At 39.6% G+C, this 269,478-nt stretch overlaps 5 protein-coding genes, 1 long non-coding RNA gene and 1 pseudogene across 7 annotated transcripts; 4 read left to right on the plus strand and 3 right to left on the minus strand.

The window, feature by feature from the left end:
- Positions 1 to 5,219: 5,219 nt before the first annotated feature.
- Positions 5,220 to 10,352, plus strand: si:ch211-207l14.1 (E3 ubiquitin-protein ligase DZIP3). Its single transcript, XM_052129974.1, has 4 exons — positions 5,220 to 5,530; positions 7,715 to 7,972; positions 8,478 to 8,576; positions 9,833 to 10,352. Exons 1-4 carry the CDS (start codon positions 5,345 to 5,347, stop codon positions 9,938 to 9,940), a joined length of 651 nt encoding a protein of 216 aa, XP_051985934.1. The 5' UTR covers positions 5,220 to 5,344; the 3' UTR covers positions 9,941 to 10,352.
- A 313-nt stretch (positions 10,353 to 10,665) lies between these two features.
- Positions 10,666 to 17,109, plus strand: sft2d2b (SFT2 domain containing 2b). The gene is made up of 8 exons (XM_052129975.1): positions 10,666 to 10,879; positions 11,133 to 11,222; positions 11,318 to 11,403; positions 13,095 to 13,176; positions 13,318 to 13,353; positions 13,530 to 13,588; positions 14,392 to 14,421; positions 15,979 to 17,109. The coding sequence occupies exons 1-8, from the start codon at positions 10,817 to 10,819 to the stop codon at positions 16,016 to 16,018; spliced, it is 486 nt and encodes a 161-aa protein (XP_051985935.1). The 5' UTR covers positions 10,666 to 10,816; the 3' UTR covers positions 16,019 to 17,109.
- Positions 17,110 to 18,511: 1,402 nt separating this feature from the next.
- tbx19 (T-box transcription factor 19) lies at positions 18,512 to 33,321 on the plus strand. The gene is made up of 8 exons (XM_052129567.1): positions 18,512 to 18,729; positions 20,529 to 20,793; positions 26,584 to 26,718; positions 27,567 to 27,628; positions 30,610 to 30,671; positions 30,808 to 30,996; positions 32,299 to 32,434; positions 33,090 to 33,321. Exons 1-8 carry the CDS (start codon positions 18,512 to 18,514, stop codon positions 33,319 to 33,321), a joined length of 1,299 nt encoding a protein of 432 aa, XP_051985527.1.
- Positions 33,322 to 53,128: 19,807 nt separating this feature from the next.
- LOC127646117 (coiled-coil domain-containing protein 14-like) lies at positions 53,129 to 54,274 on the minus strand (annotated as a pseudogene).
- A 10,693-nt stretch (positions 54,275 to 64,967) lies between these two features.
- On the minus strand, positions 64,968 to 66,148 carry LOC127646390 (uncharacterized). Its single transcript, XR_007970930.1, has 3 exons — positions 66,108 to 66,148; positions 65,744 to 65,925; positions 64,968 to 65,112 (listed from the first exon to the last, which is right to left on the minus strand). It is a non-coding gene; the product is annotated as an uncharacterized LOC127646390 (long non-coding RNA).
- Positions 66,149 to 69,098: 2,950 nt separating this feature from the next.
- Positions 69,099 to 209,518, plus strand: LOC127646385 (kalirin-like). Its single transcript, XM_052129970.1, has 48 exons — positions 69,099 to 69,418; positions 97,461 to 97,553; positions 97,780 to 97,894; positions 99,025 to 99,217; positions 104,891 to 105,391; positions 113,295 to 113,417; positions 113,636 to 113,827; positions 115,798 to 115,929; positions 116,120 to 116,350; positions 122,027 to 122,149; positions 122,664 to 122,855; positions 122,962 to 123,134; positions 124,090 to 124,264; positions 124,982 to 125,177; positions 128,114 to 128,280; positions 131,831 to 131,950; positions 136,288 to 136,506; positions 138,050 to 138,199; positions 139,186 to 139,300; positions 139,431 to 139,546; positions 139,748 to 139,870; positions 141,369 to 141,551; positions 141,753 to 141,868; positions 142,155 to 142,221; positions 142,815 to 142,921; positions 144,954 to 145,023; positions 145,349 to 145,438; positions 145,733 to 145,825; positions 145,960 to 146,071; positions 147,113 to 147,303; positions 147,443 to 147,544; positions 149,697 to 149,839; positions 151,603 to 151,705; positions 169,091 to 169,337; positions 185,726 to 186,003; positions 186,348 to 186,455; positions 186,667 to 186,773; positions 186,868 to 186,934; positions 189,381 to 189,484; positions 190,630 to 190,699; positions 195,423 to 195,509; positions 195,858 to 195,950; positions 196,440 to 196,490; positions 196,609 to 196,686; positions 197,605 to 197,790; positions 197,889 to 198,060; positions 205,970 to 206,130; positions 208,171 to 209,518. Exons 1-48 carry the CDS (start codon positions 69,349 to 69,351, stop codon positions 208,387 to 208,389), a joined length of 6,924 nt encoding a protein of 2,307 aa, XP_051985930.1. The 5' UTR covers positions 69,099 to 69,348; the 3' UTR covers positions 208,390 to 209,518.
- A 27,575-nt stretch (positions 209,519 to 237,093) lies between these two features.
- LOC127647100 (sterol 26-hydroxylase, mitochondrial) lies at positions 237,094 to 265,045 on the minus strand. 2 transcript variants are annotated; one of them, XM_052131198.1, is made up of 9 exons: positions 264,901 to 265,045; positions 253,152 to 253,342; positions 248,518 to 248,717; positions 246,770 to 246,967; positions 245,448 to 245,611; positions 243,584 to 243,750; positions 240,070 to 240,151; positions 239,742 to 239,948; positions 237,094 to 239,479 (listed from the first exon to the last, which is right to left on the minus strand). In XM_052131198.1, exons 1-9 carry the CDS (start codon positions 265,024 to 265,026, stop codon positions 239,363 to 239,365), a joined length of 1,452 nt encoding a protein of 483 aa, XP_051987158.1. In that variant the 5' UTR covers positions 265,027 to 265,045; the 3' UTR covers positions 237,094 to 239,362. The 2 variants fall into 2 exon arrangements, with proteins under 2 accessions (XP_051987158.1, XP_051987157.1); XM_052131197.1 differs by lacking the exon at positions 264,901 to 265,045 and adding an exon at positions 264,280 to 264,733.
- Positions 265,046 to 269,478: the final 4,433 nt, after the last annotated feature.

Genomic DNA, 269,478 nt, shown 5'->3' on the forward strand with positions numbered 1-269,478 from the left:
ATACCCAGCCCAAGCTGTGGAACCTGCATGTGTAGCCCCAGAACTGATTGCTCCTTTAAGTCATGCATCCATTAAGACCGCACTACTGCTGGCTCTGGCCTCAGTTAAACGGGTCGGTGATTTACATGCTTTATCAATTCTGCCCTACAAAGGCAAAACGCCGTAACATCATGTTTGGTCAAAAATGAGTTAATGTCATTTTTGGGGTATTCAAGACCTCCTTTATCATGTGAATAAATATCGTGAGTCAATCTGATTGTTTTAACGAGAAGGGCTATGACAACCATAACATCCAAAACCATACGAGAAACCACAGCAGAACGCCGTAACAGTTGTTACGGCTCTTAGCCTTTGTTCCGGCACGCTGAAGTTGAGTTTAAGGTGTTCTGACTTTGTTTCGCCTGGCATCAAGAGAGATGTTACGGTGCCGCTGTGACGTTACTGTACTCTGGCTTTGTCATACTGTCAAAGATTACCGCTCTTTTATTGTCACCAAACCGCGTAACATACACACGACACATCTTTGAATTAAAGTGTAGACTGCCGACTGCTTGTTTGTATTATTACTCTGTGATAGCGATGTGATAGGGCGATGGTTCAGATCTGTCAATGTCAGTGACAGCCCGGAGCTAGCTAAATTTAATCGGTGTCACGTAAATTAGCGCTAACGTTGACGCTGACACTCGCCTCACATCAGATGCTGAAAACCAAATATTAAATACAGAGGCATCCTACCTTTCCATGCAATCCGATATAATCCATAGAAGATATAATCCATAGCAATGCACGTCATCTGCTGTATCCACAACAATCCATACGTGTTTGAGCCATATTTCCTTCTTGCAGGTGTTCACGTCAGATTTTACAGCTGGTTATCGCTAACGTCCGTACAAAGTAGGCTAACCTAAATAGTAAAAGTAACTCCAACTTTTTTCGGTATACTCTGTCTATATTATCTCAGAATTAAAAAGTAGTAATCCAAGTCAAGTTCGTTGACTGAGCATCTTGAGCAGTTTGGTGGCCCTTAACCCTTTAACTGTCACCCCTCCCCCTTTTTTCGCATAGACATGAAAATCACTATCCAAACTTAAATGGTTGTATTTCAAGAATGCTTTGTCATATATACCTATGGACAAGTTGTGTTCCAAATGTTAGGTTGATATCTCAAAAAATGAGCTTTCAGTAAGATTTTATTTGGGCGCAGTAAAAAACTTGGAATGAGCAGTCTCTAATCTCTAATGTATTGGTCTAATGTTTAATTAATTATTACTCTATATCTTGCATTTAAATACATATACCTTTGTATTCAATTATAATTAAATTATCTTTATTGTGAAAATATGTATTGTATTTATTCATACTGTACATAATGTACTGCAAAGTAACTTATCTGTTATACTGTTTATCTCTGTTAGTGTTGCTGCACTATCCTGATCATTATAGCACTAAATAGGAACAACCAAAGGTCTTCTATATAATTTAAAACAAATGCCATGATGACTAGACCTTGGTTAGGTGTTCTTATAATGGATGTAAGTATGGTGAACAGCAAGTAAATATTGATTATATGTCAGTTACGGCCTTTTGCCTTTGCATGACTCCTGATTTTTGGCACATGATACAAAGGCAGAGTACATTAACTGCCAAACAAGGGTCAAAGGTCAATTTTGAGCTCAAGATTTTTTGCATACAAACATTTCTTCTGTATAGCAACTAGTTGTGAAATTTTAGGAGTCCTACCTATAATACTTTTGTCTGGACAAAACAGAAACATTAAAGTCATTTTTCTCAGTTTCACAATATAGTGAGTTAAGGTCTTTTGCTTTTGCAGGGCAGAATTGTCAAGTCATGTCTGGAGTTTGGCCCTGGTCTTTCAAAAGCCATGGCATGGCAAGGCTATGTGCCTAAGGTTCTAACCACACCCTTCAGAGCACAGGTGTTCACCTTTAAGACTTCTTCCCTCCTCCATTTAATTCGGATGAGGAGCAATCCTTGCATTTGTGTGCTGTGGAGGATGCATGAAAGGAATATCTGTCTCCAAACAAAGACTTTCTTACTGGATCGTTGATGCGATTACCCTGGCTTACGAGTTGCAGGGTGAGATTTGCCCAATTGGTGTTAAGCACACTCAACTAGAGGCATGGACGAATGGTGGTCTTCTCAAAACACATCGCAAGGTTTTACAACCTAGACGTAACATATTTCTCTTCACAAGTCCTCTCTGTTTAAAGTGCTTGCTATTTCATTTTCCAAACATATACTTATGCCCCTTCCCTTAAGTATGTGCTCTCCATCATTTTACACAACCACCTGCAACTGGCCGTTGTAATTTACCATAAGTCACAAGCACTTTCATTATTATAAACTCCCTTCCCAACTGGGTTTGTGAAGGTGTTAATTCTACTATATGTCTATAGTTCATATATTAATTCTGAGTGCTTCCCTCCTGGCCCACATGAGGGTCACTCACATGCGGCATACTCATGTCGGTTGACGTCCTGCGAGACTGACGCAGCATGTTTCCTCTCTGGAAGGTTATTTTGTGTAGTGCAGCATGATGGGATTCTGTTCCCCGTATGCGTTTGCATGCAATGTCAAGTGTACTGAGTCATAAGGGAACGTCTTGGTTCCCTGAGATGAAGGAATGAGACATTGCGAACGCTGGCTGCACTACAAGACTCTTGAGTTTTTTTGAGGTGCGAGCGATGCGCTCCTTGTCCCTGTTGTGTTTGACAGCTTTGTGCTTAAAAGAGCAGAGCTCAAACACCATAGCCAAAATTTGAATATTTGCCTTATTGTAGAAAGGTTTCAACTAGGTCGAGTGGAAGGACACTCCCCCATATGCATTAGCACGCAATGTCTCATTCCCTTCATCTCAGGGAACCAAGGTTATTTACGTAACTGAGACGTTATCAGGTTATTCTTACATATGATGACTCTGCTGTGGCTGGTCGTAAGGAACTGTGGCCAAAGTGTGACTACTGGTGGGCAAATACATCAGATCCAAACTGTGTCATATCCTACCTTGAGAAAAGGAAACACCAGGTTAGTCCCCATAAGAAAATCACCCACTCAAATAAATTATTGTCCCCTCTTACCATTGCACCACATTGTGAAAGCGTGAGAATTTGTAATAGCCCTGTTTACATCTGGTAAACATGTTTTGAGTGTTACATGTATAATCCGATCATGAGTGGTCAGCCAAGACAGATTTACACCTGGTATTGACAAGAGTTATAAAGAGGAGCCCTGACCAGTAGATCTTTGACTTAATAGCAGAGGATCTCTAGGCTGTAGTGGAGATATTACAAATGGGAAATGACTCCTTAGATAGTGAACTCACTATTATGAAAATTAAACTCCTTAAGGGTATGGATCCTTTTGATAAGGAGACAAATATGTGTAATGTTTACAAATTAATATTGTTTTCAGTCTTTTATAACACCCCCTAATTATGAATGTATACTTTGTTTTCATAAACTGGAAATGTTAAGTGCAATACTGCTATCTAGAGGGCAATGCCTATTTATACCCAAAAATGAAAATGCTCCCTTTACCCTCATCTCATCCTAGATGTATATGACTTTCTTTCTTCTGCTGAACACAAATTAAGATTTTTTGAAGAATGTCTCACCTCTGTCTCACCAAGTGAACCAAATCTTTGAAGCTCCAAATCACATAAATGCAGCATAAAAGTGATCCATACATCTCCAATAGTTAATGTCTTCTGAAGCAATATGATAAGTGTGGGTGAGAAACAGATCAAGTCCTTTTTTTACAATTAATTCTCCACTTCTCTTTTTCTTCATGAATATTGCCACCTACTGGGCAGGGAGGAGAATTTACAGAAAAAAGAACTTAAATATTGATCTGTTTCTTACCCACACATATCATATCGTTCCTGAAGATGTAGATTTATTTACTGGAGTCTTATGGATTATTGTTATGCTGCCTTTATGTGCTTTTTGGAGCTTCAAAATTTTGGTCACCATTCACTTGCATTGTGAGGACCTACATAGTTTCAATGTTCTTCTAAACATCATTGATTGTGTTCAGCAGAAGAAAGAAAGATTATATGATGAGAGAATTTTCATTTATTGGGTGAACTATTCCTTTAAGGAGAGACGTGCCTCTAAATAATGTTACTTGATATTGCATTGCTACATCAAGGTTTACATATGAAAAAAAAAAAACAGATTAAAATAATCAAACACTCAGAGGCTCAACAAATAGGTTGCATTTCCTGTCTAATGAGGCACACTTCACTTAGCAATATCTTATATCTTGTCACAGCTGTCTTAATCTTCTATTGTTGACACTCTGGACGGCTTTCTGTGCATCCATGTTTGTGACATGCATTCTTGGGCTCTAATTTTAGATGGCTGCACTGATTACATTTTCTAAGGTGCTTAACATTTATAGTATCTTCTTAAGTGATAATCCTGTTCACTGAAGCCTTTCACTCTCAGTTTGTGTGTTTGTGTCAATGTGTAAGGTAAAAATCAATTCTCCTTTGGATTCTGTATTTATCCGAGACTACTCTACTTACCATAGAGAAACTATTCATAAAGTTACATTTTCTTACAAAATGAAAACTTTAAGACTGTTAGTAGTTCCTCCCATAACACATCATGAGGTAAAGGCTTCAAGGCATTTTAAATGTATATTTAAGTTCCTTAACCCTGTTTTGGAGAACTGTTTTGTTTGGGTTCAAAAAAGACCCATTAGAGTACAATACACAACAACTTCATTTTAATTATAAACATGGACTTAATTCTTAAACTGGTCAAACATGACCCAAACATACCAGGGTTAAATTTACAATAAGAAATTTTTATGTGCCTTCCAAAGGGTGTTTTGAACTTCTGCAAAGGGTTCCACCAATGGCATCCCGTGTATGTTTAAAATGTTTACAGAGGTGCGGACACTTTTTTTTTTTTTCAAATACTTCACACTATTCACTCATGCAGTATAGAGCAGCATGAGATAATACAGTATAGTTTATACTACATGTTGTAACCCTAACTATTAGAACATTCTGAATAGATCTGGATGTAGATTTACTCCCCCATCACTACTGTCCCCACCTCTCTCTTCTAGTCATAAACAGATTATCCGGGAGTTAAAGAAGCCTGCACTAGGCCCTGTGCAGTCCATGTATTAGGCTTAGAGACACAGAGGAAGCAGATGGAATAAGAAAACCAGGGGATCTAATTACAATGGCTTAATCAGCAAGCAAAGGCTCGGCCAGAAGCAGGTAAAGCCACTGCCCGCTCGCACATTTACTCTTTCAGCTGCAAGAAGCTCTTAGCTCGGATATTGGAAACAACTACTGTAATTTAACATGGAGAACGAGGAAGAGGAAGATGACATTTTTACATGGCAAGGAGGATATGAAGGGCTGGAAAATGTGGAGAAGCAGGAGGAAGAAGAAGAAGAGGAGAAGCTAGAAACTGAGAGGAAGAGCAGTTTGGATATCCCATTTCCAACTCGGTCACTGGCCAGTCGCAGAGCTTCACTTCCATGCCCAGTTAGTAGATATAGTGTGCATGAAGGTTTTGTGTATGTAAGGATTTGACTATATGTTTTTCATCATCAGTAGAATAAGAGTATTTGAGTGGTATTCTATGTGTTGTAAAGACTCTAAATTTACACTGATGAATGAGGACATAGTAGTCTTAACTGGCCTATGCATGTGAATAATTTAAATATCTACCATATTTTTAGCATAACAAAAACTAATTTAGGTTGCAAATGAAAAACACTACATAGGGACAAAGACTTTGGCTTTGATTTACAGGTTAGCGACCTCAGCGATCAAAGCAGGATACCCTTTTACCTAATTCAAGGAGTTTATCCTGAAATTACCTTAGCACTGTCCATGTCTTAAAACTATGATTCATAAACTTAAATAATGACAACTAACTCTTATTTTTTCTTTGAAATGTTAAAAGTGTTAGTTCACCCTAATGCCATCCCAGATGTGTGTGACTTTCTTTCTTCTGCTGAACACAAAAAATATTTTGAGAAGGATATTTCAGCTCTGTAGGTCCATACAATACATGTGAATAGTTGCAAGAACTTTGACGGTCCAAAAAGCATATAAAGGCAGCATAAAGGTGATCCACACGATTCCAGTGGTTAAATCCATATCTTCAAAAGCGATATGATAGGTGATATGATACATTCTCCTCCATTCCCAGTAGGTGGCGATATGTACAAATAATGCAAATCAATGAAGTCAAAAGAAGAAGGTGAAAGTGGAGATTTATATCAGATATATTATATAGTGGAGGACTTAAATATCAATCTGTTTCTTACCCACACCTATCATATAGCTTATGTGGATATAGATTTAACCACTGGAGTCTTCTGAATTACTTTTATACTGCATTTATTTGCTTTTTGGTGCTTCAAAGTTCTGACTACCATTCATTTGCATTGTATGGACCTACAGAGCTGAAATATTCTTCAGAAAATCTTTATTTGTATTCAGCAGAAGAAAGTCATGCATGAGGTTGAGTAAATGATGATAGAATTTTCATTTTTGGGGTTACCTATCCCATTAGTGTAGTTAATCTGTAATAACCAACTGGATGTGTGTAGCCATAGTGTTGACATAAAAACCTCTATTTAATAAAAAATCAAGATTTTAGGTTTAAATTTACATATACAGTTGAAGTCAAAATTTGACATATACCTAGCCAAATATATATGTATTTAAACTACATTTTTCACAATTCCTAACATTTAATTGTAAAAACATTCCCTGTCTTAAGTCAGTTAGGAACACTACTTTATTTTATAAGATCTATGTAGTAGAATAGAATAGTAGAACTTTCATTTCTTTCATCACATTCCCAGTAGGTCAGAAGTTTACATACACTTTGTTAGCATTTGGTAGCATTTGTCTTTAAATTGTTTAACTTGGGTCAAACATTTTGGGTAGCCTTCCACAAGCTTCTCACAATAAGTTGCTGGAATCTTGTCCCATTCCACCAGATACAACTGATGTAACTGAATCAGGTTTGGAGGCTTCCTTGCTCGTACATGGTTTTTCAGTTCTATCCACAAATTTTCTAGCGGATTGAGGTCAGGGATTGTGATGGCCACTCCAATACATTGACTTTGTTGTCCTTATAAGCCATTTTACCACAACGTTGTAGATATGCTTGGGGCCATTTAGAAGACCCATTTACCACCAAGCTTTAACTTCCTGGCTGATGTCTTGAGATGTTACTTCAATATACAGTATACACATAGTTGTCCTTCCTCATGATGCAATCTATTTTGTAGTTGTCCTAAATGACTTGCTAAAACTATAGTTTGCTAATATTAAACCTGTGGAGTGGTTAAATTAGCATTAATGACTTCAACCTAAGTGTATGTAAACTTCTTACTTCAGCTGTATGTGGGAAAGTGTATATCCAACCAGATCTTATGAGAATTTGTCCTGCAACAAGTCACTATTTCTTTTAAAATGTTAACCATTTTAAATCACATTAATACCTTCACTGGTTCATATATATATATAAAAAAAAAAGTCCTGTGGTGTGACATTAATTTTTAAAATGCAAAAAATCCATCTAGTATAATAATTACAGAAGAATTGGAAAATAGCATGTCACACCACACCACACTGGTGAAACTACTTGATCATATCAACTACCCATTTACTCGTGTCTTGTTCTCTGTACCTATATGAATTTATCAGGCTCAGCTGAATGCCATGCATTTGAGTCATCTGCATGCTGCCACCATGACCCCTAGCCCAGCTTACCTGATCCATCGGCTGGAGAGCGGTGAAGCGAGGCCATGCTCTCGCTCTTGTCATAGTGGTAATGATGAGGAGAGAGAGCATGCCAAGGGCGGACCATCTGACAGACGACCACGTGCCATCCCCACCATCCCTGAGGTCCACGAGCCCCTGGAGAGAAAAGCTCGATTTAGGAGCCGAAATGTCATGTCGCTGGTGTGTGATATGTTAATTGTCAACAGGTTATGGCAGGGGTTTTCTACCTTTACAAACTTATTGACCCCTCACCCAGACTCTAGGCCAATTTAGGGACCCTCAGAATGAAATAATTAGATTTTCTTAATATTATTTAACAACTTTCACTAAAATTCTTATAAGATCATTTAAATTGTTATAAATGTCAATAATGTTTTTAAAGGAAATATTAAATTTATTAAAAAAATATATCTTCTCTGTGGACCCCTGCAGCACATCTGTAGACCCCCAGGGGTTCACTGACCACTTGTGGCAATGGAAAAATTGAGGCATATAGAGAAATTTTCATTCTGTTTTCATACAGTGTTTAGGCAAGGCTAGAAAATAAAACTTAATCTTATTTCAGTGCAAGTAAAACAAATCCGTAAGCTAAATTCTAGACAATCTTCTTGAATGCCCATCAAGTTATTTAATGTGGGGTAAGATAAATTCAATTAGATTGTATAATGTGGTGTCTGCTTTTCAGAGTGATGCTTACAGTGTGTGTTTGATCTGCCATGACGACCTACGCAAAGGAGGCGGAGCTATTAGAGAGCTTCACTGTTCCCACAGCTTCCACAGTGATGTAAGAGTTCACAATTCATAAATTGTTAGCCTGGAGATTGTAGATTGTCTTTCAGGAGTTTAACTTCAGAAATCTGTTTTCTTCAGCCTAAACAACTACAGGCATAAAGAGATAGATCACCCAAAAATGAAAATTCTGTCATCATCTACCAAGGGCGTAGATTTGGCTTGAACACTGGGGATTACAGTATGAAGAATTTACATGTTTCCATTGATCATGATATAAATATTATGGCTTCCTCACCCTCATGCCATCCCAGATGTGTATTACATTCTTCTACAGAACACAAATAAAAATTTTAAGAATAATATCTCAGCTCAGTAGGTCCATACAATACAAGTGAATGGTGACCAGAAATCCAAAAAGTAGATCAAATCAGCATAAAAGTAACCCATGAGTGATCCAGTTGGTTTTGGGTGAGAACAGACCAAAATGTAACTCCTTTTTTAACTTACATCTTGTCATTGCCATCTGTAGGCACAATCAGTATTTCAAGCTCGATTACATTTCCTAGTGCTTGACACAGATGGTGCTATGAGAAGTGTAATCAAGCTTGAAACCTTGATCGCCAAAAACATTGCTGTCAAGATGTACAGTCAAAAAAAGTTATTATATTTTGGTCTATTCTGACCCCAAACAAACTGGATCACTTCAGAAGACATTGATTAAACAACAAGAGTCTTATGGATGACTTTTATGCTGACTTTGTCTCATTTGTGGAGCTTTTGGAGTTCTAGTCACCATTCACTTGCATTGTATGGAACAACAGAGCTGAGATATTCTTTTAAAAATCTTTGTTTGTGTTAATTAGATGAAAGAAATGAATACACATCTTGGATGGCATTAGGGTGAGGGATGGCATATTATTCCTTTTATGACTGACTCTCCTTTTGTTCTTCACGGAAGAATAAAGTTTTACAGGTTTGAACAACATGATGGCGAGTAATTGATGACAGAATTTTCATATCAGGGTGAACTATTTCTTTAATTTCACAAGTGTTTAATCACTTGCCAAGACTAGATGGTTCAAAAGTATTAGATGAGTTACTATCTATTCAGTATATCAGCGGTGTTGTCTAGAAAGCCTTGTTTTCTCGCTAACCATCTTAGGGAGTTGAATTCTTGCTATTGTTGCCTGTGGCTTGTAAACTGGGGTATAAAGGCACTATTCTCTGTAAAGCTGCTTTGGAGCACTATACAAATATGCCTATTTTGTAAATGTAATTTGATTGAATATTCTGTTCTTTCTGATTTAGTGCATAGAGGAGTGGCTGTGGACTAAGCAGACCTGTCCTACATGTCGAAAGCATGTTGCCATGCCAGAACCCCTCTACTGGACATCTACCAGAGTAAAAGTGCCCTGAGCTCTTCAAGCAGCCATTGAAACCATCAGCTTTAAATGGGATGTATAGCAGAGACCTTCTGTCTCCTAAAAAGTGGATATGAGTTGGCCAAAGGACAATGGATTTAAAAGGAACAGCTATCGTTCACATTACTGTTGCATTCTAACATTATTTCTCTAACATGGAAGAAAGAGCCATTTTCAGAGACTCTGAGTTTTAGATATTTTATATCTGTGGTGCTTCAAATATAGGTAGTCAAAATGTGCTTTAAAAGGTTTACGAACATCTCCAAAGAGATTAAACATCAAATTCGGCAGATTTTTACCATAATTGCATGAAAAGCCGATTTGTATTTTTCATTGCATTTTAATATTAAGAAAAGGAATGTCTCTTTTTCTACCTTGTACATCATTTTAGGACAAAATTTTACAAGCTGTATAAAAGTGTAAAATGTACCTCATTGTATTTGAGAATATTTTAGAGCTCCTGCTGTAACATTTTAAAACTCTATTTTACAATGTATTTAATGTAATACTATCGATGAATAAAGTTGTAGATCCTAATTGTCTATTTGTTGTTTACCCACATCCTAAGGCAGTCAAGTGTGAATGTAAGACACAATGAGAGCATTTTTAGATCTAAATAATAAAGGCAAACAAAATATGTTTATCACGTATAGCTCATTGTGCTCTTGGTTTCAGCAGTACGTCGAACGTAATGACGTTGCCTAATCGTTGCCGTGGCTACATACGGAAGTTATCGTGTGCACCTGTTGTACTTTCAAACAGGAAAGGGAACAAATCAATACATATTTTTCTGAACATAGTTGCTTTGTGCCACGCCTTGAGACGTAATTTTTATTGGATCGATTTTTAAATATCTTAAGTCTGACGATTAATGGACAAATTAAAGAAAGTTTTGAGTGGCCAAGATGGTAATGACGACCTCAACGTGCTGCAGGTAGTTACATTTAACAGTTTACATCTCGCTAGCTCGACGGAGTTGTAGTTGGTATCAAATGTGTATCTATTATGACCTTTACAGTTTGTTATTTTGCGATGAAGAGCGTTTACCTGGTGGTTATAACATTATCATAATATCTATAGGAGCACAATAACTGCGAAAGAGATGTCATGTTTATTAATCTGACATTGATAACATTGTATATTTTTTGTAAAACACATATTTACATGAGTATAACGGGTTTTTTTAGTCAGCGAATGAAGCATCAACACTGGGATGGGGCACGCGCGTCAAGGGATTCGTCGCGTGCTTTGTGGTGGGCGTCGTGTGTTCAGTTTTGGTAAGGAGCATCTGCGTGTCCAAAATATGCTTAAATGGTTTCAGTAGTGCGTAAAACAGTCAAGCGTCATCTCTTTCTTTACTTTTGTCATTAAGGGAACTTGCTTGCTTTGGGTTCCTAGAAGCGGACTGACACTTTTTGCAGTCTTCTACAGTTTTGGAAATATCGCCTCAATTTTAAGGTGAGTCATGCAGTTTTATCCCTCCACCTTCAATCTGATCTCGCCTAGGTGTGTCGCTGGCCACCTTGTTTATAATAATAGATCATGTTTGCATTGGCATTTGGGACGATGACAAAGAAGGATGTCTGACGTAATGTAAAGGAAAATATATATATAAAAAAGCAAAATAATGTCCCTAACCAAGTAAAGAGCAATCAAATATTTTTACACCTTGAAAGTATACATCTTTTTTTGTTCCAGCATGACAATACTCCTGTGCAAATTAGCAGTGTGCATATAGAAGTCTGATTGGAAGAACTTAACTGGCCTATATGTAAATGGTCCTGCTTGACCCGCTCCGAGCGGGATTCGAACCGGTGTCTCTGGCATGGGAGACACGCTAATGAGGAGTCTAAAGGCTACTGCCCCTAGCGTCAATCACTAGTGCACCTCTTGACGCCAGGGGAGTGTGGTTTACACACACTGCACAGCATATTCCAGCTGGCTACCATTACACTCACCCCCCTAAACCTCACTCCCATCCAGTTCACTGCACCACTGTAACCGGTACTGCTCAACCCGTAACAAGCAGGATTCAAACTGTCGTCTCCGGTATGGGAGGCGGGCACTGGAATGGCCACTTCCCAGTGCACTCTAAGTCCTCATGGTGGTGTAGTGACTCGCCTCAATCTGGGTGGCGGAGGACGAATCTCAGTTGCCTCCGTGTCTGAGGTCGTGAATCCGTCTTGTTGAGTGCGTTGCTGCGATGACATGGTGTGTGGAGACTTCACGCTATTCTCAGAGGCATCCACGCACAACTCACCAAGTGCCCCACTGAGAGCGAAAACCACACATTATAGTGACCACGAGGTTACCCCATGTGAGACTACCCACCCTTGCAAATGGGCCAATTTGATTGCTTAGGAGACCTGGCTGGAGTCACTCAGCACCCTATGTATTTGAACCCGCGACTCCAGGTAGTCTGAGCTACCCAGGCCCCCAGCTTTTATTAATTTGCAACAAGACACGAGCATCAGTGAAGTCAAGCACTGACATGGGTGGTTGGGCCTGGCTTTCTATTCGAATTCATCCCCAAAGGTGTCAAAGGTCAAGTTCTTCCACACCAGATTTACAGTAGTTAACCATTTCTTTATAGCTTCTGCTCTGTGCACAGGAATAATGGAATTCTCTACAATGTCATTGTTTGGTATTGCATTAATATTTGTTTTCACTGGAATTACTGGAATAGTCAAATGCGTCAATTAGAAGGGGGTATAATAGTGGACTGGGCATAAAAGTGTTTTTTTTTTTTTGTGTGTGTTTTTTTTGTACACAAATGTTATGATTTTTTTTTTTTTTTTTTTGCGTGAATATTAAGGTTATACCACTTGATGACCTTAACCATTCTTTTCATAAACAGGCCAAATTATTTGTAAATTTTTATTATTTGTTTGTTATTTTATTATTATTTGTTTTAAAAGGCTTACTGACCTTGACACACAGTTATATGGGGCTAGGGGTCGTCTGTGTGATATAAGTTACAGTTTTATGGTTATCTTGTCACATGGCAACAAATGGTTTTCTGAAAAAAAAATTGTGCCATGTCTTTGACCCTTGTACTACTGAATGCACTGTTGTGTATATGGAGATCTATAAGTCTGAGAAGTTGCAGTACTGAATTCCTAAATATATTGGGTGTGGACTACTTTCAGCACGGTGTTCATAATGGGCCCTTTAAAGCAAATCAAAAGGATGTGTGACAAGACGAGAGCACTGGCAACATGCATTATGATTGTGAGAACACACACACACTGACATCATAAATTATAACAAATCGAGATTCAGATATAGATCTGTTGATACAGGATGTTTGTTTTATCAGAATTTGTGTGCTTTCCGGAAAACTGAACATTTGTGTTTTTAATGGGTTTGCAGACATGCCTGGTGCTGACCTTCTGTGCTGCTTTTTGGGTAAGTTTGTTCCTATTTGGTTTTAGTTGCTTTTTAAAGTTTATAACTTTGTGTTTTCCCTAATCATTTATATGATTTTATATGATATAATACGTTTGTATCATGTATTGTAGCACTTAAATGTTTATCATGTTTTATGATATTTTAGTGTTGTTATCTTTTTAACACTTTCTTAGTGGAAGAACAAAGGCCTTGCTTTGCTGTTCTGTGTCCTCCAGTTTCTGGCTTTTACTTGGTAAGAAATCAGATTGCCCTAGTTATTTTCTTTGACTATATTAATGATGTAATTGGATATATTGCTGTTTGTGTAAATACATGGAGCGTTATTGTTAAACTGGCAAGAGTCAGCGGAAGTGAGAACTCCATTATATCAGTCGGATATGTCAATAAGGAACCATGAACCTGTAGGTCCATATAATTCTTTCTGTTTTACGATCAGCAACTGTTCTATCCTGACCTCTAAATTGCAGAAAAGGGGGCATAAAATCACTTGCATCTTTTCTACAGGCATTGTGTTTTGGTCAACAAAATTACAACTTTAGATGAACAATAATTTACCCATAGTTTTTGCTGAGCTCATTTGGGTGAGGGTCAGATAATCAGTGGAGTATCCAGCTCTGGTTTGCACTGCTTTGTTCTCACAAGCTCTGTGCCATGTTGTGAAAGACATATTTATTTGTGATTTCAAAAACTATGAACTGAGCTTTGTGGAGTGGCCATTTAAGCAGCTATTGGGATATTGAGATATGTACAATGTTTTTAGATTGTGTTTACATTTTAGTCATTTAACATACACTCTTATACAGAGCGATTTAGATGAGGCAATAAAACTATTGCAATAATGACTCTGAACTGTCGAATAAGTGGCATCATTCTTTCCAAGTAAATATTGATAATAATGTAATGAATGCTGTAATTATTTCATATTAAATTGTAATGACACATTATCTGTAGGCTTGATTGTTTGTCCAAAAAGTATTTTTAAATATATGACATTTTGCCTTTCAATATGTGAAAATATTTTCTTTTATTTCACAGGTATAGCTTATCTTACATTCCTTTTGCAAGGTGAGTTTCCCTTTTCAAAAACACTGTAATAAATATCTTGTGTGTTTGTGCTGCCTTAGCATTTTAAGTTGTGTCAACTTAAGAGGAAATGTTGTTTAAATAGAACATAAAGTTGACTTAAATCAATATAACTTGACAAATGAGCTTAATGTGTTTTTAAGTAAACATGACATTCTTAGTTCAGTCAACTTCATTCTAATTCAATTAAAAATGTATATAGAAGTTCAAATACTTATATTTTCATTAAATATTGCTATATTAAGATACATTTCCATTAGATGGTAAATGGCCAGTTGATAATCAGAAACCAACATGTGTACCACCCCTGGAGTCGGGAGTTCGAATCCAGGGCGGGCTGAGTGACTCCAGCCAGGTCTGCTAAGCAACCAAATTGGCCTGGATGCAAGGGAGGGTAGAGTAACATGGGGTAACCTCCTCGTGGTCACTATAATGCGGTTCGCTCTCGTTCGGCGCATGGTGAGTTGTGTGTGGATGCCGCGGAGAATAGCGTGAAGCCTCCACATGCACTATGTATCCGCGGTAACATGGTCAACAAGCCACGTGATAAGATGCGTGGATTGACGGTCTCAGACATGGAGGCAACTGAGATTCATCCTCCGCCAACCGGATTGAGGCGAGTCACTATGCCACCACGAGGACTTGGAGCGCATTGGGAATTGGGCATTCCAAATTGTGGAGAAAAAGTGTAGAATATTTGAATAAAAAAAGAAACCAACATGTGTTATCATTCATATTCAGACTTAACTTTGTCATGATTGGGCCTTAACACAATGCATGCATTGTAAAAGTAAACAATAAAAAGATGAGCTGTGAATTATTACTACACGAGAGATCATTGAAAGTGACTACGAACACAACCAACAACATAAATAAAAGCAGAAAACATTAAAAAAAATAAATAAAGATGGTAAAACGGCAATTTATGTAATCTATTCATACCGCAGTGCATGCTGGGAATCCAAAAGTGTAAGTGTGATGTGCATAGATCTCTTGACTTATATTTTTGATTTCAGCAAAATAGTTTTAAGTTCAATTACTTATCACAAGTTCAGCCACTAAAAACTTGGATAATTGAGTTATCTCAACAAGAGCAATACAGAGCAGTTATTCTGACACTACATTTTAATTTAAAAAAGGCAAAGTTACTAAAAGGCTAAATAATTTTTTTAAATGTAACCTTTTTTTAAAAACTGTTGACACGAATAACAATACCAAGTAAATTAGCTCAGATATATAGCAAAAACTAAAATAATAATAATTTGTGGAGACAAATAAAAAAATAAAAAAACAATGGCTGACTATTTAATAAATGTGATGGATGAGCTTGCAAAACTAAAGCAACTATTATGTATTATTTTGTTATAAAATTGTATAAAGCTACAATATTAATCTTAAAAATACAGTTTTGTAACTTATGCTTTTTGGTCTTTACTATGTATTTAAATTACACAGCTTAATGGCCAAAACATACACTTTTAAATCATTGTTTTTTTGGCTTGGGAATTTATTTATCTTTGGCTGTTTGTTTTTATTTAGGGATGCAATTATTAAGTTGTTCTCTGCGTGCTTCAAGTGAGATGCCTCTACACGTGGCCTTGGCAGTCTCTCTGTGCTGCTCTGGCTCCAGCATTGGTGCTGCCTTCAATGCCACTCGTGTACCCACTCTGCAACCTGGCACACACAACACACCACACTTCAGGATCTCCCCCTTCCTATAACGGTTGGACTCTCTCCATCTGTGTGAACAAGCAAACCCACACAAGTACTAACAAACAAACAGTCACCTGTGTTTTACTCTCAACTAGGAAACTATGAAGGATGGGGCATGTAATTAGGTAAATGGTTCTGGTTAGGTCTCTGCCCTGTAAAGGGAGAGACATGTTTGGTACAGCAAGAGTTAGCTGCACACTTTATATTTAACTGCTGCTTAATTGTTAAACGATTCCGTTGTGCCTTTCTCTCTGTCTATTACTTGAGTAATAGATTGTGTAGAACTGTAAACAATGTGTGTTGTTTTGTAGTGTTATTTTAAGTAATTGTGTTCTAACTTTTCGAATTGTATTTTAATCTTGTGAAAATACCTAGTAGATAAGTAATGAGACAATTTCTGTTATCCCATTACTTATCTAATAAACAATATAAAATTACATAAGTAACATATTATTCACTTATTATGGTGCCAATGTATGCTGTATCATGAGGTTTCCTTTTCCCCTAAACAACCCAGTTGCTTTTAGTTAGCTTTGTGTAAAACATAAAAATCATATGGCTTTTTCTTATTAATTTATTGTATTTAGGGGAAAAAATATGAATGTATAGTTAAACACATTTCCTTTTTAACTGGATTGATTTCAGTAATGACAACGGAAGTTTCCCCTCTTTGTTGTCATTTCAAATCATCATTTCACCAGCAGTGGGTTTACTGAAGAGACCTCTTTTATTTTACAGCACATGTATGAAATATTATCCAGATAATGTAAGAGATAAACATTTCAGAATTATCTTATCATGACTGAAAATTATAATTTCTTATTAAGTTAAATATGCTATTCTTATTTGTCTATTATTATGAATATATACTTTACTGTTATAATGAAGAATATAGACTTTATGAGATAAGATGTATAAGAGTCTTAATTGCTACTTTATATGGAGCTATTACTATAACATTGCTATTAAAAGGTTTGAATTAATTTAGTGTGTGTAAATTAATCTTTCATTTATTTTGCACGTAGGGTAAATGCAATGTTTTATTTACATTTTTGTGTCAATGCATTTATTACTGCTTGATGTTTTATATATACCTACATGTGTGGTACTATCATTAAAAAAAAGCCTTGTCACGCTACATGATGTACGTGTGACACTCAAGACCCAAAGTTAAAGTTCACCGATGTGCTTAAAAGAAAGGTCAGGGGGTTGATTTTCTGATTTTTGATATGCAGGAGGATTCTTCGTTAATGAGACCCTTTTTTCGGATTTAAACTCTTTGAATCCTCTAATCTCCATGCGCGTGGCACAGTGATTAGAGCACCGGTCGCTGGATCGAGTTTCAGTCAATTCTCGTTCACTGCAAAGAACATCCAGTCTTTTATTTGTGCTCCACATGGCGTGGACAATACTACAGCTCTTATAGCACGTCGTGCCCCTTTTTTACACTGTAGATGTCGTTCAAAAGAGCTCGACCTTTGTAGACAAGAAATATGTCAAATGTTATTCGTCATAACTCCATTTACTAGGACATTTTACTTTACTGCTAAGGACATTTCTTTCCTCGTGAACAATGTTAAAAGTTACCCATAATAATTAGCCTACATAATAATGTGAAAGCTCTACTGTTTTGTAGTTTTAAAGTGTATAGTTTAGGATTGGATTTCATTCAAGGCTTATCTGTAGCCTATCAGATCGCAGTATTTCAATTAAACGGTATATTAAATGGATCTGTCAAATGCGAAATCTTTTATGAACCTATAAAGTTAAGATATGTCCAGACAGTTGTTTTGGTTAACCTTGGCAGCACACGACCAGGGTGCTGAAAAGAACGAATTGTTAAAAATATAAACATTTCCAGAGCGTGATTTACAAGACATCATGTTAGTTGTATCATTTCACCATTTCAAAATAAACTACCTTTATTAAATCAGTTTTTTTAAGAAGGCTATACTGTTTGTATGAAGTTTAGTTTGAACTTTCTGCTCGCATTTTCATGACATACAATGATTTTTTTTTATTTATTTTTTTTAAGATAGATTGGATATTAGGACTGAAACAATGAGTTGAGAATCAGCCACTTAATTAAGAGCAAACCCACGTGACTGCAGGTTTGTCCTCCTGTCATAAGAACAGGTGGTCGCAGTAGGCATTTGGTTCAGCTCAATCATAGACTACTAAACTATGATTTGACGACTACTAAAAGTATCTGACTTCTCTTTTACGATTGAACATTTCCACAAGTTGTTTATGTGTATGTAGAAATTAAGTCTAAGTTTCCTCATAAATTATAGTGAGTTATAGTTACAGCAAAGTTCTTTTCTACTTGTCAAGAGGGCGTGAGACTTGCCCATCACTCATGAAGGTGGAGGAAGACACGGGGAACGTCGGCGGAGCGGTGGCCGCCAGTGACTGCTGTATCACCAGACTTTTGAGCGTCGTGGAGAGCGAGTTACAGGCCGGTCGAGAAAAGGGAGATCCCACAGAAAAACAGCTCAAAGTCACACTGGAAGATGCTGAACTCTGGAGGAAATTCAAAGAAGTGACCAATGAGATGATTGTAACGAAGAACGGCAGGTGAGCCATCGCATCCCATCTGAGCAAGATGTCAAATTTGTAACAAAATATTTTATTATGCACAATTATTTTTTGTAATTATTATTATTTTTAGCTTAGTTTTTCATAAAAGTTGTTAGAAAGCAAATTTGTAACTTTTCACACTTAAACTTAAATGAAAACATTTGTTTACCTTGTATTCATTTGGCAGACGCTTTTATCCAAAGCGACTTACAACAGAGGAAAACATAAGCGAATCGTGTTAAGGATACAGTGGTACAAAAGTGCCATATTACAAAGTTTCACTAGCATCAGAATAGTGTTCAAAACATATACAAGTGCAAATTTATTATTATTTTTCTTTTCTTTTTTTAGTGAAACAAAAAAGGCTATTTCATATAGCTCATATTGATACAGTAATTCATTTGTTATTTCAACAGTGGCAGAAATTCCGACATTAAAAAAGCTATGTTTATAACATTCAGTAATAAAATTAAAATAATGAAATGTGCTTCATGAAGACTGTTATATTTTAACTGGATTTGTTACAAATATCAAATCTACTCTAATATTAGTCTACTCTCAGGAAAAAATAAAAACTGGGGTGGTATACCCGCAATGGGACATTTTTTTGTATCTCTTGTTAAAATGACTCTTTTGGGTATATTATTGTACCCTGCTGACTTATTTTGTAAATTGTAATGGTTAATTTATAAAAATCTACCTTCTAGTCTCCTCAAGGCTTTGTACCTTAAATAGAACCTTTTTTTTTTCCTGAACATTTTTAGTGCTTAATAGAGTTTAACTAAAGAACAAGCACTTCTGCTGAACCATTCTAAACACTGTAGAAATGAAGATGCAGATATTTTTATTATTATAAAAACAGTGGGGGTGTTTTATTCTATATACACATAAAAACGTGTTGCTCTTCACCCTTTAAAAGGAGGTTTTGAATTTGTCTGTTTTTAAGTTTTGATTACATTTAAGTTACCCATCTGCATTTCTGTCCAAATGCTTTACTTCCAAGGCATGTTTATTATTTTGTGTCGTTGCCATTGGCAGATCTTTTTTCGTTTTGGAACAGACAGAGTCATTTAATTGAATAGGCTTGTTGTGGTGTTGTCGAGCTGAAGGGTGACTTGACCAACTCTGTAGGTGGGTGTCCTTCCATTTGCAGCCGCTCTCAAACTTGTTCTCATCCATAAAAAATAATCATAGGCAGAAAAAGTGGGAAATGACTAGCATTCAACCTCTCATGGAGTTTGTGCTTGTAAATGCTTGTTAAGATTTGTTGGCAGCTGGTGTGAATAATTTTTATTGGGGAAAATTGTTAAATCACATATGTGCCAGTGTGTAACAGCTCTTGGACATATTTGATCAGATTTAAAGGGCTAGTTTAAGGGTTAAGTTAAATTTTAATTCTGGCATCATATATTCACCCTCATTTAATTCAAAACCTGTGTGACTTCCTTTTTTTCTATGGAACACAAAAAGAGATATTAGGCAGAATGTTAGTTTTAGCTGTAGTTACTATTCAGTTTAATTGTATGGAAAAAGATGCAATGAAAGTGAATGGTGATTAAGGCTAACATTCTCCCTAACATCTTTTGTGTACCACAGAGTGGTTTGGAACGGCATAAGGGTAAGTAAATGATGAACGATTTTAATTTTAGGGTTAACTATCCCTCTAAGTGTTCATACACATTTCAGTGTGTGAAAGTAAGAGATAACTTTTTTTAATTGGTCTACAGGAGCATCAAAGTATGCATTTTTAAATTGTTCATATGCCATAATTCCCCTTAAAATTCTGTGTTTTGTAGGAGGATGTTCCCAGTTCTGAAAGTCAGCGTGGCAGGTCTAGATCCCAACGCCATGTATTCGTTCCTGCTGGACTTCAGCCCTGCAGACGGGCATCGTTGGAAGTATGTTAATGGCGAGTGGGTCCCGGCGGGCAAACCTGAACCTCACAGTCACAGCTGTATATACATCCACCCTGACTCGCCCAACTTCGGTGCCCACTGGATGAAGGCTCCAGTGTGCTTCAGCAAAGTCAAACTGACCAACAAACTCAACGGAGGTGGCCAGGTGCTTAAATACTAACTCCTACAGTACTGACACCACAGTGTATAGTGATTACTGCCAAAATGAACTAAACAATAGCCCTCAACACTTTTGAACGTTTCATTCCAACTAAAAATGCTTAAGTCTCTGAATAAGTCTCTGACACTTAAGTCTCTTAAGTATTTTGCATTAGATTAAAATAAGTATTTAAACTCTTGGATGCTGAAATCACACTTAAAAATGTCTGAATATCCTTACATTAGATAAAAAATGCATTTGGACACTTTTGGACAGTAAAGTAACAAAGTATTTGAACTCTTTTGGACACTTTAATCACACTTAATCTCTGAATATCATTGTATTAGATAACAAATAGCATTTGAACTATTTTGGACGCTTAAGTCACACTTAAAAATGTCTGAATATCATTGCATTAGATAACAGAATGCATTTGGACACTTTGGGACAGTAAAGTAACAAAAAGTATTTGAACTCTTTTGGACACTTAAGTAACACTTACAAATGTATTATAATCAGTAAATTAGATAACAAAAAGTATTTAAACACTTTAGAATGCTTAAACCACACTTCAAAATGTCCCAAAAATATGTCTTTATATTCCTTCAGGCATGAGCTATACAAATAAAGTTGTCTCCTGAGCTCAAACACACACACACACACACACGTTCTTAATGTTCACATCCACTGTTGTTGTTTCCACATTCGTCTCCTGTTGTTTAGCAGCAATTGCATCTTCTAGTGCTTCTTCGTGACAGCAACGACACAAGTGTGAATGTACCTTATGGACCCACTAATTAGTGCAAATAATTACAGGCGCATGCACATACTGTGTGTTCAGAGTATGCATGGTAGAAAAATTGGGCATCATGAGAAATTTGCATCATGCATCCTGTTCTCAGACACCTAGCATTGCTGTCTGACCGAAGTATACTTTTTGTTTTAGTCAGACTTATAAATGTCTGAATATCATTGCATTAGTTTGTATATGGACACCTTTGAATGCTTAATTTACTCAAAAATGCCTGAATATCTTTGTATATTAATTTCTAACCAAGAGTGCTTCTGCAAACAAATGATGCAACACTTTTTTTGTCAGAATTAACTTTACACTTCTTAGCCATTTTGCATTGACTTTTAATCAGCTGGTGTCAAGGAGATTTTAGTGGATGTTTGAGGTCAGTTCCCCTCAAGTCCATACAAGTGGACTTTTGCTGCCTTCACATGCAATCGGAATGATCGTAAATTCGAGTTTCCCCACTCACAAGTTGCACATGAATTACCCCTTAAGTCTTTATTACGACTGGGGAGACTTGTAGATCATTTTGATACCTGAGTTCCCGAGTTGGTTGGAGACTACAGTTAGCTCATATCATTTTGGTCATATACATTTATGTACACTACCGTTCAAAAGTTTTTTGAAACTTAATGCTTAAATGTTTGAAATTAGTTTTGTAGACAAAATTATAATTGTGCCACCATATTCATTTATTTCATTATAAAACAAAAAATGTATTAAAAAAAAGTCCATGACTTGGACCAAATAATAAAGAAAAGCAGCCAGTAAGTGCCCAACATAGATGGGAACTCCTTCAATACGGTTTAAAAAGCCTCCCAGGGTGATACCTCAAGAAGTTGGTTGAGAAAATGTCAAGAGTACATGTCTGCAAATTCTAGGCAAAGGGGGACTTCTTTGAAGATGTTAAAATATAACCGTTCTGATTTATTTTGGATTTTGTTTAGTCACAACATAATTCCCATCCATGTATGTTATGCCATAGTTTTAGGAGTTTACTACTATTCTAAAATGTGAAGCAAAACAAATATAATAAATTCTGAGTGTGTTTCAAAACTTTTGACCAGTAGTGTATATCAGCAACCATTTGATGCATGTTGTATATCTTTACCATGAAAATAGCATGTATTTTAACACATTTCCATCATCGTCAGCAAGCTAACTGAGTAACATGTAGTATAGAGACTGGTGTCAAAATAAAAGTGTTTCCTGTTCTTTACGACAACAAAGCACTTGAAAGTGACATACTCGTAATTACCACTTCAGAAGTGGGAAGTAGAATAAATCCGATAGCACATGAAGGCAGCATTTAAGTCCTAGCAGAGTAATCACATGAACTTTGGACATGTTTCACAAAGTTTCACAACCAAATGTTCAAGTACTTTTTGTCTAACTTTTGAACAATATATCTATTGTTTTATCATTTCAAACCTAGCTAACTTCTTTTTGTGAAATGTTTTGCATGAAAAGTGTGTTTGTGCTATATTTCTTTAAAATAAATGTCACTTGGTTTGATATTTTGTTGCTGTAGCACAAACGGTAGAGCAGAGTCATAAAAACAGCTGGCAATGAGTTTGCTAATTGAACTTTGGTTAAAAACATATGGTAAATGCAGAAATCTTAATGAATTTTCTTTCATGTAAGGGCCTATTGAACTCTTGTTCTTATTCTTGTTCTTATTCTTATATATAATTCTGGTTCTCTCTTCTGTATAATTGGCATATGTTTGCTGTACTGTATATAGGCAAAGGAGTAAGAAATGCAACATAACAAAAACCCCACCCTACCCCACATTATCTACAGGTAGTGCTCGTGTTGTGCAGGTGCGTAGAGTTCTATGTGCCCTGTTCCACAATCTTGAGTAGCCTCTCAGGGCTCTTGTTTGTCCAAACAGGCCTGTGCAGCTTTTAGGAGTCTTGGCCTGCCTTTAATCACCCTGTGTGCTGCCACGGGGAAATTTCAAGTGCGCATTTATACAATTAGTGCTCTCCTCTGCATCCACTTCACCTATGGAGCCCCTTTGTTCAGCAGGGACTGCATGTAAACAGGAATAAACAGCTCTTAATTGCCACTTTTCTCATTTAATGCACTTCCTGCCGTTCAGGCAGAGAGTGGTCTACTTCAGCTAGCCATCCTGGCTTTCAGCGGGGCCACTGCAAGGTGCTCCAGCCCGCTCCATTCGAGTATGACTCCGCCACCAAATTATTATTGGTATTTACATGACCCCTCCCCTCCACCCTCCTGTCCTCCTCTGTTCTTCTCTGTTGCCTATTAACCGGGGTTTTTAAACGAGGAGCTGGCACAGGAGAGGACGATGAGAGAGAACCAGCTCCAAATGAAATAATTGCTGTGGTTAGTTGTACATTATGGTAATTACCTCTGTTTTTTCTATGCAAAATTAATTTAGCCATCAGTCCTTAGATGTTCAAAAAGGTAACATATTAAAAAAGGCAGAGGGGAGAGAAAAGCACACAAAGCCCTTTATGTCCCCTGTAGCCATGCAGATGAGTACCTACCCCTCATCAGTCATTGTAATCTATCAATTAGAGGGAAAAAATCAGTTTCTGTCTCTTTTCTGCGCATCTCTTTCTCAGAATTTTGTTGATGTTACATTTATAGATTTAAACACTGTCTGCGGTCACTACAGTCACCTGAAGATTTTTTTCATACAAAGAATGTAGACAATGCAGTGTGTAAATGTAAAAATCTGACGAGCATTTCACACAAATAAATTGCTAATAAAGTTCAAAATTATTAGATAGTATGTAGATATAGGTAAGACACTGAACGAAAGAGATCGGAGTGTGTTTTTTAAGAGTAAGTGCTTTAACGGTTGTTAAATAAAGAATTGGGGAATTTATGACCAATGATCTGAAGATAAACACATTTGTAATTTTGTGTAGGCTGCACTAGGAAAACTAACTTTTTGAATGAAACAGAATCCACTCTGAGCATGATTTGATAGTCATTACCATTATGGCCTAAAATATAAATATATAGGAATAAAGGAATTCTTTGTACTATGGAGCGCAACAGTAAGTATTTTTCCTTTTCATTTCTTCCGTAGAGATTTAATTAAATTCTTCATAAAAGAGTTCTAAGCCATGAACCAAACAAAGCAGCTCTGGGGTGAATAACAACATTACAAACTTTGATTCGAAGCAAGAAAAATATTTGAAAATCAGACAAAAGTCAAAGGTACAAGACTGTATACTTAAAGGGATAGTTTACCTAAAAAAGATTTTTAGAATAATACCTTGGCTCTGTAGGTCCTCACAATGCAAGTGAATGGGTACCAACATTTTGAAGGTCCAAAAAGCACATAAAGTCAGTGTTAAAGTAATCCATAAGTCTCCAGTATTTACAGCAAATCAGTATCATCAGGAGCGATGTGATAGGTGTAGGTGAGAAACAGATCAATATTTATGTCCTTTTTTTACTATCAATCCTCACTTTCACTTTCACATTCTTCTTGTTTTGTTTTTGGCGATTTGCATTCATCATGCATATTGCCATCTACTTGGCAGGAAGGAAAATTTATAGTAAAGATTACTTAAATATTGATCTGTTTCTCACCCACACCTATCATGTGCCTTCTGAACATCAGGGGTTTAAATTAACTGAGAAAAAATACTTAAGTATTATTTTGGGGATTTGTACTTTACTTGCACTTTTACTTCAGTACATTTCCAAAGAAAAATTTTTACTTTTAAAAATTGTATATAAACTTGAAAAGTACTCAGATGACAGACCAGAGGTCAGTCATTTCAAATTGAGTGTTGCAATGTGGCTGTTTGAAGTTCTGACCATCTGCAGAGGTGGTTTTTCAGATCTGATTTGTGTGAAAGGGGATACAAGTCATTGTTGTAGAGCCTCCAGTGTTAATTTCACCAGGAAATACAATAGGCCACATAAAATGTATTTAGCAAAGATGTTGTTATTATAAAATTATACTTTGACCAGTTTGCAAATGTCACAGGGGGAGAAATATTATAATAGTCGGAGACAGTAAAAAGGCAACTTAACAAGCCAGTCAAATTTCACACAATCTGCTCTTTTGAATTTAGGAAAAAAGTTACTTTTAAATTTGTTATTACTTACGTACAATTTAATGTGAACACTTTTTTACTTTTACTCGAGTATTTTTTGGCTAGATACTTGGACATATAGTTTAGTAATGTTTTCACTCATTATCCATACTTTCACTTAAGTATAATTTCGGAGTACTTTTTACACCCCTACTTAACATATAGATTTAACCACTGGATTCTTTTAGATCAATTTTGTTCTACCTTTATGTGCTTTTTGCAGTTTCAAAATGTTGGTACACATTTACTTAAATTGTGAGGACCTACAGAGCTGAACACTTCTTCTAAAATCATTGTTTGTGTTCTGGGATGGCATAGGTGAGTAAATGATGACAGAATTTTCATTTTTGGGTGAACTATCCCTTTAACAAACTACTATCCCATGAAGTATTGCAAATGACATAATCTAATTAATATATTATACAATATATTTTCATTTTATTGCATTATTATTGCAATATTCAGATATTTTCATATAAACAAGTAGTTTGAGGGAGATGGGACTGACAGGGACTGACTTTGCGTCAATCACAATGGGAGTGGACAGTCACTGCAGAGCTTGTTTGGTGCACTTTGTTGGCTGTGATTTTCTGATTGGTGGATCTTTATCTGCTGGACCATGGGTAGTGTCGTTCAGCTATTAAACGCAATGTTTAAACAACAGAGGCTTATACCATTGATTACAAACCTCAGAGCTCACAGTAAGTCTGTAGAAATATTGATAAAAATCTATTTGCCTATGGAGAAAATTAATGGGATATTTACTTATGGAGCCCAACCGCTGTTCACGATTTATAAAGTATGGAACTATATTTTAAATTAAAGTCAGTATGTCGTCTACATATTTTAGTGAATTCTACAGTAGAAGTCTAATCTGTTTTTTTTCTTCTCTTTTGTGATTGATTGATCTAGATCATGCTGAATTCTCTTCATAAGTACGAGCCACAAATTCATATAGTTCGTGTGGGAGGCAGCCACAGGATGGTGACCAACATCTCTTTCACAGATACTCAATTCATCGCTGTAACAGCCTATCAGAATGAAGAGGTTAGAGCATCTTCTCAAAATGTTTACAATAAACATGCTTAAAGTGATAGTTCACCCACAAATTATTTACTCATCCTCATTCCATTCCAGTGTCCAGTATTTAAATCAAAATCTTCAGATATTATTGGTGTGGGTGAGAAACAGATCAATATTTATGTCCTTTTTTTACGATCAATCCCCACTTTCACTTTCATATTCTTCTTGCTTTGTTTTTGGCGATTTGCATTCTTCATGTATATTGCCACCTTCTGGGCAGGGAGGAGATTTTATAGTAAAAACAAAAAAAAAAGACTTAAATATTGATCTGTTTCTAACCCACACGTATCATATCCCTTCTGAACATATACATAGATTTAACCACTGGATCACTTTTATGTGCTTTTTGGAGCTTTTTGGTACCCATTTACTTGCATTGTGAGGACCTACAGAGCTGAAAAATTCTTAAAACAAATCTTTGTTCCTGTTTTATGATGGCATAAATGAGTAAATGATGAGAGAATTGTCATTTTTGGGTGAACCATCCAAAAATAAAAAGGTTAGAACATCTTTTCAAAATGTTTAAAATCATTTACTTATCCTCATGCCATCCCAGATGTGTATGAAAGTGAGTCAATTTGTTTTTTATTTTGCTGAATGTAAAATACAATTACTTTAAGTGTTTTTGGAAGCCACCACATTGGAAAATCTCAGATTTTTCTTTTCAACTTGAAGATTTTAAGATTTTGACAATTGTAAGACATAGGAAAGTTATGATATAGGCTTTTTTTTACCACATGCACTGTCTGTTTTCCCATTCGTTTAATGAAGGTTATGTACATTTGAAGTGATTAATCCTCTTCTCTTCACAGATAACTGCATTGAAGATAAAACACAACCCTTTTGCAAAAGCTTTCCTTGATGCTAAGGAAAGGTACAATTCATCTAAATTACATAAAACAACAAACATGGTCAGTGTTAACAAGTTTTCTCACCAATTTAACAACAATGCATATTTCAACTCATAATGATATCATTGCGGGCATTAGTGCTAGTCAAGTTAGCATGACTGTGCGAAATTAGCCATGATTAGCAAACCAATTATTAAGTGTTTAAGCTTTGAATGGAGTGAGTGTGTATTAAACAACAAACATTGTTAATGTTAACAAGTTTTCTCACTAATTTAACAACAATGCATATTTCAACTCATAATGATATCATAGCGGGCATTAGCGCTAGTCAAGTTAGTATGACTGTGCGAAATTAGCCATGATTAGCAACCAATTATTAAGCGTTTAAGCTTTGAATGGAGTGATTGTGTATTAAACAACAAACATTGTTAGTGTTAACAAGTTTTCTCACCAATTTAACAACAATGCATATTTCAACTCATAATGATATCATTGCGGGCATTAGCACTAGTCAAGCTAGCATGACGGTGTGAAATCAGTCGTGATGAGCAACCAATTATTAAGCATTTATGCTTTGAATGGAGTGAGTGTGTTAGTAAAGGAGCTTGTTGGAGAGGCAGTGTGAAGTGAGAGAGAGAGAGATTTTAAGCGGCTACAGTGAAGAATGTGTGAGATATTACACAACAATGTTAGTGGAATGAGCTCTGAGTAATTCAGCACAAGTAGAGGTAGTTGTGTAGCCTAAGGTAAAACACACCTGTGAAAAACTGACATTCAGAAAGTGTTTATTTAAAAAAAGAAATACAAGCAGCAAAGGAATACAGTGGGTACGGAAAGTATTCAGACCCCCTTAAATTTTTCACTCTTTGTTATATTGCACCATTTGCTAAAATCATTTAAGTTAATTTTTTTTCCTCATTATTGTACACACAGCACCCCATATTGACACAGAATTGTTGACATTTTTGCACATTTATTAAAAAAGAAAAACTGAAATATCACATGGTCCTAAGTATTCAGACCCTTTGCTGTGACACTCATATATTTAACTCAGGTGCTGTCCATTTCTTCTGATCATCCTTGAGATGGTTCTACACATTCAATTGAGTCCAGCTGTGTTTGATTATACTGATTGGACTTGATTAGGAAAGCCACACACCTGTCTATATAAGACCTTACAGCTCACAGTGCATGTCAGAGCAAATGAGAATCATGAGGTCAAAGGAACTGCCTGAAGAGCTCAGAGACAGAATTGTGGCAAGGCACAGATCTGGCCAAGGTTACAAAAAAGTTTCTGCTGCCCTTAAGGTTCATAAGAGCACAGTGGCCTCCATAATCCTTAAATGGAAGACGTTTGGGACGACCAGAACCCTTCCTAGAGCTGGCCGTCCGGCCAAACTGAGCTATCGGGGGGAGAAGAGCCTTGGTGAGAGAGGTAAAGAAGAACCCAAAGATCACTGTGGCTGAGCTCCAGAGATGCAGTCGGTAGATGGGAGAAAGTTGTAGTAAGTCAACCATCACTGCAGCCATCCACCAGTTGGGGCTTTATGGCAGAGTGGCCCGACGGAAGCCTCTCCTCAGTGCAAGACACATGAAAGCCCGCATGGAGTTTGCTAAAAAACACCTGAAGGTCTCCAAGATGGTGATAAATAAGATTCTCTGGTCTGATGAGACCAAGATAGAACTTTTTGGCCTTAATTCTAAGCGGTATGTGTGGAGAAATCCAGGCACTGCTCATCACCTGTCCAATACAGTCTCAACAGTGAAGCATGGTGGTGGCAGCATCATGCTGTGGGGGTGTTTTTCAGCTGCAGGGACAGGACGACTGGTTGCAATCGAGGGAAAGATGAATGCGGCCAAGTACAGGGATATCCTGGACGAAAACCTTCTCCAGAGTGCTCTGGACCTCAGACTGGGCCGAAGGTTCACCTTCCAACAAGACAATGACCCTAAGCACACCGCTAAAATAACGAAGGAGTGGCTTCACAACAAATCCATGACTGTTCTTGAATGGCCCAGCCAGAGCCCTGACTTAAACCCAATTGAGCATCTCTGGAGAGACCTGAAAATGGCTGTCCACCAATGTTTACCATCCAACCTGACAGAACTGGAGAGGATCTGCAAGGAGGAATGGCAGAGGATACCCAAATCCAGATGTGAAAAACTTGTTGCATCTTTCCCAAAAAGACTCATGGCTGTATTAGATCAAAAGGGTGCTTCTACTAAATACTGAACAAAGGGTCTGAATACTTAGGACCATGTGATATTTCAGTTTTTCTTTTTTAATAAATGTGCAAAAATGTCAACAATTCTGTGTTTTTCTGTCAATATGGGGTGCTGTGTGTACAATAATGAGGAAAAAAATGAACTTAAATGATTTTAGCAAATGGCTGCAATATAACAAAGAGTGAAAATTTTAAGGGGGTCTGAATACTTTTCCGTACCCACTGTATATTTTTGCCATATATATCTGATTGACGATTGTTGTAACCATCACCATTACAATTCCTAAACAGTTTAAATCACACATCACACAACATTTTACTGTAATACTTAGTTGTAATACATACAAAAATGATGAAATACATTGCTTATTTATTTAAATCAGCATAAATTAAAGGCTGTATAACAAATACTACAATTATATATAGATATGTACAATTTTAATAGTATATCAGTATCATTATGTTTTCACATTACAGTAAAAAGCCATTTATTTGCATCAATGTAAGAAAATTATGCTTCATATTCATTAAGCTTAATATTATTTCTTATTTAATTCATTTGATTATAGGATGAAATATGTCCCTTGCAGATATTGTGAGATTAACCATAGAAAAATATATAGTGAGACAAGTGTAAAGTGGAATAGTGTCATGATAATGGTTATTGATCTTTACTTATACTGTTGATTTATTATGTACCAATAGGTTTATGTTTCTTTTGAGGTTTCTCTCATAGACAAAGCTTCTCTCTCTCGCTCTCTCTCTTTCTTTCTTCATAGGAGCCATTCAAAGAATCATCTAGAACCTCCAGCTGAAAACCAGCATGTGGGCATACCACACTGTTAGTGATTTATTTCCTGTGTCTTTATTTTAGCAAAACTGTACATCATTAATATGTTCTTTCAGCTGATTTATAGACATGTTCATATAGAACAGTGTTATGTTAATGAAATTGGTGTCTATTTTTTGGTTTGCAGATGGGTGGTTCATATCAAACCCAGACACTCTGTGTTCTGCAAGTGGTGGTAACTTTCCATACCCTGGAGGTTTACCACTCGCTCCCCACCATGGCTACAAACACTACCCAAGTCTGCACGGGCACCGAGCAGCCCCGTACCCATCACCCTACTTGTCCCGCCACCATCATCACCGTGGTCACAACTCGGGTAACACATTATGTTTAAAGGGACAGTTCACCAGAAAATGAAAACCCTGTCATAATTTACTCACCCGCATGTCGTTCCAAACCCATATGACTTTCTTTATTCTGTGGAATACAAAAGGGTACATTTTGAAGAAGGTCCGGTCAAGTGTCAAGGGATTCTGCTTTAAAGCTTTCATAAGTATCATAAAAAATGTGTCCATATGACTCGTACATCATATTCAAAGTATTCTGAAGACATACAATAGCTTTTGGTGAAAAACAACCCAAAATGTAAGTAATTTTTCAGTAAAAAGCTTAATGTCCATCGCACATTCATGACAGAAGTTAACTTAAATGCTTTTTGCTGCAGAATTATTATCCACTGCCAGTGTATTGAAAAGGACCGGAATATTCTTCACAAATTTTCCTTTTGTGTTTCACAGAAGAAAGAAAGTCATACGAGTTTGGAACAACATGAGGTTGACAGAAGTTTTGTTTTTGGGTAACTATTCCTTTAATAAAACACAACTAGGATAACCTTTCAGGTAGCTAATAGAAGTGATAATTATAGACAACTTCTATCTTTAATATTTATTTTAAATACCGTTATCTAAAAGCTTTTTCAATATTGTACTGGGTTAAAAGTCCATAAGTCCACTTTTAAAATGCAAAAAAAAGTTTTTGTGTGTGTGAAAAGTTACAAAAATTTCAGAATTTCGTAGTATTTGGTACTTAGTTTTTATTTTCTTAGCTAATATCACTCATTTTCTTATTTGATAAGTGACTCGTCCTCTGCCACCCAGATTGAGGCGTCACTACGCGACAGCGAGGACTTAAAAGCGCATAGGGAATTCGGCATTCCAAATTCCAGACCCTTTTTCACCCAATTTGGAATGCCCAATTCCCAATGCGCTTTTAAGTCCTCGCTGCCTCCGCTTCTGAGACAGTCAGCCCGCACATCTTATCACGTGGCTTGTTGAGCGCGTTGCCACAGAGACCCAACACTTGTGGCTTCACGCATCCACGCTCTACCGAGAGAGAACCATATTATAGCGACCACGAGGAGTTTAACCCATGTGACTCTACCCTCCCATTGCAAACGGGACAATTTGACTGCTTAGGAGACCTGGCTGGAGACACTCAACACTTCCTGGGATTCAAACTAGTGAACTATCGAACACCAGGGGTGGGAGCCATCATCTTTATCACTGAGCTACCCAGGCCCCCAAAAATGTGGACTTTTGGATCTTTGGACCCCACTGTATTCATAATATCAGTTTTCCCTTTGACTCATTCCCTTTTTAAATTTTTTTCCCCTCTGAAGTGTCTCTGTCTGAGAATTTGAGTCCAGGCGCAGTGCAGGTGTTCTCTGGTAATGAGGGCTGGACAGGTGTGTCTCCTCCTGGTCCTGCTACAATGCTATCTATGCAGCCTGCTCCAAGCTCACCTGGAGCCAGCAGGTCAGAATCAGAACCAGCAACCAAGAGAAAAAGAACCGATTGCAGAGAGAAACCAGACTTTTATCCTTACAACACCATACCACATTATAACTAGCAATGGGATTATCTGTTTAGGGTTTTATGTACATACAGTACATACCTGCACCTAAAAATCTATATATAATAAAAATCCTTTATACCTGCATAAAGGTGCTCTTAGTTATTTATTAATTGCTAAACTTTTAAACAGAAGTAAATAGTAGTAGTAGAATATTGCACATTTGTATGTTCACATCATATGATTATCCACTTGTGGAATAAATGAATAACGGCTGACTGCAAATAGCACATTTTTAAAATGACATTGGTAACTGAGAACTTCTGTTTTTTGTTGATGCTGCATCTACGCCCCTAGGTGCCTGCGCAACATAAGCAAATTTTACTGACTGCATCTTTAATATGCAGACAACTTTAAGTAAGCTTTTAGTAAATTTCTCTGAAAAGTGTAAACACTGACTCTGTGGCACATAGAATCAAAATGTTGCTCTATTTGTTTGAGTATCTCAACCAGCCCAACACGAAACATAATAGAAATGTTACAGTTCACTTTTATATTTACTTATCTGTGATTTTATAGGTTATCAGTGTTCTTTACAAGTACCTGTTTTCCTCACAGTCAGTATCCATGCTTGTGGGCTGTGAGCAGCTGCACTGTGTCATCCAGTCCTCCAGGGGGCATTGTGAGCACTACACACAGCCAGGAGGAGCCTGCAGATGTTATCTCCACATCACCCTGCACATTACTGCAGATCCACGGACCAACCAGCTCTGAGGGTGGAGTTGACCAAGCCAATCAGAGTAGGGTGGGTGGGTTGAGCTGGCCTTCTGTCACCACCCACACATTTTGAATGTTCTCTTTAGACTGCAAGAGTGTACAAGAAATATTATGAGAAGTGTACAGTTGGTTCTGATGTGTGTCAATAGATCTGTCCCAAATTATGTCTTAAGCCCTTCCCCCAATCCACACTTTGATGACATAGTGCCACATAGGCCTTTCACAAATGGTACCAACTGAACATTTAAAGGGGTCATGAGGTGCTATTTGTATAATTTTATTATCTTCCCTGAGGTTCCCTTTTTTGCACATAAACAGTCACAATTAGTAATATATGATCATTTTCCACCCTGGTTTTGGTCCTCTGTCTGAAATACTCGGTTTTAGCCTAAAGCACCTCCTCAAAAACGTCCAACGTAAACACCCAATTTTCTGATTAGCTAACATCATGCAGCCCCTCATATTCAGCAAACTCAATCGGAGGAACATAATAAAACAAAATTGCAGGATTTACACATAAACACATACAACACATTGCATTTGAAAATATTAAACTGTTTATTTCAAGCACAACTGTTAACACAGGGCAACATAAACTATCAAACAGTCATGACATTTGAAATATTCATAAATGAAATGGTTTACTTATGTTTATTGAAGTGTTTTTAACTGCCCCATCCTTTAATAACAGTTCTTTTGCAAAGCTTGAATTGTATTATGATAGTTCACAAACAATTGACACTGACATGAGCTGAAACACATCATAGCCCAAAGAATGGTGAAATTACGCACACACATACTGAAGGTGCACTGAGGTGCACCTAGCCGGAAACGCACCGAAATTGTAAAAGACGTCCTATGTTTATATACACCAACAATTAAAAAATAACGCAGATGGGTGAAAGAATACATCCATGATTTGTTTGAGCTAAAATAACACAGGCAGCAGAATCGCTTCTCCTTTTCAGAGTTGTATCTTGACACCACATCTTTTAAAAGAGGCATGAGATATGTATCAAGCAGTCAATGATGACTGTCTAGTGCATGAATATATTCAAAAATAGTACAGATGGGTCCCCTTTGGTGTTATGTTTGGAATAGTTAGCCACACAAGGCCTGCTCTCTTAACCTGCGCAGCAGTGGGCGGGGCCAAGGATGCAATGATGCATGTTGTGGGATGTGTAAATACAAATTACCAATGTTTTGTGACGTCAAGAACAGACGGATTTCAAAATGAGACATTTCAGCAGGGTGGCAACTGACAACTATATATGCTCTTTTTAGACTGGGGAGGATGTTTTGAGTTATGAAATTTACAGTATGTTTTTTTTATTGTACAGATACCTCATATGTCTACATATCAAGGACAATTTGATTCTCCATTTCATGACCCCTTTAAATTGCAATGAAATTACCATTTCAGATGTATCAAATTATGATCAATATATATCGATATATAATTAGATTGTACAGCAGAAAATAGTTCCAAAGGAAGCCAATGCATCAAGCAACTCTGCTCTCTGCACTGCTCTCTTACTCTGGATGTAAACTAGTGGTGTTTTGTTTTGTTTTGTTTTTGTGAATGAATCAGTGTTTTTGAATGAGAACGAGTGATCTTAAATTAAATGAAACGTTCTCATTCATTTCCATTGTCTTGGTAGTGTTTTCAACTAATCAGTTAAGTCAGTGATTCACTAAAAGATGCAAATTTTTGGCCACTTACTTTTGTTAAGTGTCACAGTGTATAAGCGTTCCAGTTGGAAATATAGGGATTATTTATTGAGCTGAAAAACAGTGTTTTAGAAAGTAACTTAAAAGTAAAATACTTAGTAATGTAATTCCTTTTACGATTAAGTAATTTAATTATAATAAAAATAATTAGTAATTTGTAATTGATTACTATATTTGAGTAATTTTCCCAACATTGACCACAAGTCCACATCACGTCCGCCATTTGTGACAAGGCCATATTTTAAAGTTTTTGTGCTTTCAGTGTATTGTGAACCTCTGTCGTAATATCCTAATTTGATTTACATTAAAATAATTACATTTGAGTACAGTTATAAGTGGATGTTGTTTTTATCTACAAAGTCTATGACCATAAATCTTAGAACTTAAATATGTAAAAATGATTTTTTTTTTTCTTAGAACTTCTACATTTCTAATCCTTTATCTTAATTGGTAAAGTGTGGCATGAGCAATGCCAAGGTCATGGGTTTGATTTCCAGACATCACACATACTGATTAAGAAAAATGTATTCCCTGAATACACTCTAATTCGATTTGGATCAAAGCATATGCCAAATGCGTAAATGTACATTTAAAAAAAGATATTCCTCCCTATCTTTTTTTTCTTTGCAGTTCTTTTTTACATTTTGACTTAAAGTATGGACAAAAGACTGCAACATCAAACATGTTATCGGAACATATCTGACTAGAGTGACTCACAGAAAGAGCTTAATTCAACTGTCAACAATTAGGCACCAACATAAATTATTACTCTAGTTAATCAATTAAACCTCACTTTGGCATTTGTAGCACAGCAGACTTTTGGCAGGCACAGTTTACATCCTTTTCCTTATCGTGTGCACACAACTACAATCCCGTTCATTTAGTTTACAATCGCTCTTTCTCTTCCATTCACATTTTTTCCCTCAAACAAATTCATTACATTCACACTTTCAAAGACAGAAACACAAACACATTACATTTACAGTACATTCACACTTAAATACACAAACACACACAGCTCTCAATATTTCTACAAAAGCAGGCCTCACTTACCTGCAGTTTTAAAATGCTAAAGAGATGGGCAATTATTTGCCCATCACGTTTATCCGCTCTTGAAAATGTTATTTTAAACGTGCTGGTGGAATGGACCACTCTGTTCTTTTCACATGTGTGTAATGAAATAATGACTTCTGTCCACAGAATGGGGCCTTGGCATGAGTTTAAGCCACTGTGGGCATGCGATAAAACACACTTTCTCTCTCTTTCTTTCTTTCTTTCTCTCTCACCCACACAAACACACACCATCTCTTTATCTCTCAAATATGGTTTCTAAACAACATCCAACTTTGTAAAGAGAGTTTTAGAGAAGTTTCATATATCATATAATAATTCTAATGATACTGAACCTTCTGCAAATATAAAAGCAGAACATTATGTATACATTAATAAATGTTGCATTGTTTTCATCATATTTACTTAACTAATAAAATTACTTAAACTGTGAGAAATATTTCAAACCACAGTACTTGGATAAAACAAAAAGTACACCACCAAATCAAATGGCTGATGCACAACCTAGAAAAACAGCAAAAATGGCAACAATTAATAATATAGGAGCAAGTGGCTTAGATTGCTATTGTACCTGAGAAGGATCTATGTATTACTGAATATAAAAAAAAGAAAATGCTGTAAAAGACAAGGACTTGTGTACAAGACAAAAATTGTCTCATGTTGTTCCTTAACACATTTACTGTAAAGTATAAAACATTCTGTCAGATTACATTAAATCATGTTTTAATAAATATGTAGCCAAATCATTTCTTCACTGTATTTGTTCTGTTATTGCATTATATTTATAAAATACAAGCAAAATATTGCACGAGCAATACTCTAATGAAATTAGTGGGCTAAATTCAGTCACACTCGACTTTCTTCCAAATAACGCACATTTTATTCATAATATTATAAATACAGGCCTATAGTTCCTGCACATTTTAGTTTTTCTGTGTGAAATGGCTAATAAAAATACAAAACGATTATGTGGTCACCTCACCAAGGTGAATTGGTTTAGTCTTGACTTTTTTTTTTTTTTTGCATTTTTAACAATTTAATTCATTTATTGAAACACAAAAAAAATAAACCAAAAATATTTATAAATTCAAATTGCACTTCAAACGAAACGAAAATATAAGCAAAATAACAAAACGGTAAACAGTAACAAAAACCATATACCAAATCCAAACATTATATCCACTTTTATTTATTTATTTATTTATTTATTTTTTTATTATTATTAAGGAACAATACACAGGACAATAGGTACAGAGAACATTACAAATACTGTAACCTGTTCAACAACAATTAAATGTACAGTGTACAGACCAGAGGATAAAAACAAATCAATTAATATAATTATAGAAGGGGAAAATTAAAAATTATGCAGTTCCTTCAAGAGATGAAATGTTCTTGTAGCCTTCATGTTTTGCATGTTCTCTATTGTTTTGTAATATGATTTAAAGTCCAGATGAAATGCCTTAAAACAAGGTTGTGAATTAGACCATTTACATTTGTGAATATGGTATTTTCCGAGGATAATAAACAGTTGAATAACAAAAATTTATTTTTTGGACAAACCACAAAAATCAAAGTATAACATGACATCAAAAATATTGATTCTGATGTTTACATTCAATTTTGTGATTATATATTCTTCCAAATCAGACCAAAATTTTTTTGTGTACATACAGTGATAAAATAAATGAAAAATAGTCTCCTTATTAGATTGGCAAAAAACACAAGACTCTTCGAAGTTTATTTTAAATCTTCTTAACGTATCTTTAACAGGATAAATTTGATGTAAAATTTTAAATGAAACTTCTTTTACTTTATTATTAATACAGTATTTATGAATAGTAGTATTTGCCTTTTTCCAATTTAAATCACCCATGGTTGAACACCAAAAAAACTTTGCAGCAGGTGGAACCGAGCACGAAATTTGATTTCTAATGTATTTATTGGTGCATTTTTTCTTTGTAATGTCTGTATCCCCAATAAAAACTCTATTAAATTCAACACTAATATCTGTGAATGATATGTGTTTTAGAATTTGAAGTGAACCTGTAGGGATTGCATCAAATACAACTGCGTATTCTTTTGGTGTCACTGGGAAGTTAAAATTTTGAAGAAATTCTGAATATGACATGAGCAAACCATCTTTGTTCAGTAACTGTCCTACCAACAGAATTCCTCTATCAAACCATGGCCGACAAAACAGAGACTTCCTTTTATAAAGGATTTCTTTGTTATTCCAAATTAAGTATCTATGTGGACTAAAGTTGTGTTTATAAATCAATATCCAAGATAGAAGGGCTTGTTTGTGGAAATCAGCTAATTTCAAGGGAATTTTATCAATAGAAAAATTACATTTCAGTAGAAAATGTATGCCACCAAGACTATTGAACAAATATGATGGAAAAGCATTCCAGAAGCTGTCAGGGCTTTTCAAGAATTCTATAATCCATTTAATTTTAAAAGTATTGTTTATAGTATGAAAATCCAACACTTCCAGACCACCTTGGTCTCTACATCCTGTGATAACATCTTTTTTGAGATAATGGGGTTTTTCCTCCAGATATAATCATACAGTATTTTATCCAATTCTTTAATTGTATTTTTTGGGATATCCAGCGATAAGGCAACATATACGGAGCGTGATATACTTTCTGCCTTTGAAATTAAGACCCTGCCAAATAGAGACAAGTCTCTCATTAACCATGAATTTAGTTTAGATTGTATTTTTTTAACAATTGGATCAAAATTTAACTTATGACGTTCCTCTATATTTTTACAAAGTACAATTCCAAGATATGTCACTTTTTCATTAATTGGTATTCCATCAAGACTGGCCAGATTGCAATTTTTTGAGGGGGAACAAAACTGATTTATTAATGTTCATTACCAATCCTGATACCTCACTAAATGTTTTGATACTATTTACTGCAGTCCCAATTTGGTTACGGTCACTTAAAAAGATGGCTGTGTCATCTGCAAGTTACCAACAGCATTAATTCCTAAAAAGGGAGACATTTTTATGTGTGTAGCCATTGTCTGAGAAACTAAGAGAAACAAAAATGGAGACACCGGGCAGCCTTGTCTAATACCACGTGATATACTAAATCTTTCTGATGTGCCTGTTTTCAATTTAACAGAACTAGAACACCCATTATATAAGGTTTGAATTGCCTTTTGAAAATAGTTACCAAAGCCAAAAAAGGAAATAGATTTTAATATAAATTTATGCTCGATGGTGTCAAAAGCTTTATAAAAGTCAATAAATAGTATGAAGCTATCATTCGGAAGGAGGTCGCTGTAATCTATCATGTCTAAAATTAAACATATGTTATTGCTTTTGTATCTATTGGGCATAAAGCCAGAAAATTTAAGAAAAATAACTTTGCATCATTGTTAAGTAAACTAATGGGTCTCCAGTTTTCAATGTGCAATTTATCCTTATTTGGTTTGGGAATTAAAGTAATCACGCCCTGTTTCAACGTTGGAGAAAGTTCACCTTTTTCAATGGCCTCTTCAAACACAGATAACAGGAAAGGAGAAAGTTTGTCATTAAATACTTTATAAAATTCTCCTGTTAGGCCATCATTCCCGGGTGTTTTATTGTTTTTTAAAAGTTTAACACAATCCACCAATTCAGGTAAGGAAATTCTTCCCTCACAAATCTCTCTAAATACTTCATTTATTTTCTTAGCATTTGTGGAGATGTTATTTAAAAAAGAATCTATGCCAGAACCTGTGGAAGTGGACGAGTATAAGTCCTGATAAAAGCTAGCAACATGTTTTGAAATTACCTTATGATTATTAGTAATACTTCCATTAACTGACAAATTACTTATTGTATTATATTCAGCATTTCTCCTTTCTAATCCAAAAAAGTACTTTGTATTTTTCTCTCCTTTTTCCATCCATCTACATCTAGATCTAACAAAGGTGCCTTTAGTTTTTTCTATGTATATGTCGTCTAGTTTACTTTGTAATAAAATCAGATTTTCTTTCTCATGTTCATTAAGATTACCGCTAGATTTTATTTGTAAATTTAATATTGCTTTAATGACTTGTGATTCATTTTCTCTTTTTTGCTTTGCTAAATACTTCCCTTTTATAATAGCCATCTTGCAAATTTCAAATTTTGTTAGTTCCCAATTTTGTCCATAGTTACCAGAATTACAGGCTTGTTTCCAAAATTTTTCAATGATTCTACTAATTTCTAATTTAAAATCTATTGTTAAGTAATGAATTGTTAAGTTTCCAGTAACTGGAAGTATTATTCTGAGAACAACAATTGCTCAAGTAAATTTTAATAAGTATAAGTTTATGGTCAGTTAACACATCTGGTTCTATCATCACATCTTTGATCTTATCTTCAAGGTCATTAGAGATGAGCCAAAAATCTATGCGTGACTGCAAAGACAGACTTCTATTGCTCCAAGTATACATTCGCTGCGATTTGTTCCTTTCACGCCAAACATCCATAAGTCCTAGACGCAAACATGTATTTTTAAGTTCACAATTTATGTTTGCAGGTTTTGGAGGCCATCTATCCAAGTTATCATCAAATACTGTATTAAAATCACCTCCCCATAAAACCTTAGCTTCTGAAAATTTCAAATTAAGTCGACAGATTCTATCCTCCACATTTTTAAAGAGAGTCCGATTTCTAATTGTGTCATTGGTGGCATAAATATTAACCATTATGAATTGTTTCTGCTCCAACTCACATACTAAAATAATTAATCTTCCTGAAACATCTTTTTCACTATGTAGAATTTGACCCTTAAAGTTTCCTTTTAAAATAGCCACGCCTGCTGATCGATTATTACCATTCGAAAACCATATTTCACTCCCCCATTGGCTCTTCCAAAAAGATTCATCTTCTGCACATGCATGAGTTTCTTGAATAAAATAAAAGTCTGCATTTTTAGCTCTGCAGTACAAAAAAAAAGCTTTCCTTCTAAGTAAATCTCTTAAACCTCTGGCATTGACAGAACAAACATAAAGAGACATCAATGAGAGAAAAACAAAAACAAATGACTAGCTTAACTTTAGTTTAACTTTAGTGTTTTCTATAGGCAACAATCTTCTTGCATAACTAAATACAACTTTTGCATAAACCATCCTCTTTTCACATTTGGGTTAAATAAACTTCACACTTTGGAGTTTTTTATCAAACTCTAAAGTCCCCGTAAAGCGTTCCTTTATCACGATAAAAGGATAAAGCTGAGAAACTTTATAAACAAAATGTAAACATTACCATATCTAACTACCTGTTATACAGTACATCTAGGTTGAACGTATTTCTCTGCCATCGATGAACGCTCTCGCCCCGCTGAAATAAGCGGCTTTGCCTTCTTTCCTCGCTCGGTCCACCGCGGGCCACAGTCGACTCCTTGCTTCCTTGTCTGCGGCTGTGAGATCCTCCTTGAAGCGTAAGCTTTGAGTCATGAGAAAAGGACTCTGCTTGGCATGTTTCCAAATTAGATCCCTCGCCGTTCTTGAAGTAAATCTGATGATGATCGGCCGTGGATTCCCCCGCTGATCCTCCCCGGCTCTGAGTCGGTGTGCGATGTCCACCGCCATCGTCACTACGTTTCTCTGCTCCTCTGGGACCACGGCTCTGCAGACCTCCTTCACTCTCTCTTTCACATCTTCCGATGAGTTTTCCGCCACCCCTTGAAGTCGCAGGCACCACCTGCGCCTGTATCGTTCCTGGTCGTTCATCCGCTGGTCCAATTCTGCAGCTTTTTTCTTCAGTTCCATATTTTCTTTTTTCAAACTTTCGTTTTCTTTTTTCAGACCCATAACATCAGAATGAATTGAGTTTAGACTTTCACAAACGCTCTCAATTTCTTTGGAGTTGTTCTTTATCATTGTTTCCAGGTGGTCTGCTCGGTTGTTGATTTTTTCTGAAATAATCTGTATAATGTTGTTCTGGACTTCTATTAAACTTGGCTTTGAAGCTGCGGCTGGTTCAACATTCTTCGTTTTTTTTTGGCGCAGGGGTCTTACTTGGTGTACAAGGAGAAGATTCACATCTTCCTCCAGCTTTACAGGCGTATGAATGAATATCCTCATGTTTTCGCTTTTCTTTAGCATGGTCCACTTCCATCCCTTCCAGCGCTCAGAGCCTGCCGAAATTAGCATAGGCAGGCTATATAATGGGCACCCCGTCATGCGAGTTCCTTTAGGTTCAATCGACTGAAGCGAACTGACCAAGCACAAGCACGGCAGCTTACGCAATACTCGTTCCCTCCTCTCAGGGAACCGAGGTTACGCTAGTAACCGAGTCGTTCCCTATCGAGAGGTCTCTCCTATTGCGTAAGTAGCTTACGCTATGGGAACACCATGTAAAATGCCGTGCGTGCTGACTTTGCTCTATAAAACCAGAGGCAGGTGCTTGAGCTTTAAAGCAAAGTGATTATTCCCCGAGCCGGCCAACGGCGAGCTATATACTGGGATATTACAGAGCGACCTTGCCTAAGGCGGGGCGCTCTTTGTACAAACACAAGCACACATCTTATGTACTGAGCTTTTTATGTACTGGTACGCATAATAAATCCTCTAAGTCGGTCAGAGACGGACCTTATAAGGGAGGAGGTGATGCCCAGCATACACACACTCTATTCCATTCTATAGTCAGGCTGATAGAATGTTGGAATGCAATGAGGGGACCTGTAGGTTATAAAACCTGATAAATGTCGAAGGCGAGGCCCAGCCTGCCGCCGCACAAATACCTTCAATGGGTATCCCACTCGACCACGCCCACGAGGAGGCCATGCTCCTCGTAGAGTGAGCTCTGATGCCTAAGGGGCATTGAAGGCCCTTGGCTTCATAAGCCAGTGCTATAGCATCCACTATCCAGCGCGATATTCTTTGCTTTGAGACAGCGAGACCCTTAGTTCGGCCACCAAAGCATACGAATAATTGTTCCGTTCACTGAAGGGTGTAGAGAGCACTTTAGGAATATACCCGTGCTTTGGCCTAAGGACAACTCTGCAGTCGTTAGGTCCAAATTCCAGGCAAGCAGCGCTTGATGACAGCGCGTGCAGGTCGCCCACTCTTTTAACTGAAGCGAGCGCCAGCAAGAGCGCGGTTTTGAGCGAGAGCTGCTTAAGGTGCACGGTTCGGAGAGGTTCGAACGGGGCACCCTTGAGTGCGTCCAGGACCGTGGCCAGGTCCCAGATCGGCACCGAAGGTGGGCGAGGAGGGTTCATCCTCCTAGCGCCTCTTAGGAAACGAACGATCAGATCGTTTTTCCCTAATGAATGTCCTTTATCAGAATTGTGTGACGCCGCTATGGCAGCCACATAGACTTTGAGCATGGAGGGTGTGCGGCCCGCCTCCAGCAGCTCCTGCAAAAAGGCGAGTACACTTGGTATCTCGCACGTTTTGGGGTTCAAACTCTTGGTATCACACCAGTCACTGAACACTTTCCACTTTCGGGCATACAATCGCCTCGTAGAGGGCGCTCGCGCCTCAGTAATGGTTCTCAAAACTCTACTGGGGAGGTTCTCGGGAACCCGTTGAGGGGCCATGCATGGAGGGCCCACAGATCGGGGCGGGGATGAAGAATTATCCCGCTGGCCTGTCCGAGGAGGTTTTGCCTCAGAGGAATCGGCCATGGGGCAGATTGCATCATCTGTATCAGTTCTGGAAACCACGTCTGGTTTTTCCAGAGTGGGGCTACCAGGAGCACTGCACATTTCACCTCCCTGATCCGACTGATGACCTGAGGTAGCATCGCGATCGGGGGAAAAGAATACAAGGGGCGGCTCGGCCAAACTTGGGCGAGCGCTTCCGTGCTTTTTGAGAAGAAGAGAGGGCAGTGCGCGTTTTCCTTGGAGGCGAAGAGGTCGACCTCTGCCTCGCCAAAGGTTTGCCATAACCACTGAACCGTCAGAGGGTGGAGAGACCATTCTCCTGGGAGAACCTTGTCTCTGGATAGCATGTCCGCTCCTTGGTTCAGGACACCTGGCACGTGCGCTGCCCTTAGCGAGTGCAGGTGGTGTTGTGACCATAGGATGAGCTCCCTGGCCATAGAGTGCAGGGAGCTCGACCTGAGTCCACCTTGGCGATTTATATACGTTTTTTAGGTACGGAAGCAGGGCTCTGAGAGCCAAGGCGACCGCTTTCATTTCCAGACAGTTTATGTGTAGGCGCTTTTCTGGGTTTGACCAAAACCCGGAGACAGGCCTGCCCTCGTAAAGGGCCCCCCATCCTATTTTGGAGGCATCTGTCATGATAATTTTTCTCCGCGTACTCACGCCCAGACTCACGCCGGTTTGATACCAGTTGATGGCTTTCCAGGGCGTCAGGGCTTTTATACAGCCATGATTCGCTCTGATCAAAAAGTGGCCCGAGCGCCACGCGTGAGTGGGGACACGGCTCTTGAGCCAGCGCTGGAGAGGACGCATGTGCAACAATCCTAGCTGGAGTACAGCTGATGCCGAGGCCATGAGACCGAGCATTCTTTGAAATCGTTTGACGGGGGCGTGCGTGCCCATTCTGAACGATGTTGCAAGGTGTCGAATAGAGAGCGCGCGCTCTGATGAGAGGCGCGCTGTCATCTGCACTGAGTCTAGCACTATTCCCAGAAAAGAGATATTCTGGCTGGGGGATAGCACGCTCTTTGCAAAATTGATTCTCAGACCCAGGCATTCTAGATGGCTGATAATCCAAGATCTGTGCGTCATTAACTGGTCCTCTGATTGTGCTATGATTAGCCAATCGTCGAGGTAATTCAGTATTCGCACTCCCCGCTGTCTCAGGGGGGAAAGTGCCGCATCCATACATTTCGTGAATGTACGGGGGCCAATGATAGGCCGAATGGTAGTACTGTGTACTGGTATGACTGTCCCTCGAAAGCGAATCTCAGAAAGGGCCTGTGATGAGGCGCTATCGGAATGTGAACGTAAGCGTCTTTCAAATCCACTGATAGAAACCAATCCCCGGGGCGAACTTGCGCGAGGATATGTTTTGTTGTTAACATTCTGAACGAGCGAATCATTAAAGCTTTGTTCAGATGTCTGAGATCCAGGATGGGTCGAAGGCCACCGTCCTTTTTTGGGACGAGAAAATAGCGGCTGTAAAAACCCGCCTCGCTCAAAGAGGGAGGAACAGTTTCTATAGCGCCCTTCTCTATCAGTTTGAGCACCTCGGTGCGTAGAACATGTGACACATCTTTTCTCACTTTCGTCTCGACCACCGCTGAAAAGCGGGGTGGTCTGCGAGCGAACTGAAGTGAGTATCCGTGTTTTATTATGTTCAAAACCCATTTCGGCATGTCAGGGATTTTTTCCCAGGCTTCTGCTCGCACAGATATGGGCTGAATGCTGGCTGGGGGCGTGTTGCAGTGAAGTATGGGCCCCACCGGCAAATCACTTTGTGCTAACACAGAGTCTACGGCTCTCAGAGGCGCAGGTGCGCGCTGAGCAGCCGTATTGAGTGCCGAGTGCAGGGGTGCGTGTGAGAGTACAGGCACGTGCGCTATCTCCGAGATGCTCACAGCATGAGTCGGAGAGATGCTTGAAACTGTATGAACAGTGTTTTGGGGTGGGGGTGCATACATCATAATAGGCACGCGCGCCACATTCATAAAGCTTTCCGCATTTAGCGGGGAGTTTCTTTGCTCGCGCATTGCATCTGTGATGCTTGCGGCATGAAATAGAGAGCTGTTTGAAACTGTATGGGTAGCTGTGTGTAGGGGTGCGTGCAGTACAGCAGGCACGCGCGCTACACTTATAGTATTTCCCGTTTTTACTGGGGAAGTGTTTATAACTGTGGGAACAGTGCTTGTGTGTAGTGGTGCATACATGACAATAGGCACACGATCTACATTTTTGGGACATCCAGCCTGAACTGGGGAGGTATTTGGCACTATTTGGACAGTATTGATATGTGGGAATGCGCACTTTAGTGTGGACATGTGAACCCTTAGTGACACAGGCAGAAAATGACTCTTTTCGTGATTTCTGTGTGTCGCCGTAAAAACGCCGTTTGATTGCAGGTGAGCGAGTTTTATGACTGGCCCATTGACTGCTGTATAGACATTTCCAGCCGCCTGTAAGGGGACTGGGTAATGTTTTAGATGTTTGAGAGAGAGCGGTCTGGCTTTTGCGAGACACGTACTCTCTCTTTTTATTCCTGTTGCTATGAAGACTTTCGAGGCTCCGTGTTCAGAGTGATTCTGGGCTGAGGACCTCGTTGCTCGTGCGGCTTTCTTCGGCCAGCGGAAAACGAGCGGCGGCGAGCGTCCTTTTCAGGTCTGCTCTTCGGCTGGGAGACGGGCGGCTCTGCCCTGGCTCGCTGCTGGGGCGGTTTCTGAGACGAGCTGGAGCGCTTGGGCAGGAAGTGATGCATAGCTTGCGAATCCTTCCGAGCCTCAGTGAAGCGCTCAGTGAATTCTCTCACCGCCGGTCCAAACAGGCCGCTTGGAGTGACAGGCGCGTCAAGAAATGGTGCCTTATCCGCGTCCTTCATCTCCGTTAGCGTTAGCCACAGATGGCGCTCAAGGACGGTCAAATTAGCCATGGCCCGGCCAATGGATTGGGCGGTGGCCTTTGTGGCTCACAGGGCTACGTCCGTAGTGCTGCGCAGGTCCTTGAAAGCCTCGGGTTCAGGTCCAGACTCGTCCATGGTGCGGAGGAGTTTGGCCTGAAAAACTTGTAGGACCGCCATTGAATGCAGCGCTGGCGCAGCTTGGCCGGCGGCGGCGTATGCGCGACCGGCGAGAGCTGAGGTGGTTCTGCAGGGCTTCGAGGGATGAGAAGCTCTGGCCTTCCATCCAGCGGTGGAGGGTGGGCATAGATGGTTGGCCACGGTCTCCTCGAGGGGCGGAGTTGCCTCGTAGCCTCTTTCTCTCGCGCCGTCCACTGAGGAGAGCGAGGAAGAAGAAGAAGGCTTTAGGCGAGCAGAGTGCGGGGCTTTCCACGACTTTGTGAGCTCGTCGTGGACCTCAGGGAAGAAAGGAGAGGGTCTCTGTCGGGGGGCCTGCCGGCGCCCCTGCAGGAACCACTCGTCCAGCCGGCTGCGGGCGGGTTCTTCCGGGGAAGACCAGTCGAGCCCGAGGTCTTCCATGGCTTTTGACAGGATACGGACGATTTCCGAGTCCATGCTGGCCAGTCGTCGGATGCAGCATCAAGAGAGAGGCTGTCATCCTTTCCATCGTCGTCCCCCTGATGTGCCGAACGAGACGAGACCCACCGCTTTGTTGGAGGGGTGCAGGTCCGCTCTCGTGAAACGGACTGGCGGCAGGGAGATTTCTGGTAGCGGTGATGCACGCGGGGACTGGGCCGGCATGACGTCACCGAAGTCGGCGTGCTCTGGCAGCCTCTGTGAGTGGCGCTTTTTCTTGCGCGGCTCGAACGGAGGTGGCAGCACGGTGGAAGCCGGCTCGTTTGTGGTGAAAACGGCAAAGCGAGCGCGCAGCTTGGCGAGGCCCAAGGAGTCGCATTCGGGGCATCCGCCCTGAATGAGTGCAGCTTCTGCGTGGTCCAGACCCAGGCAGCGAGTGCAGATGATGTGCCGATCTCCGTCGTGAAGAGGGCCTCTGCACGAGGCGCAGGCTGAAGGCATTTGAAACAACGCCTTGGAAAATTACTCTTTTACTTTTAAAAGCGTCGCGGGGGCGAGCGCTTGCAGTAAAGGATATGCGATGCGCGCCGGATGGCGTAGCAGAAGGCTTCTAAGGCGGCTGAAGGCGCCGGCGTCCTCTTAGCAGTCCCGCTGTAAGCTTGTCAACGGCGGCGAAAGACTCCAACAATCCGGAGGATCCAGCGAAGAGAAGGTCTTCGCTGAAGGAGATTAAATCTAAAGGAACTCGCATGATGGGGTGCCCATTATATAGCCTGCCTATGCTAAATTCGGCAGGCTCTGAGCGCGCGAACGCGAGGCGCGCACCCATTGATAATAGATCAATTGATAAGAGATAATAGAAATCTACATATTTAATCTGGTACTGATTACAAAATACACAGCTAAAATTGTAATCAGTACAGTTAACTTTTAGATGACACTTTTTAGGTAATCAGTCTGATTACTTATTGCATCGTATTTAGACTTTGCAAACGTCATGATACTTCATGACTCCATGCTTAATATCAGCAGATAAGCCTCAGACTTTGGTACATACTTACTAAAAGTCCATGTCTGTGTTGATCTGTGTGAGGAGAGCCTGTCTGTGCAGCTCCTGTGCCTGATCAGATGCTCTGTTGACGAGGTGCTGTAAGAGGAGACTCTGAGCTCTCTGATGGAGCTCCATACTGCCCTCTGCTGACTTCACAGATGACTGCACGACACACAATCACATAAAACTACAGGGTGTTTTAAATGGATGTTTTTGCTCCCAAAGATTTTAAACAATAGGACACAAAGATTTCATTTAAAATAGGTGCCAGTGGTAACACAGGATGTAGAGTGATATGCTCGTATATTTGTGTTCTTAGTGCTGTCCTAATATCAGTTAGTAATTTGGATCCCTTGCATGGTGTTAGAATAATCCTTTGCACATTATGACGCTTTAGAAACCGCAGCATCTGTCAGATATACACAATAGTGAGCACATCTATTCACAGACTTTATATTCAATACCAGGCAAAAGTTTGGACACACTTAACTGAATCTATGTTTCTCATGATCTTACAAATTTGTAAATCTCAAGACTTATGCTTTAAGAGATAGTTTACCCCAAAATGTGTAATTCTCTTATCATTTACTCACCCTCATGCCATCCAAGATGTGTATGACTTTTGTTTTTCTGCTGAACACAAATTAAGATTTATAGAAGAGTATCTCAGCTCTGTAGGACCATAAAATTCAAGTGAATGGTGGCCAGAACTTTGAAGGTCCAAAAATCATATAAAGGCAGCATAAAAGTAATCCATATAACACCAGTGGTTAAATCCATATCTTTTAAAAGCTGTGGGTGAGAAACAAATTCATATTTAAGTCTTTTTTTATACTATAAATCTCCACTGTCAAGTTCACATTTTTTGTTTTCAATATTTGTGCTTATCGCCACCTACTGGGCAGGGAGGATAATTTATAGTAAAAAAGGACTTAAAGGAGTTGTTCACCCAAAAATGAAAATCCCAGATGCCATCCCAGATGTGACTTTCTTCTGCAGAACACAAATTAAGATTTTTAGAAGAATAATTCAGCTCTGTACAATAGGTCCATACAATGCAAGAGAATGGGTGCCAAAATGTTGATGCTCCAAAAAGCACAAAGGCAGTATAATAGTAATCCATTAGATTTCAGTAGATAAATTCATATCTCCAGAAGTGATATGATAGGTATGGGTGATAAACAGATCAATATTTAAGGTCAATGTTTTCTAAAAAAGTCCTCTCCCTCCCTTGAGCTTCAAAATGTTGGCAATCATTCACTTGCATTGTGTAGACCAAAAGAGCTGAGACATTCTTCTAAAAATCTTAATTGTTTGCTGCTGAAGAAAGCTGTATACATCCAGGATGGCATGAGTAAATGATGAGAGAACTTTCATTTTTGGGTGAAATATTTTAAACATAGATCTATTTCTCACCCACACTTATCATATTGCTTCTGAAGCCATGGATTTAACCACTGGAGTTGTGTTGATTACTTTTATCCTGCCTTTATGTGCTTTTTGAAGCTTTAAAGTTCTGGCCAAAATTCACTTGCACTTTTTGGTCCTACAGAGCTGAGATATTCTTCTAAAAATCTTAATTTGTGTTCAGCAGAAGAAAATTCCACACTCCTGTGATGGAACACGGGTGAGTAAATAATGAGAATAAAAATTTTTGGACGAACTATCCCTTTAAAGGCTTGAAATTTGTTTTGTTCTCAGAAACTGTGCTTATTTATTAATTTCATAAAAAACTATTATTTAAAAAATGTTATGGATGATTTAGACTGGATAGTAAAGGAAAAGTAGCAAACAAGTGCAAACATTTTCATATATTTCATAATTTTGAAGACGGCTCTAAATGTGGAAAATAGCAGGTGTGTCCAAACTGGTTGGTGTGACCAAAATGTGCCACTTTAACCTCAACATGAAAGGTGTTGCAGATAACAACATGGTAGTGTGATTTTATGAATTTGATTGCAAGAAAGTGGGAGGTGAGCACACTAAACATTGAAAAAATTGTTTAAGAACAGAGGTTAGAAACAATAAGGAAAATATAAGAAATCATAAGATGAAATGTCTACATAAAATGTGAGTTTTTAAATATTTCTTGTTTCTTTGTACCCTAAAAGATGTCACATCATGGTGAGGCAAATGCATGTGTGAAAATCACAAACTTGGTACAAATTTGGACATGTCTTTGCAAAGACAGACTTTTCATATATAATGGCATGTATTGGCTTGTGCTACTAAAGGTCAGCGTCAAAGGTGAAATGTAAACTTTGACAGTCCCACCAGGACTTCGTAGCACTTTTTCATGATTATTGCAGCCCAAGGGAACTAAACATACTGCAGCTTTGCTCAAAAAAGCTGAGCCTTCACTCCATAGGATTCAATGCATTAGGCAATGCTAACGCGAGTCATGTGAAAGGGCCTTTAGTTCTACACCCACAGCTCTCTGCAAAGTGACAGCAGCTTTGTGTTTTTTCAGAATGTATTTGTGTTGCTGGAAGTTTAGTCTCTCTTTGTGTCCTCTCCACACTCTCTGAATCAGCATGGCTGCTGCCGCCTCCAACTCCTCCAAGTATCTCTCCACCTGGGCTGGGAGAGGTGGACATTTACAGCTTTAACTACTTTGCACACTTATTTCCCTTTTACCTCAGGGTTTTGTGTGAAATTGTGCATGTGCAGGTAGTATCTCCATAAGATGAAGCTGACGTTGGTGGAACTGCAGACATACTTGATGACGTAACTCCTCTTCTACACGTTGTCTCTCAGCATGTTCCTATTGCCACCTCCGCTTACATGGTTAATCAGATGCAAGAAAGAAAAGATGAATCTCAATTCAGTATGCAAATAGGTGTAAGAAAAAAATAGACCCACTTTATATTACATGTCTTTGGCTACATGTACTTAAGCATTTGATAATATGTACTTATAAGAGCAATGGACATATTTGTTTTTGCATTGAACTTACATTTAAAATACCTGCAATTAATTACATCTGTAGTTACACTGTTTACCTAAACCCTAACCTTACCCCTAAACCTACCCATACCATAACTTCAATAGATGCAAATGTGAATCTAGTGAGAATCTTGCACAATATGTTGTTACACAATAATTACTTTGTATTGGATGTATTTTAATGTTAGTACATAGTAGATAAAGACTCCTAATATAAAGTGGGACCAAAAAGACTGTCATCATACTCATTTGACATTTGGCTACTATATATAGAAGGAAAGTAGACATATTCGAGCATGGGGAGGATCATCATTTCCTTACCTAAAGCTGTGCTGTAATGTGCCAACAGCTCTGGCTAGTTTCTGAAGTCTTTTCCTGGTTTGATGGGCTTTCCAGGCGGCCTGGTTTATACGTGCTGCTCTCTCCCTCTCCTCAGAGGACTCCTTAAAATTATGCTGAGTAAATAAATTAATAATGAAGAATATAAATACAAGTAAACAACTAAATTTAAGAGAAGACATATCATGGGGAAAAGGATGTGTCTTCCTCTTTTGAAATAAAAAGCAATTAATATAGTCTGTAGATAATATTCTAAAATTCACAATCCAAAAATCACACCCCAGCCCACCAATTACAAAACAGGTTATTCAGAAATTGTCTTGGTAGTCATGTCATCTACAGGTATGTAGAGCATTAACATATGACATTATATTAAATGAATATTTTGGGTTTAGTACAAGTTTAGCTCAATTGACAGCATTTGTAGCGTAATTTAGATTACCATTTGTTTGGTTTTTTTTGCCAGAATTTGTCCCTCCCTTTTCTTAATTTTTAAAAAATTTTTTAACTGAGTTACAGTGAGGCACTTGGAGGTGAATTGGACCAATCCATAAACATTAAAATACTCACTGTTTTAAAAGTATAGCCATATGACGTAAACAATATGCATGTTATTATGATTTAGAGTAATAAAATCACTTACTAACCTTTTCTGAGTAAAGTTGCCATGATGTAATGCTGCAAACCATATAATCCCAGTAAATGACTGTAAAAATGACGATTTTAACAACTTTACAGATCAAATAATACAGAAATGTGTGCTTTTATAAAATAAAATGCATCAAATTTCTGCCTTTAAACCCACCAAAAACTGGCCCCATTCACTTCCATTGTAAGTGCCTCACAATAAACCAGATTTTTGCTTTTTTTAAAGAAAAGGAGGGGCTAGTCAAAATTATTTTTTGTGACAATCAACATAATTGCGCCACAAATGCTGTTGATTGAACTTAACTTGTATTGAACCTGGAATATTCCTTTAATGGACCAAAATATGAAGAAAAATAAAGTCTCAAAAGTTGTCGCATAAGTGCATAAATGTACATTTGTAAAGAAGGGTACAAAAGCAATTAGCAAAAATTTAAAAAACGTTACCGCACTAATGCAATTATGTCTGGTGGCTAGTATCAGGTCTGTATGTGTAATTCCAACCCCAACCCCGCTCCATTTGAAACAATTTAAAGACTTGCCAAATGTATTTCAGCTGTAGGCTGATTTAGAATGATTTTAATATTTCAAATAAACAAGAAATAGGTCAGAAGTAATCTAAAAGCAATCAAATTAGATTACCTTACAAATGTTATCCAAGAGATTGTGTTACGGACTACAATTTTAGTTATGTAATTTGTCATCTGTACTAGATTACAATTCATGTGCACTTTACTCGTAAATACAATCATTCTGACATGACTTGAATGCTCCATGAAGCTAGAAGAACATTCATTTAAGTGACTGAAATATATGCAGATTCAGGTCTCTTTTCCATTCGTCCATTTATGCATAGTTCATTCAGGTATAGTCATAAAACCACCCAAAACAAAGATAAACAATGATAATAAAAATTTTCAAAGTTTAAATTGAATAAAAAAATAAAGACAGGTAAAATATCCATAAATTACACACACAAAATCACATTTAAAATAAAAATACACAGCAAACTTTTAAGTACAAATTGTCATTTATTTAAACAAGCTTTTAAAGTCCTCTGCAGACTTGCTAAGCTGACATCTAGTGCTGCTAGGCCTTCCCTGAAACTCTGCTCATCATGCATGTTAAACGTAGACCAGGAGTTTATACTCCAATCAGATACTAAAGACTTAACATCACAAGAGGAGAAGGTGTTCCCCACACTGAGTGCCGCCCAGTGTATGCTGACTGAATACCCTTCTCCTTAGGCACCGACGGGCTTTCTGGGATTGCATCTTGTGATCATCCAGGCCATTGTTTTTCTGATTTAATTGCAAGGCCACACCATGATTATCTGAAAGCAAATCTCGGCTCTGAGTGTGGAGCACATCTGAGATGCCAAGCTTTTCAAAAGCACGTCCCAGATATTTCAGCCCTAACGGCCCATCCAAATCTTCTCTTTGACACTTGGCTGTTATCAGCCCATTACACTGAAAGTGAGGTTTACTTTGAGCAACCCCAGTGGAAAGCTGGTCCATTGGCATCTCTCTTAAAGGGGCAAAAGTTGTTCTTTTCTGTGGTAATAACTGTGTCACATTCTCATCTATGATTTCTAGGGTTGGCTCATGTATATCCCTGACTTTTGGTGAACAGACTTAGTATCTGATAATATAAAGCTTTCTTTTCCAACATCAGACTGTCCAGAGGAAGCTGGTTGTATTGTCTGGGACCTCACATGGACTCTTTGGAGAGGAGAGGCCGGTCCAATCCCATCTAGGGTCTGAAGATAGGTCTTTACAGAGTCTGAAAGTTGGTCTAATACAGCAGTACCTCTCTGTGCATTTTCATGCAAAACGAGAGCACTCTTTGTAAGCTGAAAATTTGGTTGACACAAATCTGAATGTGGAGAATGTTTGGCAATGTCTTTTGACTGCGTTCTCTGCAGATTCCCGTTCATGAAAGAACCAGCAGAGGTAAAACCCACCAGTATCTGACCCACATCTTCGTTCACATGATATATTTTTCGAATTACATTTGAAGATATAATTTTATTGAGATCGAGTTGACTTACCTGATGACCTCCTGCAGTCTGCTGATTTCTGCTTCCCTCTGCTGGAGACTCAGAGGGAAGCAATGTAAACTCCAACACACCCTTGGAGTTTACATTGGCAGCTCTATATTTCCATGAATACATCATTCAACTCTGCAAGAATATGTAATGTGAAAATCACACGCAACATTAAAGGGATAGATCACCCAAAAATGTAAGTTCTCTCATCATTTAATCGCCCTCATGCCATCCCAAATGTGTATGACTTTCTAGCTTCTGCAGAACACATTAAGATTTTTAGAAGAATATCTAATCTCTATAGACCCATACAATGAAAGGGAATAGTGGTGAGAACTTTGAAGGTCCAAAAAGCACATAAAGGTAATCCACCAGTGGTTAAATCCATATCTACTCATACAGTCTCCTCCAGGTCTGTAAGTCCATACAATGCAAGTGAACGGTTGCCAAAATGTTGATGAAATGTTGAACACAAGAAGAATGTGAAGGTGAAACAAAGTGGAGATTGACTGAGCAGAGAGGAGAATTTAGTCAAATGTAACAAATTTTGACTGATCTGCTTCTCACCCACACCAAATCAAATCACTTCAGAAGACATTGAATTAACCACTGGAGCCATATGGATTGCCTTTATACTGACCCGTGTAATTTTTGGAGCTTCAAAATTTTGGCACCCATTCACTTGCATTGTATGGACCAAAAGAGCTGAGAAATGATTTTCAAAATCTTCATTTGTGTTCTCCTGAAGAAAGAAAGTCATACGCATCTAGGATGGCAAATCGGGGAGTAAATGATGAGAGATTTTAAATTTGGGTTTTAAATTGGGTGAACTATTCTTTAAATAAAGAGGCCTAAAAGTATTTATAATTTTAACATCAATACATTTGTAGTTATGAATATTTTATAAAAAGACATCGTATCTTGTAACATGTGACAAATGCTATAATGATATGTCTTAAAGGAATAGTTCACCTAAAAATTTAAATTCTGTCATCGTGTACTCATCCTCATATCACTCCAAACTCATTATGAATAATTTCTCATTTGCGGAACACAAAAGAAAATGTAATCATTGGATGAATTCCACTTATTAAAGTGAGGTTCAATTTAATTTAATTTGAGGTTAATTTTGACTGGTCACACTCACCATTTTGGATTTGTGCTCCATTCACCAGGGCTGGGTATTAATACAGATTTCCTGATTCATTTCTGATTCACAAACTCTTGATTCGATTTTGGTTTGATTAGATATCGATTCATATGGGTATATTTCAGTCATAATGTCCCTTTTGCTAACAAATGAAAGATATTCTCTCCCAGCTAATGCTGTTATTTATACAGGGAACCTTCTAACCAGGTACATTATGAAATTACTAATTTACAAATTATATTTTATTAGTTTTTCATTAATTTGGTCACATTTTGGCTTTTTAAAAATAAACAAAATCCATGTATTCAATAAGAAAATAATATATTATATTTCATATACTATTTTTTGTTAAATGTTTACTGTTCAATTGCATAATTTGTAATATTTACAAGTATTTATTTGTCTAACATGTGCTAAAACCAGTACGGTTTATTTAACAAAACTTAGATTAGCACACGTTCACAAGAGACACTATCGGCTTTTTCTTATCTGTGCCAAAAAAAAACGACATTTCCCATCATTACATGATTAGAATGAAATGTATATTATATTTCTGGTTATTTTTGATCAACAATTGACTATAGAGAACATAAAGGGTATCAAAAGAGACATTATTCAATGACAAATGGGTCACGTGGATCTCGTCTTTGGACACACACGCATTACACAGAACTTACCTCAACAAGTAGTGAAAGGATCTTGCTGCTATTTACTCCACCACTATACTACACAAATACTGATGAGTGAAATGTAAACATTTACCAGCCAGTTGCCAAATATATACATTTAAGTCACATAGCACAAAATTTGGTTGCAAACGAGAGTGATTTCCTCTCATTATAGTGGAGGGATGTGCACAGAGTTAAATGTCGATCTTGGGATTTAAGAATCGAGAACGTTCAAATGAAGACCTATACTTTTACCAATCCCTACTGTTTAAATTTGATTAGATATGTGAGTGAATAACTACTAAAATTACATTCTGTTCGTCATTCAAACTGATTGTATGCCTTCAGAAAACTTGGAATATAATGCACGTGAACCAATTTGATTACTCTTCTGGGTGCTTTAAGTGTTATAGAGACTCTCTATGCAACTGTACTTAATTCAACCAACAAGGAATTTCTTAAATTATATTTTCAATAGTGGTAGACCGATATGGATTTTTTTAATGGCCGATGCCGATAATCAGAGATCAGGGTGGCCGATAGGCCGATACAATGCTGATATGTCACACAATTTAATATAGTAAATAACATAAACATAAAATTGCTAACAAATGAAAATACTCTTATTTAGCACTTTATTTACAAAATTTCACACAAAACTTTTAATTTGTAAAAAATTATCTTTAAAAATAACAAAATTTTAAATGGTAGATAGCAGATTTCTGTTTAGTTATCAAATCTTTGTAATTTATTTTCACATGAAGAAATTGTTAATATATTAGGAAGAAGTAAATAACAGTACACACATTAGTCCAGCAACCATGGATGGCATGTGCGCATTAGTAATAGCAATTTCTCACAAAAGACAGAATCGACGTGAAGCCCTTTTACTTTAAAGTTCCACGTACGCGGTCATGTGGATCCAGGGAGCAGCAGTCTCCTGGCAGTTTAAATGGCCTGGATTGTCTGCTTGGATTGTCATGGACAGACCGTAATGATTTGTGAATCAGACTTTTGATCCTGAAGTTCTGTTTCTGGCTGATAGAATATGCACTTCAAAGGAAGATATTATTAGATGAGCACTTGATGGTAAGAAAAGGCTAGATTTTCACAAGGTTCGTTAATTACATCTGTTTAAATTAGACATCCACCTATTTGCTCATGATATTGTCTTTTTATCATTAGACAAGAAAGTTAAGTCACAGGGAACTGTTGAAAAGAGGCTGATAGAAAACGTGCTTTAGAGGAAGAAATGAGCGTTCAGAGCGTGCTGGATTTGCTCATGTTTTGTGAGGTTTGTTTGTTACATTTGTTTAATCGAGGTATCTGCATATTTGCAGACAGTATAGTAGTTTTATTGATGTTTGCCGTTTTCTCATTAGATAAGACCGTAAAAGTTACAGGGAACAGTTGAGGAGGGATAGGGAGAGTGAAACACACAAGCACTTTAATATTATGAGCTCATATGTGTCTGCCGTGGGATTGATATGCAGACCGTTTAAATGAGAGGTTGTTGTTGCACACCGGTCTATTATTGTAGTAGCACCATGGCACGTAACAAAAAAAAAGGACTGTGATTGCTCGTTTACATGTCTCAGACGCTTCACATGCAAGCAAGCAAGCAAATCGGCCAAACAGGAAAATGTATCTTTAATAATTAAAAAATTCTGAAGTGCATATCATTCAAAATATTCCTTTTGTGTTCCGCAGAAGAAAGTCATGCAGATTTGTAATGACATGAGGGTAAATGGTGTCAGTATTTTTATTTTTAGGTGAAAGATTCTCCTTATATTTTCATTTTTATTGTCCTTTCTTACGACAATCCTATATAAAAGTACATGAAAATGTATATGCAAAAATTGAAAGTACAAATGAAAAAGTGTCTAACTTCATTCCCAAATAAAAACATGAATTTATATTTATATATAAATAAAAAATAAAAAACTGACAGAAAGTACTCATACCCAGCCTTAGGCGATTGCTTTCAAACTCGCACAGCTCTTTGTATTGATGCAGGTCACTTTCTTGGTCCTCCACAGCTTTCTGTATACACACGTTCTCCTGTTCCATACCCTCAAGCTCTCCACGGCTCGCATTTAACTGACACACACATAGGTTTTGTTTACATACATCCACTTCGCTAGACAGAAAACGAAAGACTAGATTCAAAGACCACATTTTTAGTGTGTATTCACTCTTTCACATGATGTATTCTTTGATAGACAAAGCAGAGAGAGACAAGTTGTCTCTTAGAGTATTCATTAGAAATGGATCTGCACACCCTCCATGTTGCAGTCCACAGGCCTGGCCCGCTGTTCAACTCACTCCCTCTCCAATAACTGCTGATTGAGTATTTGCAAACATTTGGAAGACACGTACATGAACACAAATCACAAATATACTAATACACAACTGATTGAAATGCAAGTAAATAAAGAAACAACATAATTGAAGTCAGGCTGAATGAGTAAACTCCATCATTACACTCATGGCATAGGCCAGACCCAGAGACTAAGATCCTTAGAACCTTCGCTGACCTAACAAGCTGTGCATTCTCACTCCTGAGAGGCTGCAGGGCAAGTGCGATCTCAGCCTGGATGTTGGTGCTGAAAAGGGAAAATCTGCACAAAATCCTGCAAAACCAGCAACTCTATCCCAGGGTTTCTGGACTCAGCAACATCAAGCCGCCAGTCCATTTATGATTATGTTACTGAAAGTGAAGTAGATACCCATCTCAGGTTTGAAATAGGGTATCAGCTTTCATAAATCAGGTCTAGATATCAGAACACAGGAGACAACTGAAAGACGGCACTGTAATTAGAGCCTAGTGTCAGCCTCAGACGGCACACCCAAGGACTGCCCACAGTCTGTGCTTTAACCATCTGATGCACATAGCATGCAAAATTGGAAAACGCCTTATCAAACTACTCAGCGCAAATCAGATTGGCTGGTTTGATGGAACTTCCATGAGTAGAAGCACACAGGACTTTTCATGAGTCCGGCTAGAAACAGTTGTTCACATGGTTCCACATTGAGACAATAGCACCTTTCCCACAAACAGTCCCAGTACTTTACCCTTAGTAATTTCTAGATGAGAAACGGAACACCCGTGGAGACTTTTCCTCTTTTGCATTCGCATTCACAAAAGTAACCCCCCTAGTGACGTCATCTTGTATCAACCATTTTTCATTGTTGGCCCGCATGATTTAATAGCAACAACGATGAAATCAACAACACTGACGGAAGACACCAAGATCGGAGCTACACATTTGTTAGGGCTGTTTTATACGAACTTTGGCTGCATCAGAAAACATAGGCAGCTGCCTTGCTGCCTAATCAGTTAATGGTTTAACCGACCTTGTTTTTGGATGAATGGAACTCTTAAGAAAACTGTTCTCAGAACAGTTTAAAAAACACCTTATTTCATCCAACCTCATTATACAGCCTCCAAATGCAGCATTTTCCCATTTTCAGACACAAACTGTGTCTTCAGGTTATGGTTTTAGACTGAGCATGTGAGCCGTGCATGTTGTGCTGCTGCATCCTGACGCCGGAGTGAGAGGAAAGATGAGGCGTGCAGCCTACCACACAGTGGAAAACATGTTGGAAATGCACTATGAACCTATTTAACATCACAATCTTTTTTACAATAAAGTCTTTTATGTGTCAACATAAAATACTGTACTGAACTACACACTCATTGAATGAAAAGAAAGACGTCTTGATGCAAGTTAACCATGCATAACAGGCATGCAACACTTTCCTCATGTAAATTACATTTAATGATGTTTAAGTTTATAATAGATTTCAATATCCCACTCTCTATAAACATCTTATTATTTATGTCTATTATCCCAGAAAAAAAATAACTATTTAGTAATTCAGAAATTGCTTTATTTTTTGTTTAATCTCACAGTACAGATGCAATGAACATGTCTCCGGTACACATGTAACCTTGGTTCCCTGAGATGAATGGAACGAGACATTGCGGTGAAATTCTTCGGGGAATTCCTTCTCCGACGACCTAGATGAAGCCCTTGAATCATAACGGCAATCTTATGATTGGCAATGGTGTTTGATCCCTGCCCTTTAAGGCGCACATTTGCCCTTTATAAGCAGGTGCTCAATCAACATTTCTTCAGAAGTTTCTAACTGAAGGGCTAGAAGACGTTCCTTATCAATTCAGTTCACTCGACATTGCGGTGAAACACTTTGGGGAATGGAGTCCCATCACACCGCACTACATGATGTCATACCTCAAGAGATACACCAGGGTATAAACACTTGTAAATTAATATGTATATTAGGTCACAGTCCCGCCAGGCGGTGACTTATTAAAATCATATTTCAAGTGTATATAATAATGAATAACCCCACATGGTAGGTAATCTTATGCTGGGGATATATATAAGAGTCAGATAATACACACAGTATACATAGTATCAACTCATCATACTCCCTGAGGTATAAAAACCTGAAAAAGAATAGCAAGTCACAGGCCTACAGGATGGTAACTTATTAAAGACATATCTTCAAGTGTATGAATTAATCAATAACCCCACATGGTGAAAACCAGATGGAAGTTAATCTCAGCCTGTGAATCTAAATGAACCATATAAATACACACAATCAAAATGTAATCCCTTCACAACCAAAGGTATGGAAAGGAAATGTATTGCTTATTGGAAGTGCTTGTGACTTCTAAGGGGGATCATTTTAACAACAGCATATATACAGGTGGCTTTACCAAAATAAACATATATCTGGTAGTCCGCCCATAATAAAAAGGGCCTGGGCTCACCTGTTGTGTGTTGGCACAGTAAGCGCTTTAGACAGAGAGGATTTTGAGGGACAGGGGGAAAGAAGGCTTGAAGGTGGACCACCTGAGTCCTGAAGGGCATGGATAGAACCTTAGGCACATAGCCTTTCTGAATTGACGGTGGCTTTTGAAAGACCCAGCCCAAATACCAGGCATGAGCTATCAACCAACAGCACCTGTATATCACCCACTTTTTTAACTGAGGCCAGAACCAGAAAGTACACGCTACTCAACAAATTCCAATGGTTCGAACTGGGGGCTTGTGAGCGCATTCAGAAGCAAGTTTAAATTGCAAGCTGGGGCTGTAGCAGGGTGAGGGGGATTAAGTGCCTCGCTCTTTTGAGGAACTAAAAAAATAGAACATCTCTGCACATGGAGGAGCCAGCGTCCGAGGAGTGGTATGCCAAAATAGTTGCTACCCAAGCGTCGATGTGGTGAGATCCATGTCCAGCCACTCTTGGAGGAAAACAAGGATCTCAGCTATGGAGCAGTTCACTGAGTCTTCACAACGTGAAGAGCACCAATTTGTAAAAACATGCCACTTGCCGCATAGAGGCATCTCGTGGACAGTGCTGTAGTTTGCAGAATGGCATTCACCCCAGCGGGGCACATCATTTATGTAAGCTACCACTGTCATGTTGTCCTATCGAATCAGAATGTGGCGATTCACTACCTCAGAATGCTAAGCCTTCAAGACAGCTAGTACTTCCAGATGACTGAAGTGCTAGGTGCAGAAGGCTATTTATATATATATATATATATATATATATATATATATATATATATATATATATATATATATATATAAATTAGGCACTTGGGAAAAATGTTGCATAGTGAGGATGTCTTCAAAAATAATGCCATAATTAGTTTTCATTTCTCAATTAATTTCATACAAAGTCCAGTAAACATAAAAAATTCAATATTTGGTATGACCACCTTTGCCTTCAAAACAACACCAATTCTCCTAGGTACACCTGGATACAGTTTTTCTTGGTTGTTGTCAGATAGGATATTCCAAGCTTCTTGGAAGATTTGCCACAGTTATTCTATCTATTTCGGTTGTCTCAGATGCTTAGAAAATGATGTCAAGCCTTTAGACAATTAGCTTCTGATAGGTGGTGTACTGAATTGGATGTGTACCTGTGTATAGGTGGTGTACTGAATTGGATGTGTACCTCTTTGCTTGACATCATGGGAGAATCAACAGAAATCAATGGACCTCCACAAGTCTGGTTCATCCTTGGGAGCAAATTCCAAATGCCTGAAGGAACCACGTTCATCTGTACAAACAATAGTATGTAAATATATACACCATGGGATCATGCAGCAATTATACTGCTAAGGAAGGAGACACATTCTTTCTTCAAGAGATTAATGTAGTTTGGTGTGAAAGTGTAAATCATTCCCAGAACAACAAGATTCTTTTGAACCGTACCTATATAAAATAAAAAGGGATATATACTGTAATTATCAAACTATACTGATATATAAGTCTTTTTGTTTTTATATACATACTGTACAAATAAACACCCTCTGAGCACTTTATTAGGAACACTATGGCCCTAATAAAGAGCCTGACATGGTGGTCTGCTGTTGTGGCCCATCCACCTCAAGGTTCGACATGCTGTGCATTCTGAGATGCTATTGTGCTCAATACAAATGTAGAGTGGTTATCTGAGTTAACGTAGCCTTTCTGTCAGCTCGAACCAGTCTGGCCATTCTCCATTGACCTCTCTTCAACAAGGCATTTCCGTCCACAGATCTGCCGCTCACTGGATGTTTTTGCTTTTGGCACCATTCTGAGTAAACTCTAAAGACTGTTGTGTGTGAAAATCCCATGAGATCAGCAGTTATAGAAATACTCAAACCAGCTTGTCTAACACCAACAATCATGCTACAGATGAAATCACTGAGATCCCCATTCTGATGGTTGATGTGAAAATTAACTGAAGCTCCTGGCCAGTATCTGCATGATTTTATGCATTGAACTGCAGCCACATGATTGGCTGATTAGATAATCGCATGAATAAGTAGATGTGCAGGTGTTCCTAATAAAGTGCTCAGTGAGTGTATACATGTAATCATTATACTAGAAGCAATCAAATGTAGACATGATATCCAAAGAGGCATTTGAATGTTGATAATGTTGAATTTTCAATAAAAGGAAAATCTAACTTTGTTCCTTTTTTGTATTCACAAGAGACTTCTAAAATAATAATAATGAAGTTTGGGGCCATTACCTGGCCTTTTATTTGCATGAACAGCCGTGTTTCCCTTCTTCCCATGTTTTTTATTGTCTATCGCAGTCTTACTTGATAAATTATTGGGTTTAGATTTGAAGGAGATGTCTTTATTCCCTGTGGTTTGGGCTTCGAATCTGTTGAGTGAATATTAGCGATCTTATCACTACACAATTGCTAAACATGAAAAATGAAGATTGAGTTTAGTAAAATGAATATCACACCAGCTTGTTCAGCTTGAAATGTCCCATTGAGTAAAGCAGCTCATTAGTCCAGGCCCTTGTGAACTGTTGTCACCTGTATACAATTTTAAATGGGAAAGAATGAAACAAGAGCTTGAATATATCAAGTCTCCATTTTATCCAATTCATTAACACACTTACTGAAATTTTTCCCAAGACTTAAAAGATGTGCGATTCCTTTACCTGATCTTCCGAGTCTGTAGAATAAAGGGAATATGCTGGTACAAGAGGTGGCACAGATCTCCCAGTAACCCTAAACCAGGCACCAGATTGAGTTTGTTTCTTTCACCTATTTTAAAGTGTCTAAAAGTGATGCAGTGTAGACTTTTACTCATTTAATTTTTCTTGAGAATGTGTCCCCTTCCAGAGCCTGTAAGCCTGCTAGAGGCACTTTGCTTTAGGTACAAAACAAAACATGGCATGGCATGGCATGGCATGCATGCATATATACATATATATATATATGGCATAAACCATATAGTTTACTGCAACTACTACCTTTGGTCTTGATATTCCATGTCTTGCCATGTTGGATCTAACTTTGAATAAATCTGTAAAAATCACCAACCATGCAGCAAACATAGATAATATCTTTTCATGATAATAAGGGTCTAATAACGTTTTACCATTGCATTTTTGGTATATATTGGGGCTGAATACCTAAACAAAATCGTAAAGCACAAATGTAAAATCAATCCGTACTAATTTAAAAACAAAAATATTAAAAGGAAAACAAAGCAAAATTGCCACCATGCAAGCGCTAAGTTTGCCTTTCAAAAAGGAAGACGAATGTTTTTGACCAATAGAAATACAGTTTATTTTCTCCTCTTATTTTCATTGGTGCATTATGGTAACGCCCTTCATAAACCTTTTATTTATTTGTCATTTTTTTCGTCAATCATCTGAACAATAACCAATCGCTTTCCCAAACAGGATAAACGCCCATGAAGGCTTCAGACGCCCGGAAAGCGTTTCTATGGAGATGGAGCGACAAAATAATCATCCGTTTACTGACAATTCGTTGCGATGTGATATTGCCAACATGATATTGGCGCGTGTTAGCTCTAGAATTAACTGTCTTACAAATTAACAAACACACATATATGTCTTATATTTTAATATTAAAACTTTTTCTTGTGTCTTTATTTCCCCATTATACGTTTTTATTTTATGCATTTCATTAATAATAAAATAATACATATATTACTATATTAATAATGTAATATTATATAATTCATTCATAATAACATGATACAAAATTATATTAAGTGACAAATCCTTGGCTGATACACTAAAGACTTCAAAGACATTTAAGTTAGAGAAATGTTGTAGATAAATCCATTCAAATTTCATTATATCCAGCAATTATATTTTAGCGAATTTAACTTCAACAACATTTCTACTGTCTGATGTGGTGACAGCCTAAAAGACCATGATTCATTAAACCAACTGTGTCATAGTATCTATGATAAGGGTCAGTATGTCTGCACAAGTAAGTTGCCTTATGTAGAAATTCATTTTAATTCTATTACATTTAGATTATCTGACTGTCTGTCATCATAAGTGGTGGTCAAAACTGTATCCGTTACATGTGTTGTCTGTACTGTTGACCACATGTGAGTGCAGAGAGTGTCATGCATTATGTCCAGTCTTATGAGAGGAAGAAAACAGAGAATTCTGAAAGCTATTTTTTTACTCTGGTTTTTATTGCCTCCTGGGAAAAGGGTGGATGAGGTTTCAGCCTGCTCTCCTACTCTTGTTATCCCATTAGATGCTCATCCCAAACACACTTTATGACTACTGATGAAATCAGACACTTTCACCATGCCATTATTTGCCTTCCTGTAGTGAAAGTCATGGAGAGATAGAGATAGCAGGCATTATACAGGGAAAGGTGATGACAATCCACTCAAAATATCAGAAAAAAATATGAAGTCAGTGTTCAGCTATAGATGACAATCGCTTGATTGCTTATAATCTGTTTTTATTATTATTTTTAGAACAAATACATCTGTGACTGTTACAACAACACAAGATTACTTTTGTATAGTTAAAGTTCACCAAAAAATGAAAATTTTTTGCTTATCCTAATTTCATCCCAAATGACAGTTCATAGTGTCCACTTCTGCTCTAAAGTGGAGGAAAAACAAAAACCTCCAAAAAGCACCTTAAAACTATACACCTAGCCATATGACTCATGCTACCTGTATATTCCAAGTCAAAATATTATCAAAATCTTGCCCTCCATTGTAGTTTAAAAAGACTACTTTTATTGTCTTTATGGTATTTTTTTTTTGTTGTTATCCTTTTTGGATCTTGACAGATGTGGTCACCATGAATTGTCACTGTATTCTTTTCTAAAGATTCTTTTATAATTATTTGTCTATGAGTTGGAACAACATGAGGGTGGGTAAATAACAACAATAAATAACAAAATATTTAAGACAAAGGATGGACGAAGCATTTTACTCACGCTTGGGCCTCCAGGTAAGTAAGTGCTGTGTCAACCTGGGCCTGGGAAACCTCTCGGTCCAAATCTCCCAGATAGATGTACAGGTCACGGAACATCTCAAATGACAAACATGCATCAGAGTCCATGCAGGTGGGGTCACCACTCAGTATAAAGCATGCATGAGCCATTGCCTTCCTCAGTGTCTTTGAATACAAAAGCAAAACAGACTTAACATCAACAGATATGCTGTATTTTAAGACATCATCCCATTCCCTCCATCTGACAATACAAATAATTATTCATACAGTATAGAATTATATATTATTATAATAATAATGATATATAAGTATATATATATATATTTTTATTCTATAGTTTTATTCACCCCTCCTAGGTAGTTGCAGTTTAGAGCGAAGAATCTCATCCATTCAAGCTTTTCACCAAATCTGCCAATGGAGAAGATGTGTCCAAGGAGATCCTCAGTCAGACCAAAACTCAGCCACACCTGCACCACCTCCAATTTACTCACTGTATCCTTCATGCCCAGCTAACAAAAGTAAAAGTGGCCTATTAACATGTGTATAGTACCATATTGATGTAATTGCATAATTTGTTGACCACTCATATGAGTTGAAGAGTTTAGTCATATCAGTAACCTTATAAAAGCTTGTTTATTCTATATGGGTCAGGGATGCCTCATGGGGGCAGCCATATTAGCATCACATGACCAGCTGAATACTAATCGCTTAATCTCAGTAAAGGCCCTGTTATTGGACACTTTCATTCATTCATATTCATTCTGGCTTTCTGTGCATAGTGAATTTGTACAATTTAATTGGTAACTGAAAACTACTGTGTTTGAATGATGCAGCATCCAGGCCACTAGGTGTCAGTGTAAGCCAGTGTAAGCCACTTCAAAATAGTTCAGAAAATTCAAGAGCGCACCTTTAACTAAATACATTTTAATGTGGGAGGGACAATGAAACATTTAGCTTTCTTTAAACTTCTTTACTTTAGCTTTGGTTGAAGTGAATCTAATATTGCCCCCCTCCCCATCAAATTTAGTTTGAGATCAAACCATAATTGGCAGTCCCCCTGTTGCATACCTCTGGTTTGATCAGTGTAGGTGGTTTAAGGTAGTGATAATGGTTAGTTTTATATTATAATGAGCAGTGTTTTGGAAGTTACTCAAAAAGTAATCAACTATTAATTTACTAATTACTTCATCGAAAATGTAATCAAATTACTATTTACTTTACATACATTCTTAACTTATTATGTTCAACAAATTCTGTCAGAGAAATAGATGAAAATGAGTCTGTGGACTGTGATTTTGTTTTAAGATTAATTTTTCGTAAATGTTTCTGCCTGACATGGTGCATGCATGATCTATGAAGTAATATACCTCACCTGTGCATGCATGGCTGCGAGAATTTCCGGTTTGAGGAACACAGATTCAGGTATGGGACGCACCTCTTGCACAGGAAGAGGGTTTCCCTGAACCAGCGCTCTAAAGTACCTGGAAGAGAACTTCTTGCACTCACAAACTTTCCCTGCGTACACTCAAGAATATGGATTCTTCCTCATGAATGTTTGATAAATTAATGAGTTGCATTCTCAGCAGATCTATGTGATGTGTCTTCAAAGTGATGCTTACAGGGATGCCCATTCCATGATATCCTCCGGCTGGGTTCTGATGGCATCCTCAGTAAACCGCATAAGAATAACCTGCAGTTCCGGAGGGATAACCTGCCTTGGTGTGAGAGCCATTATAGGAGTCTAAACTAGGACCTATACAGAGAATAAACACAGAAATGAATCCATCTGATAGAGTATAACGTAAAGAATAGCAAAATTAGACAACTATAGGCTGATTACTTAAACACTGTGTATTTTGTCGAATTCAGTGGCGATGCTGTTTCAGACAGAATGTCAAAACATCATACTGAATACTTTTAATATACTTTGTATGATTCCAAATAGAACCGTTGAGACGACTATGACGACACAATTCCTCACGAGGGCGGCATTTCAACATCTGCGAGCACATTCTCTCTTCATGTAGAGAAGCCTTAATGCAATGTAATCCCCCTAAGAATGCTTTTCTTAGTCATTAATGTTATGTTATGCACAAGAACAATTATTGCTCAGATATAATAATAATGGTAATACAGCGTAATTTACTATGTCGGTATTTATTTTCCTAGATATAGTAGGGCTAGGCCTATTCAAATTGAATTCTGCAGGGCAAAATCTGAATCACAGGAAGACCAAATTTCCTGGTTAGAGCCGACGGGAATATTTAACTTCCAGAAACAACACAATTGTGCTCTAGTTCACGCATTTGATTTTAAAATAAACACCCTCATTCATTTCTAAGGGGGCGTGATGAATGGCAGGGGTGCTGATCGTTAAACTCCCACCAAATAAAACAATATGCCTCCCACTGAACTAAACTTCATCTTTATATACTGTACCAAGATGCATATTCCGAGACTAATTATTATAACATTTCTAAATACTGTACATTATAATGCGTACACTATTATGCATTTAGGCTACTAATCATTAAACCCATACAGAACTATGATAGGCCTATATGACAATATATGCAATACACACACACACACACACACACACACACACACACACACACACACACAAACTTTCTGCATTTTTACATTTTCAAAAAAACAAACAAAAAAACTCTCGAAATTTCCTCAAACCACATTTATAGCATAATGCCCTTGTAATTACCCATTTGTAACGTATTTTTTTCTTCTTCTCGTAAACCACCCAAACCAATATTCTATATGTAAAAATGACAACAACAAAAAAATTATAATATTTTAAATTAATAAATAAATGATAATTTCACATGGTACTTCTAAAAAAAAATATATATAGATCCAAACAAGAAGAATTCATTGATTCTAATTAGCAAGTGTCCCTGAAATAGGACCGTATGGTGATGGTAAGTGTTCTCCGGCCTCTTGAAAAGAAGCGCTTGAGCGCACCCGGAGGACAGATTGATTCAGTTCTGCACACTGCATTACAAGAAGAGCCTGTCTCGCGCGCCAGATCTGCTATATATGCTTTAAAAAAAAACGGCTGTATTACTTCTACTTGCCTTGTTTAATCTGAACTATTAGAAGCCCATTGTGGAAGGAAAATTACCTCTTACATTGCGGTACCTCTAATAAGCGGTGTAGGGGAGCGCTGCCATTATATGCACTGGGTAGTGCGAAACATCGAACGGATGTCGGAATATACTGATCCTATACGGCTGGATGAATAACAAATGAATAAGGGATTTTACTAGAACGGTATTAACAACACGTAGGCTAAGCGGTTTTTACGGCTCTCTCTGTTGGGGTTCTCTCAGCAGTTGTCTTGCAGAGGTGGGTCGGCTTTGAACAATAGCGCCCGGTGAAGCGCTATAGCGACAGTGTCGCTGAGCGCAGTACCTCGCACTACATCATCATCCGCTACTACAAGCGTACACAAATGGATACGGCCACGCGCTCCTGTATTCTTCACACATAGATTTGAAAGATCCTTAGGTGTGAAATCCGTTTGCTCTACCATCACCATACTCGTCCGTCCGTGGGAACACATATTCTGCAATGATGAATTCTGCCGAGGCGGCTGAGGAAGGACCGAATGATCCAGATACGGACCCGTTTTTCAAAACAGGTGAATAGCATATATGAGCTTTTGTATCAACGGATGTCAATGACTTTAATTCTGGTTCTGAGGAATTGGTCGTGTTTTACTCAGGTGCATCCATCCATTCGTGCACCTAGAGGTGTAGTTTCTTTACTGAGAAGTAGAATCCCGTCTGTTAATGATGTGTCCCATTATGTTTGAAAGTCATAATTGCCTGGATATACAGCACACTCATTATATGTCACATAGTAGGCTATACCTGTATAGCATGCATGCACTACATATGTGATTGGACTGCAATGCTCCTCAAAATCTAGTCTAATGTTCACAGAGTGTATGCAGACAGCAATACTTTGGCACGTTCAACGCCCTTGCATTAGCGTGTCTAGGGTATTGTACATAAGAGGAAGGGATCCCCCTGTAGATAGGGCACTTCTTTACCTGTCACTTTTTCTCACACCTTCAACATATTCTCTAATCACGTTACTATCACAACTGGACGCGCCGGGGATCGCGCTGCGCGGCACCGCGGCTGGCGCGGGAGTGGCTAGTCTTTTGTCGGTCGTGACATTGATTAAATGTTTCTGAGGCAGAAGCCTGTTGATTCTCACAAACACCAAAACTACTGTACAGTACCTCCTACACGAGAAACAGAAAATAGTTTTGTTATATGAATTCCCCGTTGCTGGTATGTTGTGTTTTGGAGGCTGGTCCCTGGCATGGGAGGCTTTCAAACTAGCGTAGCCAGCTAGACTTCCTAGGTCAAACAGTTTAAACAGAGATACCTACTGGTGAACAGCGTGGCTATGCCGGTCTAACAGTCAGACCAACAGCAAACCAGCACTAACCACTACCATCATGCACATTCATTCATAGCCTACTTATCTAAACTGGTCTTTTCAACATTCTCAATTTTCCCAGTCTCCATCTTACCCCTGCTAATGTGTCCACCCACCAGCTGTGCTTCAGAGTGATTTTATTTACTGTAAAGACCAGCACTTGAACTATGACCCTTAACACTGAACTAGTTCTTGTTTGTGCATAGCTTCTATATGTTGCCTTAAGAAATCAGCTTTTAGCTTTGTTTGTGTGGCACTGTGTGTTGGAATGTAAGTATGCATCTCTGTATATCATGTGTGAGTTAATGAATGGATATGCATGCATTTCTGAATGCATGTACGTTATGTGTCAGTTGCATCAATCCATGTACCATGAATGCATGTGTATGTGTGGATGCTATGCAGTACACTAGGCAAAATGTATATCATGTTGTACTGTGTACTGCATAGCATCCGCACATACACATACACAAGCATAGTACCAAAATAATTTAAATGGGTTCATGCTCACTGCGGCCAATAATTCACTGCACATGACACATTGTGGTTGGCACAAATCATGTTATTATTATTCTCACTGACAATAACCCCATATTTAATGTAGTCTGGGTTGTATTTTCTTTTACCTTACATTTGCCTAATTTGGTTTCAACCAAGTTGCGGTTGAATTTGCAGTAAAATACTGAAGAGTTTGAGAACACACAAACTTTAACCTCAACAACAAAAGATATGTGAAGCATTTCTTCCTCCCCCTTTTCTACTTAATTTGGAATGCCCAATTCCAATGCATTCTAAGTCCTTGTGATGGCATAGTGACTCACCTCAATCCAATTAGCGGAGGACTAATCTCAGTTGCCTCCGCATCTGAGAACGTCAATCCACGCATGTTATCATATTGTTTGTTGAGTGCGTTACTGCAGAGACCTAGCACATGTGGAGGCTTCACACTTCACGGTGGTGCCACCGAGAGCGAGAACCACATTATGGCGACCATGAGGAGGTTAACCCAATGTGACTCTACCCACCCTAGCAACCAGGCCAATTGGTTGCTTAGGAAACCTGGCTGGAGTCACTACTCAAGGTGTGGTAGTCAGTGTCTTTGCTTGCTGACCTACTCACGCCAACCCCCCCCCCCAGTTAATTCTTTTATTTTTTTTATTTTTTTTTATTTAGTAAGTTTGCCGCAAAGCTCATTTGTATGTGAAAATTATCAGTGGTGAATTTGTGGCAAGTTTGCAAAAATTCGTCATGAACTCTCGATTTTTGTAAGGGCACCTTTGTTTGCGACCTACCAGTTGAAAACCGCTGGTTTGCAGTATAGGATTATCAGTATACTGTATGCGCAGAGATGGCAGAACATGCTCACATATGTGGGTAACCGTGTATGTGTGTGTAGATATGCATGCTTAAAATACTCTCTCTCTCTCTCTCTCTCTCTCTCTCTCTCTCTCTCTCTCTCTGTCTCTCTCTCTCTCTGACATCTCAGTTAGCAGTAATACCAGGAGGTGTGTGCTAGGGCAGATTTCAGAGTGTCTTCTCACTGTGAACCGTGATCCCTCCCATGACGGAGATTGTCTGGCACATGCCTCTCATACCCCCTGCGTTCTTATCCAACATATTCACAGTCTAATAGAGCCTGTATTACTTCCTCTCTTCATCGGATTAGTATGTTCATAGAGGGTGGGATAATCATGCGCACAGTGTTGGACATCTGGGAATCAGGTTGACCCATGTATCAGACATGGATTAAGGCAGAGATGGACATTGCTGTGCCAGTGTGAGAGATCATGCTTACTTTATTGGGACGGATGTCTCATTCAAGCAGAGTTCATCTCCAGGGTGTCTTGTTTAAGGTGTAAGAAGGAGATAGCAAGAAACAGATATTGGATGTTGCTTCAAAGAAATGTTGTTGTTCAATACAACTTTAGCTCTATTAACAGTATCTGTGTTGTATGTTTGTCCCAGATCCATTACACAATTTTGTTAATTTGTATTTAACCCAGAATATTCCTTTCAGAGAGGGTTTGTTTTTATAGATACCTGTATGAACATTCACCACCTAGAAGGCCCCAAAACGTATTTGGATACTTCTTTCACACATGAAAATGAATGAATGTCACACTTCATATTAGGTGCCTGTAACTACTATGCAATTGATACAACGTATTAGTATGTACATACGTGTTGTTGCATTGCTCTTACATTTAAAGAACCTGCTATTAATTACATCTGTAGTAACACTGTTAACCTCACCCCAAATCCTAAACCCAACCCTAACCCTATCCCAACCCTAATCTAAACCCTACCCCTAAATCTTACCTCAACTTTAGCAGCAGCAAATGTGAGAATTTTGCAGATCAAATTGTAGTTATACAAAAAGTACATTGTATTGTATGTATTTCAATGTTAGTACATATTAGTTAAAGAAACCTAATATAAAGTGGGACCGAAAACAATATCAAACCAAGTGGCATTTGTAAACAAATTATGCTAGACCTTTTCTCAGAGCTACTTTCACTTTAGTTAGACATTTTTGCAATGACTTTAAAGCAGCTGGTGTCATGGTCATTTGTAGTGGATGTATGAAGTTCACTGGGCCGGCTCCTGCCAGCTATGCTAGAGTGGGTTGGGGGATAAAATTTGGAATTGCGTGGCACCACGCGAGGGTCGGACATGTGAATGGCGAGCTCTGCTCACTTTGCTAGTTTTTTATTCTTTCTGTGTCATATACCTGTGAGATTCGATACACCCTGCTACATAACTGTTCTAAGAGGTCAACATGTCAAAGAATTAAAAATCCTTGGGCTCTGGATTTATTAAAAGACATTTACATGCTCAAGCTGATACCTCAGACAGGCCCACAGTCCAGGGACTCAGTTTGGACGGCACGTTGGGAGATATTCAACGCCAGCGGTCCAGCAGGTCTGTAATGCTGGCGAAAGTCGTAGCGGACCTGGAAGATCTTGCTGTAATGTCGATCAATTACGGCCATGGAGGTGAAATTATCTGGAGTAATCTGAGAGGCAATTAGGGAAAAACTGGAAGACCTTGGGAATCTTAATCAGCAAATCAATGTAAGAATTGTTTGAATTCCTTAGCATGAGGAAAGCAGAGATATGGTGAAATATCTAGATGAGCTCTTCCCGAGTCTGCTCAACATAACAGGCTATAAACTGGAAATTGAGCGAGCTATAAAGAGTCCTGGCTCGCAGATCTGCCGATGAAGCCAGGCCCCAATCAATTCTGGCCAAATATCTGAGATCATACGATAAAGATCAAAGCAAATGAGCAAAGGAAAGCTTTCTTGGAAGAACCACAACATTTACTTGTTCCCAGACTTTGCAAATTCATCAAAAGAGAAACGTGATCTACTCAACGAATGCAAGAAACTCTTACATCAATGGAAGGTCGCTTTTGCACTGATGTTTCCGGCCAAACTGAGAATAGATACTATGGATGGCCGCAAAATATTTACATGTCCATAGCAAGCATTGTCTTTCATAGAGACAATGGCGTGAGTAAACCATTTGATGTTTCTCATGTGGCCCCCAAGTGAGCTTGACTCGCTGAGCATACACTTGACTGCCTGAGGAAGCTGGTTGCCATTTTGTTTCTTTTTGTGTTGGTTTCCGCCTAGTGACTGGACTTTGTTTTGTGTAGTAACACTCCTTCAAGAAACTCTAGCATCGATGGAGGATTGCTTTTGCACTGATGTTTCCGGCCAAATTGAGAATAGATAGTAAGGATGGCTGCAAAATATTTACATGTCCACAACAAGTGATGTCTTTAATAAAATCAATGGACTGAGAAAGTCATGGTGTGTTTCTCGTCATGCCCCCGAGTGAGCTTGGCTCGCTGAACATACACTTTACCGTCCGAGGAAGCAGGGGGCCTTTCTTGTTTCTTTTTGTGCTGGTTCCACCTAGTGGCTGGAGTTTGTTTTGTGGAATAACACTCCCTCGAGACTGTTGTGGATGGATCTGCTTGTGCTTTGTGCTTATGCCTCCTATTGGCTGGAGTTTGTTTAGTGGAGTATTTTTTGCAAGACATTGGAAGGATTAAGTCATCTGCTGCACTCATGAACAGCTGGCTCACTGAACATTCGTTTGACTGGCTGAATGGATTTTTTTTGTGCTGGTTCCACTAGAGGCTGGGGCTTGTTTTGTGGAGGAACACACCTTCGATACAGTTTTGTGAATGAATCTACACATTCTTTGAGTTTATTTTGCCTATTGACTGGAGTTTGATTTATAGATTATTTTCTGTTCTGCAATTCTGTCTCAAAATTTTTTTATAGAAGCACCGGACTTGAGCAATCTGACAGCAAAGTTGTCGCGGGGCTCTCGTAGGCTGTTTGAGTTTAGAGGGATGGACGGTTGGCCTTCTCGTGTGTGGGATTAATGCACATTATTTCATTTTTCTGTTTGTTTGGTTCGGGGGGGAAGTTGGGGGTTTGATTGTTGCACTAATGGCGAATGTGGTCTTTATAATTTTATTTCATGTCAAAATGTCAAATGTTAATATGAGTGGATAATGTCTCTTCATGTGGAATGTGAATGGTTGGGGCACACCATAAAAAGAGGGAAGGTTATTTATATATCTTGAACGTAAGAAATACGCTCTTCTTCAAGAAACACATCTTTCCCCACAGGAAGCTGAAGAAGTTGGGAAGATATGGGGTGGACATGTTTTCTTTAGTGCTGGCTCAAGTAAGAGCAGGGGAGTCATTACCCTGATAAGTAAACATCTACAAGCCCAACTGGCCCTTAGTATCCTCTGTGGGCGTGGCTTGGTAAGCACTTAAGGACCAGTTGGTCTCCATATAAACATTGATTTTAGTCTTTAACATTTTTGGAAATAAGGATTTTGAAAAAGGGATGCATTATAGTGCCAACTATATGATTTATTTTTCTCCGTATGTGGCAACACCTCTAAACTTATGGGCCAGATCATACAGTATGCCTCATTCATCAAAAAATCTAAATCACGAGAACTCGTGGAGTTACAAGGGAATATTAAAAGGGCAGAGACAGAGCTGAAGCGCCAAATGATATCTGATGGCGTCAGAGAATTGACCCGATTGAAATACAGATATAATACTATTTTGTCACGGAATGTGGAGTTTTGGCTATTCAGGGCAAGACAGTCATACTTTGAGTCAGGGAACAAAGCAGGGAAGCTTTTGGCTAGATATATAAAGCAGAGAGAGTCTTTTCCTAACATTCACACAGTGAATTCTGCTGGTGGTGAGCAATAAATTCTCTTGATTCTGAAATAACCTTGGAGGAGCTTAGTGAGGTAATTAAGGCCTTGCCTACAGGTAAGGCTCTGGGCCAGATGGCTTTGCCACCAAGTTTTTTATATCTTATGCTACAGAACTGGCTCCAATTTTGCTAGAAGATTATATGGAATCATTAAAGAATGGAAATCTTTCGCCAACCATGACTTAAGCCTGGATCAGTCTGATTCTAAAAAGGACAAAGATCCAAGTGAGTGTAAGAGTTACCCTGATCCAGCTAGATGTTAAAATATTGTAAAAAATTCTGGCTAACCAATCAAGTTATAACATCTCGTATACATATAGATCAGGTGGGATTTATTTGAGGTCATGGCTCTTCTGATAACATTTGGCATTTCATCAATATCATGTGGTCAGTGGCAAATGATCAGACTCCGGTCGCTGCCATCTCACTTGACATCAAAACAGCATTTGATATGGTAGAATGGGATTATCTTTTTAAGAATTTGGAAATATACAGCTTCGGGAAAACTTTTATTGGATGTATTAAGTTACTTTATAGACACCTGGTAGCGGCGGTACAAACAAATGGATTAATTTCAGATTATTTACTGGCAGGGTTGCCCTCTTTCGCCATTATTGTTCTGTTTTGCACTGGAACCATTAGCAGCCGCGATGAGAAAGGACCATTTTCCAGGGGTGGTGGCGGGATGTATGGCGCATAAGCTTTTGCTTTACGCAGATGTTTTTTTTGTTATTTGTCTCCGACCCCACTAGATCTATGCCTTGCCTCCACAGAATTCCTTTTCTAAGTTCTCAGGATATAGAGTCAATTGGTCTAAAACCGAAGCTTTGGCTCTGACAGCGTATTGCCCAGTAACGGCTTTCCAGCCGGGCACCTTACAGTAGCCCAAACAGGGCATTAAGTATTTTATTCCAAGATTTTTTTTTTTTTTTTTACCACTTAATTAATAGTTTTTCTAGCGATGTGGGCAGGTGGGCTTCATTACATTTATCTATGATTTGGATGGTTAATGTTATTAAAATGAATTGTATTCCAAAATGTAACTACTTGTTACAATCTCTCCCTGTAGATGTCCCCCTTCTCTTATTTCAAGCAATTTGATAGTATAGTGAAGTCCTTCATTTGGAATGGTAAATGTCCCAGATTACATTTTAATAAGTTACATAGGCCGATTGACAAAGGTGGGCTAGGCCTACCCAAGATTTTGTTTTATTATTATTTATTCAGTCTCAGACATTTGGCTCATTGGTCGCTTCCACCTGAGAGAGCCCCTCCCTGGTTTTGTGTCGGAAGTTCTTGCCCCTATTTTGCCTTTGCAAAGCCTTTCTATCTAACTAACCTGAGAAGTTAAGTTACATCACGTTATCTTGCATTTGCACGCGGTATGGACAAAAGTATCCAGAGTGTTTAATACAGACATTTATTAAAATGTTGCCTCGAGCATATTGCTGAACCCCAAATGATGTATTGAAAGGTCCCCTTTCTGCTTGTCAGAGTGGATTGTGAGGGGGGTTACTACACTTGGTGACCTACATGAGAGTGGTGTGTTTAGATCTTTTGAAAATTTGGTTCACCTGCTCTGTAATATTTTTGGGAGTAGCTCACACCCCCATAAAGAAGCAGATACTCTGTGAGAGGTGATTACTGCTTTTGGAAAAGGTTATGAATCATCAGTGTATTACTCCCTGTTAATTCAGAGTCTGGGGGACGGAGCTTTAATTTCTATCAAGAGATTATGGCAGAAAGATTTAAACTTGGTATTGGAGAAGGAAGTGTCGGCTAGAATTAAAAAAAAATTCAAGTCTGCATCTGGAGATGCAAGGGTTTGCATTATGCAATTCAAGATATGACATAGATTCTATTGGACCGCCTCTAGATTATATAGGCTTGGTCTTAAAGACACATCCACCTACTGGCGATGCCAATCAGAAGATGGAAACACAATCCATGTTTTTTGGGCGTGTGCTAAGATTCAAGAATTTTGGTTGAAAGTTCAGAGTTGTATGTGTGACATTTTGAGCCCTCAAATTTGACTTTTTCCCAGACTCTGTATTTTGGGTCATGGTTCGGTCATAAATTTGGGGGACAATCACATAAAAAATTGGGTTCTGACCAGTCTCATGATCAGCAGGCAAATCAATTTAAGGGGATGAACGTTGGATGGAGTGCTGTCTTTTTCAGATTGGTGTGTGGAAATGGGGTAATTATTTAGTTTTTTGGGGGGGACTCTCAGGGAGGGGATGTTGAGAGTGTTAATTAAACTTAGTTTAATTATGTATTTTTATTATATTTTCTTTGCTTTCTGTTTTTTTGTTTTTGGTTGTGTGTGTGTGTGTCATTTTGCGGGACCACAGGGGTGTTTGTTGGGGGTCAGGGTGGGGTTGGTTAATGGGGAGGCATATTAGTGGGGTTTGAATGTGAAATGTTGATTCGTTGTATATGTGTTGGGTTTTTCTTTGTGGTGTATACATGAATCAATAAAAAAAATTATAAAAAAAAAAGAATAACCTAAAATTTGACAGAAATGGGAACTGCTTAAAGAAGAATGATGACGAAAATGATGACGATTCTTTCTGTTTGACTTTTCTGTTTGACAGAAATGTAATATGCAATGATTCAAACGCAAAATAGAGTTATGAATGAAACAGGTCTCTTATGATCTGTCAGGTGACAGATGAGTTTGTCTCGTTTGCTGAAATTCAGAGTAACCATTGTGTGGAAATGCAGTAACTTCAAAATCCACATCAAAATAATTCAAGCCATTTTTCTCAGATTCAATGTTAGTTAATGGGTATGGCCTTTGTAAGGTAGTAAAACATATTGATATTTTTACCAGTGAAACTATATGTGAAAATTATTTAGGGAATACAGGAATTTGGATGGATGGATAATGCAATGGCATTCATACATTGTTTTGTTACTTTTTGGTACCACTGCATTAAGTATATAAACCATTTAAACATAATGCAAAAACATTTGCAATTATTTGGAATTATGCCACTCGCCATGCAAGTTTTTTTTGTTTTTCAAAAGCAATTTAATACGGTCTACGCCCACAACAATTGGGGTTGCCTGATATTTGGCCTAAAAACCAAGAAAGGCCCCTGTGTAATACAAATGGAAACTTTTTAAGCTGCTTAGCTTACTTTGACTGCTATTTCCAAAAAGTTACAGTATCATATTAATCTGTAATGTGGTACAATTGCTGAATCTCCCTTCTGATGTTATAAGCCAATTAAGTCATCTGCAAATGCTATATAAAAAAAGTCACTTGATGTCATAATGAATACAGGCTAGATATGTATGTGTGGTCACGTGTGAGGACAATCTTCATCACTTAATATCACTGTTACATAATGATCCAATATAATTTTAATGGTTACAAATCCTCTGTTGGCATCCTTTGCAGAATTAAAAAAGTAACTATCCACTGACTGAAGTTTCTCATCAAAATATTTTGCCATTTAAAGGTTGAGATTTCCCAGAGAAAGGATGTTCACATTGTGACATTACTTATTAGCTCCAAATCCCTTGTGGATTCAGTCAGATTTTAAAGTACACATCTCGCACTGTTATGAACCACTCAATAGATGAACTTACCCTTACTTGCGAATTATGTATATGCATCGGAAGTTCATAGATCAAGGAGATTACATTTCCAGTTGGACGCTGTTCAGTTTGACAATAGCAATTTATATCAGAAACACACTTAACTGTGAAAACACATACAATATACATTCACTAAGAATGAATAGTGCCAGCTGAGCAAACATTTCTATGCATGCCTTTTTAACTACTATATAACTTTGACTTCAGTAAGTTAGTAATTGATCAAGTTTTCAATTCCAGATGTTTTGCTTGTAATTGGGTACAATACGGAGGCACGTTGTTGTGGCATGTGTCATCACACATTGAACTAGAAAGTGTCTCCATTTCCCAGAGTGCAATAGTATGAAAAAGTATGAAAATGACTGGCGATAAGGGTTTGCCTTGGGGAAATCTGTTGCAACATGATAATGGCATGACCTTTGCAACTTAGGGGGTCAAATTGCATTGTTGTTATTTATAAAGTTCTTTTTGTAAACATGACAGGAATTGAAAAGACAAAGTTTTGTAATTTTAATGGTATGGATCACCTAAAAATAAAAATAATGTAATCATTTACTCACCCTTACATTGTTCCAAACCTGTATGAATTTCCTTCTTACATGGAACACAAAAGAGATGTAAGGCAGAATGTTAGCCTCACTATTCCTTTTCATCACTATTTCCTTTTTCAATACAATTGAAGTGAGTGACATCTCCTTTTGTGTTCCTTAGAAGGAAAAAGTTATACAGGTTACCTCTTAAAAATAGATGGTCCATAACTCGCCAAATAAATGATTGGGTAGCCTTGTACTGTATTATTACCAAACACCATTTAAAAAATGTGTCATCTTCAGCAACTAGACTACAAAGCAAAACCGCAACCTGTACTACATTTGATGATTTAACATAATACCTGAGCATATGGATTTAACATGTGGATTTATCATAAGATTTACAAGAGTTTACAGGGCACACCACTCAGATGACTGTGCTTAAAATTGAAACATGGTCTTTAGAAAGGCATGCCTCCTACCACACACTTCATCCTCAGCAGGCCATCTCTCCTGAATGAAGGCCAAAGAGGTTGCTGTAGCAACTGCTCAGGACTGGAGTTCTTGGAGCAGAATAGGTACATTCAGTGATTATGTTAGCCTGTAGACAGTGAAATCAATTTTAGAAGTATTTTTGGATTTTATCCAACAGAGTGTAACTCAGTGGCAGTTTTTTTCATTAGGATAGTTTTACATTCTGTCACTTACAGCAATGCACAACTGATATCGTCAATACATAGAAAAAAGATGAACAGATCAATGTTGTTCACTTTAACAACAAGTTAAAGAGACTGGACTTCTTAGAATTTTCTGAGGAGTGTACATATGTTTTAAAGCCATCTGACTATTAAAAGATATTATCAGAAGTGGAATGTCTTAGTCATACCCTACTTTTTCTGCCTTGAATCTGAGGTTTACTTTACCAAGTGTTTCATAGTCTATTTTAGTTGGAATACACGCATCATCTAAAAAAATATTAAAGATGTTTCATTTCTTTTTACTTCAGCTCACTTACACAAGCTTACAAGCTTGTTAAAGGTGAAGCATGCAATTTCTGTGCCACTTTCCAAATATTATGACTGTTTTCAATCAGGTTTTACACTCCTGCCTTATATCACTTGTTACGTCTAGGCTAGTCCTGCCCCTGATTCGAGCCAATAGATTGAGCCTATGTTGCTATGAATGGCTGACTTATAGTTTCCAAATTTGCACCCTTAAGGCCCCTGCACACTTCCTATGAAATTGAAGAATGAACATGTGTGACGTAATTTAGAACTAAATCTATTCAGAAAGGCGTTCAAATACTATTTGCATACATTTTGGTGGTTTGTAACAGCTCACTTTCAGGAAAACTTCTTACTGGCTGCTAAACCCTTTCTTACTGTCGTTGGTCCACATCATCAGTATGTGTTACCTGGAGTTTTGGCTCAGCAGTTCAGGCTCTGGGCTACTGACCAGAAGGTTGTGGGTTCAAGCCCCAGCACCACCAAGATACCACTGTTGGGCCCTTGAGCAAGGCCCGTGACCCTATCTGCTCCAGGGGTGCTGTATCATGGCTGACTCCTGCTTAGCTGGGAAACAAATACATTTCACTGTATATATGCAAAAATTTATGTATAATGTGTGACCAAAATAAAGGCTTCTAAGGCTTCACTACTTTAGAATCCCTGATGACTCTGCCTGGCCTCCAAATTACGTTTCACAACAGAGTACATGCGAGAAGTGATACGAGATACGAAAACAAATGCATGATCATATGTTATGCATTTCAGAATATGATGTGCATGTTTTTAATCATATATTTTATTGGTTACAATATGAAAAAATACTACTGACTATCAAAGAGAATTAGCAATTTCTCTCCAACTCTTCTATTTCTCCACACAGTTGTGGTACAGTTCGGATGAAAAATCAAATGTTCCACTAATTTTTCCTCCATTTCTTCAGTCCAATAAGACTTTCTTGGTACCGCAGCCATGCTAATTGATGTTCTGTTGCAGGTACATCAGGACTCATACCACTGAAACTTCCCATGCCCTGTTTCTTGCTCTCTCATTGGCTGTAGGTCAACGCGGCAGTTGTATTCAGTCAAAACATATTTCTCATTGCATGATTTGGAATTGCAGGCAGGTCCAGATATTTAACATTTTAGATATCTCGCTGACATTGGCGGCGCGTTGATAGTTCATACATTGCAATTGTCGCTCATGGGAGTGAGCTCTGATTTGCCAACGATTTCGGGCTTTTGTCGGCGATTTCCACAAAACATTTGACTAGCGAAAATCGGGCTTAAAATCGTGTAGTGTTAACTCGCCATTACTGAACGCACTAAGTAACTTGGTCAGTTTAATGGCTGTTAATAAGAGTGTTAAGTGTTAATAAGTTTGAATATTGAATATGTCATATTATTTTCTGTACGTGGACTAATAATTTATGCAGTAATTTATCGATTATTTATTCTATACCATAGATTTCCATTTAAAATTATTTTATTTGGCCTAACATTAACAAATATTATTACAATATTTATTGCTTAAAAGATGCTTAAAAGGAACTGGAGCGCAGCTCATATCCACCATTGAAATCTGCTACTCTGAAGAACTGCAGGGTTGCTTACTTTGTGACATCATGGTAATTTAATATTTTAATGGACATTAGTAATCGCGATTATAATATCAAGGGCAATAATCGGCAATTATGATTTTTGCTATAATCGTGCAGACCTAACTTGCACAATATTTAAATGCCTAAATCCGCAATTGTTTAAAAGTGCACTCAGTAATTGTTTTAATTGTTCATCTTCAATTTATGGGCCGTGGATGCAGCATCATTCAAACACATTATTTTCCTTAGGATTAAGTTGACTCAACATTGTGTCATGTTGACGCATATGGGAAATTCCCTTTCCGACGAACTAGTTGAAACCCTTCTACAATAACAACAATTCTAAGATTGGCTATGGTGTTTAAGCCCTGTCTTTTTAGTAATGGTTTTATAAGCTGGCACAGAAACACCATTCCTCATTCCTTCTAGACAGCAATTAATCTCTCGTCTTAGAAGCCCTCTAGATTCGTTGCCTGTGTGATACAAGAGTCAGCGGACAGAATCTTCGCAAGCTTAGAAGGCTCTTCGCTCCCCTGCAGTATTTCCTACGGACATTCTACACCTTGGCGTTAGATGCTTCGAAGAGCTGCTTACATGTTCGATGTCATTCTGTAAGTGTTCCTTATGCGAGGGGCGCATCCCGCCGTCAGATTAACATGTGAGCTGTGTTCGCTGTCTGGGCTGCACCCAGGCATTTGCAGCTATCATGGAGACAGACTGCCCTCATTGTGAGGGCATGAGTCTCATGGCGTTTTGCTTTTGAATCACCCTTGTTCTGAGGGATGATTCAGTCTCCCATGCCCTTCCACCTGCCTCTTCTGTGACTCCCGAGGGATCACATGGGGAGGCACGGTGGCACTGTGAGGTCGAGCAGGATGAATTTGAGGTGGACCTCGTGCCGGCACACACCCAGCAAGCTCCTCAATCTCCATGTACAGCATCTGTACGAGCTTCAGCCCTCTACAGGATCACACAACCTTGTCACATTCAGCAGTTCTGATGCTGGGGATGATGTTATGTCTCTCACTGCATCTGACACTGGTGAGTGGTCAATGGAGGATGTCGCCACCCCTTCCACCAGTGAGGGCGAGGAGTGTGCATGTGCCACTGACAAGGAGATGCTTCGCGTCCTTTCAAGGGCAGTTGAAGAGCTCGGTCTCAAGTGGTCTCCTCCAGAGGAACTGGAAAAATCTCTCTTGATGAGTGGTTCCTGCAGTCCGGACATCATCAAGTGACCGTGTCCCACAGATCTGCCCCCTTCTTCCTAGAGATGTTAAAAGAGCTCCTCACCGCTACGGACTTAGCGCTTCGGGTCACTATAGTCACTGCACAGGCCATTGGCAATCAATGTGCAACCTGATTTGTCACATCTGGCTGACCCTGACAGAATTGTGTGAAGTGGAAAAAGCCACCATCTTTGATGGTCTGGTGTCTCCAGCCAGTCTATTCGGCAGCTCTGTGGATGGGTTTGCTGAGTGCTACATTACCACTTAGCAATAATTGCAGGCTACAAGACATTTTATGCCAAAATGGAGGAGTAATTCATACCAACTGACTGGCTCCCACTCTGTCTCGGGCCAGCGTCTGGCTAAAAACGCTGTGCAAACATGTGGCAAGCCCGTACAGGCATATCAGACTAGGTGTTAAAAACAATCGAGCACGGTTATATGATTCAGTTTGTACGCCAGCCACCTCGCTTCACCGGCACGCACCCATTCAAAATGTTAACTCCGAAACAAATATTACCGCACATCCGTGCTCAGGACTGGTTTGCATCAATAGATCTGAAGGACGCATACTTCATGTACCAATTTCACCGCGTCACAGGCAGTTTTCTGTAAAAAGTAAAAAAAAAATTATGCATTTGAGGGAACTGCGTATCAATTCAAAGTCCTTCCTATCGGTGTGTCTTTGGCTCCCTGCACGTTCACGAAATGCATTGATGCAGCGCTCGCCCCATTGAAAATGAAAGATGTGCGTATTTTTAATTATCTCGATGACTGGTTATTACTAACCCAATCAGAGGCACTATTAGGTGAACACAGAGACTTGCTGCTTTGCCATCTGAAAAATCTGGGTCTGAATGTGAACTGGGCGAAAAGCACACGTTTCCCCAGCCAGCAAATTTCCTTTTTAGGAGTTCGTCTCGACTCCGTGAGCATGCACGCACACCTCATGAACGAGCGTGTACAGACCATTCTTTGGTGCCTGTCTCAGTTCAAAATGGGGAAAACATTACTACTGAAGTCATTTCAGAGCATGCTGGGTTTTATGGCAGCAGCATTTGCCGTCATACCATCTTTTCAGTACTGGTTCAAGTGACACATTCCACATTGCGGGCGCATGCGCATCACAGTGACTCACCACTGTCTGGCTACACAAGCACCATGGACAGCAGCAGCTTTGTACCAACACTGTGCTATACTGGTGCTAAATGGGTGTGAAACATCAACCGCCTAGATCTACTGGCTGTCTCTCTAGCTTTGAGAGCTTTTCATTCCAACATCGTGAATCACCACATTCTGATTCGTTCAGACAACACAACTGTAGCAGGGCGGAGGGCGGGCCGTTATCAGGCTAATCAAGCCTCCGAGAGGGATAAAGGCTGACTGCGGAGGATGGTGCAGGAGAGAGAGATCCTTTACGGACATGTCCGTCATGTGTGTGTTGTTGTCTTTTGTTTAAGTTTATAATTAAAATATAATTTATATTGCCAAGCCAGTTCTCGCCTCCTCCTTTCCATTGAACTACGTTACAACAACATTAAGGGCATACATATGTCGCCAGGATGCGCTGGCCCACAAATGGCCGGCAAAACGCAAGTATGCATTTCTCCCAGTGCACATCCTTTATTCTGTCATCAGCAAAGTCAGAGTGGACATGGAAACAGTTCTGTTATTGCACCGAAATGGCCCAAACCAGTCCTGGTTTCCGGAGATGGTAGAAATACTGGACGGGCCTCCATGAGAAATACTGCTGAGGAGAGACCTTCTCCCTCAAACACAAGGCACAATTTTGCTTCCTTAGCCAGAGATGTGGAGCCTATATGTTTGGCTTCTGAACGGAGCACAGCAGATAAGCCAGAATTGGCTCATTTGGTGATAAACACCATTTTACAGGCTAAAGCACAGTCCGCAAGATGCCCTTATGCACTTAAATGGAATATGTTCCCTATTTCACGTGGCAAAGACCCAGTGAACTTCCCCATACCTGAAATTCTTAAATTTTTCCCTCCTCCATTTAATTTGGATGAGGAACAGGATTGCATTTATTATGCCCTGTGCGAGCATTACACACATATATTGAGCGCACATGCCATTTCAGACTGTCTGATCAGCACTTTGTGTGCTATGGTGGACACACCTAAGAAATGTCCATCTCCAAGCAAATACTTTCCCACTGGTTATTTGATCACCCTGACTTAGGAGTTGCAGGATACAAACTAACCAATTGGTGTTAAAGCAGACTCAACTAGAGGCATGGCCTCTTCATGGGCATGGACGAACAGTGTGTCCTTACACATATCCTGTAGGGCTCTATGTTTAGGAGCAGGTTTGGTTATTAGCAATGATGAATAAATATCATAGATAACTATCAATTAATAAAATCAATAGAACACTGATTAGAATCAGTGTTAGCTTTATAATCCTTTAAATCAACAATGATCAAAGACAACCATCAATTATCTAATTCAATAGAATATAAATTATTATAAAAAATAATCATTAATTATTCAAATTAATGGAACGTTTATTAGAATTAACACTAGCTTATTGATCCTTCAAATTCAACAATAATCAAAGATAATTGTCAGTTATTAAAATCAATATAATATTAATAAGGATTAATATCGCTGGGGCACCACCCTGGAATCAGGGACTAGTAACCAGACAGTATAACAGTCTCAATATTAGATTGTTCTCTTAGGAAAATCGACATCCAGAGAATATCAATTTTAAAAGGGAACAATGAAGGCTTGAATCCGAGCACTAACATTCTCAGCCAGCCTTTGACACATGTGTATGCAAACCAAACCAAAACACTTCTCTTTGAAATATAGCAAAGTTTATTGATGCAGTAATATCAATTAATAATCAATACAATGCAGTCAATAAACTTCCGACTTACAACTACAAACTAAACAGTGACATGATTAGATATAATAACCAAAAATAAGCATATAACACATTAGGAAGGTGTGTGTGTGTGTGTGTGTGTGTGTGTGTGAGTGACATGCACAAAATGGCGGATGTGACTCTCATGGAGAGAACGTCTCACGAGATTTCCGGCCAGAGAGTATGGCCACGAATGTGAGCGGAGAGAAGCCGGTTAATGGTGTCTGCCAAAAGCTTTATCACAAAGTTATCTACTAGCCAAATGTTTGTGAGGGGTCGCGTGTGTGTGCGGTTAGTACGACAGAGAGAGAGAGAGAGAGAATAAAGTGGCGGCGCCGAAGCGGGTTTCGCAATCGTGGGGGAGAAGGCAACTGTTGGTTAATCACTCAGAGACTCGTTGAATGGCTCGTAACACAGTGTGCCGGTCTCATCCGCAATGGCATAAATACACAACAGACCAACGTGGTTGGATTACAACACAGCAGATCTCATTCATGATAACAGTATGTTACAGTAATACCTTAAGTATTATTAACACTCGTGGTCCATAAACTATACAAGCAATAACCTTGACACACAAGAATAACACACTATAATATTCTATCTCTGCCCTGACGTAACCTCTTACTTGAACTGCGTGAGGACGTGAGTAGAATGTGTGGTCATCCGTTGTTTGACTCTGACACGGTTCCTCGAGGCTCGGGTGATGACGGGAGGCTGCTTTGTAATTTACATAAAGTCACAAGCTCTTTCATTATAAATAAAACTTCCTACCTGACTGGGTTCATGAAGGAGTTAATACATACTATATGACTATAGTTTATATATCCATTGTAGGTGCTCCCCTCCTGGCTCACCATGAGGGTTATTCACTTGCAGCATACTCATATCGGTCACGGTCCCACAGGACTGCAGCATCGTGTTCTTTTGAGTATTATGCTTCGTATCCCTTTCTGGGAGGGTTATGCCATGTAGTGCGGCGTGATGGGACTCTGTTTCCCATATGCATTAGCATTATGTATGTAACCTCGGTTTCCTGAGATGAAGGGAACAAGACATTGCATAAGCTGGCCGCACTATAGACCCTATTTTGTTTTTTGTTATGAGTGATGCGCTGTTTGTCTTTGTTTGGAATGGTGTTTCTGCACAAGCCTAAAACGGTGGGGCTTAAACACCATAGCCAATCTTAGAATTATCATTATTGTAGAAGGGTATCAACTAGGTCGTTGTAAAATAAATTTCCAATTTTCCAAGCAATGTCTCGTTCTTTTCATCTCATAGAACCGATGTTACATACACAACCGAGATGTTTTCAGTTACCTATGCCTTGTAGATATACACTATTTATTATCAGCCATGATTATATAATCCATAAATGTGATAGTTTCCAATAATTTGGTGGTCACTTACATTAAGCGAGCAGTATTCGGCTAGTCATGTGATTGTAACATGACAGCCTCCATGAGGAGACCCACTCCATGTAGAATAAAACAGCTTTTATTAGGTTACTGATATGACTGGAGTCTTTATTTCATGTGTGTTCATGATTTTATGCATACAGTATGTTTCAAAATTACAATTCATTACTTTAGTAGAAAAACTTTTTTAATGAGGAAAAAAATAACACCTTTAATTCTAACACCAAACCTCAAACAACTTGTTTCCAAACTTCCCATGAGGGTGTGCCTAAGGACTTAGCTAACTGGTAAAGTCACTGTCCATGCGGCCCTTGGCAGCATTCGATCTTGAGAGGCCATTTGGCCCCTTTTTGGCAGGATTGATTTCATTTAGAAATTTCAGAGAGTAGCCCATTTCCTGGTACTTTTCTGAGCTTTGTGTTTCTGTTTGTGTGGACACACCCTGATCCTGTAACTTGGGGAATACAGAATGTTTAATTTCCCGACTCTGTAGTCAAGCTGGATTATGGGGGGCATTTCCTGGTGTAATTCAATATATTAAACATGCATAATCACTAGGGGTGAAATAGTTTCCTATGGTTCACCACCCACAGTTTGATATGGATTTGTACCATGGTTCAAGAGCTCACCAGAGATGTAGATAAACAAATGATAAATAATAACTGTTTCTCACTGGAGCAGTTTTGGGGGTAGTATTGTACAGTATATGTATATATAAGTATTTGAGGCTGTTGGTGTTTACTAGTTGCCAGTGAGCCACAGTGATCTTTGACAATGATAACATAACTATTCATGTGTGTTTTCTATTAATGGGTACTTGACATTGAAAAACAGATGTGACCAGTCACATGACATAAGACCACTTTCGACATTCACATAAATCCCTTACAAAAATCGAGAGTTCATTGCATAACAAATTAGCCACTGGTCATTTTCACATGCAAATCAGCTTTGCGGCAAACTTGCAGCCCATTGTTTCCAAAGGTTTGCTTCAGGTTCACCACTACCTGTGAAGGGCTGCAAACTTCTGGCAAACATTTGCTGCGAGTCACAAGCTCAGTTGCATGTGAAAATAATAAGTGGCAAATTTGTGTCAAGTTTGTTGCTAGTTTGCCAGAAAACTAGATTTTTATGTAAGGGATGTTAACCTACAATCTTAATGTTTAAAAAAAATAATAAAATCATGCAAATGTCCTAAAACAAGTTCCAAGGATGCACTAAAACTAAAACTGTGAACATATAATATACAATAATACAAAACAAACTGTTTTTACACCCAAATACACAGAGTTAACCTGTCATACATCAAATACAGGCTTAGACCAAGTGTACTCAAATGAAGCATACATGATGAAGATCTCATAAATCATGCAGAAAACTGTGCATGGCATCCTTATAAAATATGGATACAGCGCTTTGTATGCAGTGGATAGTCTTAGGACATTAGTGATGCCAATTCCCTTTCATCTGACATCTTCGATGTTATGAAGCTATCTGCAGTTTCCATAGTGTAGCAACGGTCCCTGTATAACTACTGGCTAAAGCTGCAATAGAGCAGTTTGTTTATCTTTTATGAATGCTTTATAACTGTCTTGATTCAAATTAATATACTGCATGTGTCATGCAGACACCCATAATGCATGTTTTAAACTTGCAGCTTGTTACCACAAACCCGTGTTGCATACTATTGGCATGGAAGTGTTAGCATCTAGCTAAATGTATTGTCAAAAAAATTACATTTTACTTTCAGATTCAGACATTTGAAAACTGTTGTAGCTTCAACCTCATATCCTTGACCATTTTTTTGCAACAGAAAAATAAAAATAAATCTCTTAGGCTTTAAATCTTAGGCTAGTTTGCTTCCTACCTGTATGTAGGCAGCATTTTAAGGCATCATACTGTAGAGGCATTCACAAGGTGCAGGGTGTTCTAGAATGTAGGCAGCATAATTATACCTCGTTTTGGTCAAATTCTGAGACAGTTTATTATGAAATCTTTGCAGTGAAGGCAATCCTAAAATGCACTGCTCCGAACTTAGTGAACAAATAAAGATGACAAATGAGGTGAGAGAAATGTTGATTATAAATATACGTATATTTCAATTAGTCCTATGTATTGTTATGCTAATGAACTACATCTAGTGTTAGGGTCACCAAATATCGTCCCGTATAATATTGAATTGGAATTGTCCAAAATTTGAGGGAACAAAATTGCGTTCCATATGAACTCCATGCGGGATGCTGTTTGTCCCGTATTTTGGTGTCTCACTGTCACAAACCCCTTTCCTCTGCCCCATCTCCGCTTCCTCGAGCACGCACCCATACACTCCGCGAGCGTGCTCGCTTCCCGCTCCCTCGCTCCGCCCCCTTGAGCGCGTACGCTCTTTTTCCTCCCTCGAGCACTCACGCTCCTTATGCTATTGCGAGCTCTGCTCGTAAGCTATCTCCCCCTCTGGCGCACTCGCTTCCCCCAGAACATTATGACCACCTACACTCACGCGCATCCTATCCCCACACATTAGATTCACCTGCACTCGTCTCGTCACCTTCATTGTTCACACCTGCACCTTCCCCTATAAATACCCAGCACTTCCGTTTCACGGGTGTTGGTTATTGTATGTATTTAGATTCCCGTGTTTATGCCCCCGCTAGTCTCGCTCTAGTTTTGCCCCTGCTAGTCTCGTCTAGTTTTGACCTCCCCACTGTTTGATTACCTGTTTAGCTTGCCAACTCTCTCGTTCCCCTGTCTTTGTTCCCGCTAGTCTCGTCTTGTCCTTCGCCCTAGTTGTTAACTGTTTTCCCCGCTTATCGTTCACCTCCCTCATTAGATCTGCCCCCTTGTTTATATCGTTGTTTCCCGGCTTCCGACCTTACGCTCCCCTCGACTACTCTCACTGGATTTCCCTTGTTTTGTACTTTTGCCTGCACTGCTTTTAATAAACATTAAAAGCAGTTTCATCCAACATTGTGACTGTCTCATCTTGTGTGTGTGTGACCGGGTTACACTCACATCTAAACTACTGGGAATGTTTCAAAAATCAAGAGAAATGTACCTAAAACACTTTGCATGTGTTGTGTGAGATATCAGCTGTTGCTATGTTACACAGATGCAACACTTGACATAAGCGGCCGAGGGAAAGATCACCTTTACAAAAAATCTGGAGTTCTGACAAACTTGCCACAAATTTCCCACTCATTATTTTCGCATGCAAATGAGCTTGTGATTTGCTGCAAATGTTTGCCAGAAGTTTGCAGCTCTTCACCTGTAGTGGTGAACCTGCAGCAAACCTTTGGAGACAATACAGAGTTTGCCAGAACTCTCGATTTTTGTAAGGGCTGAAAATTAGTTCACGTTTTTCTGTTGTTTATTCAGTTATAAGCAGAAGAATTTTGTCAATTATGTTTGTATGATAATTGTTTCTCAGCATTGTGATTCCAAAAACACCTGTAATTTATGACATGACATTGCATTGATGTCAGTGCTTGTTTTCGAAGAGAGACACCTTATATATGTGTGTGATAGACTGAAATAGTGTGTGCCCTCTAGCAGGGGCAGGAGAAAGCCTCCCTGTTTCTCACAGTAAATTTAACATGCCATGTTCAGTCTCAGACTCTTTCACTCAAGTTTAAGTTTATGCAGTCTACGGACGAATGCAAGTCTGCACAAGAGATTAAATTGCACACATAAACTCTGTAAAGACCTTTTGTAGGCCTTATACAGACACAACAGATGCGTGAGTGTACAGTCATGACAAGTGTATATGCATGTGCCACATCTGTGAGCGTGTGCGTGAGTTTCCGCTGTCTATGTGTGCTTAAATATGATTGAACTTTCCACCACTGTCTGTGCCGGTGCCCAGCTGTCATTGGTGGGATTACAGAGTGGGCAGATTACACTACTAATTAATCTAAACACAAGGAGAAGTGCCAAAAGCTAGTCCCGCCCCAACCCTGCCCCCCTTTGCTTAAAGGTGCAAAATGTAAAAATGTTCATGTAATATTCGCCTTTTTTTTGCCAATGTTTGAACGGCTTGCAACACAACTTAAAAAATGAGCCCTTCCCGGACTTCCTAGGTTGGCTATTAAAGCCTGTAGACTGATTTTCATGTGAAGGGAGCGGGTCGCTTTAGTCGGGAAAATCCAAAGGATGTGACGTTTATGCGCGCTCCCGAAAGCCTTCCCTCAGACAGTAGCTTCTCTTCCACTATTCAACAGCGACAACAAACTGCAACACTAGGTAATGTTTTCTTAGAGATGGAATCCAGCAAACGTTCAGCTCCCAGCACAACACTGACTCCTACACAAACTCAGAGTAAGCCAAAAAAACAACACAAACTCAGAGTAAGCCAAAAAAACAACAACATTTATCTACTGAATCCTATCTGGCTAAGTGGGAACATGATCGTGGTCGAGCAAAAACTAGAGTGAACATCGGCAGGGCATTTGATTCCTGGAGGGATCTTCGTTCGGTGTTGGGGATCAAAAACGACCCTGAATTGGTATTTTTCTTGCTGGACAGGTAAGCTTACATAAATGCAAAGCGTGTGAAATATAGTGTCATAAGGATTGATCTGTGTAATTTTAGCTAACTTGATCTTGCCTGCTAACGCTGACGAATTGCAAGCTACCTTGCTTCATAACTTTCAAATTATTTCAACAATTTATACTAAAATCAGGTTAATGTCTATGTTAATCTGTAATTATTCAGCAAGGTAAACTACAATAACACATGAAATGAATGCTAGACAATGTTCAAGATAATGCAAAAAGCTCCATTCATTAGTGTAACGTAACTTGGTTATACAGAAAATATATACATTCTATTATTATAAAACAATAGCACATCGATATATCAAAATGACAGTTGTGATTGAATCACATCAATACTGAATTGTGTCAACATATTTATAATGTACATTCTATTTTATAAAGAGTTACTGTCATCATCCACCAAATTTAGCTAACAGCTATTGATAAAGCTGGCTGGCAAGCTAACGCATTGCATACATGCAGTCAATGTATCATGCAAAGAAAAGTGATAACTTCAAAGTCTCGCATTGTCAGACCTACAGTATATCCACACTTTGATTTAGCCCTGTTCCAGCACTGGAGAGTCAAATACACTCACCTAAAGGATTATTAGGAACACCTGTTCAATTTCTCATTAATGCAATTATCTAATCAACCAATCACATGGCAGTTGCTTCAATGCATTTAGGGGTGTGGTCCTGGTCAAGACAATCTCCTGAACTCCAAACTGAATGTCAGAATGGGAAAGAAAGGTGATTTAAGCAATTTTGAGCGTGGCATGGTTGATGGTGCCAGACGGGCCGGTCTGAGTATTTCACAGTCTGCTCAGTTACTGGGATTTTCACGCACAACCATTTCTAGGGTTTACAAGGAATGGTGTGAAAAGGGAAAAACATCCAGTATGCAGCAGTCCTGTGGGCGAAAATGCCTTGTTGATGCTAGAGGTCAGAGGAGAATGGGCCGACTGATTCAAGCTGATAGAAGAGCAACTTTGACTGAAATAACCACTCGTTACAACCGAGGTATGCAGCAAAGCATTTGTGAAGCCACAACATGCACAACCTTGAGGCAGATGGGCTACAACAGCAGAAGACCCCACCGGGTACCACTCATCTCCACTACAAATAGGAAAAAGAGGCTACAATTTGCAAGAGCTCACCAAAATTGGACAGTTGAAGACTGGAAAAATGTTGCCTGGTCTGATGAGTCTCGATTTCTGTTGAGACATTCAGATGGTAGAGTCAGAATTTGGCGTAAACAGAATGAGAACATGGATCCATCATGCCTTGTTACAACTGTGCAGGCTGGTGGTGGTGGTGTAATGGTGTGGGGGATGTTTTCTTGGCACACTTTATGCCCCTTAGTGCCAATTGGGCATCTTTTAAATGCCACGGCCTACCTGAGCATTGTTTCTGACCATGTCCATCCCTTTATGGCCACCATGTACCCATCCTCTGATGGCTACTTCCAGCAGGATAATGCACCATGTCACAAAGCTCGAATCATTTCAAACTGGTTTCTTGAACATGACAATGAGTTCACTGTACTAAAATGGCCCCCACAGTTACCAGATCTCAACCCAATAGAGCATCTTTGGGATGTGGTGGAACGGGAGCTTCGTGCCCTGGATGTGCATCCCACAAATCTCCATCAACTGCAAGATGCTATCCTATCAATATGGGCCAACATTTCTAAAGAATGCTTTCAGCACCTTGTTGAATTAATGCCACATAGAATTAAGGCAGTTCTGAAGGCGAAAGGGGGTCAAACACAGTATTAGTATGGTGTTCCTAATAATCCTTTAGGTGAGTGTATAATTGTAAAAGGAATTAATGGAAAGGAGGAGGCGAGAACTGGCTTGACAATATAAATAATAGTTTAAGGTAAAACTCAACCAAAAAGACAAACACACAGCCTTTATCCCTCTCTGAGCTTGATTAGCCTGATTAGGGGCCAGGTGTGCGGAATCATGACGTAATGGCGATCGTACCAAATTAACAAAAAGAAAGGGAAAGGCCAACATGGAGCGGCAGTGGGAGAGAGAGAGAAAAAAACAATTACTTGCCGGTTCTCTGATATGCCGTAGCTTGGTCCTCGGCCACTCCTCCACCCTCGGATGGAACGCCCGTTGTGTTTTTGGTGGACGGTAGGGGTCTCCCCTGACCAAGAGGTTGATTGGGAGCCCCTCCTCCCCTCATGGTCGGTGGCCGTTCCTCCGCTTCCAGGCGACCAGTCTCCTCCGTACTCTGGCTCTGGGTGGATGGTTGCGGCGAGAACTCCACTACGGCACATCCCTCCTCCTTCCAGTGTTTCGGCACCATTGTAAAGGGAATTAATGGAAAGGAGGAGGCGAGATCTGGCTTGACAATATAAAAAATAGTTTCATATAAAACTCAACCAAAAAGACAAACACACACACACACACACAGGTGTCGGACAGCTACCCGTAACACTCTCTCTGTCGCACTGCAGTCTCCATGTGGCCTTTATCCCTCTCTGAGCTTGATTAGCCTGATTAGGGGCCGGGTGTGTGGAATCACTACCTGACCCCTCCCTCCGCCCTGCCACAATAATATACATTCTCAAAGTTTGTAGTAAAGCAATCATAATTGTGTAATTTTAATTATGCTACCTCATCTGTCAGCATGATGCTGGTGAATCACATTCAGTCTCTTTGTACGTTACGTCATTGTTTTTGTCGATGCTGGCTCGCATCCCTATGAAGTGTGTACACAAGCACAAGCAACAGGTAGCTGGTAGTGATGGGTCATTTGCGAACGAGTCGGCTCTTTTAGGTGAACTTTGGGAGCCGACTCGCATATCAGAAGAGCCGAATCTATTTATGAAAACATTAAAATGAAGATATGAATAATCAAAAGAATTAAATGAATAGATTTAACTAATTGATAGAATGAAAAAAGAAATAAAATAATATAGGCCTAAATGCTCAAGCGCACACACATTCACACATGTCTGCTCAGACTAACAGCCTCACCTGTTGTTCCTGTCAATCAGACACATAGTATCAACCAATAAATCAAAGATGCGTGAGGGAGGGTGGAGCCAGCTTATTATGTAGTTCAGATTGTATTAGTTTTCAATTGTTACATTTATATGCCCTTTTTTTTTGTTAAATGCAATGCAAAAATTATACTTGCAATACCGCCGCTCCCTATAAGCAGATTACGCAAACTGCGTAGGGCACCAACTCACCCTAGGAGGGCACCGGAAAGTCCACCTGCTGCCCTTACTCGCACTTTATATGTTATTTAAGGACCCGAAAGCAGTTGCGGAACACAAATGATCACTTCACGCTCAAATCATACCTGTTTAAATGCACATGTGAAATAGCATCCTTCTTTTATACATTTATTTCAATCAGTGGGATGCTGCAGTTTTGCAAATTGTTATTTATTTTTCTTTGATATGGTGCAATAATATTCTATTATGCTGCTCAGATTGTATTAGTGTTGAATGGTTAGATTTCTATGCACTTTGTTTTTATACAATAAAGTTTAAACCTTAAATGCAAATGTTTAATAGCATTCTTTTTCATAACAAACCAATGCATTTTTAAATACGTTGTGGTTAATGTAGAGTATGATTTCATTTAATAATTGAATTAGAATTGTTTAAACACCAATTATAGTCAAAGTATCGCAAACTGTTTGACTTATAAAACATATTTTTTTAAAGAGCCGTTTGGGAGCCAAAAGTGCCAGCTCTTTTTGGTGAGCTGAGCCGAATGAGCCGGCTCACTGAAAAGAGCCGGAAAGCCCATCATTAGTAGCTGGCTCACTTAACGGCAACAGGTGTCATTAATAACAAAGGTTTCTGAATCTTACGTACTGCACCTTTAACCTACAGTGGCCTACTACTCTATTTTCCATGCTCAAAGTCTCTCTTTCAGCATTTATATTATTCACGTATCCCTAATTATCCATGTACAATAGGTAAAAAACAGCAATGCTGCTGACTAAAGCACAATTAGCATGCCCACACACACCATGCCGTTTTTATATTCACCACTGTTGTTGCAATGTTTTTATGTTATTTGCACACTTTTGAATCTAGTTGAATCAATGTTGTTATTGGAATAGTTCACACAAAAATTGTAAATAATGTCATTATTTATTCAACCTCAGGTAGTTCCAGAATTGTATAATTTTTTTCTGCCACGGAACACAAAAGGTGAATTTTTGTTGAATATCCTAACTCTTCTTTCCATTTAATAACAATGAACAGGGACTGTGGCTGTTAAGGTCCAAAATAAATAAAAAGCACTATTATAAGTATCATAAAAGAAGCCCATGTGACTTGCACTATATTTACATCTTTTGAAGCCATACAATGGCTTTGTGTGAGGTACAGCTGTAGCTTAAGTCATTTTCACTGAAATTGTACCCTCTGCTGTAGCTTTCATATGAGATACGAAAGCTATGGTAAAGGTTGGATAGAGGTTTTTTTGTTTGTTTTGTTTTTTTGCTTTCTCATGACCAAATATCATTGACTTTAAACTTGATGTGCACATCATACAGCTGTGTATTTGAGAGCTGCCAAGTTTTCGCCTTGTGAACACAGAATGCTTAAGCATTTTAAGTTCTTGAATAACGGACGTTTCGCCATCAGGGTTACCTCATGTGCGTTTCTACTTCAGTATGGGACAATAGGCATCTTGATTTCTGGAAAAAAATACAGTGCGTCCAAGCTAATGGCGTAAAAGCTGTGGTGAAGAAGAAGATTTTTACAGAATTTAGACTTCAATCTCTTGTGATGACACGATTCAGCCTTATTTGTGATGACTGTGATGACACGATTCAGCCTTATTTAGCAACGTAAATCTAACAGAATTGTTTATGTGATAATTTTTTTTAAATATTGTGTGTACGTTTATAACATTATGTTTTGTGTTATATTACCCTGGAATTAGTTTAAAATTAATTACCACATCTGCGAGAGGGTTTCGATTACAGCTGCTAAGAGAGTAAATTTGGCATCTTCACCCATCTGACTGTCTTAATCCACCGCTCTCTATTTTTGTTTTCTTCTGGAAAGTCATTCAAATGTAATGGTGGATTTGATATTTTGCTGTTGGAGCAAATGAGTAAGTGAAAATAATAATAATAAACAATAATTTGTAATTTTTTCCACTCTCTCTCAGTTCCCTCTTTCTCGTCAGGATCTCTTAGGAATGATGGAATAAAGGCGGCTGATGTTCTGACAGTTTTAAGAGAGAAGGTTGCCTTTGTCTCAGGTGGGAATTGTGTAACTGCATTGTAAACACACACACACACACACACACACACATTCATTGAATTTGCCCATTATTTTTCAGCCTGCTTCATTCTAGTAGTTAACGGCTCTGTCTAAACACCCTCTTTAGCATGCACCCACACAGACTCATGGGTATTACCATAATTAGGGCCATTGTAGCACTTTATGTTGTAAAATTAGAAATAAAATTAACCTCTTCTCTTCAGGAGGAAGAGACAAGAGAGGGGGACCCATCCTTACCTTCCCAGCACGCAGTAACCATGACAGAATAAAGCAGGAAGACCTGCGAAAACTTGTGACCTACCTCTCAACTGTGCCCAGGTTATAACATTTACTCTGAAATTACTTAAAGAAATAGTTCATCCAAACATTAAAATTCTGTTGTTATTTACTCACCCTCATGTTGTTCTAAACCTTTATGCTGTTATATTTATGTAAAACACTATAAGAGACATTTGTAAGAATTGTTTTAACTCTTTCCCCGCCAGCGTTTTTAAAAAAAGTTGCCAGCCACCGCCAGGGTTTTTGACGAAGGCCCGCAGAATATTTTCTTCCATGAATATATGAAGATGCTATATATCAAAATAAAGATCTGAGCCTCTGCTCAGAAAAAAAAAATATTTTATTTTATCTTCATTTGTTCTTTTTTTATTGCCACTTGAACAGAGGTAGGTTTTGTCAAAAACAACATTTCGGACAAAAAGCTGAGAAAAAGGCATTTTTATCAAACAAGTGCTTTAGTATTAGTATGTTGTTCCACTTCACGTTTGAGACGATCGCAGTCTTTGATCAAAGAGTTGCGTACTCTTTCAAAACATGCGTGCGGGTCTTCCTTACCGTATACCACCTAAAACATGGATACCCGTAAAATTTCGTGTTTGGCGGGGAAGCGTTTTTTCATAAAACCCGGAAAATTCCGTGTTTGGCGGGGAAAGAGTTAAGAGTATTTTTCTGTACAACAGCAGTTCATGGTCACCACATCTATCAAACTTCAGTTGTAATAAAACGAGCTGCATAAAGATGCCTCCTTATATATTCCACGAAAAACATAAAAGCATACGGGTTCAGAACAACATTAGGGTGAATATAAAATGACAGCATTTGGATTAACTATTTGTGACATATCATTCTACTGTGTGCAAAATATTGTAAAGTATTTTATGCCTTATCATGATAAAATTGCTAAGGGCAAGGTTAAAAAGGATAGACTTTTGATATTTTTAAAAGGCTTTGATTAGAGCATCTCTTTGATCTTTGGGCCATTCTGATCCAGTGCAATGCTACTCAAAATGTATAGCTTCATCAATGCATAGCCTTGCTTAAGCATTAAGCATATGCTATGAGCTTAAGTAAAAAATCTTAACCATTTGTACATAACAAATGTAGATTTTCAAAGTTACATCTGTTAGGTTGGACTTAAGTTTTCTTTCTTTTATCTGTGTGCATCGCAGTGAGGATGTAAGTAAACGAGGGTTTACAGTGATTGTCGACATGCGCGGCTCTAAGTGGGATCTAATCAAGCCATTGCTGAAGACCCTGCAGGAGTCATTTCCAGCTGAGATCTGCATCGCTCTCATTATCAAACCAGACAACTTCTGGCAGAAGCAGAAGACTAACTTTGGCAGTGCCAAGTTCACATTTGAGGTACAAAATGTAATTTTGATTTTTGAGAAACAAAATGAAATATATAATATCACAGTTATTAGAATCAGCGTTTTGCATGGAGTTAGATTTTTTATGGCTTTTATATCCATAACTAAATGCATTTGTTCAAATCAAAATATCATGAAGAGAACAAAAAAAGTTTGACTAATTGGAATAGAGCTCCCATTGGATCTAATCTTCGTCATGCCAAAAGATTTTTATATTATTTAAACAATATCACATATGGAGCGAGCAGGGGCGAAGCACCAAATGTTTTGCCCCTAAACTATTTTGGTTTGTGGTTGGAAAAACTTTTAAAAAAAATGTAGATTGGTATTTAACAGTGCTAGATTATTTATAAGTAATTAACACATTTTAATTTTCAATCACAAATTTTCTTTGAATCAAGAAATAAATTGGTTTAAAATCATTGCTACTATCAAAATGGTATTTATTAATACATTTATGAGTTTTACACAGGGTCCAAAATTAACAAAAAATATAATATTACAAAACAAATTATAATATTTCTTATGATTTTATTATACAAATGTATTTGAAATAAATAAATATATTTATTTATCTTAGTAACCATGAAACTATATATTGCATTATTTTTATTCAAATTTATTTTGGTTAATTTGGCAGTGGAATTATTTAGCTGTTTTTTCCTTATATATTAGTGACAAACAACACAGGTTCCCTTACAACTCAGTACACTTGACATTGCGTTTATTAACGCATATAGGGAGAGTGCCTTCCTACACAACCTAGTTGAAACCTCTCTACAATAATACCAATATTGTAATATTGGCTATGGTGTTTGAGCCCCACCCATTTTGGAGTGAAGCTGTCTGCAATAAAAGCAGGTGCACAAACACCATTTCCTCAGAATTTCTTCCATCAAGACAGCGATCATCTCTTGTCTAGAAGCCCTCTACCTTCGCCATTGGTATACAATACATTGGTATCGCTCCCCTGCAGTGCTCTGGTGAACATCACACCACCTTGCCACTTGACGCTTCGCTGGTGAAGCCATATGTCCCAGGCCATCTGAATTATGATGCAGACTTATTGTCATGCCCTGTATCATGAGGTGATACAGGGCAAATGGAGACTTCATCATCAAACTATACTGAGGATTGGGGAAATATTCAGCAAAGCAGAAATTGACCTATTTGCCTCAGTGGGGAATACTCACTGTCCCCTCTGGTACGCGAAGTCCCAGCACCGCTGGGAGTGGACACAATAGCACACAAATGGGCAGCATAACACAAATATGTGTTTCCCCCAGTATGCCTGATTCACTCTGAGTCTGAGAGGACAAGGAAATGATTCAGTTGGTTGTGCCGAAATGGCCCAACCAGCCATGGTTTCCGGAAATGGTAGAGATGCTGTACATTTCGCCATGGGAAATACTGCTGAGGAGGGATCTCAGGCGCAAGGCACAATCTGGCATCCCCAGCCCCAGCAGTGGAACCTGCAGGTGTGACGCATTCAGTCATGAACACTATTTTACAGGCCAGAGCACCGTCTACGAGATGCCTTTGCACGCTAAAATGGAATGTGTTCACTGATTGGAGTCTCTCACATGGCAAAGGCCCAGTAAACTGCCCCATACAAGAAATTTTCATATTTCTTCAAGAACGATTAGACGCTTGACTCACTCCACCAATGCATATCATGCACATGAAGCCGGCACCTATATAAGCAAGAATTATTTAATCTCAAAGTTCCTTAAAGGAGCAAGATGACTAAACCCACCTCGGCCGGTTACAATCCCGACTTGGGACTTAACTTTAGTCCTTAAAGCTCTCGCAGGGTTTGTATATGTTTGTATGTTTCTCCACCTAAAAATTGTTCCAAAAGAAGCCAAAGCATCAGTCATGTACTGCAAGAATATGGAGTGGACTGGATCGAATCCAGCTTTACTACAGGTTTTCCATTTCCCACTCCCTGCTCACTGGTGAGAGTGTTCTTGGAGCAAGAGAAATCCCTGACATGCTGGCTTTTGACTTCCAAGCAACCTGAAAAAATACATAACTCTTTTTCACTGCTCACGTACTGTGGTCTGTAATCCCATGACAGTCTGCAAACGGAATGATGCAGACTATGAAGTGTACCAGTGCTGTACTCCAATTGGAAGATACTGTACATTTCAGCACTCTTGGAACACTGCTTGTCCAATCAGATTAAAGTAGTGGTTCTAAAATTGTGGTGGGGAATTCCGAAAGCAGGGATCTCAAGACGTGTTTTTCTAAGTTAAACTGTTAAACTTGACACAGCGACTTAAACATTTTATGTTTATGACTCAACAAAGATCATCCAAAAGCATCTGTCTGACACAGGTGTACATAAATGCTTTGTTACGAATGCGTTGTTAGAGCGTGAGGTGTCTCAGACATGAGCTTGTGATGTTGAATCAAGGACATCAGAGCCCAAAGTGGCATGAACATCCAAACTATAAAATCTTATGAATGCGTGTGGAGAGTACCCGCCTGCCGCATCACAAACATGCTGCAGAGGGACACCTCTAGCCAAGGCTTTAGAGGAGGTGACCCCTCTGGTAGAGTGAGCCCTGATAATTACACCTCGTAGGCCAGGGCAATAGCATCCCTCTCCAAATGCGACATAGTCTGCTTGGTGGCGGCCGCCCCCCTGTTGCAGCCCCCATGGCAAACTAATAGTTGCCCTGACTTATGCCACTGGCTAGAGCGGTGAACATAAGTCTGAAGGGCACGGACTGGACAAAGTCTGTGAAGTCTTTCCTGCTCCGGCGTTGTAAACGGAAAGGAACCTTAGGCAGGTAATCAGGATGAGGGTGCAAAATTGCTTTAGCCATTCCTGGGGCAAAATCTAAGCAGGCTGGCAAGACAGACAGAGCCTGTAGATCCCCAATTCTTTTTAGATAAGTAATTGCCATAAGAAAAACCACCTTGAGAGTCAGAAGATTATCAGACGCTGACTCTAGAGTTCGAAGGGGGTCTCAACCAGACCCTCAAGGACTATTACTAAGTGCCATGAAGGGATCATGGTCCTAGCAGGAGGTCTCAATCGCATGGCTCCACGAACGAAGCGAGCGAGCAGAGGATGTCTCCCCAACGGCACCCCATCAATCAAGGCGTGGCAAGCCGATAGAGCGGCCACGTAAACCCTGAGAGTGGCGGGGCATGTGCCTACTGACATTTTTTCCTGCAGAAAGTCCAGAACTGAAGCAATCTGGCAGTTAACTGGATCTGCATTATGTGCATGGCACCATCTTTCAAAGACACCCCATTTATTGGCGTAACTTCTTCTAGTAGAGGGAGCCCTAGCACTTAGAATGGTCTCGATAACTGCAGGTGAAAGCCCAGTGTCCCTCAGTTGGTACCCTTCAGGAGTCAAAAATGAAGGTTCCACAGCTCGGGCTGGGGATGAAATATTGTCTCCTGCGCCTGAGACAGAAGGTCCCTCCTGTATGGAATTGCCCAAGGTGAGCCAGAAATACAGCCATCAACTCAAGGCAGTTGATGTGCCAATCGAGCTGATGACCCTCCCATTCCCCTTCAGCTGGACGACCACTTAAGACCGCACCCCAGCCCTTCAGGGAGGCGTCTGTCGTTAGCAACTTGCGTGAGTGGGACCCAAAGTAAGGAACCGGGGTCTGAACCACATAGAAAGGGTATGAAGCGCACAACGCGTAACCCTTATTAGCCTTAGGGGACTGGCCCTTGGATGAAATCCCCTGGCTTTGAGCCACAACCGAAATGTGCAGAAGACCCAAAAGGATCACAGAGGATGCAGATGCCATGAGACCTAGTATTCGTTGATACTGACGAACAGTGCAACCTTGGCCTAGCATGACTTTGCTCAGGGTGTTCTGAATGAACACGATTCGAGTGGGAGACAATTGTGCCCGCATCGTGACCGAATTCCATACAACGCCCATATAGGTAATTCCCTGAGTGGGAGAGAGAACACTCTTCTTGACGTTGAGTCTCAGACCCAGAGAAACCAGATGAGCTAAGACGATATCCCTGTACTGAACTGCCAGTTCTTGAGACTGTGCTAGTATCAGCCAGTCGTCTATGTAATTCAGAATGCGGATGCCCCGGAGTCGCAAAGGAGCCAGTGCTGCATCCATGTATTTCATGAATGTGCGGGGTGATAGGGCTAGGCCGAATGGAAGAACCCGATATTGGAAGTGACCAATCGTGATGTTGGATTTGGGACACGACCGTCTTAATAGTTAGCATCTTGAACTTGAATGCCCAGACTGAGCGATTCAAGCCTTGAAGATCTAAGATCGGACGCAACCCCCCACTCTTCTTGGGAACCAGGAAGTATCTGCTGTAATAACCTGACTCTTTCCCTGGAAGGGGAACATGTTCTATGGCCCCTTGGACCAAGCGATTTTGCAGTTCTTTCCACAGTAGAAATGCTTGCTCCGGTTTCACGGTAGTGAAACAGATCAGCCTGGTACGCCTGTAACACTGCCATAGTGTGCAGGGCAGTACCAGCCTGACCTGCTGCCTGATAAGCCTTCCCCACGAGCATGGAGGTGGTCCTGCACGGCTTTGTGGGGAGAGTGGGTCTCTTTAGTGAGGATGCTGAGTCAGGTGAGAGATAACCCGCAAGTGTCTCTTCTACCGGCGGCACCACTGAATACCCCCGTGCCTCGGCACCCACTATAGTAGAATATGTCGACGTCGAGGGCACGAAGACACAGGAAGTATAAGGTTTCCTCCATGAACGAGAGAGCTCGTCATGGAGGTCATCAAAGAAAGGAAGGGACTGATATAGCGTTCCCTTCCCTTTTTTTTGGCCACTAGACAGAATATGTGTTCTAGTTTTGAGCGTTTGCAGCGTTGCCCTCACGAACCGAAGAGGCGCCGAAGCGTGCTTCAGGCTTACGAGAAGGATCAGCTGGATCTGGGGAGAGACCGAGAGGTGTCTCAGACATGAGACACATCGCTCCTCAGCCAGCTCTATGCGAGAGCCCCACGATCAAAGAGTGGGCACTGGCTCTTGGAAGCGAGACGAGTGTGAAGCATTTTGACTGTAAACAGATCGCAATGCTTGCACCCGCCCTGCCCCAACGCAAGAGCAGCATGCTCTTCCCCCAAACACACAAAACAAAACTGGTGTGTGTCCGTTTCAGCCATAGAGTGTAAACATGGGAACACACACCGCTTGCTTTGTTTATCAGTCATTCTTTTTCTGCGCACTGCCTAACAATTCTTACTTGTAACAGAGGAAAGTAGAAAGTTCTGACAGTCAAGAAGCACAACACACACAGATTGATCTGAAGACAAAATATCTGATGATGCACCTGTGACGTATCTATTTACACCCCTGCTACAGGTGCATTCAATGATGTCACCAGCAGAGGCTATAAATTATGATGTGTTGCACACATATTCACAGCTGGTCACACCTAAAGTTGTTCCCAAAGTGCTAAATCAGCGCAGCATCAAAGTGTAGCTTTTTGACAGGGAACCATCATTCTTACATTGACAGTGCAGAACACAAATCCTTAAGATGGTACCTTGGTGGCATTTGGTTGTTCTGATATGATCAAACATGGTGTTTGGTCTGAAAAGTTTAAGAAACCACTGAAGTAGAGGACCAGAACTAACAGTTAATATTTGTTTATTTGAGTTAATTACATGATTTAATTGTTTTTTCCCTTAGACCAGTATGGTTTCAGTGGAGGGTCTGACTAAGTTGGTGGACCCGTCCCAGCTGACAGCAGATCTGGAAGGCACTCTAGAGTATGACCACGTGGAATGGACTGAGCTCCGCGTTTCACTTGAGGAGTTCACAGGAGGTGCTCTGCACCTCCTCTCCCGTCTAGAGGAACTTCAGGAGGTGCTTTCCCACCAGGAGTTGGCCGGTGACGCAGAGGAAGGGCGGAAGCTCGTGGAGGAGCATGCTCGGCTGAGGAAGACCATGACAAAGGCGCCAGTGGATGAGTCAGACCATGAAGGACAGAGGCTTCTTCAGAAGATCAGGGATGGGGGGGACGGAAGGCTTTCGGGTGGGGCAGACTTTCAGAGTTTGGTACCTAAGATTTCCGCACTTCTGGATAAACTTCAAGTTACGCGACAACACCTGCTACAGGCCTGGCACAATCGTAAACACCAGCTGGACCAGTGCTTCCAGTTAAGACTGTATGAGCAGGATGCAGAAAAGGTGAGGCTAAAGGAGGGGAGCATGATGGAAAGATGCCTAAGTGAAAAAATAAGACAAAGGCAGAGCAGCCAGTTAGGGATGACTGGGGGAGAAATGGGAGAAAGAACATGTGAACAAGTGCATTTTACAAAAGTGTTGTAATTAAACAATTATAACCAACAAAAATCATAAGGGTATATAACTATGATGTGATGAAAACTATTAGAGAGAAATGTACTTAACATTTTTTGGTCAATGGGTAATGCAAGTGAACCATCATTCTATAAAAGTATGTCTATGCACTAAAAAAAATAAAAGACTGTAATATAAAAATGCAAAACAATTATTATAATGATTAAATACTTCATTGAACATGAAAATAATATGCAGAAATATGCAATATAACAATTACATGAATATATTTTTAATTGTTTATTTAGAAATAGTTACAACAGAGAGATGGTTACACGCTAAAAAATGAATCAACATTACTGTGCTATGAAATCAATACATTATAGACAACTTCAGTTGAGAATAAATTCATGGGGATCCACCTTAACTATAGTGGCTTTTTAGATCTGTTTAAACATAAAATGACAAGTGTCCTTACACTGATATATTGCTCCAAAATTACTTTGTAGGCTTACACTTTGTGATAAGATTGAGTTTGTGGGCGATGGAGGAGTCAGCAGATAGTTGAGGTTAGTATTTATTCACTCTTTCAGTGTCACACAGAAACTAAAACAAAAAGGCCTCTTGGTGGCCATACACAAACAGGTCAATAGTATCAAACAAAACTACAGGAACAGGCTCTGGTATCTCTCTCCCACTCTGATGCTCTGGGCAAGAACAGCCCAATTAATCACAACATATTCCTTCTCAATAGTACTGTACTTTGTCTCCCTGAAGGAGAGCTTGTGACTAATAAACAGCATTGGCTGTTCCTCCCCTCCCACCTCCTGCAAGAGCACCGCCCCCAGCCCCCTGTCAGATACATCAGTCTGTAAAATAAAGGGTGCAAAGTGGCCCCCACAAAGTGCGGACTTTACCTTCAGGTACGCCTGTTGGCATGACTCTGTCCACTGGACTGGATCGGGGGCCCTCTTTTTAGTAAGGTCAATCAGTGGGCTGGTGACATCAGAGCACAAACCTCCGGTAGTAGCCAGCCAACCCCAAAAACTGCCTTACCTCCTTTTTGGTCTTGGGCGTCGGGCAGGCCATGAACGATGCGGTTTTGTTAACTTGTGGACGCACCTGCCCGTGACCCAAGTGGAACCCCAGATACCTAACTTCCACCCGCCCAATTGCACAATTTTTCGGGTTTTTCTTGCGATTTGGAGATAAAGGGATCTGCCAATAACCCTTTTTTAAGTCCAGCATTGAATAAAATTGAGCTGTGCCCAACCGATCGAGTAACTTGTCAATTTGTTGCATTGGATAAGCATCAAATTCTTCCTGAACAACCTTTTTCTTGTGTTCAGGAAGGCGATGGGGCAGCTACAAACCACCACCCCCGGGGTGGTTTCGTTATGGTGCTCTATAAGGTTCGTGCATCCGGGAAGGGGTGAAAACACATCCACGAATTCCGCTTGCAATCAGGCAATGTCTGTAAACTGCAACGGTGAGAGGTGGTCTTCACAAGGGACCAGGTGAATGAATTTGGATTGGGAGTAACCTCTGGCCCGAGCTTTGCCCTCTCCCTAACTACTGTTGCTAAGGCTACAGGCACCCCTCCCTTCATGATTTGAGGAGGTTGAGGGGGTAGATTTTATTTACCCCTCTCCTATCTGTTCGCCTAACCTCATAATCGAGATCTCCAACTCATCGTATGACCTCAAAGGGTCCTTGCAACTTGGCAAGTAATTTGTAGCTCGAAGTGGGCAGCAATACAAGCACTTTATCTCCCTGTGTGAATTCCGGTAGCCAAGTGCCCTTGACGTACAGTCGGCATTGACGTTCTTGCGCTTGGAGCAAATTCTCCTGTGTTACCTGCCTTAAAGTGTGGAGTTTTACTCTAAGGTCCAGGACGTATTGAATTCGATTTTTGATATTCAAAGTTCCTTCCTCCCAAGCTTCTCTTATGACATCGAGCATACTGCACGGCCATCACCCATACTGTAGCTCAAATGGGGAGAACCCTGTGGAGGCTTGTGAGACCTCTCGTACTGCAAACAGCAGGGGTTTGAGCCACTTATCAATATTCTTAGCGTCATTGTGTACAAACTCATGAATCATGTTTTTTAAGGTCATATTAAATCGTTCGACTAACCCGTCGGTTTGCGGGTGATAAATGCTGGTGCAAATTGATTTAATGCCTAATAATTAGTACAGTTTGCGTAGTATACGTGACATGAAAGTTGTGCCTTGATCAGTGATGACCTATTTCAGAATATCCACTCGAGAGATTATTCTGAAGAGTGGGGTCAGGTATCCGGTATGCTCCTGCTCAATTGGGTGCAGCATGTGGTGTGTCGGGGGCCTTCATCACAGGGCATCAGAAGTGCCCTGGTTCCCCACAGCTCCAGCAGACCTGCCCAGACTTCACGCCCGCAACCACGGCAGTGGAATCACCAACCTGGGGAAGAGAGTGGAGAGACACAGGGGGAACCGGCAGATTGAAAGATCCCTGGGCCAGGGGAGCCTGTTTAGGGAGAAGAACTTCCCGTTTCTGGGGAGTAGGACAGGACGAGGACAAAAAGAAAGGGAGGATGGAGAAGGAGAGAGAGAGAGAGAGAGAGAGAGAGAGAAAGAGGGTTCGCTGGCCCCCTGACCAGCACCAAGTGGTCCTCAGCCAGCAGGATGGCTTCATCCATCAATGCCAGGCAGTGGCACTGGACCCATTATGCTGTCCCTTTTGGTGGCCGGGTGATAAATTGCTCCAGCACCACCAAATCGACTGCGGCCACAGCATCGTGTTATGTTGTCAAAACACAGCAGTAGTCACGGAGCTGTTGAGCAAAGGCAAACATCTGAGCATGGAAATGCTGCTGATGCTGTTCTGGGCTGTGACTGACCCACTGCAGGATGGCTCATATCAGCTTCTTGTATTCCATGACGTCTGCCACCAGAAGCTGCTGGGCCACATGTTTGGCCTCCCCCGTCAACAGCTGCAAGAGCTGGACCGCCCATTGTTTTTTGGGCTATCCCCAGGATTCGGCCGTCTACTTAAACAGCTCGATAAAGTACTCCATGTCATACTGTGGGCCCATCTTTATGAGCGTTACATGGGGAATGGCTGAAGCTGTGGCCAGGGTTGTGGTTGCAGATTCCCCCTAGGGCACAAAGCTCCAGGACACCTACTGGTCCTCAGCTTGGACCTGAAAGAGCACCTGGAACTGCTGCTCCTGCTTCTGCTCTGTATGTAGGTCCAGGAGGGCTTGGTGCTGTGTTTGGTGGATGCTGATTAGGGTCTTGATTATTTCGTCCAGCTGTGAGGTCTCAATGGTGACGATTCCTTCCTCAGTTCCCGGGTTTCGGCACCACTGTGACATCTCAAGTCAGGTTCAGGGGAAATGAGGAAACAGGAACCAGTTTACACACTTCAGGGTTCTCTTATTTTCCACACTTTAGGGATCTTTCACTTTCAGACTTTTCAGTCTAACACAACAAACACTCTAGAATAATTATTATAGAATAATTCTAAACATAAAGTATCCTTCTCTTTGTAAATGGTATCAGCATCATTGTACAACACAGTTTTTCTTCTCTCCTCCACTGCGACTCTGGCTGCTCCTTTATCTCTCTCCAGCTCTCACTGTGGCACAGAACAGCTGGTAGAGATCATTTCCCACAGGTGTCAATCCTTACTGTTCTTCCTCTCACTGTCTCGCTCCCCACAGACGTCGCTCGGCCACACCCACATTACCTCAGTATGCCTGTGATTTTGTGCCAAATCTGACCTGACAGCTCAAATTCCCTCAATATTTTAGGTTTACTGTAGTGAATCGGGTTAAGACAAGGATCTGGTTTTGAACATGTTTTTTTATGTACTCACTCAATAATGGAACAGCCTAAATGTACTCATTAATCAATGCACATGTTTAATGCCCTCACAACACAAAGCATATGCATTCTCTTAGCCTCATCTAACTCAAAGGGATGAGGATAAAACTCTTGCAGGGTAACAACCTGAGCCCTAAAAGGGGTTGCCAGCACTTTGGCACATAACCCTCTCTGGGCTTAAGGAAGGCTTTTGATAAGCCAGGTCCCAACTTTAAAGAAGAGTCTTTAATCGAAAAGGCCTGAAGATCCCCAACACATTTGACTTATGTCCCAGACCGGGACTGTAGCGGGTCGAGAGTGTCTGAAGAGTCTTGCACCACACAAACACTTAATGACTAGAGAGTGTTTGCCAATAGACAACCCACCAAAAAGGTCATGAGTGGCTGCTATGGCAGCAACTTGTACTTTAAACGTAGATGAAGTAAGTCATCTGCCTCGTTAATGTGCGCCCTGGCCTGAAGTATGGTGTCAAGCACCAGCTGCAACAACTCTATTGTGTCAGATGAGCCCCGTTAAAGGGCCAGACATAAAGTGTCCACAGCTCCGGCTTTGGATGTCAGATTGTGCCTCGGGATTGCAAGAGCAGATCCCTTCTCACTGGAATTTCTTATAAAGAGCATTTAACAGCTCCACCAGCTCTAAAAAACCAATTGCTTTTGGGCCACTTTGGGGAAACTACCAGCATGGTTTCCCTGTCTTTTCCAATCTTGCACAGTACTTGATATAGCAAGCAGATGGGTGAGAACACATTTTTGCATGTCACTGGCCATTTGTGAGCTAGGTCGTCCAATCTCAGTGAAGCTTGTGTTATTGAGTACCAGAAGCAACAGTGAGACAAGGGAGACAAACAGGTCCACCTCAGCTTTCCAGAATATCTTCCAAATCCTCTGAACTAACTGAGGATGAAGTCACCATTTCCCAGGCCTGACACCTTGATGTGAGAGTAAATCTGCTCCACAGTTTAGGTGGCCGGGACTTGCACTGCACGTATTGATTGAAAAATTATTCGATCCAAAGGAGACTTTGGCATGCTAGATTGAACATTGGGCATGACCACACTCCTCCTTGACTAATCATATACGCCATGACTGCTGTATTGTCCGTACGATTCAGAATGTGATGACATTGTATGTCTGATCGAAAGGCCCTTAGAGCCAAGAGGACTGTGATGTCTATATGCCAAATGCCAGCCAACCATAGCAGAGGGCTCCCCAGCCTGTGTTGGACACATCCGTAATGATTTCTTGCATCTGACCACTTGGGTGAGTGCAACTCCCTTCAGATAAAACTTTGAACAGATTGTGAGCTTTGCTAGACAGTGACATGTCACTTTGAGGCGAAGGCAAATGTGTCACCAAGCGTGATGAGGGAACCTCAAGTTGAACCAACACTGCAGAGGTTTCATCTGTAACAAGACCAACTGGGTGATGACAGCTGCTGTGGCTATCGAACCTAGTACTCGCCTGAAGAATCGTCTAGGTAGTTCAATACCCAGACGCCATTCAGCCTCAGCGGAGAGCGTGCTGCATCAATACATTTCGTAAATGTGCATGGAGCCAGGGACAAGAGTAGAAGAGTAGAACTTTGAATTGAAATGCCCCTCAAAGGTGAATCTCAAGTGACAAGGGGAAACTTCTACATGAAAGTACAGGACTTTCAGCTCGATCAATACAAAACGATTCATCAGACGGACATGACACCAAATCATGTTGAAAGGAGACTTCCTGAGTGTCCGATTCTAGTGCCACAAGTTCAGTATGGGCTGAAGCCCACTGCTCTTTTTGTTGATAAGAAAGTAACATCTGTAAAAGCATTTCTATTTTTGCCTGTCGGTACGCTCTCTATCACGTTTTTGGCGACGAGATTCTGTACCTCTGAGTATAGGATTGGTGCATCCTGCATGACACAGTGGAGGAGAGGAATGCTGTTGAAGCGAGGCGGTCACCTTGCAAACTGAACCACATACTGTGTTCGGTACCCAATTGGAGATGCCTGAAGGTCTCAATCCCATTCAGTGTTTTTTTTTTAGCTGGAGTGTATTGGTCCATGGTCATTGGTCCCTGGACCATCAGGATTGCTTGCCCAAAAGGTACCTGACCAGAGAAAAGCATGAGTGAATCGGCTGAGCTACACTACCACCCACCTCAGCAGGATGTATTTGTAAGTCAGCGGTTGCTTTTTAGCCAACTGGAACCTCTCGTGAAGGAGCATCAAGCAGAACATCTTTGTCCTTGTCTTGTCAGACCTGAAAATATGAATCCAGAACTAGTGCTCAGCAGACAACATGGTTTCAAAGGTTCTGCCAACAGCCTGGGAGTCTTTAAAGTTACAATTATTTGAATATGCTGCCTAATGATGCTCACTCATAATGTCTGTACAAATGTATGAAAATATTCACAAATGATAATTCTAATAAAATGTGAATGAATAAATGGAAACAAATCAGTCTCCGATGCGTGGGTGGCCTCGTAAATCCTGAATGTTGCAGGCAAGGGTTTAACATGCTTCTCCATTGCAACGTCCACCCAGCAAATCAAAGTTGTGGTGGTGTTCTTGCTTTTATTACTTGCTGTTTTTCTTCTTTTGTTATATGATAGTTGGCTAAACAATGTGCCTTACCTCATGACAATGCTAGAAAGAGCTTTGAGGCATTCAGCCCTGGCCTGTTGAAATACTATGGTTATAGCGCCCCTTAGCTGTTTAGAACTGCTACTGACTCATCTAAACAGTGATTGCAGTGGTACTACTGTATGTAAAATATGTGTAACACATACAGTATGTGGAATATTTCTTGTATTAAGCCACCAAAATATTAGGAACAAAATCTAATTTCTTCATGTTTTTGACAGATGCAGTTTTAGCTAGAGACAGGTTCATAATGTAACATATGCAATGAAAAAAACAAAAATTTCATTATTCTAGCTAAATGCAATTTTCATTGATTCAAAAACATATATTTTAATAAAAAATATTAGGGCTGTCAATTATAATGCATACATTTACTGTGATTATATATATATATATATATATATATATATATATATATATATATATATATATATATATAATAATAATAATAAAAAACACACAATAAAAAATCTACATAATTAATCATGTTCCCTGACCTGTATGTTCATTTCTGTTATTAGTAACTCCAATGACTGGAGCAATTCAAGCTTAAAGTACCACCATTATATTTTTACAAGTATCTTCATTTGGCAGCTTTTCTCAGCTAAAATGTATATCTGCAAGCAATTTAATGAAGTAATCAACATTTTTTATTTAGATTAAAATTGGTAACCAATTGACAGCCTTAACCATTTTTCAAAATACCATTTTATGGCATGTAAGAATATTGGCCAGAAAATAATCTCAATTAACCCATCATTGGCAGGTGTAACAAAATGTAAATTTTGGATCCTAAATACATTTAATGTAAACATTTCTTTATTGAAATCATTATGATATTTTTACTGTACTCCCTTGTGGCTGAAAATCTGCAGCAGCCCTTGTGCTCTGTTTAAACCCAAACCGAGAGGCAGTCTCACACTCCTCAGTCCTGCTGCCTGAGCCCATCTGTGCTCCACTAGAGCCAAAATACTAACGGATATTTGTTGTAAAGCAGACAGAGAGAGAGAGAGTTTATATTAAGGTTTACATGTAGACCCCTAAAATAACAATAGAAAGCTAAATCACCCAATGGCCTTCAACGACTGTTAAGCAATTTTTTCTGCTCTTTTCTAAATATTTATGAAAAAGCATGCAGTTGGATTGGTGAAGTATGGTAATATACAGCCCATGATTATAGTTTGCTACTTTATGTGTTTCTAAGCACTTAGAACAGGACGTTTTTGGAAACAAACTGTCTGTGAAGGTTAAACCCTCCAACACCATCTTTCTCTCTCTCTCTTTTTCTCTATAGATGTTTGAGTGGATAGGACACAATAAAGAGCTGTTCTTGCAGTCACTCACAGACATTGGTGTAAGCTACCAGCATGCAGCAGATTTGCAGACCCAGCATGACCACTTTGCCATGAACTCTATGGTAGGACATCCAGCTGTTCTAAGGGAATGTTAAAAGTAGACAGCCTTGATACAGTTAGCAGGACAAAATGAAATAGCATAAATGCAGATTCTTTTTACAAATTTAACAGTGTTATTCTGTCTGCCACCCTGTCTCTTTTCCCTCTGTCTATCTCTTTCATCTGTTTCCATGTCTTCCCCAATGCTATTGTCTCCCTCTCTCTCATTAATTTTTTTCAGAATGCATATGTGAATATCTCACGTATCGTCTCTGTGGCATCACGTCTGTGTGAGGCGGGTCATTACGCAGCGGCTCAGATCCAGCAGATCTCCAGTCAGTTAGATCAGGACTGGAAGAGTTTTGCTTCAGCACTGGAGGAGCGCAGTGCCATCCTGGCCATATCCACAGTGTTTCACCAAAATTCTGAACAGGTGCGACTGGGCAGCTTGGCATCTGGTTCTTACTGTTTTTAGCACATTAAGATTATAATGTAAATCCTTAAAATTTTTACAGACTTTAGGCCTCTCAGTCATTTTTTTAGTCGTTCGTTCTATTCTACACCTTACCCTATACCGTCACCATTTGATTGACTGGTGGCGCTTGGCGCGCCGCCCTATGCTTGCATCGTTGCGGGCATATAAACCGGAACCCAGTGCCACACCATCAGAATTTTTCCTCTTTCAGGGTCACATTGTCATCTCACGTACTCTGGAACCCTAAACCGACATGTCACTGTTCTAATCGGCACCTGGTCAGTAAGTATATCTCCCTGTGTGCTCCAGCTAAAAGATATCCTATGAATACTTCTGTGTTATTGTATTGTCACGCATAATATGATCATGTTTGGAGGAGATGAGGGGGATGCTATATCGCTGGATGCTGGGCTTTCACTGGCGAGACTTGTATACATTCAGGTGGGGCGCTTACGTATTTTCCCTCGAGGGAGGGAAATAGCACAAATCAGCCTCTGAGTTTCTTAAAGTTCTTGCTTGAGCCTGAAAAAAGGAGGGGTTCATCGTGTTGGCATGCCACCGGTGCTGTTCTTTCCGGAGCTGCACATTGTGACTTTACATTTGCCCTGTTCAGTGAGATCACCTTTGCTTTGCTTGTTAAAATTACCATGCCACAAATTGGTACCCTGGCCACTAAGATCTCTGCTCAGGAATTTGGCAGGCCAGGGCGGCCCGATGTCCATGGAATGACACCCCTGACTAAAAATGGTCAGGAATTAACTTTTTAAATTCCTCACTTTTTCAATCTGCCCTGTAGCACATTTGGCCCTGTTTTTACTGTTGTTGACTTCATGCCAGAAGCCATATCACAACACAGGGATTTAAGGCGCCTCCACGTCCCATAGCAGCCCTCTCGGTTTCCCCGCTGTGGCGAGCCAGAAATGAGTTGGTGGCATGACACAGGTCACTTGCATGCCAATTTTTACAGTTGTTGGTGGCATGCCAGAAGGCTGCTATGTCACAACACAAACTTAATACCTTAATACTATGCATGCTGGATAGGCCCTGTGGAGACAGATTTTGAGTCATGTTCGTGTGCTGGACTAGTTTGTGTAAATCGATTTGAAAGATGCATATTTTTATGTGCAGATAATCCCTTTCTACTGGCCATTCTTAGTGAGCTTAGGTGTTAGGTCAAAAATTGTGGTCTATTTCATCCCACTGGTGTGAATAAGAGCATGCAAGCAATGTTTCTCTACACTGTGTTAAGATGTTGGACCACTACCTGGTATGGCTAGTGTTTTGGCATCGAGCCGTATGGTTTATTGTTCTTCCACTTCTTTCCTTTTTTCCGTGGTTATAGCAATGCATTATAACAATGTGATTAAATTATCATTATGTACTAAACATGGTAAAAATTCTACTTATTTTTATAAGATTTTTACAACTGAAAATAGGTCAATAATTGTATTATAAATAAGAAATGAACACATACTGTAACACATTTTAATCAATATATTTAGTTTTCATTTTCTGATCAATGCATCACAATGTATCAGTTTATTTGTACACCCCTATTAACATGTTGTCATTTACCCAGTATCTACAGTATGTATATTTCCTGTTCCATATTTTATCATTAATTTGTCACCTTTAATAATTTTTTCAAACAATTCCAAATTTCCATTTTGTGCAACTGTGGTTTAGGTTCCTGTCAGCTTTACTCTGCTTTCTTTACAAATAACTAATTTTTCTAAATATGCACACATAGCTAAATCATGCTTTTGATTTATGACCCCAGTTTGTGAGATTATCAGCAGTTCTGTTTAATTATGTCTATGCTTGTTTTTGATGAGTATGTACAATTCTCTCTTTGTCCTCTCTGTTTTTATTACATGGACATTTCATGCTGTAGAGTTTAAGAAGGTGTTCTCTCCCTGTACTATTAGTTTCTGTCCAGCATGGAGGGCTGGGTGAAGTCATGCGGTGAAAGCGGGTTGCCGACGGCAACACAGGAGCTTGAGATGGCCATTCACAACCACCAGAATCTGTACGAGCAGGTCTCCACAGCATACACAGAGGTGAGCACTTCATAAGCTGAAAGGCCGTTGTTCTCTATTTAAATTATTATTTTTTCATATTTATGACTTTTATACAAAAATAATACTGTTTATGTCTTTTGTTGCCCTGCCACAAAATCTTAAGACATATAGGAATGAAGTATTTCTTTTTATCCAAATGACTAAAGCTCTGTGGTGATTCTGATCTTAGGTCAGTCAGAAAGGAAAGACCCTGCTGGATGTGTTGCAGAGGCCCCAGCCGCCAGCTGACTCTGGGTCTCTGACAGCTGGGGCTGACTATAGTCAGGCTGTGAGGGGGGTTCTAGAGGTGGTCCATGAGGTAGTTCATCAGTATCGCAGACTAGAGGGTCTCTTGCAACACTGCAAGCTCCGACTGCACCAGAGACTGCAGCTATGTGTGTTTCAACAAGACGTGCAACAGGTGACTCACACAGACATGCATCCACATGTACACATATACACATATGCATGTTTCACATGGACATGCATACATGTTTACACCTGCACACACACATGCATCACACAGACAAGCATACATGCATACACATGCACTCACACATACATACACAGACATACATGCACACACACATACACACACACATGACTGAGGGCATCTGAAGTATGTGGCCCTAGACTCTCAACCTTTTAGCAGTTGTTTGTAGATATTTGCGTGTAAAGATGTTTCACCCGCTGCAGAACAAAATATCAAGTGCAGAGAGTTTTAGGGGAAGTGACACAGACTGTGACTCACAGAACTGACTGAAATTGACTCAGTGTCCTCAAGGGACCACAGTATTGTGCTTGGCCTCCAGTCAATACCTCCAACAATACACTTCACTTCCTGTGGCCGTCACCTTCAGGGCCTTTTTGTTATAGCTTCACTGGCTCTCTGTCAGAGCTGTGTTGTTTCTTTGATTTGACTGGAACCTTTTCAGGGCCTCTTTAGAGAAAAATCAGGCCTGCTCGGGCTTTGAACTTGTGCACTGAACTTAATAGCTGTGACTTCTAACTGCTAACGTTTGGTCAACCTTTCCAAAATACCTCTATGACCCTTGACATTGAACTATTTAAGCTCTTGCAATCAGTGTGTGTTTAATAAGTTCCCGTAGGAAAGAGAAATCACAAATGAAATCTCTTCTTTACCTCAATTATTTCTCAAATACAGCAAGATAAAATGTTGAGCAAATGGGGACTTTTAATAGCTCCTTCTTCTCAAATATTTCTCTGAGAAAAAGAGCTGAGTAATTTCATGTGTCTTTTCTGAAGAGATTTCAACAATGTCTCAAAATGTGCTCAAATTTACCAAGATACCAAAGTCAGCTACTCTATCCAAAGGCACATATTTCAATATGAACTCAAACGTTTATCTCAACATTCTTCCTGGACCATAAAATCTGAGCTATGCTATGAACATTCATTTTACATCTATTTATTCTTAAGGCGCGGCCACTTTTATCTTCACGATGTGCAATTCCACTGACTAAAAACAGACATCTCAATGGGAAACCGCGCGATCTGTAATTTCGTGCAATGGACATCTGGTGGAGAAGAATTTCCCCTCGCAGATGAACTGATCACAGGAAGTTATTTTCAGTGTGAACTGTTTATTCCACTGATGTTTTTGCCCAAAATCTCTTTTAGTAAATTTTAGTAAAAGTTCACTGTTTAGCATAGCTGTAAAGAGCTTGAGTGCTGTGCAGAGACTGTAAATTTCTGTCATAATTTACTCACCCTTATGTCATTCCAAATATATACACTTTTTTTCTTTTTTTTATGCACATAACACATTTAGGTGAAATTGTTATATCCTTGTCCATTTTTTCAATACAATGGCAGTTGATTTGTAATGTCTTTCCATCCATCCATCCATCGTCAACCGCTTATCCTGTGTACAGGGTCACGGGTTGTAATGTCTTTATAGTATAAAAAAGGATCCAAGAGTATCATAAAATATGACTTGTGGGGCGATAATTCCACCTGAGTGGAGAGCGCCTTTTTGAAGATTTCACTCCGCTTGCTCATGCACTTCATGGTATGCTGGTTTGGGAATCTGGGAAATGAGCAATCAGCCTGAGGTTATAGAGTTCAAACTTTTGACTGGATGGTGTTTTAGTGAAGTTGCAAACCTTATACATAAATGTAAAGTAAAAATCAAAGCTAAGAACAAGGAAGGAGAAGAAATCGAACGGGAGTGGAGAGACTGTGAAAATTAGCAAAGATTCCCTTTGGAATCTTAAGCTTCACATTGCCAGAGAGCATGAGGATGTATTATGCGAACATGGTAGCACAGCAAAAGGTGAGCTAGTAGGCTACACTACCATACGATAATGAATTAAGTGATAATGGTAAGGTATCTTGTTGTTTTGCAGTCATGTCAGTGCAGCTGCCAGCTAGATGCAGGCCAGGTTTTGCGGAGGTGTGAACGTTAGAGCACCCTCAATTTAATATGTAAGCTTAATAATACTGTATATTGGAAAAGCATATTTCCTTGAATCCCAGCGAACACACACACCAAATCCCTGCATCAAAACTAATAAACATGTAGGATCTTGCAGATCAGTGTGTCTTAATTTGCAGGTGCAGCATTCTGCTTTCACGCACCCTTTGAACAATTGAGCATTTGATTGGTAATGATTTCCACTCTCACACAGAGAATTTCAAAGGGGAATTATCTCACTTAATCAACCGCCCATTGCTTTCGATTTATGCTCCAGGATAAAGTGGCACATACTTGCTGGTCAGTTTCCCAAAGCCAAATCCACACCTTAATGATAAGTGAAATGTAAAAAAAACAACAAAAAAACAATGACACTAGATTAGTGGTTGCGGATAACATCTTCCGACATCGCTTGCTGCATTCATGCGCAGAGAAATTAGCTCTAAATGATTATAGCCTACAATAGAAAAATCTTTTCTTAAACGAAGGCAGTGTAATTTGTGGATCAAATAAGTTTTATTTGTTTTGGGATAATTAAACATATACTGTATATTGGACAAAATCTCACTTTATGCAGGATGAATATTTTTTTGTTTGTTAAATCCATGGTTATACCCTTCTGTGCGCATGAAGATGAAACACATGATCATTTGACGCATATAAAGTCCAGATTCACTTTACGCAGCTTTAAAAATATAAAGTAAAAACAAAGGGTGCACATGGTATTTACTTATATAATCATAATTATATCATTAACCACAGTCCTTTAGATTGCATACAATTCGTACATATACTATAAATTTGTAAGGAATATTAATCAAGCAACAATGCTAAAAAAGAGAAACATTCACGGCTATTTATGGATAAATTAATACGCCATTTAAAACTGAAAACAAAATTAGAAAATTAGAAATTGCTCATTTTAATTTACAGACCTAAAGTCTGATAGTATTGAATCAGTAACATTTTAATGTATCAAGCTGCAGTAATAATCATTCAGTGGAGACAACTGAAAAACAATAATGAATTTCACTTTTACCTGTAATATTTTCCAGGAATTGCGTGGCGCCATGAGAGGTTCGGACGTGTAAACGGCAAGCTCTGTGCACTTTGATAGTTTTAATACTTTTTGTGTCATAAACCAGTGAGATTTGATACACCCTGATTCTTAACTGTTCTAGGAAAACAATATGTCAAAGAAGTAAAAATCCTCGGGCTCTGGAGACATTAAAAGACACTTACGTGCTCAAGCTGAAGCCCCTGAGCAGCAGGCCGAAACCCCAGCTGTCAATTTGGACAGTAAAGTGCAGGAAATTCAGCATCAATTGATGAGCATCTCTGCAATTTTGACGAATGTCGCTGCTAACTTGGAGGATCTTGCTGTAATACGTTGATTGATCACTGCCATGGAGATGGAAATCACTGAGTTGGTTACAAGAGTGGAGGATGTTGAGCAATGTATAGATAATCTGGAGTCATCAGAGAGGGAATTAGCTGCTAACCTGCTAGCGACCAAGGCGGACTTGGAGCACGTTTGGGAAAAGTTGGAAGACTTGGAGAATCGTAACCAGCTAAACAACATCTGAATTGTTGGAATTCCTGAGGACGAAGAAGGCCGAGATATGGTAAAATTCCTAGACAAGCTCTTCCTGAGTCTGCTCGACATAACAGGCCATAACCTGGAAATAGAGCAAGCTCACAGAGTTCTGCCTGGGAGATCCACGGAGAGAGACAAGCCCCGATCAATTCTGGCCAAATTTCTGAGATCATCCGATAAAGATCTCGTGTTACGCAAGGCTTGAACTATTTGAGGGATGGACGCCAGTTGGCGCTGTCATGCACAGGGTTAATGTGCACGTTTTCCTTTTTTCTCTTGTTTAGGGTTGTTCAGGGTTTGATTGTTGCACTAATGTTGGAATGTGTTCGTTATAATTTAATTTTTGAAACACAATCAATTTTTTTCTAATATATCAAATGTTAATATGAGTGGATTGTCTCTCTCCACGTGGAATGTGAATGGGTTGGTGCACCCCATGAAAAGAAGGAAGATTATTTCTTAAACATCAGAAATATGATATTAATCTTTCCCCACAGGAAGCTGAAAATTTTGGGAAGATATGGGGTGGACATGTTTTTTTAGTGCTGGCTCAAGTAAGAGCAGGGGAATCATTACATTGATAAGTAAACATTTACAGTTCAAATGTCTCAAATAGGTTAAAGATAAGTTAGGAAGAGTCTTTATAGTTTTAGCAGTAATTCAGGGGCAAAGGTTGAATTTGGCTAATATTTACGCACTTAACGCTGAAGATCAGGGCTTTTTTTATAGATCTTGAATGGATGTTGCAAGCCGCTGGCACCCCTCATGATATAATACTGGGAGGAGACTTTAATCTTTTGATGGACTCAGACATTGATGATTGTGAAGCAAAAGTGTGTATGCCTCCTAGAGCGACATTACACAGGATGTGTAAAAAGCTTGGTCTTTCAGATATTTGGAGACTTTTGAACCCATCTGGTAGGGACTATAAAAAAATGTCATCCGTCCATAAGATTTATTCTAGAATATATTTTTTTATATTTTTTTTATATCTATATGTCCCTAATTTCATCTGTTGTTGATTGTTCAATTGGAAACATTTTAGTCTCAGATCACGCTGTAGAAACAGTAAGTGAGCTAGGAATTTGGGTCCCGGGTTTCCTTGGACTCTTCACAGCACGGGATGAACTGGAAGAAGCGAGAGAGCCGAAGAAGAGAGATGACAGAGAGAGAGCTAGTTCTTCGTTGGTAGGAAACTTTTGAGCTGAAATTGGCTACGCCCCAAATGTGTCCTCAGCCAATCAAAAGTGGCTTTTCAGAGTCACATGGTCTATTCTTTTCAAAGTTGATTTAAAATCCTTTGTATGGAGGATTCTTACAATCCTTTGTGTGGAGGATTGTTACAAACATTATGAAACCGTTATGAGGGAGTGTGGACTAGGATAAAAAAAAAATGTCAAGTCTGCATCTAGAGATGCAAGGGTGCACCTTATGCAATTCAAGATTTTACATAGATTGGGCCCCCTCTAGATTGGATAGGCTTGGTCTTAAAAGACACACCCATCTGCTGGTGATGCCGGTCAGAAGATGGAAACACAACCCATGTTTTTGGGGGGTATGTTAAGATCCAATCATTTTGTTTGAAGGTTCAGAGTATTATGTGTGATGTATTGGGCACTCAAATTTGACTTTGCCCCAGACTCTGGGGAGGTCATAAATTTAGGGGGAAAACATGTTTAAAAGCCATCACTATATGGTGATGCTAGTGGTGCAGAATTACACATTTCACCTTTAAATTCGGGATATGACAGACTATCAAATATATCTATCATATCTCTTCTCATTGCCTGAAAATGCTCACTTACTGTTATCTGAACCAGTGTCAAAACTAAACCGCGTGAGAGTGACCCAGCATGTGCGTGATATAAAGACTGATCAGCAGAGATATTTTAAACTTCAGCATTTTATTTGTTTTATATTTGACTGGATGGTGTCTTACAATGCATTGGCAATGTACACTTAAGTTTATCTTTCCAGTAAAGCTGGATATAAATTGAATCTGCCCGATTGATCCTAAAATTGAATACGTGTGTGTGTGTGTGTGTGTGTGTGTGTGTGCTAAGGTCTTGGACTGGATTGAAAACCATGGAGAGGCATTCCTAAGTAAACACACAGGAGTTGGAAAATCTGTGCACAGAGCACGAGCGCTACAAAAACGACATGACGACTTCCAGGAGGTGGCACAGGTTAGAACAAACTAATGTTTGTGTGTGCATCTTGAGAGCAGAGCAAATGAGCTGTAGTAGTGATACCATTTATGACAAATCCTGTTATTCCTGGTAGCAAGATCCATTTCGGCCAATACAATCACAAGTTGGCACTCAACAGCCTATAGGTGTAATGGGGTCCAAAACGTTTTGTGATCAAATCACTCTAACCACATTTGTAAGTAGTTAAAAACTACTCCCCTAAAGTAGCAAAACCTTCATCTCGAAACTAGATTAGAGCTGTCAAAAGTAATGCGTTAATGCATGCGATTAAAAATAGTTCATCGCGATTAGCGCATTTAACGTTAATAAAGCATAAAGCAGCAAAAATATTGGTGGGATTAGTGTTGTCGATTCTACATGCTAGAGATGTATTTTTCCCTTTTTTATGGAATTATCCTGTTTACATTCTGCTAATATTTATGGAATTTGGTTCTAATGTGCTTCTTTCTCTCTCGATATTTCATCTCTGCATCTCGATCTCCTACACCAGAATACTTACACTAATGCAGATAAGCTATTGGAAGCAGCGGAGCAGCTGGCTCAGACGGGAGAGTGTGATCCTGAAGAGATATATGCTGCAGCCCATCACTTAGAGGTCAGAGTTCAAGAGTTTGTCCGCAGGGTGGAGCAGAGGAAACTGTTGCTGGATATCTCTGTGTCTTTTCACACCCACACCAAAGAGGTAGTGTACAAACACACAAACTGTTGAGAGAGTTCCTCTGTTCATGCGTGAAATTATATTCTATCTGTCCGTCTGTCTGTCTGACTGTCTACCTATTTGTCTGTAGCTGTGGTCGTGGATGGAAGATCTGCAGAAGTCTCTGGTGGAGCCGTTGGTGAACTCTGAGTCTGTGGATGCTGTTCAGGAGCTGATCAGACAGTTTCAGCAGCAGCAGAGCAGCACGCTGGATGCCACGCTCAATGTCATCAAAGAAGGGGAGGAGCTTATTCAGCACCTGAGGTGAGTTTGAAAACTTTCTTCTGCCAACTGGTGCATTCACCGCTCATGACTTACAGTTTTGCCATAAAACAATTATTTTCCGATAGAGTTTTCCATTTATAACTAAGTTTAAATGAAAACTTTAAATTAAGTTTAAGTAGTGCATTTCAATAATCTAGTATTAAAGTCATGAATGCATGAATTAGCTTTTTGGCACCAGAAACAGACAGCATGTGTCATAACTTATCAATATTTATGGGGTGGAAAACTGCTCTTCTACAAACATTAGAAATGTCATTATCAAAGTATAGTTTGCTATCAAACATAACACCAAAGTTCTTAACTGTACATCCATTCAAGAGAATGTCGTGATCTATGGTGTCAAAGGCAGCACTAAGATCTAAAAGCACTAGAAGAGAGATGCTGCCATGGTCAAATGACAAGAGCAGGTCATCTGTAAGTCTGATAAGTTTAGTCTCTGCACTATGATGGGAACTAAATCATGAAATTCACAGTTACAATTTCTCTGTCTAAAGGAACATAGTTGGGAGGACTCTACCTTTTCTAGTATTTAAGTCTTAAATGGGAGATCTATCTATAGATGCACCTTCCATGCTCCGTGAAACACCTCTAATTTTGTACTCTTCCACTTGCGTTCCATTTTCCAAGTTGCTCTCTTAAGAACATGAGTATGATCACTGTACCATGGTGCTGGGTGAGACGGGAACAAGATTGGGCCTGATTTGAGCTCATGTCTTATGTACGAGCATCCAAGCTCTGAGAAAGTATGCTTACTAATAGTCTGTAGCTCCAGCTATTTTAAATTTAAAGATTCATTTTAAAACAATTATTTTCAGAATTGATTCTGATGTAGTCCTTTCCATATTTGTGATGGCATCCTGATATACTACTTCTGGACTAACAAATCCACTATTGATATTGATTTGTACTTGAATGTTTGTGTGTGCTCATACAGGGACTCAGCATTGGCCTGTAATAAGCTGCCTCACACCAGTTCAGTAGCTCATATTGAGGGGGTTCTCCAGCAGTTGGATGAAGCTCAGGCTCATATGGAGGAGCTTTACCATGAGCGCAGGATCAAACTGGACATCTTCCTGCAGCTCCGGATCTTTGAGCAGTACGCCATGGAGGTGGGTGTGTTTGATGGCCTGAGCCTAAACTGCATATCTGGTGTAGAATTATATGAACAGACGTGCCTTTGTATGCCTGTCTTTGTATGTCTGTGTGCCTTTGTGTACGTTATTATGTAACACTGAATGTTTTAATCATTCAATAATTTTTTGGGGTGCTGCTTTGCTACATGCACATGACAATTTATTATCCTGTGTGTATTTGGCTTTCTATTCTTTCTTGTTTAATACCTTAATTCATCTTTCCTGTCCCAAAGGTGAATAGAGAACAAACCACTCATAGAAAAATTAGAACACTCAATATGGTGGCTGCAGGAATAGAAGCCTGCCTCTCAGTTAAAAGAAGATTGCCTTGTTGATAGTTTTTTTTTTTTTACTGTACAACACACATGTAAACTAACTGGACCAGCCTGAAATATATATATTTTTTAAATTACTGTGATGAGGTAAAAGTAAATTGTACAAAACCATTGTTTGCAGATTTTATTGCTGATTGGAAATACTGTATGCTAGTGAGAGAATTTGGAATTGTATGCCTGTTACCTATATAGAACATAGTTTTAGAACATAGTTGGTAAGGTGGCCGCCAAGTGAAGTGACTTGTCTTAAAGGGACTTTGTCATTTTACTCTGTTTGCTCTGTAGATTAAATTTGTGTATGTTTATTGTCTGTTCACCTCATAAGTGTGAGCTGGTAATTTCTGCCATCTGTCTGTAGGTGATGGGTGAGCTTGACGCATGGAAACAGGATCTAATGCGACAGGCTTCTGACTTTAACACAGAGGAACTAACACTGGCTGAACAGAGACTCCACAGACACACTGAACGCAAACTCGCCATGAGCAACATGACCTATGAGGTCATACAGCAGGGACAAGATCTCCACCAGTACATAATGGAGGTCCAGGCTTCAGGTGAGGAACTGCACAAGGATACTAGAGCTATAAAACAGAGGAATGGGCAGAGAAAGAGGATAATCGTTTAATCTGAAAGCTAGTTTAATTTCCAACTTCCAACTTCAAGTGGTTGTGTTTAGTTGGATCAGTGCGTTAATCCTTTTGGCATTTTTTTACATTCTTTGGTGTTTGTTTTCACCAATTTATCATGCTGATTCAGCATTTGTCATTCATTGAATATTTAAGAAGTCTGAAAGGCTTTTCCAACAAACCCTGATGTAATCTGACTCTGATCATGAATCCTGGCCATGAAAATAAGGTAATTGCCATCCCATCTCTACAGAGATGAAATTGTGTAAGTGCAGCCGCCTTGGTGGAGATACATATTTAATCAAATAATACTAATACTAATAAAACATTTATTTTGCCTGTCAATCTGCAATCCTTTTCTTTCATAACTGTACAGTACATTAAGCATCAAATATGTTCTTATTGGCTGTGATATTGCCACATCATGCAGCAGTATTGCATTCAGTGTGGACAGACAAATTGCTTGTCCCTGAAACTAGTCATTTTGCACCTGGTTATTACATAGTGTTAATGTTGGATCTTCAGTACGTCTGCTCCTTGTATCTTAAGGCACATCAACCAGGGCTTCAGTCATCTATGAAGGTGAACAATGACTTGCAAAGACACAGAAGTAAAAAATATAAAAACGTCATCCATTTTTTAACAGTAGTCTGACTCTAATGTAAACACCATATTAAGTTTCCAGTGACAAGTCATTTGTCTGTCAACAATTAAAGTGAAAATGCTGCACAATCTCAGCCAATCAGAAAAATTTTGATGTTCAATATACAGCTATGTTAAGTAAGATTTTGGACCAATGAGATTTAACTGTGGGCAGAGTTATCCAGCATGACATGGCAGAAATAGACATCAACCAATATAAAAAAGTCCAGTTGCTTGTCGTGGTTGTGGCTTTACAGGCAAGAGAGCTTATCGCTTTATCGCAGGGGATGACTTTTTTTTTAATTCATGAGAGAAGTGATACCTAATTAAACGTTTCATTGAAGCACTAACTGATTGATTGGATGAACTATAACCCAACCCTTAACCCTACCCCTAAACCTAACCTTAAAAAAACAGGTAGATATTTACTCGTAAAAATTAATGACTCTTCCCCTGCAAATCTGCTTGCATCGCCCATGATTAAGACATGATGTAAACACACAGAAAATATTCTTTTAAGCCTGTTCAGACCAAAGGTGTTCTTGCTCTGTAAAAATCAAGACACAGTGCAACAGAACACAGGAGTCCCGAGACATATTTATAAAAGTTGAGGTTCTTTTTAACTTGACAAATGCCGTGCTCCTGCATTAGACACTGTAAACAATGCAAGATGCCACGCAACATCAAAGTCGTCCATCAAGCGCATGTTCACATAGAAACAAATTTTGAAAAACAATTGCAGATGGATTCAAATACCCATTCGATGAGAATGTCCCCATTAGATTGGTCAATATACTGATACTCTGATAGATAATACAACAGAAAGAGCATTCTCTCAGATTTGATTTAGAGGTTGGTGAGAGATGGAAAGAACGCAGGAGTGATGATGAGTTAATGTTCGGTGGAGAGATAAAAGAGAGTGAATCAGCAATCCCTTCACTCCTCTGTGCTCTGCTGTGTTTTATTGACAGTTACCATGGACACAACATTGGAATCCTGCTACACACATTATGGGCTGTCTTAGATACTGTATGTGGGATGAAAGAGGAAGAGAGAGAAATGGAGGGATGTGTGGAAAAGATAAGGATGGAAACCATGTGTGTGACAGAGTAAGAAAGGGTGAAATGGATTGGAAAGGGGTGGAGGGATGATGGAGGGCTGGATTTTTTCCTCCATATAGGGATCTTGGGATCTCTCATACCATTATCGGGGTGAGGTTGCTATAGAAACCCTCCTTACATCTCCTATACCAAGGTTTCCATGGTGATGGGGCCTTGGCTCGTTATTTTGGGGTTGCCATGGACACACTCCACCGCTCGTGATTGGGTTGCCGCGAGGATGCTCGGAATGCTGCAGAGGGCTGCCCTGTCACTCACACGTTTCACATTCCCATGGGAACGGATTCCGTGGACCGCTATGGTGTTGCCATGGAGACTGCCCACGGGCAGGTAGCTGAGTATAAGTGTGCTGATGTAAGGGTTAGTAGAAGGAGGTTAAAATCTCTGTCTCGTGCACATGTACAGATGCTGGTCTCTGTTACACACTCTTGCAGTTGCAGACACGCAAACATACATATGATCGATTGTGTGTAGTTGCTGCTTGGCTGGGCAGCTGGGACATTCCATCACACGCTCACCTGTCTGACACATTCCTCCCTCATTTAACCATAATAACTGCTCGAGGTTACAGAGAGCCCTAGACCTTCAGATGAGACCTGAAGCCTTGTTCAAAGCACAGCGCCCCCTGCTGTACAGAGGAAATACGTTTCACTGTGATAATCCATGGATGTCTGAAGCAGTGATTTTGATTCCTAATTTTGCTCCAAACCAGTATGACTTACTTCCATGGAACGCAAAAGTGGAAAAAGTGGAATTTTTAAAAAGTCTTCAAAGGGCTTTTTCAAAACAATGTAAGTGAATAGTGAATCCGGTTTGTCAAGCTAAAACCATAGTTAAAGTATTCAATACGACTCATGCACTATATTCCAAGTCTACTGTAGCGATATTTTTACTTTGTGATGACCGGAGCAAAATGTATTTACTCGCAGATCAAATCATGTTAGTAAAGCGCTTAAATCAAATATGGTGGCTATAACATTAACATCTAACCTCACTGGTTCTCATTGCATCTTGTGACCAAATGTACGACATGAGGTCATGACGTGGTGAGATGCATATGAACATGCATTTATGTATGTATGTATGTATGTGTGAATCGTTTAGGTATGGAGCTTACTGGAGAAAAAGACGTCGACTTGGCCTCCAGAGTTCAAGAGCTTTTGGAATTTTTGAATGAGAAACAGCATGAGTTGGAAGTGAGCTCCGAAATCACACACAAACGTCTGGAGCAGTGCCTACAACTACGACACCTGCAGGCAGAGGTCAAACAGGTGTGTTTACTTGCAGTCAGATGCTACTTCTCAATTAGGTCTTGCTAGACTTCAATTTTTTTCTAGTTGACAGGTCAATGTTTGCCTTATGAAAATGACTCACAATGGACTCTTTTCACTGACTGGGATGAGATGTTTCTGCCTTAATTTAAAAGGGTGAATCTAACAGATTTATAAATATATATTTTTTGTAATGTACTCTTTGTAGCAGTATAAATATGTGCAAGGAGGAGGCGGGAACCGGCTGAACAGTCAACGTAAAGTTTAATCAGAAACTTAACTTAAAACAAACTTAAACAAACATAAACACACATGAAACACGGCCAACGTGCATCTCTCTCTCTCCAACCGGCAACTCTGGCTGGGGAGATGCTGCACCCGCTCTGTCAGCCGGTGGTCCGCCCCGCCTCCTGTGAACCTGGGGGGAGAGACGAGGGGAGGCGTGGGGAGAGGGAAAGGGCGAGCAGAGAGAGAGAGAGAGAGAAAGAGAGAAGAAATTGCTCGCCGGCTCCTGGATTTGCTGTTGCCTGGTCCTCAACAGCTCCTCCGCCCTCTGGCGGATGCCAGCTCGTGCCTCCCCTGGTGGACAGCAGCGAGTCATCCAGGCCTATAGCGGATGGAATCGCTCCTCCCCTTCTCAGCAGTTCCTCTGGCTCGGCCGCGGTTCCTCTGGCTCTCGGTGGCTGGCAGCGACCCCGCCGTCTCCAGGCAGACGGGCAATGCAGCCGCGTGCATCTCTCTCTCTCTCTACAACTCGCCCCTTATCTCTCTCCCGTTGATTAGCTGATTCAGTGCCGGTCATGCTCCATCACAGCCCAACCATGCCCTCCTCCTCGTCACACTCTTATATCATTATACTTTGTGTTTTATTACCCTGGCATTTGTTTAAAAAAATATTCAACGAGTTTCAAATCCAGCTGCTGAGGAAGTGACAGTAAATTTGGCATCTTTCTCTTTTTTAATTGCTGTAATCTACTGCTCTATATTCTTTTCCTCTTTTGGAAAGTCGTACAAACTTACAGGCATTGTTCTTCGAAAAATTAAAATTCTCTCATCATTTACTCACCCTCATGCCATCCCAGATGTGTATGACTTTCTTTCTTCTGCAGAACACAAACTAGGTATGTACCGATCCGATTCCTATACTGAAGCTTTTAGACGGATCGGGTATCCGCCGATGAGCAAGATCCAAATCCGATACTGTGTGTTAATCATGTTCGTTACTGTCAAGCTCCAAAAATGACATAAAAGAACCATTAAAACACCATAAAAGTAGTTAATGTGATTCATTCGTATGTTCATATGTGCATTTTATTCCAAGCCACTTGAAGATGTGTGATAGCTCTGTGAATCACAAAAGGCTGTGTTTAATAAGTAAATATATAAAATGCACATGTAGCTCCAGCGCATCAGTTAATGGCGCTGCTCTATTTACACAAACACACTCACGGCTATTTTTAGTCTTCAAGCGGTGCGAACAACATCTCAGATATAGATGCTCAAACGTTCGGTTCACTTAAAATATGCATTTAGAAAGGCACTGGAGGTGCTTTTTTTTTTTTTACCAGAATTTGAATAAGATGCTAATTAAACTACTGTAAACTTGCCTACAAACAGACACACTTACAGGACTTCCTGGAGAGTTCAGAATGTCTTTTAATAAGCTATACATTTATATTGAAATGGTTTGTGTTTCTTTACATATTAAAGAGCACACCCAATTAGTTCCACACAATAATGTAAAGATATTCTAAAGTGATTATGCAAAAAAACAACAACACTGGTATCAGATCGGAAGAGGAAAAAGTAGTATCGATGCATCTTTAACACAAACAAAGATTTTTGGAAGAATATCTCAACTCTGTTGGTCCTTATGTAACCGGTCCTGTTGACCCCGCTCCGAACGGGACTCGAAACGGCGTCTCCGGCGTGGGAGGCGGGTGCGCTAACAAGGAGGCTAAAGGCTACAGCCTCTAGCATCAGTCGCTGGTGCACCTCTTGAGGTCAGGAGAGTGAGGTTTACACACTGCACAACTATCTACCAGCTGGCTCCCGTTACACTTACAATGCAAGTGAATGATGACCAGACATATGAAGCTCCAAAAATCACATAAAAGCAGCATAAAAGTAATCCATACGACTCCAGTTGATTAATCCATATCTTCAGAAGCGATATGATAGGTGTGGGTGAGAAAAAGATAAATATTTAAGTCCTTTTAAACATAAATTATCCTCCCTGCCCAGTAGGTGGTGATATGCACAAAGAATGCGAGTCATTCAAACAAACGAAGAATGAGAATGTGGAGATTTATAGTAAAAAAGGTTTTAAAGTTTGACCTGTTTCTTACCCACACTTATCATATCGCTTGAGGCTACATGGATTTAACCTTATGGATTGCTTTTTTGTGGCCTTTATGTGATTTTGGGGGCTTCAAATGTCTGGTAACCATTCACTTGCATTGTAAGGACCACAAATCTTCGTTCGCAGAAGAAAGAGAGTCATACAAATTTGGGATGGCATGAGGATGAGTAAATGAGAGAATTTTCATTTTTGGGTAAACTATTCCTTTAATAGTGAAAAGGTTCCATAAACCACACAGCATCAGTGTTCTTTGCTTTTCCTGACAAGTGCAACGCTGTTAATAGATAGTGTGTGTGTGTGGAGAGAATCTCCACAGTGCTGAGATGATGCAGGTGATTTGCCATTACAGGTTATTAAGCTAATGATTATTGTCCTCCTACTGTCTGAATATCTGAAGTCATTTCATCCATGACTAGTCGTCCTAACAAACATAAAACGATGACTAGTGACAGTTGACTTATAGACTAATCGGTGCAACTGCTCATCTCAATTCATGATCATTTTCAGGAATCCCTTTTTGAAATTACCCTCATCGTAATGTCTGTTCTTATGACTGAGGTATGAAACCTGTGATTTTCTGCAGTCCAAGATTCTGACTGAGGCTATTAGACCTGAGTACAAGTGCCAGCTAATTGCCTTTATCCATGATGCATTGAGCACACACACACTCATATCCAGACTCACAGTGAGTGGGTGCAGATTGCAGCCCTGCATTTCAAAAAATTAATCCGTCAAATTATTTGAACTATTTTACAGAGAGCACTAAATTCTTACTGGCAGTAAAGTCTTCTCAATACTTCTTAGCTTTATCTTTTATTTTTATCAATTATATCTTGCTTGACTTGTACATTGATCATGTTTGAAACTGAATGTTAATGTACACGGGGTGTTACATAACGTGGGATGGTGGAATCCCACAAGCTCAGCTTTAATGTTTCTGCACCCTGCTGTCATATATAGAAATGTGGCTTATTGGTTTTATAATGCTACTGCATGACGCATACTGTGGGAGTCTATCTGGGATTCAAAATCACTTTTATTCCTGGTAAATAACCAGAATCATTTACGTTTCCTCCCTATTTCTAGAAGTATTTCACTAAGGTCTCAGACATTTGGACCCCATTGTATGTGGCTTTATTGGTGTTCATGTAGTATGTGCATTCACCATGCATGTAATGCTATGTGCAGGTGTTAGGTTGGATCCGTAATGGCGAGTCCATGCTGACGGCAAGCACAGCAAATGCTGGTTCCCTGTCTGAGGCGGAGCAACTTCAGAGAGAGCACGAGCAGTTCCAGCTCGCAATTGAGGTACACACATGCAAACACTCCCACATATAATAGACTGAGCCAGGGACAGCATCACGATACTGCATATCCTTTAATGTGAACATTAATACTGAATATTAAAACTTGTGTACACCAGCACCTGTAATAAGGAAATTATTTGTCTGCTTTGCCAGGCTAATATCCAACAAATTATTCAACACTGTAGGTGGGTACACATTTTTGAAGGGGCAGGAGAGTGGCTTCTGTTTGCAAAAATGTATGCCCCCATTGTTGTAGGATATCATACACTGAGAATGAATTGGTCTACAAATTATACCACCCCCCCCCCCCACCGCCTCAGTCATATCATCTAAAGGATGGCATAGCAAAGAGCTGACTTTATTTTTTTCTAAGCAATTACTCAGCAAATTTATGACCAGTAAAAAACGCATTACAACAAAATGAAGACTGAGTTTTAATTCAGTAAATTGCTGCGTATAATTCTCAACTAACGACAGCCTCCCTAAATCAAAGGAAGTCAGTGCTGAGTATCTGCCAAAATTTCTTTTCCACCATATAAGTGAGCCAATACGTTTAAATCATCTACAGCACTGGTTCTCAAACTTTTCAGGCAAAGTGCCTCCTTTTATTAAATCCAAATACTGCCTAGTCACAATTTTTTCAGCATTTTATATATATATATATATATATATATATATATATATATATATATATATATATATATATATATGTATATATATATATGTTTGATCATTTTTCCCTTTTCTCCCAATTTGGAATGCCCAATTCCCACTACTTAGTAGATCCTCGTGGTGACGCGGTTACTCACTTCAATCCGGGTGGCCAGTCTCAGTTGCCTCCGCTTCTGAGACAGTCAATCTGCGCATCTTTTCACGTGGCTCATTGTGCATGACACCGCGAAGACTCTTCATGTGGAGGCTCATGCTACACTTCGCAATCCATGCACAACTTACCATGTGCCCCATTGAGAGTGAGAACCCCTAATCGCGACCACGAGGAGGTTACCGCATGAGACTGTACCCTCCCTAGCAACCAGGCCAATTTGGTTGCTTAGGAGACCTTACTCAAGTCACTCAGCATGCCCTGGATTCAAACTCAGGACTCCAGGGTTGGTAGTCAGTGTCAATACTCGCTGAGCTACCCAGGCCCCCCTTTCAGCATCTCTTTGAGTGCAAGCTTAATGTGAGCTACACACACACACACATAATTTTGTGTTTTGAATAAGATCAGTATTATATTTCTGTCGTTAAAATAAATCATGGTGCTGCAAGACCCTCATCAGTCCCTTGACTGACCCTTTACAGATCTGTGGAAAGACAGAGCAGCATCTAAAAACACACTGTATAAACCACAATAGTAACCTTTAGAAAAGATTTTAATGACATTTTTTAATCTAAACATTTTGCAGTCCATTTCAAAAACATTAATACTCAAATATTTTGGAATTTGATCTTAAAGGGATAGTTCACCCTAAAATGAATATTCTTTCATCATTTACTCTCATATAGTCCTACCAGCTTTGTAGGTCCATACAATGCAAATGAATGGTGCCCAGAACTTTGAAGGTCCAAAAAGCACATAAAGGCAGCATAAAAGTAATCCACATGACTCTTAAATCTATATCTTCAGAAGGGATATGAAATTAGATTTTTTTACTGTAAATTCTCCTCCCTGCCCAGTAGTTTGTGATAGGCACAAAGAATGTGAACCACCAAAAAGAAAAGAAGAATGTGAAAGTGAAAGAGTAGATTTAGAGAAAAATATGACTTAAATATTGATCTGTTTCTCACCTACACCTATCATATCACTTCTGAAGATGTGGATTTAACCACTGAAGTTTAATGATTTTATGCTGCCTTTATGTGCTTTTTGGATTTTCAAAGTTCTGGACACCATTCACTTGCATTATATGAACCTATTGGAAGATTTCTTTCTAAAAATCTTCGTTTGTGTTCAGCAGAAGATAGAAAGTCATACACATCTGGGATGGCATGAGGGTGAGTAAATGATGAGAGAATTTTCAATTTTGGGTGAACTGTCCCTTTAACAACTTGATTTCGGCGACATAGGTCAGAAGTTATGCTGTTGAAATCAGTCTGTACTTACTGAAATTGAAACTACTGCCCCTTGTGGCTAAAGCTAGATGTGTTGTTGAATGTATTGGCACATGTGAATTCCTGTTTCTGGCTTAAATGTCCACAGATTGGCACCAAAAGTGAGTTTTATTTTTAGGTGTAAATTATTTAACAGGCTAACATAACATAATACATATTTTATTGGGTTAGTTCAACCAAAATTAAAATTCTCTCATTTACTCACCCTAATGCTATCTAAGATGTCTATGACTTTCTTTCTACTGCTGAACACATACAAAGATTTTTAGAGGAATATCTCAGCTCTGAATGTCCATAAAATGCAAGTAAATAGTGCTCAGGCATTTTGAAGCTCTAAAAAGTACATAAAGTCAGCATAAACATAATCCATAAGACTCCAGTGGATCAATGTCTTCTAAAGTGATCCAGTTTGTTTTGGGATTTCAACAGATTTAAAATGTAACTCCTTTTTTACTGTACAGATTGACAGCAGTCTCTTTGGTGATCATGATTTTAAGCTTGATTACACTTCCTATAGCAGCATCTTGCACTCTGCGCATGCATATATCACCAAGATCTCAACTGGATCACTTTAGAACACATTGATTAAACCACTGGAGTAGTATGGATCACTATTATGCTGACTTTATCTCCTTTTAGGAGCTTCAAAGGCCTGATCACCATTCACTTGCATTGTATGGACCTACAGAGCTGAGATATTCTCCTAAAAATCTTTGTTTGTGCTCAGCAGAAGAAAGAAAGTCATACACGTCTTAGATGGCATAAGGGTGAGTAAATAATGAGAGAATTGTCATATTTGGGTGAACTATTTCTTTAGTCTTACTACCTAACCCAAACCTAAAAAGTAATTTTTAGGTAAAACATTTATTTTAGAGTGAAAATGCAAACTCAGAATCATGCTCACCATTGTTTATGTGAGCCTGATTAATTTCTGGTTTCCATTAGACTAAAACCCATCAATGCAATCAGTAGCACCACAGGGAAATGTGATCACACTTGAATTGATGCTAGATGTCTGATGGGTTAACCGTTTGTCTAATTCAGCAGAATGGGGTCAATGTCAGGGTACTTGAACATTTGGAGGCAACATATTCATTTCCTTATGTGATCATGTGGGTAAAAAGCAGTCCACTCTGAAAACTTGCCATCAGATAACATAATCTCTTACCTTTATTTTGTCTGTCTCCACAATCTTTGCTATGTGCATAATCCAAGCATGATCTTTCATAGCTAAAGTGGAATGTTGACTAGCCATCATGCAAACGAGTCTAAAATAGATAATCTATTGTAAATATATAATAAATTGGAAAGAAAACATTGCAAAATAATATCTCATATTCATATTATATGAATATTCATATTATACAATTTCCAGAGTTGTGTGGCATACCACAGTTTAAGGACCACTGATCTACAGTAATATAGGTAAACATTAATTTCAATATGAAATTAATTTACTAAAGTTCATTTCTCAATAAATACAAAGGTGTCTGATTAATGCAGACCTGACTGTTTTTTGCATAACCATCAGCCAACCATTTGCAAGCATGTCAAAAAACACAAGATTTCCTCTTTTTTTGCACCACCAATACAATTCTGCATGGAAAAGATTTTGTTAGGCCGTTTGTTCAATTAATTTGGCATATCAGGCTGTGTTTCACTGGTGATTGTGTTGGCCTGAACGGCAGGATGTCATACTGATCTTGTCTTAATTGCTCTCCTAAAGAGTCCCTCCATGATCTTCTCCACCCTCCTGTGGTTCTTGTGAACTGGCAGTTAACAAACTTAATTTAAGTATACCTCACAAATTACAATTAACCATAAATGGGCCCAGGTAGCTCAGCAATTAAAGACGCTGACTACCACACCTGGAGTCTTAAGTTCGAATCCAGGGCCTGCTGAGTGACTCATGTCAGGCTTCCTAAGCAACCAATTGGCCTGGTTGCTAGGTTGGGCTGACCTCCTCGAGGTCGCTATAATGTGGTTCTTGCTCGTGATGGGTCTAATGGTGAATTGTGCATGGATTGATGGTCTCAGACATGAAGGCAACTGGGATTCGTCCTCTGCCACCCAGATTGAGGCGAGTCCCTACACCGCCACAAGTACTTAGCACGCATTGGGAATTGGGCATTCCAAATTATGCAGAAAAGTGTAGAAAAAATAAATAAATAAAATAAACAAATTAACCATTAATTCCTCTCCTCTCTCATGCCCCATCGACAGTCTCTGCTCCATGCCGACTCCCTCCAGCGCACCCACCAGAGTGCCTTGCAGCTCCAGCAGAGAGCGGAGCTGCTTTTGCAGGCGGGCCATTATGACCCGGATGCCGTACGGGCGTGTGCTGAGACCGTAGCCCTGCACTGGCAAACCCTTATGCTGAAGATGGAAGACAGACTGAAGCTGGTTAATGCCTCCGTGGCCTTCTACAAGACCTCCGAGCAGGTGAGTTATAGCGGAGAGTGTATGATGATTAATATTATTGCCACGGGTTGCTTGTCATGAGATTGTTTTTGAAGATGTACGCTGGAGATAAACCGATATACACTGATGGCCAAAAGTTTGGAACAATGTACAGATTTTGTTGTTTCGGAAGGAAATTGGTACTTTAATTCACCAAAGTGGCATTCAACTGATCTCAGAGTATAGTCAGGACATTACTGATGCAAACAACAGCACCATCACTATTTGAAAAAAGTTATTTTTATAAAATCTAGAGAGCCCCAAGTTCCAGCAGCCATCACTCAAACACCTTATCCTTGAGTAATCATGCTAAATTGCTAATTTGGTACTAGAAAATCACATGCCATTATATCAAACACAGTTGAAAGCTATTTGGTTCATTAAATTAAGCTTAACATTGCCTTTGTGTTTGTTTTTGAGTTGCCACAGTATGCAATAAACTGACATGTCTTAAAGTCAATATTAGGTCAAAAATGGCAAAAAAAAAGAAACAGCTTTCTCTAGAAACGAATCAGTGTTTTGAGGAATGAATGCTATACAATGCTTGAAATTGATTGAAGATTTCATGCAAATGTGTACACTACAGTCTTCAAAGACAAAGGACAACTGTCTCTAATGAGGACAGAAAGAGATGTAGAAGACCAGATGTACAACTAAACAAGAGGATAAGTACATCAGAGTCTCTAGTTTGAGAAATAGATACCTCACATTTCCTGAGCTGACAGCTTCATTAAATTCTACCCGCTCAACAACAGTTTCATGTACAACAGTAAAGAGAAGACTCAGGGGTGCAGGAGTTATTGGAAGAATTTTTAAACAGATAAATAAAAAGAAAAGGTTAGAGTGGGCAAAGAAACACAGACATTGGACAACAGATAATTGGAAAAGAGTGTTATGGATCTTAACCCCATTGAGCTTTTGTGGGACCAGCTAGACTGTAAGTTGCGTGAGAAGTGCCCGACAAGACAGCCACATCTATGGCAAGTGCTACAGGAAGTGTGGGTTGAAATGTCACCTGAGTATCTGGACAAACTGACAGCTAGAATGCCAAGGAGCTGCAAAGCTGACATTGCTGCATGTGGAGGATTTATTGATGAGAATTAAAAAAAAAAATTTTATAGTAATTTTTCACGTTATTAATGTCCTGACTATACATTGTGATCGGTTGAATGCCACTTTGGTGAATAAAAGAACCAATTTCTTTCCATAAGAGCAAAATCTGTACATTATTCCAAACTTTTGGCTGCCAGTATATCTGCAATTAATTGGCCGACCTTTGGCGATTTTGACATTATTGGCCAATAACAATACCCACTTGCCTGCTTAACAGAAATGCTAGTTTCCCCTTGTGTCAGTTCCAATATCTACTCAAAAAATTGTCAATGGCTGTTTGTCCAATCAGATTAGAGCACTAGTCATTGAAAAACCTGGGTGACCATTATGTGATTAGTAATGAAACTTCAGTTATGGACTCAGATGGCACTCAGCGTGGTGTGTGTTACTGTGTCTGTTTTCTCTGTCTTAGGTGTGTAATGTACTGGAGAGTCTAGAACTAGAATACCGGAGAGAAGAGGACTGGTGCGGTGGTCATGATAAACTGGGCTCAACGGCAGAAACTGACCACGTTAGTCCTCTCATCAACAAACACCTGGAGCAGAAAGAGGCCTTTCTCAAGGTACACACAGAGAGACTCAAACTACAGAGGTCCACTGTCCTCTGACAAATCTGACCTTTTAGAAACAACTGCATCTACAGCTAAATCTAGAATTTTTCACCATATGTGACCACATGTATATAATTTTAAAAAGGACCAAAATTTAAAAACAGGATTTTCCTTTCTCTTTTGAAATAAGAGTTTGATGTATTATGTAGGAATACTAACGTTCACATAGCAAAGCTTCCACCATTTAGGTAAACTAAGCTAGAAATACAGGTCATTAAGAAATCAACATGGTTCTGATGGCACAGCCATGATCACATTAATATGTGACCGCCCAGCCCATATGTCAATGCACAATCAGTTTTAAGCTACTTTATGTTACTCATTTCACATGCAAAAATGTTAGCCAATCATAAGACAGGTCATTTACAAATATATTAGTGTAAATGGTACAGTAGTAAAACAGCCTGGAAACAATGTCATGTAAAACTAACTATGCCTGCAAAACTATGCCTTTATTGGTCCAAAAACCCATTACTAATATTATAAGTGGACCTTAGGGGGAAAAAATTAAATACTACAAAAGTGTTTCATATTGGTTGTTTGAGCAAACGTCCAACAATATCCCTGTACATCTTTCTTTCAACACACTTAAAGGAATATTTAACCTAAAAACCTAATTTACTCACCCTTGTGTCGTCTCAAACTTGAATGACTTTCTTCTGCGGAACACAACAATGATATTTTGATGATGATGTAATGTGTACAGTATATGCAGTATCCATACAATGCAAGTCAATGGGGTCTGCTGAAGAAAGAAAGTCATATGAGTTTGAGATGGCATAAGGGTGAGTAAATTGGAGATTAGAGAATTATCATTTTTGGGTGAACTATTATTTTAAAACTTACTTTAATATCAATAGTCCACCAGGCACCTTTTCGTTATGGGTGTTTAAGAGCTTTGCATGTATCTAAGAAATGTGTTAATTCCCTGCTTCTAGGCATGTACTTTAGCACGTCGTAATGCAGAGGTTTTTCTCAAGTACATCCATCGAAATAACGTGAGCATGCCTGGGGTCGCCACACACAATCGTGCCACTGAGACGCAGGTCAAAGGTCAGTTCAAGACTAATTAAAACAGTATTTCCAAAATATACAGTATTTTCAAATATACATGTATGTGATTATGTCTGCATGTATTATAATTGTTTATTGATCTTTTCTTGTGTGTTTTTCTTGTGTTTAGCTATTTTGAGTGAGCTACTACAGCGGGAAAATCGCGTCCTTCATTTCTGGACTATGAAAAAGAGGCGTTTAGATCAGTGCCAGCAGTACGTTCTGTTTGAGCGACATGCCAAACAGGTGAACGATTTTTTTATTTTTTTTTTATTTTGATAATGTGGTGGTTTTGATTTTGTCTCCGCTGTTTAGCAGAGCAGCAAGCCTCTCTGAAATTAGTCAGTTGTTCAACAGAGAATGGAAATATGTTTGTCCAGTGATAGGAGATTGTGCATAAACACATTCAATTTATTTTCCATTTTTAAAACTGTACCCTTTACACAGGCCATAGACTGGTTACAGGAGACAGGAGAATACTTTCTGTCCACACACACATCTCTTGGTGCTAGCAATGAAAAAACTCAGGAATTGCTGAAAGAGTACGAAGATTTCCGTGTCTCCGCGAAGGTAAAAAGCCACTGATAATGATTCTTTAATATCAGAGTAAATCAAGATCTGATCTTTTCTCAGAATTGATGTGTTTTTCTCCAGTAAAAATATCCTTAAAATAAGATTCTCTTCTCAAAAATAAATTATCTTATAATTTCTTCACCCTCATGCCATCTCAGACATGTCTTTCTTGACTTTCTTTGATTCTGTGAACCCAAAGATTTTTTTAAGAATTTCTCAGCTCTGTAGGTCCGCATAATGCAAGTGAATGGGTACCAACCAAAGCACATAAAGGCAGCGTAAAAGTAATCTATATGACTCTAATCTTCAAAGTGATATGATAATTGAGGGTGTGAGACAGATCAATATTTAAGTCCTTTTTTACAGTCAAGCCCTACTTTCACTTTCACATTCTTCTTTTGTTTTTGACAATCTGCATGTGTCGTGCATATCGCCACCTACTGGGCAAGGAGGGGAATTTATAGTAAAAAAAAAAAATCTCACCCACACCCACTATATCGCTTCTGAAGATATAGAATTAACCACTGGATTCTTATGCATTACATTTACGCTGCAGTTTTGTGCTCTTTGGAGATTCAAAATGTTATTACCCATTCACTTGCATTGTGAGGAACTACAGAGCTGAGATATTCTTCTAAAAATCTTTGTTTGTGTTCAGCAAGAGAAAGAAAGTCATACATGTCTGGGATGGCATGAGGGTGAGTAAATGATGAGAGAATTAAAATGTTTTAGTGAACTATACCTTTAAGATACTCTTTACTTGTGTGGAAAGTATACACTAAGATAAACTTAAATAACAAAAGTCCTATACAAAAATGAACTGCTGGGTCTCACAAGGATAAGGCCCTTTAAAGCCTTAGTTATCAAAAAAGAAAAAAAAAAGAAATCACATATACAAAAATATACATATATATTATTATTCGTTTAGGTTTTTTTATAGGTTCATAAACAGTTTGAAACCAATTAGAATTTTAAGACTTTTATTTCATATGCCAGGCTTTATAGGGTTAGTTTATTTCCTTGCTCTGTTATTTTCCAGATTTATAGTTTAATAAATGTTTAGTTGATTTTGAATTATTTATTAATAAAGGTAAATTTGGGAAGAATATTCTGGCTCCAAAAAAATAGTCAAGCTCCAAAACAAAACATAAAAGTGGTTCATACAACTGGAAGGATGTTTAGTTATTTGTACTGGAAAACAAGACAAAATTATTTCATGGTTGTTGAATTTGAGTCCTCACTACCATGACAATTCTTCCAGTATCTCGAGCCCTCTATCTTGGACATCAATCCAAATCAGTTTACCTTCATCATGCTCAAGGATTGCATGAATATACTAACTTGTCAACTAAGGAATTGATTTAAATAGTGAAAGGAAGGATTTGACAATGATTTAAGTGAGATGTGACTTGCTCATAAACTAAAATGCTCCAAGACAGTGGTTTTATTTATCCATCTATAAACAAGGCTCCTACTCTCTCATCTGCTCTTTCAGCAAACACAGGAAAAGGTGAAGCTCTTGATCCAGCTGGCTGGTAGTCTGGTGGAGAAAGGACACGTCCATGTGACAGAGCTGAAGAGGTGGGTGTCGACGGTGGACAGACGGTACCGAGACTTCTCCATGCGGATGGGTCAGTACCACTGCAGCTTAGACCAAGCGCTGGGACTGTGTTCTGAGGTGAGAGGCAGAAAAAAAATTAAAAATCATGGGAACTTTATATGTAGTCTTTTAGATCTTGCTGTACTATGTTCTGCTTGTTTGTTTTGAAGTTACTGGTTATTTATTTATTCATTTATTGTCTCATATACACATAAAACTTTCAAGTTTATCACATGAATTCTGCATAATATCAGTACTTCCCTCTGATCTCTTCAACAGGACAATAAAGACCTGGAGCTGGACATCATTCCTGCCAGCCTGACCCACACTGACGCAGAGGTCAACCTCAACGACCCTGACCATGAAGAAAAGAAGAAATCTGCCAGAAAGAAAGAGTGAGTGATAAAATAACTTCATCACTCACAGAGATTTTAAGGACCAATCAGATTCTTTATCCAGCTCTTCATGCTGTGTTCCAGTTTCCTGGGCACAGGTTAAGCCTATAGTCCCAAACAAATTCACAACATTAATAGTTTCTTCTCCACTGAAAATCCTTTTTAATCTAAATGATTTTCTGAGGAATTAGTTTTGTGAAGTGAAAGTGCTGCCTTGGACTTTCTGTGCATATGAATGTTTGTAATTGGGTTGAATTTCAGCAGGGGGTTTTTGATCTCTCTGTAGGTATATTATGGCTGAGCTGTTGCAAACGGAGAGAGCTTACGTACGAGACCTGCAGGAGTGTTTGGAGGTGAGAGTGGCCTTGATGTGCCATTAAGAAGGCGAGACCTATAACTGAGCGTTCAAATTTAATGTTCTACATACATTTTTAAATTTTAAATTTGTTCGTTGTTTCAGTCATGGTTCTTGATTGCAAGAATTGTAAAATATTACATTGTTATACACTTTGACTTGAAGGAGAAGTTTAGCAGAATGTTCAAACTGTTTTTTCCAGACAATGAAAGTGAATGGGGACTAGACCCTGTCAAGCTCCAAAAATGACAAAAACCACTATAAACGTATTATAGCTGTAGTTCATACGAATTGTATGCAATATTCCACGTTTTCCAAAGCTGTATAATGGCTTTGTGTGAGGAACAGACTTATAGTTTTTCACTGAAAATCTTCTCCTCCGCCATAGCTCTCAAATCTAATTTGTGCAGTTTGCTACTGCGGAAGATACATTTAACATTCTGCTAAATTTCTCCTTGTATGTTCCATGGAAGAAAGAAAGTCATACAAGTTAGAACAGCACGAGGGTGAGTAAATAATGAGAGAATTTTCATTTTTAGCGGAACTGTTCTTTTAAGATATAGTTAACACTCCTTGTTTTTTTATACACAGACATTCATGTGGGAAATGACGAGTGGGGCGGAGATCCCATCTGGAATCGCAAATAAGGAACATGTGATCTTTGGGAATATTCAGGAGATTTATGAATTTCATAACAAGTACGATTTGAGTATTTCAAACAGGCATGGTTTACAGATTTATATATGCTTGATTTACATAAGTGCAGCTGCTTAACACTAAACCGTCACTTTGATGGCTCATAAAGCTGTTACAATTATGGTTGGTATGTGAAGTGTGTAAAAATCCTGTTCATTTTCTTCTTAGAGAAATTGATTGTTAATGATAACAAATATACCTTTATAAACAGACCAACCATGAGCTTTGAGGTTAAGCAATGATATATGGTTCTGTTGAAGTCAGTGTGATTTCAAATACATTTTTAAAATATGTATTTAATTACGGTACCAAATTCCTGGTGAAGAATACATTACCCATAATCCTAAAGAGAGATCCACCAATCAGAGCTAGAGCCTACTCTCATGAAGCATTGCAAATGATGCAAGTCTCCCTACACTCTCAAACTACTAATATATTTTGTGAATATATATATTTTTGTAGAATATTTAGCTATAAACTGAACTAAAATACATATTATTTTTATACACTGATGAGCCAAAACGTTATGAACACTCACAGGTGGAGCGAGTATCGTTTATCATTTACTAACAAGGCTACATTTCAAGGTCTGGGTAGATTAGATGATAAGTGAACAATCGGTTCTCGTAGTCAACGTGTTAAATGCTGGAGAAATGGGCAAAAGTAAAGACCTGAGCGACTTCGACAAGGGCCAAATTGTTATAGACGGACGACTGGCTTGTGGCGTGCTCCCAGTCAGCAGTGGTGAGTACCTACCGACAGTGGTCCGATGAGGGACAAACCACAAACCGGTGACAGGGTGTTGGGCGACCAAGGCTCATCGACGAGCAAGTGCAATGATGGCTATCCCGTCTGGTACAAACCAACAGAAGGCCTACTGTGGCACAAGTCACAGAAAATTTGAATGATGGTTACGTGAGGAATGTGTCACAACACACAATGTATTGCACCCTGCTGCGTATGGGGCTGGGTCACCGCAGACCGGTGCCCATGATGAACCCTGTATATCGTCGAAAGCATCTACAATGGACACGCGAGCATCAGAACTGGATCTTGGAGCAGTGGAAGAGGATCACTTGGTCCGATGAGTCCCATTTCTTTTTACATCATGTCGACGGCCGTGTGCCATTTACCTGGGGATGTGATGGCATCAGGATGCACTGTGGGAGGACGCCAAGCCATTGTAGGGAGTGTGATGCTCTGGGCAATGTTCTGCTGGTAAACCCATTCATGTGGATGTCAATTTGACACGGGCCACCTGCAGACCCGATACACCCCTTCATGGCAATGGTATTCCCTGATGGCAGTGGCCTCTTTCAGCAGGATAATGCGCCATGCCACACTGCACACATTGCACACAGGTTTTAGGAACATGATGAAGAGTTCAAGGTATTGCCCAGGCTTTCAAATCTCAATCCGATTGAGCATCTGAAGGATGTGCTGGACCAACTATTCCGATCCACGGTGGCTCCACCTCGTAACTTACAGGATTTGAAGGATCTGCTGCTAATGTATTGGTGCCGGATACCACAGGACACCTTTAGGGGTCTTGTACAGTCCAAGCCTCGGTGGGTCGGAGCTGTTTTGGTGGCACGTGGAGCACCAACAGCATATTTGACAGGTGGTCATAATGTTTTGGCTCATCAGTATACAATCATTGTCTAAAATGGTTTTATATTGTAACATCTCTGATTCAATTACATCATTCGCAATGATTCACGAGAATCATGAGGTTCATTTACTCAAAGAATTATTGAAGTACAGAGTCTTCAGGTTTTCAGTAGGGTTGGGTATTAATACAGATTTTTCCATTCACAAGTGAATCAGAATCGATTCTGATTCACAAGCGCTCGATATGATTCGATTCTGATACAGTGCGATATGACTCTGATTCCTTTGGTAATATTTCAGATATATGGCTTATAACTCTTTATTGAAGAATTGTTTTAATGCCTTTTTTTTAATACATTTAAAAAATACTAATACTTAATATTAATTAGTTATGATGTTTCTTGTTATTCACTATTTTTGCAGTATTTTTCTGAAAGAGCTGGAGAACTATGAGCAGCTTCCAGAAGATGTGGGCCATTGTTTTGTCACATGGGTGAGACACAGATGAGTCATCATGTTCTTTCCTCATAAAAAATATAGCTTCGTTTGGAGAACATATTGTTATTGCAGTGTTGACTAGTCATCATCATTTTACTCTGTATGAATATTTAAAAACCAATGTGTGCTGAAAGGTTGTAAATGTGGGTAATTGCCTATACTGCATTTTTCTGAACATTATTTAAAACTTTAAAGGTTTAAAATATATATTCAGCTTTGAAGTATGAATATTAAAGCAGTAGTTTCTGCTACTTCCAAACTCTGTTGAGAGAGTTACATTACATACAGTGAACATGTTTGTCTGTGTCCACTTCCTGAAGGCTGATAAATTCCACATGTATGTCACCTACTGCAAAAACAAACCTGACTCCAGTCAGCTCATCCAGGGCCAGGCCGGGAGGTTCTTCGATGTGAGTTGTCTTTCTTTTCCCCCTCATTCCTTTTGGAGGTTATTGTGGTATCGAGGTGGTTCAAAGAGTTGAAAGGGGGCGCCAGAGAGCTGCTATCATCCACCCGCACAACTCTGTTCCATTCAGATCAATAAAACTCACAAGGAAGATAAATGAGCAAAGCTCTATTATGGCTCAGGTTTAAAGTCAACATGATATCGAAATTAACTATTTACTTTCTGAATAAAATACCTCATAGTCATGTAATAAAGTTGGTCATAATGTTTGTTGTGATTTAATCTGTCTCTCTCGCAGGAGATCCAGAGGAGACATGGGCTTGCCAATTCAATCTCATCATACCTGATCAAACCCGTCCAAAGAATCACCAAATATCAGTTGCTGCTGAAGGTGCAGACGCAACGATGGTTTTATTCTGTCTTTCCCTTAAGATGCAATAATGATGTGTCTGGATAATTATCACATTTTAAATAGATTCTGAATCAGTTTGGATGACTGAATGGGTGTGTTCTGTTTGTGAACAGGAGTTGCTGACATGCTGTGAGGAAGGTAAAGGTGAAATAAAGGAGGGATTGGAGGTGATGCTCAGTGTGCCCAAACGCGCTAATGATGCCATGCATGTCAGCATGCTGGAGGGTGAGTGATAATGCAGCATCTCTGATAACAAACATGAGCTGTATACAGAAAAACTGTTCTTTTTTAGTTTACAATTATATCAGTCAATGAGTATTTAAAATAGCTTTTTCTGTACCAGTTTCTTATGATAAACAGTTTTAATAAACATATTTTTCATAAACAGTTGTATGTGTTCACAACATGTTTTTGTGGGTTTTTTTCACATCCGTCATATAAGCTGTATTAATTAAATAATATCTAATTAATTATTAACGCAACATGAAACATTTGATAAGAAATGGCAAAAGATTGGGTTGATATATGAAATAAGTGTAAACAGTTTAGAAATGTTTATATGTAACTTAACTGTGATATTTGTTTCGTTAAGCTCTATCTACATCCCGATCACAGATTTTTATTGTTTATTTGTGGTGCTACAAGATTTTAAAGGGATAGTTCACCCAAAATTGAAAATTCTCTTATCATTTATCTACCCTCATGCATCCCAGATGTGTATGACTTTCTTTCTTTTGATGAACACAAACAAAGATTTTTGGAAGAATATCTCAGCTCTGTAGGTCCATATAATGCAAGTGAATGGTAGCCATAAATGTGAACCTGGAAAAAGCAACACAAAAGTAATCCATAAAAGTGAAAGATGAGAATTACATTAAAAAAGGATTTAAATATCGCTTCAGAAGAAGTAAACTGTATAGTGGAATGCACATAATCTCATTAGAATTCATGACAATACTGCCAGGTGGTGCATTCGTAACAATTCATATGACTTTATCCGTACGGAAATGTGTGACTTATATATCAACCAATTACATTTGCTTCACGAGCACTCGTTCAGAACCTGGAAGTGTCGCTTTCTTCCGCATTACACATCAGGGATACATTTGTATCATTCGTTCTGGGTAGGGTAAGGTGTTACAATATATGGTTAGGTGTAGGGATGGGGTTTGGGTTAGGGGTTACAAAAATACAGTTTTGGATTGACACGGAACAGCATAACGGAACAGAGATTGGGCTGCGACATCTGTGTGATTGTGGTTTCAGGTTTTGATGAGAATCTGGCCGTACAGGGTGAGCTGATCCTACAGGACACCTTCCAGGTGTGGGACCCCAAATCACTGATCCGCAAGGGTCGCGACCGCCACCTCTTCCTTTTCGAGATCTCCCTAGTCTTTAGCAAAGAGATGAAAGACTCGTCAGGGCGCACCAAATATGTTTACAAGAACAAGCTGCTGGTAAGAAGCTCCAGGATAACACATTGTCAACATGTGTAAATACCATCAGCGTAAATGAGAGCTTGAGTGCCTTAAAGGCTATTTTCCACTTTATTAGTAAGTTAATAGTGTTAGTGTGAATGGAAATGTGTTTTGACAGGCATCAGAGTTAGGAGTCACGGAACACATTGAAGGGGATCCGTGTAAGTTTGCACTGTGGGCTGGCCGGACGCCTACATCTGACAACAAAACAGTTCTCAAGGTAAGATTTGTTAATGTCTGTGTCAAGTAAACCCACAGAACTGTCAGAGAAGCATCCTAGTTACTGATGTACAGGATACCACGACTCTGTTCAGGGACCCCTATAACAATTTAATGAGCCTATTGCAGTACATAATACCTGTTTCTCATATACTGTGTGTGCAGGGCATGAGCAATGCTGCCATGTTATTTCAACAGCATACACTGTCAGGGCAAAAACTACAGTACATTTAATTTTTACTGTGATAACGGCCATGAATTATGAAATGGTTATCACAAATCGGTCATGGAAGATGTAACATTTTCAGTGTTAAAATACTTTCTTCTATCACAGCTTAATATGCAGAGACAACTATAAGGCTACTTCCACATTAATCCGGATACATTTGAAATCATTGTTTGTTTCGTTTTCTAAATGCTCTCATCTACACTTTGGTTTTTAAGCATTTTTCAAAAGTTTCTCATCCAAACTGAAACACATGGCTTAAATCTCTTACAGCGTATGTGAAAAATCGCTGTTCCATGTATGGTCTGTGCTGCGTTTCCAAAAACCAGAAGTTGAGTGTAGAGTCCATTAGCACCAATGGTTTCTACGATCTACTTAGACTTACGATGTTTTTGGGAAATGCTGCCTTGAATCGCCTATGAAGGAATGTAATGTGAAGGTTGTACAAAGTAACATTTATCTTTAACAATGCTATCAAAGTGAATAAAATGCACAACAACACCACGACATGGGCCACCATCTTGATTGTTTTGGGTTGAATGAATCACATGACTGCGTCACAACAATAAATCATCGTTTTCGCTCCATTTTCCTTGTCAAAGACAGCTTTTTTAAATGTATCCACTTGAGAGAGCGTTTTCAAAAACGTCATCTCAGTGTGGACGGAAATTCAAAACGTAGAGAAAAAGATGCATTTTCAAAAGAAAACGTATTAGTGTGGTAGGGCCTAAGTAAGCCATTCATAGGTTAATTTTCTTGAAAACTATAAACACTGTGTCTCTGTGGCACTATAAAAATTATTGTGTTTGTTTTGAGAGACCCGCTTAGACCCCAACCAACAACGTTACTCAACCAATGTCGTGAGTTGGGGTGGGACTGTCTGACTATTTGAACGACAGCAGACGAGAGGCATATTCAGATAGTTGTAAATCGTTTATTTTTGCAATTCCGTTTGTTGGCGAGTGTTGCAGAAATTACATACATCGGCTTTAAAAACTATTATAAAAGTAATGGACATGAGATATAATTTGTATGTGGAGGAGGATCACATTTACATCCAAATTCACATGGAACCAAACCCAAACCCCATACTGCAGAATATAAGAAGCTTAAATGATCTGGATTCAGTCAGATTAACTGATTAAGCTGTGTGTTCCTGTCACTGCATGTGAAACTTGTACACATATGTCTTTTTTCAATCAATGGGTGAGTAGTGTACTTCAGTATCATATATTTCTTCAAAAAAGGCTGCAAATAGGTCATGCTGATTAATTGGTTTATAGGTGTTTTTTCACAGTGTTTTCCACTGAGCTCAGTGTGTGTAGCGCAGCACTGTTCACACACCCAGCATGAGGGCTGTAACCTGTTAATATGGGTGCCTAAATGAGCACACGCTCGCGCTCCGCATGAAATGTGCCTTATGGCTAAATTTGCTTGTATAGAGTCATTTTATTTAATATCAAAGTGGCAAATATGCACTTTTCCACAGATTTTTAATGCCGCATTTCACAATCACAATTGCGGGAAATATGCAAATCACACACTCAAATGTTGATTATTGATTAGTGTATGAGATGGGAACTGATTGACATGACAGAGTGGTAAAACACTGATTTGACAGAGAATAAGCAAAATAAAGAGAAAAGAATTGTAAAGAGGGCTAATTTGACCAATATAACATCGGAATAAAAAGTTTGACACTTGGTGCTCATTTGGGCGATTTAGTCTGTTCATCCCAAAATGTCCTGTCCTCTCTTCACTATCTAATTTATTTAAATGAAAGTGACAAAAAGGGTTCAAAAACACACACAATTCAAAACATCCAATATGTAAAGAATACTGTATGTTTGAAGCTCAGTCTAATTGGTGTGTTATTTCTTATATAATCTCTTCTTTTCTCCTCTCTGCTTCATGAATGCTCCTGAAGGCCTCCAGTATAGATGTAAAACAGGAGTGGATCAGGAACATCAGGGAGGTGATTCAGGAAAGAACAGTCCACCTGAAGGGGGCGCTAAAGGAGCCCATACACCCTCCCAAAACCCCAGCTAGACAGCGCAGCATCAGCAAGAGGTATACTGCATCTACTGTACAGTATAGTATATTACTAATGTCTGATTCTCAAATAAATCATGTGATGAACCTATTCACAAAGCTCTTAAAATTAAATTGACTGCAATTGAGAATATTTGACAAAACCTAAATAATTACAAAATTATAATGATAAACACCAGTAATTTATTGTATTATTATTATTATTATATTTTACATTTATTTCACAATAATAAAAGATGAAAAATTATGTGCAGGGCCTTTTAAACACTATGAAGTGATGACTCTTTGAAACAAACTGTCGAACAAACCAGTTTGCTATAAAGAGTATTCTCAGTTCTACAAAAACTAGATGTTGTTACTTTCTCTTGTTTACCCTGTTCTCTCATCTATAATATACACCTAACCCTCATGATTTGTTTACATTGACTTTACTGTTTTTAGTTTGGGGTCCCAAAGACAAAAATAATGTAGCTTAATTGTAAAAAGTTAAAATAGTAATTTCAAAAACAGCCTCTTAGTTTCCCTTTAAGTTCCTATGACCTAATCAAAACCCAGTAGACAGGTAGCCATGAAGAAATGTGACTGGTATCCATTCTAGTAACATTGTCTCTGTTTGGGGTCAATTTTACCCAAGCAAAACACATTATAGGAAAATACAGTACAAAAAATCAAACACAAGTAATGCTAATGGTTATTTACGCTGACTACCACCCCTGGAGTCGCGAGTTCGAATCCAGGGTGTACTGAATGAAGCCAGCCAGGTCTCCTAAGCAACCAAATCGGCTTGGTTGCTAGGGAGGGTAGAGTCACATGGGGTAACCTCCTCATGGTCGCAATTAGGGGTTCTCGCTCTCAGTGAGGCTTGTGGAAAGTTGTGTGTGGTTCACGGAGAGTAGCATGAGCCTCCAAATGCTGTGAGTCTCCGAGGTGTCATGCACAGCAAGACATGTGATAGATTCGTGGATTGACAGTCTCAGAAGCGGAGGCAACTGAGACTTGTCCTCCACCACCCGGATTTAGGTGAGTAACCGCGCCACCACGTGGACCTACTAAGTAGTGGGAATTGGGCATTCCAAATTGGGAGAAAAAGGGATAAAAAAAAGAAAAACATTTTTCATGGTTCCAAACTTGATAACTTTGTAGAGTAAGGCACATACACAGTACATACTTATTTTATTAAACAGCATCCTTTAGCGGTTTAATAATCACTTTGAGTCACGTAGTGACCGGCTTTTCTGGACTGAGAATCTACCGTCATAGCAACACAGAAAAACTTCAAAATAAAAGCTCAGGCAAAATAAAATTTAAATAGCAAAGAAATGACAGAAATAGATCCCTACTGCATAGTTATGTAATATCCGCTGTATCTGTAATACTACTACTTATAATAATATTAAATAAATAGTAATTGTATTATATTTATGCAATATCTCACATCTGTGATGCTCTGTAATGCAGTAATTTATTTGACAAAAATAACTCCAATGTTGTATTTTGGATTGTGCTGTGTTGTGCTGTATTTTTGTATAAAAACACTTCATTAAATAAAAAAAATATATTATGTTGAAAATAAAATGTTATATTTTCATTTGATGAAAAAGAATATAATTTATTTATGTAAACACTATTTTCATGATAAAATTTTAATAATCTGTTGATATGGAATTTCACAAATAATCAGACTTGGTATCAGCGAGTACAAAAAAGGAAGTATCTGTACTTGTACTCATTCTCAAAAACGTGGTATTGGTACATCCGTAATTATATATGTCATCTTCCAGGGACACCACTGAGGATGCAGACAGTCAGGGTGATGCCAGCAGTCAGCCTGACACAATCTCCATCGCTTCCCGCACATCCCAGAACACTGTGGACAGTGACAAGGTAGAACTACAGTACAAAAACATAACACCCCAATAACAGTAGAATGTCTACTGGCAACATTTTCCAGCAGTGTTACTGGGACCTGTCGGCTGTTGCTGTATTGCCATTTAGCTTGGACAGAGGTCATATAATCAGAACTTTTAGTCAGACCAGATCAATATCCAAATTTAGTTCAATTTTGTTCATGATGCTGGTTTTTGGTGCATATATGTATCTGATTGCTTGTTCATACAGTATGTGTATGAACATCAGACATGGGGACTTGTGACTTGGTGACTTGGACTCGAGTCGACTCGAGTCGCTATTTTTATGACTTGTGACTTGACTTGACAAAAAATAAAATACTTGAGACTTGACTCGGACTTGGAAGTTAAAGACTCGGGACTTGACTTGACTTGAGACACGAAGACTTGAATGACTTGAGTGTTAATCACATCATGTTTTCAGTGTGAATATAAAATATATAAATTATTTTAAAAAATAAAGTTGATCCAGCTTGAGCGCAGGCTGAGAATAGTTTTGTCATGACTGGATCACGACACTATAGGCTATCATCAGCCATGCCCTCTCGTACCTTACGCACACCACGCCCACTTAGATCAGATAACACATCAACATGTCAGCCGGAGGGGTAACGTTACCGAGGGTCATCGCTTTCGGCTTCAAAAATTATTATCAAGATGGCAAAAGACGAACAGCGCTTTGCAAGACATGCAACATTAAGATCGCGGACAGCCAGACGACAACCTCCAATTTCGATCCGCCATTTGAAGAGCCATTCTGCCCAGTAAGTGCTTGTCAATTTGTTAATTTTATCTGGTTAGTTGGTAGTTAGCTAATGTAATAATAGCAGGGTTCCCACGGGTCCTTGAAATCCTTGAAAGTTTGTGAATCTGAAAAATAAAATTCAAGGCCCTGGAAAGTTCTTGAAAATAAACATACATAGATACAGGTCCTTGAAAGTGCTTGAATTTATTTTGTGCAAGAAGTTTTCTGGAAAAAAAATCTGTCCATTAATTTTTTATTTCGCCAACACTTCGTGGCTTATGCTGCATACTAGCCTGCTTGATTTACGTTAGTTACGCGCATTTACGTTAAGTGTTTCCCGCGCGAGGTACTTTGTTTTGTACGTTGCCATGACGTTCACGCGCGCTGGTACCTCAACGTTTCCCACTCACAGACATTGCAAAAATAGGCTTATGGATATACTCTGTGTGAGTGAGTGAGTGAGTGAGTGAGTGAGTGAGTGAGTGTGGGTGTGGGAGTGTGAGAGCGCGAGAGTGAGTGTGTGTGTGTGAGCGCGAGAGTGAGTGAGTGAGTGAGTGTGGGTGTGGGAGTGTGGGAGAGAGAGTGTGTGGGAGTGTGGGAGTGTGTGGGAGAGAGAGTGTGTGTGAGAGAGAGAGTGTGTGTGTGAGAGAGAGAGTGGGTGTGGGAGAGAGAGGAGAAATGTAACAAAGTTTAATGTACGTAACTGTGTGTGTGAGAGAGAGAGAGGGAGGTGTTCAGAGAGGAGTATGTTGGATGTTAAGCTGTTATTTGTTTTATGGACTCAATGTTGAAAATTTAAAACATTTCAAACACTGCTGGCAGAAGTGAAAAATAAATAATTTTATGAAGTTACAATTTTGTTTGATTCCATGATGTATTTTACTGAACATGAGTATTGTAATTTACTGACAGTTACTTATATCTTGTCTTTTCACTTTATTATGATCAGATTCTGCAGGTAAAATTACAATAAGGTGACTTGACTTGGACTTGACTTGACATAGCCTGTGACTTGACTTGGACTTGACTTGACATAGCCTGTGACTTGACTTGACTTGACTTGCCCAAGAAAAAAATACTTGGGACTTACTTGAGACTTGAAGGTTAAGACTTGAGACTTACTTGAGACTTGCACATGTGTGACTTGGTCCCATCTCTGATGAACATCCTGGTTACTTCCGTAACCTCCATTCCCTGATGGAGGGAACGAGATGTTTTGTCGATGTAGTGACACTAGGGGTCACTCTTGAGAGCCTGAGACACCTCTGATCTTTGATAAAAGGCCAATGGGAATTGGCGAGTGGTGTTTGCATGCCCCTCTCCTGGACATACGGGTATAAAGGAGGGGACATGCATACCGCTCATTCAGGTTTTGTGCTGAGGAGCCGAGAATGAGGCCCCAGCCATTTCAGCGGGTAGTTTAGCGTTGTGGCAGGAGGGACACAATGATGTAGTTACATTAGTGGTCCCCTACAAAATGCCACAACTAGCTGAACTGTGTTATGTGGATCGGCGGTGCGAGGTGGGCAGATTGCTGTGTGCCGCATGGCCAGCGCACCGGGCCAGCACACCGGGCCAGCACGTAACCTCCCCTGACAATAGTATGATTGTCGAACAGCCCTTTGTGGGACGAGTCAACTACCCAAAGGATAGGGACAGGCTTGTCCTAGTCATGCCTTTTTTCTCAAATTTTCTCTAAAAGCAGTGTCTACGTCGGGGGGGTGTCTCTCCCAAGGGGAAGACACCGCAGAGACCAGACCACACCCAGAGAGGGGGGGGGTGTATAAGTGGAAATTCGTCACATGGTCTTGCCGAGACTAGTCGGAAGTATGTCATGTGGAGAAGTCCCATGGTCCTACCCAATGTGGGTGGAGGCTCTACGAGCATGGTGACTGGGGGAGAGGGGCCTCTGCCCAAGGAAGCCATAGTTTGCCAACAGGGAACATTTTTTCAGCGGAATATACGTCGCAAGGGGTTGCCTACGGGGAAAAAATGCATGCGGAGCACCTGTCCCAGTACGGGCCTTAGTCAGCACAAGTACTGGGCTGGCAGTGAGTTTCTCCGCAAACTCGCCTGCCACAGGGCTAGGAGGAAATCAACCAGGGAACACATCTGTGAACACTACTGGGAATCAACAACGTACATCTTGAGCTCAAGGGAGGTGAAAGGTTCTTAGTGCGATATACCCGGCTGGCTGACCCGGACTTACCTGTTCGTTCCTGCTAAGACACGGGATGAGACTGGCTCGACCCGGAGATTGTAGAATCTCGTAATGGTGATGGGTGTAGCCCAGCACAGGACACAGCAACGCTAAGGCTGGGTCTGCCTCCTCCTGGGGCAGCGCTTGCAGGTTGACCACTTGATCCCTGAGTGGGGTTGTGGTAACCTTTTCACATAGCCTGGTCGGGGTCTCAGGATCACGTTAGCGTAGCCCGGATCAAACTCCAGGCATGTTTCGCTGACAGAGATCGCTTGCAGGTCCCCTACCCTCTTGATGGAGGTGAACGCTGTCAGGAGGGCAGTCTTCAAGGAGAGTGCCTTAAGCTCTGCTGTCTCTTAGGGCTCGAAGGGAGCCCCTCGTAGGGCTGGACTACAGAGAGGTCCCATGAGGGAACGAGGCATGGTCTGGTTCAACCTCCTGGTTCCTCTCAGGAACTTGATAATCAGGTCATACTTGCCTAAGGACTTGTCGTCCACTGTGTTGTTTTGTGCAGCTATAGCTGCCGACCCTCCACCCTCTCCTGCAGAAAGGAAAGGAAAGCACTGAGCCGACTGCACATCTCTGGGGGTCTTCGTGTCAGGAAGAACACCACATAGCGTAGAGGGGGCCCTAGCCTGAATGATGGTGTCTACCACGGTAGGTGGTAGGCCACTGAGGTCTTCCGTGTCCCGTCCAGGGGCCAGACATAGAGGTTCCAGAGGTCTGGTCCTGGTGCCAGATGGTGCCCCATCCTTGAGAAACAAGGTCCCCTTGGGAGAATTTGCCAGGGAGTGGCTGACACGAGGAGCATGAGGTCTGAGAACCAAGTCTGGGTGGGACAGTAGGGTGCCACTAGGACAACCTGGTCCTCGACCTCCCTGACCTTGCACAGGGTTTGTGCAAGCAGGCTCACTGCCAAAGAGAGATGGAAGATGTGGTCGGGGTGACTGTCGTACACACCGGTTATGTGACCCAAGGCAGCAGGTCCTCTCGTCCCTGCATCGCTTGTCTCAGGGGCGCTTCGAAGATTTCTTCTTAGCGGGCGGCCGTGAGATGGGTGGCGTTTGCTTCCTGCGGGGGGCTCGACGCCGGGGCGGGGCCGCAGGGGCGGGCCGAGGTGGAGCTGGTTCAGCCACCGCAGGGAGATTCACTTGGCGATGCGCAGACAGGGTGCGGGATCTTGAGCTGTGCTGAATAGCCTCCATCTGCTGCTTCACCGCAGAGAACTGCTGGGCAAAGTCCCCGACGGTGGTCTTGTCGACCTCACGCATCTCGACCAGGTTAAGCCACAGTTGGTGCTCCTTGTCCAGCAATGTGGACATTGTACGCCCAAGAGACCGTGCCATGACCTTTGTTGCCCAGAGGGCGAGGGCAGTTGCCGAGCGCAGCTCCTGCATCAATCCCGGGGCATAACTTCCCTCGTGCAGCACCTTGGCTTGGTGTACTTGCAGGAAAGCCATGGCATGCAGGGCGGAGTCGGCTTGTCCAGCAGCACCGTAGGCTCTGGAAAACCTGCAGGCAGTGTATGGGAGCTTCGGGCACCCACGCCAGGTTGGGGCGCTTCGCGGGCATAGGTGCACCGTGAACGCCTTATCCACTGGGGGCATTGCCGAGTAACCCCTGGCCGCTCCGCCATCAAGGGAAGTGAGAGCGGAGGAGCCGAGAGATTGGGGCGGGGCAGTGAAAGAGGAGCTGACGTGTTCGTCATGAAACCCTGGGAAGAAAGGCACTGGCTGTGAGTGGCACCGGGAAAGCATGTCCGTAATTTCACTGTCTGCCTGTAACTGGGTGACCACACCCGAGGGGGGAAGCCCAGTGGAGGTTTCTGCATCAGACTGGACGAGCCCGCTCTCCTATGCTGTGCTCGAGAGTTCATCACCTTCACGGGCACCGAACAAGAGGTCGAACTCGCACTGGGATGAGCCGGCGCACTCATCCGAGTGCCTAACTGGAGCAAACGAGCATGCTGGGGAATGGGAGGTCCGCAGGGATTTACCTGGTGGAGGTGGTCCCATTGTGGTCCCCAAATCGCCTCCAGTGCTTGCCACGCTGGCCTCATACCCGTAGGTCGAAGGGCCGAGGCAGGGAGCCGCTGTGGTGTGACCTCAATGTTGCCATGGTCATGGTGTCACAATGAGGACATGATGCATCCACGAAAGATGTCTTGGCATGGGCAGTGCCCAGGCACGAAAGTCAGCGATCGTGGCTGTCGGAAGGCGAGCAATATCGACCGCAACCAGGAATAACACACAATCGGAAGGGCCTCTTTAAAAAGACGTGCCTTGAAAAAGACGTTCAGATGTGTGCCACTACTTTAGAATATACTCTTTTAGAATGGTTTTTCTGAATATACTCTAATGATCTGCTGAAGCACCCAGGGGGGATCCCCAGGGGTAATGCGGCATCCAAGGCTCCAGCAGAGGTGAGGGATGGAAGCCGTGCTTTGTAAGACCATCAATCGCTCGGTTCTGAAGAGAAAATCAGAATGAGCGAAATGCACGTCCCCTCCTTTATACCCGTATGTCCAGGGAGGGGCATGCAAATACCCCTTGCCAATTCCCATTGGCCTTTTATCAAAGATCAGAGGTGTCTCAGGCTCTCAAGAGTGACCCCTAGTGTCACTACATCGACACAACATCGAGTGAGTGACAGATAGGGAATGTAAAGTATGTATGTGTGTCAGTGGGGATTTCTTTAAGACTGCAAGGGAAGCTCAGCTTCCCCTATAATGTCAAAAAAATAATGGTCAAATATGTACTATTGTGTAAACAATTTATTGACTAAAAATGCGTTAGAACACGTTCATCTCGAAGACGAGTTCGTTCAGAATCAGCTACATTACATATAGCAGGTCGGCTGACTTGATTTACTTCTCATACATTCCCGTAGCGTCAGTGCATTTCCCTGTTGAAGCCGAGCGTCCATTGACTTCAGCGGGGCTGCTCTGAACAGTTTTTTTCAGTGCTCCGAAAATAGACGGTTATTGGATAAATGCTGCGATTATGTCCTGCCCACGGACGCTCAGCGTCTCTGGGGGTGAATGAGGAGTGGGCTGGCCCGGACTCTGGGCTTCCGTGTGATGATTGGAGGATCTGTCGAAAGACTGCATCTCCTTTTGATTGACAGCGAATCTGTACTATAAGAAGTCACTGAAGCTATTTCGCGCTCAGTCCCATTGTGGATTTCGAGTGTAGTCGAAAGTGTAGTCGAAAGACAAACTGCTGCAACCTATTTCTTTATATTTGTTTGGCGAAATTGCTAGTCAATTTGCATAATACATTTCACACAATTATACACCACATTCCTTGTTTCAGTTTTACCAAGTTTAATATATTTTTGTTTTAGAGCGTTACGTTCGTTCGTTCGTTCATTCATTCATTCATACAGTAGGCTAGGCTAGCGTCGTACGGGTGAAACTGCGCACGATGGCAGACGGTGCTAATATTGTCGACCTGATTTTGGCGAAGCCATTTGAAAGTCTTCCTTACGAGGAAAAAATTTGAATTAAACAGCAGGGCAGATCAACACCTAAGATTGAGTTAGTGCAAAAAATAGGGTAAATAATTTATAATGTAGGCCGAAAATGAGCTTCCCCTCTTTGAAAGACCAGCAGCCGCCACTGATGTGTGTGTGTTCATATGTGTCCAGTAGGGGTTCTTCTGCCTATGGAAAATCTGACTATGCTCATAAAAACATACTGTATGTGTGTGTGTGTGTGTGTGTGTGTGTGTGTGTGTGTGTGTGTGTGTGTGTGTGTGTGTGTGTGTGTGTGTCTGATTGCTCTAGTGTGTGGACATGTCAGGGTGTGGTTATGTTCAAATACTATCCAAAATTTCTGAAGCATGAAACTCCTTTTTCTCTCTGTGTTCTAGTTGATTTATGGTGTTTTGTTACTTAACAAGTTTTATTTTGTAGATAATTTGACAAAAACACAGAACAATGAGGTATGTCCCAGATATGTCTTTAGGTATTGTCCTTTAGCAATCCAACTTTCTGGTAAACTTTCAGTTTATTTAATCCTCATTCTTTCTCTGCTTTTATTGTTTGTTTTTGCTAGATCATTTTCTGATCTGTCCCACTTATATTTGAGTCTGATTCACTGTTTTCATCCAGTATTTCTGTGCGACAAAACCGGAACACTATTCCCTCTGTGATCTCTCTATTTCATGTAATTTCTTTGTAATTGTATTATTACTTGCTCCTGAACTTAACCTCTGGCCAATATTTCTGCTCTTTTAACCATATCATTTGTCCATATAATTACAGACAAAGAAGCTGTGTGTGCCAGAGTTTTGTCTCCTGGAGACACTCGCTTTCTAACAGCACACACTCCTTCCACATCAGTTGTTTTGTGGTGCTCAGTGTGGTTTATCTCATGATATGTACTAGTCTCAATCTCAAATAGCACAACCCCTGATGTTCACTGACTGTCTGATGCATATTGCTCTCAAAAATGGCAAGACTTGGGTGAAATTACAGTCTTTTTCAGCATACGTTTGGTCCAATTGCAAGTTTTTTCTTTCTTACACATTCATATTACATGTACATTTATTCATCTGGCAGATGATTTTATAACGTAACAAAGCAACAAGCGATTAGTCATGTAATTACAGACGTCTATTTTTCATTTGTCTCTTCATCTGTCTCTGTCTCTCTCTGTTTTTGAGAGAGCGCCATCTCATGTCATTGTGGTTTGAGATTTTTGAGGATTTGTGTTTGTGTGTGTGTGTGGCTTTGTGTGGGTGGGTGACTCAAAGGACATTTAAATATAGAACTATATGTATAGACTTAACATATTCCTTGTTTTTATACACTACACATTTCTTGACTTGTTTGTGTCTGTGGGAAGTTATGGTTGGCATGCTGACAGCACACACACTGCAACTAAAGTGTGTGTGTGTGTGTGTGTGTGTGTGTGTGTGTGTGTGTGTGTGTGTGTGTGTGTGTGTGTGTGTGTGTGTGTGTGTGTGTGTGTGTGTGTGTGTGAGCGTGTATTTATCACTTTGTGGGGACCAACAAAGTAAGGATAGTAAAACCCGAAATTTTTGACCTTGTGGGGACATTTTGTCGGTCCCCATGAGGAAAACATCTTATAAATCATACTAAATTATGTTTTTTGAAAACGTAAAAATGCAGAAAGTTTTCTGTGAGGGTTAGGTTTAGGGGTAGGGTTAGGTTTAGGGCAGGGGTCCCCAAACTACGGCCCGTGGGCCGAATACGGCCCGCCCCCACATTTGGACCGGCCCTCTGAACAATGCCATGCAGAGAAATATTTTTACAATTTAATTTTAAATATGTTTTAATCATATCATATTTGTATTTGATAATACATATTGGCTTTCAAAATAAAATTTTCCTTAGTTATAATTATTAAAGTAGCCAAATTATTTGTTAGATTCACCCAGATTAACGTTCCATCGTGATCGAGCGGGTGCACGCGATCCAGCAAGAAAATTTAAAGTGACAACAAAATGGCCAAATGGTTGGGAAAGAGAAAAGTTGATTCAGAATGCAGGGTATTTAACCAAAAGTGGACAAGTGATTATTTTTTTGTTCAATGCAAAGAAATTGCTGTTTGCCTCATCTGTCAAGAAACAGTCTCCGTGTTCAAAGAATACAATCTGCGCCGACACTATGAAACCCGCCACAGAGACAAGTATGCGAGTTTACAAGGCCAAATGAGAGCAGACAAAGTGTCGAAGCTAAAAAGTGGACTATCTGCTCAGCAAAATAAGTTTGTACGGCAAACCCAGTTGAACCAGTTATCCATTCGAGCTAGCTTTCAGGTAGCTAAACTGATTGCAACCTGCGGTAGGCCATTCAGTGATGGTGAGTTCGTAAAGAAATGTATGAATGCTGTTGCGGAGGAGGTGTGCCCCGATAAGAAAGACGTCTTAAATGCGGTGAGTCTGTCCGCAAGTACAATCACCAGAAGAATTGAAGAAATGGGGTATAATGTATATGCCCAGCTGAAGGAAAAAGTGAAAGAATTAGATTTTTTGCATTAGGCTGGATGAAAGTAATGACGTGCAGGACACGGCACAGCTGCTCATTTTTCTTTGCGGAGTTAGCTCAAACTTTGAAGTGTCCGAGGAGCTGGCAGCCCTAAAAAGTCTCAAAGGTACTACGACAGGGGAGGATATTTTTGGTAAAGTGTGCCAAACGATAGAAGAGTTGGATCTAGACTGGTCTAAGCTGGCCAGCATCACGACTGACGGAGCTCCTAGTATGGTTGGCGCGTCAAGTGGACTGATAGGACGCATGAATAGAGAAATGGAGGAAAGAGGTCTCATGCCCCCTTTACAAGTACACTGCCTAATTCACCAGCAAGCACTGTGCTGCAAAGTTCTGAAGTGGGAATCGATTATGAAAGTGGTGGTGTCATGTATAAACTTCATCAGAGCAAACAGACTTAAACACAGGCAGTTCCAAGTCTTTCTGTCCGAGCTAGAGTCTTTTCACGGAGATGTGCTTTACCACACAGAAGTCTGATGGTTAAGCCGGGGCAGAGTTTTGAGGCGTTTTTACGAGCTGCTACCTGAAATCAATGTTTTTCTTCTGACAAAGGGCAAAACTGTCCCAGAACTGATTGACACAAAATGGAAATGGGACCTCGCCTTTTTAACAGATGTGACAGAAATGTTGAATGGCCTCAACGTGCAGCTCCAAGGCAAGGGGAAACTAATATGTGACATGTATTCCCACATAAAAGCATTTGAGGTGAAACTAGCACTGGTTGTGGGACAAGTGCAAAAACAAGACTTCACCCATCTCCCTGTTACCCAAAGCCTCTCAGCTGAGAAACCAGTGGTCCCATTCCCAGCTGAAAAGTCAGTGGAAGCGCTGGAAATGCTGAAGGTGGAGTTTGATGTGCGATTCCGTGAGCTACATGTCCACGCTAAAGAAATCCGCCTTTTTCAGAACCCTTTTGCTGCTGACATTGACGAAGCCCTGCCTTCTTATCAGTTTGAGTTGGCTGAGTTACAGAACTGTGATGTCCCAACAGTCTCATTGAATTCTATACTGCCCTCCCTAACGAGACCTACCCAAACATCAGAAGGAATGCAATGAAGATGTCCACACTTTTTGGCAGCACGTATATCTGTGAGCAAACCTTTTCACGCATGAAACTGATGAAAAATCCGATGAGCTCAAGACTCACTGATGAACATTTGCATCAGTCTTTGAGACTGGCTGTGACAGGAATGGAACCTGACAATGGACTTCTCACCAGCCAGAAACAAGCCCATAGTTCACACTGATTAGCCTAATACGCATGAGTAAGTAAATAATTTGATTTCAATAGCAATATGAAAAAATGTCATTACGATAGTAATAATGCTCTTTTAATAGGCTATATACAGTATCAATTGATATGTATGGTGCATAAATAATAAATTAATCTAGCATTAGGAGGCATAATACTGTAAATCCATTTAAAATCATAATAAAATCTCCACAATAAATCACTCCGGCCCATGCCATTTTCTGTTAGACTACGGCCCTCCATTATAGAAAGGAAAAATGATGTGGCCCTCATAGAAAAAAGTTTGGGGACCCCTGGTTTAGGGGATAGAATATAAAGTTTGTACAGTATAAAAACCATTATGTCTATGGAAAGTCCCCATAAAACATGGAAACACAACGTGTGTGTGTGTGTGTGTGTGTGTGTGTGTGTGTGTGTGTGTGGTGGTCTTGAAGCTCTCTCTGTATTTATCACACATGCATATATGTGCATACATACAAACACATCATCATTTCTTACACATACAAACACATCATCATTTCACCATCCTTCATTTCTTTCTGCCTCTGCCTGCCCTGTTTTTCCCTTCATCTGGGATTAGTTTTGTACTAATTTTGGAAAAAGATTGTTTGTGTAAAATTCGGTGATGCATATATGTGCATACATACAAACACATCTTTGGCCATACTATTTTCTTGTACATCAAAAGACTCCTAGTTTAGGGTGTTCCATCTTTTCATTGCTGCATTAGATTTTTCCTCCTCTCGTTTTTTTTTAATTTATTTTTTTACACTCTCGCTCTCTCTCTCTTCCCTCTTTTCCCTGTTTGGGCAGAACTCTCTCGTCACACCACAGCTTTGCAAATGTAACTGACAGTAATTGTGCTCATACTCTCTAAAGATCATGTTAAACATACGTTTAGTTCAGCTCTTCGTGAGACTCTAGGTCTGAAAGGTTGGGTTAGACCGTTTGCTACCTGACTATTGTCCAATCAGAGGGCATTTCTGGTTGGCAGACTCATCTCTGGTTGGTTGAATTGGAGATACAGAAAGAACTATGCGCAGGTTTAGGAGTTTCAGACTACCCAAGAGAACCAGACCTGTGAGTAAACATGTGTCAATCTGATTTTATGGGGATTTAGGGAGACTAGATTGGCTCATTAACTTTTTGAAAATACAGTTTTTTATAAGTGCTAGTTCTTGAGAGCATATTAGTCTTTTAGACTTTTAAATTATAAATTAGTTTTAATCCTGGTCGGTATGTGAGTTTTAACTCTGTGATTAAAGCAGTTGTAGACAATAAAAAAGTTTTATTGTAGGTGTAGCTTTATTGTAATGTGATGTTTTGGTACATCAACTCCAGTAAAAGTACCAAGACCATTTTCACTGCCTCTTTTGTTTTCCAATTGAAAACAACTTTTAACTCAATTACTGAGCATGCTTTGTTTTTGAGTATGTGTGTAAAGGGAGCAATTCAAATTTCTTCACTCTTATTGTTGTGTTTGTGTGTAAGTGTGTGTGTGGGTTTTTTCTCAAAATCTCTCTTGAGACTCAAACTTAGTTGGCCCCAAACTTATCTAAACCACATACAGATGCACACATTGTATTTGACATGAAATTATTTGGGAAGTGATTATTTGGGAAGTGGACATGTCCTGCAGTGGGCAATACTAGACTCTATCTAAAACCATTTAAATCAGTTAATTATTTTATAATTATAATGCATGCAGTTTTTATAACCTTATTAATTGAGAGAACACATGAAATATTTATACTTCAAACATGCAGTTATCGCACAGCAGGACCAATTAAAATGAAATAGTGAAGGAAAAAATTAGATTAACGATTATCTTGAAATGGTGACCAAGTAAAGTACCTAACTGTACAATTTCTTTTTATATAAATTTTAACCTCAAAACTTTATGTTGATTTATAAAAAAAGTTAATGTGCATGGGCCAACTACCCACATATAAAGCATATGTCCATTACCCTGCTATAATACTGGAATACGTATTTATTGACGCTTTATTACATGGTATATAAGTAGCTGTTCAACCGATATATGGCTATTACCGAAATTCAGCTCAACAAGAAACTATTTTACGAGTACACTGTGTTTTCCCCTATAATCATTCTCACATTACTTAAAGTGTCTCTGGTGACAGTTGCACTCTCGATGTAGGTGTGTACTTGGGCTTTTTTGTCTGCATTTGTGTGTGTCTGTGTGTGTTTTCTATCCCCATAAGCATGAGCTCAAATTTGGACTGGGTTGCGCAGAAGGGAGTGGCTGTTTAAGTTCTTCTCCATATGTTTGTGGGTGTGTTATGTCAGTCACATTTCAGTCTCAAATCAGATTTACAATCAATATTAAGTATGATACTGGCATCTAGTTTCCATGAAATTTGTCAAAACGTTATAAAATATAATGGTTAATATATCAGTAGTGCAAATCCACATGGCTTTGTTTGTTCCGTCGAACACTAAATTAGATGTTTTTGGCAGAATTTTATAATAATGACTAAACCTAACACTACATAGAAAAACATGAATTATTTATTTATTAAGCCTCAGTCACCATTCATTTTCTTTGTATCTTTTTTCCATACAATGTAAGTGAATGGTGATCATGGCTAACATTCTGCCTTTCATCTCCTTTAGTGTTCCACAAAACAGTCAAATGGGTTTGAAACAGCATGAGGGTGAGTAAATAATGACCAAAATTACATTTTGGTGAATTGATACGTTTATGGATATATTACTAGCTGATCTTGTCTCTAGTCTACATTATATGACGTCTGTGGTAAGCTGTGAATAAAGGAAAAACGTCAGCTAAATACTCTCATATGGTTTATATGTCACACCCTGTCAAATTATCTGAAGGGATTATGCTTTCCTCATGGCCGGGAATTCTGTCAGTATGGAATACTCTCCTCCATATAGTGGGAATTCCTGCTCAGCTGTAAAGCATCAGGGCGGGGAAACCCCAGATGTTCCCAAGAGGAGGGCGTATCTCTGCAATACACCCATTCACAGTTTTCTTGCTCTCTGCCTCACTCTCTGCCTCACTCTCCAGGGACTCTGAGTTGTAAATCTAGAATAAGAGCCTCTTTTTTTTACCAGGAGAACAGAAATAATTATTGTCTAATTTACACAAAGTCAGGTACACACACATAAACATACACTAATTTTAGTCTGATTACAAGTAATTAAAAAGGTAATTTAATCCAATTACAAGTATTTGATTTTTATCTGATTACGTAATCCAGATTACATGTAATCTGCTACTACCCAGCACCAACTATATTTATATATCATGGTATTTACACGGTACTCCAAGGTACTTAAAAAAAATCATGGAACTATCATGGTACAGTACATGTTCTAAAAAGCATGAGGCTGCCATTGTAAACGTCCAAAGAACAATAGTATTACCATGGTACCATCTCTAAGAAACTGTCCCAGATAGCAAAACCAGACACACACACATGATGATACAAAGATAAATTATGTTTAAGTTGATCATCCAGCTAAATGTGTGTTTAAAAAACATGGATGAGTTCAGACATAACTACACTCAGGGAGCGGTGATGTCAAGGGTGGGGCGCTTGGTTAAAACAGAAACTCTGAACCCACACCCATCAGCAGAGTTTAAAGGTGGAGAGACCTCCATAAGAGAAAAGCTGTTTAGAGCCGACTTTGCCTTTGTAGAATGCATTTACATGCAAATGTACCCTTTATTTGAAACTTGATCTATTGGTGAGAAAACGTCTCGGTTACTGATGTAACCTCTGTTCCCTAATGGAGGGAACAAGACGTTGTGTTGATGTAGACTCTGGAGAGCCCCAATCACCTCTGATATATTCAGAAAAGGCCAATGAAAATTGCCCAGTGGAATTTGTATGCCACTCTCCGCCCCGGACATACGGGTATAAAAGGAGATGTATGCACCACTCAGTCGGTTCAGCGCTGTGGGAGGAGGGACACAACGTCTCATTCCCTCATCAGGGAACAGAGGTTACATCAGTAACCGAGACATTCCCTGTCTGTCACTCACTCAACGTTGTGTCGATGTAGTGACACTAGGGGTCCCTATACAAAACAGAACAGGTGCTGAAACATGTCACGAGGTACGGCGGAGCGGACATGGGCGAGCTGCTGGGTGCCTCACAGCGAGTGCTCGACCACGTTGTGACCTTTCAGGATGTCACGTAAGGCGCCTCCCTGGTCCTGTTAAAGGTGGGAGAAGAGCTCTTACCAGAGGAGGCTACAAGTGGTGGCCTTTCCTGATTTCAGCATTAAGAAATTTCCTGCCGAGCACCTGATAGAATAGCACTGGAGAAGTGCTCTTCCCTCTCCTGGAGGAGAGCTTGTTCTTCTCGGTCGAGGTGCTGAAGCACAAGGTCCTTGTGCGCACACAATAGATATCGTGAGTGGGCTAGGATCAGCCAGTCATCAAGATCATTGAGGATGTGAAAGCCCTTCTCCCATAGCGGGGCCAGGGCAGCCTCTGCGACTTTGGTAAAGACGCAAAGGGACAGGGACAGACCGAAGGGGAGGACCTTGTACTGGTATGCTCACCCATCAAAAGCAAACCGAAGAAACAGTCTGTGTCAAGGAAAGATCGACACATGTCCTTCATGTCGATGGCCGTGAATCAATCCAGATTCCATGATGCACTTCTGTGTTAGCATCTTGAACGGACACACATGTAAGGCCCTGTTCAAGGTCTGCAGATCCAGAATTGGAGAATATTCTCACAGAGAGAACATGTCCCATCAACAAATGCTGTCTCAGCCAGCTGGCGACCCAAGCACTCGAGACCGATTTCGTGGCCGTCCGATGGGGAGAGATAATGGCTGCACTCAGTAGCTCAAAGGCGAAAGGACATCTTTAAAAAGATGGCAATCAATTGTGCGAGGTTCTTTTAGAGGAAATTACTCTTTGAAGAAATTGCTCTTTTACACCTGTGAACTTCCAGGGGAAGAACAACACTGGACCGTGCGAGAGTGAGGCCGCTGATTTGCACCTTATATCCAGCAGTGCGTGAAATGAGGTGATGGGACGAACACAATACATGCACTCAGCTCCGATGAATAAGTCTGAATGAGTGTGAATTTATCAGAGGTGATTGGGGCTTTCAAGAGCGAACCCTTAGTGTCACTACATACATCGACACAACATCAAGTGAGTGACAGACAGGGAACTGTCTTAGAGCAACCAAGTTCATTTGGCAGTAATGACAGTATGGATAGGAAAAATATTAAAGGTTAAAAGTGAATTCTTTCAGTTGTTTTCAAGTATCTGATTATTATATATGATCCATTATTAGTGATATATAAAGCAAAAAAAAAGTCTTATACTGTGATTGGACTGTCAGTATATTTTGGAATTCTTACGAGGAACTCTTCTGTTAATTTGCCAAGATGGCATGATTTTCCATATGACATGTTACCCAAAAATAGGCCAATTAATATTAATCACTAATTATTGATTGAAATTATTGTCCCACATCTGCACAGCCTTGGTTACATCAAGCCAAAAAGGTTTAGAAATTGAGTAATTCACTACATTTTAATCAAAGATTGTGGAAACAAACTTTAGAATAACTTGCACCGACAAACCGTAAGACCAGCTACATTTATTATTAAGTTAAATAGGGTCAATTTTATCATTAACTCAGAAGCAACATTTAAAATTTCTGTGTCCTATAATATTGAAAAAGATATAATTCAACAATAGGGCAATTGATGAAGAAATAATTGTCCTGGTAGCCCATCTGCCACTTAATGACCTTGTTCTACCCATGTCTCTCAGTATGGAGTGTGTGTAAGTGTATGTGAGAATGGCTGTTTTTAATGAGGGGCGTTTAACTCTGGGTTGTAAACACTTTATGATCTTTCCTGCTGAATGGACTAGTTTTAGACTTAATTAAAACAAGTCATGTGAGCCTAACAAGAGAAGACACAGACATAAACACATACACACACACAAACTGGTCAAAGCATCTCTGTTTATTTTTTTCTCCCCAATTTGGAATGCCCAATTCCCACTACTTAATAGGTCCTTGTGGTGGCGCGGTTTCTCACCTCAATCAGGGTGGTGGAGGACAAGTCTCTGTTGCCTCCACTTCTGGGACAGTCAATCTATCTTCTCACGTGGCTCACTTTGCATGACACCACGGAGACTCACAGCATGTGGAGGATCATTCTACTCTCCGCGATCCACGCACAACTTTCCACACGCCCCATTGAATGCGAGAACCACTAATCGCGACCACAAGGAGGTCACCCTATGAGACTCTACCCTCCCTAGCAACCAGGCCAATTTGGTTGCTTAGGAGACCTGGCTTGAGTCACTCAGCACACCCTGGATTCGAACTCACGACTCCAGGGGTGGTAGTCAGCATCAGTATTCGCTGAGCTATCCAGGCCCCCAAAGCGTCGCATTATAAAATGGATCATTCCGGCAATAAAATCTGATTGGATGAGATACTTTCAATGTGGTTATAAAATAGCTGATAGACAAATACCAGCACATCAATTGAATTCTACACTACATTGGTATGCTCAAAGAATGATGAGCCATTACACAACACATTCTCACAGAGAAATGGTACAGATTCATATGAGTTGGCTAAATGAAATTGAAATTGCACGAGTTGGGTCGTACGAATTCGTACAACTTCTGCAACAGCCAGTCAGGTGACTCTCCCACTTCTCCTTCTAAAACACGACTATTACTTTCTTTTGTCATACAAAACATACTCTTTAAGCTTTAAATCATCCTTACAGACTCTAATATATGGTAAGATATGGGGTTTGGGTTAGGGTATAAAATTAACAAACATGTACGCACTTTCACTTACTTCTGCGTTACACGTCTAGAATTCGTACAAATTCATACGTACAAACTATTTCATACAATTCAGTCAATTCGGATGACTTCTCATGCGTTTAGGTTGTTTGTTCTGACTTTTTAAGGCTCTAAGACACCAGGTAAACTGTCCTGAGACTTGTCAACTGAAATTGTAAAACTTAAGTTTAGTCTGCCATTTGAATTTAGTTGTTCAGAGGCTCATCGTCAACCATGTTCACTCATGAGGCAAGTTTGTCACTAGTCAAGCTCTAGAACTTAAAATGAAAACTAAAAACATGCATTTCTCTCTGTGTAGTTGTCGGGTGGCTGTGAGCAGACTGTGGTTCTGCAGGACTTCGTTGCGGGCTCAGTGGGTGAGCTAAGTGTTCAGTCCGGTCAGACAGTAGAGCTCTTGGAGCGTTCTGGAGAGCGACCTGGCTGGTGTCTGGTGAGGACCACTGAAAACTCGCCCCCTCAGGAGGGTCTGGTTCCCAGTAGTACCCTTTCTGTGTCTCATTCCCGCAGTAGTGTCGACATGGACTGCTTCTTCCCACCTGGGAAAGGTGAGTGACACAAACATATACTGCCCACAAAGAAGATCCTATGTCACACCTTCACAAAGCTAAACAACACACCTGGGTGAAAAGTTAAAGAGTTTTCAAAAAGACAGGTACATACAGTACAGAAATACATTTAAAAAAACACACGCGCACACACACACACACACACTCCCAACAGAGAATGTGATATGGCGTTAGAAGTTGGACAAAACAAGTGAATTTCAACAGTGTGAGCACCATGACACAGCTCGTAAAATTTAAACCTGCAGAACTTACAAATTACAAACTCGAGCTCAAAAAATATGATTGTGCACACAAATTAACAAGTCCCACACACGCGCAAGTTATTTTCTGCACACACGTGCAAGTTATTTTCTGCACACAAGTCGGTTTTGACACTCAGGGGCGGGGCCCAATCCTTTCTGTTAACAAATGCTATTGGCTGCTGACCAAATACTGTATTGATTGTCTGCATCTCTTCGAATCTCTCGTGATTGGCTGTTGTTGGACGAGAACAGAGAGAAAGCGGGAACTTTTTATTTTTGACAAGAAAAAACATAGAAAACTCTCTTAGTGGAGAAATAAGAAATATACATCAATTGGAACAATACAATTATTGTCAGTGTAAATGAAAGAAAAGCGTCCCCTACACAATACTGAACAACAAAAAGCAAACAACAAGGGGGTATTGGTTTAAAAAAAAAAAAAAAAAAAAAGTCTCGAGATCAAAAGGCTTGAGAAAAAATTTTAATATTAAAGAACATTTTTAAATAAAAGCATCCTTTAGACGTAGCATACAAGTGGATATTTATCGAAACAATTTATCTATCACATAGAGTAAGTATGATTTCAACCATTTACACGTAAATGCCCCAAAAATGTATGACTAAGTAAAGAGGTTATGGTTTCTTTCTAAATTCCTCCTTAATTTCTTTTAGCTGTAAGATGTTTTGTGCGTTTATATACTGTATATATATGACAGTTGCGCCACTTTGGCGCGTGGTATTTCAGTGCAAAAAGCTGTGTCTTTTTCATTAACCACCCACAATCTAGTTTAATGTGCAGGTGTAATTAGCGTGGAAAATGCACTGCATCTTGAGTATTTAAATTAATGTCATTCCTTTCTGCACAAACACACCTCCTTTCTATGTAAATTCAGCTCATTATAGATTGCGCTTCATTTACCAAAACAATTCAGGGCAGTTAACATAGCACTATTACTGCAACATTTTAAGCAGGCAATACAATTTATTTTAATTTAGAAAATTTGTTTGTGAGCATTATATCAGCAGTAAATCATTAACCTCTTTAACCCATCGGCGGGTCCAAAATGGCGCGCTATGTCATGAAAAATGTTTAGGCTTAAAAAGTCTCTTGATAAATAAGTCAGACATATGTGATATCATTTGAAAGCTTAGAATCTGAACTTTTGCCTTTATATTACATAAAATAACAAAATAAGGCCTGAAAACATTCACATCGCAAATCAGCACCACCTAGAGGTAATGTGGTAGAAAGGTCTTGTAATTGCTACTAGTGAAATAAAATATGAGTTTTTGGAGGTATATATATAATATAATTTTTTATTAATTACATTACATATGCTATATTATTTATATTTTCTTTTTTTATTATTTGGGGGGTTTTCTTAAAAAAAAAAAAGTTTCTTTGGCAATTGGTCCACAATATGGGTAAATGGTGAGCTTTTAAATTTGAGTGCAGACAGAAGCCAAAAATGCCCCAAAATTGACGTTAAATAATGATCAAATGATGGAAAAGATTGTTATCACCTGGCATATATCCAGATGGGCCATGTAGTCAAGCGCACTTTCGGCATATTAAAAAGATGATTCGGGTGTCTGGATCACAGTATAGAGGTGGTCTGTTGCATACTCCGATATAGAGCTAAGAATCGCCTCACATGATTGGAATTGCATCTGCAAATTGCAATTACCAAGGATTTTATGGGCGTGTTTGCGCCATTGCGTGATCTGTATAATTTTGTGAATCGGACGCTAAACCAGCACAAACAGCGAGTGCAAGTAACCACCACTTTTAACGGGTACAATTCATTCTTTGTGAATTCCCTCCTTAAAATACTAAGTAAAGTGTAACACCTGAAGAAATGAGTAGCAATTTTGGCAGATGTTTAACATGATGTACACTCTCATGAGTCTCCAGTCATATCTTGGTGACTCTGGCATAGACATTTTTTTTTTCATGCTATATAGGGCTGGTCCCCGTTGCTGGCCACCATGTTGAGATCACATGACCAGCCAAATACTGCTCGAGTTATCCTTTCAGAAAAGACATTGATACCCCCAAAACTTTTCAGTAATAGTGCATCCACATCGATAGATATCAGTATTAAGTCCAAAAACTTTGTCATATTAGCCAACAAAACAAACTACACATTTCTTAGCATGGTTACTTGAATTACTTTATCTTGCTGGTCTTATTGTATGCATTAATTATTTTTTTTAGTGTCCTAGTCCTGCCATACATTAATGCCTACTGAATATTCTCTTTCACTTGGAAATGCATCACATTAAGGAAGTTCATTTCATTGCACATGGTGTTGTGTTATATTAGTTAATTTAAAGTAGTTATTCAGATAGAAAATCATGAGATTTTGACTCATTTATTTTCATATACATTCATACTGTACCTTGAACTACAGATTGTTTCTTAATAGCTTAAAGGTTATTAAAAAGTGTTACCCATTAATTTGGTAATGTTGGCTATGCGCTTAGTCAAGAAAAAATGCCCACTAAATAAACTGGCAAAACCATGAGTTTATGTCACACATTTGTACTGTAGGGACAGGAGAAGAATTGAGATTTAAAGGATCTTATTATGAATGGATAAACATTTATAGTACATCAATTTGCCCTGTTATTTTGTGGGTTTTTTTTCATCTTCAAAAAGAAGATGAAAGATGAATTTTCATGTGTTTTGACCCACATCAATAAGAGCATTACACTGAACTCAGGCTCCTTCCAGGGGAATTAGTTCTGGTCTTGTGGATAAAGTGCAATTAGGGTTTGATGATTAATTAAAAGGGTGCTGGAAGTTCATAAGGTACTTGTAATGCTACCAAAAGCTTGTGTCCTGCTTTGATCTTACTTATGGGACTGATGTATATGTTTGGTGGGCTCAGGCTGAGCTTAAGGCTTCAGTCTTGTCCACCCTTACAGGCTCATGAGATGTTTCTCCAACCTGCTGAGATGAACAATAACACAGTGGATCCATTCTTAGAGGTACTACGTTTCTGCTAACTTCCACCATTTTGCTAACTTCTACACCCTCTAATAAAACCCTGCCCCCCAGAGACGTGTGAGCAAACCCTGAACACAAAATGATTCACAGGCAGAGAGCATTTTAGATTAGTTAAAAAACAGTTGGGCTCTGTTTTTTTTTTTTTTTTTTATAAAAAAAATAAAAAACATCTTTGCTGTTATAGAGCCTAAGGATGCCACAGAGAAAGATTTCATTTCTTGAGACACCTATTTCTGTTATATCTGTCAGGTAAAAGAGACATTTTATGTGCTGTATTGCAAAAAAAATGCTTACACAGTACTTTTAACATAAATGTCCATGCAAGACCATTTCTGTGCTTTCTGAAATTCTAATGACTGCCCCCAGTGGCTGAAGCTGAAAGTGTTGTTGAACATGTGGGCACGCATGAGCTCGAGTTTCTGGGTGAAATGTCCACAGATTGGCATCAATTGGATTTTTAGTTGTAAATTATGCAATACAGTCAAGAGGAATGCACATTTTATTTACCCTGACCCAAACCCTAAACTTAAGCAACAGTGGAGTAAAAATATAATTTTATAGTGAAAATGCAACCTCACAATCATGCTTACCATTGTTTATGTAAACTTGATTACGTACTGGTTTCCATGTTACCAAAACCCTTGTATGAAGCTATTTGCACAACAAGCTATCAGTAGCACCAGAGGAAAAGGTAAACACTTTTGAATTGATGTCTGATGAGGGTTGCCACTTGTCAGTAATTCAGACAAATGGGGTCAATTTCATGGTACATGGCATTCGAAAGCAACGTTCAGTGTCAATATATTGTTGCCACGAAGATATATTATAACTTTTAGAGGGCACTGCAAGCATAGGCTACAAGTGTGTAGCTTTGGTTTTTTAGGTCAGGTTGGTGCTAGTGTGAGCTCTGGAGTGGTTTGTGAATGTGTGTCTTTGTTAAGGCCCTGTAGTCTCTGAAGCGGAACACTCAGTATTGCTGTCCCTCTACTTCCTGTTGTCTCCCTGATTCACGTCCTGTGTTTAGAGGAGCACATATCTTAACATCCTTGCCAGAACCCTCAGACCTCCTGACCCACGTTCAGACCTGAATCTAAGAATAGGCAGGGGAAAGGGGGAGCTGCCCTTTTCCAGGTGGGTTTTAGGAAAAGGAGGTTTAGACAGGCTTCACAAGAAATGACAGGTCAAAATGACTGGAAAACTATGTCAAGCTGTGCTGTCTCTTACTGTTAACTCATACTTACACTCAAGGTTAACTCAAGGTAAAAAAAAATTTTTTAATAATCCTCCAGTGTCACCACTCTGTTCATGTGTTGTCAAAAGTTTTACTATCAACTCAACTCTGATTATATTCTGTCAAAAGCAGACACTCTTGTTTAATTGATTTTTGACAATGAGAAGCATTCATTTATTCAAAAGGTTTGTGCTTAAATGCTTGACATTAGTTATGTGGACAAATATAATTTGTGCCTACCTCCTTCTTTAAAAAAAAAGAACTGGATGAGTTGGACTGGATAGTGTTACACAGGAACTCTTTCAATATTGTTTAAAACATCTCAGGTGGATACTTTATAAAGCTGGTTGAGAGAATGGCCAGAGTGTGCAGAGCTATAATCTGGGCAAAGGTTGGCTACTTTGCAGAAGCTACAATATAAGACAGTTTGATTTGTTAATTTCATAATTTGTGTTATTTCATACACTGGCATAGCCACAGGTGGGCCTGTGCCACCCATTGAGTATTCAGTTCCACCTAATCATTGTCTTACGCCCCTGTTCCACCAAAAGCATGCTGGCATTGAACCATGAACTGCTAATGTCAGAGGTTGTTGAGCTGGATAATGTCAGCATCAAAGCTTTAAAAAAAAAAACAGCATCTCAAAAACGTACTTAGCTCGATCTTAGGATGTGTTCACACTTGTAGTTCGGTTCTCTTGGTTCTGTGTTTCCGGACCAAAAAAGAAAATTATACATTTTGTCCTGGTTCGCTTAGCATTCACACTGGCATTTTTATCACTGAACCTAAAGATACAAAACAAAAGGCATAAGGACAAGGTCACAACCTGATTGGACAGATTTATGATGTATGTTTTGCTATTGAACTTGCCGAGCATCCAAAACAATGCTGGCTGCTGGGCTAAATGTGCTCATTGGGCCCACTTTCCCTTAAACTATCACTGAACATTTTGAACACTTGAGCATTTTTGTGCATTTTTTCCAGTATATTGGAAATATGCTCGTCAGACCAAATGTTTAAAAGGAACTTTACCTCCTCATTGCTCCATGTTTGCCCTCTGCTCATTTTGTTTTACTGCCCTTTCTATGTTACCAAATCATGTGATTTTTAGGGTCGCATCTTGTGACATCACAATCTGTTATTGCTCCTTTTAGACGTCTTTGGTCAATGCTGCGTTCATATATCAGTTAAACCACACCAGAGTTCGTTTGGAAGCGGACCGAGACCCACTCTTAGGGGGGTCTCAGTCCGCTTGTTTGGAGCTCACCAAGGTTTGGATGGCAGTGTTCACTCTTTTTCAAATGAACCGAACTAACATAGCAATCGCACCTGAGTTTGTTATAATTGAACTAACCTGCCAATTGTGAACACACCCTTAATATAACTTAGCTATTATAACATATACTAATAGCTTTTTAAAATCAAATGTTGTTTATGTAAACATTAGTTACTGCACTATGAACTAACAATGAACAATTGTATTTTTATTAACTAACCTTAACTAAAATTAGTAAATGCTGTAAAAAATACAGTATATGGTTAATTGTTTGTTCATGATACCTAATGCATTATTGAATCTAAAGGAATGGAAACATATTGTAAAGTGCTACCATGTCATACCGTGACAATAATGAGAGTAGAGTTGCGAGGTGGAGAAACCATAAAGAAAAAACGTAATTCTATTGACAATAAACCATAGCAGAGACTTAGCAACAATACCCATTTTCGTCATTTATATCCATTCAAAGACACACCAGCAAATTGTTCTGTGGAATAAATTACCAAAATTGGTCCATTCTAGGTTAAAATGTCTGATCCCCATATAATAATAAATATACTGTATGTTCTCAGCCACAAGGCTTCGTAACGTTCCATATGTTACGCATGTAAATAAATTAAAATGTCTGAATGTACTAAAATATGAATATTGTTGATTTATCTTTTAATATTCTTAAAGTAGACAGCTTTTAGTAGCTAAATGCCCTAAATTCGTCCCTGGAAACAATTATCAACAATTAATAACTAACGAAATAAAAAGTTTATGTAATTCATATATCTCTTGGCCCGTCCACCCAAAACGTTTTTGGCTAGAATAATGATTTCATAGTTTTGATGACTTTACTTTTATTCTAAAACATGTAAAACAGTAAACAAAAAGAATGAGTACAGTAGGTGTGCCTGTTTATGTATAAAGAAATATTCTAGAGGCCTGTTTCACAAAGATACTGTCAGAGGAAGTTTCAGGTTTACAAAACTAGACAGAGTTAGACAGGTTTAGATCAGGTTAAGCGATCTCAAGACTTTCGCCATAAACATTCTCTGTCAACTCAGTGTTTGATCCTGAGGTCATGCTTACACGAGTGACTGACTATTGCTGCAAACAGCCATGCGTAAAGCTTAAAGAGAGTTTGCGCGATTTACTTCTCATTAGAATTTCAGTTTGATTTACTTCTCAGATGAAGATCAAGAGATTATTATAGAAAGATTATGGATTTAAACATTTAAACAGCAAGAAGAAACATCGCTGACGTTGCTGAAGTTGTTTAACCTACAATATAATTTTAACCAGAATATTTGTTCAGGTAGAAAGACTTGTCACAAAATACATGCTTCTTTAAAAGGGATAGTTCACCCCAAAATGAAAGTTCTCTCATCATTTACTCGACCACGTGCCATCCCAGATGTGTTTGACTTTCTTTCTTCTGCAGAACACAAACAAAGATTTTTAGAATAATATCTCAGCTCTGTAGGTCCTCACAATGCAAGTGAATGGTGATCAGGCCTTTGAAGCTCCAAAAAGGAAATAAAGTCAGAATAAAAGTAATCCATACTACTCCAGTAGTTTAATCAAAGTCTCTTTAAGCAAATCAGTTGGTTTTGGGTGAGAACAGACCAAAATATAACTTTTTCACTGTACATCTTGCCAATGCAGTCTCTAGACATGATTATGATTTAAATCTCAATTACACTCGATAGCCAAGGAGATTGCTGTCAAGATGTACAGAGAAAAAGGAGTAACATTTTGGTCAGTTTTCACCCAAAATTAACAGGATGACTTCAGAATATAATGATTAAACCACTGGAGTCTGATGGATTTTATGCTGACTTTATCTGCTTTTTAGAGCTTCAAATGCATGACCAACTTTAACTTGCATTGTTTGGACCTACAGAACTAAGATGTTCTTCTAAAAATCGTTGTTTGTGTTCAACAGTGAAAAAGGAGCGCAAGCTAATGGAGTAGCTCACTTAAGCATACGTTTGTTTGTGGTCAGCAGAAAAAAGAAAGTAATACACATCTGGGATGGAATGACGGTGATTAAATGATAAGAGAATTTTCATTTTTGGGACAACTATTCCTTTAATGTGTTAGAATCGCCATACAAACACTTCTGCAAATAGTGTTTTAGTTTTAGCATCCCACACTGCATATAGGTATGCAAAGAAATTTTATATAATCTCAATAATACATTTTTATGTGCTTTTTGACACTTTTTTTAAGGTTCTCTGATCTCTAAATAGACCATCTTATATATAACAGAATAATGGAATACATTACGTATTTAAAATACTAAATATAAGTAACTGTATTCCACTACAATTACAATTTAAATCATCAAAAAGTATTTTGATTACTGAAGAGATTACATTGCATTTTATTGTCATTTGTTTCATTTAATATTTAGTCCTTTCAGATCAAAAACATTTCTACGTAATAGATGATGCGATCCAAAGTGCATTTGAACAGCGGTGAAACACTTCTTATGATGTGATACATTCATACAAAGACAGAGAAGTAATAGAAGTAAACCTTGTGTAAATTGTCAGCTTAACGCTAAACTAAATACTACTTCTTGCCATTTTACATGCATATTTCTTCATCCAGAATATTCACATTGTATCGTAATTTCTTTTATTTTAGTAAGATCTTTGATATTAGTGCAAAAATAGTATTCTTGATAATAATTTTTGTATTGTTTTCCTGTAAAAATATCTAAAAATCCTTATAACAAGATACATTTTTATAGTCAAAACAAGTGAAATTTTTATAGTAGTGAAATCTACCAAGAATTTAAGTAATCCAAAGAATTTACAATATGTTACTGACCTTGAGTAATCTAATGGAATACGTTACAAATTACATTTTACAGCATGTATTCTGTAATCTGTAGTTTAATACATTTCAAAAGTAACCCTCCCAACCCTGTGTATAATACATTAAATCTTAATATATAAAGTAGCTGTGAAGCACGCTTTAATTTGGAGCAAGAGATACAGTCGGAGTGACTTTATTGCATCAGAGATGTCACTTTACTCACAACTGATTGGTGCAGTATCAGTTTGCGATCTATTACCCAGAACAAAACCTGCTCCGGAGCAGGTTAGCTGTGTGGTGTAAGTTTCTATGGTGATGTACAATGGTAAAAACTGACCCACCTTCTTGAGACTGATAAACCAAAGTTAGCTCAAACTAAACTCTGGGTAGCCACTGAAACCAGCTTCATGAGAACAACATATGTGGATTATCACAAAAAATTATTTCAATTTATCTTTCATTCTGTAAAACCAAATGTAATGTAGTGTACATTTAAATGATTACTATGGAAGTTAAAATGCCAAGATGGCAGCATCGTGAATCACACTAACATGAATGCATCTTAAAGTTGCTCATGTTTGTTGTTCCCTGGTCTTTATTTGTTGTTTAAATTTACACTTATCCACACTTCTGCCTATATACTTTTTATTTATTGTGTGCGTATGTGGAGTGTGTGTGTGTGTGTGTGTGTGTGTGTGTGTGTGTGTGTGTGTGTGTGTGTGTGTGTGTGTGTGTGTGTGTGTGTGTGTGTGTGTGTGTGCTGCCCTGATTTTATTACCCTGTTTCTGATACAACAAGGTAATAATAAACAGAAAGTGTTACATAATAACATGTGAAAGGGATGAAAGATTCTGTCTAACAAGGCTACAGGGGTGACGTCCTAATAGTTAACCTATTCCAAGTATAAATAGATTTCTAGAAGGGGCAACCCAGGACCTGGAACAAAATGATGAACACACTGTTCTTTTAGGGGACAAGATATTTTATATAGAAGAGGAATTTCATATATTGGCTATACACCATGGGATACTAAAATCCATTAAAATATTCTATACAGTTCTCCTCCCTTGAATTTTGCTCAAAGTTTTGCCGCAACACAAACTGAACTGTCTTATCAATGTTTTTATTAAACACCTTTTCAGTCATAGTGGAGTCTGATCTATTACATTCTGAGCAATCCACCTCAGAAAATCAGAATTGTGATTAGTTATAACTGAGTGCAGATGTAAAGGGGAGTGTTCAGTTATCGTAAACATACTTCATTGTCTATATTAGAAGATGGTAGGAGGTATTGGGTTGACCCCTGTCCCTGTATTCCACACAAGAATGGGTTTTAAATTTGAGTGTGTTGTATCTCCGATGTATGTATTTGAGAACTGTGTATATTGCATGTTGCTGAAGATATGCTAATTCAGGGACCCACTTTATATTAGGTGGCCTTAATTACTATGTACTTAATAATTTTATACAATGTCCTTATTATGCACATACATGTTGTTGCATTGTAATTACATTTAAAGTACTTGTTTTTAGTTACACATTTAACTTTACACCTAACCCAACCCTTACCCCAAAACCTAACTCTAACCCTAACCCTATCCTTACTCCTAAACCTACCCGTACCTCAAAACTCGGTAGCAGTAAATGTGGGCATTTTGCAGAACAATGTATAGTTACACAGTAAATACATAGTCTTCTATGTATTTACTGTTAGTACATAGTAGTTAAGGCCACCTAATATAAAGTGTGAACTTATTCAGTTCTGATTTGCACAGCCATGTAACTTCTGATGCACTTTTGCTAGTGTGCAGACAAAAAACATTCAGGGCAAAAGATGGATTCAAAAATATGTGGGGAACCAAGGTTAGAGATTTCTTGAATCAGAGCTAAATGAATGGGCAGGTCACTCCACATATCTATTTATGTGACCCAAAGGGTGGGTTGACAAAAATGTGATATACACTCACTAACCATTTTATTAGGAACACTATGGTCTTAATAAAGTGCCCAACATGGTCTTCTGCTGTTGTAACCATTCCGCCTCAAGGTTCGAGGTGTTGGGCATTCTGAGATGCTATTCTGCTCACTCCAATTGTACAGAGTGGTTATCTGAGTTACTGTAGCCTTTCTGTCAGCTCAAACCAGTCTGCATGATTTTATGCATTGCACTGCTGCTACATAATTGGCTTATTAGATGATTGTATAGATAAGTAGGTAATACAGGTGTTCCTAATAAAGTGCTCAGTGAGTGTATACATTATTATTTTTAGAATATTTCTTTGTTAGGAATGCAACAGTTCTAGTAAATAGGAACAGGTCTAGTACATGGGATGCTCTTGTGACCAAAGTGTCTGACCAATAGGAAAACGTTTTGCACATCAAGAACAAAAATTAGAGGGAACATTGCATAAAAATAGTGTTTATGTACTGAATCTGTCTTTGCTCCTTGCAGAAGCGGGGATAGTGGTCTTGTGAGATACAGTAGACACACCCTCTCAAAAGTGGGCCACTGCAGCATTCAGACATCGCTGATTTCTGCCTGCACACACATATACACAAACAAAATTCACACACAATTGCAACTGAATTGTCTCGGCATGAATCCCTTGAAAAACAGCAGAGTATATTGTTTCTGGAGAAATCTCAGGGAGATCTCAGGGAGTATTATATGGAACTTTAAACAGGAAACTCAGGTGACACCGTGTCCCAGGTTCCCTTGGTGTCATTTTTCTGCCCTTTCTTCCACTCTTTAACATATTTTCACCTCCTTTCTCTCTGTCCCTCTCTTTGTCCTTTTATCTCTCTACCATTTTCTCTGTCACTCTCCTTCTCTTTCTCTCTCTCTGTGGCCCCTGGCCCCGCCTCTGGCCCCTCCCCTTTATTGTTAAGAGTAGCTCTTAACTTCTAGCGGAGCTTCAGTATTGAAGCTGACAGAGTCAACGCCTTCCATACCTTCCATACCGTCTTTCTCCCTTCCTCCTCCCATCTCTCTCTCACCTGTCTATGGATGCACATGTGAGACAGTGAGCGAGCAGCATGCGGAGTGGGAGGTCGTGTGGCTCTTGTGGAGTTTGTCTCAGTTGGATTTTGGGAAAGATTTGCTGTTGTGATGGAGCAGGTGCGTAACTCAACACAAAAACATAGCTGCAGATGCGTACAGTTGAATTGCTTTTCACACACATCATTATGTTATTATGTGTGTTCATGTTGCCCTGTGGGAGTTGGATGTTTTGTGTCTAGGTTAATGATCATGATTGAGGTTTTCCTGTTAGTGGAATTATGTTAATCTCTTCATCTAAAACAGTAGTTCACAACCCTGTATCTGGAGGCCCCCCAACACCGAACATTTTGTATATCTCTTTTCTGACAAACGAGCTGATGTGTTGACTCAGGTGTGTTTGATTAGGGATATATCCAAAATGTGTAGAGTTGGGGGGTCTCCAGGAACAGGGGTGAGAGCCACTTATCTGAACTCTGTTGTTTAATGTAACGGTTCACTGATCTAAATCTTGGAGATCTGATATGAGCTCACCAGTGTTTTGTCTGCGACTCAGCTGTCGTTTATTAACAGATAACAGGTTTTCATGTAAAATGCAAAAACACTGATGAAGTAGCAGCAGTATGTTGAAGTAGCAACAATGTTGTCATTTTAATGCCTTCGTCGCTGATTTGAAATTCTTTTGGAGGTCAAATGACATTGCCCTCTCACTGCCTTTTATGCAAAGCGACTTACAATGCATTTGGGTGCACATTTGATCAGTCCATGCGTCACCTAGAACTTTAACCTATGTTGAACACCTCAAGTGGCTATTTCTACCTGATCTGAACCTTACAATAACTTTGTGTAACCTAATGTCATATTAAACAATAGTTTTGGACTTAGTTTGCAATAAACCCAGTTAGTTCATTTGTTTCCACATGATGCACATTTTTAGGTTACCCGATTAATCATTTTTACAGTGGGGCATTTTGTTGGGCATATACTTGTTAATTTAATAAGCATCTGTAAGTATTAAAGTTATAGGATTAGATTAATGAGGAATTATAGGATCCATTTTAAATTATTGCCTTTTGATTATTTGATCATTTTATCACACTTAAAATATCTTAATATTTTAAATAATAGCTTTTTTAAATATAGCACAATGTAACTAATGAAAGAAATAGCAAATGTGATGTTTGTTGTCCCGGTGTGTGTGGTACTGCCCCCTAAAGCTTCTGTTTTCCTGTAACCTAATTTATCCATCAACAAACCGCTGCATCTGCTCTTCACTGCGCTTTGAAGCTCAAATCAAGTTGCCTGCTCTGTTTGATCTTTTTTCTTTTTCTTGAAGAATCACATTCTCCTTGAAGATGCATTTGTACATTCTGGCCCTTAGTGTTTCAGTGTGAATTAGGCTTTAGTTAAACCATAATAACATGCTTACCTGCATTTTCTACAGGACTACAGTCTTTGTGTGAGTGTGAATATAGAGAACCTTCTTTACCCTGTTGTTTTTGTTCAATGGACAGAATGTTGGATCAGCAACTTGTGCACATGTGTGACTGTTATTTTCAACGGGCTGTCTCCCCTGATTTTAGATAAAAACATAATGGCTTCTGTTTGTCTGTTACCATGTTTGGAATGTTAAGGCATCAGACGGTTGTTACAGTGACAGCGTGAAACTTTGAGGAAATAAAGTGTTGTTCTAACAAAGGGGCTTTATTCCTGCACATGTTCAGTGTGGATACTCCCTCAGGTCATTAGGACATGCAGGGTGAATACGAATACCTGGGGGGTGTTGGCAGTTTCAGGGGTGGATGAGGGTAAATGGCTCTTTCAAGAAATTCTTAACAAAAAAAAGTGACCTTTGTCACTTTCCCACCCCATGGGAAGTTACTTACGCAATGTCTGCGGTAGCTCAGTATCCCTGTATCTGAATCAGAAATGAGTAAATGCTATGCACAAAATCATACAGCAGCAGGTATGAATACGCAATGCGCATAATGATCTTTTTTTGGGTATCCCATTCTCTGTAAATATGAGGAATATTGTGGGCCACTTAATGTCTTTTAGCCTTATTAGTATGTATAAATAAACAGGAAATGCAATTTAATCAATTTATAATGGAAGCTGACAAGCAGGTAGAACCTTGAATAAGCATTTAAACTATGCAGCTATTACATTGTTTCAAATGTACTGTATAAACATAAAGGGGCGTTCACGCTTACAGTGAGTTGTTGTGTCTAGGTGAGCAGTGTCATTCCTTTTCAAAGAGATTTTTCAATTTGAGGCGGCATGTGCGACGGAGACACTGGAGATCTGACAATGTTGAGCAGAGTTCAGCCTCATGCAATTGCACAGCACCGCGATCGCTTTCGGTGTGAATGCCTCTTTACACTTGAACATTACACGTGTCCGCATGAGAGTTGTGTGATTGTTGATTTTGCAGCCCTGTGCAATGTCATAGGCTGTTCAATCTTTCAACTCATGTCATGAGTTGTGTTAAAAGTTAAACCCATTTACTTTCCCTTTGCCACCCACAGGAATTATGTTGATAACTAGTACCTCAAACTAGTTTTTCCACTTATAAAAATAGTCCCACTTCGTTTGATTAAGATCACACAAAAATTGAAATTGAAATATTCAGCCCTAATGGCCTGTAAAAAGAATAGTTCACCCAAAAATGAGAATTCTTTCAATACATTCTTTCTTCCATTGAACACACACAAAAAATCATTATATAGGCTTATTGCCATATAATGAAAGTGAATAGTGACTCTGGGCTGTCAAGCTCTAAAACATTTACATTTATGCATTTGGCAGACGCTTTTATCCAAAGGGACTTACAGAGCACTTATTACAGGGACAATCCCCCCGGAGCAAACCGGAGTTAAGTGCCTTGCTCAAGGACACAATTGTGGTGGCTGTAGGGATCGAACCAGCAACCTTCTGATTAACAGTTATGTGCTTTAGCCCACTATGCCACCACCACTCCTAAAAAGGACCATGAAACCACTTTTAAAGAATTCAATATGACTTGTGAACTATATTCCATGTATTCTGAAGCCATTTGATCACCTTTAAATAATGTAGTGCACAAGCTGTATTGACCAATTTTACTTTTTGGAACTCTTCATTATAAAATATGCTGAAAAGAAATTCAATTTGGGTTCCACGGAAGAAAGTCATATGGGTTTGGAGTATAATGACAGAATTGTCATTTTTCGGTGAACTATTCCTTTAAGCTTCTATTTATATGTGCGTTTACTATGCATGCTATAAATAGACATTAGGTTAAAAATAACCTGGAATATTTCTACATGCTAAAGTTTTCCCCCAAGTCATCCAGTTGTGCTTTGTTGTCATGTCTTGCTTTGTGGAGTTACAGAATGCCTCTATGATCAGATCAGGTCAAGCTGGTTTTTTCACTCTGCAATCACATATCTCACTTACAAGCTAGCACAGAGACCAGACAATTGCATTTCTTTCACTTGAGTAAAGAGGGCTGCTTTACAACAGCCTACCGAGGTAAGAAGCAGAGCTCTCGGGTTTCTCGGCTTAATCAGTTTTCTTCTATTGGATTTGGTACTGTGGGTTTGATTTTTCATCTAAAGCATCTCTAAAACTCGATTATCTAAGCTGGTGAAAGAGATTAAAAATTTGGGGCTGTATATTATATGCACATTTTGAAGTTAGATACTTTTGCATGTTCTGTTCTAAATGTTCTGGGGTTATGTATTATGTTTTAAATGTTCTGATTTTTAAAGGTTATATAGAATGATCTCATGTGTGTTAAGGTTATACAGTTAATGATGATCTGAGGGTTTATACAGAAATATGTTCTATAGGTTCTGAGGTAAAATTATGTTCTGATGTTCAGAGGTTATATATTTTGCTCTTAAGTGTGTTAAGGTTATACCGTATATGATATTCCAAGGTTATTCATTATGTTGTAAATGTTCTGAGGTTATGTATTATGTTCTGCATGCTCTTAAGTGTGTAAAGGTTATACAGTATATGATCTTCTGAGGTTATATCAATATCAAAATTGTATTTCGACTCGTCCCACCTTTTCTTTAAAACTACAACAACAACAAAAAATCCAGGTTACAGTGTGGCGCTTACAAAGGAAGTGAATGGGGCCAATCTGTAAACATTCAAATAGTATTGTTATTGTTATAGTTTCAAAAGTATTGCCACAAAATGTAAACAATATGCATGTTGACGTGATTTTAATGTAATAAAATCGCTTGCTAACCTTTTATGTGTAAAGTTATATCCAACTTTACAACTTCGTTGCCATGACAGCATAACGCAGTAAACACTAAAACCCTAAACCCTATGAATTTAAACAACTTTACAACTCAAATAACACATGAGTTTTAACAGAAGAATTAATGTGTGCTTTTATAAAATTATAAGATTCACATTTCTACCTTTTAAACCCTCCCAAAACTGTCCCCATTCACTTCCATTGTAAGCACCTCACTGTACCCTTGACAAATGCTGTCAATTGAGCTTAACTTGTATTGAACCTGGAATATTCCTTTAAGTGTAAGAACGTAATAAATTATGTTCTACGGTTATCTATATAATGTACTATATGTTCTAAAGAACTCAAAACACTTAATTACTCAATACAATTCATTTAGGGTATAATCAAGTCTTAATTTCTTTATTCTCTGTACAAATTCTGGAATGGATTCAGAATTGTGTTTAATTGTATTGATTGTCTATAATTTTCCATTGTTGGATTGTTGGATTCACTATCTGTATTCAATTTCTCTGTCATTTTTGTTTTACAGAAAACTATTCTGTGGGAAGTTCAGATGTCAAATCTGAGTCAGCTGCATCCCTGCAGCCGCAGACATCGGTGACTTCTTTGCCGACCGGTTCTCCGGGACCTAAACGCTCTGGAACTACTGGAAACACATTAAAGAAATGGCTCACTAGTCCCGTACGCCGCCTCAGCCACGGCAAGGGTGACAACGCTAACGCCAAAAAACCTAACAACAAGCAACGGAAACGAGATGGCCGCAAGAGCATAGAATTAGGGCCGCCACACCAAGACAGCACCGAAGAGGTGTGTCTATTTACAATAAAGAAAAAACATTCTTTCTCAAACTAATTACATGTTTGTCTAAGACGTTTTAACATTCCGGCAGCATTGTTGCAATACCACATGCCAAAGGTGTAGAAATGCACTTTCTTCTGAAAGTACACCTAACATCAGGGATCTTTTTAAGTCTAGTCAACCGTGTTAATATATCAGTGTCTACTGCACAAGTGCATGTTTTATGAATATTGTTCCTACTGTTGGAGATCATGAATGATAGATTCCTGCCGGCTCATGGACAGGTGTTTCAGGTTTTTCTTTCTTTTTTTTTCAGTTAACAATGTGTAATATTCTCTCTCTGTTTTTTAAAGAGGGGAAGACGAGGAGTGAACAGTGGGGGAGAAGAGGAAGACGAACCCCACACCCCCCTCCCTCCTCCCATGGAGATCATTAAGGACCCCTCCACTCAGGAGGAGAAGGTGAACCGCAGAATTTCTTTTTGCTCCTTCTGTAATGCACGCTATAATAAGCAAAAGTTACCAACTTGTGAAAAACCAAATACTAAGAAATTCTGAAATTCATGTAACTCATTGCACTAAATGTCAGCTCACTTGGCCTGTTTGTGAACTTTTTGTCCATCTTTGTTTTGGTTTTGATTCTTGTCTCTCTTGTTTTCTTTCACTCTATCAGACACCAGAGCCTGGCTCTTTCCCAGTGTTGGGCAGCGTCACCTTGTCTGATCAGATATCCAGAGACCCAGAGACAGAACAGATGAACAAGGCCTTGAGAGGGCGAATGTAAGCACCCATCTGATATGTGTATGTGTCAATGAGTCATCTATGAAAACCTGTTTATGCATGTGTATTCTGATATCTCATATCTTTTCCGCAGGTTTGTGTTAAATGAAATGGTACAGACAGAGCGAGACTACGTGAAGGATCTGGGCATCATTGTAGAGGTATGTGGCACAGAATACATTGGACTAGATATCAGCAAAATCAGACAGAAAGGCCCATCCATCTGTGTAATCTGTTTAATTTACATATATAATAGTGTATTAGGTGTCATGGCATGATGCAATGTATTTTAATATTCAGTTGAACCTCTGTGATGCTTTTGTTCTCAATCAAAACAGTTGATTTGCATGAATGTCATTCAGGGACCTATTTTAAAAACCGTATGCCTTAAAGGTGAAGTTCACCCCAAAAATTCTTTCATAATTCACTCAAATGCTGAAACCAAATTAAGATTTTAAGAACAATATTTTAGCTCGTAGGACCTCACAATGCAAGTGAATGGGTACCAACATTTTGAAGCTCCAAATAGCACATTAAGGCAGCATAAAAGTAATCCATACAACTCCAGTGGTCACATCTATACCTTCAGAAGCCATATGATTGGTGTGGGTGAGAAACAGATCAACATTTAAGTCCTTTTTTACAATAAATTCTCCCTGCCCAGTATGTGGCAATATGCACAAAAAAATGCAAATCACCAAAAACAAAAGAAGAAGAAAGTGAAAGTGGAGATTGATTGACCTACAGAGCTGATATATTCTTCTAAAAATCTTTGAGTTCAGCAGAAGAAATTAAATCATACACACCTTGGATGGCATGAGGATGAGTAAATAATTAGAGTAACATTTTAATTTTTGTATAAACTATTCCTTTAAGCTTAGCGTTATGCAATACATCATACAAGCAAATAAAGACAGCACATTCATAGTTGGTAGTGTAAATGTGCTGTATGCAATCGATCCAAATCACATTAACTGCATCCTTGAATTTCATGTATATATCTATAACAGTGAAACACTCCTTATATAAGCATGTTAAATGTGGTGCTAGACTCAGGACTAATTGGATGTAGGCTCAGTTTAATGGTAGAGAATGCAAGTATAATTATTCTTATTGATCTACAGAAACAAATCATGGCTAGTATTAACAGTGATTGTCAGGGATATAATTTGATGTTCCACTGTTTTTTCTGAGTTGTGACATGTATTTTATTACCCCCTGCTGGTGGAATCTCCAAACTACTAATGTAGGAACTGAGTTTAGATTTTGCACTGAGAATTGACTGGGTTCGCAGACATGTTAGGACAACGTATTTCTCATAAAAATATAAAAATTGTGCTTTGCACCTCTTCATTAACATACAATACACCCACAGTTTGTGCTCATATGCATACCCATGCCGACTTGCAGTTTTCAATGGCACAAAAATTGCGCTTGCACTCTCACGAAAATTGTACAAGATGCAGTGCACTGTCATTGCACATAGTCAAGAAAATAGAGCCCTCTGAGTGCATTCTTGTATTATGATTTTTGTCCACCAAAGAGAATTTGTCAAACCTATACCAATTACACACACCCTGAAATCTCACGGTTTATTTCAATATTAAAAAATAATAATAATAAAAACTAACAAAAACGATTTTATTCAAATCTATTGTGACAGTAGACGGTAGAGTGCTGTATAATCTATTATAGGAACTAGACCATTATTTAAAATACATATTTTAGCATGCATTTTTGTGTTAAGATGTCTTTTGTATTATTTACAAATATGTTTAAATAAATTTTAAAGGTAACCACAATAGTTCTCAAAACGGAGAACTTGGGCCATAGTTTATGAGCGCTAGCGCTATGCAATAATTCAGAAGTGCAAAGTCAGTGGGGATGGCCATGATGTTTTGGTATTTCCGTGCAAGCATGTGCAAGTCCAAGCATGTGCAAGTCCAAGCATGCACAAGTCCAGTGGTGGCTCAGCGGGTAAGGCTCTGGGTTACTGACTGAAAGGTTGGGGGTTCAAGCCCCAGCACTGCCAAGATACCACTGTTGGGCCCTTGAGCAAGGCCCTTGACCCTATCTGCTACAGGGGTGCTGTTTCATGGCTGACCCTGTGCCCTGACCCCAGCCTAGTTGGGATATGCGAAAACAACTTCATTTCATTGGCTCTGTACCTAGTTGAATCTTAATCTAAGTGCTTTTGGCGAAATCGCGTAGCACACGGTCTTTGCACATAGCGCTTCACTCTGTGCACTTATGAAAATAAAAACAATTGTGTCAATTAATAGATTAAATTGTAGTTAAAGTATTTGACATAAATAAACTTACACACTGTGTGTTTATAATAATTAGAAAGATATGCCCCATAAGGTTGAAAAATTGCCCATGATCAGTTCCATGGGCTGAAAAATAGCCTAATTATGGCCCCTTTATAAAAAGTTCCATAACAATTCTCATTTACTTTCTGACATGCTGTAATGTAACCTTTTACATTTTCAATCTCCACGAACCACACAGGCAACTCAAGAACTCTTTAAAGTGAAACTGCAAATAACCTTTTTTGAGTAATGTTACATTTTAAGGATCTCTAAATGTCTGTTTTCCTCATCTCAGGGCTATATGAGAAAGATCAGAGAGAAAGGTGTTCCTGAGGACATGACTGGGAAGGATAAAATAGTCTTCGGGAACATTCATCAAATCTACGACTGGCATAAAGAGTAAGTAATCTCTTTATCATGTTGTCAAAAACTCTACCAACGTTACTCTGGTTTCACATATCCTGTCAATAAACTCAAGAACGCACATGCGCATTAGCTGGTCCAGACTTAAAAAAGCGTTTTATAGCGTAATCTGAGGTAAAGCAGCACAATTTATTAAACTATTGTTGTCAGATTTTACTGCTTACTTTAAATATGTTCGTTGATCGTAATCATGACCAACCATTTTGGAAATTTCAGTCTTTTCCTATTCAAGTAGATAGGAGATGTACTTTTATGCTGTTTGTTTACAAAGAGAATGGCTGACCAGCCTGCCCGAGAGAGTTCCAAAATGACCGTGGAGTGGACTGACTTGCCTTGAAAGGGCTTTGATATATTAACCAATCACGACCAAGTACGCTGATAAACAAGTGCAAATGACTGCCTGCCTTTGCTGTATGAACCTTGAACAGAAACACGGCCAATGTGAAAGCCCAAACACAACACACTGCTCATGCCACGCTCACAGAGGATATGTGAATCCGGCGTTAGAGCCACTGAAATGAAGTTTTATTCCTTAATCTAACTGTGGCCAACATTGAAACTGCTTCTCTCACCTAAATCTTGTGGTTAGTTCTTGCAAAGAGAACATTCTACCATTATTTAATGTGACTATATTTCTTCAGAAGACTTGGAAAGTATGTTTCTATGTGTGAGTGCAAATGTTATCTAGATCTTGTTGTTTATGCATAGTGCTCATTTTTACAGGAAAAATAGGTTCAAAAATTGAAGGTTGAACTTAAATTCTAAATATCAAGTAATCGAATACTCGTTTTTTAATGTGTTACAGTACTCAACCACAAAATACTTCAAATGCCCATACCTAGCAAAACATGCCCATTTACTAGGCCTTTGACGTAACAGTTGCTCAATCTGATGCATAATGTTGTCACAGTCTTGCAGATATTTATCATAAATACAAAAGTATCTGTTTTTAGAATCTGATTAAAACAGAAATCAGCATGCAAAACTTGAACATGCAAAAAATGTCCTGGTTGATATCAGTTAGGATGCACACTAAAGGAGGAAATAAACAACATTTCCAGTGGGAATCTTGTGTGGTGTTTATGAGCATAACAAAAGCTTTTCTTTGCACTCTTTTTAAGGTTCTTCCTCGGTGAACTGGAGAAATGTCTTCAGGATCACGATAGACTAGCCGAGCTGTTTATCAAGCATGTGAGTTCAACAGAATAAACTCTATACAGTATGTGTAGAGGGGGATGGGGGGTAGGTTTAGCCAGCATTCTGTGTTGACCAAATGTTCCTACTACAAGAAGAGTAAAACCTGAAATCACCTACAATACTGTGCAAAAGTTTTAAGCAGTTGTAAACAAATATGTACCAGCACCAATTCTATTTGGTACACCTACACAGTTTTTCAAGGTTGTTTCCAAGCAGCTTGGAGAACTCTGTGTCTTCATGTTATCCCAGACTGACTCAGTGATGTTGTGATCCCAGATCCGGGCTATGTGGATGCCATAACATCTGTTGCAGGATTCTGTGTTTACTTCTATTCTATTGTATTTGCAAAAGGAATGTTTGGACATTTAAAATGTATATTTCCTTTTGAAACTATATAAAAAATTAAGACAAATATTTTTGTGAAACATTTAATGTGTCTTGGACTTTTGCACAGTAATGTATTTTGACATTGGTCCTCACAAGCAACACAGCTATATATAATGTCTTAATAAAATTGGAAAAATGCAGAAAGGTTAGATTTAGGGGTAGTGTTAAGGAATAGAAAAAACGTCTAGGTTACGGATGTAACCTCCATTCTCTGATGGATGGAACGAGACGTTGTGTCGAAGAAGGGACACTAGGGGTCTCTCTTGAGAGCCTTTTGCATCTCTGATCTATGAGAAATTGGCAGACAGAATTTGCATGTCCCGCCCCCGGATGCGTCTGTTTCATTCAGGATTTTTCTGAGGAGCCGACAATGAGGTTTGGCCGCAACAGTGGCTCGGTTCAGCGACGTGGCCCGGGAGGACACAACGTCTCATTCCCTCCATCAGGGAACAGAGTTTACATCCATAACCTAGACGTTCCCCGTCTGTCGCTCATTTCGATGTTGTGTCGAAGAAGCGAAACTAGGGGTCCAATTTAAATCAACCCATGTGCTGAGCCGTGTACGTATACTGCTGACACAGGAACCTGCAGGTATTTTATGTGCCAAAGCAACCAGCTGTGCCAGGCTGCACGTACCCTTCCCAAACACCCCATAAAATCATCAAAGCCTTCTGGTTCTTTACCCCCGACAGGGGGGAACAAGGCGACGTGCCAAGCACCTTTTCTCTCTCTATGTTTCTCGCATAGAGTTAAAGCGGCTGGGGCCATCTTAACACTATCATACGCATCGGGGAAGGCGAACTTTCCCGTTTTTCCTATTCTTTCAGGGGGGAAAGACCCTGCGGAGACCACACCTGCCCAGACTGGGGGAGGTAAAGGGTGGTGAAATACATCACATGGGCTTTTAGGTCACATGTGGAGAATGGCACGGTGGTAGATCCGTACCTCATTGGGAGGGAGGAGTTTCTACAAACACGGCGACCGGGGGTCCATGAGGACTGCCCAAGGGAGACGCGGGTCCGCTCACAAGGGGAAAATACACACAGGGGGAAAAGTCCACTTGGGAGCCCGTCCTGTGGAGCACCTATTCCAGTACAGGGTAAATTGAGTACCCGCATTGGTCTTGGTTGGCGAATTCCTTCGCTGAATTCGCGGGCCAGAGGGCTAGGGAGGAGTCATCCAGGGAGCCTGGGGTAAAGGCGCACGGTATTACCTCAGTGGAGGGAAAGGGCGCTATGTGCAAGCGGTCCACCCGGTCAGTTTGTCAGCGTTTACCGAGTTCTACCGGCTTGGACCTGAGATAACACGGGACGAAACAGACTCAACCCTGAGATTGTAAAATCTTGCAAAGGTATTGTGTGTTGCCCAACCCACTGCTCTGCATATGTCTGCTAGGGATGTGCCTCTGGCCAGTGCCCATGAGGACGCAACACTTCTTGTTGAGTGAGCTTGGGTGCGATAGGCCAACGTAACAGCGTCCACTACCCAGTGGGAAAGCCTCTGTTTGGAGACAGCATTCCCTTTCCGCTGTCCACCAAAGCAGACAAAGAGCTGCTCAGAACGTCTAAAGCTCTGTGTGCGGTCCAAGTAGATACGGAAAGCATGGTCCGGACACAGCAACGAAGGGGCTGGGCCTGCCTCCTCCCAGGGCAGCGCTTGCAGGTTCACTACCTGGTCCCTGAAGGGAGTGTTAGGAACCTTGGGCACATAGCCCGGTCGCGGTCTTAGGATCACGTGAGTGTCTACTGGACTGTAATCCAGGCAGGTGTCACTGACAGAGAACGCTTACAGGTCCCCGACCCTTTTGATGGAGGCAAGCGCGATCAGGAGGGCCGTCTTCAAGGAGAGGGCCCTGAGTCTGACTGATTCTAGCGGCTCGAAGGGGGGGTTCCAGTCCAGCCCGCTGCCATCCCCAAATCGCCTCCATCGCCAGCTGGGTCATCCTCAATCCCGTGGGAAGAAGGAGCGACGCAGGAGGCGGCTGGAGTGTCGTTCCTTCTGAGTAAGGAAAGCCGCAACCGCAACGTTGCCATAGTCGTGTTCTCACAGTGAGAACATGAGACATCCACAAACGCTGCCTTGGTGTGATCACTGCCCAGACACACGAGACAGCGCCTGTGGCCATCAGGAGTGGAGAGCATTCTACCGCATCCAGGAACTACACAGGGGCGGAAGGGCATCTTTATAAAGATGTGTCCTGAAAAGGACGTTGTAGATCCAACAGCAATCGCACTCAGAGATGGGACGAACAGTGTGTGAATCGCAGCTCGCTGCATACACAACCAGTCGGCTCCGAAGAAAATTTCTGAATGAAACAGACGCATTTCCCTCCCTTTATACCCGTATGTCTGGGGGCGGGCCATGCAAATTCTGTCTGCCAATTTCTCATTGGCCTTTTCTCATAGATCAGAGATGCAAAAGGCTCTCAAGAGAGACCCCTAGTGTTGCTTCTTCGACACAACGTCGAAGTGAGCGACAGACAGGGAACCATTAACTCACTCACATAAAAAAGTATTTTTGATGCTTGTTCAATTTACAATTTAAACTAAAACAACACAATTCTGGAACATTTTGTCAAGACATTAAGTAAATTTAAGTTTACTTAATCCATTTGAGTTGGGACTACATGAATAATTGTTGTGGTGTTAATGTAGCACTGATGAAACTGTGCAGGGGATTTCCATTTCCCAGCACGCTTTGCATGGGACTCGATAGTGAGAGTAAATGCTAAAACTAAGTGTTATTTCATGTGCTTTTGTGCATGATGAATTTAAAGTGGGATACTTGTTAGTATTTAAAGGTGCACTCAGTAATTTTTTGAAAATGTTGTATTAGACTTACACTGATACCTAGTGGCCTGGATGCATCATCATTCAAACACGGTAGTTTTTAGTTTCCAATGCCATTGTAAAAAAAATTATAATAATTAACAGTCATGATTAATTTAATCCATGAGTGAAAGTGTCTGATAACAGGGCAGTTACTGAGATTAAGCGAGTAGTATTCGGCTTTTATAAGGTTACTGATATGCAAGGTTTTAAAATGTATTCCACTACAGATTACAGAATACATGCTGTAAAATTTCATTTGTAACGTATTCCGTTAGCTTACTCAAGGTCAGTAATGTATTCTAAACACGTTGGATTACTTCTTCAGCACTGGTAGATTTTTTTCACTTGTTTTGACTATAAAAACTCAGCCAGTACCGTAAGACAAAATACACATGTTAAAAATACATTCTCTGAAAAACATAAATATCTTATGCAGTGTTGTTTCTAAAACAAGATCAATGAAATGTATCTTATTTTAAAGATTTTTTAAAATATTTTTACAGGAAAACAATACAAAATAATTATCAAGAATATGATTTTTGCCCTAATATCAAAAGTCTTATTAGGAAAAAGAAATTATGGTCCAACGTGAATTTTCTTGATAAAAAATAAATGATTGTGCCTTGTAACATGTGCATGAAATATGTCTAGAAATAGCATTTTAGCTTTGCGTAAAGCTGACAATTTACAAAAGGTTTATTTCTATTTCTTGTGCTCCAAACTTACTTCAAACTTACTTCTCTGTCTGCTCGTGTGAATGTAACACAACATAAGCTGCTGTTCAAATGCACTTTGGATCACATATTAATATATATAAATGTAATATAATGTCTTCATCTCATGTGAGTGCTAATGATTTTATACTTTTGTCTCAAATAACTATTAATTTCTTTAGGAGTAAAACTTTTAAAAGAGGAAAAGAATTACTGAGTGCACCTTTACTATGTAAAGATGTTATGTTGAGATTTAGAATTGTTTCTGTTATGTTGGAGATTTGGGGGTTACAATTATGGTGAAGCGTGGAGCTTGAGCTAAAGATGAGGACAGGTAATGTCACATGAGATTGTGTACTCGCTTCGTTCAGCAAATACTGTGCTAACTATAGCATAGTTACTAAACTACACTCCATACATGCTTCCAACCAGCATGTATATAGCATGCTAACATTCAATTTCAGAGTTAGTACATAAAGAAATAAAAGACATTATTTGAGTTACATTGACACCTCTAATTTTGTTATGTTTACCCAATTCAACTATGTTCTTTCTAAACAAAGTGTTTGTGTTGAGATTACATAATACATCTAAGTAAAGAAAACCCATTTCAAACACGTGGAACCACTGTCCACAATTGATTCATGTTCAGCCAAATAGCTATTTCTTTTGAGTGCAATATACTGTGATAATAGTCAATGAAAAGTTCCCACCATGATAAAAAAAAAAAAAAACATGTGTGTTTGTGTAGTAAACCTCATTTGATTGTCGTCTTGTGTTATCCAGGAGAGAAGGTTACACATGTATGTGATCTACTGTCAGAACAAGCCCCGCTCAGAGTTTGTGGTAGCTGAATACGACACGTACTTTGAGGTGAGTGTTATTGCAGGGCAGCTCTGTTTTGCCTCCTCTGATGCCCCTTTTCCACCAAAATGGAGCTGGTTTTGGTACTGGACTAAGTGTTCGCCGGGGGAAACTGAGAACCACTTTGTTTATGTGTCTTACAAGTTTTGAGAACATATTTGAACATCCAAAGTAATTTAATTCAGCATCTTTATGCTTTTATTGCAGCCGTCAAAGCTCTCAGCAATCAATGCACATTTATCATACAATATTTCTAAATAACATAATTTTATGCACTGGTACACTGTCGGTGGAAAGGCAGCATAAGCTGGTCTGGTGTAGTTCTCAGTTTGATGATATTCTTGATGTTTCTATCAGGAGGTGCAGCAGGAGATAAACTCCAGACTGTCTATCAGTGATTTTCTCATCAAACCCATCCAGAGGATTACCAAATACCAGCTCCTGCTCAAGGTAACATATAATCAATTACACAAACACATGTGATCATTTCAAGTCAACAATGCATCAGGGTCAGAAATATAGGTGACTCGGGGCAAAAATGGCACAAACAAATTACAAAAATGACCCCGAAATTCAAGATGTGGGGGCAAACAAAATGTGTTCTGAATATTCTATTTTAGTCTTAGTTATACATACAGTATTATGGCATAAATATAAGTTGATGTTGATTTAATTCTTTGAGAAAGAGGTAATAAATTCTCTGTCTTGAGAATCTGTATTAATGAATTGGTTTAATTAAAATATTTGACATTAATGAATGAGACACAGTTTATGTATTAAATAGCCTAAACAAATATGCTCCCAAAGATTAAAAAAAAATGCCCTGGACATCAAATGTTTTGTAGGGTATTAGCACTCTTATTATATGTTTTATCAATACAATACGGTCAGATGTTTTAATATGGTCTCTTTTCATTTTGTTTGCATTGGATCTTCAAGGACTTTTTAAAATATAGCTCTAAAGCAGGATTGGACTGTAAAGAGATAGAGGTAAGTGGCCTAAAGCAGTTCTGTAGAAATTTGTATCAATTCTATATTTATAACATACATCTATCTTTAATGTCCAGTCATGTATTGACACTGCTGGTCTATGACTTGACCTTTGCAGAAAGCAGTTGATCTGATGTTCCTGGTGCCTAAACAATGTAACGACATGATGAATCTGGGGCGATTGCAGGGCTATGAGGTAAAAATAGATAAATACCTTTTGCTGACTTTTTTTTCAAAAACAATAACAGAGATACCTTATGTAAAGTTGAACATAAGATGAGGAAGTAACTAAACCTCACATTATTTTTATTGCATTGTAATTATTATATTGATAATGTAGTTGCAAAGTAAGTCATTTACTTACCATTTATCATAACAATTTTGCTCATCAAATTGTAGTTGCAAGGTTCACTGCCAGCAGTAGTAGCTGTAAAATTACACTGACAATTAAGAGATGTCATAGCAGCTTATGAAAAAAGTACTATTATTAAGCTAACACCGTGCCTATTCTGGAAGTGTAGTGACAGCTTGAGGCTGTTTACACTGTCTAGACTAACAGATTTGGAGCTTGACTTCAGCAACAGTAAAAGATGACAGAAAGGAAATAGATGAATTGGCTCTTTGTAGAAACTGTGCTTGACTACATCACGCTTCTGAATATATGCCTGATTATAGCATTTTCTCTGATCATTTGATCATCATTTGATGAGTGACTGCTTCCTTTATCAATAGAGAATACACATTAACATCTCTTTTTAATAAAAGGTAATAGAGGTAATAGAACTGTGTTAACTGTGCCAGGCAAATAGTGTTCTGTGAATAAGACACAATATATAATTAGCCTAATTTACATATAATTTACATACATTTAACCAGATTCTGGGTGTTTAGTGGAAAAGATGTTGGATTTTTGTGCTGGAATACCTCACAAGAATGGGGCAACTGTTTAGTGAATTCACCTCATACAGTTCTACATGAAGGAGAAATATCAAGTTATGTGTAGGCACAAACACATAATGTATATATCAGTGCAAGGCTTATCACATTGCATCAGCATTACATAACAGAGTGTTAATGCAAGATTCATAACTCTCTATTATGTGTCTCTGTGTAGGGGAAGCTGGTAGCTCAGGGAAAGTTATTGCAGCAGGACACATTCTTCGTGACAGAGCAGGACTCTGGAGTTCTATCGCGTAGTAAAGAGCGCAGAGTCTTCCTTTTCGAACAGATCGTCATCTTCAGTGAGCTGCTGCGGAAAGGGTCGTCAACACCAGGGTACCAGTTTAAAAAGAGCATCAAGGTACACATACAGTGTGGTTGTTCCACAGCAGTAAAATAAGCTTTTTTTATGTTATGTACAGTAAAGGTGCAGTGTTTATAATGTGTTTACCTGTGCAGGTGAGCTACCTGAGCATGGAGGAACATGTGGACAGTGACACCTGTAAGTTTGTGTTATTAAGTCGTGGCTCATCTGAACGGTTAACGCTACAGGCAGCTAACATCGATATCAAGAAAGTGTGGGTTCAAAGCATCAGAGGACTACTGGACATGCAGATGAACTTCCTCACAGGTGAGAAGCTCCAAAAAGGGTTAATGTTCACTGATTTATGAACGAAAAACCGTATGGTTGGCATGATAGTGGATGGATGGATGGATGGATGGATGGATGGATGGATGGATGATTCTTTAAGTTATATGGATGGGTGGATAGATAGATGGAAGAATTAGTTTAAGTAATATGGATGGATGGGTGGATGGATGGATAATTCTGTGTTATGTGGATGGGTGGATATATAGATGGAAGAATAGGTTTAAGTAATATGGATTGATGGATGGATGGATGGATGATTCTGTAAGTTATGTGGATGGGTGGATAGATAGATGGAAGTATAAGTTTAAGTAATATGGATGGATGGATGGATGGATGGATGGATGATTCTGTAAGTTATGTGGGTGGGTGGATAGATAGATGGAAGTATCAGTTTAAGTAATATGGATGGATGGATAATTCTGTAAGTTATGTGGATGGGTGGATAGATAGATGGAAGTATAAGTTTAAGTAATATGGATGGATGGATGGATGGATCTGTAAGTTATGTGGATGGGTGGATAGATAGATGGAAGTATCAGTTTAAGTAATATGGATGGATGGATAATTCCGTAAGTTATGTGGATGGGTGGATAGATAGATGGAAGTATAAGTTTAATAATATGTATGGATGGATGGATGGATGGATGGATCTGTAAGTTATGTGGATGGGTGGATAGATAGATGCAAGTATCAGTTTAAGTAATATGGATGGATGGATAATTCTGTAAGTTATGTGGATGGGTGGATAGATGGAAGTATAAGTTTAAGTAATATGGATGGATGGATGGATGGATGGATAATTCTGTAAGTTATGTGGATGGGTGGATAGATAGATGGAAGTACCAGTTTAAGTAATATGGATGGATGGATAATTCTGTAAGTTATGTGGATGGGTGTATAGATGGAAGTATAAGTTTAAGTAATATGGATGGATGGATGGATGGATAATTCTTTAAGTTATGTGGATGGGTGGATAGATAGATGGAAGTATAAGTTTAAGTAATATGAATGGATGGATGGATGGATGGATGGATGGATGGATGGATGGATGGATGGATGGATGGATGGATGGATGGATGGATGGATAATTCTGTAAGTTATGTGGATGGGTGGATAGATAGATGGAAGTATAAGTTTAAGTAATATGGATGGATGGATGGATAATTCTGTAAGTTATGTGGATGGGTGGATAGATAGATGGAAGTATAAGTTTAATTAATATGGTTGGATGGATGGATGGATGGATGGATGGATGGATGGATGGATGGATGGATGGATGGATGGATGGATGGATGGATGGATGGATGGATGGATGGATAATTCTGTAAGTTATGTGGATGGGTGGATAGATAGATGGAAGTATAAGTTTAAGTAATATGGACGGATGGATATTTCTGTAAGTTATGTGGATGGGTGGATAGATAGATAGATGGAAGTATAAGTTTAAGTAATATGGATGGATGGATGGATGGATAAATCTGTAAGTTATGTGGATGGGTGGATAGATAGATGTATAAGTTTAAGTAATATGGATGGATGGATGGATGGATGGATGGATGGATGGATGGATGGATGGATGGAAAATTCTGTAAGTTATGTGGATGGGTGGATAGATAGATGAAGTATAAGTTTAAGTAATATGGATGGATGGATGGATGGTTCTGTAAGTTATGTGGATGGGTGGATAGATAGATGGAAGTATAAGTTTAATTAATATGGTTGGATGGATGGATGGATGATAATAATAATAATAATAATAATAAGTTTATTTTATATAGCGCCTTTCACAAACCCAAGGTCGCTTTACATAGTGGAAAGGCAATGAAACACAACTGCAAACAAACCAAAACAATTCAACAAAGACATGTTATCTGTATGATGCTATGAGTTTGTTGTGGAGAAATGATCATTAAACAGAAAGGTTTTGAGATGTGCTTTAAAGAAAGGAAGAGAAGCACAGTCACGAAGAGGTTGTGGGATGCTGTTCCAGAGTTTGGGGGCCAATGCACTGAAGGACCTGCCACCCAGGGTTGAAAGTCTGGAGCGAGGGATAGCCAAGAGATTTTGGTCAGAGGATCTCAGTGAGCGTGAAAGAGTGTACGGGGTCAGGAGGTCGCGGATGTAGGGGGGAGCAAGGTTGTGGAGGGCTTTGAAGGTGATTAGTAGTACTTTGTATTTGATCCGGGACGGAACTGGTAACCAGTGGAGTTGGTGGAGAATGGGTGTGATGTGTGCTGATCGTCTGGTACGGGTGAGCAGCCTGGCTGCCGAGTTTTGAATATATTGTAGCCTTTTAAGTGATTTAACAGGGAGACCAAGGAAAAGTGCGTTGCAGTAGTCAAGACGGGACATAATGAAGGAGTTTACCAAAATCTGTGCATCACTAGCAGAGAAAAAGGGTTGGAGGCGAGCAATGTTACGGAGGTGAAAGAAGGCAGTCTTAGTGAGTGATTTTATATGAGGATCAAAGCTAAGGGTGGAGTCAAGCAAAATGCCAAGGTTTTTAACAACAGGAGTAGGGTGGATAGGTGAACCATCAATGTTGAGAGTGAGACTGTGAGATTTGGAGAGGATGCTTTTAGGGCCAATCAGCAGAATTTCGGTTTTATCTGTATTGAATTTGAGAAAGTTGTTTTGCATCCATAATTTTAAATCAGAGAGGCAGTCAGTGAGGGAACATGGTGGTGGATCAGATGGAGAAGGAATGGTAAAGTAGAGTTGGATATCATCTGCATAACAGTGGAAGTTTAGACCGTGGCTGCGTATAATCGGGCCAATAGGGAGGATGTAAACAAGAAAGAGGAGGGATGGATGGATGGATGGATGGATAATTCTGTAAGTTATGTGGATGGGTGGATAGATAGATGGAATTATAAGTTTAAGTAATATGGATGGATGGATGGATGGATAATTCTGTAAGTTATGTGGATGGGTGGATAGATAGATGGAAGTATAAGTAATATGGATGGATGGATGGATGGATGGCTCTGTAAGTTATGTGGATGGGTGGATAGATAAATGGAAGTATAAGTTGAAGTAATATGGATGGATGGATGGATGGATGGATGGATGGATGGATGGATAATTCTGTAAGTTATGTGGATGGGTGGATAGATAGATGGAATTATAAGTTTAAGTAATATGGATGGATGGATGGATGGATGGATGGATGGATGGATGGATGGATGGATAATTCTGTAAGTTATGTGGATGGGTGGATAGATAGATGGAAGTATAAGTAATATGGATGGATGGATGGATGGATGGATGGATGGATGGCTCTGTAAGTTATGTGGATGGGTGGATAGATAAATGGAAGTATAAGTTGAAGTAATATGGATGGATGGATGGATGGATGGATGGATGGATGGATGGATGGATGGATGGATGGATGGATGGATAATTCTGTAAGTTATGTGTATGGGTGGATAGATAGATGGAAGTATAAGTTTAAGTAATATGGATGGATGGATGGTTCTGTAAGTTATGTGGATGGGTGGATAGATAGATGGAAGTATAAGTTTAAGTAATATGGATGGATGGATGGTTCTGTAAGTTATGTGGATGGGTGGATAGATAGATGGAAGTATAAGTTTAAGTAATATGGATGGATGGATGGATGGATGGATGGATGGATAATTCTGTTAGTTATGTGGATGGGTGGATAGATAGATGGAAGTATAAGTTTAAGTAATATGGATGGATGGATGGATGGATGGTTCTGTAAGTTATGTGGATGGGTGGATAGATAGATGGAAGAATAAGTTTAAGTAATATGGATGGATGGATGGATGGATGGATCTGTAAATTATAGGGATGTCCCATTACTGGTATCGCTCATGTACTCATAATACTCATGTACTGGCACGCATTCTCGTAAAATGCTCCGATACAACAAACCGATACCATCTGACATATACGAATGTCATTACGTAAACATTCAGCGCACAAATTAAAATCATGTTATGTCCTAGTGAGATTATTTTACCGCAAAAGCTTTGATTTAATTATATAAATATATAGTTTGCATGAGCGGCGTGCTGCAAATGTGAGCACTTGTGTATGTATGGAGACAGTTTTGTGCAGACGCCAGCTGCACGTACATTTTAATACTCCTTGGCTCATACAGGGAACACTGTCATGAGCATCGAGCGCTCTGTTTGATGCAGATGACGGCGAACAGACAACAAATTCACTTTGTAGCACAAAGAGTACATACTTATTTAATTAAATAGCAGCCTTTGTGGTTTAATAATCACTGAGTCACGTAGCGACCGGGTTCTTCAGTGGCTTTTTCTTCTTCATTGGCACGACTGGCTTTTCCGGAGTGGGAAGCTTGTCATAACTTCAGGGCAAAGAGGTTCTATTCACCTTATTCAGCCCAGCCCCATTTCCGTGCTCCGCTCTTCCGAATTTTGTTAATTAACTTCCTGTTTGTATTGAAGCTACTATGAAGACTCAATCAAAATGAATTACACGTGGGAGCTCAAAAAGTATTTTTCATCAAGAGTTGATGGTGTAAGTCTACAGCACCCCTTTACTACGTAAAAATCCTTGTGAGGTGTTTTTTTCTGTCAATCTAAATGTTTGTTTTTTCCAACACATGCAGAGGTAAATTGGACCTGGCAGATCACATTTGGACAACTATGACACTGCATTTTTTTCATAATACAAGCGTTTAATAGTTAACCGTATAATTTTTAGGTTTCAACTTGTTAAAATGTGTAGTTGATATGAAATTTCCAACAGTGACGTATTATTACAAATTCAAGTTTAACATTAAAGAAATGTACAATTGTACTTTTTTAAATACATTTTAAATAAAAAAAATTTAGAGGCTTAAATGTGATTGAAATAGTTGTAAATGGAATATATAAAAAACCAACACTTTCGTGTGCGTGTGTGTGTGTGTGTGTGTGTGTGTGTGTGTGTGAGCGTGTATTTATCACTTTGTGGGGACCAAATGTCCCCATAAGGATAGTAAAACCCGAAATTTTTGACCTTGTGGGGACATTTTGTCGGTCCCCATGAGGAAAACAGCTTATAAATCATACTAAATTATGTTTTTGAAAATGTAAAAATGCAGAAAGTTTTCTGTGAGGGTTAGGTTTAGGGGTAGGGTTAGGTTTAGGGATAGAATATAAAGTTTGTACAGTATAAAAACCATTATGTCTATGGAAAGTCCCCATAAAACATGGAAACACAACATGTGTGTGTGTGTGTGTGTGTGTGTGTGTGTGTGTGTGTGTGTGTGTGTGAAAAATCAGCTTTTCGAAAAAAAAAAAACGATGTGTGAATGACATGAAAAGATGGTCAGAGGTGCCATACGAGATATTTTTAATGACTTTGTGTTGTCTCTTGGAGTTTCATGAGCACAGAGGCACATCAGTTCGTCCACAGCTTGAAGGTAGGATCTTGTGTATTTATGAATGAATTACTCTTGTTTTAAAATCTCCCCACCCTGCTTCCAGTTATTATGACAGCTAATGACTTATTACAAATCTATATATAACCTGTAAATCCACTTCGCTAGGTAATTACATTTTGACATCAACACCATAGATATCTATATAGAACCACTAGAACGGAAGTTCAGAGACAAAAGTTTCAAGATGGCTGTGCACTAGTTTCTCTGGCGCATAAGGTGAATTCTGAGATAAAAACCGCCAGGTTTTTACCTTAGGAGAGAGTGTAATGGTGAACTAGTGTGTTACAAGAGTAATTTACAGTTTGTGGATACCATATATATGAATGGGGAGAGCCGTAAACTGACACCTACCTGTCGCAAAATAGTCAGTTTCTTCTTTTACAAAACCTCATCATTGTAAACTTTACACATAGTTAATTCCAAAAGGATTGTTTAGTGCAATACATGTTGAAGATTAGCAAACAGGAGGTCAATTAATTAAATAATGAGCTGTTTCCTCACAAAAACAGTTTATTCAGACCCATTGATATCCATTCAAAAAGAACAGCCTCTTGTCTCCTCACCAGTGTACCTCCCATATAATGTCTATGGGACTGTAGCATTATGCTATTTTAGGCTAAGCTTATAGTCTTCCTATACAGAAGGGTTCTGGTAAGAGCAACTTGGTCATAACTACACAGAAACACTTCAAAATAAAAGCTCTGCCAAAAAAAGCTCAAATTAAATATAAAAATATGACAGTAATCTAACATTCACTGTTATACTACTACTACAACTATTAATAATAGTAACGATAATAATAATAATAAATCGTATTATATTTAAGCAATATCTTACATTTGTGATGCTCTGTTATGCAGCACTAAATTTGACAAAAATAACGTCTCGGTTACTGTCGTAACCTCCGTTCCCTGATGGAGGGAACGAGACATTGTGTCGATGTAGTGACACTAGGGGTCTCTCTTGAGAGCCTCGGTTAACTCTTATCTTTGAGAAAAGGCCAATGAGAATTGGCGAACAGAATTTGCATGAACATGAAGATGTCTACTAGAGAGGTGCCATTGGCCAGTGCCCACGAGGATGCCACACTCCTTGTAGAGTGTGCTCGAACACGCAAGGGGGCAGGCTTGGCCAGGGTCTGGTAGGCCAACACAATGGCGTCCACGATCCAGTGGGCAAGCCTCTGTTTGGAGACAGTGTTCCCTTTCCGTTGTCCACCAAAGCAGACAAAGAGCTGCTCAGAGTGTCTAAAGCTCTGCGTGCTATCCAAATAGGTGCGCAAAGCACGCACTGGACACAGCAAACACTAAGGCTGAGTCTGCCTCCTCCTGGGGCAGCGCTTACAGGTTCACTACCTGATCCCTGAATGGGTCCTAGGAACCTTGGGGCACTTAGCTCTGTCGGGGTCCCGGGATGACTTGTGAGTCTGCTGGACCAAACGCAGGCAAGGTGGTAGACCGTTTAGATCTTCTGCATCCCGTCCAAGGGCCAGACGTGAAGGTTCCAGAGGTCTGGGCACGGATGCCAGAGGGTGCCCCGTCCCTGAGAAGGAAGGTCCTTCCTCAAGGGAATTTGCCAGGGAGGTGCTGTCGCGAGGAATGTGAGATCCGAGAGCCATGTCCGAGTGGGCCAGTGGGGGGCCATGAGAATGACTTATTCCTCGATCTCCCTGACCTTGCACAGGACTTGTGCAAGTAGGCTCAATGGGGGAAATGCTTATTTGCGCAGCCCCCGGGCCAGCTGTGTGCCAGCCCGTCTGTGCAGAGGGGGGCTTCTATCAGAGAGTACCAGAGCGGGCAGTGGATGGAATCTCGGGAGGCAAACAGATCTACCTGTGCTCTCCAAACCGAGTCCAAATCAGGGTGGAGTCTTCACTCTCTGCTGATCGTTACCTGACGTGACAGCTCATCCACTGTGGTGTTTAAGCTGCCCGGGATATGAGTGGTGTGCAGCAACCTCAGCCGTTGCTGACTCCAAAGGAGGAGATGGTAACATGTGCTTGCTGCGGATCAACGGCAGAAATTTTTGCAGGGAAAGAAATACAGCTAGCAACTCTAGGCAGTTGATGTGCCAACCCAAGTTATATGGATGGATGAATGATTCTATAAATTATGTGGATGGATGATTATGTAAGTAATATGAATGGATGATTCTGTAAGTTATATGGATGGATGGATGGATGGATGGATGGATGATTGTGCAAGTAATGTAGATGGATGGATGAGTTTGTAATTAGTGTAGATGGATGATTCTGTAAGTGAATCGATCTGAATCGATGGATGGATTGATAGACAGATGGATGAGTTTTTAATATGGATGGAGGGATTGTAAAGTTGGTATTGTTCAGCTGTTGGCTGATAAGCAGACAGATCTGTGCTGTTTTTAATTGTTCTCAGATTTTTATTTACAAAGAATTCTTGATATTCTTCTATAATCTTCTTCTCATCTGTTCTTGATCAGCTCTCCAGAACCCACAGGAGTACCAGAAGAAGGAAAGTGGAGGTTCTCTGACGAGACAGTTGTCCAATAACAGCCATTCCTCGTCTTCTCACCCCTCCACCCCCCTCAAACCCAACACCAATGGAAGCCCCGCCCACAAACCCAACAAGTCTACAGAGGAGGTGTGCATGTTTGCCAAACAAGTTTTAATCCACTCTAATCAAATGATTATGCAGATAATCATACATACACATCCCACTTATACAGAACCTGACATGAAGGAGAGGACTTGTATCACCCTGAAGGGGTTTATCTGGCTTATTACATGATTACTTACCAAATAAATAAATAATTAGACATCAAATTCTATTTTATAGCACCAACAAACAAGTGTGAAAGCTCCCTAAAAACCTGTTTGACTAAAAGCAAAAGGCCAGTTATCTCAATAGCATTCTGTAGTTAAAATGATAGGATCTCAAATCAATCAGTTGCCCAGACCATTTTAATTAGCATCTCATTCAGGCCAGATAGATGTAATTAAACATAATTAGTTCACACTACGCTAGTCACTGCAGTCTGTGAATGTGTATCCTTGCTGAACTGAATTTCTCCTGTGCTGCGGGGCTGTGAATTTCCATTCTAATTGTCTTTAAGGGTGCCTCTAGTTATCCTTAGTGGGGGAATGGCCTAGTTTTCCCAGCTCTCCCTGTGTTCTGTACCTATTTCTTCTCTCTGCAGGGTCTCTTTCTTCTGTTCTGTTTCCTCACGTTCTGTCTTTGTTTCTCTCTTTCTTCACCTTGCAGTCTCTGTCTCTCTCTCTCTCTCTCTCTCTCTCTCTCTCTCTCTCTCTCTCTCTCTCTCTCTCTCTCTCTCTCTCTCTCTCTATCTTGTATCTTGGCCTTGGCACACCCTGCTTTCTGTAGCCCTAATAAATCAGACTGTCAATGAATACCAGACTGGAAGAGCTGCTTGCTACTTTTTTATTTTTAAATGTCTCAAAGCTACACTTTCATGCTGAGCTATTTATTTCCCATGCCAGTGCCAGGTCAAGGTTGGCAGTGGAGTAAGTGAGGAACAGACTTGTGTCCATGTGAAGTTTTGTCCTGATTAGCTTTTCAACACTGTACTGCCATATGAAGATGGACTTATGTAGGGGCGGACTGTGAAGAAAGTTCCTCAATTTGAAAAATGTAATGTTAATTAGATTAAATGTGTTAATTATTCTTCATTTATATATATATATATATATATATATATATATATATATATATATATACATACACTTGTATTAAATTAGCATATTCATTTGACAGCCCTAGTGTCTTTAATCAAACTGAATTAACCACCTCCAAATCAAATTCGGCTGACGTTGCAAATCTCTCATACTTTTCAACCCCTGCCCGCCAACTACCTGCCTCCATTCTCATATTGAGCACCCACTTTTCACGATCCATTCAATTCCCAAATCTTACATCGTCACACCCTGCATTTTTTCTCATTGTTTTTCCCATTTCACTCTGAATTCCATCAAATTACATAAGTAAAATGGTTTGTGCATTCCTTTTCATGTCATTTTATCTCTATTCTTATAGGGATAGTACACCCAAAAATAAAAAGTATCTCATAATTTACTCAACCTCATGCCATCCAAGATGTGTTTGACTTTCTTTCTTCTGCAGAACACAAACAAAGATTTTTTGAAAAATATCTTAAATCTGTAGGTCCATACAATGCAAGTGAATAGTGAACTTCTTCAAAAATCAAATAACGTTTGAATAAAATTAATCAATAAGACACCAGTGGTTAAATCCATGTCTTTTGAAGTGATATGATAGGTGTGGGTGAGAAACAGATCAATATTTAACTGCATTGTTTCTATAAATCCCCACCTTTGACCAGCCCCAACCAGTAGGTGGTGATATGCACAAAGAATGCAAAATGAAAGTCGAGATTTATGGTAAAAAATTATTAAAGCTTGATCTTTTTTCTCACCCACACCTATCATATCACATCTAAAGATATGGGAGTTTTATGGATTACTTTTATGCTTCCTTATGGGATTTTTGGAGATCATTGGTCACCATTCACTTGCATTGTATGGACCTACAGAGCTGAGACACTCTTCTAAAAATCTTGGGATGGCATGAGGGTGAGAGAATTATTATTCATTTTTGAGTGTACTTCCCTTTAATGAAAATGTATGGGGCTGCTCTATCCTCTAGGACCTGGATGATGGGGAGTGCAATGGCTTGTCATCAGTACACGTCACACAGGACTACAATGCTGTGAAGGAGGACGAGATCTGTGTGGTGGTTGGAGAGAAGGTACAGATCCTGGCATCCAATCAGCAGAACATGTGCCTGGTTTATCGACCAGCAAACAGCCAATCACCTGCTGCAGAAGGCTGGGTACCAGGTCATGTGCTGTCCTCGAACCGGTAAAACCACGCCCTCTCAACACTTTGGAATAAAACCACTACAGCCAGAACTCAACCAAACACATTCACCCTTCAGTTTAACCACAGTGAACCAGCCTACACTGGGAAGGCACTGAAGACCTGCCATTCAACCTCCTGCTAAGCTGGCATTGGTCAGTCAAAACAGGAAAACCCGCCTCTTTCCCCTGCTGTCGAACAGATAAGACTAAAGATGCACGCTGCAAAAAACAGTGCAACATAACGTCCCATAGATGATATGGGCAAAAAAACGAATAGAAAAAAAGGAAGTTCAAGAAAATATATTATATTGCTAATAATCAAAAAAAGATAGTGTTGTATAGAGAGGCAACTAAGGTGAATTTGTCAGTAAAATACGTGTGGATTTGTTTCGATGTTAATGTCACCGATTTTCATCAACATGCTCCATTACGTGCTACAGACTGTTTTTAAGTGGGGCTTAAAAATTCCCTGTCTCTCTGTCTATGCCTAGTCATTTGCAAAATGTGTATATTTTGTTTTACTGAGATTTTATTTTTGGAAACATTTTTTCATAAGTGTCTTATTTTTACAGCTGTTAGGTGTGTCACATCTATTATTTTCTTCAGTTCTTTTAATTAGTTCAGTGTTCTGTACAAAGTATTCGGCACTTTTCCAACAAATAGTATCGCAATGACGGCAAGCTGTGTAATATCACAATCGTCACAATGCTCATAACTGTACTTGTAACTATAGATTTAAATGTATTATTCTGTATCATTTTAAATTTGTACATAATATTTTTGACATTGCCATAATAGGTACACAGTAGAGGAAAATGCACCCTCTTCTCCTGTCAGGCTCATAAAAAGAAAGCTGAATAAAACATTGGTAGTCTGCACTGCCTCCTAAACCTGACCTTCTGATATTTACATTTGACATCATCAAATGTAGTATGTAATAAGTTATCATTGGAATCATATCAGGAAAGATGTTTACTAAAATTAGTCTATAAAAAAATTGATGTTGTTGATTTTTGAAAAGTAGTCTCAGTTGTCAGCGTTCCGAGATTTTAGAAATATGTGTAAATAAACTTAAAAAAATAAATCTAGCAGGTATTTCACTTGTTAAACTCTGGAATGTTGTTCATAATAAAGCTGACAATTTTTCATTATGTATCATTTGTTCACCTGTGAATCTGTCATTAGCAGCATCAATGCAGATATTACAGAAATGTAAGCGCAGCGTAGTTCTAGCGGGAAGACTAGCAGCTGCACATCATCGCACCATTAGTTGGGTAATTCCCAGCCAATTACACGTAAGCCATTGCTTTATAAGTCTGCTCACAATCTAACATATTGCTGTTTCAGTGTGCTAACACGGCAACCTCCACCACCCCACCATCACCAGTTGAGTCCCGTCCTGCTCCTCGACCCTGACTACTATCTATATTCATCAAATAAATGTCATCTTAAATCTCACTCAAGTCTGCAAGTCTTCCTGAACTATACTTTAGGTCTAATAAAAAAACTGTCACACAAAAACTTGCAATTTAAATATAATCAACATTAAGCATTCAAATCATCTCTGTATTACAGTAATTGCTAATGTGCATTGTGTGAACCTACAGAGCTGAATTTGAAGATTCTAAAAATCTTCGTTTGCGTTCTGCAGAGGAAAGAAAGTCATAAACATCTGGGATGGCATGAGGTTAATTAAATGATTAGAGAATTTTCAGTTTTGAGTAAACTATTACTTTAACCCTCTGATGTAGAACACTTTTGTGCTATATTCCAAATCTCCTGAAGCAATAAGTTTATTTGAGGAACAGACCAAATTTTAAAACATGTTATTTCTGTGACACTAGCGCCACAAACCGAATTGCAAAAATAATGTTTTCAAAAAAGTTTTCTGAATACACCATTAATCTGCCACTAACATTGTTGGGGCGGGTCTAAGCGGGTCCCTGGAAGAAAAAAAAACTGGAATTTTTATAGCGTCACACAGACAGTGTTAACAGTTTTCAAGAAAATCAACTTATTAATGGCTTACTTATAGTTGTCTCTGCATATTAAGCTTTTTAGCACTGAAAAAGTTGCATACTTCAGCTTTAAATCATTATTTTCTTAAAATTCAGATTCAAACTTGCCACGTCATGACAGGTTCTATCGGGAAGACACGCAGGCTTGAGTGAAGTTTAAGATGCCATTTATTTGATAAATGTAAAACAAAGTAATGTCTCTCTCTTTGGCGTAGGCCCCGTCCGGCGGTCCGAGGGAGTTGTGCCCGGAACCGTCATATCCTGCCGGAGATAGGAGGCAGGGGCGAGGAGCCTACCCCCGCGTGACAGGGCTCAGCTGGTGGTGGTGGGGTGGCGGAGGTTGCCTGTGTTTTAGCGCACTGAAACAGCAATGTGATTGTGAGCAGACTTATAAAGCGATGGCTTACATGCGATTGGCTAGGAATTACCCTGCTAATGAAGTGATGATGTACAGCTGCTAGTCTTCCTGCTAGAACTACGCTGCACTACGTTGCACTTCCATTTACAAGACACACAAGAACTAATAACGTTTGGCATTATTGACTGTTAGAATACAAATTTGATGGCAGGGGCCGGGTGTGTTTGAAGGGGTGGATTATACTAGAGACTATTTAGCAGAGACAGGCCACTTCTATTAAAATGAATGGGAGAAATTGGAACACCCAACAGTCAAGATGTAGAAAGTAAGTCCTGCCTTTCAGGTGTCATGTTATATAATGACGAAGGATAAGACATGACCAGCATTTCAACATGCTCAATATTTACTTCAACAATAACACAGGAAACACTTGTGTGTGTCTTACATTTCGGTCTGGGTAACACCATACATATGACAATTGTTCCCATTACAGAACACCTCCCCTGTTAAGTAAAGTATTTCCCTTTTTCCCAACATTTCACATCTCTTTAAGGAAAAATAACATCTTAACTCTTTTTTTTTTCTTCTTCTCATACGGCAAATTTAACCTCTAAGGAGGCTTTGACACCCTGCCTGACTGTGTCACATATGAAGACTCTGTTTGATCCATATAAGTCTTTGGTATAGTGTGTGTGAGTGTGTGTGCGTGTGTGTGTGTGCATGCGTGTGTGCGTCTGTGTGAATATCAGTACTGTCAGTCTCGTTCTCTGATTTTGTCTTGTTTTGTGGCTGATGGAGTACTCACAAGTGGCCATCCTCTGTTCCTATCAGATAAGAACATGGAGCTGGGTCATTTGACATTACAGTTTCATGTGTATTCTCCACCAGCAACAAAACATTTTGGCCTAGCTGCAATGCAGGAAGGACACAGGTTCTGTGGTGGCTGTTGTAATATCGCTGTTGTAGACTTTTCCCTTTTGACTCCTGCCGTATAAACTCTCTGATGCCTGGCCAGTGTGGTGACAGATTTTGTGGCAGCTGAGGTAGGGTAGTGCAAAGCTGCCTTCCCATTAGCAGCTGTGCTGGTGAATATCCACTCTCCAGTGGTGTAGAACGGTATGTCAATAATGTTTTCATCTGCCTCATCAAACTGAGGATTACAATCCTTTGTCCTCTTAAGCAGAGGTCTGCAACCAAGGACAAATTCTCTCTCTCTCTCTTGCCCGTACGGCCATAGATCTGGTGGAATGTGAGTTTTCTCTGGTTTTTAACACACTGAATCTGCTTTTTGTTTCTCTATCATTTGAGCCTAGCTTCTGTAACTGGTAGGCTCTGCAGTATGGAGTCAATGAACACTTTCACACCTACCTCATGCTCTTTCTCCTTTTGTGAGAAAGTGTGCTGCATTGGTGCTTTTGACATCACATCCGCCACATGCTAGCTGCTTACCAGGCACGGGTATTATGTCAAAATCAAACATCAGTGTTCTCAGACTAAATCGTAGGACATATGAGGAGTGAGCTGGTCTAAAGCTTTAGTGCTCAGTAGGAACACTAGAGGCTTGTGGTCAGTCTCCAGTGTGAACATTAGCCCCAACAGGTATGACGACAGGAGTTCACATGCCAAAGTTGCTGCTAAAGCCTCTCTCTCAATCTGGGAGTAATGTTTCTCTGCTTCAGATGACTCTCTAGAGATGGACACTACAGGCTTCCATTACAGGTTTTGGTATCAGCACTACTTCTACACCGAAAGATGAGGCATCTCCAGATACATGCTTCTCTGCTGTTGGTGAATATGGGGCTAACACCCGGGTTGAACTGAGGTCTGTTTTCAGTTTTTGGAAAGACTCTTGTTGTGGCGTACCCCAACACCACTAATTTTTCTCTGACAGTTTTCTCTTTCAATGGATATGTGAATGAAGCCAGGTGTGGCACGAATTTCCCAAAGTAATTTACCATACCCATTACTCTCCTGATATCTGACACACAACTGGGCTCAGGCAATTCCAGAATAGCATTCACTTTGCCTGGGTCAGGTGAAATTCCTTCTGAGGTGATGCAGTGCCCCACAGACATTATTTTGTTCTTGGCAAAGACAAGTTTAATGTCAGTCTTTCCTCTTTCATTGTGTTGCTGTAGGCTTTCTCCATACACTAAAATGCAGCTTTCACCTGTCGTGGGAATCTGCCAAAACCCTGATGTAACGTCAAGCTTCGTAAACATCTTGGCTCCTGCCAGCATAGCTAGTGTGTGGTTGACTGCTGCTAGGATATGTCTCTGATGAATCTACTTCACTGATGATGGTAGCAGTATATAGACGGTTTTGTTGAAAACACATATTGAACTATTTTCCAATTCCCCTTTTTGCAAACGCATTGAACTTTCCATGTTTGAGAAATCTCTTTGAACTCTTCACCCTATTGAGTGTACACACAGATTTTACAGAAGTCAGTTCATTTGTAATCATTTGTTATTGTCTGCTTAATTTTTACAATGGCTGGTGTACAACGGGACTTAGATATGGTGGCACCATAGTTTGGGAGGGGTAGATGGCTATTGAGGGTTGATGAGGGTTGGAAAACAAAGTGTGTTAGTTTATAGACCCTCATCACCTGATCCCCCTGTAAATGAGCCCACTGAACCAACAAACTCCACTCCCAGTACCAGTGCTAATGATAATGTCACAGCAGTTACATTACCTCATTGGGAGTCAGATAGTTAGCCAATCAGAGCCCAATCCTTCCTACCCACACAGTCCCACCTGATACAGTCAGAACAGATTTATCTAAAACTGGTCTGAACCTCTCCAATTTCAGTCTGGTAGTCAAATCTGATGTCAAAAAACCCCCAATGTTTAGGGAGATGGAACAGACAACTGCACTATACAGAAATGGACTGAGCTAATGGATGTATGCTTGCACAAAAGAGACTGCTCTAACACAGACTGAGTAGATGAGATAGTGAGCCATCTTCTTGGCAGAGCCAAGAGCATTGTCAAAGTCAGACTCAAGAGTAGCCCTAATGCAGCTATTTCTTCTGAGACCATTTATGATGTGCTACCCTTAGCTGATTTCTATGCAACAGGCAATGAGTGTATTGTTGATAACTGGGTCAGATTAAACGCGGCAGCCAAAATTGAAAAACTTAGCTCTGATATTGCCATGATGTTTATCAGGACTTATTCAGACACAGACCTTTCTAGTATGTTCAGGTGTAAGCCTATTAGCAAATGCTCAGTCATGGAAATCCAAGAGGCAAATCCAATGAGCATCAAAGAGAATCTCAGTCTAAAAAACTGTCTTCCCCTTTGTCTAAGATCAGCGCAATCCTAATTGCCACAACCAAAGTAGTAGTCTACCCTCCAGCTGCCACAAAAGGGGGAAGTTTGGTCATAAATGCAGCAGTTGGCACCCCAAGCAGAGCTGTGAAGGGCAGTGAAACAGTAACTGCAGAGACTGGCACTCTAGAGCATGTGTTGAGTATGTTGGAGTAAGTACTGTAGCGTACAAATCAGCCTGCTCCTGTGTTGAAGCCACAAGCAGACACTTTCAGAGATGGAGAAGCAAGAAATTATAAGCAAGTCCTGCAGTGAGTTGGCTTTACTGCTTGTACTGTCATGGAAGAAAAACTGGGATCTTCACATTTGAGTTGACTACCACTGGTTAAATATTCAGACTATCAAAGATGCCCATACTTCACCCCATCAGGCAGACTGTTTAGTTGCCCGGAGAGGAAATGCCATCTTTAGTGCAATAGTGCATAGCCATCACGGCTCCCATGGCTATGTAACAGCCCAGCTATCTTTATGAGACTCATGACCAACATCTTTGGGGATCAGAATATCCTCACACTACTATGCTACCTCGACGACCTTCTTGTGTAAGCTCCAAGTCAGGAGGAATCCATCAAGCGGCTCGAGGTGGTATTCAGCAAGGTCAGCACACATGGATTGAAGTTGGCCCCGAAAAAGTGCCATTTCCTTCAAAGAAGTGTGACATTTTTGAGACATATCATCGATAACACTGGAGTGGCAACTGATCCAGACAAGGTCAATGCCACTACTGCCATATCTGAATCGAAACTTATGATGCAGGATGGGGTAATACCTTCGCAGAAGAAGATAAAATAATTCCTGGGGAATGGTAATGTACTAACATTAATACATCCAGAATTGTTCCAGTATCGCAAAGCCCTTGTTCACTATGACTGCTACGCCAAAGGGAAGAAAATATCCAGATAGAGGTGCTGCCACATTCAGGAATATAACCCCCGGTGACTGAAAAAGAGAGCGTACTGAGTCATTCCAAAAGCTGTAAACTGTCCTTTTAGAATCTCACCCCAACTTCAACCGTCCATTCATTTTATCTATGGATGCAAAGCTCTACGAGCTAGGTGCTGTACTCTCATATGTACTATAAGGAAAGGCCAAGGTACAAACTATTACCTTCACCATTTAAGTTCTCACCCGCAACCAGGCAAAATATCCGGCCCACCATGTATAGTTCTTGGCCTTGAAGTGGTCCGTTTGTGACAAGTTCAGCCAATGACTGAAGTCACATGACTTCACTGTCTGGACAGGCAACAATCCATTAACTTAAATCTCGACAAAGCCCAAGCTCGACATGTGTTAGCAGGGGTGGGTGTCTAAGCTGGCCCATTAAAGCTTCAGTATTCAGTGCATGCCTGGCAGTAAAAATTTGGTTGCAGATGCCTTAAGCAGGCAGCCCTTCATCCCTAGCTGTGTTAGTCAGAGGCTGATGTCTGAGCTATATGGTGCATTATTGGAAGAAGCAGAACAGGTCGGGGGAAACACCGTGCAAGATGCCTTCAGATTTAGTGCCAATACACAGGTAACTGAACACCTCCCCTGTGAGAGATCAGAGCATGATGAGTTTCAAGACGAGTCAAGCCACAGTACTAAAATAAATAGAGGTTAATTTTGGACATAAGTTTTTATTTTTGCTATTTTTTATTAGTGTTATACTATATTAGTAAATTGTGTTAATGAACATAAAAATACTGTGAATACTTCTAGATACCTTTATTATCCGAATTGTTTAGATTTATAGAATTAACCTGTAAAAACACTGCGTGTGTATGCTATGTAAAAATGCAGTCAGATTTTCACATTGATCTAACAAAAACCGGCGCTTAAGCAGCAGAAATATTGCTTTTACCCAGGTAACGTCTGTACACTAAGCAGCACTGTGCTTATAAAAAATACTTTATTAGGCATTATACAGAGTTAAGATGAAAAGAAAATGCCTTCAAAACCTTTCTGAAGACAGTCCGTTCCCTTCTGATATACATTTATATAAAATAGTCATATTGCATTCAAGGGCTTTAGTTAAAGTCTACAAAAGTCATTATCACTATGAGAGCACTTGGATTTCGTCATGAGTCATTCTGTATATTTTATACTACTTGTCACGTTTTAAATAAAGTGTTGTGACTGCAAATCCACCTGTTATGTTTTTATATTGCCAACAAATGGTTATGGTATATTGTAGACTGTTGAGAAAGTTCAGAAAATGCATACACATTTAGAGGCAATGTCGGGCCATTTCAAACTTGTCGCGCTACAAAACATGAGCTTAATCGTGAATCATTTTAATTACTGAAAACCCTCAAACATTTGAACAGTAATTTTACATATTAATATTTCTGTATATTGAAATGATACAATTATTTACTTACCTTTTCTTGTGGTTTTTGACATTTCTGATGAAATTCAAGGTTGTGGTTGTTGTATCGGATATTTTTGCATTACATATTGTGCATCTGGAAAAAATAAATTATTCACACTCTCCAATTCGAAATCTTTACATCCAAAGGTGGTTATTTTGGGAACTCGAGAATCATCTGTCATTTTGACGTGTTGTGAGCGCAGCGTTAACTGCACAGATGCAGATGAGTGGTGCTGGCGGGCTCACATTTTTGTATATTAATTAATTGACATCGCAATATTTTTTTAAATACATTTCATTACTGTTTATAATAAGTTATTGAAAATAATAATATTAAAATACATTAAAGTCATTGCCGAGTCATGCAGTTCATGTCAAGTCTCGAGTCGCTGGTTCTCAAGTCAAAGTCAAGTAATTTTCTTCATTTAATCAAGCAAGTCACAAATCCTTAAATTTGCGACTCAGGTCAGACTCGAGTCAAGTCATGTAACTTGAGTCCCCCACCTCTGCTCAAAACTCTGTACAAAATTCTATCAAGTATTTTGAACTTCTCCCATTACTTCAGAGTGTGTAAAAATGCCCTGATGGGTAAGAAGAGATTCCAGTATGTTGTCCCATTTTCCTTGGTTAAGCCAATGATTATCCATGATTAAGCTGGACTCCAAGGCCTAAGCAGGACTTTATCTCTGGCAAGACAGAGGTTCTTTTGGATCAGCTTAGAGCGAGGTGTCCATGAGTATGTCAAGCACTTCTAGCATTGTGTAGTGAGAAAAACACCAGAGCCCGAAGGAAGTGCTTCCCTGGAAAGTGTAAAAACATCAAGCCTTCTAGAGTTGGTCTGCATAGATTTCTGGTCTGCAGAGAATTCCAGTGGTCGCAGTGTTGATATCTTGGTCCTAACAGACCATGTTACTAAGATGCTTTCCCATGCAGTTACCAGTCAGCAAAACAAGTGACGAGACAACTGTGGGACAGGTATGGCTTTCCAGAAAGGATCCATTCAGATTAAGGGGGAAACTTTGAGAACTAGCTGATCCAAGAGCTGCTTAAAGTCACCAATGTCAATAAGTCCAGAATGACTGCATACCACTCCATTGGAAACAGTCATTTTGAACGATTCAATAGGACTCTGGACAGCATTATCAGAGCACTGCCACCGAAGACCAAGCAAAAATGGCTGCAGATGTTGCAAATGCTGACCTTTGCTTGTAAATGCACAGCACATAAGTCCACCAGTTATATGCCATTTTATTTCATGTACGGTAGAATGCCCAATCTTCCAGAGGATGTGATGCTCAGGAGTGAATTAACTGTAAAGCTTCAATAGCAGGGAGCCCCAGTAGTGCTTTTGACAGTCCAACGACAGCATAAACGTCCTCTTTGGATCTTTTATCTTTGTTGTTCAGTTCCCCCTTTGAAACATCCTTGAACATTAAGGGCCTGGTTCCCAGACCCGTACGGTACATTGCAGGGTGGCTGTAGTGCACCATTTATCTCCGCAGAAAAACTGCTGCTTGGGATTGCAGTAACTGCTGCACCAGTGTCCAGCTTGAACTCTGTATTTATATGGAGTGGTGGTGGCATAGTGGACTAAAGCACATAACTGACAATCAGAAGGTAGATGGTTCAATCCTCACAGCCACCACCATTGTGTCCTTAAGCAAGACACTTAATCCAGGTTGCTCTGGGGGGTTTGTCCCTGTAACAAGTGCACTGTAAGTCACTTTGGATAAAAGCGTCTGCCAAATGCGTAAATGTAAATTTATTTTGACTCTATAGCTTGGCTAGTTCAATCCACTCATTTGTGTCTCGTGAACACACTTCCCCCAGAAAAGCAAATTCTTCCATGCTCTATTCAGCTTGCTTCTGAGTTACCAGGACTGCTTTGAAAAATGTCCCATTTTGTGACATTTAAGGCATTCCGCCTCATGTGCAGGACACTCTTTCCATTTGTGTTTCTTTGTATTTTTATCCGCAAGCGCATAAACAGCAGTAATAACAGCTTCAACGCTATCCCCCGGCTCTTTATTGCATCTATTTTAATGTGCTCACTCAAAGATTTTATGGCATTTACTAACACAATGCTGTGTGAAAGCTGTTTTCACTCTGTCATATGACATTTTCTCCTCAGCAGTTAATGACTGGACATTCAGAATATCTTCAGCTTTGTCTCCTATTATGTACATGAATGTGTTGACCTGATTCTCCTGTGACTCTTTGTCTAAGCTGGATGCAATTCTACAATGCTCAAAGCGTTTCATCCATTTGGGCCATTCACTCACATTGCTAAAATCAAACTTGCCTGGAGGCATCAGCTGTGATGTCAGCTGTGGCATGTTTGCGGTTTCAGGGGAGGAAAGTCTACAAAAAAATCATACTCAAGTAGAAGTACTGTTCCCCTTCTGTTGCTCTCTCCATGTTGTGTCGGAGAAGCGACACTAGGGGTCTCTCTTGAGCGCCGATATTCACCTCTGATCTTATTGAAAAGGGCCAATGGGAGTTGGCAGTCAGTATTTGCATACCCCGCCCCCAGACATACGGGTATATAAGCGGGGCAAAAACGGGAGTTCATTCAGAAAATTTCTTCGGAGCCGATGGTCTGTCTGCAGTTTGCTGCGAGTTACACGGCACTTAAACGTTCCTGTTTTCCTCTGACGATCTGCATGCTGTTGGATCTTGATGGCGCACAACAGCGGCTTTCTCCTTCTCAGTGCACGGCGTGCATTGTTGCCCCTGAGCTCGACAGCGCGAGACACGCATACACACACACTGTGTATTAAAAGAGTTTTTACTAAAAGAGTAATTTTCTCTAAAAGAGCAAACACAGCAGCGTTGAACGTCCTTTTAAGGACGCGTCTTTTTCAAGATGCCTTTCCGCCCCTGTGTCGTTCCTGGATGCGGTAGAGTGCTCTCTGCTTCAGACAGCCACAGGCGCTGTCTCGTGTGTTTGGGCAGCGATCACACCGAGGCGGCGTTTGTGGATGGTTCATGTTCTCACTGCGAGAACATGACCATGACCACGTTGTGGTCGCGGCTTGCTTTCAACAGAAAGCAAGCCACCCCAGCTGCACCCCGCATTGCTCCTTCTTCCCACGGGATTGAGGACGGTGCGGTTGGCGCTGGGGGTGATTTGGGGGCGGCAGCGGGTGCAGTTTCGCGGGTAACCCCCTCGAACCTCCCGCTTCCCGACACGCTCGCTGGTCTCCGCCCACGTCATGGGCGATAGCGGCTCGCCTCACGGCCCGGCTGTCTATCCTCCCGAGTCCGAAGCAGATGAGCTCGCCGCTGCATCGGAGAGTGCGGTGTCTGATGCCGAGGACTCCCCTGGACTGCCGCCTTCGGGCCAGCAGGCCCAGGCTGAGGCCGACGCTCAGATGTCCGACATGCTTGCCCGGGCCGCCTTGAGCGTGGGGTTGGACTGGAACCCTCCATCCTCCCCACAGCCTTCTCGGTTTGATGATTGGTTCCTGGGGGCAGCGCGCCGTTCGCGGCCTCGCATCCCCACGGTCCCTTTCTTCCCGGAGGTGCATGATGAGCTGATGTCTACGTGGAGAGCCCCGCTCTCTGCTCGTCTAGGTGCCACCCGCTCCACTCTCTCCACCCTCGACGGCGGAGAGCGCCACGGGTACGACGCGATTCCCCAGGTTGATAGGGCAGTTGCGCACCATCTATGCCCCGGTAGCCCTACCTCCTGGCGGGGTCGCCCCGTACTCCCATCCAAGCCGTGTAGGACAACATCCTCGCTTAACGCGAAGGCCTACACTACGGCTGGACGCACTGCCTCCACCCTGCATGCGATGGCCCTCCTGCAAGTCCACCAGGCCAAAGCTCTCAGAAACATGCACGGGGGTGGACCTGATCCTGATGTGCTGCAGGAACTGCGCTCAGCGACCGACCTCGCCCGAGAGCGGCCGAAGGCCACAGCGCAGGCACTCGGACAGACGATGGCCACCCTAGTGGTCCAGGAACGGCATCTTTGGCTCAACCTGGTCGAGATGCGTGAGGCTGACAAAAACCGCTTCCTGGACGCACCTGTCTCCCAGATTGGCCTTTTCGGTGACACCGTCGAGGACTTCGCCCAACAGTTCTCCGCGGTGAAGAAGCAGACGGAGGCCATTACGCACATCATGCCCCGCCGCAGACCTACCGCTACAGGCCCTGCCCCGTCTGCCCGCCGAGGGCGTCCCCCTGCGAGGAAACCAGCTCCTGCTCCGCCTCAACCCGGGCCCAGCTCTCAGCCCCAGCGTCGAGCACTCCACAGGCGGCGCACGCCCCTGTCTCACGAACCCCCTCCAGGACCCGGAAGGCTCCCAAGCGTTCCTGAGACAGCCGACCCAGAGCCGAAGACGTTAGCTCCGGAGGTGGTAAGACCGCTCCGTCCCCTGGTGGAGGGCCGGGAGGAGAATCCTTTGTTTTTTCATTTGCCACACCCCCTGAGGGGGCTGTGGTACCCACATTCTCAATAAAAGAGCTATTTCCTTTGCCTCTGGGTCACCTGTCCCGCAAATGCCGTTTTCATGGCAATGTGCTTTCAGATCACAACAGTCCCGGTACACCGGACGCGGCGATCCCGCCTTCCACCTGCCCACGACTGTCCCCCGGCCGGCCGGTTCAGACGAGTCCAGAGGACGCCAACATCAGACCTCCTCCTCAGTCAAGAACCCGCCCCCTGCCGGGCGCGCGGAGCAAGGTAAGTGCTTTGAGTTTATTCTCAGCACCTCAGCTGCCCAAACACACGCACGGTGGGGTGCCGTGTACAGCGGGCACGCAGCAGCGGGCTGTTGGAAAGGGGCCCCGCTGCGTTGGCACATCAATTGCCTGGAGTTGCTGACCATCCTTCTTGCTCTCAGGAAGTTCCTCCCGTTAGTTCGGGACAAACATGTCCTCGTGAGATCGGACAGCACCACGGTGGTGGCGTACATAAATCGCCAAGGCGGCGTACGCTCCCGCCACATGTCACAACTCGCCCGCCGTCTCCTCCTATGGAGCCAGCAGCGACTCAAGTCCACTCACATCCCCGGCAAGCTCAACATCATAGCGGACGCGCTATCACGACAACGCCTGCCCGGCGGGGAGTGGAGGCTTCACACCCAGTCGGTCCAGCTGATTTGGGAACGGTTTGGCAAGGCCCAGGTAGACCTGTTCGCCGCCCAGGAAACCTCCCACTGCCCGCTCTGGTACGCCCTAACAGAGGCTCTCCTCGGGACAGACGCGCTGGCACACAGCTGGCCCTTGGGGCTGCGCAAGTACGCATTTCCCCCAGTGACGTTGGTGGCCCCCTACTGGCCCACTCGGACTTGGTTCTCAGAACTCAGGCTCCTAGCGACAGCTCCTCCCTGGCGAATTCTCCTGAGAAAGGACCTCCTCTCTCAGGGACGGGGCACGCTCTGGCACCCGCGCCCAGACCTCTGGAACCTCCACGTCTGGTCCCTGGACGGGACGCGGAAGAGCTAGCCGGCTTACCGGCGACCGTTGTGAATACCATCAACCAAGCCAGAGCCCCCTCTACCAGGCACCTTTACGCCCTAAAGTGGCGCTTGTTCGCAGATTGGTGTTCTTCCTGAGCCGAAGACCCACAGAGATGCGCGATTAGGTCAGTGCTTCTGTTCCCACAGGAGAGGCTGGACAGGAGGCTGTCCCCATCCACCCTCAAGGTGTATGTTGCCGCTATCGCCGCCCACCACGATCCTGTAGATGGCAAGTCTTTGGGTAAGCATGACCTGATCCTCAGGTTCCTGAGAGGCGCCCGGAGGTTGAATCCCTCCCGGCCAGGCCTAGTTCCCTCCTGGGATCTCTCGGTAGTCTTGGCAGGACTCAAGAGACCTCCCTTCGAGCCGCTCGAATCAGTTGGACTCAGGGCCCTCTCTCTTAAGACGGCCCTGCTGATCGCGCTTGCCTCCATTAAGAGGGTCAGGGACCTGCAAGCGTTCTCTGTCAGCGACACTTGCCTGGAGTTCGGTCCGGCAGATACGTCTGTGATCCTAAGACCGCGACCGGGCTATGTGCCCAAGGTTCCTACCACACCATTCCGAGATCAGGTAGTGAACCTGCAAGCTGCCCCGGAGGAGGCAGACCCAGCCCTTTCGTTGCTGTGTCCAGAGCCCTCGCGCATTTACCTGGACCGCACACAGAGCACCAGACGCACTGAGCAGCTCTTTGTCTACTTTGGGGGACGGCAGAAAGGGAATGCCGTCTCCAAACAGAGGCTCGCCCACTGGGTTGTCGACGCCATCACACTGGCTTATCACACCCAGGCCGTGCCCCTACCCTTGTGGGTCCGAGCTCACTCAACAAGGGGTGTTAGCGTCCTCGTGGGCACTGGCCAAGTGCACCTCCCTAGCAGACATCTGTAGAGCCGCGGGTTGGGCAACACCCAACACCTTCGCGAGTTTTACAACCTCCGCGTTGAGTCGGTTGCGTCTCGTGTTTTCTCAGGTCCGAGCCCGTAGAACTTCGGTAACACGTGAGACCGACCGGCCGGGTGGATCGATTACGCCCAGCGCCCTTTTCCTGACGTCAAGGTAAAGTAGTGCGCCTTCTTCCCAGGGCGCCCCACTCCGAGTTGGGCCTCTGGTCGATTCCTCCCCAGCCCTCCGGGTCCGCGGTTCAGCGGAGGAACTCGCAGACCCAAGCCACTGCGGGTACCCTGATGGATACCCTGTACTGGTATAGGTATTCTGCAGGTAAGGCCTCCTGCTCGGACTCCCCCTGTGTGTAATTCCACGGTTCTGTCCCCTTACGAGCGGACCCCCGTGTCTCCCTTAGGCAGTTACAGCTGCCTCGGTCACCGTGCTGTAGCAACTCCCCCCTTTCGAGGCTGGATCTACCACCGCACCATACTTTCCACACGAGCCCTAAGACGGCCGTGTGACGTGTCTACCACTTTTCCTCCCCAAGAAAAAGGGAAGGTGTGGTCTCCGCAGGGTCTGGGTAAGACCCCCTTCCCTATATGCGTGTAAGGGCCCCGGCCGTGATTGCTCTATGCGAGAAACATAGAGAGAAAAGAGGCCCAGCCAGGCTGGCACTGGATGAAATCCCTGCCCGCCTCTGTATCGGCGGTCCACGTACACGGTTCAGCGCATGGCAAGATTGGAATGGGTCCCCTAGTGTCGCTTCTCCGACACAACGTGGAGAGAGAGACAGAAGGGGAACGTTTGGTTACGTATGTAACCTCTGTTCCCCGAGGGAGGGAACGACACGTTGTGTCTTTCCTTCGCCATGTCGCTGAACCGAGCCACTGTTGTGGCCGGACCATTTCCGGCTCCTCAGAAAAATCCTGAATGAACTCCCGTATTTGCCCCGCTTAAATACCCGTATGTATTGTAGTATGCAGGTATGCAAATACTGACTGCCAACTCCCATTGGCCCTTTTCAATAAGATCAGAGGTGAATATCAGCGCTCAAGAGAGACCCCTAGTATCGCTTCTCCGACACAACGCGTCGTTCCCTCCCTCGGGGAATGGAGGTTACATACGTAACCAAACGTTACTTCCCAAAAAATGTAGTGTGAGTAGATTAAAAGTAGCTGTCCTAAAAACTACTCAAGTAAGAGTAAATTTAATTAAATTAAAGCTAATTTAAAAGTACTCATGAGTAGTGAGCTTTGAGTATTGAGTTGCAAAACATACTGTATGCCCCATTATAATGAACACCATATGCCAACTTTCAAAATACATCAATTATCTATGATAAACGCTACACGAATCTGATTCCAAAAAATAAAAGGGAGACATGATAACAGAATTGAAAAGATTCAAATGTAATTTTCAATAAACTGATCACCATTTTAAATCGTAATGTATGAAACAATTAGATTCAAATCAGTTTATGTGTAGGGTCTTATTGTTGTGCATAAAACATGTTCAAACAATGCAAGGAATGCTAAATAAGCAGGATCACTTGGCATGTCATGAGCAGTCATGGATTAAACCACTGTAGATGTATGTATTACTTTTATGCTGATTTTATGTACTTTTTGGAGCATCAGCATTTTGGCACCTCTTCACTTACATTGAATGGACCTACAGAGCTAAAATATTCTTCTAAAAATCTTAATTTGTGTTCTAAAGAAAGTCATAGACAGATTGGATGAGGGCAGAGGTGGGTAGAGTAGCCAAAAACTGTACACATGTAAAATACAATTACTTCAAAAACATAATTACTCAAGTAGAAGTAAAAATACTAACATAAATAATTACTTGAGTGAGAAAGTGTCCAATTAAAAGAGTACTCAAGTAGTGAGTAACTCGTTACTTTCACAAATGACATAATAGATGTTTACTACCCTATATACCATTACATAATACACATTGAACATGTACTACAGAATTATTATTATTATTAATTATTAGAAATTCTGTCATCATTCACCATCATGTTGTTCTGTATGACTTTCTTTCTTCCATGCAATACAATAAGGATATATTAGACAGAATGATTGCCTGAGTCACTATTTACTTTCAGTGAATTTTATACGTTTATAAAATCCATTTACTCACCTCATGCCATCCCAGATGTGTATGACTTCCTTTCTTCTGCAGAACACAAATTAAGATTTTTAAAAGAACATTTTAGCTCTGTAGGCCAAAATGTTGATGCTCCAAAAAGCACATAAAGGCAGTATAAACGTAATCCATAAAACTCCAGTGGTTTAATCCATGCCTTCAGAAGTGATATGATAGGTGTGGGTGAGAAACAGATCAATATTTGTCATTTTTGCTAGACAGCGGGGGCGATATGCAGAGAAGAATGTGAATATTAACACAAGAATAATGTGAAAGTGAACTGTTTCTCTGTTTCTCATCCACACCTACCACATCGCTTCTGAAGATACTGATTTAACCACTAGAGTCTTATGGATTATTTTTATGCTGATTTATGTTTGATTGTTTAGCTTTAAAATGTTGCCACCCATTCACGTGTATTGTATGAACCTACAGAGCTGAGAAATTCTTCTAAATATCTTAATTTAAGTTCAGCAGAAGAAAGAAAGTCATACATATCTGGGGTTGCATGAGGGTGGGTAAATAATGAGAACTATAATTTTTGGGTGAACTAACCCTTTAAGGGCTCTTGTCAGATCTGGATGAATTTGTCAATAAGAAGAGAGGTTTGGAAACATTTCTAGTAATTATTACAGTGAAAACTTCCTGTAATATATAATAATGTCCCACAAGGACATTATATATAATGCTGAAATATAATGCCTTCTTTCGCTATTTCATAGCTTTTAAAGTCATGTGTGGATTATTATTTCAGTGTAGTTACAGTTTTCAGTTTTGTAAATATTTAGAGCTTTAGTTCTGTACAGCAGTACCGCCACTCTCTAAATGCAGAGAACACAACCTACGTAGGGCACCAACCCTGATCACGGAACACTCGCTGTGTCTGAAACCACCCCCTATAGACTACTATATAGTGCACTATTTCGAGTTTTTGCTATTTTGTTGGAGTGTCTGAATTCTGAGTGAGCTACTCGTTCCCCACTTTTGTTCACTTATTCTTACCCACAGTGCACTCTAATTTCAAGTGTACATTTCAAGCACACTCGATGAAGGTTAATTTCCCACAATCCACCACTGGGAAGACATACAAGCTAGGAGTTTACTGCTTCCTTCACTCCTGAAATGTTTTATTTCATGCTAAATATAGTAAATTACTTTTTGACAAATCATTACTGGATTAAAATAACATAATAACATAGAGAGACAAAACATACAGATACATTATAAAATGTACTCTTTATTTTATCAAATGTGTTTACTCTTTACATTATCACACAGTATATATAAAAAATAACAAACAGAATGAAGATTTATTGTATTAATATATTATTTAATAAGAATAACAAATAAGGCACAAGTATTTAAAAATTTCATAAATTAAGTTTCTGCACCAGCCCCAGAGCTCCGACACTCTCGTCCGAATTCACTCATTTTGTTCACTTACTGCTAAGATATAGTGCACTAACTGCCATTCACTATTTCCTAGAGTGAACAATTGCAGACACAGCCACTCTTGTCGCCATGATTACCTCGCTGTGCACGCGCAGAAATGTTGTCTGTTCGCGCTCCAGTTGTCGATCACGCGAATGGCAGTCATTTACACTTAACTTTGATGTTTCCATGGATTTATACAGTTAATCTTCCTGAAGTAGCTGCAATAGTTTCCAGTACCCCTGCAAGGGTTTGGAGTAAATTCTGCTTATGATATGCAGGACAAAGCACACTGATATATTGCTGCACTGATTTAAAAATGTACACATAAAAACTGATGTCATAAAAGCCCAGTTACAGAATCACCCTGAAAATGACCATGTCATTACACAGAAAATCCAGCATTAGAATTAGAGCCAAAACTTACCTCAGCGTGCTGCCTGAAATTGGAGCTGTGACTTTAATCTTGAAATATCAGCTTATATTGGTGTTAAATGAAGGCATTGTATGACGAAACTATAATTTTTTTAACTGTGTGGAGCAAAGAAAGTGTTTCACTTTGATGCTGCTGTCTCATCGCGTGTAGCTGTGAACTTCCGCTCTTGTAAAGTCCCATTCAATAATCTCTCAATAAATTACACATTAATCCAAATTAAACCCAGTAATGTAACAACAGTAATGCCACAAATTGTAAAGAAGTAAAAGTAAAAGAAATTAATTAGAAATTTACTTGAGTGAGAATAAAAAGTACCCACTTTTAAACCTACTCTAAAAGTAAATTTTCCCCCAAAACGTCACTTAAGTAAATGTAACGGAGTAAATGTAACGTGCTACTACCCACCTCTGCATATTTATCTGACCTTTATGACTTTATGTACCCCAGTTTGGGAAACACTGATCTAGATCAACCAAACAGTAGTGCTCTTGCTATCTTGATTGATGTTATGTTCTAGATGTAAAACATAGGCTAAATATAGAAAACTACTCAAAAGTTTGATCGAGTAAATCTCACTTTTTTCTCTAGATAATTTTATTGACCAGCACTATTGATAGCATTGCATTAATCTCTCACATTCACCCAATAATCTCAGTGATAGATAGTTAAATTACAGGTTACGTTACTGTCACACAAAATCTAGAATGCAGAAATATAAAATTTACCTCGATATGTATGGGCTGAAATATGTGCCACCAGAAACTGAATTTGAACCATTATATTTGAATTTGAATGGCTAAACTTGAATAATTGCATTGAAAAACTGAATTTGAATCACATCATTTGAAATTGTATTGTTTAATTAAAATTGAATTTATTCAAAAACTGAATCTGAATTGTATCATTTGAAATTGAATTTATTCGTTTGGAACTGAAGTCCAATAAAATCTGATCCTCACTGAAAATTAAACTCTCTATATATCTTCACATTCACTTCTCACAATTCAGATTCAGTTCTCAAATTCAATTTCAAGTTACTGAGACAGACATCCGGGTAGTTGGAGGATGAAGGAAGAGCAATCGAGCGAGATCGATAGATAGCGTTCATTGGCGCACAGGACTCCTCTTGGGCCAATCAGCACCAATGTTTTGGAGCACAGTACGCTACTCGCCATGAAACTATGGAATTACGATTGTGTCAATAATAATGAATGTAACTTTATAAAACTGAACGTAACTTTTTCAGAAACTATCAAAAATATTCCATTACAAAAGAAGAAAAACACAATTAAAATGAAAAAAAAAAAATGAACTCAGTCGCATCGAATTTAACAGGCTCTTCAAATATGCTTCATTTTTTGTTAATGTTTTTCAAAGATTCGTTTTCGCAAATCGTGGATTCTGAATACATTGCCACAGATTTCGCTTACGCCGTAGTTTTTCTTTTTTTTTTTTTTTTTTTTATTGAACAAAAGCACAGGGATACATGTATCAAGCACAGAAAAATAAAATAAAATAAAAATAAGACAGTACACTCAAAGTAAGCAAGGCAGTAGGCTAGATAAGGGATAGTCCACTAAAAAAATAAACAATTCTCAAGACATGCATAGAAACCACAAATATACAAAATGAATACAAGTAATTAGAAGTAAATAACATTGGGAATACATAAATAAAAAAAATATATATATTTTTTTAGAAAAGCATGAGGTAATTTATACTGAAACCATAATTTCTTTGAACAACAAAGAAGTTTTAGCAGCTTTCTTATTAGCTGATAAACAAAGAGAGTCGTAAAATAATTTCAAATCAACACAAAAAAGTCTAAAATTGGGCTTAGAATCAGTTACTTTACATTTATGAAGATGAAACTCACCACATAAAGTAAGCAGTTTTAATCTGTCATCCATCTCCTTTGATCCGAGTCCCAAATCAAAAACAACACATTCACAACCTCAAAAGTAAAGAGTTTGTAATAAGCAGAAAAAAATAAGCCAGGCTACTTTTTTCCAGAACTCCTTTGCATAATCACATTCAAAAAACAAATGTGGTATTGTTTCCAAATTAGAATTACAGAATGCGCACTGTGAAGAGATGTCCAAGAGATGTGAAAGAAGAGAGTTACAGGGATAGTAATTATGTAGAATTTTAAAATGAAGCTCTTTCCACTTGTTAGGTAACAGAAACTTATTAATTCCAGCCCATATATTAATGGTAGAGAGAGAAGGATAATTTAATTTCCATTTGAAAAAAGCTTTGGGATGACAGCTGATCTTCCTAATAAGAAATCTTCTAATCCAAAAATTGTTACATTTGATATTGGAAAGCTCCAAACCTCCAATACATAACCGGGCAATTCACAAACGGATGCTCTGTAGCTACAGTCTGACCTAACCATATGCAAAAGTTTAGGTGGAATAGAATTAATAACCCAGTTATAAACTTTAGGTGAGGAATCCACTCCAAAAAGGTTGATAAATTCATTGTAGGAATAAAAGCTGCCATCCTTCTTCAACAAATCCAAAACAAAAAGAACACCTTTGTCAACCCAATCCTTAATAAAGATAGATTTTTTTCCACGTAGCACATTCTGATTGTTCCATAGAATACTCCTATGAGGGGAAAAATTGTGGCAAAAGGCAAGCTTACAGGCCTCCAAGGCTTGCTTATGAAAATTAGCAAGCTTGAACGGAAGTTTGTTGCATTTAAAATCGCAAGACAATAAAAAACGTAACCCCCCACATTTTTCAAAGATAAATTTAGGTATGTGAAACCATAACAAACTAGAATCAGCATTCAGGCAGCGTTTAATCCAGCCGATCTTGAAAACCTGATTGAGAGTGCTGAAGTCCAAAGCATTCACACCTCCCTCCAAAGTATTTCTTATCAGAGTCTTCCTTTTAACATACTCAGTTTTATTTTTCCACAAGAATTTAAATAGTATAGAGTCGATAGATGAGCAAGTTTTCGGGTTGACATATAAGGACAAAGCCGGGTAAACAATCCTAGAGATGCCTTCAGCTTTAGATATCAAGACACGACCATAGATAGTTAAATATCTTTGTAGCCAGCAATTGAAGACATTCTTTAATTTTTTTGTCCGTTGTAAAAAATTATCTAGAATTCTATCTTTGGGTGATTTACTTATTAAAATGCCTAAATATCTAACAGAACTTTTAATCTCAATACCTTCTATATGACCTTTTTCAAGACTGTGAATAGGCATAATTTGACTTTTATTTCGATTAACAGTGAGACCAGAAGCATTAGAAAATGTTTTTAAAGCTTCCAAAATAACAGGAACCTGTTTCTCGTCTTTTAAAAACAAACAGGTGTCATCCGCCAGCTGACTAATTAGAAAAGTGTGTTCAGCTACAACAATACCCTGAACATCTACACAGCGAGTAATAAAAATATTAAGAAACTCTGTAACTAATAAAAACAAAAAAGGTGAAAAAGGACACCCTTGTCTGATGCCCCTGCTAACCGTAAACCGGGGAGAAACACCATTCACCAAAGATACATTGCTGTTAATATTTTTGTAAAAAGTCTGAACTAGGCCTATTCTAATAAAGGAAGAGCCAAAACCAAATTTGCGCAAAGATTCAAACATAAACTCATGCTCGACCGTGTCAAAGGCCTTATAAAAGTCTAAAAATAAAATAATTGCACTATCGTTGATCAATTCATTATAATCTAACATATCTAAAACAAGCCGAATGTTATTTGCTATATGCCTACCTTTCATAAAGCCAGATTGGGAAACAGAGACAATTTCTTCTAAGCATGGTTTCAATCTATTTGCATAAAGGGAAGCTAACAATTTATAATCCGAATTAAGTAAAGTAATTGGGCACCAATTATCTAAATATGAAGAATCTTTGTTAGGCTTTGGGATTAAAGTGATCAAGCCCTGCTTCATGGACTCAGTTAATTCACCTTTCTTTACACAGTCTTTAAAAACTTCCAAAACAAGCTTTTTTATGTCTTGCCAAAAGGTCCTATAAAATTCAAAAGGCAGTCCATCAGGACCAGGGCTTTTATTGGGGGGGGGCTTTCTGGATAATTATATCCAACTCTTCCATAGTCAAATCCATCTCACAAGACGACCGATTTCCATGACTTATGGAAGGTGTGAATGCTTGAACCCTCTCAAAAAAACTATCAGCAAACTGAGGTTTAAATGAAGAAGAATAAAGCTGTGAATAAAAATTGGAAACAAAATTAGAAACTCTAGCTTCATCTGTGACCAAATTGCCCTCAATATTTAGAGAAAATATTTTCTTAGATTTCCCTCTTTTCTTTTCTAAATTAAAAAATAAGCTTAATTTTTTTCTCCGAATTCTAGCCACTTTACTCTGGATCTAATAAAGGCACCCTTAGCCTTTTCTGCATAAAAGTGATTTAATTCTTCTTTAAGGTTGTGCAGTTTTGCTTCGCAGTTTTTCGTTTGCTGTTTTGAGACAAACCTCTCGTGGGGGTGGGCTTAACAGTGATCTACTCTGATTGGATAGTGAGCTTTTGATGGACAGGTGCTCTCTGACCCGGATGTACAGACGTCACTCAGTGGCGCGCATATTAGAAAGCTCTCGCGGTGATTTGTAGTTATGCAATACGTCGTGCTTTGTTGTGTTACTTACTAACAATATGTAAATAATATTTGACCTATAATTATATAATTTAATATTATATGAGACCTTCGATCGTCTAATAATCGTCTTCGATCAGTCTGTAAAGATGAGCTTTCAGGAGAGACATGGAGCGGCATCATCTTCCTCTTATTTATTTAAAAAAAATATATATATATATGTTTTTTAATGCAAAGAACAGGAACATACAAAAGAGAAAGCATACGTACATCACATAATATCAACCAAAACAATAAAGAAGACAAAAATAAATAGAAAAAATAATAATAATAAAAAAAAGATAATAATAATAATGTATTTAACAATAAAAGAAGAGGTAGGGCCATTACATCACACAAAAATGTTCACATGAAGAGATCAAATGCAGTGCAGATTCTAACAGTCCTTATGGCTTTCTTATTAGTAGATACTGAAATCAAATTTAGATAATTTTCTATTTCTTTTAAGAAGACAGAGAAGATAGGTTTACAGTTTAAAAATTTGCATTTGTGAATATAGAATTTGCTTAAGAAAATAATTAAATTAATAACAAAACAGACATTTTCGTTTGTGGGGTCTGAATCAAAATACCCAAATATAATGTTTCTCATATGTATTGAGAAGCCTGGCAAAATATTACACTTGATAAAAACATCAATTTCATTCCAGAGCTTCTGAGTGTAATGACACAACCAAAATACATGAACCACTGTTTCATCAAAATTCACACAAAAAGAGCATGTTAGCTCAATGTCAGATTTAAATCTTTGTATACATTTCTTAACAGGATAGAACCTGTGTATCAACTTAAAGGAAATTTCTTTCACTTTATTTGTGAGAATGAATTTCTGCTGTAAAGACCAGATTTTTTCCAATTAAGGTTACCAAACAAATTATTCCAAAAGGAAATAACAGGTGGAACAGAAATCAAATCCTTAAGAAATAAAGATCTTGTAGTTTTTAGCTTTCGACTCTGAAAAACAGATTTGACCAACAGAAGTATCACAAGGTTTAGGAAAGGATGCAGTAGATACTGGGGTGAAGTAATTACGGTTTTTAAAAAGCATACATAAACCAGAGGAATAGCACCCATTACTGTAGCAAATTCTTTTGGGGTTACTGGTATTTGGTATTCAGAAAGAAATTCTGAATATCTGAATAAAAGACCTTGCTTATTAAACAAATGCTCCACTCCTCCTCCTCTTGTCCTTCAAGGCAGCTTGAAGTAAGTTTGTGTTACTGAAGTAACCAATAACATCGATACAATTTTCTAATTTTACAGAAAACACTCTAAATTTCAACACAGTGGTGGAATATTGCATATATTTTATTATATTTATTCACAATGTTTTGATAAACACATATAAAATATCATAATTTTATATATTTTTTTAATAATTTTTTTATTGTCATTCACAAGTTTGCAATGCACTGATGTCATGTCATGATGTTATGTAGTTTGATTGTTTGCTCTTTTGCACAGTTATTATATTCAAGGACGTGTCAATGTAGACAGTGCAGATATCAAACTGGTCTTTATTCTACAGCAAGGCAGAAATCTTGGTGCAGATGCTGCATCGGTACATAACAACCTTGAAATTCTTAACCAGTCGCTCGGGAATACCAGCACAAGGCAGGGTCAGCAGCAGTCCGTTCAGCAGTCGGGGCAGAGTCAAACAGTGGACCAAGATATGGCCAGGTTTCAGTTTTGCAGTCATGACAATGACAAAACAGCAACATTTTATTTAGCATGCATTTACAATACAACAATAAATTTGCAAAATAAAGCCAGAACTGTTGCACACTGTAACGTTACATGAATAAAAGTTTTATCGATGTTATTGGTTACTTCAGTAACACGAACTTACTTCAAGCTGCCTTGAAGGACAAGAGGAGGAGGAGGAAGATGATGCCGCTCCGTGTCTCTCCTGAGAGCTCATCTTTACAGACTGATCGAAGACGATTATTAGACGATCGAAGGTCTCATATAATATTAAATTATATAATTATAGGTCAAATATTATTTACATATTGTTAGTAAGTAACACAACAAAGCACGACGTATTGCATAACTACAAATCACCACGAGAGCTTTCTAATATTCGCGCCACTGAGTGACGTCTGTACATCCGGGTCAGAGAGCACCTGTCCATCAAAAGCTCACTATCCAATCAGAGTAGATCACTGTTAAGCCCACCCCACGAGAGGTTTGTCTCAAAACAGCAAACGAAAAACTGCGAAGCGTAAGCTGAAATCTGTGGCAATGTATTCAGAATCCACGATTTGCGAAAACGAATCTTTGAAAAACATTAACAAAAAATGAAGCATATTTGAAGAGCCTGTTAAATTCGATGCGACTGAGTTCATTTTTTTTTTTTCATTTTAATTGTGTTTTTCTTCTTTTGTAATGGAATATTTTTGATAGTTTCTGAAAAAGTTACGTTCAGTTTTATAAAGTTACATTCATTATTATTGACACAATCGTAATTCCATAGTTTCATGGCGGGTAACGTACTGTGCTCCAAAACATTGGTGCTGATTGGCCCAAGAGGAGTCCTGTGCGCCAATGAACGCTATCTATCGATCTGCGCTCGATTGCTCTTCCTTCATCCTCCAACTACCCGGATGTCTGTCTCAGTAACTTGAAATTGAATTTGAGAACTGAATCTGAATTGTGAGAAGTGATTGTGAAGATATATAGAGAGTTTAATTTTCAGTGAGGATCAAATTTTATTGGACTTCAGTTCCAAACGAATAAATTCAATTTCAAATGATACAATTCAGATTCAGTTTTTGAATAAATTCAATTTTAATTAAACAATACAATTTCAAATGATGTGATTCAAATTCAGTTTTTCAATGCAATTATTCAAGTTTAGCCATTCAAATTCAAATATAAATGGTTCAAATTCAGTTTCTGGTGGCACATATTTCAGCCCATAGATATGTTTCTTTGAATTAGAGGCAGGATTAATGCTGATATCTGGCTTGAGCAAGTTAAACTCACATGACACAATCATGCAATTGGCCTTGACTGCAAAAATCCCTTCCAGGAGCGGCCAGTTATGTTCAGCTGTAAACTATGCCTGAGGAATTCTCCACATCCATAACAGTTGGCACCAGATCTACAGCTGCCATTCAAGTTTTTTACGTGTGATTTTATTTGACGGGAGTCACAAGACTCTCCTTCGCCAATGTTGATAGATAAAAATTAAATCAAGACAGAGAAGTAGTGACATCATCTTAAACACGACAAAAACTGACCAAAACAAGAACACAAACGCTAGCTGTTAGCTACTAGCTCATTGTGCTGCATAAAGCAGTTGTTGCATGGTGATTTTACACAAGTGTTAAATTGGCCTGGTTCTTTTAGAAGCAAGCTTCCAGTATCTGGTCAACTAAATAAAGTGAAGCTTTCAAGCAAATTATAGTTAAATTAACAAAATGTACCATCATCCATTGTGTCTGATTCCAGTGCACTCTCCCTCCCATTGCTTGCCGGTTTAGATAGCATCCATTTCCACTTGTCCTTGATGGTTCTGTTGTCACTTTAAAAAAATGTTTTTCTTTTTCCTACACTGTTGGTGGTAGCCGTGTGCGGCCAACAGCTGAGACACTTCCTCAGAGACTTTTTCGTTTCTCTCGTCACTAACGAGTGGACCATCTGCACCTCGTTTATTGACCACGGAGTGGTTTTGCACACAGCTATTTATTTTTTCACAATTCGAAAGTCGCATGAACAAATGATACTGCTATCACTGTTATTAACTTTAAAACTAGTGGGTTAATGTTGCGTGTAGGAAATCCAGTGACGCTGGTGGTGACGATTCTCCCTGACCAATCAGTGATCTGCAGGATATTGATGTCACGTTTAGTATCGGCTCAGCTCGCTTGGAAGTATCAGGTACTATCCACAGTAGGGTTGTGCCGATGTTCGATATCATCGTCCATCGTGATGGCTGACCAACATCACGATGTAGAGCCACCATCGAGATGCCATGCCCCCTTTTGCGAGTCTTGCTAGTGTGACTCACTAATCCTAGTCTCTTCTATAGTTAACCTAAAAACTTTGCAGGGATTGCTCTGTAAATTAAATTGAGAATATTACTAATGCATATATGCTATTTTAAATACTGTAGTTTATGCCAGAGACGTGACGTGTTAGTCTGTGAAAATACCGTGTCAGGCAGGCAACACAAATATTGATCTTGACATTGTTAGCTTCTTGTCTTTTTTTTACATGTCTTACACTGTACATTTAGATTAAAATATTTTATGTTGTAGGCTACAAGAAAATAGCCTTTATTAATGAATTATTAGTAGGCCCTAGTTGTAGTGTCTCAGAAAATCTTGCTCATTGTCACATAGCTCTTGTATACACTGAAGCGGCAGTTTAAGATAAACCCAGACCAGCGAACGTCAAATAACTTTTGTCTGGTTAATACTTCTAAAGAACAATTTCCTTGGCCATAAATCCATAATGTCAAATCAAATGAAAGAAACAAGGTGAATATGATTAACACACATTTATTAAAACCTAGAAGAACAACAAATAGGAACAAGAAAACTGGAACAACACTCAGACCGAAACTCAGCATTAACATTTCACTTAATTAGCAGCACAATTAACTTCAGCACAGGCTACAAAATAAATTATGTTATTGAAATATTGTAAAGTGGTCATATGAACTACACAAATGAACGTTTAAAAAATAATATGCAAAATCGAATAGCTCTGCAACGGATGGCGAAAAATGCGTAAAGAACTTAATCTTTCACCATAGACCATGTTTAAATTTCGATGTTTCTGGCCAGAAATACCAACATATTCACTTTATCTGGTTTTAATAAGCTGCGGATTGGAGTACACTACACTACCCGCTGTGCTGAAGACCCGCTCTGATGGAGTACTGGTAGCACATATGCACAGATATTTCCGTGCTAATCTTGCCATGAACGGAAACCTTTTGTCGTTCGTTTTCCACCAAGTCAGCGGGTCCTCTTCCCCATCAATGGCCATTTCCTGCAGGTACATGTTCATTTCTGCCTCGACCTTTTGCTCATCAGTGAGCGTGGCTGTGGCTGCTCTCTTCGCAAGAAGGCTGCCCAAAGACGACTTTTTTTTCTTAGGCGCAATATAGGCCAATTAAATAGCACGGATGAGTACTAATTTGTTGGGATAGTAAAATAACGAAATTATAGTTTTTCAGTAGAAAAAAAATATCTATGTAAAGAGATATATTAAAATAAAAAGTGCTTAAAAGTGCACAACTCTTCTTAAGTGGAAGAAATATTTTTCCCCCTTACGTGCAACCTATTGGAAAGCGCGGATGAGTCCGTTGGGATAGTAAAATAACGAAATTATAGTTTTTAAGTGGAAAATAGTATTTATGTAAAGAGATATATTAAAATAAAAAGTGCACAACTCTTCTTAAGTGAAAGCTAAAAAAAAATGCTTCACGTGTCGTGCAACCTACTGATAAAGCGCCGACGAGTCATTAGTTGGGTTAGTAAAATAACGAAATTATAATTTTTCATATAATTTTTGAAAATTATATGAAATTATATAACCCCTCCCATAAAACCCCTCCCATTTATAACCATAAAAATATAAATCATAAAAGTTTAAGAATCACTTCATGGTAAGAATGGCGACCTTTTGAATCACGATCGCGCCAGAGAATTATTGCACCTCGACCTGTAATTGGCCAAAATGCTCCGTTCGACATTTCCGAGACCCTCTACTCTTCCCTGTGGAACACGAAAGCTTGATTTCTGACCCACTTCCTGCGGTTTGAATTTTAGAATATTGAATATCTAAATTTCTTCTTCATCTTGAAAATCTGAAGCTGTATGTATAGTGTATTTATGTGCTGTTTGAAAATACATATTTATAAAATTGTGCCATAAAAAACTAGGCCTATTCAATTTGGTTAAATATGAAATGTCCAGGATTGGAGTTTAAAAAATTCTAATTCAAACCTATTTAAAATACAACGTAATTAAATTTGGCAAAATCACACTTATAATTCCAATTCAAATGTCTATAATTCAAATTTACACAATTTAAATTCAAATTGTTTTGTCATATTTCTGGCTCCATATAAACAATGCCTTTAAATAGATTTGGATAAAATTATGACCATATATTTTTGCAGAATTATTGTGTCATATTTGACTGTGGAAAACATTCAATGTCCCGGTATTATGTTCTGATGATCAGCTTAGGGTTGCCACCTGGGTTCGAATTATGATTTCATCTTTGTGGGGGTCTCTTAAAAAAAAAAAAAGTAGCCTATAAGCAGGCGTGGTGTGTGTGATAATTGCTGAACACTGCACTTGATTCTTTTGATTTCAATGTTTATTAATACAGGAGTAGAGAAACGACAATAATAAACCACCTTATATCACCCTGTTGCTACTGATGGTATGATCATACGTGCAAAAGGGTTAACATAAACATTGAAGGAATATATTGAAGGAAAAAAATGCTTTATTTGTAATTTAAAATAATGGTGCTGATGATTTTTAGAGACCCCCACAGGTGTATGATTTTACTGCTTTCATGGGAGCTCATCCTCTCTCTATGGGAGCTCAGCTCCCACTGGCTCCCACGTAATTCGAACCATGGTTGCCACCCTAATATTGATATTAAATCAATACAGGATGCGATTTGTCTCGTATTTAAGCTGGTCAGATGGCATCACGGTGAAATCGTTCCAGACTATAAATTGGAAAATTCGGTGGGTAAGGGACCGTCTGAAAAGTCCAGAAATGGTGGTAAAACTGTGCCGTTTTTTCAATATACATGTTCATTATGATCAAACAATGTATGAATACAATCATAAAGACAAGTAAAGGTGAAGGGAAAAAATTAAGAAATAAAATAAATAAAAAGTATGTATAAACCATCCAAAATGTATACATTAAGAAGACAAATAATCCAAATCTTTTAAATAAAAGTCATGGGTCAGGAAAGTTCTCATTTTAGCATATAAGCATTTATTGCTAAAACTGTGGAGGCTGTGGTTAGAGGCCACTATTTCTAGGGCACTAATCAAATGTCAGAAAATTTGTGACACGCTAACTCTGTGCAAAAGTTCAGATTTCCTTGTTTCTAAGCACACAGAATGCTCTTTGGAACATTCTTAAATCAGACTGAGATAACACAGATCATCAGGTTTTCCGCAAACTTGTGAAGTCCATCGTAGCTGGAGTGCAGGACTTGAGAGCAAAAGGTACATTTTTCAATTAAAAGTTTCCCTCAAACTGTTATGCGGTTGATATAATTTGTAATGAAACCCCTGTGTTAAATTAGAAAAATAAAAAATAGAAGCATTTCTGTCCCTAGCTTTCAACAATGCTCCAAAAAAAAAAAAACATCTCCACAAAATATATCATCTTTCACTTTTCCTCCCTCTATGACCATTAAAAAAGGTAAAAGTGTATTTCCAAATTATTAATATTTCCATTGATCATGATTTGACTGATGTTCATAATCTCAGTATAAAATACTATGAATAACATATTGGATCCACAATGTAATTATAAAATATTGTGAAAGAAGCAAAAAATGCTGTTTCTTCTCGATCAGACGCTAAAGAGCTTGGTTTTACAGAGTGAGACAATGTCACAAGCACATAGACAAAAGGTCTTTGTCTCTTTTACAAGATTGCAAGGCACACAGTGTTCTGCTGCATAGAACCAAACTTGGCAAAAACAAGCTAGGCAAAAGACAATCCAAGACCTCAGCTGTAACAATCTTTTAAAATATTTGATTTTTCATTTTCATCTTCTACCCTATATAGACATTTGTGGGTAAGGCCCTGCCGGAATAGATGGCAAAACTAAATTCATCACAACTAAAATAAAGAGTGCTAATTTGATTAGAAAAACAGATTTCTTGGTGGTTTCTCTTCAGGCCCGAGGGATAAACTGCAGGTTAATGGGTTTAGAGGGAATGAGCAAGGTTCGGGTCTTGGGCTGTGTCAGTGGGGCACCTTTCTCGGCTCTGACCTCATAATGTTGCATCAACTGCAGGATCAAAAGGCCAAGGATTAAATTTATGACACAGAGAGATAACTATAGCAAAATGTCTGAGATACCTGAAGTTTAAACATAATCTTCACATTAGTTAATAAGACACAGATATGAGTACATAGACTGGTAAAAAACTATTTATGCTTACGAGAGATCTATTGATTTTTTTTGCTTTTGTTCTTGGCTAACACAGAATATTTTGAATAAAGTGTGTAAAATGGAACCTACAGAATATGTGCAAATGGGTCATACTCACTCTACACAGAGCAAAGTACATTTCCAGCTCTGCCACCCTCTTTCCCACGCAGGCCCGCACGCCAACCCCAAATGGGATTGAACTGTAGGGGTGATGCTGAGAGCGAGACGGGTTCCCCCTCAGCCAGCGCTCTGGAACAAACCATTCCGCATCTGGAAACTCACTTTCATCGTGACTCACAGCGTAGTGACAGAGATGGAACTGTGTCTGTGAAAGAGAACACAAACACTGGAGTTAGGATATTAGGTATTTAATTAGACATACTGTAGAGTTAACCATACTATTTCAGACTGTTTGTACATGTATGTGTGACACAACTTGTGGATACCTTCTTAGGGAACCAATAATTATCCACAATTACTTCTGTGTCCACAGTCAAGCGTCCATTACCAGGGACAACAGGATACATCCTATGTTTAAAGGGGTCATATCATGAGAAATTGGAGCCAAGCTGCAAAAATGTCTCATTCCAAAATAACTACAATTCTGATAAAATACATGAACATATAAGAGCCTAAATTTAAGTCAATTAATAAGTCAATAATTCTGAACACCAGAATAACTAACCATACATGTGTTAAAGTCCTGACAGTGTGTACTATCTCCTGCTAATCTGCATATCAGCACAAATTAAGTTTATTTTTAACAGGGTCTGAACAGTTTACAGGGCTCATTTCAGTGCAGATTGTTTTGTGATCATGTCACAAATGTCATGTAGGCTTTGCAAAGTGGTGGTGGTGTAGTGGGCTAAAGCACTAAACTGTAAATCAGAAGGTTGCTGGTTCGATCCCCACAAGCCACCACCATTGTGTCCTTGAGCAAGGCCCTTAACTCCAGGTTGCTCAAGGAGGATTGTCCCTGTAATAAGTGCACTGTATGTCGCTTTGTATAAAAGCGCCTGCCAAATGCATAAATGTAAATGTAAAGTGTGTGTTATGTAAGAATGGGAAAAATAATAAAAATAATCCACATTTATAAAAAAACATTTAAAGGCATTTTTAAATTACAATATATTTGATATGTATATGTATGTGTGAATAATTACTTTGTTTTTTCTTTATTTACTTCTATGTTTGAATTTTTATTGTTGTTTTAATTTCATTTCATATATATATATAAAATAAAAATGTAATTCATTTATATATATAACTAAATGACAATTTTAAAATACTTGTATTTATTTGTAAATCTGTACCCTCAGTTTATAAACTTTACTCAAATAACTAAAAATGTAGGGCCAAAGACTAAAAAACTCTTCCCTCAATTTCTCAATCAGTACATGCAGATTCTAAAACTTCACCATCCTTTTATCAAACAATTCTCACAGATTTAAAAATGTTACCTTAAATTTATCTCATTGACATTTATCCTCATGCAACCCCTCGTATACAGGTTTGGACGTTGTATTTAGGCTTCGATACACGCAATGCATAATTCAAATTTATTAAAACCGACTGATCTCAGTTCAGGAGACCCTGTGCTGTCAGTAAAGGGTTCAACTTTCGACGCATGGAGTCTTGTGACATGGTGCCGACCACAGTGGAGTTCGTCTTTGGAAGAAACGCTAACAAAACTACATCTGGTAAGAAACCTAATTAAGTTTATACATTGAAACCTGTTTGAATCAAAAGATTAGAGTCTCTAGTTTCATCCGATATGCCATTAAAAACACCATGCTGCTAAACATAATGTACACTAATGTGTATTTTAGTGCATTTTTTCCTTAGAAATGCTATATTCACTGTGCATTTTCACATAGCGAATCAATGCGTCTCATCAACTGGGCACTCCTTAAAATGTGAGCTCTCATGACAAACGCAGAGCGGCTCACATGCGCGACTAATTCAGGCTTCATTGATATCATTGCGCATGTGACCCATTTACATTTTTTTTGAGAATTTGCTATTTTAAAGTACCATGGAGAAGTTCAACCATGTGAAACATCATGACAACGCCGACATTCTTAACGGCACTAATAAGGGAAAGAAACACCTGCTCAGCTCCATCATACGTTCTTAGATTTTAAACATCTACACATCAACACCCATACTAACATTTATCCGTTAACTGTAACAGAATTTGAAAACCGTGGATAGCATGGATAGTTGGAAACAAGTCATGGGTATGTAAGTATTTTGAATTGGACTAAACTAAAACATTAGTTGTCATCAAACGAGTGATCACTTGTGTGTGACTTTATTTTTTATATTATTTATCTGTATAATTGTTTTCAACATCTGAAGTACCTTATTTTGTTGTGGACATCCCAAATGTGTATACAGATAGCTGAATAAAATAATCAAATTATATTTTGATTGCATTTGAGGAAGATAATATCGCAAAAAAATATATAGCAAAAAAAAACGAAGATAATATCGGAATATCGATCTCAGGCCCTTGAATCGAATCGTATCACAGCAGACTTTGAAGTATCGGCAAATATCGGATTGCAGGTCAAGAGAATCGATACAAGATTGTATCGTGATGAAACATCAGATTTACACCCTTTAAAATAAGGTGCATTTAGAACTGTTCTAAGACCAGTGCAGACAGACAGCACACTGAAAAATAGTGTGCAAGGGAGCATCTTATAGCTCTCTATGCAGCTAAGTGCATTCACTACTAAAATCTGACCAATAGTTCAGTTTCAGGCTGCAGATAATGTTTGAACCACTCAACATGTATGGCAGACAATGTAATCAGTACATATATTAGGAATGTATAAAGTACATTTTATTTTAACATGGTTGGCATTAATTGGATAATGCCGGCCATTACTTTGCCATTTCATCTTTGATGTAATGTCTGTAATGTCTAAAAAAATTAACAACCAACACTCCTGGAAACATAAACATTATGATGAAAATAAATGACTTTCTATAGCTTGGTATTATTTACATTTTCACAACTTAGTCCCGCTGTCCACATATGTTGCCATCTATTGTAAGGAAAACTATTTGCTCTAGAATTCTTGAAAACATTTTTGCTTGTTTATGTTATGATGTGTGGAAATAGGAGAAGGTAGACGGGGGTGTGGATCCAAGTGCGGCTTTTATTTGAATTAGCACAAAAGAAACAAAACACTGGAACAAATCAAAATCCACGATGGGAGAAAGGCAAGCTAAGTACTGGAGAACAACAGGGTAACCTCGGATGGACAGACAGAGAACAGGGTAACCTCGAGCGAGCAGACAGACTGGCAGGGAACACGAACAGAGAGAGTCAAACGAGACATACGCGGAGACATGGAACGTCAACGCACGACAACCGGAAGGGAAAACAGCAGGGTTTAAATAAAGAGTGATGGTAATGACAAAATGACAGACAGGTGCGGACAATAACACACTGACAGGGCCGGAAACGACGGGAAGGGAAGTGTAGTTTTCACGAAGACAGTGAAACACGGGCGGACAACAAGGAAGACATGACAGGAAGCGTGAGCGGTAAAACAGAAAACACGGAGTGGACAACAAGGGAGCGTGACATGGACGTGACTAGTGACAGGTGAAACGGAAAACACGGGGCAGACGACACGAAACACGCTGCAGACGACACGAAACACAGTGCAGGTGAGCGAGACCGTGACAGTTTATTAGGTGCTACTATTTACAAATCAAAAGGGAAATAGAAAATGCACACAGCAGTCACGCTTGGGTCTCAGAAGGTTAAACCTAATTTATATTTGATGAATTATAAAATATTAAAACACCATTAAGATACCACAACAACTTTCATTGGTTGGTGTTAAATTAAAGAAAAAGATGAGACACAAAAAGCACTACAACTCACTAGGCTTCGCTAAAAAAGGGAATACAAGGTGATGCTAGGGTGAATTCCCCTACCTGAGAGTTTCTTTGATAACCGCCTTCATGTAGGGCATCCTGGTCAGGTGGTCTGCCGTGGGCAGCTCTTTGTTTGGACACACCATGACAACCTCGTCATAGAGCCGTTTCTGTACCTCAGCGTCACGTGCAAGGTGGTACAAGGTCCATGACAGTGTGTTCGATGTCTGTCCAGGACAAAGAATACAGAGAGAAAAGACTGTAAAATATATTGTCAGATCATCTATTCATAGACCTCAGCTGATTTTACGCTATAGACACAGATTAGTTAAGTTAATTATGCCCAAGAGGTAAGAGGGTGGGCTAGAATGTACTCTCTCGTTTTCAATACAAAGCCATAATAAAGTGCACGGAAACAGGTCAAGACAACAACAAGGAATGCTGCATTGCAGGTTATCATCCCTGTCTGTATCGATAAATGTGAGGCACAATTAAACAGCAGCAGTTCACCTTGACAGACTCAGATTCAAGGTCATAAACAACCAATCAATTATAGTATCAGAATAATATTATAACTTATTTACAGACAACAAGGTTGAGAATAAATGGCTTCTGTGTGTGTACAACTGTGCATATGGCTCTGCTGAAAAACTAGAATCAGTATAAGTTTCAGAACATATCCACATACATCAAGGTCGAGAATAAATGGCTTTTGTGTGTGTGTGTGTGTGTGTGTGTGTGTGTGTGTGTGTGTGTGTGCGTATGGCTCTGTTCCAACAAAACTCATTTTAAGGCAATTTAGACATGATTATGCTGCCTTCTAAGATACCTAATTTTGTACCTAAGGTCACATCCACACTAATATGGTTTTGTTTGAAAACTAGTGATATAAGTCGATTACAATGTTTAATCTAGATTAAATTGCATATTTTTTCATCGTTAATCACAATTAATCACAGATTTTGAAAGTTTGAAAATGTTACTGTATACTTATTTTCCTGTCAAACTTATTTCATTCTTAGGAAAGAAAACAAAACAATATGTAAAATGTGTGCATTATTTACATTTTCCAAACAAAACATTCCACAGTATAAAGACAGAAATGCACTAAAACAGCACTAATTCAAGTAAAATTCAATGTTTTGCAAAATCTAAGTGGGAAGTTGACTAACTGAAAGAACTACGTGTCTCGACCCGCTCCGAGTGGGATTTGAACTGGCGTCTCTGGCATGGGAGGCAGGCGCTAACGAGGCAGCTAAAGGTTACAGCCTCTAGCGTCAGTCGCTAATGCACCCCTTGAGGCCAGGGGAGTGAGGTTTACACACTGCACAGCTACCTACCAGCTGGCTAACGTTACATATGCAACCATAGGTTGATTCATTGCAATGCGAATTAAATCACTTAAACTTTGATCCTCCACAGACTGTGCCTATCCTCTTTGCTAAAGAAATCGTGAAGCCATTTTCATGATTCATGTCAGGGCATCAACACCAGTGTCAAGCGCTGCTATGAACTCCACATTAAAAGCTCTTGCAAACAATGTCTCATTCTGCATTTTTGTGATGGTAAAAAAATTATCAATTCAAACGAAAACATTGTATCCTTTACAGAGAATGCAATCACAGGATGCATTGAAACAAGCTCGGTGGAAAAAAAAAACAAAGTGGAAAAAGAAGAAAAAATTATTATTTATTATATAATTATTATATATTTAAAAATATTAAATATTTATGTTAACATCATATTCTATTGAAATCAATAGTAAGGTTTATTTTCCAATGCAATCTCTCTAAGTTTTGAAACAGAGATTTGTCTTTTAACTACCTCTGTAACATAACTACTTTCTCGTTTTTGTAACATGAATAATTTCTGATTAACAGCAAAATACATTGCTTGATCTACTGTACTTCCTCTTTGTTCTTACCGTATCCACGCCTCCCAGCAGAAGCTCTGTTATGCTGATATACACCTCTGCTAAGCTGAGTTTTTTGCTGGACAACAGGTATGTGAGATACATGCCCTCCACCTGCTCTCCACGCTCAATCTGAGCTTGTATGTGCTTCACCTTCTTGTCAATCAAATGTCGGGCTGAACAACAGAAGAAGACACACACACACACACACACACACACACACACACACACACACACACACACACACACACACACACACACACACACACACACACGAGAGAGAGAGAGCGATAGAAATGGCATTGGGTTATGCTGCTGTTTCCCAATCTGATTTGTTTTTCAACTCCACCATATCAGATGTATGTCAAACATGCATTCATTTAGAATAAATGTGTTTTCCTTAGCAACTTCTGAGTTAAATACAATTTAAGCCCTTTCGACAGTTGACGATTGCCACAGAAAATATTTCGACACATCCCTCAGTTTGTCAAAACAAAGAAAACAGTATGATATTTAAAAGAACATTTATTGTAATGCACTTACAAATTAAACTTATGGGACATTTGCACCACAAATAAACATTTAAAATATGAAATATAGCATGATACTGTTGGTAGAATGGTTAACACTGTGTCCTAAACAGGCAAGCATGATGCGATAAAGCGATGCTGACAAGCAATAAAAGTAATACCATGTACTTATTGTGTAACTACATGTTACTCTGCAAAATTCTCACAAGATTCACATTTGCTTCTACTGAGGTTGAGGTACGGGTTGGTTGAGGGGTAGGGTTCGGGTTTAGATTAGGGTTTATGGTAAGAGTTTGGGTAGGGTTAGGTTTAGGATTGGGGTAAGGTTAACAATGTAATTACAGATGTAAATAAATGCAGGTAATTTGAATGTATGTACAATGCAACAACTGTATGTTCATAATAAGTACGTTGTATCAAAGTACATAGTAGTTAGATACCTAATATAAAGTGGGTCTTTTTTTTGTGGCATTTTGACACATTCTGCATTGAAACCGGAAATCAAAGGGAGAGTGATAAAGGGGAATGGGAATGGTACCCACAATGGACTTGAGTACTGGTGTCCCATGAGCATCAAAGTACTTGCACTGACCACAAGACCTCTGTTCTAATGTGAATTCCACCCTCAGTGAACTCTCTGCAGCAGTTCATCTACTGAGAATAGTAGTCCTAATTTCGACAACTATTTGGACAGCAAACAACTCTATAGCTTAAATATCAAATAACCAATTAATGTATCTGTAAATAAAAGCTTTACATTTATGCTTTTAAACCCTCTGGTGAACATGCCCCGCCTCAGCATACCTACGTCATACAAGTCGTCCCATGCTTGGACAAACCGTTTCCAGAACGGAAGAATGTGACGTGTCCAGCGTGGGAAGAATAGCACACTCTCCGAGAGCGTCAACATGTCATTAACGGCAGATATGAAGCGCAGTGTGGCTGTGGGAATTTCCTCCTGTAAACAACCTAACCTCGTTTCAAATAGGACTGAGGAGATTCCTGAAAAGAGAAAAAAAAGTGTCAGTATAAAAATAGATTAGACTTTATTTCCAAAGATCACTGCAAACAGCTCCATGATAATAAAGCCCATCTATATCCGGAGTTATTTTATCGTCAACGAAAACTAAAACAAAAACTAAATGAAAATATTTTCGTTTTCTTGGGGAAATAAATAGATAATATCTTTTTATTTTGATATTTAAGGTTCTCTTAGCACATTCATTCCACAGTAGTAAATCTTGGGGTATCTTAAGAGGACATCCTCGGCTTTTTAAAGATACCAAATGTTTGGGAGCTTGGCCATGACAGCATTCTCTCCTTGGTCTATAGAAATGTATGAGATTACAATTCAGCAAATCAAATCAAATATGAATGAAATTCACCTTTTTTTATGCACCAAACACTATACAGATTTTTAAAGGTGCTATATGTAATATTTTTACTGTATTAAATCATATGATTTCCATAATAAGTCATTATGCTAAGTATAATGCTAAGTTAATATAAACATGCTAAGTTAATGTACTGGCTTCTCCGATAACAATGCTACAGACAGTATATTCTACTTTGAAATTTCCATTCTGGGCCGGAATTTCTGTTTATGTTTTGGCCTGTGTGATCCAACCCCCTGCCCAATCACTAATAGTATATCAACACCACCGGGTTGCCAGATTTGAACAAGTTTGCAGGGCAAACAACACTGCGTGCTGCAGCCATGGAAGCCACCAAATGAACTGGATCAGAGATAACAGATTCCACCTGTCTAAAACCCACCATGTCCAGAGGTGTAGTAAAACAAGGATAAATACTGGAGAAGCTTTTGGAAGATGGAGACAGCTTAAAGCCCAGAAATCCTTTTAAACGGATGCTGAGTTGGCTTATTGGCATGTCAACATTCTGGCAACCCGCATGAGCTTCAAGTCTCCATTTTTGCTCCAATATTTTGTACCCACCTTGTTGTCAATCTTACATATAGCACCTTTAAAAAAAGTGTAATTATATTTTTTTGTGTGTGTGTGTGTGTGTCGGTCTCAGTAGGATGACATCATAATAGCTTGTAAAACAATATATATTTAAAGAATGATATCTTTATAATGACAGAGCAGACAGCACATATAAAAATACGTATCAGTTGCTACTTTAAATATATCTTATAAAATTATATGTCAGTATTTTCAAAGCTGTTTTTTTTATTGTGGTGGGCATGAATGTAATGTAATAATATACATATACCTCAAAAGCCTATTGTATCATATTTGATACGTTTTAACATGATTTTTCTATAAAATAATTATAAAAATTGTAAGCACGCACAAGTTGCTTAAATTCAGCAAATACTAATTTTAAAATATCAATAACAACATACTTACTGTTACTTTTACTTTAACAAAATCAGCAAAGATCTGACATAAAAAAAGACAACGCATCACAATACGAATGTGTGCACTTTGGAAATAATATACAGAAACTTTCATCAGAAGGTATCAGGAGGCATGATTGGATCACCTGAGGCGGATGTTAATACCAGATGTATACAAGGCCATACACACCCTCAAAACCAAATTTGTAGAGCTCAGCAGCCAGATCATTGATGGTGACATGGTCCTGACTGCGCAGACGCAAGAGCTCCAAGCGCTGTAACAGATCAGTCACAACCTCGTGAATGATGGGCGCATATGCAGATACTTCTTTCAGAATGAGCATCTTAGGGTTTAGGGCACTGCGCATGCGATACCAGTCAGGGCCTGTACTGAGAGACACAGAAATAAAGATTTCAGACGGGTCAATTACAAAGAAATTAAAAACAAAATCCCATAAAAATCCAAACATGTAATACACTTTATACAAGCTGGAGACATAAGGCCAATAAATGGTAATGTAAGATATAAAAATTTATAGTTAAATAGTTAATAGTCACAAAAAATGTAATTGCCATTATTTACTCACCCTGATGTTGTTCCCAACCCATATGTTGTTATTATTTCCAAGGAACACAAAAGTGGAATGGCTTTAATAATCTTTATGTAGCTCTTTCCATATGACAGTTGAAGTTCATACTGATCATAAAAGTAGTCTATATGCAGTACTAGGTAGATTTCTTCATAATTGCAATCTGGTACTGATTACAAATTACATGACTAAAATTGGAATCAGTAAAAATCTCTTGGATAATATTTCTAAGGTAATCTAATCTATATACACTCACCTAAAGGATTATTAGGAACACCATACTAATACTGTGTTTGACCCCCTTTCGCCTTCAGAACTGCCTTAATTCTACGCGGAATTGATTCAACAAGGTGCTGAAAGTATTCTTTAGAAATGTTGGCCCATATTGATAGGATAGCATCTTGCAGTTGATGGAGATTTGTGGAATGCACATCCAGGGCACGAAGCTCCCGTTCCACCACATCCCAAAGATGCTCTATTGGGTTGAGATCTGGTGACTGTGGGGGCCATTTTAGTACAGTGAACTCATTGTCATGTTCAAGAAACCAATTTGAAATGATTCGAGCTTTGTGACATGGTGCATTATCCTGCTGGAAGCAGCCATCAGAGGATGGGTACATGGTGGCCATAAAGGGATGGACATGGTCAGAAACAATGCTCAGGTAGGCCGTGGCATTTAAACGATGCCCAATTGGCACTAAGGGGCCTAAAGTGTGCCAAGAAAACATCCCCCACACCATTACACCACCACCACCAGCCTGCACAGTGGTAACAAGGCATGATGGATCCATGTTCTCATTCTGTTTACGCCAAATTCTGACTCTACCATCTGAATGTCTCAACAGAAATCGAGACTCATCAGACCAGGCAACATTTTTCCAGTCTTCAACTGTCCAATTTTGGTGAGCTCTTGCAAATTGTAGCCTCTTTTTCCTATTTGTAGTGGAGATGAGTGGTACCCGGTGGGGTCTTCTGCTGTTGTAGCCCATCCGCCTCAAGGTTGTGCGTGTTGTGGCTTCACAAATGCTTTGCTGCATACCTCGGTTGTAACGAGTGGTTATTTCAGGCAAAGTTGCTCTTCTATCAGCTTGAATCAGTCGGCCCATTCTCCTCTGACCTCTAGCATCAACAAGGCATTTTCGCCCACAGGACTGCCGCATACTGGATGTTTTTCCCTTTTCACACCATTCTTTGTAAACCCTAGAAATGGTTGTGCGTGAAAATCCCAGTAACTGAGCAGATTGTGAAATACTCAGACCGGCCCGTCTGGCACCAACAACCATGCCACACTCAAAATTGCTTAAATCACCTTTCTTTCCCATTCTGACATTCAGTTTGGAATTCAGGAGATTGTCTTGACCAGGACCACACCCCTAAATGTATTGAAGCAACTGCCATGTGATTGGTTGATTATATAATTGCATTAATGAGAAATTGAACAGGTGTTCCTAATAATCCTTTAGGTGAGTGTATATATATACATATATATTATTTATTTTTTTGGATTACGACTGATCCAACTCTAGTTTATTTGATGTCACATGCATTTAAGTAGGATAATCTATAATATTTTGATATTATGTTGCTTGACCCTTAAACAAATTCCTTGGGTCTTTAGTGACCCGGAACCTCATTCCACCCCCTGTACCTCATCCATTATTAAGAGTCGTGCCCACACTTCTTAAGTATTCCTCAATCTCTCTCTTATAAATAGAGTACACAAAAAACTAAATTTGCACTAAATTTGGTTTAAGTACCAAAATCGTATACAATCCCCCAGGTTTTTTTGTTTTTTTTTGCACTCATAAATTATATTTTTATTTTTACACCAAAAACAGAGAACAGAACTTACTAAACATGTCTGAAGAGAACAACTGATCAATTTATACTCAGAAATCAAACCTAAACATAGACGAGGCTACAGCAGCCACAGTCACACAGTGTCCTAACCTGACAGTAAACGACACGTGATAAAAGGTATATTTTTGATGGTAATCAGAGTTTTTGTCCTAACCAGCAGTGACGAGCGACTGTACATTCTATCGATAGCTTGTTTTCTATTTTCGGCATCACTTGGAAAACTCTGTGCACAGTGAACTTTAAAAAAATAAGGCTGGGCATAGAAATGCATAAATTCTACGACTACAAACTCTTCAGACATGTTTAGTAAGTTCTGTTCTCGCCTCAATGTCGCGTGAACTGTTGCTCTCATGCCCTATAATGAACGTGACAGGAGATCAACGGTCAATGGATCTTTTTACTAAATAACAGTGTTGTAGTTGAGACCAGCTCAACCGAGTCCAAGTCCAGTCCGAGACCAGAGTAGATTGAGTTTGAGTCAAGACCGAGATCAGAAGAGGGTCGAGTATGAGTCAAGACCAAGACTGGAGAAGGTCAAGTCCAAGTCAAGAACAGTAAAGGCTGAGTCTAAGAAAAGAGTTTTTATGAATGTATTAAATACAGTACAAATGTACAATACCTAAAATGGGCCTAAAACCAAACAATAATGTATTAAATATGACAATGTTTTTCAGAAACCATTCAATTCTGATGACATTTTGAGAAGTATTTTCTTCAGTATGTGTAGCATTCATGTAACTAATGGCTAAAGTATTTCTAAAAGACTAGAGGCCATTCAGACCAATGCAGTGCAACAAACCCAGATAGCACATGTACGTCTCAGAAATATCTGTTTTAGATCTTTTCATCTGGAAAGCATCTAACATCTACTAAACATCTTAAAAAGATTCTAAATTATAAACGTCTCATTTGCGGGATTTCTTATTGACATCCGAAACACACTTATTGACATACGTCTTATAGTTGTATTGCAGATGAGCAAACAACGTAAAATAGATGTCTTCCAGATGTAAAAACAAATAGACGTCTGGGTATTGTACATGTGCTATCAGGGAAAAGAGTATAACACAGGTGTCTCATTTTTACAGTTGATGTTCTTTTTAACTTGACAAAAGAACTTAAAAAGAATTGTGGCATTCCTGCATGAGTCGCCAAAAACACAGCAATACATAATGCAACGGTCAAAGACATCTATTTAGCATGTTTACATAGAAAAAAACTGAAAAAATAGCATGAGTGGATACAACAATGCGTTTGGTGTGAACAAATACTTATTAACCAGAAACAGCACCAAGTTGGAATTTTCTTAAAGTTACCTCTCAAAAAAGCAGTCTTTTGTTGACTGTAGGTAAATTTATCCAACAAACAAATCAGACTGAATAGCCAATTGATTCAGACCTTTTTGCTAACCTGTTTGGACAATTTGCTGAAAAGAACCAACTCATTTGAATTGTTTAATTGTGAACTGGCTATCACTAGTTCTGATTCTACTCAGCAGATTGAAATACGGGACATGATGTCAAGATCTCTGTTGTTGTCAGTCAAAAATGTTTGTCAGATCAGTCGAAGCTTTACACTGTATATTTTTTTGAAAAGGGGCTCGACTGGACTCTTCTTGTTCAAGTTCGAGTCAAGAATGAGTTGAGTCCATGACAAGACTGAGTCCGGTCTCAAGTACTACAACACTGCTAAATAATACATTTGATTTTGGTTTGTTTCATACCAAACCTTATCGTATGCTTTCATAAAAATGATGAGTCTCATGGAATAATTTATTAGATTTCTGAATTATACTTTTGCATTCTTTTGAAGCTTGAAGAGGTAGTCACTATAAACTGCCATTGTGACATCACTGAGCACAACATTGTTTCACAATTTCTCCCTTTGTGTTCAGAAAAAAGAAAGAAAGTCATACAGGGTTATAACAACACAGTGGTGAGTAAACTATGTCAAAATTTTCATTTTTGGGTGAAATATCCATTAAAATTTTGGTCTCTTCCACACAAAGCTCTCATATGTCTACAGAAGACATTTTATGATACTTTTAATGTGCTTTCAGAGCTGGTCACTATGTGACTGTCATTGTATGGACAGAGCTGCAAAAAAGATTCTACAAAAATGTCTACTTTTGTGTTTCATGAAAACAAATAACAACAATATGTCTTTAGAACGACAGAAGGGTAACTAAATTATGACAGAATTTTCATTATTGGGTGAAAAGCCGATAATAGGCCTTAAATGTGAAGACAATCCATAAACTGGGGCAGGAAGACCAGTCAAATAAACATGTTAGGTTTTTTTTTTTCTCTGGCAATAGGCTCTGTAATAGACCAGTAGTATGTACTGTATATGTGTGTAAGAAAGAGACACATACTCCACATGAAGTCCATACGCTTGTCCTCTCATGTCTCTGTACTCTCTCCAGTGTGGCAGGTCCGTCCGCACTGGGTACATGCCCTCCTGACGGATCACCTGTGCGATCAGTTCTGCTGTCGCCACATTCACCACATCAAAGGGCCCAAATCGGGAGCGCCAGATCGGACCATACAGGCGTTTGTGCTCCACCTGCATAATGGGGGAAAAAAATAACTTTATATTGGTAATTTGTAGGGCTGTCGATTTAACGTGTTAATTCAGTGCAATTAATTTGACAAGAAATAACGCGTTAAAATAATTAACGCAATTAATCACACTGCCCCCGGACCATAATAGGGAAGATTCCTGAGAAATGCAAGCTTGTAGTACCACCTGTTTACTCCAGAGGGCAGTAAGTGAATTTCAGCTGTATGAGCAACGCACAGTTTATACAGTGAAGAAAACAACATTCAGCAGACACACAACCCAAACATGCGTTACGTTCTTGCGTTCAAAACACTTGAAGGAGCGCAAATGTGACCTAAGGGATCTCAATATGTGTTTAAAGATTGAGTATTAAACTATATTTAACTTGACACAGTGACCTAAACATTTTATGTTTATGACAGAACACACCCGAGACGCTACACAAGCATGTCTGACGCAGGTGTAAACTGACGGGCTCTTAAACAAGACCTCATAATAAATCTCCAACTGATTGACAAATTCACTTGTGTAATGGATTGCTGTGAACTGTATGCCAATGATTGACTTATGATCAATAATATGGTAGTAAACAATACATTGTATTCTAAAGCTGCTTTTTGTATTGTCTTATCAATGATTAACTCTTCTTCCACAAGAATGTAATGCATTTTAATCATCTGAATATTTGTTATAAATATATATATATATATATATAATTTTTAAATATTTAAAGATAACTATGTATAATTATATATTGATATTAATATGTATAATCTTTATATATCGTGATTAATTAATCGGGACACCATGTAATTAATTTGATTAAATATTTTAATCAATTGACAGCCCTAGTCATTTGTTATTTAGCTTACACTTTTACTCAAAGTGACTTTTAACACACTTATTACAGGGACAATCTGTGATTGGTTAGCAAAACATGTAGTCCCACCCCAAATTTCATACCCTCAGTTGAGCCAGAAGTTTACACGACAGGCCGCTCAAACTAAAAGAGATACATTTTCAGACTAGCTAACATGCACAGGCCACACTCAGATAGGCCTACTTTTTGCTGTTTACAGGGTTTAGGGCTGTTTTGTAGACTAGTTCCAATAAATGGGGAGGAATTTTTGAGTTCTGAAAGTTAAAATATGTTTTCATTTTGCTATGAACTCAAAAGATCAATATAAATTCGATGATAGAGCCTTACTCTAGTTCTAGGACATAACAGTGAATAGAGAATGCAACCCTTGGATAACAAGGCAATGTACAACACCACCCCCACAAAATATGCTGAGATATCTGATCTCAAGAGATCTAGGAAAATGCTGTTTCCTCATTCAACAAATATCTTTTGTGTTTATAAGCTCCCAGCACCTCCTGATCCTTTGAGATTTAAGGGTGTGTTTTTTTTTGTTTTTTATCTCCTTTTCTCCCAATTTGGTATGGCCAATTCCCACTACTTAGTAGGTCCTCGTGGTGGCACAGCAACCACAATCTGTGTGGCGGAGGACAAGTCTCAGTTGACGGTCAATCCACGCATTTTATCACATGGCTCGTTGCGCATGACACAGCAGAGACTCACAGCACGTGGAGGCTCATGCTACTCTCCGCCATCCACGTACGACTTACCACACGCCTTATTGAGCGAGAACCACTAATCGCGACCACGAGGAGGTTACACCATGTGACTCTACCCTCCCTAACAACCGGGCCAATTTGTTTGCTTAGGAGACCTGACTGGAGTCTTAAACTTTGGGCACTTTCAGCACTGTGGACTTCTTTTAAGTATAGTCTGATTAATTTGTCTTGCTAATGCTCATTTTATAGCTAGCATTTTAAGTATCTTAAATAAACAGAATCCAATCTAACTTATATATAACTTTTGTATAATTTGGTAAAATTACAGCTTGATTGGAAATGAGCCCCAATAAAATTATTTAGCTCACAAGTGTTAGTTTTCATCAAACATCACTTGTCTCATAAATCATTGCATGCTCTTCACGGACACTTTTGTCGACTTGGTTAACAAGTACACTAACTTTTGAAAAAACTTTATTTTGGGCAAAATTGTTCAGTGTGTTGGAAATGACACCCCAACTGTGGGCCATTCGTAATTAATTAAAAATGTTTGAAAAATTTGTAGAGCTCATTATCAGTAATCGAAATGGTTTATGTTTGTTCACTCTTTGTTAGATTATCCTAATTTAAACATGTAATAATCTGTTTGGTTATAATGGATTTTTATAGTTTAATACTAGTCTAAAATGCTAAAATATTAACATCTGTACATAAGAAATTTGAATAGTACCAAAAATAAATGATGAAGACTTTGTTTCTAAGTTTCTAAGTCTTATATACAACAACCTACATACAACAGAAAGAAAAAAAGCTGAAATTTGCTTAATAAAAATCATCCCCTGGGACATAAAAGTGGCTGAAATTGAAGAAACACCCTTATATGCTAAATTACATGTGTGTGTATATAAAATAAAACAATAGGGTCAGTAATGGGACTAGGGATGGGCGATACCACTTATTTTCTTTTAGATCCAATTAAAGTACTTTTAGGCCAGTATCGCCGTTATCGATACTAATACCGATACCTCTAATACAGAGGTTTTCAATTGGTGAGGCGTGCAAGGGGAAAAAACCATAGCTGTTCACGTCTGTATACATCTGTCCTGCTAGCTTGCATGTTAAAGTGCGTGTTATGCATATGCGTGTTGTAAAATGGATCGCTTGTAATGTCTACAATACAAAACTCTACAGGAGATGAGGCAGATTCTGCGCCAAGCAAAAAACGGACGAAGTATGATCACGAATATTTAAAGTTGGGATTTTCGTGGACCGGTCCCGATGATGCGCCGATGCCACAATATGTTATTTGCAAAGAGGTACTAGCAAATGATCGTATGAGATCCTGTAAGCTCCGGCATCACATTGAGGCCAAGCACTCTAGTCTGGAATTTTTGGACAGAAATCTGAGAGAATTGCAAACACAAAAGAGAGTAATCCAGACTTTTTGCTCTGTTAATACTAAAGCTGCGTTCACACTGGCAGCTATTTGTCGCTGCATTTCGCCATTGGCTGGTGGTTAGGTCGCTAGTGGTGTGTATGGAGAGTCTAAACAGCACTGTTTCTTTACAATTAATATTATTATTAAAATATTGGGATCACGTGAGCTCTACCATCTTCTCTCGTATTGGCTGTCGCTCCCGAAAGTCGCACTTCATTTGCATAAAGTTAAACATTTCTCAAATTTGTCATCACTGGACACACCCACATCCAGTCGCCAATGGTCACCGTCACTCGTGTTGCCTGTGCACATCAAAAAGTCAGACTCATTGTTCCTACTGATGTAGGGGTGATGAAAATGAAGAGGCGCAATCAGATTTTTTTTTTTCTTTTTTTTTTTTTGCTTAACGTATGCCTATATGGAACTGATTTTTACCCATTTGATACTGTGACATAACAGCGCTGTCCATTTGCTGATGTTGTTTGATGTCTGATGTTGATGTTTTAAAAGTTCCAAAGTAGCCTAAAATTTCCAAAATAGCTCTTATTCAATTGAGATGACGTTAGTAGCCTGTGGCTGTTAATGAACATGTTTCCAGTTTAGTTATTTGACCGTCAAGGGTTGTCTGGTCAGTGATTCAAAAATAGAGCTGTCCATCCTGCTGTTCTCGTTCTATGGCTCATTTTGTTGGCTTTTAGGTTCTCTTACGAGAGGTTCTCTCGTATTGCGTAACGGGAAAGATTCATCTTTTCTGAGATATTGAAGCCAAAAAATTATCCTTAATTTTGTATCATTTGTCAACGCAGTGCAGCAACTGCAGACCTTGAGCGGGCTAGCTAGCGAGCTCATTGGTTGCTCTGCGGCAACTGCTGCAGCCTATAGACGAACTTGCGTGAACTCGCGCCCAATGAGAGGCGCCCGCGCGCTCACTGTCCCAAAGCCCGCCAGAATGGGCGTGGCTAGGGTGCATATAAGCGCAGTTCATAGGCTGGAACCCTGATTTTCATCTCTTCAGTGAAGCTCTTTGCATCTCTGAAACTGCAAGAAGCCGCGTCGCCGTTCGAGGGGCATCAAGCAAGCTTGGACAGCGCTCGAAGAAGCCGGCCGCCGCCACCTTCAGCCATCCTGCGAGCTACGCCATCCGGCGACGTATCCTTTTTAAAGCAAACTAGTTCCTCAGTGAACTTCACAAAAGAGCACGAGCCTCTTTTTAAAGATGCCTCGCACCTGCGGTTCATGCCGCACCCCTCTCAGCGCCGGAGACCGCCACATCATCTGCGCTCTCTGCCTGGGACTGGGGCATGCAGAGCTCGCCTTCGCTGACGGCGGATGCGACCTCTGCGAGGAGCTTCCGATGTCGACCCTGCGGGCTCGACTCGAAGCGCTCAGGACCGAAGCCGCCGCACCGCCTTCTGTTTCGCCGCGCCGGAAGAAGCACCGCTCCCAAAGGCTGCCGGAACCGGGTTTAGAAGCGACTGTCTCGCCGGAGCCTCTCCCTCGAGCATCGCGTTCACCCTCCCCGCCCCCCCGGGACGCGCAGTTGCCGCCGAGCGGCCGCACTGCTGCCACCTCGGAGAGCGAGGCGGAGGACAAGGGCTGCTGTTCCATCATGGCTTTGGACAGCGAGGAGTGGTCACAAGCCTCCTCATCGGCCCAGGAATCCAGCAGGACCCGCGCCGGAGTCGAAGGGGAACTGATACGCCTCACACAGGCCGTCGACCGCCTCAGGCTCGAGTCGTCACCGCCCCCTGAGCAGGCTCCCAACAGACTCGACGGCTGCTTTCTTCAAAGCCGTCACCGCGCGGCGCCCGCGGCCCGGGCCGCTCCCTTCCTGCCGGAACTCCACGCTAAATCGTGGAACGCGCCTCTCTCGGCCAGGATTCGATCCCACGTCTCCACCTCTCACGCTTCAGTGGACGGCGCCGCCGAGAAGGGCTACTCTTCCATTCGGTAGCAGCACACCTTTGCCCACCCTCCGCGAGATGGCGGTCTAAGCCAGTGCTCCCGTCTAAGGCCTGCAGAACTACTTCCGCCTGTGTTGGCCGCGCCTATTCCGCCGCCGGCCAAGCCGCATCTGCTCTGCATTCCATGGCCGTCTTGCAGATCCTCCAAGCGGACCTTCTTCGGGAATGGGATGAGAAAGGCAGGCACCCAGAGGCTGTTACAGATCTAAGGAGCACAACGGACCTCGCCCTTCGCGCCACCAAAGCTGCAGCTCAAGCCCTAGGGAAGTGCATGGCCTCGCTGACTGTAACCGAGAGACACCTGTGGCTAACGCTAGCTGACATGGGAGAAGCTGAGCGCTACACGTTCCTCAACGCGCCACTCTCTCCGTCCGATCTCTTCGGTTCCGCGGTAAGTGGCATTGTTGACCGTTTTTCGGAAGTCCAGAAAGCCACCCAAGCCATGAATCTCTTCCTTCCTCGCCACGCTAGCTCCTCTGCAGGCCGCCCACGTAACCAGCCTCCTGCACGAGCATCTTCACAGCGCCCAGCTCAACAAAGCCAGACTTCCCAGCGTCGACAGGGCGGCCGCCCCAGATCGCGCTCAGACAGCCGCCGCAGACCGCCGCCCCCCCCCCGCAGGCCTCGGCCTAAGATTGCGCTGAAACCTGAACAACCGAAGTCCTCCTAGCTTTGTTGAAAAAACGACGGCTCAGTCCCGCCGCGGCCGGACCACCATCAAAGCTTCGCCCCCTGTCAGTCCCCTTCTCTCAGGCTACTACAGTGGTGAATTCAGCAACCAACAAGCCGGTGATACTACCCGCTTGCCTGCACTCAAACGCCGTTTTCACGGCGACACAAAAAGATCTTGTAAAGAGCAAACATGTCTTATGTGTAGAAAATGTGCCCACAATCCAGTGTTCACCCCTACACACAAGCATTACACTTCCCGTGTCCCTATTAGAGAGCAAACATGTCTTATGTGTAGAAAATGTGCCCACAATCCAGTGTTCACCCCTACACACAAGCATTACACTTCCCGTGTTCCTATCAGAGCACACTCACATAAAGCGGGCACAGCCCGCTCAAGTGTTAGAGTCAATAAACGCGCGCACGGGCTCCCCTCTCTGCCCGCTCTGTCACACGGCCAGCAAACACCCCTCTATGTGTAAGTCCCGTGCCCGTGACTATGCTCGCGCATCACTTAACAGATGTGACTCTTTCCCCATTCATCTCAATCGGGAAGTCACTCACAGAACAGCATGTCCCTGCTGTCTGCGAGCAGTCATGCATAAGCACAATAAGCGCGCTCACACATTCTGTTCAGCCCGTTGTGTACGGCAATCAGGGCGACTCGGCCATTCACCCTCTAGCGTTACGCTTCAAAGCGTGGGAAGCTATCCCAGGGATATGCAAATGGGTGTTAAGCACAATAAAACAGGGCTATTTGCTACAGTTCGATCGCCGCCCTCCCCGCTTCAGGGCGCGGCTCGAAACTACTGTGAACACGGAAGCAAATAGCAAACCTTCTGTGCAAAAGGGCCATAGAGAGAGTGCCGCCTTCACTGAGCAAGTCAGGGTTTTACAGCCGTTATTTTCTTGTCCCCAAGAAAGACGGCGGCCTCAGACCAATATTAGATCTCAGGGTTTTGAACAAGGTGCTTGCAAAAAGACCGTTCAAAATGCTTACAATCAGGAAACTCCTTGCGCATTTGCGCCAGGGGGACTGGTTTATTCCTCTCGATCTGAAAGATGCCTATTTTCAGATTCAGATAAATCCCCGTCACAGGCCATTCTTGAGATTCGTCTTCGACGGTCAGGTTTATCAATACACCGTCCTTCCGTTCGGCCTGTCCTTAGCACCCCGTACTTTCACGAAGTGCATGGATGCGGCGCTCGCACCCCTGCGGAGTCAGGGCTTGCGAATTCTGAACTATTTGGACGATTGGCTGATTTTGGCACAGTCACATACGGAGCTTCTGTCTCACAGGACAGTTCTCCTCAGTCATCTGAACAGTCTGGGTCTTGCAGTCAATTGGACCAAGAGCTCACTACAGCCCAGTCAGGCAATTTCCTTTCCTTGGAATAGAACTAGACTCTGTGGCAATGACAGCTTGCTTATCTACACGGCGCGCGCGTTCAGCGACGTTCAGCGACTAGCCGCGTCTTTTCAGATGAACAGCCTCACGCCTCTGAAAAAATTTCAGAGAGTGTTAGGTTACATGGCCTCAGCCGCAGCAGTACTTCAGCTGGGTTTACTGTGCATGCGCCCGCTTCAGCATTGGCTAAACACCCGCGCGTCTCGCCGGGCGTGGGCCACAGGCCGCCAGCCGATCAGAGTGACTAAGACCTGTATATCAGCTCTGCAGCCTTGGACGGTGGCCGAATGGTATCAGCGGGGAGTGACGATGGGAGCTGTATCTCGAGGAAAAGTCATCTCGACAGACGCGTCCAACACGGGTTGGGGCGCGGTCTGCGAGGGCTCGCCGGTTTTCGGCCTATGGTCAGTTCAGGAAAAGCTCCTTCACATAAATTGTCTGGAAATGATAGCGGTCGAGTACGCGCTCGTGCGCTTCCTCCCGGTCATTCAGGGTCACCACGTCCTGGTCCGTTCGGACAACAGATCTGTGGTATCCTATCTAAACCATCAGGGCGGTGTCAGATCCAGGAACCTCTTCCATCTGACAAAACGCATACTAAGTTGGTCCCAGGGCCACCTGCGCTCGCTGAGGGTGACGCACGTGCCAGGCCACCTGAACAACGGCCCAGACAGACTGTCCAGAGACAATGTTCCCCCAGGGGAATGGTCCCTGCACGCTCAAACAGTCCAGAAATTATGGCAAATATTCGGCAGAGCAGAGATAGACCTCTTCGCGTCAGAAGAGAACTCTCACTGCCCAGTATTTTTCTCGAAAAAGCGAGGACGCGCTGGCCCAGGACTGGCCCAACCGCCCGCTTTACGCCTTCCCTCCCGTCTCGCTATTGCCACAGGTAATGCAGAGGATCAGGGAAACGCGTCACTCGGTGCTCCTCATAGCCCCGCGCTGGGAGAATCAGACATGGTTCCCGGAGCTTACGCAGCTATCACTGACAGCCCCGTGGCCCATCCCAGTGAGAGCAGATCTCCTCTCTCAAGCTCGCGCCACGATCTGGCATCCCCACCCAGAGCGCTGGGCGCTGCACGCGTGGGTGATCAACGACTACCCGTCGCTTTGCCAGAAGGAGTAATGAACACTATCATACACGCTAGAGCCCCTTCCACGAGAAGACTCTATGCGTCCAAATGGTCGGTGTTTTCAAAATGGTGCACCGACAGAGACCTGGACCCACGGACATGTGGGGTGTCGTCACTGCTCGTGTTTTTACAAGAGCTGTTGGATAAGGGCAGATCCCCATCCACGCTCAAAGTGTACGTGGCGGCCGTCGCGGCGTTCGCCGAACCCCTGCACGGCCAGTCATGGGGAAAAAACGAGCTGGTCATCCGCTTCCTCAGGGGAGCTAGGAGGATGAACCCCCCGCGCCCCCCATCGGTTCCTATCTGGGATCTTTCTGTAGTTCTCGAAGCTATGAAAGCCCCCCCTTTCGAACCGCTTGAATCCGTGGATTTGAAATACCTTTCACTCAAAACCGTTTTTCTGACTGCCCTGTCATCAGTTAAACGTGTGGGGGACCTTCACGCGCTGTCTGCCAGCGCTGCGTGTATGGAGTTTGGACCAAGTGACTCCAAGGTCATTTTAAAGCCTAGACACGGCTATGTCCCCAAGGTGATCGGTACTCCTTTCAGAGCACAGATTATTTCCCTATCGGCTCTGCCAGCATCCGATAGCGAACGCGACACAAATCTCCTTTGCCCAGTCAGAGCACTGAGATTGTATACTGCGTGCTCCGCATCTTTCAGACGCTCTGAGCAGCTTTTCGTTTCGTTTGGAGGGCGCACCAAAGGTCTCGCCGCCTCGAAACAGACACTGTCCAGATGGATAGTGGACGCTATTGCTGCCGCGTATGCGTCAAAAAACCTACCATGCCCGCTAGGCATTAGGCCTCACTCCACTAGAGTCATGGCCTCCTCGTGGGCATGGTCCAGCGGGATTTCCATTCACGACATATGTGTGGCAGCGGGCTGGGCTTCCCCCTCCACCTTTGTCAGATTTTACAATCTGGAAGTACCCGCTCTGCAGGCTAAACTGCTAGCGGTTTAATATGCTACAGCTCCCCTGGTGAGCTGCATTAATGGGACACATTCCACACAGACCGGCACCGCCGCTCTGTCTATGTGCTTATGTACTACACACACACTGGCCCGCACTCTTGCCGGCCAAATATTAATTCCCCACTCACAAGGGCTCCCCGGGTCCCCTTAATTCCCTGGGGCTCATGCAGTGGATGCTTGGCGCGCACGGCGTTGACAAAGGGTTCCCGTAGCGTAAGCTAGCTTACGCAATACGAGAAAACCTCTCGTAAGAGAACGAATCAGTTACTAACGTAACCTCGGTTCTCTCTAGATGAGGGAACGAGTATTGCATAACCGGCCGTGCTCGCGCCACGAGCGATTTTTCGCTTCATTCAATGAAAACCAGGGTTCCAGCCTACGAACTACGCTTATATGCACTCTAGTCACGCCCATTTTGGCGGGCTTTGATGCAGTGAGCGCGCGGACGCCTCTCATTGGATGCGAGTTCGCCCAAGCTCGTCTATAGGCTGCAGCAGTTGCCGCAGAGCAACCTATGAGCTCGCTAGCTAGCCCGCTCAAGGTCTGCAGCTGCCGCACTGCGTTGACAATGGATACAAAATTAAGGATAATTTTTTGGCTTCAATATCTCAGAAAAGATTAATCTTTCCCGTAGCGTAAGCTATCTTACGCAATACTCGTTCCCTCATCTAGAGAGAACCGAGGTTACGTTAGTAACCGATTCGTTTTTCTGTCATTAGCCTACCTCAGGAAAACACTGCTCTCTCTTTGAACGAGCGCTGTGACTGAAAGGGTGAGCTCATATAATTATTATTTTCCACTTCGAAGCTTATGAGATTCATTAATGTGCATGTTATCTCAATAATTAGATCACTTGTTAAAAAAAAACTTCAGAATCGATATTTTTAGGTGAGGATCGATATTCTTGATATCACATCAGTATCGGAAGTATCGATCCGCCCATCCCTGTGGATCATTCAAAGAAGGATAACATTAGCTTATTAGTCCACTAGAAACATTTTCATGTATAACATGAACAAAAATTATAAGGCTACATATGGATACATTTCAATAGAAAAGCTGTGAGTCTTATATTTGAGCTTGTTCTAAGCATTGATGCATTATATTTTTGCTACTTATTATTCATTGAAGTATGGATTTGTTTATCCATAACAGATCATTAGCTAATGTACAAAAATGGTTAGAAACATTATTACATTTTGATGGATGTCCAACATGCAGCAATGTACAAAACAATTGATTAAGTAGTGACTTAAAATAAAATAAAAATATATAAAATGTTACCAAACTATAGGAAGAGGATTAGGGCCAAGTAATAATAAAAAAATAAAACCATCTCGAGAATAAAGTCATTATAATGCGAGATTAAACTCGTTAAATTTAATCTCGCATTATAATAACTTTATTCTCGATATTTAATGAGTTTATTCTCAAGATTGTATTTCGACTTTTTTCTCGAAATTTAACGAGTTTAATCTCGCATTATAATGACTTTAATCTCGATATTTAATGAGTTTATTCTCAAGATTGTATTTCGACTTTTTTCTCGAAATTTAACGAGTTTAATCTCGCATTATAATGACTTTAATCTCGAGATGGCTTTATTTTTTTTTTATTATTGCTTGGCCCTAATCCTCTTCCGTAAAACTATGCCTGACGTGTAGAGTAGAAAAAACTTTACCTCTCAATAATAGTTGATATTGAATCGACTTTATTGCTGTTTTAATCGTTACTTACGTCGAACATTTAAATGGATAAAAAGACGTTTTACCTGCATTGCATGACTTTTATCCGCATATCCTTTCACGAAGAGCCAGTACACTGTAGTGGCCAGACTGGGTCCTGGTAGATCATCTATGGTTTTGTTTTTGCCCGTCTTTTCTGAAGTGCTCTGCAGGTTTAAATCGCTAGTTTGCGACTTCAGTGTTCGCGTGACTATTTCATGAATTGGCGCGAATTTTCTAGCGACACGAGATGCGAAGTGATCGGCTCTTACAAGAGCGGAGGACAGCATGATTGGTGGGATCTTTTACTATTGCTCTGCGCACAGTAACGTCGCAGATATTTTGTCAAACTCAGGGCGGGATTCTTCGTCTGTGTCTCAAAACCTAGAGTATAGTGAGCTGCCTGCCTACCTAGCCAGCATGATTAGGCATTAAATATCTTCTACCAATACTCAAAAATCATCCAAAAATGCTGCCTAGGACTGCTGCAGCTCACTAGGTTTTGAGACACGACCTGCGAATCGGTGAGTGCGGCCACACCTTGAGTTTGTTTATCTGCCGAGACTTAAAAAAAAAAAGCAGGTTTTTTAGTTAAGTGTACGGTAAGTAGTCTCTGAATAAAATATCTTGTGAAACCTGAGCATGTGTAAATTTGTGTAGGTACATACCTTGAAGTCTTGGCATAAAATAAAAATTGCTCTCCGTTTCCTACTGTTACTGTTTATTAACCGATGTTGACTTTTTGACAGTCCCTTTAAATAGCGGGGCATGTTGTCACAAAAGGTACCTGCCATTAAATAGCCTATTAATATTAATAGTCATTTAAGAGACTTTTCAGTTAAATTTGAATATTAAAAAAAATGAGTAAATTATTTAATTTTTTATCATGTTCAATAAATTGTGTGAAATTACAAAAAAAGAAAGAAAAAACTCTGCTCAATTAATATTTGACATCTTGCCACAACAAATGATTTTGTCCTGTGAGCAGTTCATTATATAGGGTGATGATGTCAGTTAAAGTGAAAGAACAGCTTTAAAACATCTATGTAATGGCTTTTTTTTTATATAGCACGTATAGCAAAAACATTCTCTGCAAACAGAGAAATGTTAATTTAATTAATTTACAGTTATGTCTAATTTAAAAAATAAGATTGCTAGAAATGTATTATGGCTTTACAAATAAATATGTTAACGTGTTTGGGAGGTCGAGAGATTGAGAGAGATTCAGGTAAATAACTTCCCCTACTAAAACTCAACTTGTTACAATTCTTTGTGAAGCTCCTACTGTGTGTGTGTGCGTATGTGTGTGTGTGTGTGTGTGTGGACTTGTGAGGCAGAATACTGTCTTGTATGTAAAGTCTTAGCAATTTTAATCAAGTAATTGTAATTTTGTTTCAATCGAAATTTTGTGTAAATATACTTTATTTATTTATTTTACTTAAAAGTTGTGTGAGGTGGTTGTGTGTATTTGAACACATTTATGGATACCGATTTCATACTTGAATTTGGATTCTTTCAATATTATCTAAGAAGTTTGGAACCATCCAAATATCTCTTCTAAGTTTATAAAGTACCCCATTTTAGTGAATGGGGGTTCACTAAAATGGGCCAGCAACATATCAAGGACTATTGTGGCAAATGTATAAAATAGTTTGAGGTGATTGGATGTTAAATCTTAAAAAAACTGACACTTCTATCTGGGACACTATCTTTCTCATTTGACCTGCTGTCCCACTTTAGCTGACATCACACATGTTGTTTTAATAAAGACAGTTTTGAACAAGGTGCTTGAAACCATTGCTAGAAAAAACAAGCTTTTGCATACCTGGACTTTTGACTCCAAGCCATTTGGTGACTGAAAATAGCTCTTGTGACAGCCTCATTGAGTGGCAACTAGCCTTTCTCCTAACACTATAAAAATTACCAAGACTTTTCCTGACCTGGAAATAACTATTTTTAAATGTCCTAAACTTCCAGGTTTTCCATGATGTGTGAGCCCTGTAAATAATACATGAACATTACATAGCATTGTAGTAAGCACTGGTATAGTTTAAAAGTAATGAGACTTCTCCTCTTGGGTACATCTAGAAAAACAAATGATAAATATTCCATAATCAATTTTGTATTTAGAATCCCCAAAAAAATTGTATACATTGTCTTAAAACACTATTGTACCCATAGGTGTTGGAGAAATAGTAATAAACTATTTGGATTTGACATTTTTACAATATATACCCAATTATGGGATAAAATAATAAAACCACATCCCCATAGATAGTACAAGGTTGACATGGCGAACTAGGGGGATTAATAGTTGGCTATTTATGTAACAAAAATAATAGATTTTGAATGTTTAAAAAAATTATATATATATATATATATATATAATATGTATAATAAAATATATATAATATAGCCGATAATCATGTTTTTAAATATTTACAAGTTCAAAGCTGGATGGTTCGATCAAGATGCATACCAGAAATACTGTGAAAATATTTATTTCCCATAAAGTTTTGAATGTTGAACTTGGGAATGATTACTTAAAAAGAAAAACAATTTGGGAAAATAAGATACAATGTGATTATTCAGTGAAAGAATGGGTAAAAATCCTAACTAATTCTCAGAAATTACTAGTTAATACAACGCAAAAACTACTACAATTTAACCCAATACACTGCACATATTACACCCTTTTTTTACATCAAATATAACTTCGGGTTGTCCACGATGTAGTCTCCTGATTGCAGAGATAATGCTTGTGTTTTGAGAATGTAAACAAAATCCGAAAAATTCTGCAATGTTACATATGCATTAATTGGAACAATGTAAAAGTACTCCGTTGTAATGGATCCTTGACTTGTTTTGATGGGTGATTTAAGTTTATTAGGTGAAGTTGATTTGTAAATAAAACCATTTTGATGCTTACAACTGCTGCTAAGATGTGTTTATTACAAAACTGGTAATCAGTAAAGGCATCTTCAATTACACAATCACTGTAAAAAAAACAAATAGCTGACTGTTATATTTATTGTTCAGATAACTTGAATATTGTGACCCACATGGCTACACAGGATGCAATGCAGCACCTAAAGTTTTGAAGTTTTATGTTCTGATAAAATAGCTATGAACACCAGCAAAGGCAGGGCATCTAATAGTTTGAACGGGAGGCACAAAGTTTTCAACACAAACCTCAGTAATGTTGACACTCAACAAACACCATTAAATAAAATATAAGATCTTAACATCACCACACAACTATTAACTAACAGTCAGTGTTGGGTGGATTACTTGTGAATAGTAATCAGGTACTGATTATAAATTACTTGACAACAAATATAATCAGTAACATAATCTTGTAGATTACATTTTGGAGTAATCTAATCCAATTACTTTTGGATTACTTTCAACCTGATTCTATTTTATGTTTTGTCACATGCATTCGATAATAATTTTAACATAAAAGTACAGAGGAATTTTTTTTTCATGTATTCCATTCTTTCTTACTAACAAGAAGAGCCTCACAAAAAGAGCTCCTTATGACATTTGTAAAAAATTATATTAAACATTACATGAATTAAATAAACATTAAATCTAACAGCAATGACAGTGCATGGCCAAAGTTTATAATTCAAAACAACTGAGACATCAATTTCATTTTAAGGCATAAATAAAACCAGACTGTAAATAAATGTGGAGAGTTTACATTAAACTCCTGGCTACTAGTTGCATGACTTTCTCAGTATATTTTACAGTAGTATAGTATCTACAATTTATTAAAATTAAAAGACAACCTTATACTGTGACTTCACAGTGAAAAGGGCCAGTAAAGTACTGTAATGCAGTAGTGCTGTGTCGTGGAATCACAATGATCATCTATTTTTCTTATCTACAGTGTTTGTTAATTGTCACCATCATTGAGATTTGTATGCTGAGTGTTGATATCATGCGTGCCTGATTGACAACTCATAATAAAAAGTTAATGAGAGATAAAACCAACCATATAATTGTGTAGTTTTACAAACATCCTTTCCTCTTTGTTCTTTTATAATGAAACTATTCGTTTTTTATTTGTTACTTTCATATGATAACGAATCATATGATCTGTCACAAAGTCAGCCTCCAAATTGACTAATTTTACCATACATCACAGTACAATAAATTATGTTCTTAAACACAAGTGATCCAATCGGAGGAAAATAAATTAGAAATAAACAAGATAAGGTCCCATACAAAGGGAACACTAAACACCATAATGTTGACTTCAAACAAACACAGTTTTCCCATAATGCTGTGTGATATTCAAATGTATTTTTTCAGAGTAATTTGTTGTGTTGTGACAGAAAATGACCTAGCCTGCATTTATATTACAGTAGAATTCAGAAAACAGTATTTTATTGTAAGAAATGAGTGTTACATCTTGTAAAATCCTGGCAATTTTTACAGTGCAGCATTATGAACGTTAATGAAGCCTTTGAAGCAATTACGTTTCATGTGTGAGCACACCATTGGCGAGGTAGTAAAAATTATATATATATATATATATATATATATTTTTTTTTTAACGTATCTTTTTCCTTCAATGAACCTGAAATCAACAGCAATGATTTTTGTAGGTCAAAGCTTACAGCTCAAAACTCTGACACACTTACTTTTAATCCTTTCTACATAACAGTAAATCACCTATTCCTTAGCTGAGGTGCATATTTTACAGTTGTAATGTAAAAGGAGCACATGCTAAAAATGTTCACCTTTGAGACCATTTCATTTCAAGGTAAGAATATAATATTCATATGAAAATGATCAATACATTATTAACAATTTACTGCTGTTGTTTTTTTAATATATAAACATGTAATCTATAAAAAGTAACTGTAATCCAATTACGAGTATTTCAAAATGTAATTTAATCCAATTACAAGTACTCCATTTTGTATTCTGATTATGTAATCCACATTACATGTAATCTGTTACTTCCCAGCACTGCTACAAATAATGGCAAAAACAGCACAAATAAAGTCCACAAATTGCAAAATAAGCATACAGTACTAACCTCATTATTTATTCAGGCTGTATCTTTTGTATTATTATTATTATTATTATTATGTATTATTCAGGCAAATCTTTGCTTTTTCAGTCAACTTGGTTAAGCGAGTAGAAATGGCAAATATGATTGTTAATCTATCTTTAGTACAAGTTGATAGAAACAATTTTACAAATTAGCATTACATTTTAGTAGTCAACTC

The sequence above is a fragment of the Xyrauchen texanus genome, chromosome 7 (assembly GCF_025860055.1).
Source record: "Xyrauchen texanus isolate HMW12.3.18 chromosome 7, RBS_HiC_50CHRs, whole genome shotgun sequence".
In the NCBI taxonomy this organism is placed as follows: domain Eukaryota; kingdom Metazoa; phylum Chordata; class Actinopteri; order Cypriniformes; family Catostomidae; genus Xyrauchen; species Xyrauchen texanus.

Coding starts and splice junctions, on each gene's coding strand:
- si:ch211-207l14.1 (XM_052129974.1), top strand. CDS start 5,345: ATGGAGAACGAGGAAGAGGAAGATGACATTTTTACATGGCAAGGAGGA. Junction 7,973..8,477: donor GCCGAAATGTCATGTCGCTG/GTGTGTGATATG, acceptor TCTGCTTTTCAG/AGTGATGCTTACAGTGTGTG. Junction 8,577..9,832: donor CCCACAGCTTCCACAGTGAT/GTAAGAGTTCAC, acceptor TTTCTGATTTAG/TGCATAGAGGAGTGGCTGTG.
- sft2d2b (XM_052129975.1), top strand. CDS start 10,817: ATGGACAAATTAAAGAAAGTTTTGAGTGGCCAAGATGGTAATGACGAC. Junction 11,223..11,317: donor GCGTCGTGTGTTCAGTTTTG/GTAAGGAGCATC, acceptor TTTGTCATTAAG/GGAACTTGCTTGCTTTGGGT. Junction 14,422..15,978: donor TCTTACATTCCTTTTGCAAG/GTGAGTTTCCCT, acceptor GTTTTTATTTAG/GGATGCAATTATTAAGTTGT.
- tbx19 (XM_052129567.1), top strand. CDS start 18,512: ATGAAGGTGGAGGAAGACACGGGGAACGTCGGCGGAGCGGTGGCCGCC. Junction 30,672..30,807: donor GCATGTGGGCATACCACACT/GTTAGTGATTTA, acceptor TTTGGTTTGCAG/ATGGGTGGTTCATATCAAAC. Junction 32,435..33,089: donor AGCTCACCTGGAGCCAGCAG/GTCAGAATCAGA, acceptor TTTTCCTCACAG/TCAGTATCCATGCTTGTGGG.
- LOC127646385 (XM_052129970.1), top strand. CDS start 69,349: ATGATGAATTCTGCCGAGGCGGCTGAGGAAGGACCGAATGATCCAGAT. Junction 116,351..122,026: donor TTCAACAAGACGTGCAACAG/GTGACTCACACA, acceptor GTGTGTGCTAAG/GTCTTGGACTGGATTGAAAA. Junction 195,951..196,439: donor AATACCAGCTCCTGCTCAAG/GTAACATATAAT, acceptor TGGATCTTCAAG/GACTTTTTAAAATATAGCTC.
- LOC127647100 (XM_052131197.1), bottom strand. CDS start 264,522: ATGCTGTCCTCCGCTCTTGTAAGAGCCGATCACTTCGCATCTCGTGTC. Junction 245,612..246,769: donor GGACGACTTGTATGACGTAG/GTATGCTGAGGC, acceptor TCTGTTGTTCAG/CCCGACATTTGATTGACAAG. Junction 239,480..239,741: donor TGTACTTTGCTCTGTGTAGA/GTGAGTATGACC, acceptor TTGATCCTGCAG/TTGATGCAACATTATGAGGT.